Source organism: Barbus barbus (genome assembly GCF_936440315.1).
Source record: "Barbus barbus genome assembly, chromosome: 16".
In the NCBI taxonomy this organism is placed as follows: domain Eukaryota; kingdom Metazoa; phylum Chordata; class Actinopteri; order Cypriniformes; family Cyprinidae; genus Barbus; species Barbus barbus.
Window position 1 is genome coordinate 31074013 of NC_136744.1, and position 267143 is coordinate 31341155.

The following is a 267143-nucleotide window of genomic DNA, read 5'->3' on the forward strand; positions in this document are numbered from 1 at the left end:
CTTAACTAAACAATACAGGAGTGAAAGAATAAACCAATCGGATAACAGCAGACAAGTTAAAGCTCAGGACACACAGCGCCTGCCAACCCCATTACAGTATTGAACATCCCACAATCCAGCAGAAGCAGCATCCGGAGCCACACACAACTCATCTGATGATGAAACACAGCTGAAGCGTTACACCAAGCACTTCAACACACACACACACACACACGCACACACACATTACTGATAATGCCGTTTCATTAAAGCAGGTTATTCAGATAAGAGTTAAACATGTCAACAGCAGAACTAACGCTGCACTAGAGAAGCTCTGATGGACAGTTCGACAGATAATGAGTGTTTCCTTCAAGAGCTGCTCACCCAGGCTTTGATTAGAAATACAGTAAAACAAATTAATATTATTACAATTTAAAACAGCTGTTTTCTATGTGAATATCTGTTAAACTGTAATGTATTTCTGTGATCTGCAGCTGTATTTTCAGCATCATTACTCCAGTCTTCAGTGTCACATGATCTTCAGAAATCATAATAATATACTGATTTACTGATCAACAAACATTTCTGATTATTATCAATGTTGAACACAGTTGTGCTGCACAATATTTTTGTGGAAACCGTGATGTATTTTATTTTTCAGGATTCACAGATGAATAGAAAGTTCAAAAGAACAGCATTTATTTGAAATAGAAATATTTTGTAACATTAAACAAATGTTTTTACCGTCACTTTCAGTCAATTGAGTGCATCCTTAATGAGTATTAATATAAAGTATTAATTTCTTATAAATAATAAATAACAAATAAAGCATTAAAACAGAAATATTAAAACTAAAAACACAACATTTGAGAAAAATACAATTAAATTTGCGAAAAAAAATAAAACTGATTTCATAGGGCCCTAAAAATTAAATTTTTGCTCAACTTAAAAAAGAAAAAGAAAAAAATGAATTGTTGTTAAATTGAATTAGTTTCATGGTTTCAATTAATTAGTCATGATTTTTTATTACAAAAATTTTATTTAAGCATTAAAACAAAATCCAGACAAATTAAAATGGAAAAAAAAACAATTTGGGAAAAAATAAAATGGAATAGGCCACTAAAAATGTGTAAAACTTGTAAATAAATTGTTAAATTCTATATGTGTCATGATTTCAAATAATTAGACAAGCTTCGATTACTAAAATCTGATTTAACCATTAAAATAGAACAATAATAGAATAATAATCCAGAAATATTAAAATGTAAAATAAATAATAATAATAATTTGGATAAAAAAAATATTTTTTAAAAAATTATTTCATAAGGCCCTAAAAATGTATTGAGTGTTAAAACTTTAGATACATTTTTGTTAAATTATTTAACGTTCATGATTTCCATTAATTAGACAGAAAAAACAACCAAGGATAAAAATCTAGAAAAAACTAAAATGGAAAAAATGGAACTTCAGGAAAACATTTTCCTGAAATGACCCTAAACTGTTTACCCATTAATTATTTTTCCATCTTATTTTTATTATTATAATTATTTATTTATTATTATTATTATTAACAAGGTTTTCGTTTTTAGTTTTTTTTATCTGTCATGTCCTTTGTATAAATAAATAAGTTTTTAAAGTACAATTCAATTCATAAATCTTAATTTAATTTGCATTAGTTGTGAACACGATGCTGAACTGGAATTTTAGTTCAAGAAACAAAAATAAAGAAGTATTTCATTTAACTGTAATATGTATAGGTTTGTTTTAATTAGCATAATAATTGAGATTTTTACATCCAGGTTTTAACAGTCCAAGCTAACACACACACACACACACACACATTTCTCTCATCTTCAGGCCGTCTGTTGGGTCTCCATCCTCTGAAGCAATAAGATCAGTGAGAAAACCCCATTACGACCGACGGCGAGTGAGAAATGGCCTGGAGCGAAGATAACGATTTCTCAGCAGCATTAAGCGCACGTACGTGACATATCCGTGCTGCTGCTCACACTCGGCCGCGTGGATGCAGGCGCGCTCCGTCCCGTCTGCACTGTGTTTGGATTAGTCTCTGATGGGTCCCTGAAGATCCCCGCAGACGGCCCCATAGATATACACTTTAGCTGCGGAAAGGTCAGGCGTGCGGGACGCAGCAGGCAAACACGCATGAATCACGGGAGATTTGGTGCATGGCGGCGAATGAGTAACCCCGACACCCCATTATTTCCCCTGTTCTCCAGCAGCCCGGATTCATGCCGGCGCATGCCGTCAGTTCATTAGGAGCAGATCCCATCGCGCCGCACGCCGCTTTAATTCCACCGCTCGCTGTGGAATCAATGTGTGATCAATACTGCATCAGTGTCAATGAAAATGACAATCGGGCAGTAATTAAGCGGTTAATGTTTGATTCAGATGTCATGATGAGGCCCGTCTGCTTATGTGTGTTTAAAGCAGCGGATGAAGTCTCTGCGTCTGACGGATCACGCTGATCTGATTACACAGACAAACCTGATTACAGCGCTCTGAACGAGAGGAAGAGCAACACGACACAGACTGAAACTCACGCGCTGGAATCTGGAAAGGAATAACCAGAATCTGCTGTTATGGTTTAGATGAAAGATTCCTGATCAGCTTAATGATCAATCAGTGCAAAACCACCTTTCTGAGGTTCATCAGAGCTGGGTACACTTCTGTAATATCTATCTATCCATCTATCTGAATATCTATTTATCCAAAATTCTATCCATCTGGATATCAATCTGAATATCTACCCAAGTATTTATCTGAATATCTATCCATCTGAATATCTAAATATGTATCTGTTGGAACATCTATCCATCTCTCAGGTCTATGAACCTTCAAACATCAAGATTTCCTAAACTTTTTTCAAAACTTTCAAACAAGGCTTTGACATGCAAACATCTGTCTGCTTTTCTAGTTAAGAATTACAATTTCTTCTAATTTTATTTTGTTGCACTTCTGCTTCCTTATTTTTAAATCTGAATTGCAACTCTGCTTTCGTTTGCTCTCAACCTCAGCACGTCAAACCCATCTCAAATCTCGACTCAGTTCTGAACGCTGACATTATAAGATCACATGCTCTGCTCTCTCCAGTCTTGAGAAATACGACTGCTAGTTCAGTCTGAGAGCCGCATTTGGCTGCTAAACGCTAAAGGACACGATTGACATGTTAAAGAGCCTCTCGCATGCATCACCAAAATCCTGACAGAAGACTGCTCTCTCTCTGTCTCTCTGCGCTGGGATTTGCCGCATGCACTCGAGGGCTCTTCATCAAGCACTGTAACGAGGCCCAAAAGCTTGGGCTTAATGAATTATTAAATGCGAGTCAATAAAGGATAAATAAGAACAACAAATGCAACCTTTGGGTATTTAATTAGCAGAGGTGGAGCGCTGCATTTCTAATGCGCTCTATGCTAATCGCGTTTGAGATCTCACTCCGACCAGCAGATTTTTGCCCCAGAACGCCGGCGATCCATCAGAGGCCCGTTGATTCGTGTCGCCGCTGTCCAACTCATTAATAGTCCGTTAGCGGAGTGACCAGAGGGCGTCAGACAGACTCCCAAATCAATGCTCCTAACAGTCAGCTGAGAGAGACAGAGTCAGCGATCTGAGGACCAGAGATCAACACTACTAGATTAGCATCTTACTGACAGGGTTTACCCAGCAGGTGAAAATTGTGCATCTGACTGCTTCGTTAACTAACAGTACTAATGATGCTTGACTTAACATGCAACTGTGATGTTTATTCATTCAGTCACATGCCACACAACTCAATCAGGTTTGTAGGGATCTATGATTTCAGTGAAAATACAGATGGAATCCAGTCACAAAAATGGAATTTACTATATAACACTGAATGTCACGGAATTTGACAAATGTTGGACAAATAAATCAAAAGCAGAGAAAGTGATAATCACTTCACCAGCATTTCACCTGATAAATCGTCAGATACACACAGAGACGCGAAGATCTTTGACAACCCGCCAAAATGTCCTCAGACTGATAAGCTCCTCTTGCACTATATATATATATATATATATATATATACACACTCTATACATAAACGCATATAACTGCACAGTTTAGTTTTATTTAACTGGTTTGCATTCTATCCGCCATGTGCCTTATGCCACTTTATCTATCTCTTTCTTTATTTTTCTACAATGTCCTCATCTGTATATCTGTATGGTTGTATGTACATATGTTTAAACTGTATTTATCTGTATTTGAGCGTCGACTGTCAGTGTTTAATGTTAACTGTATGCACCAAGGGTCTGAGAGTAACGCAGTTTCAGTTCTCTGTATGTATGCGCCGTACATGTAGAAGAATTGACAATAAAGCAGACTAGACTTGACTAAAAGCCTGGTTTAACTTGAATAAATTATGACAGGAATACATTATTGTATGGCAGAATGTATTTCTCAATGTAATAATAATAGAGATTATTAAAACATACTTTTAAAGGAATATCACAATTTTTTAACAAATTGTTTTAAACATCTGTGCAGAATTTTGTTTGCCAAAAATTAGATTTTTTTTATTTTATTTGACTACATTTAAAAAAGATCAATTACATTTGTTTAAGTTTCATGCATTAATTTGATTACCAACATTTGTTAAAACTGTTATAAATTATTTTAATTGTTAATTTTTTATTAATTAAATTATTACACCTTTTTTTTTTTTATTACATTTAAATTAAACCAACACAGACTCCAGAAAATAAATAAATAAATACAAATTTGGGGTAAAAATAATAAAAATAATTTGCAGGGGGGGAAAAATAGAAAAAATTAAATTAAACGTGGGAAAAAATAAATAGAATTTGTGGAAAAAATAGAAGAGATTTCATAGGGCCCAAGGCTTTGACATGGTGAAACATGGCATGAAATTAGATTGAAAAATCAAACTTATTTATAAGCAGAAATTAGGTTTTATGAAGACGTACATTCAGACCGAATGACCTTTAACCTGACACTGCAGGTCCACTCACACACTGACACACACACACACGGCTAATGATGCTTTTAGCTGCATTAATAATGCTGATGGAGTGTGTGTGTGTTTATATATCACACACAAACAAATGTGCTCTGTGAGAGATGTGCCAAATGAAGGGTAAGCAAAGTCAGTTTGCCGTAATTAAAGAGAGTCTTTTAGAGGACAGCGGTGTCTGACGGCGTCCATGTGAACGAGAAACAAACTAATGCCTAAAACACACCTGCCAGAGACAAGAGAAATGAGCACTCTGTGTGTGTGTGTGTGTGGGGGGGGGGGGGGGGGAGCCGTTCATAAAATTAAACATTTCAGACTCAAGTCGTAACAGGAAACGGTCAACAGGAAGGTCACGAGCTGATCAGATGAAATGTGCTCCGTTCATAAAGTAATGGTAAACATGCACAGAATGAATCATGGGTATACTATGAGAGTAAAACAAGAATTACTGAACATGACACTGAATTAAAACCAATCTGTTTTCTTAAAAAGCCATAAAGTGGCTCCAAATGTTTCATAACCGCTTCTGAGCACAAATACAGATACTTTGATAAAAATATCAATCAAAATGAAACAAAAAAAATAAACTATTCTAGTATCACATTTATGATATATATATAACTGATTAAAAAGAAATGTGTATTTTGAATGCAAATGGAAGTTGATGTGGATAAAATAAATGTATTATATGTACTGTATGTTCTATACTATAGATGACGGGCTGAGATACAGACATATGCTTTGATAACGAGCGACATGCACACATTTTAAGAGTCCTAAAAGCGTCTGGGCTGAAGTTTGTGTCAGATTCATGTGAATTTCAGGAGCGGGCTCCCTTCACACGGCCTCATTTGAATTCCCGTCGATGCAGGAAGGCCATTCATCAGGACGCTTCGCTGCTGCTCACAAATGCATGGAGCTAGCAATAAAATTAACCTTGTGCCAATTGTTTTCCCACATGTTTGATGGGCCGCTGGCAGCTCATCCGTTACTGCAAGGATATAAAAGAAGGCAGCAGCAGGTGCGCAGAAAATGATGACCGATGCGCTCGACACGACAAGAGAAGATCTGGATCTGATTCAGCTCTCTTCTGAAACCTAGTGAACTATATAGACAGCACCCTACCAAGACAGCATACTATCGGAAATAATTTGGTTTTCCTGGTCATCAATGATCGGCCTTTTAAAATTGCATGTACATATATGTGTTTATGCTATATATATTATCACCATATCTTGAGTTCAATCTTTGCCGACTTGTTTTCTGTCAATCAGCACAGGTTTGGTGTTGAAGTGGAAAAAGCATTATTTGTGGATCATTTTAGCAAATTCACTCAAAAACTGAAGTGATGTAAATATATAATATATATATATATATATATATATATATATATATATATATATATATATATATATATATATACACAAAGAGTAATAATAATTTTTTTTAATTAATTTTAATTAAATAAAAAAACTTATTTCCACTAGTTGCCAAGGCAGCATTTCTCATTTTAGTTTAATTTGATGTACTAAAATTCTGAAGTAAAATTGAAATTAAAACTATTTTTTTATTTAATTAAAACTATACAGACATGTAAAAAATAACAACAAAATTACTAAAAGTTTACTAAAAAAAAAATTGTAACTAAAAACTACATTGTAACTTTAAATTAATACAAAATTAAAATATAAAACTAAAACTAAAAACTGCTAAAAATAAAATAAAATTACAATAGTATCTCAATTACACTAAAATAACAAGCAAGAACTAATAACATTGAATGCAATGTAAATGTAAACTAATGCATTATTAATCTGACCTAAATAATATAATTTTATCAAATTTCAGTAGAGATTGATGCACATTTACTGGTATTTTCTACTAACTAGCATCGTATCTCAAACTTTTTAAATGCTTGTGGTGCACTGTGAGATTATCAACCATGATGCCTTAAAATACTGTCTAAGTAGGAGGCTCAGTAACATTTGAAACAGATGTAACACACAAACACAGCTTGTGTTTACAGTGCAGAGAGAGAGAGATGCTGGGTGAAAAATCCTTCAGTGGATGTTTATTTGCTCTCAACACCTCCTAAGCGATCAATATTTTTAATTTGGGGCCAAGTTATTATTTTTCACATCACTGCGCTGGGGAGCAGAGTAAAGTGGCTCATATTTTAGCACTAAAAAGATCGATATGACAGCCTCACCTTCACTGTGGCCCTTACACACACTCACACGGGGCCGAGGGCAGACACACACGCTCTGCACACATCATCATCACACACACAGGTGATTTACTCACCCCTGCTAAACCAATCTGACCACACACACACTGCACGGGTTTACTAGTGCTTACACGTGTGTGTGTGTGTGTGTGTGTGTGTGTGTGTGTTAGAGCCGTGTTTCCTCTCTGAGGGTCGCTCATATCAGATGCATCTGTTTCTATATAATCCATTAGCTGCGTATATATTTCGCTCCAAATTTCTCTAGCGCCTCGCCCTCATAATTCACGTCTGATGGCAGATTCATCGATTGTCGCTCAGCACACATCCAGACGTCTGTGTGTGTGTGTTTTGGAGAGCGTGACTGATGGTGTGTGTGAATTATTGCTCTACATTATTACTCCAGTGATGTCCTGCACATTCAAACGGCCTCGACTGGCTCCGTCCCGCACTGGAATAAGACACACTGGATTTACTTTGCGATATTTTAAACTGGTTATGTTTAGAGTAGCGTCTCACATCCTCACTGGCCTGAATACATCTGAATAATAATGCTTTTATACAGCAAGCATGCATTAATTTGATCAAAAGTGACAGTAACGACATTTATAATGTTAGAAAAAAAATCTATTTCAAATAAATGCTGTTCTTTTGAACTTTGCATTCATCTGTGAATCCTGAAAAATAAAATGTATTAAATGTAAATACATTAATGTAATGTTTTCAACATTGATAATAATAATATATGTTTGTTGAGCAGTAAATCAGTATATTATTATGATTTCTGAAGATCATGTGATACTGAAGACTGCAGTAATGATGCTGAAAATACAGCTGCACATCACAGAAATACATTACACTTTAACACATATTCACATAGAAAACATATTTCACCATTTTTGATACAATTAATGCAGCCATAATGAAAAAAATAGGTTTCTTTAAGAAACATTTAAAAAAAAAAATACTCCAAACTTTTGAATGGCAATTAAAATTAAATTAATTAACCACAATTTATTCTGTAATTTCAGAAGATTCAAGATTCTAATTTGGTGTGTTCTTCAAATAAAACCAATAAATGCAGAATTACATGAGATAACATAAGTCTTGTTTTCTGAGATACAGATCAAAATTAAGCACGTTTATGATTAAAACTGGAACAAATATGTCAATGCAGTCAGAAAAATACACTTAATTCAAAGTAAAAACTAGTTTATTTTTCTCACCCCATTTGCAGATATCTTTTTTCCCATTTTAAGCATAAACTCACTTTTTCACACAAATTAAAACTTATATCATTTCAGCTTGCATCTTGATTTTTTTGTGTGTGTTTATACCATATTAAGTGTGATTTTATATATATATATATATATATATATATATATATATATATATATATATATATATATATATATATATATATATATATATATATATATATATATATATATATATATATATAATAATTTCATTATTAAACCATGTAAACATTTAAAAATATATATTTTGTTATAAAACAAGTTATTATTATTATTAGTTATTATTAATTTTAAACTTAAAATAATAAAAAAAAAAAAATTTTTTTTACATTTTAAAAATAATTGAACTTATTACTAATAAGTTAAATTATTTAATTTTTATTTTTTTAAAAGGACAATTGTTCTTGATGGACAATTATGATCATAAGAGCTCAAAAACCACAAAAGTTGAGGAATCATTGATGTCTAGAGAACAAAAATGCTGCAGGATGACACACACTGAACTTTAATACTAATGAGCACTAATGAAAACACACACACACACACACACAGTGAATCCTCCTGTACATCTGCATGGTGTGTTATTCTCCTCAAACACGCTTCCTCTCAGTGTCATTCTTCAGAAGGGCTCTTCTCTGTGTAAGAATTGATGGCATTACAGCGGCTGACACGAGTCTAATCCGCCGGGATAACAGCGCATGTTATCAGCCGTCAGCACACACTCATCCGACAGAGACAGAGACGGACGTGTGTGAGATTACCAAGAGACACTCGCGCTGCTGCAGCCTTCCTGCAAATACAGGGCTTTCAAAACCTCCAGAAATAAAATATCACATGCCGATACAGAACAAACCCTTACAATCTCAAAATAAATCAACCATCTCAAATTGTTTAACTTAATTAAACAGGCTGCTTATCGCATTTGACTGCAAACGAGGGGGAACTACTCAAGATTACACATGTACTGAAATTGGTTTATGCTCTCATATATCAACACGTCCATCGATATTGGGTTTAAAAGGAAGGCAATCAAAAGATTATTGTGCTGATACTAATACAATCTATACATCAAATGTGTTAAAGTTCTTAGTCTTTCTTTCCTGTGACGGGGCGGTTCAAAGGGAAGACATAAGAGGTGATGTTGATTTAAATGCCAGATACTGTTTATCGTGTGAACAAAATACCAATAATAGCCAGGAGAGAAGATTTTATGCATAACGAGGGACTTTTAATCATACACAAGCTCAAAACACAGCATGATTCTTTTATATATAATGAATCATTTTTAATAACAAGTCTGAAATACATTATGACTCTTATTTTGAAATGTCTACACTTTACTACTTCAGCTGCTCATTCAAAAATATGAGCGAAATATAGGAACCAACATACCAATAAAAAACTACAAATATATATATTTTATGAATAATGAAGGACATTTAATAATAAATAAGTTTTTCCCTCCTCGAATTTAACCCTAAACGGGCGATGTTTCCTGGGATACAAACATTTGAGAAGCTGTGGGGAGAGGCAGAGAAAGTGTGGGTCTTATTTCTTGGTTTCCTTTTGAAAGGGTGTTTGTTGTGAATATTTAGATGAGGTGACTTTTGTTCATACATTCATTGTTTCGCTCACAGGAAGCATTGAACTCTGCATGGCCACCTCTGGTGGGAAATCTACTCTCCCTCTGATAAAAGTTGATCTAGTTCATATTTACACATGAAGGAGGAGACTCACCTGTTTAAAAAGCTGCTGTTCAGCATTCGCTTCTTAGGTTTACACCAAAATGTTATGAATTGAATGCTTACATTTTGTGTAATCTGTCTCTAAATGTTTGTATCTCAGGGGATACGTCGCTCTTTTAGGGGTATAAATCTATACATTTAGGTATAGTGCCCAAACTAAATCTCACAGGAACCACAATTTTTACATCAACTTCAAATTTGGAACATAACTTAGACAGACATGGCGACTTTGATGTCATAGAAATTTTAGAGGGCAACATTTTATAAAATATTTTATATAAAATAAAATTAGTATACTACATTACCTTTACAGTAAGCTTGAACTTTTATAACTTTTTTTACACTTTCTTATTTTGAAATGCTTTCACTTCAGCAATAACCTGCTTCTTTAAAAAGAGACCAACCTTAGGTCTGTTTCCAGAGCATTCAGGAATTACAGCCATGTTGTAACAGCATTGATCAACCAGTGTTGTGTTTTCAGTCAATTTATACCCCAAAGGAGTGACGTATCCTGGGGATACAAACATTCGAATCAAATATAACACTCAAGATTTGAAACAAAAACATGAAATTGTATTATTTGAGTTCCAATACGATGGAAAATAGCAATAAATTAATTTTCTGATGTTCTTTTGCCCTTTTTAGGGTTAAGACCTCTTAAATTATAATTAAGACTTCTGATAAACTATTTATTTAAACTATTTTTACATAAAAGGGTGTGTGATTAAACTAAATGTTTAAACCCTGTGCTGTTCAGTCTGGTGGATCTGTCAGAGGTGTTGAGATTCGCCTCGGACTCGTCCTAATTAAAGCCACGGGTCGTGGCGAGACTCAGCGTGTGTTAGCAGTCGCTGTAACGCATTGTGACAGGAACACTTAATATCACACACACGCTGCGGTAATAAGGGGCGGACATTAGTGCACATCATTACCCATGAGCCTCTGGGCCCCGGGGCAGAGCGGCATGATAAATATTAATGGTGTGGAACTAGTGAACAGCGGCTGAATGATCAGGGATGCTTCCTCTAATTGACCTTTTACCTCCCGTATACTTTACAAGAGCCGTAAAACACGCCATCAGAGCCGCGGCTGTCACTCACACACACACTCTCTCACACACACACACACACACACACACACACACACACACACTCTCTCTCTCTCTCACACTCACTCACACACACACTCACACTCTCTCTCTCACACACACACATTCAAACACACACACACTCGCTCTCACACACACACAAACACTCTCTCTCTCTCTCTCACACTCACTCACACACACACTCACACTCTCTCTCACACACACACATTCAAACACACACACACTCGCTCTCACACACACACTCTCTCTCTCTCACACACACACATTCAAACACACACACACTCGCTCTCACACACACACTCTCTCTCTCTCTCACACACTCTCTCTCTCTCTCTCTCTCTCACACACGCACACACACACATATTCAAACACACACACACTCTCTCTCTCTCACACACACACGCTCTCACACACACACAGCAGTTGACCTCTGCAGTATAAAGGGCCTCCATAACTGTACCACAGCACAACAATATAGGTAATGGCATATATTTCATGTTAACATTGAGCACTCATCACCACCAGGTACAATATTCTGATTGTTTGCATCTTGTTTTTAGGCTCATGAATAATAATGTACTTGTTCTAATAAATTTATATTGTAATGTACTCCTACTAATATATTTTAAAAAATCCTCTTTACATTGCTGGTAGGTTATCACTGCACAAATGAACACACTCTCTCTGTTTAAAAAACTCAAATTAGAAGCGTTCTAAACTAATGTGCTGTCTTCACTGCCGCTCACATCACATTCTCAAGCAATTAAAGCCACAGCTTCACTGTTCATAGAGAAACATGCCAAAACGGTGGTAATTCATACAAACACAACCTCTCTCTCTCTCGAATGAATGAACACTTGATGAATTACACACTTTTCTGAGAATAGAATATTGAAGTGGAGATCGCTGAACTGCAAGTTAACTGGTGTTTCAGAAAGCCATCGAGAGAGCGTGCACATGGTTGCCATATTGACACACTTTATAAATATATTAATATATTAAGTTTCTGCCATATACAAATATATTGTGGAAATTTAATTTCCTGTAGAGCTGCTTTGCAACAATTTGTATCGTAAAAAGCGCTATACAAATAAACTTGAACAAACTTAGATATTCCCGTGTTGCACTTATGTGAAGCTCTGTTTTGGGGATTTCGTCTCTTTCTATCAGGCAACCTAGATGTAGCCTACATATTATACTCTATTCATTATTTTGTTTTACTATTTATTATTTTCTACTGTTTTAAACAGTGTTCTTGTATTCAAATTAAGCCTGGTCCACTGCTCTGAACGTGCCATGATATATATATATATATATATATATATAAATTATTTGTTTTTCTACATTTATTTATTATTATTTTTTTTATAAATTTATATATAATTTTTAGTGTGCGTATATATATATATATATATATATATATATATATAATAATGCATTAAATATATATAAAAGGTAAAATTATAAAAGCAAAAATAATTAGTATATATTAGTTTACATGTATTATGTATAAAATGTTATATATACATATATAGACAGAGGGAGAGAGAGCAAATTTATGTATTATATATTTATAAAACCAATTATTTTTATGTTACAAGATTTATTACATGAAAACAGAAACTATTCACGAGGGAGCTAAATCTCCCTCAGTACACAGCAAACACTGTCTGTCTCTGTCTGTCTCTCTCAACTCACATGATCTGAAACTGACAGCTCGAGCAGACAACAAACAGTTCCCCGAGCAAAACAAATGCAGTGTGTGGTTAAATGGCACGCGTCTGTCTGAGCGACAGCAGGTTTATTGACTGTCTGATACACCGATCGGATTCTCTCGTCTTGCTTTCCAGCACAAATATCTAAGCATACATTTACTGGAGAAGATGACTTAACATTTAAAACTTTAAATTAAGTGATTTTACGATTAAACAAATATCTGTCAAAAATCAACTGCATTCAAAGTTAAAGCAAGCATATTTTTTTGAGGCCACAGATATTTGGCTTTTGTTTAAAGCAAAAACTCACTTCATTTTGTTCAATTTCTCAGAAAAGCAAGAATTCATATCTTCATTTTTCATCTCCGGTAAATGCATCTTGATTAAAGGATGTTTAGACATTTGTACTAGAAAACAAGACAGAAATACTGAGGAAGAACATCTTCTGCAGTGCTCAGAAAGTTAGAAATATCATAAAATGTTTGATTTATCTTTTAAAATATTATACATGCCTTTGTGTTTTGAATGATCTATTAAGCATTATTATATATAACGTTTATAAAAGTATCAGCAAACATCTTGCCAAAACATTATAATCTAGAATCATCTCTCCTGCTGAAGTACAGTATTTCTGGCTCCACTGTATTTATTTCTGGGTTTCTGCTTCCATCTAGTGGCAGCTGCCGGAAACTCAATCTGAAGACGGATCGCTATTTATGAGATCACAAAACTGATATTATCCAGATATGGATGTTCATAAACAAACAAACGCCCTACAGATCTCATCAATAATCACCACAACATCAGTAACTTCAATTGATAAACATCATATTTATATCCAATTCTACCCATACATCTCAACTAGCTGATGGTTTATATCATCTCCAAACACCAACTATCATATCACGCAGCTCCAATAAGACTTTAAGATCTTTTAAAGATCATATTATGGATTTCTGTAAAGTTGTTTTGAAACAATGTGCATAAAACTGACTTGACCTGAACAGAACAGAAGAGCAAATCACATCAAATATCAATGTTACAAGATAAAAACCCATGTAAATCAATTTATGCCTCAAGATTAAGTTAATATATTAATTAATTAGTATATATAGTTTCATTTTTCATATTGTAAAATATACATTATTGGACTTCTATATTAATAAGTATGTGTGTGTGTGTGTGTGTATAAACACTGCATAAAATAAAAACATGTTTTTAAAACATTATTATTATGGATTTCTATAAAACAATGTGTAATGTGAAACAAACCTGACTTGAATTGAATGAAACAAGACTGAATCACAAAATATTAAATATCACAAGATTAAAACACATTCATGCATCTCAAAACTTTTTAAACACAAATATCTAAGTTAATATATTAAATATTATAAGGAGTTTGTATTCTAATTTTCATTTTTATTTTGTAAAAATAAAACATTATTGTGTTATATTTAAATAAATGTGTATGTGATATAAATAATCTATAAATAAACAAATACACACATTTTTAAAACATAAGCACTAGTGCAGGTGGCGTTTTATAAATATTAATATTATGGATTTTTTGTCCAATAAACCTGACTTTAATTCAAAATATCAAATATCACAAGATTAAGACGTACGCGACAATTTTATTCTTCCCAAAAACCTAAACATCTTTAAGTTGCTGCTTAAATGACTGAAATAGGATGTGCAGATATCAGGCAGACATATGTAGTCCATATGAATCAGACATACTATTATTAAACCTGTAAAACAATGAGCAGAAACTTTTCATTTATATCCACAGTACATGTCTGATCTGAAGGCATGTGCGCCCCCTAGCGGCTCCGTAGTGAAGCTGCAGCCGGAAACTACAGAAACAAACACAGCACTGAGGGACTTACTGTGAACTGCTCCTGGGATTTGTAGTTCTTGTCGAGGTAGACACGAGCACGGTTGAAGTCCTTCATGGCGTCACTGGACAGCAGCTCTCTGACAAAACAACACCAAACGCACATGATGCTCAACACTCTTACAGCAAAACACCACGGTAATAGCCAGGTATTTCATGTAGTGTGGAAATGATGATTCTTTGACGTGCTATTATATGTGTCCCTGCAGCACAAAAGCAGTCATCAGTAGCACAGGTATATTTGTAGCAATAGACAACAATACATTGTATTAGGGATGCAACGATACCATTTTTTCAGAACCGAACCGATCTGATCCTGAAAATTCAGAGTATCTGCCGATACCGATCCAATCCGATCCCAGCGCAGTTTTTTTTTTAATCGATGTAGAATTTCTATACTTCTGTGTGTGTTACTCTTCTGTGTGTTAAACACAATCTACTACATATAGATAGCTTAATTTTAATGAAAAATAACAAATGATAAATATATCTATGACAAAAATACTATTATAAACTTGGTTTATAATACAGCACAAGATACTCTAGAAAAATCATGGGTGCACAATTTTATAAAACCTAGTGAAACATTTTTATTTACAAATAAAAGTGAATAAGTGTAGGACTAAATCTGGTGAAACTATACACATTGCTCTTTGAATTGTTGTAAAATACATTCATGAAAAAACAAGCAAATACATTTATATATTAATATATAGGCTAGTATAAAATTAAAAGACATTTATTTTAAATCTATAGCACAGCAATGAAGGAAGCAACATATGATAGATAGGACAGAACAAGAAAGACTGTTAATAATCTTTCATTGCACAAAAGTATTATAATAAGTAAGGCTCCAATATAGAGCAGCAGAAAGCGCTTATGATCCCGTGAGAGAATGATGCGCTTGAAGCGACACGGAGCTCTCTGAGTCCACATAGAAACATTCAAAGTACCAAGGGAAGAGATATTGATGCGTAGTGTATTAAATCTGTGCGTAAGTGTATTAAGCCTTTTCTTTTAACAGTTTTAAACCTCAGTAACTGTGCGCTCGTGAAGAGTTTGACTGTAGAAACCGAACGAGACACAGTTTGAACGCTGAATGGAGGATCGGAGAGAAGAGTTTACCTGAACTTGAATTTAAAGACTTAGATATTCATCTGTACCTCAGATTAAACTATGTAACGGCTTCAGAACACCTGAAATATAGTGCATGAAAACTTTATGGTGCTTTTCTAATGTTTTTGTGCTTTCGTGGGGCTCAACAATAACACAATAGTATGCGCACAATATCGGATTTGGATCGGTCTCGTCTGACAGATACCCGATCCGGCAGAAATTCCAGTATCAGAGCCGATACCGATCCTGAGTATCTGATCGATGCATCCCTACATTGTATGGGTCAAAATTATACATTTCTCTTTTATGCCAAAAATCATTAGGACATTAATTAAAGATAGTGTTCCATGAAGATATTTAGTGAATTGCCTTCCATATTAAAACTTCATTTTTGATTAGTAATATGCATTGCTAAGAACTTCATTTGAACAACTTTAAAGGTGATTTTCTCAATATTTAGATTTTTTTGCTCCCTCAGATTCCAGATTTTCTAATAGTTGTATCTCAGCCAGATATTGTCCTATCATAACAAACCATACATCAATGGAGAGATTATTTATTCAGCTTCAGATGATGTATAAATCTCAATTTAAAAAAAATAATGGACTCTTGTGTCTTTACTATTATATATATTGCTGACTTGTTATCCCTGTAAAAAGTGACACATGAGTACTGTAATAGTCCAAATAATAGTCACAATAATAGTCCAAATAAATGCAAGTTTATTTTTAAAATGGAACAATTTGAGCCTTAACATTAAAAAAATCATTCTAAAAAATAATTTTTGCATATAGTCATTTCTAGTCTGATACAGTGAGAATATGAAGGGGAAACTGCCCAATTTTATTCAGATTCAAACTGATCAAAAATATGAATTTGCTGCCGATGCTGATATTTCTATGATGAAATTCTGATGCTTGTGATGTAAATCAATGAGATCTTTCTAACAGTAGAGCAGATACTGACATAAAATGATCTAAATATCAGCGGTCGCTCTATACCTCCAATAATATGTCTCATTAAGATGAGATTGAAATGATCCAAACATATAATGCAATGCTGATTGAGAGATGAAGAAATAAACGCTCCTCAGAAGATGTGAGATGAAGATCATTCCTCCGCTGAGGAACAGAGAAAGTAAAGCTTCTGGAAACAAACGCTCCTCAAAAGATCCTGATGATCAGATTTGAGACGCACTGATTTATCTAGAAAATGATTGATGGAGAATCAAGTAAAGCTGAGCTGCTTCAGTCCAGTAAGAGTTCATCTGGAGATATGACTGCAGTTATTCTGATGTTTACTTGATCAAAATCAGTCCAGATTTGACACGAGAAGCAGCAGCTGAAGATGGATGTTTGTATAATTAAACTAAAAGAGCTTTTGCTGGATAAAACACTCTAAACTCTCAATCAGATAGTTGACAGAAGACATGAGGAGATTGAGTGTGAAACAGCTTTAACAGCAGAGTTTGATCATTTAGAGCTTTAGAATGGTGTGTACGGTATCAAAGAGTTGGTACACGTCTGAAAAACCACGGTAATACCGTAGTACTCTCAGTCAGTCGTCAGCGATGGTTGTGGTTGTGTTTCTCTACGGCGTCTGCAGGTTGTGCTGAACAAACAGTGCGGTCGAGCTGCTCAGGTGTGTGTAAATATTGGCTTTGGTCTTTAATAATGAGACGATATTGAAAACACACACACACTGGAGCTGGAGCTGCTGTTTGATCAGGAACCGGATTCACTCTCGCTTCAGAGGAACTTACTTGATGAAGCTGTCCACGTGTGTCATAGATGCCTCGTAGTTCTTCCCTCCGACCTCCTGACAGTGAAGAGCCACGAAGAGCGGCCGGTGCGTCTGAACCGTCTGCAGGAACACAGCACACAAGGGAAACTTACTTTTAAAAGGAATGCATTACAAAATTGTGTTACTCCCTACAAAAGTAACTAATTACGTTACTTAATTTTGAGTTACTTTTTAAATCTGGGCAGGGTTTGCTTGTTTGTTTTTAATATAAAAGTTCTTATTGTACAAATATAAAGCCCTTTCACACCAAAAGTGAAGTGAATCCGGATCAGACTGAAGGAAATGTAAATTCACGTCTGTACAGTAGAGGGCGCCGCAAAGACATTGGTTAATAAAATGGGATTAAATGCATAAATTATATTTGTCTTAACATATTTAATTATTGCAGGTTTGAATAATATTCTGAGTTTGCATTTGACTGTGTGTGTGTAAGTGTGAGTGTGTGTGTGTGTGTGTGTGTGTAAGTGTGTGTGTGTGTGTGTGTGTGTGTGTGTGTGTGTGTGTGTGTGTGTGTGTGAGAAAGTGAGAGAGAGGCGGACATACTTTACTCAAGTAAATTTAAAAACTATCTGTAGTTTATCAGTGTTTTTCTTTGGAAAACTTTACTTCACTACGTTCCAAAGCATAATGTCATACTTTTAACTGTACTACATTTCATCAATTAAAGTTGATGGTTTGTTTACCTTTAATACTTAGGAACATTGAAAATGTAGTACTTTCTTGTACTCAAGTAAATCTTTGAATTATTTTTACTTGAGCAAAAGTAATAGATTTCTAATGTAATTAAGCATAAAATGATATTTAATATGAAACGTAGTGCAGTAAAAAGTACAACATTATGCTTTGGAATGTTGTGAATTAAAGAAAAACACTCTGATAAAGTACTGACACTTGAAAAGTACTGTTACAACGGAGTAAAAATACTTCAGTACTGTCCGCCTCTGAGTGCAAGTCAGTCATCACCATTACTACTGCTCTTGATCATGCAAACAACCCAAAGTCCATCAGAAATGTAGCACTTCTGACAGCATTACAAGTTCTTCAAGAAGTTATATAGCATACTATTAGATTCAAATCTTAAGTGGAAATAAAAAAATGAATGCCTTGGCACTTAGTTGGAGCACTTAGTAACTGGGAATAAAATACAAACTAGAACTGAACTAAAACAGAAATTAAAATGTTGAAACCTAAACAGTAATATTTAAAAATAAATAAATAAAGATGACAAAAGCATTAAGCTAGGAAGTGGAAATAAAAGGGAAATCAAAACAAACAAAATAAAATATAAATTAAACCTAAATATTAACACTTAAAAATTTATATAAATTACAAAAGCATATAAAACTACTTTTATAAAAGTAAAATTAAAATGAAAAAGTTAAAAAATTAATTAAAAATATTGATTAAAAATTTATTTAAATTAAAGTTTATCAAGCAAAAACAGCTAAAAATCAAAGATGTACGCTGACATATTTCTAATTTAATTATTCAAGAATCAGGATTCCCATTAATTTAGAAAACTGGGATATATGAGTAAAGTCTTAAATTTATTAAAAATAAATTAAAATTAAATCTTACAATGTCAAGGAAATTTGTCAAGTTTCAGGTACAAATAGCTAGAATGAATGAATGAATGAACATTTTTATTTTATGTTATTGTTGTTTATGTTTAAAAACATTCAAAAAACATTCAGTTCTTGAATTCTGGAATTATACAGTAACTATTTTTGAATATAATTAATAATATAATAATACAATCAATCAATCACTACTAGTTTCTGCAAATAAAAATAACTGGAGAAGCACTGGAGTCAAAAAGCTGGAGAAGCACGGATGTAGACTCTGTTCAGAGCAGCACAATAACTAAACATGAGTGTTTACGGTCGTATAAAAGTGCTATTAATAACACAGCTGTCACCAGGTGTTAAACGGAGTGAATGCTAAATAAATATTAGCAAGCCACTAAACGCCTAAAAGAGCAGGAGGCACTCAGACAGAACAATGCTTGAAAAAACCATCAAAACAAAACAAACAGAGCGATGCGGTTAGTAGTGCGAGCGCTTCATCTATATACAGTATATGCACCTGCAGTTTAGATTTGTCTACTAAACTAATGCTCAGTCATTTAACCAGAAGCCTTCAGATCAAAAACATGTCACTGATGTGCCGTATGATCATATCTCACACAGTCCACTGTCCGTCTCAAATACTGATCGTGTTTAATGTTGTGTCTAATTTAACGTGTTTAACGAGCAAATAATGAGGGGTCTCTGTCAACGAGAATCTGCTGATTCAAATGAAGCGTCGCACGTCTGACACATTAAACGTGTTTATTAATCAGCATTATTACAGCCACTGCATCAGTAAACACTCACCTCACATAAAACAGGTTTCTATGAGAAGAATTAAAGAGTTGATCGAGAATGTGACTCCAGGATGAGCTGGATTTACTATTATAGCTTTGAGTTTTATATTTCCTATTCATTTAATTATAGCTGAAGTTTTAGAATATTTGCTGCGTGTTTTTTAGTTTTTATTAGATTTGTTTGTAATGTGTATACAGTTTTTATTTTATTTTTTAATTCAGTTTTAGTTATTTTAGTAAAAAGTTGCCTTGTTGACAAGCTTTTTTTTCATTTATATGTATTACCAGTCAAAAGTTTTTGAACAGTAATGTTTTTTACAGAAGTCTGTTCTGTTCACCAAGCCTGCATTTATTTGATCCAAAATACAGCAAAAGCAGTAAAAGTCTGAAATATTTTTACCATTTAAAGCAGCTGTTTTCTCTGTGAATATGTGTTAAACTGTAATGTATTTCTGTGATCTGCAGCTGTATTTTCAGCATCATTACTCCAGTCTTCAGTGTCACATGATCTTCAGAAATCATTATAATATACTGAATCTTTTACAAAAAAACAATCTTAGTTCAAAATCTTTTTACTGGTAGTGTATTCATTTATAGTTAACACTTATTTCATGATTATTCACGTCAAGTTATGAAAATGTTTTTTAGGGTTTGAGTTTTGTTTCTCACATGCCTCATATTACGCAGTTTAAGCGGCTTTATTCAAAGACAAAGAATCTCAGGGTTTCTCAAACTAAATAACTGCTGAAAATCTACTGATATGATGTGAGCAGAGCTACACGAGACAGAGAGAGAATCAAATAAAGCAGCTTTCCATGACGTCACTGCAGCTCGAGCTTGGCAGGAGTTTACAGGCCTTCCCCGAACACACACACACACACACACTCTCTCACTCGCGCACACACACACACAACCACACAGACACTCAATCTCTCTCTCACACACACACAACCACACACACACCAGACACTCAGACACTCACTCTCACACACAGACACTCAATCTCTCACAAAAACACACACAGACACACAAACACACAGACACTCAATCTCTCACACACACACACAAACACACAAACACACAGACACTCAATCTCTCTCACACACACACACACACACACACACACACAGACACTCAATCTCTCACACAAACACACACACACAAACACACAGACACTCAATCTCTCACACAAACACACACACACACACACACAGACACTCAATCTCTCACACACACACACACACACACACACACACACACAAACACACAAACACAATCTCTCACACAAACACACACACACACACACACACACACAAACACACAAACACTCAATCTCTCACACATACACACTGCATGTGTAATATAACAAAAGATCAAACCACACAGCATTTATTTTAAGCACACTTTTTACAAAATTAAGTTTGTTACATTGATAATTATATTGTTCAAAAATATAAAAATAACCAAAACACCACTTGGTTTGATATTTTGTATCTAATGCAATGAAATTCACAAATTCTGCTGCTTCATATTTTGAGGAAAATGTGATACATTACCATTCAAAAGTTTGATAAGAATACAAGAAGAACAGAAATTAACACTTTTATTCATCAAGGATGCGTTAAATTGATCAAAAGTGTCAGTAAAGACATTTATAATGTTATAAAGATTTCTATTTCAAATAAATGCTGTTCTCTTGAACTTTCTATTCATCTGTGAATCCTGAAAAATAAAATGTATCACGGTTTCCACAAAAATATTGTGCAGCACAACTGTGTTCAACATTGATAATAATCAGAAATGATTACACTTCAGAAAGGCATTAATGTCAGAGGACGTGTGTTGAGCAGAAGAGTCCATGTCAGTGTGTCTTGTCTTTTGTCAGTCAAAGCCAGCAGGTAAATGGCTGGAGTGGCAGGGAAATCAGTGCTGGAGTGACAGCACATTTGATTAGGAAATGTGTCCTCCAAGAGATCAGCAACACACACACACACACACACACACTCCAGGGTTCTTTCATGAACACCAGATTCAAGGACTTTCAAGGACTTTTTAAGCACCATTTATTTTATATCAAGCACCGATCAAATTCACACGCCAGCGAATGTAGTGTCATGAAAGACCTTACAGTACTAAACATTTTACTTACACTTAACATTTACATTAAACATTTCAGAGTAATAATGTTTTGAATGTGTAGGTTTCATAAATTTAGACCGTTTTGAGTAGTCGTTAATACTGGTAATATTCAAATACAATTTCTAAAATATTTTTAGAAAAACAGCAAACTACAAAAAACAAAACTGTTTCTTGCTGTAGTTCTGTACAAGATTTAAATTGGAAAGAATTTCACAATTTTTAAATTAATAAAAAGTAACTGTAAACCTGTTAACATAAAAAATTTGCATGTTCTCTCAATAGAGACGTTACTCATTAATAAACAACTCAAGTCAAAATTATTTTGTAAATCCCATTTTTTTCATCTTTGACCTAGAGGAATGCAGCTGCTCAAACATGAACATTTTAAACATTGTATGTGTGAAAATCTGCAAATAAATATAAAGAAAAGAAATAAAAAAATAGGACTTTCTATTTGCTTTTAAACTGTAAACAGTTTTTCTTATTTTTCAAGTTCTACATTTTCTCCTTAGCTCCATGTCGCAGTAAGTTTTGGGAGTTCATTTTTAGTCCATCTCCTATCCTGAAAAGTCTGTCTTGCAGAGATTGACTAACAATGAGCTCCTAAAACTTACTGCTATTCTGGAAGATCAATTCTTCAAACAGTGGTACAAGAGGATGTGCTGCTGGTCCATCAAGTTAATTTCATTGACCAATACTTTATCATAATTTTCATCAACAACATTTTTTTCCACTGACGACAACGAGACGATAATGAACGAAAACTCTTTTTGAATGACAAAAATTATGACAAATCTATTGACATTTTCGTCAACGAATAAAAACGAGACGAAAATGTTAGGGAAGGACAATTTGGGAAGAGATTAATTCAGAACGAATCTGCATAGAAGGTTAGATGCAAACATATGAACCGGCGGGACATTAGCTAAAATACACTTGCTGCACGGCGCATAAAACATAAAAAATGTCAATATGTGGGAGTAAGAGGAGAGCAGACATGTGCATAAATCTGACGACGCAAGAGAGAACTCTATTCGGTCATGTTTTCTGAGCGCAGACACTGAAGCATACACACACAGAAAGCGCGTCGCACAGCACCTGAGTACTCTTTCACGTCGCATGAACGGAGAAATACACACAAAATGATGTCGAAATGTCCGTTTTGACGAGTATTCACGTAAACACAGCTGTGAACGTAAACCGTAGGGAGAACGTGTATCAGTAGGCCTACACTGCATCCGTCACCGTGCATTCGGTTTTAAAGGGATAGCAGTCTAATTTAGTTGCTATTGTCCGAGTCATTGATGTTAATCAAACAACTAAAGAAAGACATACAATCACTCACTGCTCTTGACTGAAAAACTTTAGTAGCCCTAAAGATTAATCTAAATTTATTTGTAGAAATAAATATGTCTGCTTGAAAGAATGATAAACAAGTTGTTATAAAGAATGCATAATTAGCCTATATAACATTGGTATTTCATTAAAAAGAAGACCATATTCCTGTTCTTTATGAGAAGTGGTTTTATTTAATTTGATCAAAGGCATGTTGTGTGTCACCGCAGTTAAATTGCAGTCTATCATGATAAAAAAAACAATATCAAACCTACATAATGAGTTTGGACATTTTAGAGAAGTGCTTAATAAATGCACTGTAACTAAACCCATTAGATTTTAGCCGACTAAATTTACTGTAGATTTAGTCGACTAAAAATCTTATGATATTTAGTGAACTAAAACGAGACTAAAACTAAAAACAACTCAGATGACTAAAATATGACTAAAACTATATGGCATTTTAGTCAAAAGACTATGACTAAAACTAAATCAAAATTTGCTGTCAAAATTAACACTGCTCTCAACTTATCCATCTATAAAGCCTATAAAATGTGTCTTCATGTACAAACCCGATTCCAAAAAAGTTGGGACACTGTACAAATTGTGAATAAAAACAGAATGCAATGATGTGGAAGTTTCAAATTTCAATATTTTATTCAGAATACAACATAGATGACATATCAAATGTTTAAACTGAGAAAATGTATCATTTTAAGGGAAAAATAAGTTTATTTTAAATTTCATGGCATCAACACATCTCAAAAAAGTTGGGACAAGGCCATGTTTACCACTGTGTTGCATCCTCTCTTCTTTTTATACCAGTCTGCAAACGTCTGGGGACTGAGGAGACAAGTTGCTCAAGTTTAGGAATAGGAATGTTGTCCCATTCTTGTCTAATACAGGCTTCTAGTTGCTCAACTGTCTTAGGTCTTCTTTGTCGCATCTTCCTCTTTATGATGCACCAAATGTTTTCTATGGTTGAAAGATCTGCAGGCTGGCCATTTCAGTACCCGGATCCTCCTCCTACGCAGCCATGATGTTGTAATTGATGCAGTATGTGGTCTGGCATTGTCATGTTGGAAAATGCAAGGTCTTCCCTGAAAGAGACAACGTCTGGATGGGAGCATATGTTGTTCTAGAACTTGGATATACCTTTCAGCATTGATGGTGCCTTTCCAGATGTGTAAGCTGCCCATGCCACACGCACTCATGCAACCCCATACCATCAGAGATGCAGGCTTATGAACTGAGCGATGATAACAACTTGGGTTGTCCTTGTCCTCTTTAGTCCGGATGACATGGCGTCCCAATTTTCCAAAACGAACTTCAAATTTTGATTCGTCTGACCACAGAACAGTTTTCCACTTTGCCACAGTCCATTTTAAATAAGCCTTGTCCCAGAGAAAACGCCTGCGCTTCTGGATCATGTTTAGATATGGCTTCTTTTTTGACCTATAGAGTTTTAGCCGGCAACAGCGAATGGCACGGTGGATGGTGTTCACCGACAATGTTTTCTGGAAGTATTCCTGAGCCCATGTTGTGATTTCCATTACAGTAGCATTGCTGTATGTGATGCAGTGCCGTCTAAGGGCCCGAAGATCACGGGCATCCAGTATGGTTTTCCGGCCTTGACCCTTACTCACAGAGATTGTTCCAGATTCTCTGAATCTTTGGATGATATTATGCACTGTAGATGATGATAACTTCAAACTCTTTGCAATTTTTCTCTGGGAAACTCCTTTCTGATATTGCTCCACTATTTTTCGCCGCAGCATTGGGGGAATTGGTGATCCTCTTGCCATCTTGACTTCTGAGAGACACTGCCACTCTGAGAGGCTCTTTTTATACCCAATCATGTTGCCAATTGACCTAATAAGTCGCAAATTGGTCCTCCAGCTGTTCCTTATATGTACATTTAACTTTTCCGGCCTCTTATTGCTACCTGTCCCAACTTTTTTGGAATGTGTAGCTCTCATGAAATCCAAAATGAGCCAATATTTGGCATGACATTTCAAAATGTCTCACTTTCAACATTTGATATGTTATCTATATTCTATTGTGAATAAAATATAAGTTTATGAGATTTGTAAATTATTGCATTCCTTTTTTATTCGTAATTTGTACAGTGTCCCAACTTTTTTGGAATCGGGTTTGTATTTAACAACACTTCAGCATGTTATTCTCATTAAGTGAGGGTCATTTTTTAGGATTTTTATGCAAGCAAAGTCTCTGAGAACCTGACATCTTATAATTCTGGAGACTCCAGGAAGGTTGCAGTTCTGGAACATGGTGGCGCTGGAGACTAAATGTTTGATGGTTTACACCTAATTCTTCACATTAATTCTTAATTATTTTGCAGTTACCGTGTGTCTTATCTTCTCCACCTGTTTTTGTCTAACCCCGCTGTAACCAATGAGCATTTCGCTGACCAATGGTCATGTCTTAACTTTACCATTTCTGTATTGCATTAGTTCTGAATATTTCTCATTGAGGATTTAATCATTTTTGACTTTTCAGTTAAATCTCTTTTTTTGGCTCATTTTATCTGTAAAAGAAAACGTGCCTAATAATTCTGCACACATGAATATAAGGAGTTTTTCACTTCCAGCCTTCATGGACAATTATATATCACTTATAAATTATTAATTACAAAATTAATAGTAGTTATTAAGATTGATGTGGTTTGGAATCGGTAAAATGTTCTTGGAAATAAATATGATCAGAATATCAACGTGTCTAATAATTATTCACGCACTGTAAAGATGTGCTAGAGTGTGCGTGATCGTGTAATCGAAAGTGAAAGTGAACTGCGCGCGCTCATTCAGATGTGATTTCACTTATTAATAGCGTGAAAATGATATACAATATTAGACTGTTTGCGGGAGCGGGCGGTAATGGTCAGACACTCAGTGGAGCGGCTCAAGAAAACTCTAGGCTGCACATCAACACACGCTAAGTTTAACCCCAATTATTTGTGCCGTTTCGTTCTGTGACAGCACATATAGGACAATTTTTAAATAGCGCCATAAACTAAATTTATTTCAAATTTAATTCAAGCACTTTCAAGGACCTATGTTTGTTTTCAAGTACTTTCCAGGCCTGGAATGCATATGTCTGAAATTCAAGTACTTTCAAGAAGCGTGGGAACCCTGACACACACACACACAGACACACACACACACAGAGACCTACAGAACCAACAATAAAAACACTGAATAACTGAGATAAAAACACTCTCGTCCCTTTCCTTACAAGCACAAACTTAATGTCCAAACCAGTGAAATCATGGCTGTAGTAAACAGTCGACTACAAATTTGAAAGAGTTATTAAAAATATATTATGCTGTGAAATGACTTTGTTTTGCTTACATTAGTCAGCCTAGTATTAGTTTCTGCTGTCGTATCCAAACTGGTGTTGAGAATTGTTTTACTGTATCATTTTTTTATATAACATAGCAACCTTATTTCTGGCAAAACATACTAAGCTTTTGAGTTCACATCACAAATATACATTGAGTTGAATTAACTTTTAAAAAAATTTGAGTTAAATTAACTCATTTAATTTAGCAAATTTCACTGTTAGGTTTGATAGTGTAGAGCTGCACAATTAATCATTAAAAGATCGTGATCTTGATTCAAACACAATTATACAACAATTATATGAATTACAGGGATGAAAGTGTATGAAAGTTCGGATATAAACATTGATGTCTAGCGATCAAAATAGAGCAAATGACCTTTTGAAAGTGACTGGCCCTTCAAATAACCTTTGTGACGATTGCATTGTTTCGCCACTAGGTGGCGACAGGTGACAGGTGTTCAAAAATGGATTTGTCATTGAATTATTCAAGAGATTTGTTCAAAAACACAGATTCATTCAGTAATGAAACAAGTGAAGTATTCATGAGTGAGTCATTGAATCATTCTTTCAAATCCCTTTTTTATAATTTCAATATGAAAATTGGTGTATTAAATATATTAGATTTTAAATACATATTAAAATGTTTAATAATTCAATCAAATTAATTAAACACTTAAATAGACTGCAGCAATTAATATTTTTTCACACATTATTTAGTTTAGTTCAGAATCGTGGGAGAATCGTGATTTCTATTTGAGACAATTGTGATTGTCAATTTATCCAGAATCGTGCCGCTCTGCTATAACAGCCAATATATAGGGTCTAGGAAATCAGTTTATTTTTGCCCAAATTTACAGTTTTCATTTTTCTGGATTCTGTTTTTTTCCTTTTTAATTTTTCTGGACTCATTTTTAATGGTCAAATTAAATTTTATTAAATCAAAATCATGAAACATTACAATTTAACATCAATTTATTAAAAGTTTAACAAAAATTACATATTTAGGGCCCTATGAAATATTAAATTGTTTCCTCACCTTATGTTTTATTGTTAGCAAATTCTGTGTTTTAGAATTTCTAATTATTTGAATGCATAAAAACAAGTTTTATTTATTCTTACAGTAGCCTTATGATTTTTTTTCTCTCAGAAATTCTGTGTTGTGTATTTACATTTTCTAGTTATCAAATGAAGACATTAAACGTTACTTTAACTTATCTTTGAATTAATAATAATTAAACAAATTATATTTGTTGGCAAGTAAAGAGAATTTACTATATTAAGTTGTATTAATTTTTCAACAACAGTAGTAGTAGTATTACATACATTCTACTAAATAATAGTAACATATTTCTGGCACGATGTCTTCAAGTTAAACTGAACTTTTATTTTGACGGGTTGCTGTGAATACCTTTACACACACACACACACACACACATTAGTATGTGTGTACTAATACTTTTTAATGGTTCGGTTTGTATCACAGTTTCGGTACAGTTCGGTATGTTTAGGGAAAAACTATACTGTCAAGTATAAATAAAGAAAATCAGAATAATATAACTACAAGCAACAGTACAAATAAAAATACAATAGAGTAAAGATACAAATCAAATAAACAGTGATTTTCCGGGTTTTTTTAGGTAGGTCTATAGCATTAGTTTTTAATAAAGTAATCAAATGGAAAACAGCATTGCATATTTGACTGTATAAATTAAAGATTAATCTTTATTAAAGTTACAAAAGCGATTCAATCAGGAGCAGTGAGTGATTTCTTTGTTGTTGCTGTTTGATTAATATGAATAAAGTGCTGTCACTTTAAGAGAATGCACTGATACTGTACGCTCAGCCGGCTATGTCTGCTATAGGATACTCACCAAGATGGGCATTTTGACATAATTTTTGCATGAATTTGTCCATTCAAACACAATACTTCAGAGAGAGCTTCATATTTGTGCACCCGGGTGATGACGGAATAAAGATGTGTTGTCAGATTTAAGCTGAACCGTCCCGGCGCGTGTGTGGAGAACCGTATGGTTCGATTTTTTTCCGCGAACCGTTCCACCCCTAATACATATATTTCTATATATTTATTATATACACACACAAAAAAAATCTATTTAAAGGTAACAATATAAAAATATGAAATAAAAACATAAAAATGAAACAAAAAGAGCAGTCTTCTGACACAAAACTGTGATTGTTCTTCAGCTTCTTTAACTTGCTTCATTGTTGCAACAAAGAAACCCGTTACACAGAACGAGTTTTCAGTGCACAGATCTACCGTGACATCAGTATCAGACAGTGATGTCATAAAGGTGAGCCAATCGCATCCTAGATGCACTGGAGGGGCGGAGCCAGTCAAACAGATGGCGAGATCAGAAGAGTTTCTTACCTGGCAAAACTCCCGCAGCCACATCTTCTGTAGGTTCTCCGGCTGAAAGAGGAACGAGAGATCAGTCAGACCTTTCTCATCACGAGGACCCGTCATTATTATAGTCATGCATAAAAGTGACAACAATAATCAGAATCAGCTTTATTGCCAGGTCTGTTTACACATACAAGGAATTTGTTTTGGTGACAGAAGCTCCACAGTGCAACAGAAAGACAGCGACAGGACAGATAATAAAAATAATAATATACAAAATAGACAATTTAGTATGTACAGGTATGTTAGGTGAAATTTTCAAATGTAAAAAGTATGTGTGTTAAATAAATAAATGTATGATCGGTGATAGTAAAATCAAAAAACAAAAAAAAACAAAAAAAGTATCTGGTAGCCGTTGACTTCAATAGTATTTTTATTCATACTATGGAAGTCAATGGGAGCCGAAACTGGGTTAAGGTGAATAAATGATGACAGGATTTTCATATTTGGGTGAACGATCCCTTGAAATTCACATGACCGGTGTGTCTGATATCAGCACGCAGTGACGCAGATCATTCATATGAACGAAAGCATCTGTTACTGTACATACATGAATAAATACTACAACAACTCAGCTACTATAACGATCAATATTCTTCTGGAAACCTCACGTGAGTCTGTGCTGAGAGTAAATACAGGTGTGATTGAGAGCATCAGTGTACATGTTATCAAGTCTAAGAGTGAATGTGGGCAACACACACACACACACACACACACACAGTGACTCTACCCACCGCACAAGACTATATAAGGACACACACACTGAACCCTGACATTACAGACACAGAGGGAAACACTGCACTAAATATGGCCCGCAGTCACACACACACACGCACGCACACGCACACACACACACACACACGCGCACACACACACACGCGCACACACTCACACGCACACACTCACACACTCACACACACACACACACGCACACACTCACACTCACACTCACACGCACACACTCACACGCACACACTCACTCACACGCACGCACACACGCGCACGCACACGCACACGCACACACACACGCACACACACACGCGCACACACACACACACACACACACACACGCGCACACACACACGCACGCACACACTCACACACACACGCGCACACACACACACACACGCACGCACACACTCACACACACGCACAGTCCTGAGTGAAGCGTGTGTTTGTAAACATGCTGAAATGCTAAAACTACACTATAAAAGCATTGCTTGAGTTAATGTGAAACATCATTTTCATATTTAGCTCCACAGTATGGCATTAAAAAAGCTGGCTTTGATTTTATCCATGACGGGCTGATTGGATTTCATGTCAAAGGAATATTTCAATCAAAGGAATATTAATACTGAGACAAATATCTGCAGAGAAAAACATTGAGGAAAACTGTCAATTACAAAGAGGCAAGATTATGAGAATAAATTGAGAAAAAAAAAGGTAAAAATTAAGAGACGCACAAGAAAGAAAGTCAAAAACAAAATTGTGAGAATATAGTTGTAACAACACAATATTAAAGATAATATTGAGATAAAGTTCAAATTAGAATAATACAGTCAAAAAGATTATGAAATTAAAGTCATAATATTTTGAGAGAAAAAAAGGGAGACTAAAGTCATAGTATTACACGAAAACTAAGATTGCAGGAATACATTTGAAGCTATTTCAGATTAGAGTCATAACATTATGAGAAAAACTACAAGTAAAAAAACAAAGATTGTGAGAATAAAGCTGAAACCGTATGAGAATAGTCTCATAATATTTTGAGAAAATAAAAATGACAAGAATAAAGTAATAACATTATGAGAATGAAGTAATATGAGAAAAATAAAACTAAAGTAAAAAAAAAAGATCACAAGAATAAAGTTGTAACAATATATGATTAAATTATAATATTTTGTAAATATTATATTACATAAATCTAAAACTTAAAAAAGTGTTAATTTGCAAAAAACAGATAACTCCGTTTTTAACCATTTTCAAAAATCAAACTCAATCAAACTGCAGTCAGGTTATTTTGATTAGGTAAAAAATTACTAAAATACAGCTAACTAACAAAACATTTGACAGCAATAAAATTTTTTTTTGGAAAATTAAAAAAAAAAAAAGTTATCTGTTTTTGCAAAATTAACTCTTCAAATATTGAAGCTTGAAAACTCCTGAAAGCCGAAGACAATCGAATGCCGTTGGAAACAGCCGCGGGTCACTGCGGCTTCAGCAACAGATCTGACCTGCAGCTAAAGCAGCTAAAGTAGGACTGAGCTCCTCCAGAGCGCCAGCTAAAAACACCAGCTTATCAAAAGTTAATTTGCAGTTAATTAGAGAGGATCTCCCCTGGAGGCCTGATGGAAATAGCAGCGCGTGCGCTTCTGCACCGATCCGGCCTGGTTTACACTCCCTCTGGGGACTCGGAGCGCTCGGATTTAGCCAAACGTATTTCAGGAGCGCCGTGAGAATATGCCTTTAAAAGGAGAGTGAAACAACAGCGAGCGCTGCCTGGGATAACAGGTACTTTCATCAGATGATGACAGACATGTGCTGCTTTTAGATCAAACTCCTTTCAATTCTGGAAAAATGAGCCGTTTCAGTTCCACGTGCCCTTTATGCTCACACGGCTCTATAATCGCTCACGGTTCACTGCGCTAATTCTGCTCAGAAAACTAGAAATCAGACCAGAGAAACACACACATCACATCAGAATACCATCATAGAGACTGAATCACTACCACATGCTTCAGTTTAGAGCCACCATGACTACATTCATGAAGAGAAACCAGTGACAAAATAGAAGTTATTAAGAAGGTTTCTGAGGTTTAGCTTCAATGAAAAAATCTAAAAAACTTACTGAAGTTAACACTGGTTACTTCAAAGAATAATGAAAGTGTTTTTGTTCACGATTATGCAGAAACACACACATACTCACACAGACACTCTCTCACACAAACACACATGCACAAACACACACACACACACACAGACACTCTCTCACACAAACACACATGCACAAACACACACACACACACACAGACACTCTCTCACACAAACACACATGCACAAACACACACACACACACACAGACACTCTCTCACACAAACACACATGCACAAACACACACACACACACACAGAAATTCACAAACTGACACGTAAACACAGTAATGAAAATGGACACGTGGAAACACACAAATGGACATACAAGCAAACACATTCACACACACACACACACACAAATATACACACACTCACACATGCATACACACACTCTATTGATGATCTTAAAGGGACAGTTCACCCATTAATCATCACACTGTCATCAATTACTCTCACTCATGTTGTTCAAACCTGTATGACTTCTGTGGAACACAAAAGAAGAAGAGTTACTCTGTCTGTTTATTATTAATTATTATTATTCACTTCATTCACTATTATTATTTTGTAATATTAAAAACTGCACTGTAAAGTCATATTTCATAATATTAGGCCTAATTATTAATATGAATTATTTTGTACTGTAGTAAAACTTCAATACTTGTGTCTCTGTATCTTTAGCTGCAATAGTTAAACCCTCCAGCTTTTATTTGAGTGGAAAACAGCAGGGAATCCTTTAAGGTTCAGTGAAAACAGGTTTACCAACGCATCTCATTACAAATCTAGTGAAACACTGTAATTAATCATCATTCATGCGCAAATACAGTGGAAACTCCTGAAAAGCAGCGGTGCATTACGGCAAACAGAGGCGAGCCTTCAACAAACGGCCATCTGAACGTTTGCTGACGCTCTGAATCTCATTCCCAGAAAACAGGAGCTGAGGGTGAGCCGGTCTGACGGTCTTCCCTAAACAAACATCCCACACTCCTGCTGGATTACCAGCTGGTGTCAGAACAACACGAGCTATCAGGCCTTGGGTTTGTCATGAAGGAGCATGTCAGTGTTATATTAGCTGTACAGAGAAGAGCTGGAGACCAGTGACGGACCGTCAGGAAACCAGGACAGAGAGGGCTAAAAATACTGACAGAGAGACTGAGAGATACAGCAGAGAGAGAGAGAGAGAGAGAGAGAGAGAGTGGGCGGGTCTCCACAGACTGATGCTCGTCTCTGATTGGCTGCTGGAATCTCTGGGAATCAAGAGCCAGTGGGAATCACTGGCTCTTGATGCTCATCACTCAGAGGACAAAGCTGTTTGAGACCCTGAGATCACGACTCAATTTGATTCACAAGATCTTGATTCAATTCAAAACTTAGTTTCATTCAGTTTCACTGAATGAAGCACTGCTCCAGGTGTGTGTTCACTACTGTGTGTGCACTTGGATGGGTTAAATGCAGCACTAATTCAGAGTATGGATCACCATACTTGGCCACACATCTCCATTAAAGCTGTAAACTATTCAAAGAACCCTGTCAGATGGTAAGGTACTATAATATCAAGGGTTAAAACCAACAGAAGAGTTCAAACTATAACAGAAATTCAGAAATGTATATTTAGATATAATAATCAAAAATATTAGATGTATGCAGAATATATAAAAATATTTAAAATAATATTTAAATTGTCCCATTTTAAGGGAGTTTTTATATTTAATGATGTAATTATATTTTTACTCCAATTTGTTGTTGGAGTTGATAAAAATCGGTGTTATTTTAGTACCATTGAGATACGATTATAGTTTTTATTAATTTTTATTATTTTTATGTTCTTCATTTTCATTTGTTAAATTTGAAGTAATTTCGCTGCATGATTTTATTTTTATTAGTTTTTGTGTTTGTAAAAAAAAAAAAAAAAAAAAAAAATAATAATAATAATAATAATAATAATAAATATATATATATATATATATATATATATATATATATATATATATATATATATATATATATATATATATATATATATATATATATATATATATATATATATATATATATATATTAATATATATTTATTTATTTATTTTATTTTTTCCTGCAGTTTTAGCTATTTTTGTACATCAAGTTAAATTTAATAAAAATTAAAAATGCTGCTTTGGCAACTAGCTTTTTTTTTTCAGTTAATGTTTCATTTTTTTAAAGTATTGAATTTTTGAAACAGAAGAACACAAACGTCTGCATTCATTCAGTAAAACACGAGACGTTTCAGAAATAAAACGTGCAGAAATGTCATTTAAAGCAGACAGAAATAGAGTGGAAAATCTCCGCTGAGGCTCTAGAGCAGCGTTTCTCCAGTTATGGCCAGAGCGGCACGGATCAGAGGTCAGGACTGAACTCAGAGATCCCAGCGGACCGCACTGATGCATTCTGGGACAAACACACACTGTCAGACGTGATTAGTGAGGGAATTATTCTCAAGAACAGCACAGGAACTGATCGACATCAATAACTGTCAGAAGGCTTTCAGAAAAGGGAAATATTCAATATTTAAAATCACATGCATATATTACATACATTATACACATATATGGTTTATACAGTCTCATAAAAACTCAAATAGCCACGAACAATAAAGGTCACTAGCGTTCAGTATAATGGTATGCACTACTAGTTAAATATTTAAACATCCATATTTAAGAATACTTGTAAAATCTTAAAAACTATGACATAAAACAAATGGATGTGAAATAGATGTGAAATAATAAATAAAAAAATTTATTAAATATATTTATTATTATTATTATTACAGAAATATAATAAAATTATTATAATAATTAGTTATCATCAATGATAATAATAATAGATTTATATTTAATAATATGTATTGTTAATAATAAATAAATATTGGTTTTCTAAAATAAAATCTAAAATTTTCGAATTCTAGTAAAATATCATTAAAACTATTAAATAAATCAAATGGAACACTTAATGTGAACAAAACATGTGAAACTAAAAAATATAAATTGTGTTTAATATATCTATATAAATTATTATTGTTGCTGTACTATATGTACTATTAAGTTCTACAAAAAACAAATACAATGTGTGTTTCTGAAGAACTCATTTTAATTATTTTATCAGACTTCTGTAGATCAAAAAGGTTTTGCAGTCACAAGAATCACAAACTGAGTGTGTTTGACTGCTAGTGTATTCACTGAAGCACTATAGTATTACCGTAGTACTGTCACAGTGCATCTATATAAGGGTCCTAATGAAAGCTGAAGCTGTGCAGGACGTGACAGCTGACCCTCAGGCAATGACTCAAGCACGCTCTCAAAATACAGCATTGTTCTACAGCCGACCTTATGACCTCTCACCCTTCCCTGACCTCTGAGCTCCATCAGGTACAATACCAGAGCCGCTCAGAATGACGTCTACACACACGACTGAGAAGGAACTAGCTTAAAACAGGCCAGACTAAACCAGTCCTGCATTATTCACAAGACGGAGGGAAAGAAAAGCAGGACAACGACATTTACATTAGAAAGCTGTTCTAGTTTTACAGTCCCATAAACACCGAGACGTGTGGAAGAAAACTCCACTGTTTTACTATCAGTCCACGGCTCGAAGTGTAAACAGGAAACGCTCACAAAGCAAGGAGACGTCACACCCAGAGAGAACGACTGGACTTCCTGTCCGGCCTGACACAGAACATCAGTCCAGATCTTAAGACTTGAAAAGCTATGAAAGAAAGACGAGTTGTTTGTCTGAATCAGTCAGAGCGGTTCTTCAGTAGTTCAGAGTGATTCAAAATAAAACTTTTACAAGAATTAGAAAAACTATAAAGGTGTATTTTAGTTAGGGTTATTATGGTTCAACTAAAACCATAAAAATATATATTTTTGTTACTTGAAGTCAAATAAATGTTAACTGAAATAAGGTCAGTTTTTTTATATTAAATTTATTTCAGCCAAGGCAAATTTTTCATTTAGTTTAACTTAATGTACTAAAACTGAAATACAAATTTATAAAAACTATATAAAAATATTTAGAAACATCAAAAACTAATAAAAACACACTATTATAGTTTTTATAAAAAAATTTTTTTTCAATTTTAGGCAATTCGTTGCATGTCTTTTTTTTATTTTTGTTTTTTTATATACTAAAATAACTCAAATTTAAATAAAAAGTATATCAAGTTGAACTAAATTAAAATGAAAACATGTTTCCTTGGAAACTAGCTGAAATAAAAAAAAAATTATACTTCATTTTATTTCAAGTAACAAAAATGTTATATTTGTATGATTTTAATTTTAGTTTCAGTTTTAGTTAACTACAATAACCCAGATAAAAATAAACTTAGGCTTGATGTTAATTGTATTATGTAAGTCACTTTGGAATATAAGCCACAGCACGTTTAAAATAAAATAAAAACTTCTGAAAAAATGTGGTAGTTATGAATAACTACTGCTAACGTACTGCTACTGTAATACGGATCTGGAAACGCATCCAGAATTGTTCAGTTCCTCCCAATGAATCCCATCATGCACTTCTCTCTGGGATACAGACGGATCTTGCCGTTCTCTTATCTCCCGCTGCTCTTGCTCACAGCTTCCTGTTTGCAGTCAAGCAGGACAAACATGGAAAACATTTCACAGTCCGTCACATCTGCAGCATGAGCCTGACAGAGATATCATTTTAGTTTTCCTGCTTCAGACAATGAAGCAGCGAGAGAGCAAGCGAGAGACACAGAGAGAGAGAGAGAGAGAGAGAGAGAGAGAGAGAGAGACAGAGAGAGAGAGCGAGAGAGAGACAGAGAGACAGAGAGACAGAGAGACAGAGACAGAGAGAGAGAGAGAGAGAGAGAGAGAGAGAGAGAGAGAGAGAGAGACAGAGAGCGAGAGAACCCTCTCAACTCATCCTGAATTTATTAATGATGGGAGAACGCTGCGGTTACATTAAGACACTTATGATGGAAGAAATTAACCATGAAAACACATTTTCAAAAGTAAAGCCACAAGACTTTAATATTACACATGTGATGACATCACTAGAGTCCTGTGGTTTCTACGATACGCAAAACACGGACATAATCGGAAAATCCAGTCCTAAGACATTTACTGTATAACAAAGTCATGAATTTGGCAAAATCTGGATGAATAAATAAAAAAAAAGTAGGGCTGTACAATTAATCAAATTCAATGTATTAACAACAATAAAAACAATATCTCAAAAATTATTTTAAGGAACCATTTTTTTTTTCAACAGTAAACAGCACTTTGCTTGCCAAAAAAATCTAATGAAATTTATACAATTCATTTCATTACATTTTACAGGATTATTTAAAATGTTAAAGTTATATGCATTAATTAGATTAATAATAATAAAGCATAGGACTCTATTATTATTAAAGTTAATAAATGAATTCAAGACATCCTTTTTGTTATTAAAATTTAATTAAATCATTACAAATGGTATACAGAAAAAAACTGAAAAATCAAAACTGAAAAAAATAAATAAATGCAATTTGGAGAAAAAAAAATATATACATTTCATACTTTTAATATATTTAAGTTTTATGAACCCAGAAAAATTAAAACAGAAACTAATAAAATTGGGGGGAAAATAAATTTAATTTGGAGGAAAAAAATTAATATTGCTGTTACTATTAACATTTAAATAAATAGTTTTATTATTATGTATTCAACCGTTTAGACATCTTCTCGTTGTTACAACTTAATTAAACTATTAAATGGAATCCAGAAAAATTAAAGCAGAATTTGGGAAAAAGTAAAAGTGATTTCATAGAGCCTTACATCACTAAAGTGTAATGCTCATTGAAACACTTTGCTTACAAACCCTTAAAACATGAAAGGAGTGTGTGTGTGTGTGTGTGTGTGTGTCAGGTTTTACTAAACTCACCTGTGTAAAGTGTGTAAATATTAGCATAAATGTATAAATATAATATAATAAATAACTGCATAAATATTTCTCAACTTTGCAGGAGAATTTTAATACAAGTAAAAATCCAAACACATGACTACAAGTACAGACCCAGGGCTCGCACAATTTCAAAATCCCTGGTAGCCCTTCGGGCAGGCACTCTTCAGTTTTTGGTAGCCCGAAATAAATTGAAGTAGTCCGAATAAAAAAAGAGATTATTTTTAATGTAGAATATTGTGAAGGAAACAAAACATCAAAAACATTTTTAAAACACAAATTACAACAACCGTATAAAATAGTCAAATTACAATCATCAACTCAAATATTTGGTTCTAACTGAAGAGAATGTCTATGAACTTGTAAGAACAACAGAACATGAATCAGTCTGTGTCAGATTCTGGATCTGAAATTTCAACTGAAGTCACCGATGAGAAAATGCCACTCGATGTTGAGGGCACAGCATCTCCTTCATCAGCTTTCTCCTCCTGTGCATCCGTCTCCACTTCTCTGCTCTTTGTTCTTGTCGGGGTTTTATGTTCCAGGTGTCTTGAACCTTTTCTAGAAAACATCCAGAAACTAATTGCCTTGTCAGGGCAAAAAGATTCAACTGATTCCCCATTAATGGAGAGTTGCATGCAGTTATTCAGTGTTTCAGGCTGTAGAGAGGTACGATGTGTTGTCTTCACTCGGTTCATGCTAGAAAATCCTCTCTCAGATGACTGTCGATGGACTAAGTGTCAGCATTAATTTCACCAGCAACAAGAGGGGTGTTCTGGATTCTCAGAGAGGAGATCTCTGTACAAGCAGTCTACCTTGCTACCCCGGTGTTCTGCAAGCCACATTTTTAGATCCATTCTTGTGGAATGTTCTCCTTCTCTTCCTCATCTAGCAAACTGGCAAAATGTGTGACAAGATAATCCACCTCTTCATCCCCATAATTTGCCAGCTCTTCTCTGGGACAGGGGAGAGTGGAAGGGTCAAAACCCTTGAAACAAGAAAGAGGCTTTTCACAGTTTTTTAAATCTGCTGTCCATGTACTTGACTGTGTTGTCAATAATCTTCTGAATCTCTGCACCAAGGGTGTCTTTGTCTGTGCCCTCACCTCTTCTAGCAGGTCGCTGGCTTTTTGTGAGCTGAGTTCCACAGTAGCAAATGCTGCCATCCTCGTTCACTGTGAACTTTGTGTCCAAGGTTTTCTGGTATTCTCCTGGTTGTGTTTTCAGGCTGAGTAAGCGTGATATGGTGCTCTCAACTAACTGATTTGTTCGCATGATGTTTAAGTTGTCATGCTGAAAATCAGTACTGCACTTGGATAAGATGGTACTGTAGTCCAACATGAAATGCAGGAAGTAAACACATTTTTCTCCTGCACCACCCCCTTTGCTTTGGCTGCATCCTCGGACTTGATATCACTTCTTTCTGCCATGTTCTCCATATGAACAACAGTGGGAGTGTAATTTTTTTCCATAGCCTTCAGACATCTAAGCCGGCTTGGAAGCCACTGTGTGCTCTTCAGGCCACTGAAATGTGCCACTTTCTCATTTAGCAGTTCACTTATTTCTGTCAGTTCTCTTTGCTTCTTTGGGGAATAGTAGTATATCTTAAAGATGGTTTTCAGTGTATCTTTAAATTTCACCAGGTACTCACATCCTTTCACACTATCCAGCACGGCTAGCTCTAATTTGTGTGCCACACAGTAGATTGTTATGATGTGGGGTATACTCTTTTTCTGTCTCCCAGCTACTCCCGTTTTCTCACCCATCATCACTGCAGCACCATCAAAATTTGCACACACTACTTTCTTTTTCCATGTGTCTTTTCTGATACCCATGGTGTTCACTGCCTCATCAATAGCCTCTAAAATACCTGCAGCATTTGCACTCTTGACTGACTGACATTTGATCATGTGTGTGGATATGTCCCCATTATCTCTCACATACCTGACATGAACCAACTCCTGTTCTATTATACCAGTGTCTGTACTGCCATCTGCAAGAATAGATAAGAACCTGCTTTCTTGAATTTCCTTTTCGATCTGGTCTCTAGCAGTTTGTGCTATTGCTCCAATAAACTCTCAGCAAGTGTGGTCATTGAGTAAGTGGAACCAAGGTCTAGGCCATTTTCTTTTTGAAGTTGGCAAAGACTACTAAATTTTGCCAATGGTAATTAACTTTTTCCCACATAGTATGCTGTTCTGAACATTTTTTTCAGGACTTCTTGTTGTGCTTGGTTTATTTTTAGTATGTTTTTTGAAATTGGTGTTTGTTATGGGAAAGATGCTGCAGACTGCGCACCAGTACATTTCTTGTGATGCAGGGATTTCTCATGAGTTCTGATGGGGTCTTTCCTAAAATGACTGGTCCCAGTAATAAAGCAGCTTGTCGAGTCAGAGATCGAGGGAAACTCACGACAAACCCGGCAGAACATTGTTATTTAGCTTGTCATGTTCCAGCCACAGAAATTCTTTTGTCCATGAAACAACATAATTACCCCACTCTATTTGTGAGAACGCAAAAGCATTGAAATATTTGTTTTTCCTCCCTATAAGATAGCCCGACAGGCAGGGCGGAGATGGATTTTGGTAGCCGACTGGAAGACACAATAGCCCCGGGACGTCGGGCTAGCGATTTAGTCCCCTCATGATTTAGACTCGTCAAAGCTCAAACAATCAACAATAATAGTGAATCACTTGTGGTTCAACAAAAACACAAGCTTCATATTTCAAAAAATTTCCAAAATTGTTCCATAAATTGGACAATGTGCATCTACTCATGTTTGACACTCACACACAAAATAATTTAATCAAATAACCATTCTACTGATGTTTGAATGCACATTATACAGCAATAACACACTAAATGCACGTCCAATCCAGCAGCTCTCCTGAAGACACTCAAATCAATACAGAACAACAACATTGAGGCGGTTAATGGAGCTTTAACAAACCAACATCCTCCTGCGGATCGGATTGGACCGGACCACATCCCGGCCAGAACAAACCCGGAGAACAACACGACAACAGCTCACCGCAGCTAATGGTCTTCTGAATGCTGTGCGTTCATTTCCTCTAAATCTACTTCATTCCAAATGGTTTTAATAGTTACTCAACTTCCCAACACATCCGGAGGCCAGGAATTGGATTTCTAGTCATTTCAGGGTAGGATCTGGATGAAGAAGCTAGAGCAGAAACACACCAGAGACTTCTAGAAGAGCGTTTCACATGGAAAGCACTGCATTTCATGTCAGATTCACATGCAAACATTATGATAAATATACTAAAAACAGAAAGACTCGCTGCATAAAATTCCATAATATCATGAAAACATTTGCTGAATGTTGTTCTAACAGCCAATAGGAAACGCTTTATTGTCAGATGTGTGTGTTAATGTTATTAATGCTAAACTGGTGTTTTGAGATTAGTACCAAACATTCTAATAAAATTAAACTCTAGAAATAGGATTACCTTCAGTATAGCACTTCAATTCAATACATAGGCTAGAGCATTCATCTCCATGACACAGAAATGGGATTTACTACACAAAAGGTCACATAGTTTGACCATTTATGACCAAAAGTAGAGCTGCACAATTAATCAGTTTCAAATCACGATACAGTACGGACTAGAGTCTGTGATTATTAAACCATAAGGAGTATTTATATATGAATGTAGCATGTAGCAAATACACAAGATCTTCACTACAAACCTCCAAAATAATACATGGGTTTAACTAAAAGAACTATAACAGAAACAATCACTACTTAATTCTTAAAAAATACATTTATGCTGTTACGCATTTAGTTTAAAATAATAATAATAAAATGCGATGTTCTGTTGTAAAGAGATACTTTAATTATATTTTAATTTGATTAAAATATAACAAATTATGAAAAAAAATGACAGAAATATAATCAGTATTTATTCCTTAAAAATATTTATGTAAATAGTGAATATGTAAAAAGAATTGCTGTGCAGCATTCATTTTTAATTTGTTTTAATTATTAAATACAATTTTAAATGCAATGTTGTAAAGAGATAACATTCAAGAAGTTAATTATATTTGAATTTCATTACATTTCAGAATATTGATTCAACCGATTAGACATGCATTTTGATGATTAAAATTTATTTAACCCATTAAAATAGAGCCCAGAAAAATTTTAATGGAGAAAACAGAATTTTGGGGGAAAAATAAAATGGAGTGTGAGAAAATATAAAGTGGATTCGATGGGTCATAAATACAGAATTGAGCAGAAATTTCATCATTGCAATCAGTTCACTGCGGGCTGATGGAGAATTCAGGTTTTACCGTGACTACAGTGATTCTCTCATAATACGGATCAAAATATGAATTCTTCAGCTGACACAGATCTCACACAGAGTTTCATCAGTGTCATGTGACTGAATCATTGATCTGAATCAGAGGCGATCAGACCTCATCCGTCCTGCACATCCAGTTCCTTCATTAAGAACAGCGTCCTCATTCATCACCAATCTGTCACGATTGAAACGCCTCATTCTGAGCCTGAGTGAGATGAAGGAACGCAAACACAGCAAACAGGAACTCAAACACACGTGGAATTAGCACAAAAACACATCAGTTTTAGGACATAAAGGAATGTCTCTGAAAGATCCTCTCCAAACACAAGATCTCCAGAACATCACTGAAAAACTAAATACAGTCTGAAACACTTACAATATCTGTGTGTTTTTCCTTCTTCAAAGTCAATGGAGTCCACCTCAGAAGCTCAAATTAAATAATATACAGTATAAGCAGTTTTAATTTGCCTTTTTTTTTTTTTACATTCATTTTATTTATATAAAAAGTGTAAAAATCACTGATGCGTCTCATTTTCTAGCAATTAAACATCAAAACTGCATTATATATATATATAATATATATATATATGAAATTCTGAAAACAAAAATAAACCAAATGTACTTATATTTTCCATAATCAAAAGCAGAAAAAATAGGCCTAGTTTCAAATATAAGACGACAGTAAATCAACCCTCTTTGCACACTGACTGTACTTCCATGTGATGTGTTCTGATATTACTGTAGTGTTGGGTTGGCCAGTATGATGGATATAATCTTTAACAGTAGAAATGTGTCAGAAATGGGCAGGACACATGTATTCACACACAATAACAAAGAAATATGGATTAACAAAAAACACAGAGCAGGATGAGACCAAAACGAGTCAAAATGACATTAAATAAATCTGACAAGATTAAATAACTTTAACTTGCACCATCAGACATCATACAGCATCTTTCTCTATTCACAGCCAAGTACACAACCCTTCCAGAGGTGAGTCTCGTCAGAAAACACATCTCCAGCGCTTTGTCTGTGTGTGTGTGTGTCTGTCTGTCTCTGTGTGTGTGTGTGTGTGTGTGTCTCTCTCTCTCGCTCTGTGTGTGTGTGTGTGTCTCTCTCTCTCTGTGTGTGTGTGTGTGTGTGTCTCTCTCTCTCTGTGTGTGTGTGTCTGTCTCTCTCTCTCTCTGTGTGTGTGTGTGTGTGTGTGTGTCTCTCTCTCTCTCTGTGTGTGTGTGTGTGTGTCTCTCTCTCTCTCTGTGTGTGTGTGTCTGTCTCTCTCTCTCTCTCTCTGTGTGTGTGTGTGTGTGTGTGTCTCTCTCTCTCTGTGTGTGTGTGTGTCTGTCTCTCTCTCTCTCTCTGTGTGTGTGTGTGTGGCTGAGATGAAGGACACGATGAGGCCGAGAGCACAAACACACATCGATCCACCTCAACACATTGATGAATATAACAGCTGCAATATCTAAATATGTATATGATTCTTTAGATATGTAAAGAATCTAAAAATCCCTAATGATCATAAATTATCTTTAATGTATTATGATTGCTGTTAAGTCTTTTATTGCTTGAGAAACAGGTTATCCAAGCAATTAAACTCACTCTTTTAAGCACTTGTTGGCATTAAATCAAGACTTCAGCCACCTGGAATTCAAAGCTTTTTGTTTTTTGCAATAATGTTTATTTTCTTAAGTGCAGTACTTTTAGTGGATGTCAGTATTCATGATGTTTATATCGCATATTCAAATCTCCATTATTGGACTGCATTTAAGTTTTTTGACTTATTTTACTCTGCTCAAGTTTTTCTCTTATTTTATTTCTTATTTTCTTCATGCTACTTTGTGTGTGTGCTTTTTTTTTCTTTGTACTTTCTTGTCCATGCTGCTGAAGCATCTAAATAAAGTATTCTCTTATCTACATCAGCCATTACAAACGAAAATGAATAAAATAAAAATTATATAAACAAATTGAAAAGGGAAATAAGAAAACTGTATTATTTTATTTATTTTTTATTATTATTATTATTGTCTTTTTCATAATAATTTTGCACACTGTCTCCTAAATTCATAAGACTGTAATAAAAAAATAAACTATTAATACTATTATAAGTCCTATAATAATTATATATTGTCCAAATGAATCGCATCAAAATAAAAGTTTGTTTATATAATGTGTGTATACTGTATATATTGTGACGAATTGGCTGCCTCCCCCCTTATTATCATCACCACCCCGTCCCGTATTCACCGCCCTTCACCAGGCTCCCGAAAGAGTGGGTGTGTGAGAGGAGGGGCGCTGGCGGCGTGTGATGAGGCGCACCTGAAGCCTCATCACCGCCGCTGTTTAAATGCCGAGTGCGCCTCTCTTCGGGAGACCGGTCTCTTCCCCGTGCATGCACGCTGGTGTCCTCGTGGGTCCAGGAAGGGAGCGTAGAGGGGACTCCCGCACCGCCAGAGACATGAGCTGCTGGACCCGCAGTGCGGACGAAACCGCAGCCGTGAGACGGCCGTCAGGCCAGGATGCTGAGCCAACTAGCACCATTGAGTAGTGCCGTGGACCAAGAGGTAGACGAAGCAAAGTCGTATTATTATTATTATTATTATTAACATCAACATTTTTTTTAAACATTAGAAGGAGATTTATTTTGCATTACAGTAATAAGAATTAGGGGAAAAAGAATCAATGCAAAATAATGGAATGGTCCTAAAATTAACTTTCAACTTTTTTTTCCCCTTTATATTTTGGTGGAAACACGATCAGGATATGTTCTTCTGAGATTCATGTATGTCATGATCATCCATGAAATAATCCTGATAGCAGCAGCTTCACTCCAGACGCCTGAGAGAGCGAGAGAGCGCGAGAGAGAGAGAGAGAGAGAGAGAGAGAGAGAGTGTGTGTGTGTGTGTCATGACTGGCAGGTGGACGGTCAAGCAGACAGCAGTTCTCTGAGATGCCCACAGGCTTCAGTCAGAAAGAGAGCAGACTTTTGGGAAGTGGGGCTCGTCCCCGTTTCATACATCCAGACCTACTTATTCTACATGCCCCATATATACACACACACACGTGTTACAGAGAGAGACAGAAATAACTGTGGCGTGATATATACCAAAATTTTGCCATAAGTCAAACATTATGGTTCTGCAATATATAAATATATTGTGGAAACTTAAATTCCTGTAGAGCTGCTTTGCAAAGATTTGTATCGTAAAAAGCGCTATACAAATAAACTTGAATTTAATTGAATATACTATTAGTGTCTCACACGATGAATCATACCATGATGTTAGATCTTGATCACACGGTCCAGCCTCGTGTGTACCGCTACACTCACTGTACATCAAACTTTTAGATAGATAAATACATTAAAAATGCAAAAAATAAAATAAAAAAAGCCATAAATTATAATATAAAACTTTAAAATATATATTTAATATACAGACACACACATATGTATAAATAAAATACAACAGAAAATAAAACAAAAACACAAATAAAAATAATAAATGAATTAAATAAATAAATTTAAAAATAAATATAAAATACAACAGAAACCAAAATAGAAAAATAAAAACAAAAAATAATAAAAATTTTAAAAATTAACTACAATAATTTAAATAACATTTCTGTTGTATTTTATATTGTTATCAATTAAACAAAAAATAAAATAAACCAAAATAAAATTAAATAGCACCTGAATAAGGGGGACTACATACATTCTCTTTCAATATACTGGATGCAGTTTAGTTTGTGTTCAAACACAGTGAGACTTTTGAGTGACAACAGCAATGCAATGAAAAACAACGTGCATAGACCAGCACTGACAGCACTGAAATAAACTATTCAATGTTGTGGATGATCTGACCCACCAACTTAACCAAACATATTAGACTGTGTGTGTGAGATGAGCAGGTCATCGCTGGAACAGCAGCAGGCTGCAGATGTGTGTAGAATCACAGGCCTAAACTCTACACAGCTCATTACATCCCTCTCACAGGACTCCACTCATGCTGAGAGGCATTCTGGGTAGAGTGGCGTTTAACACTGAGCCTGACACGCTGAGTAATCCAGGATAAAATTATTCCTCGCCGCTGTTTCTAGGTGTGAAACGCTGCTCTATTTGAGTGTGAGTGCGGAGCAGAGGAGTTTCCTCCTACGAGCACTTCTGTTCGTCACACACAGAGAACTCTGGGTAACGCTCCTTCTCCATACATGGGCACCGGCCCGTGCCAAACGCTGGAGTACTGACGCCGCTCCAGCAGATTTTTGTAATGATTCCAGACTTCCCATGAGTGAAGAAAGCCAGATACACACACACACGATCACGTAAATATCACTTCCCACCTCCCAGCGTTCAGAGCCCAGGTGCTGCAGGACCATCAGTCTCGCTCACATCAGGACAAGCTCAACCGTGATGAATCCAACAGACACACAGCTTTCAGTCCACTGAAGCATTCTGGGAACTACAGCACGACTGCCTGAATTAGATTATGAGGATAACGTCACAGCAATATGAGACTGAAGTCATAATATTTTAATTAAAAAAGTAAAATATTATGAGAATAATGTCAAATAAAATTTAAGACAAGACAGAAAAATTTTGTTTTGAGGGTCAAAATTATATGAGAATAAACTCAAATCTAGGCTAAACTGCAATTTTTTGAGAACAAGTCAAAATTAAACTAGATAATAAAAACTTAGATAATGAGAATAGTCACAGTCATGTGAGATTAAAGTCATAAAAAAAAAAAAAAAAATTTATAAATTTATGAGAAAAGTCAAAGAAAAAAGTTCAGAAAGTCAAAATGATGAGAATCAAGTCAAAAATCTTAAATAAAGGGAATTGTCGCAGCAATCTTATTAAAGTCATATTTTGGAAAAACGTCAAAATGATAAGAATATACATAATGAGAATGAAGTGTCATACTATCTTGATAAAAGACAAAATAAAACTTATAAAAACAAAAATCTACTTTTTGTGAGAAAAGTCAAAAAAAAAAATCACAGCAATATGAGATTGAGGTCATAATATTTTGATTAAAGTAAAACATTATGAGAATGACAAAAATCTAAGGCAAAAAGTTGCAGAAAAATTAGTTATTTTGAGATTGTTTTGAGAGTCAAAATGATGAGAATAAACTCAAATCTAGGCTAAATTGCAAAAAAGTTGCAATTTTTTGAGAGCAAGTCAACATTACGAGAATAAGGTCAAAAATGTAAAACAACAAGAATAAAGTTGTAAATTCAAATGACAAAAATAGTCAAATTAAGAGTAATTTTTGAGAAAAAGCAGGAATGAGACCAAAAGTCTAAGACTAAAACAAGAATAAAATCTTAATTTCTTTGAGAAAAAAAGTCAAAATTACCTGAATAAAAACTTACATAATGAGAATAGTTACAGCAATGTGAGATTAAAGTCATATTTAAAAATAAATACAATTATGAGAAAACCGTCAAAAATGGAACAACAACAGAGTCAAAATTATGAGAATCAAGTCAAAAATATGAGAAGAGTCAAAAATCTTAGATAACGTGAACTGTTGCAGCAATATGATTAAAGTCAGATTTTGGAAAAACATCAAAATGATAAGAATATACATAATGAGTATTAAAAAAAAACGTCATAATATTTTGATAAAAGACGAAAAAAAAACCTACAAAAATCTACTTTTGAGAAAAATCAAAATTATGAGAATAGTCAAAAATCTTAGATAACGAGAATAGTCGCAGCAATAGGATTAATAAAGTCATATTTTTAAAAAAGTCAAAATTATAAGAATAAAGTCAAAAATGTAAGAAAGTCATAATATTTTGTGAAAAGACAAAATAACAGTAAGAAAAATCTAAGATAAGGACAAATCTAAGATAAGAACAGTTCCATCGATATTAAAGTCACATTATAAAAAAGTAGTCAAAATTGCGAAAATAAATTCAAAAATCTAAGATAATAAGAGCAGTCATAGCAATAAGACTAACTACTTTGGGGGAAAAAAAAGTCAAAATGCTGAGATCTTGTTTAATATGCACTAAAACTGAGTCATTCTAAAGGCTGTTAACTGAAAGAATAAAATATACAAAATCTAAATAAAATAAAGTATCTGGTTGTGCTGGTGTGTTGTGATTGGTCAGTTCAGCGGTGATCACTGCACAGCACCTTAGAGAACTACTACTAACCTAGTTAATATGAGACACCACTAGATTACAGTAGCTAGTGAAGGACGACACCAGTGCATCTGATTCACGTTTTCAGTAACATTTGTGTCCTGAATATTACTACATGAAGTCTCTTAATGCAACCACATGCTTTTTCTTGCTTTTGCTACCTCTTTTATGCCACATGTTTACATTCCTGAGGAAAGTCAAGTTCAAACCCGCACAAGTTCTGCTTCTCTCAGCTGATCACAGCTCTTACACTGACATACAGCTGTTAAATAAAACTAAAAAAAAAATTGTGAAAATTAAAATAAATTTGAAAACTATAAACTTAAACTTGTTTGTTAATTTTCATTCGATTTTTTTTTAAGTACTAAAATTACTAAAACAGAAATCAATTAAAGTATTTAAAATAAGTATTTAAAATATTTTTTAAAATAAACAAATTAAAAAATAAAAGATAAAATAAAAAATATTAGATGAAAACCATAAACTTATATTATTACTAATACTAAAACAGAAATAAATTAAGGCCAATTAAAAATATTGAAAAATAAATAAATATGAAAACAAAATAGGAATTACTAAATCTAAAATTCAAACAAAATATAAAAACTGATTCTAAATATTAATACAAATATATTAACAATTGTAGCAATTTAAAAATAATAAATAAAACAAATTTAAACAAAAATAGATTTAAAACCTTAAAAAAAAACCTTAAAACGAAAAACTTACTGAAAAAGTAGGTTTAATTTGAAGTAGTAAAATTATTTTAAAAAAATCATAATTTTAAAATTTTAAATATAATTTAAAAAAAAGTTACATTAAATTAAGAATTACTAAAATTAAAATGAAAACTGAAAATATACAAATAAAAAGCAGATTCAAAATGTTAAAAATGCTATTCATTTGTGAAACCGGAAAAATAAAATGTTTGACGGTTTCCACAAAAATATTGTGCAGCACAACTGTTTTCAACATCGATAATAATAGCCATTTTAAATTCTAATAATATTTCAGTAGTTTTATTGTATTTGTGATCAATTAAGCCTTGGTGAGAAGAAGAGTCTTTTCAAAGACATTGTAAAAAAAAAAAAAAAAATTAATTAATTGACTTTTTTTGAAAAATATGCTATATATTACTTATGTATCAATTTCTCTTTTACAATGTTATATTTAATTCTTTTTTATTTCATTTACATACAGTTATAGTAATGAAGATTGATGGAAATACGTGGAAATAACTGTCGTGAAAACAATGCAAAGACGATCCTAACGATCTTAAAACCTACTCTTAACATTCTTTATTAAAAATATCTTATTTTTCTTCTTTTGATGTAGGGCTGAAATATGACGTGGCGTGCGTTTTTTGACAGGTTTCGTGAGATTTTCTCCGCAAACAGCAGTTCAGAGGTGAAATGCATGTTTTACAGGTTACTGCATATTGAATTACAGCATTTCTGTTTGGTTTCACACGTCAAAAAGCAACATCAAGGTTTAATGAAAACTACAGCCAAAGCAGCAGGATCTGGGCATTTCAATACGGGCCAAAGGTGGTTTTAATTTCACATTTAAAGTCTATTTTCATTTTTTAAATAATTTTAAATATCAGTATTCAATGTTTTAAATATCAGTATTCAAATATCAGTATTCAAGGTCATGGCCTAATGGTTAGAGAGTTGGACTCGTAATCAAAAGGTTGTGGGTTCGAGTCTCCGGCCAGCAGGGATTGTAGGTGGGGGGAGTAAATGTCCAGCGCTCTCTCCACCCTCAATACCACGACTGAGGTGCCCTTGAGCAAGACACCGAACCCCCAACTGCTCCCCGGGCGCCACAGCATAAATGCTGCCCACTGCTCCGTGTGTGTGTTCACGGTGTGTGTGTGTTCACTGCTGTGTGTGTTCACGGTGTGTGTGTGTTCACTGCTGTGTGTGTGTGTGTGTTCACTGCTGTGTGTGTGTGTGTGTGTGTGTGTGTGTGTTCACTGCTGTGTGTGTTCACGGTGTGTGTGTGTTCACTGCTGTGTGTGTGTGTTCACTGCTGTGTGTGTGTGTTCACTGCTGTGTGTGTGTGTGTTCACGGTGTGTGTGTGTTCACTGCTGTGTGTGTGCACGTTGGATGGGTTAAATGCAGAGCACAAATTCCGAGTATGGGTCACCATACTTGGCTGAATGTCACTTCACTTTTGTTTAAAATGTCAAAAATGATGCATTTGTAACTGGTTAAAGCACTCTACGTCCCTCTGAGCTGCATTAAATAGTGTGTAAATACATCTAAATGCCACTTCAGATGCAACTTCTGCAAAGATTCATTTTGATGAGACTGGTTTCATTTGTTCGGTAACAGCCTAAATGTGTATTATCTTAATTGACTGATTAAATGTAACAATTTGACTCAAAAGATGTACACTTAAAAAAAAAAAAAAAAAATTATATACACGTCAAGACAACCTGATCACAAAAGCAAGGCTGAAACATAACAATGGACAGTCATTATCAATTCTTTTAGCTCTGTTTCTATTAAATCTCAGTTTTTCTCTCCACACAGCCCACACACGGCTCAGAGGAACATTGGTGGTGACTGTAATTCCCAAAGCCACTTCAGATAATGGCTCGTGCTCATTTACGATGCAACTCATGATAATGTAAAATCCATTATCAATAATCGTAGTAGCTCAACAGATACGCTCGGAGACAAGAGGACCCTTATTCTTCAATCTGCTCCTGCTTTAGAAAATTTTATGATTCTGAGCACAAAACTCATGAAAACAGCATCTTCAGCTCATGTGCGCTCGGCCTCGATTGATAAAAACACTCATCACAGGCTGAACGACCCTCAGATCCAAAAATACGATCACGCTACAGTCATACTCTGAATGACACGGAGAATAACAACACAAGCACGTGCAGAATGAATGGAAAGATGTCTGACAAATAGAGCATGCAAATGTCACACAACACAGATGAACTCTGATAACTCAGACTTATTTATAACAGGAATCTCATAATGACTGATCTAGATGGGTTTTGTGGATAAACAGCATTATGAAGTACATCTGAAACGAGACGCCGCACAAGCAGACAGACATAATGAGCTATCGAGAGACTCGGAGAGAAACTAGAGGAAAGCTGGGTACGAAGTGAAGAACCGGCCCTTTCAAATAACATTCTCGTTAAGTTGCGAAAATGTTAATGATCTTTGAACGTTCAAAACATTTAAGTATTTTGAAAACGTTTCTTCTTGGTCATGCAAACATTCCATTTTATCATTTTGCAAATATTATGGGAGCGTTACTTTTGCATGTTTTCTGAACATTCCGAAAAACAGGAAACATTTAAAAAGACATTACATGAACATCCAAATAAAGTGTTTTGGAAAAACGTTCTATGATGTATAAATCATGTTTTTGGGCTAATGTTTTGAGCACATTATTAAAGTCCAGATAAGTTTGCACAAATGCTCTATTAATGTTACCAAGCGAACATTTGTTCGTAACGTTTCCAGAACGTTCTGAGAACATCCTGTTAGCTGGGACTGCACTACAGAATAACCACTGAATTTTCTGATCAGACATATAATCAATAAGGTGTCATTAAATGATAGGCTTATCTTCTTACTGTTCCAGCAACATTTAGCAAAACTTCGCCATCACATGCATCCTACACAGAAAAGACAATCCCAGAATGCACTGCAGCCAACTTGGTGAAAAAAATATGGAAAGATGGTGGACACAGCAAGAGAAATGTTGAATGTTGCATGGGGAAAAGATTATTAAAATTAATTAACATGCTAAAATTTGTATTTGCCGACAACACATCAAATCTACATGCAAATGGCAACAAAATTATTTATTAAACAAAACTCTAAAATTATTTATTATTTCCAAACATAGCCATCCAAGTTACCAGGTAAAAAATTCCTTTGTTTTATCACAATATATAAAAATCACAAAATATTCCACACTGCTTTACAATGTAAACAGCTCACTATCTGAAGCAGAGCTATTATCTCTTCTTATCATTGCTTTAATTACTTTTTATTTTTAGTCATTTAGCAGACGCTTTTATCCAAAGCAACTTACAAATAAGAAAAAGTAACTAAAACTAAAAGTCAAAACCCTGTAAATACTATACACACACATTTAAGAAAATAAAGAAATTAAATAAAATTGACAAATGCATACAACAACATTTCAATACTAAACATTTAAATGAAAAAAAAAAGCTAAAAACAATTCAAAATATTAAAACAACAAAAGGTATGAGTATAATAAACTAAATGATAAACTAATAATAAATTATCATCTTACATAGGATAACATTTCCAATTGAAGCCACCTGATATCATCACTGCTGCATCGGTTCTGTTATTAGAACCCAGCAGCTGAGCACAAATAAAGCAGCGAGCCAGTGTCAACAATTACCATCACCAGATAAGACTCGTGTTCAAACACACCGTCCTCCAGTGAAAAAGTGCATCTGCTGTTGTCTCTCACATCAAAATCCAGTCACATATTTGTTTAGAGCTGTTTTGTCTTGTAAACGCTGCTTGATCTGTGCAGATTTCTCTCCTGATTCAGACCAGAACACCTTTTCACTGGAGGAAGTGTTATTATGGATTACAGACTCGTATTTTAGTTAAAAACTTCTTAATGCTGGATTTGTTTCAGCTTTTATCTTCTCCAGATGTTAACTGATGGACTGGAGTGGTGTGGATTATTGTGATGTTTTTATCAGCTGTTTGGACTCTCATTCTGACGGCACCCATTCACTGCAGAGCATCCATTGCTGAGACACTGATGCAGAGACACATTTCTACAAACCTGATGAAGAAACACACTTGATTGTGGGGTGAAATGTGCCGTTTTTGTGAGATTCCCCCACTATAGCTACTCTGATCTCAATGACCTCACACTATCCAGACCCTATTTACATCAGATATTAAACCACATTTATGTGCGTAATCTCAGCACCTGTGCAGTCCGGTCGATCCACCTGGATGCCAGCCAGACCTGATGATTTCCATAAAGGGAAGTCATTTGTGTATCCTGAAGAGCATATGCCATCCTATAGCTCCATTACGGCTTTTCATGTCTCCCATCTTCCCAGAAGCACTTCAGGAGCATCTGATCAGGAAGAAACCAGGGGGAAATGCCTACAGTAGACGGCTTCAACCGCTTTATAACAGCACTTGCCAAAGACCATGGAAGCCGTCCAGCCCTAAACACCTCATCTTGTGATTGCTGACAAAGGCCTCATTTACTTCATTCACGTAATTTGGAAAAATCCTTGCATTTGTGGCTTGCGCGGCACAAAAGGCCCATTGAGGGACGAGACGAGACGTCTGAACATGTTAAATATTTAGGTGCAATTGTGCATGCAGGACTCTATAAGCGGCACGCTGGTTTTGGCCGCGCTCTCGTGTAAAACAAGTAATGGATAAACAGCGATATTCATAAGACAGCAGTTCAGAGGTCAAGACAGGCCAACTATTTATAACTCTAAAGATAGTACGGGACAGTTCCTCTTCACATGCGTATGAAAACAGTAAGAGCTCTTCGCAATCAAATAAACAGATCTGGCCTAAACTTCTCACAGTGTAAACGACAAAGAATTACAGCCCAAGACCTGACTGTGAAGTACTGGCACGTTTACAGACAAGCAAGCATTTGAATATCTTTAATGGTTCAGATAACTTAAGCACCAGGAACTCATTTGCTTCAACCCCATCTCACCCTGATCTACCACAGGTTTGCGTAATCATTTCCATAGAGCAGGTGAGATTTCTATTAAGCCACAGAATCAGGAGTGATTATGAGCTCTAGTTTTACAGCTTTTTTACAGTTTGAGAAGGACAGAAGAGTAAATATGACTGATGGTCACAGATCCGCTTGTGTGGCGTATGAGAGCATTCTTTCACCACATGATATCCGACGGCCCCAGAGTGGCATTTCACACATATTAGTGCACAAGGAGTTATTCTTGATCAAAAAAGTTGTGTAACACGGTCTCTAAACAAGGCTCTCGCACCCTTTGGCCCTCTTATTTACAAGAAATTTTCTTTTAGGATTACCGGATAAGGAGTTTGAATGGTATCGCACTCACAACAGAATATACACCGTTTAAAAAAAAAAAACTAAGTGCCAGGATATTATCCATTCATTTTACAGACATTTCCATCGACCTAAAACACATTGAAACACTGCAAGATTCACAATACAAGGGGAAAAAAATCAACACCGAAAAATCTAAATAATGTTACTGATATTGTGCTTTATTTTTACAGATTGTTTTAGTGTGTATTATAATAATAATAATAATATTAAATAATATATTATTCTGATTGTCATTTATAATTAAATAACCAATAAATGTTTTATATATATATATATATATATATATATATTTTTTTTTTTTTTCATTAATTGTCTTTAGGAGAAAACCTTATATATTTTTCTATTTACAAACAAAAATAATGTCATAGACTTGAGAGACTATTTTCCAGCATACTGATGTTTGTCAGACTACACCGGATCAAAAATGATTCAGACACTTTAACCTGATCATGTTTTGCTCAAGTATTTTTCTTTAATTGCTAATGTGATGTTTTTCCACCACAGACTGAACAAAATGAAGCATTTCTTGGTAATTGGTTGAGCTAAATTGGTATTATCTTAAATTTAACAGCTGATAGGTATTCAACCCAATTCATTACATACCTTTCTATCAAAGTTATCTGACATTATCAAGATCAGTTTGTTCTGATGCAGTTTAACTCTGAGCTCTTCTCATATTTTATTACCATTTTCTCAACTATAGCAAAGATATAGCAAATAGCAATATATATAGCAAATGACGCTGTCTGAATAAGTTTTGGTTTGACTGTATGAACAGTAGTATAAACAGCTATCAATCAATCAGATTAAAAACAAGTTTAGGCGTGTTATCCAGTAACTGGTCCAGTTTAACCAGCCACCGGCACGGATCTGAATATTATAACCCGCCATCAATCAATCAGCCTGATCAGCTTCAGAAACCGTTATAACCGTTCAACTCTGAGGAGAAACGGTTTAATTCATCAAGTACTGTCATTAATCTCCACACTTTACCTCAGATTACTGCAGCAGGATCACATGAAGTGCACTAATGAGGAGAAAAGAGGAGTAATTAGTAATAAAGCTGGACTTACATCTTCAAACAGAGATCCAACGTTAGCGGTGACCAGAAGGATTCCCGCGCCCTGCGCTGCCAGCTTCATCCCCGACATCATTAATTAGCTGGCGGGCCGGACTAATGAGCTAATTTGAGCTGCTTCTGATTCTGGAGTCGAGCAATGGTTCGTGGGGTTAACTAAACGCTGCGGGTTCGAGTCTAGATCAGCTGGGCTCCTGCATACTGCGCGTCTAGTAACTACGCGAAATCAGAGCGCGCTGCGTATTCAACGCGTCGGGCTTCACTTCTCCGCCGTCTCCGCCATGATTTGAAGAGTTCCCCGGTTTAATCCGCGGCGAGCGCCGGTCTGCGGAGCGCGTTTCGCTGGCGTTCGGTTCGCATTGCTCGCGTTTGTTGAGGGAGGACACGCCGCTGCTGGAGAGAGTCCTGCGCTGCGCTGACGTCACGGAGCCAATGGGAAAACGCGGCTCTTAAAGGGGCGACGCGTTACTGGTGTTGCCGCTTTAAGAGCTATATGTTTCCATTGGCTTAATGACAGCGAGGGATTTCAAAGGGCAACATAGCGGTGCTCCTTTAAGAACCGCGACAGTGTGTGTTGTGTGTGTGTGCGTGTGTGTGTGTGTGTGTGTGTGCATGTTTATGTGGTTTATGAGGACACACATTTGTATAATGACATGGGTATGACAGAGGTATTACAATATGAAGGTGGTTTATGAGGACACTGCCTATGTCCCCGTAATTCAAAAGGCTTAAAAAACATACTAAATGGTGTTTTTTTGAAAATCTAAAAGTGCACAAAGTCTCCTGTGAGGGCTAAGTTTAGGTGTAGGGTTGGTGTAGGGCAATAGCACACACAGTTTGTTCAGTATAAAAACCATTACGCCTATGGAGAGTCCCCATAAACCACAAAAACCAACGGGTGTGTGTGTGTGTGTGTGTGTGTGTGTGTGTGTGTGTGAGTGTAGTGCTGGCGTGTGTGTGTGTGTTAACAAGGATAAAAGCATTAAACTGATCAAAATAGACAGTAAATGCATGTTTAATGCTACAAGAGATTTCTATTTTTATTTTAAATAAATGGTGTTCTTCAAACTTTCTGTTCAACAGAGAATCCTGAAAAAATATATCCACAATATTAATAAATTTTATTAATTAATATTCCACAAAAAATATTAAGCAGCAACACTGATAATAAATGTTAATTGACCATCAAAACAGCATATTAGAATATTTTATTTACTAAGCCTGCAAAATAATAAATAAATGTAACGAGAAAATAAATAAAAGAATAAATGGCTTGCTAAAACAATTTTTTTCATTAAATATAGTTCTAATATATTTTTTGTATGACCTTTCCCCCCTGTATTTGTTATTTCCTTTATTTTTATTTTATTCTTTCTTATTACTTTATATTTATTTATCATTATTTATTTTATTCATTCATTACAGCAAAAAAAAAGAAAGAAAATCATTTTAAAACATTTTGCAAAAGAAAACAGTTCCTTTAAATTGTAATAATTTTGACAATATTACTCTTTTTTGAATGGATTTCAAACATTTTGATCAAATCTCTCATAATTGATCAGATCTCTTGATTGGCACGTTGCATGAATTCTGTGAAATATTCTTGAGGTGAAGCACATAAGCTAGTGCCAGTGCTCTTGTTTAATCTATGAAGGGATTTCATGCCATCTGTTTAAAACCTGTTAACTTGCCATTACATGATTTAAACAGTAATATCTTACTCTGAACCAAAAGCAATCTTGACAAACTATATATCGTTTGAAAGCTTAAAGACTCTAGTTTTCATATTTGGTGACTGATTTTTTTAATATTTTACAGGGCAACTGTAATTTGTTAATTTGTAAGAAGAGTACTCATCAGTCAGAGAGAGAATTCTGACCTTTACTTTGAAATAGGGATACATATATAAAATCATGAAAAATCTCCATTCATGTTCATGTCAAGTGTTCAAAAGATAAAATTCATTAAATTTTTTGAGAAAATAAGGTCCAACAGTGTTTAGAATATGATAAATTTAAATCAAATACCACCATACCACCCTTAATACTTCTGAATGTGATGTCTACGTCATAAATATTGAGAAAAGAATGGAAAAAACATGTCAGATCACTCAAACCATATATGGAAATAGAGCCGCCCTTATATGGTTACTAATGGGGTTTGATGGTCATCTAGTGGAAAAGCTTGGTACTACGCCCAAACAAAATTTCACTGAAAGCTCATTTTTTGAGATATCAACCTCAAATTTGAAACACAACTTTTTCAGATTTTGGGTTTTGATTTTCTAGCAGTTTTAGAGTAAAACATGTTATGTAAAATATATATTTTACATAAAATATAAATATTAAAATGTTTACATTTTATATTTTCATAAACTTAAACTTCCATAACTTTTTTGTAAAATAATTTTTAGAACTATTTTCACCTTTACAATAATCTGCTAAGTGTCTTCTTTAAAAAGAGACCAACCTTAAGTATCTGCTCCAAACCATTCAAAATTTATAACAATTTAAGTTGGAAATGTCATTTTCAGGCCTATACTCAAAAAGTGGAACCGACAGTTAACAGGTTAATGGTGCATCTGTTTAAAGCTGCCATGGCTCAATGCCATTCGGTTGAGGAAAGCAGGAAAATATCACACCCCAACAACATACTCGAAGTGTCCACAGCTGGGACTGACAGCGCATGAGCCGTGTGTGTGTGTGTGTGTGTGTGTGTGCTATTGTACTAGCCACAGTTTACACTTGATATGCTTGTGCAGCCTCTTCCGGCTTGGATTTTACCTGCCTGGCATCCCAGAAAGCCTGTTTGAAGGATACCCACACTCCTGGAAAACCTGTAAATATTAGCTTCCTAAATTTAAATTTAAAGTTTTGGTTGAACTATTCTTTTAATTGGTCAAAACACTGACACAAAATATTGATGTCTTTGAGGTTGCACTTGTTTTCTGTTCATGTCTTTTTGAAGTCTTGAATCTGATCAGACAGCGCAGCAGTGACACTTCAGTCAGAGTAAAATATGTAGATGGATCCATCGCTGAAAACAAAGCAAGAGAATCAATTACATTCAAATGAATACAGTGCCTTTGAACTCAAGGCTGTTCTTCTGTCATTGTATTACATCAGCGCACAGGGATGTAAAATAGGCCTATCCCTTCTGAATGAGTCTCAGCAGAGTTTCTAATGGTGATTATTGCTAAATCAGGCGTTAATGCAAACCATCTGACTTATTACACGACTACGTGCCAAATAAATAAACACATGAAAAAGAAAAGACAAGAAACCAGCACAGCTATTGACACGATCATTAATTATACAGAGTCTTAAGACACAAATATATAATCACAGAATGAACGCACTAATCACACTGCAAAAAAATGAGTTTCTTACTCAGTGCTGTGGTCTTGTTTGCCAATACAAATCTTATTCTGAAATCAAAATACATTTAAGAAACAAAATGACTTAACATATTAAGTCTTGTTTTCTGAAAAATGTATCAGATTTAAGTGAGTTTAAAAATAATCAGAATCAGAAAAATAATCTTGTTTTCCCTTTGAGTTAAGTTGATTTTTCTGACCCCGTTGGCAGATATTTGTTCTTAAGCGTTTAAATATAGTAATTTCTTGCAGTGCACTCAGTACTTTTGTCTTATTTTTCAGTAAAATATCTAAGCATTCTTAAACCAAGATTTACTTGAGATGCAAAATAACAAATATGACAGATATAAAGTCTTGTTTTCAGCCAAAATGATCTAAATGAAGTGAGTTTATGCTTAAAACAATATCAAATATCTGCCACAAAAATAATCGTTTTCCTTTTGAATTAAGTTAATTTTTCAGACCCCACTGGCAGATATTTCTTAGTGTTTAAAAACATAAACTCACTTAATTTTCATACATTTTTCAGAAAGCAAGACTTAATATTTGATGTCATTTTGCTTTTCAAGTAAAAGCATCTTGATTTAAGAATGTATAGATATTTGTACTGGAAAACAAGACAAACATACTGAGAAAGACATTCATTTCTTGCAGTGCACTCAGTACTTTTGTCTTATTTTTCAGTAAAATATCTAAGCATTCTTAAACTAAGATTTACTTAAGAAGCAAAAAAAACTTGCTTTGTCTTGTCCTGTTTTCAGCCAAAAAGGGTCTAAATAAAGTGAGTTTATGCTTAAAATAAAAGCAAATATCTGCCACAAAAATGATCTTGTTTTCGCTTTGAATGAAGTTAATTTTTCAGACCCCATTGGCAGATATTTCTTCATGTTTTAAGCATAAACAAGACAAAAATACTCAAACAGAGTGTTTTTCACATTCCTTCATAAAAGTTAAGTAAAGTTTACAAGATATAAGTGATTTGATGACTAATGTTAGTATTTTGCAATGCACAAAGCTTTTGGTGAGGATATAATACGAATGTGGGCTGAACACACACAAGTCAGTGGAAATGGAAGTAAAAACACAGTGTGTAAAGGGTTTTGTCTCTCTGTGTAAACACTGATAACATTCCCAGGTAACGTGTCCATCCACTGAAAATACTACACTGCTGCCCAGAGCAGGATATCCCAGAGAGAAACACGGCAGGGTGGGGGAAGCCAGATAGAGCAGTTTATTTTAGCATGCCTGTATGTGTGTGTGTGTGTGTGTGTGTGTGTGTGAACACGCATGCGCTCACACCCCGCCCACTGCTGCTTGAGTAATGGAAAATCTGATGGAGGAATTCCAGTCTGGCAGAAAAAATGTGAACTTTCACCCTTCTCTCCGGGCCGATCAGATTTAACCGGCCAAAAATAGAAAAACCTGGAAATCAGCAGCAGCAAGTGTTTTCTCCCTTGATTCAGCCCTTCTGAAAGCACAAATAAACACTTTCACTTGTGGATCTGAGTCACAACTCGAGTAACGTGGGAAGCTGAGAGGCTTTGAGTCACATGTTAACTACACCGATGCATTCGTTCAGGAAAAACTGTTTGTGTTTCATGTTTTTCCTGTTGCTACATGGAACAAATATTCAGTCCAATGACTGTCTGATTTGGCTAAATCTGAGCTTCCTTTATTTTAAAGACAATATAAAACGACATTGACCACACATTTTACACGTGTATTTCTCAGTGAAACAGGATATTCAATGAGGAAAAAGATGTATCTTAATAAAATACTATATTTCCGTCACTGAATAGTTGTTTCATGTAGTAACAGGAAAAAAATAACTTGTAATTGCAATTTTTAAGACAAGACACAATTTTTTAATTGCTTTTTATTTCCCAATTCTGAGTTTATAACTCATAATTCTGAGTTTATATCTGCAATTCTGAGTTTATCTCTCATAATTCTGAGTTTATATCTGCAATTCTGAGTTTATCTCTCATAATTCTGAGTTTATATCTGCAATTCTGAGTTTATCTCTCATAATTCTGAGTTTATGTCTGCAATTCTGATTTACAGTATATATCATAATTCTAAGTTTATATCTCCCAATTCTTAGTTTATATCTCACAATTATGATATTTTATCTCATAATTCTGAGTTCATATCTCATAATTCTAAGTTTATATCTGCAATCCTGAGTTTATATAACATAATTCTGAGTTTATATATCATTATTCTGAGTTTATATTATTGCTCATAATTCTGAGTTTATATCTCTCACATGAGTCTATATCTTACAATTCTGAGTTTATATTATTGCTCATAATTCTGAGCTTATATTATTGCTCATAATTCTGAGTTTATATCTCACAATTCTGAGTTTATTGCTCATAATTCTGAGTTCCCATTCAGTCGGTCACTCCGAGTCACGTCGGATGACCGACGAAATTGGGATCTCGCCAGAGAGACCAATCCACTTCGTGTGTAACTAAACGAGCCAATGGATATTGGTATGCGGTAATTCGCATCCAGCTGCCGCTGATCACAGCGTGAGTATAAGACGCAGCAGGTGCACTGCATTAATTTTTCCTTTTGCTTCGGAGCCGAGCGGTAGTGGTGAAGCTGCTGCTCTTCCCTTCAAAGAGAGTGTTCTGCGAGCGAGTGCGGGCGTTACGGCACAGCAGTGGTGGTCACATCGTTTGGGAGAAAGATCTTCCTGCTGACAGCCACACTAAGAGTGTGCGGTGACCAGCTCCCCTGAGTGCTTCAGCACTGAAGGAGCATTTCTCTAAAAGAGTAACACGGGTGATCACGTCTTTTTAAAGATGTCTTATCACCCATGCGTTTCTGGGTGTGGTCGTTTCCTGGTGCCTTAGGACGGTCACGATCGCTGCCTCACATGTCTGGGCATTCAGCACGCTGAGGAGGCTTTCGTGGATGGTTCATGTTTTTCTTGTGGGGACATGACCATTTTGGAGTTGCGTAATAGACTCCGTTATGTCAAACGTGGCGGAGTCCCTCTGCCGCGATCCAGCGTTCGTCCCAGCACCCGGGGTGGCGCTGCGTCCGGCGGAGTCAGAGGTGATTTGAGGATCACGGTGAGGGCTTCCCCAAGTGGAGCTCCTCACCCCTCAAGCACTCCGCAGCCGGTGGAGCTGCCGAAGGAGCGCGCTGGGCCCTCTGCTGGACGGGGTGCACCAGGCGATTCCTCGATGGTGGGGCCGCTTTGGGGTACACGGGCATCCCCTAGGTGGAGCGGTCTGTGGCCATGCAACTATGTCCAACAGCTGCTACCACCCTACAGGGTGACCCGTGTCTCCCCTCACGGGCCTGTAAGTATTCGTCAGGTCTAACTGGCAGTGCTTATAGAGCCTGTGGGGAGGCGGCTTCTGCCCTCCACGCCATGACGTTACTGCAGGTCCACCAGGCCAAAGCCCTTGAAAGACCTGTACGAGGGTGGTCGCGACCTGGCGGTTTTACATGAGCTGCGTGCTGCGACGGACCTCGCGCTTTGAGCGACAAAGGTGACCGCACAGTCTCTGGGTCGTGCGATGTCCACGCTAGTGTCCAGGAGCGCCATCTCTGGCTGTGTCTCGCTGACATGAAGGAGCAGGAGAAGGTACAGTTCCTGAATGCTCCCATGTCACAGACCGGCCTCTTCAGCGACGCTGTCGAGAGCTTTGCCCAGCAGTTCTCGGCAGCACAGAAAACTGTTTTTGTTCTGCCGCTGGCCCTGAAGCCAGCGGTACCCAAAACTTCAATGAAAGAGTGGTTTCCTCAGTCTCTGGGTCTCAAGAGGAGGAGAGTTGTGAGCCGTGGTTCACGGGTTCGCTTCCCTCCTCCTCTCTCGCCAGCGGGCAGCAGTGGGTTGCCCAAGAGCACCCCTTCTGCCCATTCGTGGAGCCAGGTAAGGGCGGTAGCACTCAAGTCCCAGCTTCAAGTCGTCACATGCAGGGCTGTCACAAGCCTCAAGCCCGCACGAGGAGGAATCAGGTGAGTGTTACACTGCACACCCAGACCCCGGCCCTTGTCGTCACAGGCCCTGGGCCGGGTCCCTGTGTTCCACCTCGCTGCCCCACCGCGGCTACATCGGTGGTCCCGTTGGTCCCGCTGACACGGTCCCTTGGAGCCTGGCTAGCGCTCCCCAGTCCGTCTCGATGACTCCTGCGGACCATCAGACTCGGCTACGCGATTCTGTTCACCCGGCGTACCCCAAGTTCAGGGGCATCCGGTTCACTTCAGCCAAGGCCGTCGATGACCATGTCTTACGTGCGGCGATCGCAGTCCTGCTGGCGAAGGACGCGATAGAGCCGGTCCCTCCAGCCGATATGAGGTCGGGGTTTTACAGCCCTTACTTTATTGTGCCCAAGAAAAGCGGTGGGTTACGACCGATTTTGGATCTGCGAGTTTTGAACCGTGCACTTCAAAAGCTGCCGTTCGAGATATTGACGCGGAAACGCATTTTCGGGTGCGTCCGTCCACTAGACTGGTTCGCAGCGATCGACCTGAAGGACACGTACTTTCATGTCTCGATCCTCCCGCGACATAGGCCATTCCTGAGATTCGCGTTCGAGGCTCGGGCATATCAGTACAAGGTCCTGCCCTTCGGGCTATCCCTGTCGCCTCGCGTCTTCACCAAAGTGGTAGAGGCGACCCTTGATCCCCTGAGAGAACGGGGTGTGTGCATTCTCAACTACCTCGACGACTGGCTCATACTTGCACAGTCTCGAGAGCAGTTGTGCGCGCACAGGGACCTGGTGCTCAGGCACCTCAGCCATTTGGGCCTTCGGGTCAACTGGGAAAAGAGCAAACTCGTGCCAACGCAGAGGATCTGTTTTCTCGGCATGGAGTTGGATTCGGTCAACCAGACAGCACGCCTCACCCAGGAACGTGCTCAGTCGGTGCTGAAGGGCACGCTTCCCAGTGTTATCCAAGTGCTACTGTTTGAGTTGCTCAAGGAACAACAGTAGTTGACCTCCTCTGTGTAGAGCCCGGTCCTATCATCTGCCTTATAGGAAGGATCAGGAGGCCTACACAGGACACTGGAAGGGGCAGCTCCTGTGGCGCTTTGGTAGGGATCTCAATTTCGTTGGTCATCTGACGTGACTCTACCAAAGCGCCACAGGAGCTGGCCCTTCCAGTGCCCTGTGTAGGCCTCCTGATCCTTCCTATAAGGCAGACGATAGGACTCGGAGTGACCGACTGAATGGGAACATACGTATGTAACCCTCGTTCCCTGAAGGAGGGAACGGAGACGTCACGTCCTGTCGCCACAGTCGCTGTACCACCGCTGAGCTGCCGGGTCAGCGGCTCGGCTCCTCAGCGAAAGCATGAATTAATGCGGTGCACCTGCTGCCTCTTATACTCACGCTGTGATCAGCGGCAGCTGGATGCGAATGACCGCATGCCAATGTTTTAATTACTAAAATTATAACAATGAAAACAGAAAATATGAAAATAAAGCTAATTCAAACTAGTAATAAAACTATAACAGTATCTCAATGATACTAAAACGACAGCATCTTCTGCAGAGTCTCTCTGTCTTTCTGTAATCCTGGAGATTCAGAGACTGAGAACAGAAGATTTTCCTCTGGGTTCGTTCTTTGAGTCTGTGTGGAGTAAATCAGAACAGACCCATGTTCAGCTCTGCTCTCTGTGTCTATTTTCTGACTCTGGAGACTCCAATTAACCTTGCATGTGATTTTAATTTGGCCGATGCACAAAGTCTCTGTTTCCAGCTTTAGCAGAGCCATAAATCGGTGACATATTTCTGCTATTCCTGCGGGTTTGCGCTCAGAGTGACTGTCCTATTTCAGCTCTCACAGGACACCCGTAATATCAGCTCCCCACACCCGCGATTATTTTGGAAAGGAAATTAATAATGTGGCCTACATTTTACTTATAAATATAAACTCATAAATGTAACATGCCTCTGAACATTGACATATACCACAATACATCAATCAAGGTCAGATCCTTACGGATGAAGCTCACAAAACACGTGCACATCATATTTCACCCCAAAATCAAAACAAATACTTACAAATATAAATAAAAGGCCTATTTTGAGGAACATTTAGCTTTTTCATTGCTAACTAAAACTGTTTTTTTTTTTATTAATAAATGTTAACTGAAATAAAATAAAATATACAGTATATATATATATATATATATATATATATATATATTCGACATTTCTTGCCATTTCAAATATCTAAATTATAAATAAAATTAGATAAAAATAGATTATATTTTATATATTCTGGACACTGACAAAAAAAGAGAAAAAAAATGAAATGGGAAAATTTGGGGAATATAAATGTGATTGTTGATGGACTAAATTAATTAAAAAAATATCACAATGCAAAAAGGTTAATTTTTATATTATGCAAAATACAAGTCAGACTTATTGGGAGATTTACTGTTGTATTTTAGATCAGTATATACACTATCAGTCAAAAGTTTAAAATATTTTTTTTTATGTTTTGGAAAGAAGTCTCTTCTGTTCAGCAAGACTGCTTTTATTTGATCCAAAATACTGTAAAAAACAGTGAAATATTATTACAATTTCAAATAGCTTTTTTCTATGTGAATATGTGTTAAACTGTAATTTATTTCTGTGATCAAAGCTGAATTTACAGCATCATTACTCCAGTCTTCAGTGTCACATGATCCTTCAGAAATCATTCTAATCTAAAGAAAATCCATTCAGAAATAAGTTTATTTATTTCAGCTAATTGATTTGGGTAATTATATATGACATACACATTTTGAAACTAAACTGGGAAGCATACCGTCTTGTAGAAAGTAAGTAAGTTAATAGTGAAGCTGTGTTTCTGTCATGTCAGGATGTCCTGACATGCACTATATCCCTGCACTCCTCCCGTTCACTCACTGTCTGGTCTCAAACTTTCCATATTGACTAATCTGACCCACTTACCTTTTGTCTACTTACCAGTTGCTCCAGTGTTCCTATCCCTGTTCTCTACCGCTCCAGTTCTCCACCGTCTCCACGCTCCACTGTTACCTCCGGATCCCCTGGAAAAGGAAAAAGGACATTCACACTCAGATAAGCCCCTAGAGACATTGCTGACAATGTTATGTTATCGTTTAATGCGAAAGGCTTGGTAACATCCAAATAAAAAGTTTGCAGAAGAGGTACATCTTCATTAAAAAGAAAGTACACACTTTCAGAATACTTGTCTAGATAACATAGTAAAGGAATTAAAATTTGTGGTAACAGAGACAAATATACATGCATATATACACAAACCTAAATATATGAAATAAATAGTGAACTTTTAGAAAGAAAAAAGGAAGGAAAGAAATAACAAATAAAACAAATTATGAAAAGAAGATATGAAAAGAAAGGGAGGTTGAGGTCGACCACTCCATCTTAAAGGCCAGGGTGCTCTTCAAAGTATTTAATAAAGGGAGACCATTTGTCTAGAAACTTACATTTCGAACCTCAAATCATGTATTTAATCTTTTCCAACTCAATGTAAGACATTTATACAGCTATCTTGTGTTGGGGGGTCCACCCTTTTCCACTTAAATAATATTAAATGTCTTGCTAATAGTGTTGTGAAGGCAATAACAGAGTGGATGTCTTTCCTGAGATAGTTTAGAGTTAGTGAAACTATTTCTCTGCGGGTGTACACCCAATAGAGTGAATGGATTTTTTTCATTCTTTTTTCTCTTCATATTATCAGGATTGTACTGTAGAACCATAACCAGCATCTAAACGAGGTTATTAATAATGAACAATCTTTGAAATCGTAGACCATAGCTTTAAACCTCTACAATTAATGCAAAATGCCGCTGCAAGATTAATCTTTAATGAGCCGAAAAGAACGCACGTCATGCCTCTGTTCATCAATTTGCACTGGCTACCAATAGCTGCTTGCATTAAATTCAAGGCATTAATGTTTGCCTACAGAACCACCTCTGGCTCTGCACCCCTTTACCTAAATTCATTAATTCAGACTTATATGCCCTCTAGAAACTTGCGTTCTTCAAGTGAACGACGCATTATTGTGCCATCCCAAAGACACACAAACACACTTTCACTGACTTTTTCATGAACTGTTCCCATCTGGTGGAATGACCTGCCCAACTCAATCCGAGCAGCCGAATCCTTACACATCTTCAAGAAACGGCTAAAAACTCATCTGTTCCATCTTTACTTGACCCTCTAACTCTAGCACTCTCTATTCTAATTTTATTTGATCTATGTGTCTTTTTATTAAAAAATAAATAAATAATAATAATAATAATAATTATCTGTACTGCGTTAGGCTAACCAAGACTTGTAATAGCACTTGCACGTTGTTGCTCTTTTGTTGGTTTTGATCGCTTCTTATGGCCTCATCTGTAAGTCTCTTTGGATAAAAGCATCTGCTAAATGACTAAATAAAATAAAATAATACTATTATGGTTAGAAATTGCAACAATATAAAATAGAAATAAATACATTTATACATTTAAAATTTTAATTAAAACAATAAGTAAACAATAAATAAACAATAATATCCTGGCCGGAGGAGAACTGGCCACCCGACTGAGGCTGGTTTCTCCCAAGGTTTTTTCTCCATTCTGTCTCAGAGGGAGTTCTGGTTCCTTGCCGCTGTCGCCTCTGGCTTGCTCAGTTGGGGACACTTCATTTCTAGCGATTATCATCAATTTGATTTCACAGATACTAATTAAACTAAACTGATCTAGACAATGACATCTGAATTCAATAATGAAATGCCTTTAACTGAAAATTGAGTGTTTAATATTTTTATACATTACTGACACTCTATCCTCCAATCTGATTCTGTTAAGTGCTTTGACACAATCTGTATTGTTAAAAGCGCTATATAAATAAAGAATAAATACTTGACTTGACTTAATGAGAAAAAAAGTGTAATTAAATTACAGTTACTTGTGAAAATGTTAAGAATTACGAAGGGGGTTACATCTGAATTGTATTCACACAAACCCACATACAGATTTAATTGATTTCTTTCATAAATTGCAGTGACTGCTCTAAACTTTGAGACGCATTGTTTCAGGAGTTTAGGACAGAATAGGACACATGTTTATTCAATAACTCCTATTTAGATGAATGTATTTGCTTTATTTTTTAAGATTAACTTGTTTTTTATAAGCTACTGTTAGATGCCAGTGTTTCCTGTCATAACTATGCAAAGATTTGATTTCAAAAACCGTATCATAGCTATTAAACTATTTCTTATGGTTTTAAATCTGTATTTAAAATCAGAATGATCTCAAAGTCGAACTTTTGTGGTGACTGTGCTTTAAAATTAAATTATTATAATTTCAATACAAGTGATGAAGGATTTTGAAAGTCTGACAGTGTTTATTAGAAAACATTAGAAATTTAGAAAAGTAATTGAAAAGTAATCAAATGTAATCAGTTACATTACTTTAATAAAGTAATTGAAAAGTTACACTACTTATTACATTTTAAATAGGGTAACTTGTAATCTGTAACCTATTACATTTCCAAAGTAACCTTCCCAACACTGCATGCATTTGATATGAGGCTGATGTTTTATTTGTTCTCTCGTGTCAGTTTCACTTCAATACCAGCAGATGGAGCCACTCAAACACAGAAACACACTTCCTTTCATCAGTTACTTGATTCTCCATCAGTCATTGTTCGTTTTAGTAAAATCAGTGCGTCTCAAATCTGATCATCAGGATCTTTTGAGGAGCGTTTGTTTCCAGAAGCTTTACTTTCTCTGTTCCTCAGCGGAGGAATGATCTTCACAAGCCTCCAAAACATCTCACATCTTCTGAGGAGCATTTATTTCATATTATTGGAGATATAGAGCGACCGCTGATATTTAGATCATTTTATGTCAGTATCTGCTGTACTGTTAGAAAGATCTCATTGATTTACATTACAAGCATCAGAATGTTTTCCTCCAGATTCTCACTTAATCAGGCTATATGAGCCATACAAGCCTGATGAATCAAATATGATACAAAAAAAACTTTTCCATTTAAAAAAATTCTGAACATTATTTTACATGCCATAGTATCATAGTACCATAGTATTACTGTCTGATATCATCACAGTATTGATTTGCACACAAACACACAAAGACAATCAGAGTGGTGAAGATCCTTTTGTTCATATCAGTTGTCTTTCAGAGCACAAAATTATCTGATCCAAACAGACTTTGCATGCACACACACACACACACACACACACACACACACACACACACACACACACACACACACACACACACACACAACCACACACACACACACACAGATCATACAGTTTTTTTACAATCATTTTTACACTAATAACAGAAACTTTATGCCATTTTTCAAAACACTTAACACTTTTTTCAAATGCTTGGATACAATAATCTTGAGCCAAATATCTTTTGTTCATTGAACTAAAATCACTGGTTCAAAATAACACAACTTAACATCAAATTATTACTATTTCAAAATTCAACTCCCACATTACATCTGAATTGAGTGTCCATTCATTCCATTACAATGATCTAACTATCGATTGATACAACTGCTCAAAATGCTTCGTAACTGTTGCACTACTCTTGATGCATAGTTTTTATGGAAATTATACAATATTACATTTATGTTCTGGTATGATCAGTTTCAAAATCCCCAAAAGTCTATATCATAGTTATCAGTAATTGTTTTTCCTACTGTAAAGGTCTTTTTAGAGGGTGATAGAGATGGAAGCTGATGAAAACCATTCATATTTTTGGATAAGGCAGGCTTTACTGTAACCTGGCCATGACATGGAGGAGAGTTTGAGAGCCCAGCGGTTGAGAGGGGCCCAGAACGATGTTCTCTGTGGGGCCTGACCACCCCCCACTGAATGGGATTTTGAGGGGCCCCAGAGCAAAATCAGTGCAATGGGCCCAGAATTCCCAGCGACAGCACTGAGTGCAATCATGGTTTCAGGCCCATCCACAGTTTGTATTTACCCCCATACTCCCCTTTTCTTACTGTAACCCGACTAAGGAGTTTGGAAGGTTTTCAGTAGGCTCCTCACAAACAAGTCCCTCTTCTCCAGGCCATAGATGATGTGTGCAATGACATCACAGGAGACCAATGTCAGGCCTGTTTTTGCCATCATAGAAGATATTTTTCAAGATGTTTACGTAACTAATGAAAACATCCATTATGATGTGGATGAGAACCTGTGGCCAAATCCACAAGACAGGGTTGATAAAAGCACAGTGTAGTGAGGGACACGCCAGTTAACATTTTACTGTAGGCCTAATGTAGTTTTTTCTTATCTTTTTTTTTCTTATTTAAAGTTTTTTGAATAACCTGTTGTGTTGATTATGTCATAAATCATTTTCACATTTAGTTTAATGATTCTAGTGTCTGTACTTTTCTCTCTAGTCTATTACAATGATGCATGAATGTGTAGAACCATAATGAAAGCTGCATTATGTGTTTTGAACAATTATATTTAATGATTGTAGTATCAACCAAACAGTGAAACTATGAGTATCTTGTGTGTGGGTGATCAAAAGCAATGTTCCTATGATAGTTCATAATAAATTAGTATTTTGAACCAATGCTTCTGCAAATGCAAGACCTCTTTAAAGATATGAACGCAATATGCAAAGTTTTGAATATTGGAGGGCCTGTGATACAAATAATGACTGTTTTGAGTTTTGTGTCTAGAGTTTTGAAAAATGACATCAAGGTTCTGAAATTGGTGGCAAAATTATATAAAAACATTGTAATACACACACTCTCTCACACAAACACTAACAGACAGTGGAAAACAGACATCAGAGATTTTTTTTTATCATTTTATTAATGAAATCTCTTTCAAAATTTGTAAAAATGTCCTGATCTCCAAAAATCTTATGGTTTGTGCCAAGAACAATATATTTTCTGTTACAAAAAAGTCTATTAAAACTCAAAGTCAGTTATCTCTAACAAAGAGTACATTGAGCTTGACAAGCCAAAAGAACAATTAAACACGGATGGATGGATGGATGGATAATGACCTGATGAAGACAGTCAGATTCAGGCGTTTCTCAGGCAGTCAGTGGCTCATTGACTCGTGAGCGCAAGGCCTCATGGGAGTCAAAGCCTCGGGTGTGTCTTCAGTATCAGCTGGGCTCTGGTCATGTGACAGCACAGGGAATTGTGGGTGAGGAACGAGCGGCTCCCTAATGCACTGAGCTACAGAAGACGAGAACAGCCTGAAAAAAATAAAATACAGTGTTATTTTAGTATCACTATGAAAGTTTTTAAAATATTTTTGCAAAAATGTTTATTTTCATATTATATATTATTTTTATATATTATATTCTTTATGTATTTTTCAGTATATCAAAAATACATATGTTTTTCATATATGTGATATGTTTTAAATAAATGCTAAATATATTGTAAACAGTGAAATTGTTGAATTAAATATTTTATATTTCATTTCAGTTAACATTTATTTCATTTCAAATAATAATGTTTTTTTTTGGTTAACTATAACACATGAGCCATGAAACAAGGATTGCAAGTTACTATTAAGACTAGTAAGACAATTCTCAAATAACTGCTATGATGACTTTTGTTCTACCCACTTAAAAGATAGAAGTACTTGCGTTAACTAATCTATACAGACTGTGTCTGTTCCCCGAATAGTGAGGTCAAAATATCTTACGTGTCTACGTGTCTTAGACATGTAGAGACGACCTTGGTTCTTGTCTCAGGGCACGGTGCTGGGAGCTCCTTGTCGCCGTGTATGCTAGCGACGGACGCATCCCTCACCGGTTGGGGGAGCGGTCATGAGTGGCCACCCTGTCCGCAGTCTGTGGAGGGACCACCTTTCTTGGCATATCTTCTATCTGGCCGTGTTTCGTGTACTCAAGCACTTTCTCCCAGACCTAAGAGATCACCATATGTTGGTGCGCACCAACAGCACAGCGGTGGTCTCTTACATCAACCACCAGGGAGGTCTGCGTTCGCGCCTCTTATACAGCTGACGTATCAGATCCTAGTGTGGTCCCAGGCTAACTTAGCTCGCTGAGAGCCGTAGCTTATCCCTGGGTATTTCAGGGAGCAGACATCCTGTCGAGGCAGGGGCCCAGGCCCGGGGAATGGATGCTTCACCCGTGATGGTGAAGCAGATATGGAAGTTTTTGGCTTTGCGACTCAGGCGCTATGCCCCTCTAGTTCCTCCAGCTCCTCTGGACTGGACGCTATGGTACAGACCTGGCCGAGGCTTCGTCTGTACGTTTTCCCCAATCGTTCTGTTCCCGGGAGTTCTAGGGCGAGAGTGTGCCAGGACGAGGTCAACCTACTTTGGTAGCACCGTTCTGGCCGGGCCGAGTATGATTCTCATTAACATAAAGCCAAAGCGTTTATCTACCCTCGAGCGGGTTATTTCCTAGATCCCCTCTTCTATACCACGGCCTGTCGTGCTGCAGGCCTTCAGTCCTCCTCCCTTCCGGGAGCCTGACAAGCGGAAGTTCGAGTACTGGACGCATACGTCCACAGAGCTGCCCTGTGGACAAGGACGGACCCACTGCTGTATGCTTCGGCCCTCCTAAGCGGGGTCTGCCTGCTTCTAAGCAGACCCTTAGCAGGTGGATTGTGGATGCTATTTCTCTTGCTTATGAGTCCTCCGGTCTCCCCTCGCCTATGGGGGTTAAGGCTCACTCCACCCGGGGAATGGCGGCCTCTAAGGCCTTTCTGGCAGGTGTTCCTGTGCAGGACATCTGCAACGCTGCGGGGTGGTCCACACCCCTTACTTTCGTCCGCTTCTATGGCCTTGAGCTGCAGGCCACTCCAGGCTCTTCTGTTCTTTCGCCCTTGTAGTGCTCCTGAGGGATACACACAGGGCAGGGACTTGGAAGTCTGGTGGCGTGAGCATCTCGTTCCCATAGCATCGTCGACGCAGCTCAAGTTCGCTGCGTCTCGAGGCCATACTTCCTGCATCCCTGCGAGCGGTTGCTTCATTCCTAGAAGCAAACACCGGCTCCATCGCACATGCTTTTATGCTTCCCGGTCGGTGACGTCACCCGCCTATGACGTCTCGCCCATCCATTGGACAGATTACACTCTGGTTCAGAGCGCGGTCACGCTGGAGGCGTTCCCGTAGCGTCATCGACGCAGCGTCTCGTTCCCTTCAGGGAACCAGGGTTACATATACGTAACCTGAGACGATTTCCTCTCGGATCTACTAGTTAATGTTGATAAACTGCTAATTGTCGGAGATTTTAACATTCACGTTGATAATACAAATGATGCGTTAGGACTTGCGTTTACTGATCTAATAAACTCTTTTGGAGTCAAGCAAAACGTCACCGGGCCCACTCATCGTTTTAATCATACGCTAGATTTAATTATATCGCATGGAATTTATCTTACCGATATAGATATCATACCTCAAAGTGATGATGTTACTGATCATTTCCTTGTATTGTGCATGCTGCGTATTACTGATATTAATTATATGGCTCCGCGTTATCGTCCGAGCAGAACTATTGTTCCAGCCACCAAAGACAGATTCACAAATAACCTGCCTGATTTATCTCAACTGCTCTGTGTACCCATAAATACGCATGAACTAGATGAAATGACTAGCAACATGGGCACTATCTTCTCTAATACATTAGAAGCTGTTGCCCCCCTCAAATTGAAAAAGGTTAGAGAAAAACGTACTGCGCCATGGTACAACAGTTATATCCATTCTCTTAAGAAAAAAACTCGTAATCTTGAGCGCAAATGGAGAAAAACTAACTTGGAAGTTTTTAGAATTGCGTGGAAAAACAGTATGTCCAGCTATAGACAGGCTCTAAAAGCTGCCAGGGCAGAGCATATCCGCAAACTCATAGATAGATAATAACCAAAAGAATCCAAGGTTCTTATTTAGCACAGTGGCTAGATTAACAAATAAACAGACACCGCCCGATCTAAATATTCCCTATACTGAATATGAAAAACTATACTGGTATTCAATGGCAGGCTTTAAGATGGTTTAGATCCTACCTGTCGATCGCTACCACTTTGTTCATTTAAAAGGAGAGTCATCTCAATTATCACCAGTAAAGTATGGAGTACCACAAGGATCTGTCCTAGGTCCTCTGCTATTTTCAATATACATGTTGCCTCTTGGTAATATTATTAGAAAATACGGGATTAGTTTTCATTGTTATGCTGATGATACTCAACTATATATCTCAACAAGACCAGATGAAACTTCTAAACTATCTAAGATAATAGATTGTGTAAAAAATGTAAAAATTGGATGACCAATAATTGCCTCCTTTTAAATTCAGATAAGACAGAGATATTACTTATTGGACCAAAAAACAGTACACAGAATCTCTTGGATTACAATTTGCAACTAGACGGATGCACTGTCACGTCCTCTAAAGTCAAAAATCTGGGTGTTATATTAGACAGCAACTTGTCCTTTGAAAATCATATTTCCCATGTTACAAAAACAGCATTCTTCCATCTTAGAAACATTGCCAAGCTTCGAAACATGCTCCCTGTTTCTGATGCAGAAAAGCTAGTTCATGCATTCATGACCTCTAGACTGGACTATTGTAATGCACTGCTAGCTGGTTGTCCTGCATCTTCAATAAACAAGCTACAGATAGTCCAAAATGCAGCGGCTAGAGTTCTTACCAGATCAAGAAAATATGATCATATTGCCCCAATTTTACAGTCTCTGCACTGGCTACCTATTCAGTTCCGTATCATTTACTAAATATTATTACTTGCCTATAAGGCCCTAAATTGTTTAGCTCCTGCGTACCTAACTCGTCTTCTACCACGCTACAATCCAACCCGCTCCCTAAGGTCACAAAATTCTGGACTTTTGGTAGTACCTAGGATAGCAAAGTCCACTAAAGGAGGTAGAGCTTTTTCACATTTGGCTCCCAAACTCTGGAATAGCCTTCCTGATAACGTTCAGGGTTCAGACACACTCTCTCTGTTTAAATCTAGATTAAAGACACATCTCTTTAGCCAAGCATTCACATAATGCATCTTATAATCTTGTACTGCAGTTATATCTGATCAAATGTACATTATTATTATTCTTTAGCTTGGGTTGAACAAATCATTTTTGCTTAGATGGAACAGCAGCTACGCTAATTATGTCTCTATTTGTTTCTTTGTTGATTAACATCCCGTGGTAACTAGGAATGACAGAAGCTTCAGTCTGGATCCAACCCTTAAATGATCTGAGATGACCGAACACCTGAGAAAAGATGATGCCAACCCCTCAGAGGACCTCAGAGGATGTCAACGCTCAGACAACATACAGAATTAACTAATTTTGCCATAAGTTAAATATATTAAGGTTCTGCAATATATAAATATATTGTGGAAACTTAAATTCCTGTAGAGCTGCTTTGCAACGATTTGTATCGTAAAAAGTGCTATAAAAATAAACTTGAATTGAATTGAATATTACTCATAAGAGAGAGAACTGACATGGGATTTTGACATAATACTTTTGCTTCAAATGTAAAGGTGCAGTTTCATCTCTTGGTGTCTAATTAAATGGAAATGAAATGTTAAAGAGAAACTTCTAGAATGTTGTAAGAAAAGATCAAAGCTGATGGAAGTCTGAGTGAAGAGCGAGTGATTCATTACGTGACATACTTGGAGAATGATGAACTGAACACTGGGTGAGTTTGAGTCACGGCATTTCCTTCTGTACCTGAACAGACTGAGACATGATTCACACACACACACACACACACACACACACACACACACACACACACACACACACACATGCGCACACGCACACACACACGTTGGTTTTTGTGGTTTATGGGGACTCTCCATAGGTGTAATGGTTTTTATACTGAACAAACTGTGTGTGCTATTGCCCTACACCAACCCTACACCTAAACTTAGCCCTCACAGGAGACTTTGTGCATTTTTAGATTTTCAAAAAAACACCATTTAGTATGTTTTTTAAGCCTTTTGAATTACGGGGACATAGGCAGTGTCCTCATAAACCACCTTCATATTGTAATACCTCTGTCATACCCATGGCATTATACAAATTTGTGTCCTCATAAACCACATACACACACACACACACACACACACACACAGAAAGACAGACAGTCACACTAAACTTAGCCCTCACAGGAGACTTTCTGCATTTTTACAATTTCAAAAAAACTTTAGTTTATTTTTAAACCCGTTTTACAAATGAGGACATCCCCAAAGGGAGGTTTTTGGAGATTTTGTCAGGTTTACCTCAAATATGGTTAAGTAGGTACACACACACACACACACACACACACAGACAGACAGACAGACACACACACACACACAGACAGACAGACACACACACACACACACACACACACACTCACACACACATAGGTTAAAGCAGTTCACATCCAGTAATAACCCAATGACAGTCTCTAGCGTTATTGACGAATTACATTTATAAAGATCGTCTTAGTTTTAAAAAGTGTTTGTGAGTAAATCAGTGCTGATGGAATCAAATACTAAATGCTCTACTGCTAGTAAACTGTCTCGCTGTCTACAAAGACAGCATACTAACTGGAATGACCCCTTATAAGTGGCTGATCTGATACACTGAAAAAACTCTTAGTTGAGTGTGTTTGTTCATCAGGTTTGTATAAATGTGTCTCTGCATCAGTGTCTCAGCAATGGATGCTCTGCAGTGAATGGGTGCCGTCAGAATGAGAGTCCAAACAGCTGATAAAAACATCACAATAATCCACACCACTCCAGTCCATCAGTTAACATCTGGAGAAGACAAAAGCTGAGACACATCTAGCATCAAGATGTTTATAACTAAAATACCATAGAGTCCATAATCCATAATAACTCTTCCTCCAGTGAAAAAGTGCATCTCCTGTTGTCTCTCACATCAAAATTCAGCCACATATTTGTTTAGAGCTGTTTTGGACTGTTTTAATCTCTCCTGATTCAGACCAGAACACTTTTTTCACTGGAGGAAGCGTTATTATGGTTATTTTAGTTAAAAAATGTCTAAATGCTGGATTTGTTTAGCTTTCAGATGTTAACTGATGGACTGGAGTGGTGTGATTACTTGTGGATTATTGTGATGTTTAAATATACATTTTCTTTATAAACTAATTAGCCAAACTAAAAGCACTTCAAATGCATTTCTAATGGTTTCAGATGTCTCACTTCCATGAAGCACTGAGGTGAGTTCAGACCAGCAAAACACTGAGAAACACAGGACTCAACATGACGCTCTTCTTCATGAATGTGTAATAAAAGCACAGTCGCTTGACACTGGAATCTTAATAAAGTCTCCGGGTGTGTGTCACACTTTAATCTGAATCCCGGAGGGAAAGTGTCTCCTCAGAGAGATGGAGATGCCCTCGAGCAGCGGGAGTAACCACAGATCCTTCTGTCTGTCTTTAAGACGTTCACAATGAAACACAACACTGCTCTTCACGAACTCTTCAGTTTGACGAGGCTTCACTGCCGTTCCTGTCTCTCTAAACGTCTCCCAGCTCAAATATTTACACAGCCTGTTTGCTTTTGTTAACATCTGAACCTATTTTGAGGAGGCTGGGTTTGGGGGATGGGAGCAGAAGAGCTTCATTATGTTCCTCCTGCGGCCTGAAGAGGCTTTAGTCATGAGTCTATTTAAAGCTCAGCTCACCTCTGTCCTCGTCTCTTTCTGATGCATTCAGATCCCTGTGTTATCATTCACCGAACACAAAACAACATGAGTGCTAATGATTCACTTTTCCTGGATAACAGAGGTATAGGAGCTGTCAAGATTCAAAAACACCACAAAAGCACCATTTTAGTATCACAACAGTCATTCATGAATATTTTCCAAGTATTCTGATGTTTTGCAAGAGGAACAGACATCATTTACTGAAACCATTTTTGTCATAAACAAAAACAAAAAACTTATTTTATTTCAGCTACTTGACAAATAAACAAATCTAGTTGTATTTACTTTAATTTGATGTACAAAAATAACTAAATCTAAAACTGAACCAATAAAAATTTGCAGACATATTAAAAACAAAAACACACAACAAAATCTCTAAAACTTTAACAAAAAAAATAAAATGAAAAAATAAAAAGGATGAATAATTTTTTATTTAGTTTAAGTTGATGTACTTAACTAAAATATAAAAACTAAAATAGAAAGTATTAAAAACAATAGACATGTTTTAAAAGCTAAGAAAAATGACAAAAACACAAAAATGACTAAAAAAGTCAAATAAAAATAATAAAATAAAACAAAATTTAAACTATTAATAGTTTTTCCATTTAGTTTAACTTTATGTAATAACTAAAATATTTATACCAAAATAACTAAAACTGAAACAAAAATGTATACAATTATAGACATATTAAAAAACAAAACCTAATTAAAATGACAAAAACACAAAATAACACTTACTAAAACTTCAACAAAAATAAATAAAATGAAAATTATAAAAGAAAAACGAATAATACAAATATAATACTTTCTCAATAGAAAAGATTAACATTAGCATATTCATATAGTCTCAAAGGTGAATTAAATGCCATTGGATCTCACTCTTCTTGTTAAGTTTAAATATGTGGAAGTGTGCATCTGTGAAAGATTATCGGCACAAACACACACACACACTATATTTTTGGAACATGCTTGAATATACATTTATGCTGTTTTTTGTAGAATATCAACAGCCCCACGTTAATGTTATTTCATGAAACTACTTCAAAACACAACATGTTGTTCAGTGTATTCTGACAGTGACCCCACACTGATACAGTCATGTTGTTTTAAAGCAGGCTATTGAAGCAAATGAAATGCTGTATGTGAATGTGACCGCTGCTGTGTGAGCGATCAATACTGAATCAGTCACACAGACTCTACAGCACTGAATTACAGTACAGAAGACGTCAATAAGACTGGAACGATGCTCACGCTCAGATCAATACAGCAGAGCAGGCCTTCAAGACATCTTGAAAGAGAAAAGCAGGAGAAAAGATCCATGTGGGGTGTTGGAGAGCATCCAGAGAGCTGGGTTTGTTTTACTAGCGCCGCACCCTCCGTTACTGAACACACACACACATATTATATATATATACACACACACTTCCTGAACGCGGACAGCTGTGTGTATATAATACTTTTTTTTTTCTTTTAGCTTTCAGCTTAGAATATGAAATATTATTTCTTTCAGGTATTTTTTCTAGAAAGAAAGAAAGTTACTTTCATTAAGAGTTTAAATTAAACTAAAATACGAAATAAACTGAATAGAAGTAATAAAAACAATACAGACTTATATACAAAAAAATTGAAAGAATTAAGATATATTTTTTTTCATTATGACATTCTTTTCTTGACAATTAGACACATAAAACCCCCAATTTCCATTACTGTAAGGCCAGCAATAATATACTAATACATGGTATAATAATAATAATACACTAAAGAATCCATCCAAATCTCTATAAAATTTACATAAATTTAGTTCAGTACAACAAACATTACCACAAAGTAAAAATTCAACTAAACTTCTAAAATAATACATTGTGCACTTTAATTATTAAGTTTTCTCTGCATTACTGTAATGTGATTTTTTTTGTCACTGTCAATGAAAATTGGATTGTTAAACATTTAATTCATGAAAATGATCTCTCAATGCAAAAATAAATAAATAAAAAATCTTAAAGGTCCTTCCATGCATGCATCCTTCTCTTTATGCAAAGCATAATTTCTTATGTTTTGCTGAGACATGGACATTTCTATAGTTCTCCCGACATGGATCCATTTAGTCATGAGCACAGGAAATTAAATCATAAACTCAGCAGGATGAAAACCACCAGATTCATGAGTGATGATGATGATGATGATTTCATGACTAGTCAAACCGCTGGATTTGATGAGTCAGAATGAGATTCTGTGGTCTGAAGGACTTTATAAGAGCAGCTGTGCTTTAGGTCTCTCTCGGCTGTTAATCAGAGCCTGTTCGTCTGACGTTTAACACAAACTAATATTAACTATGAGCACTATAGCGATCGCAGCACTGAACTGAACGAGTGTGTGCTTCCAGGTCTTCAGGTCGTGAGGAAGTGAACAAGAGGAGGGATTCAGTGTATTTCTCTCCTACACAAGTGTGTTTTTAGATCAACAATGCCGAAGGCAGTCTCAGGAAACCCAAGCACACTCAGGAGACGAGCATTACGCCATGTGTGCGATCGCTGGCAGATGGATCAGAGCATCTGTGGGGAGAAGAAGCAGCTCAACGACACCCAGAACAGCTCAGATTTCATCACTATAATGGGTTTGTGCTGGAGAAGAGCTCACGTCACACACAGACTCATCCAGACCTGATTTATACACCATAAACCACTAGAACTGCAGATCCTAAGACCAACAGCACTTCATATTTTACTCATGATTCATTCAAGAGATTGACTCTCCTTTGAGCAGCAGCTCGTTATATTAATGGAGTGTTTCACTAGTAAGCAGTAAACCGGTTACCTCATCTGAATATGTTCCTATATTTGTGTTGGATGTTATCTCTGGAATGGAAATATGGATATTTTATTTGTAAGCATCATACCCCTGTTGAATAAACCAGCATATGCTGGTTAGGTATAAGCATGGATGCTGGTTTAAGTTGGTCCTTAGCTGGTCATAAACTGGTTTAAGCTGGTCATGTGCTGGTTATAAGCTGGTCCTGAGCAGGAGCTAATTGCTTAGGACCAGCACATGACCAGCTAAGGACCAGCTTAAACCAGCATGCTTCAAAACATACCTAACCAGCATATGCTGTTTTTTTCAATATTTCAGTTAATGTGATCAAACTAGCGAGCTGAGGCAGTAGTAGTGCTGACAGTGTTGTGTAAACATGACTGAAGACGCGATAAGATGAACCGATTCAATCGAGTGAGTCATTTACGATGGAACCGCTCCGATTGACTCAAACTCATGACTTCGATCATTCAGTTCAGGTGATTCACTAGCAAAAACCAGATCAAAAGAGCCATTCATTTTCGGATTTCGACATCGCTTGTAATGATTTTAAAAAGTAGGCTACGTCGGGATGGGTGAAATGGAGCTTTTCGAAACTCTGAATCAGTAAAATTCAGTACGTCTCTTTCAGATGTGAAATCTATGAATCGCAAATGATCTTAAACTTGTACGCAACTGAATGGTTTCAGTTCTCTGCCTTGTAAACGACTCCTAATTAATGTCATTAACATATAGACAGTTTTTACAAATATTAACGCTGGCATGGATTTAAGCGCAGACACACTCTGAGATCAAATCTGAGGAAACGTACGCTTTATAAATGAGGCCCCGGGACTTCAAAGCCCATATCAGAATCTTTTGATTCAGATCGGAACTTCGAGGTTCATGCAAGCAAGCAGGTTCATGAATCATTTCACGAATTGAAAGATTCGTGATACCGAAGTCCCGATCTAAAATGATGGTTCGTGAATCGTTATTCAGAGTTATTCAGATCAGGACTTCGGAGAGCGGATCATGAATCATTTGATTCAGATGAGGACTTCGGAGCACGGATCGTGAATCATTTGATTCAGATCAGGACTTCGGTGAGCGGATCATGAATCATTTGATTCAGATCAGGACTTCGGAGCACGGATGAATCATTTGATTCAGATCAGGACTTCGGAGCATGGATCGCAAATCATTGATTTAGATCGGAACTTCAGAGTGCATTTTGCAAATCATTTGATTCAGATCAGGACTTCGGTGTGTGGATCATGAATCATTTGATTCAGATCAGGACTTCGGAGCACGGATCATGAATCATTTGATTCAGATCAGGACTTCGGAGCACGGATCGTGAATCATTTGATTCAGATGAGGACTTCGGAGCACGGATCGTGAATCATTTGATTCAGATCAGGACTTCGGTGAGCGGATCATGAATCATTTGATTCAGATCAGGACTTCGGAGCACGGATCGTGAATCATTTGATTCAGATCAGGACTTCGGAGCATGGATCGCAAATCATTGATTTAGATCGGAACTTCAGAGTGCATTTTGCAAATCATTTGATTCAGATCAGGACTTCGGTGTGTGGATCATGAATCATTTGATTCAGATCAGGACTTCGGAGCACGGATCATGAATCATTTGATTCAGATCAGGACTTCGGAGCACGGATCATGAATCATTTGATTCAGATCAGGACTTCGGAGCACGGATCGTGAATCATTTGATTCAGATCTGGACTTTGGTGCACGGATCATGAATCATTTGATTCAGATCAGGACTTCGGAGCACGGATAGCAAAACATTTGATTCAGATCAGGACTTCGGAGCACGGATAGCAAACCATTTGATTCAGATCTGGACTTTGGCACACGGATTGTGAATCATTTGGTTCAATCAGGACTTCGGAGCACGGATCGTGAATCATTTGATTCAGATCAGGACTTCGGAGCGCAGATAGCGAATCATTTGTTTCAGATCAGGACTTCGGAGCGCAGATAGCGAATCAGTTGATTCAGATCAGGACTTCGGAGCGCAGATAGCGAATCATTTGATTCAGATCAGGACTTCGGAGCACAGATAGCGAATCATTTGATTCAGATCAGGACTTCGGAGCGCTGATAGCGAATCATTTGATTCAGATCAGGACTTCGGAGCGCTGATAGCGAATCAGTTGATTCAGATCAGGACTTCGGAGCGCAGATAGCGAATCAGTTGATTCAGATCAGGACTTCGGAGCGCAGGTGGTGCTATACAAGATAGACAATGTATGAAAAATGGCTGCAAAAAGATCCTTCACAAAGTAATAACTTGCTCTGAAATTACTTTCCTTTTCAGCCGTGCCATATATCTCTCATTACATTTACATTTATTCATTTAGCTGACGCTTTTATCCAAAGCGACTTACAATTGCTATATATGTCAGAGGTCGCACGCCTCTGGAGCAACTAGGGGTTAAGTGTCTTGCTCAGGGACACATTGGTGTCTCACAGTGGATTCGAACCCAGGTCTCTCACACCAAAGGCATGTGTCTTATCCACTGCGCCATCACCACCACCATCATTAACCATCTTCAACTATTCAATTCATCATGATAAAATCAAATCCTGTCCAAAACGTTTCTTGTTGGAGAGCCAGTTTCACTCAAATATATGGCACAATGTGAAAGTGAACTTGGTTGTGAATGCAGTTTCCTACTGACACCTAGAGATACAAACCATCAACCAAAAACACCTAAGAGTGCTCGCTCTCATGACTAACACAAAAAAAAAATGTTTGAGGTCAGTAAGATTTTTGTGTAAAAGAAATGAATACTTTTATTCATCAAGGAAGCATTAAATTGGTGAAAAGTGACAGTAAAGACATTTGTAATGCTACAAAAGATTTCTATTTCATATAAATGATCTTTTGTTTTGTTCTTTTGAACTTTCTATTAATCTGTGAATCCTGAAAAATAAAATGTATCACGGTTTCCATAAAAATATAGTGCAGCACAACTGTGTTCAACATTGATACTAATAATAATGTTTGTTGATCAGTAAATCAGTATATTATTATGATTTCTGAAGATCATGTGACACTGAAGACTGGAGTAATGATGCTGAAAATACAGCTGCAGATCACAGAAATACATTACAGTTTAACACATATTCACATAGAAAACAGCTGTTTTACATTATAATAATATGTTTATTTTATTTTGCAATAAAATTAGCTGTATTTTGATTATATAAATGCAACTTTGGTGAGCAGAAGATATAAAAACATTACAAATCTTACCGACCACAAACCTTGTAATGCTAATTGTTTAACAATACATGACATTTAATTTGAGTTCTAAATCTCTGGATATGACCAGTTTGCATTCCTTTAGTTCAAGACTTTAGACTTTACACATAAGCTTATCTACTGCAAGTAGGTCTGATTACACAACAGCAGAAGGCTTCAGTAAGCTCATCAAGAGCTCTGCAGTATTGAAATCAATCAGTCTTTCACAACACAATCACTGCAATGTCTCTCATAAACAGAAACAAACTCATCTGCCAATTAGCTTTTTCAAATCTATCAATAAAATGAAAGGTTAAATGCAGGCAATCGAATGTGTAAAGGGCCGCACAATGCTCTGAAATGGAATAGGACGCGGTCTATTTTAGCCTTCTTCCAAGTAAAACAGTAAATACATGATGGTAACCACCGTTTGTGAATGCAAACCACTCATTTGAGGCTCCACAGAGATCTTGCGTCATGAGCTGCTGCGGCTGTCAACACGCTTTCACATTTAACACAAAGGCACAAACTTTGTTTAGGCAACAGCTATGAAAAGCATCAGGTTTGATAGCAGATGAGTGTAATAAACGAGAGGTCAGCGAATGCCTCATTTACCTCAGCGTTTGGAAACTAAACCACACGTGCAAAAGAGCATTGCTTTTATATTTTATTCTATTTACAGCACATTTAAAAAAAACTCCACCGTGTCGAGCCGTGTCAGATATAAAGCGCTCGACACCCGCAGGTCAGTCCGGCCGTCTGGAGGTCCCGTGTCACAGCAGATATTCAAGCCCACATACAGCTGCACTCATTCAGCACACACATGATCATGAACAAGCTGCTTTTATGCTTTAATAAAAGAGACGGTGCATAGGAGCGTACAGTTCTCTCCATATCTCCAGTGGAACATTTCATAAAGGAGGAAAGCAAAGTAAACTGGGCTAAACGTGAGAATACAGTGTACACAACTTCCTGAAAGCATCCTTTAATCGAAATCTGCATCATAAAAACTAAAAATCACTTCAAAAGCGATGGGTTGGCTCCTCCGAGAGTCTGCAAACTGGAGTTAGTGTTCACAGCAGGCCACCAAGGTACGGATAAAGTGCTTCTCTTAACGTGACACATTAAATAATTAAAGCAAAACATCACATAATCAAGAGTGAAAAAGAGGATGGAGAGACATACAAGAGATATATTTCTTGGAGAGGACAGAGAAAGTGAAGCGATGGACAAACTGACATACTGCATGGTGTAAGACCTACATGATGCAAAAAGGAATTTCACATTTTCATAATCTGAAGAAACAGACACAGTAAGACTTGTCATTTTGTATTATAATACGGATATTCGTCATTCCGTTCCGATCCTAAACGGATGTAAGAGTCATAAGAAACAGCAGCAGTGTGATCTTACAAGAGGCCAGTCACTGGTCGAGTGTTTTTTTTGTTGTGAATAAATACATTCGGATTTAATGTCGAGCTACTTGTTCTAATATAATGTACGTCCTAAAAAACAAACAAATGAAAGATGGAGAGACAAATGGGGGAATTGTTCGCTCCGAGGCTCCCACGTTCTCCTCGTGGCCCCTCGAACAGTCCGTGCATCGCGTTTTCGTCCAACAGCCACGTGTGGGGGGAAATAAAGCACCTTCCCTCATGATATCCGTGGCAAATGAAGGCGCTCTCCGTCTGGGGAGATCACCACATCCTGGGAGCGCCTGCAAAACCCTGAATGAAAGCCAGTCCACTGCCGTCCTCATCCTCTGCGGAGAGAAAACAAACAGATACATGAACAGAATTCAGTATTGATAAAAATGCAATTAATTGCATTATTTAAACCCAGTATTAGCATGCACTGTGCATTGATATGCTTATTTGAGAATGACGTCAACATGCTAAAAACAAATCATTGGGAGTTTGTTGTGAGTCAAGGATTTTATTTAAAGAAAATACAAAAATGCATAAAAAAATGCATACATAAAAGATGCATGGATAAATATGCACTATGCATAAAAATGCATGCATATAAAAATGCTCAAATGATGCATAATAGTGCATGCATAAAAATGCACAAATGTTACAAAAATGCATGCATAAGAATGCACAAATGATGGATAACAATCCACTGAAGTTTGGATCTGCAGACATGTAGTCATGCTAAGCAGTGGTAGATGTGACTAAATATGGCTGAAGGGAAATTCAGGAGTCCAAACACTGGCAGTGGGAGCAGTTTGTGAACTTCAGACAATATTGAACCAAGACTGCATCTGATCCTCAATAAACATGAGGTAACCTAGCAATCTCCACAGAAACTAAGCCCATGGGAACCAACTGGGAATTTAAAGACATTTCTATGCAAAACAGAAATCAAGCCTAATGTTTTCAATAACTTTTAGTGATCAAGAAATTTAAAGAAAATGTGCACCTAAAAACACAAGTGATGTTATGTACCCACATTCATTCCAAAGCTGTATGATATTCTTCTGTGGAACACAAAAAGAGATGTTTAGCAGGATGTTCACGCTGCTCATTGCCATACATCTAAAGCACTCTGGGAAAGCCCTGATCAAAGCACTACTAGAACAACCTAAAAGTACTCAATAAGACTTATGCAGTGAAAAGAGCAGCATCAGCACACTTGCAAAACATTTACTTTTATGTTCCACAGAAGAAAAAGTTGTTTGGATTTGGTAAAGCATGCAGGTGAATAAATGAAAAATTGGCTTAATTATTCATTAAAAAGAATGCAAAGCACAGTAAAGCTTGAAGTACACTTTCTTTTTTACACGTACGCAAGGGTATATGTAAGGTGCACCTTATGCATATTAACATAGTACGTGCATTGCCTGATTTTTTCTAACCGTGAGCATTCTGTACGTTTAGAATGCACATGCGCCTTGAATATTTTTGGAGACGAATACACAAACAGATATTAAGCCTGCATGATTAATCAAAATAAAACTGAAATCACATTATGGCTCAATGCAATAGCAACATTTCATTAAATAAATATGTGCAACATGTTTTAGAGTTTCAGAGCAAGTTTAAGTCAAAATTAAAGTTAGGTGGTTTAATTTTTATTTATTCATTTCAAAACATCAAAACCAAATTTTTATTTATTTTAGACAGATAAAGAGACTGTAAAATAAAGATATAATTATATAATTTGACCCAAATAGTTAATTTGTTTACTATAATAACATTAAAACAATACCACTAATACTTTACTTATTAATAACAACAGAAACTATTATATAGTCATGTTTACATATAATCATGTAATCTATTGATTTTTTTTTTTTAAATCACAATTGCTATTTTTGGTCCACTAGGTGGCGACACTTGCCCAAGACCATTGTTTTACATCTAAAAAAAAAAAACAATATGCAGAACAATATGCAGAACAACAACAAAAACAATACGCAAAAACAACAGATGCCCACTGTGGCGAGCGCTTGTGTGAAGGGGTTCAGAGATCCATGCAACTCTAGTTTAAGTAAGCGCAAAGATAATTTTATCGCTCATAACTTCTAGAGAGAAATAGTGCAGATACTGGGCAAATATTAAACTTTCTAGAGCGCATGGGTTGAGTGCGCTCAATACTTTAAAAGCGTTCTGCTGTAAGTCAAAACTAAAGTATGCTTTGCTTGTCATTTCACCCAAAGAAAGACAAGAGACTCACCTAAGTTTCGCAGTGAGCCAGTAGAGATGTGATTTCGGCACCCATGTGTCCCACCGCCTTGGCAGCCTCCATGATGGCACGGCGGTACATCCCTTTCTTTTTGCGGTTGAAGCGTGACCTGAAGAATTCGCGGAACGGCGAGAGTTTGGCAACCGAGAGTTGGGAGGTGGTGGGAGAACCGAACCATGAGACTTTAGCTTCGGGCCAAGGAGCATCAACCTTGCCGTCTTCTCTACGAATACCGCTAATGCTGAGTACCTGCGCAGGCCACCAAGGGAATCCGTGGATTTTCCCCCAAACAACATCACCCACTGTTACGGCATGACCTTCTTCAGTCATGCATTTAGTCATGCTGCGAGTGTGCAGTCGTACGGTTAGAGGCGGAACAGTCTTACTTTCCCCTTGAGAGGAAGACGAGACTGAGATATCGTCACCTGGAGCGAGATCGCAGATTTCCGGCGACGTTCCGTCGGAGCTAAACGACTTGGACTCGTCTAGACTGTCGCTGCTGCACACGGAAAGGCTTGAGGAGTCTGCTTTCCTCTTCCGGAAGTTGATGAGTAAAGTCAAGTCGCCGTGGTGTTCGACTTCCTCACCTGACCAAAGCTCTAGCGAATTCTTCTCCGCACCATCTTCAGACTGAGAGTTGGGAACTCTAGGACTTTTCCTCCGAACGCCGTCCACCAATTCTGCCTCGTACACGGACACCTGCTCCGCTCCGTCGGCCCGGGATCTCAAGCGTATCTTGGGCGAAGGGGAGTCTGGATTACTCAACTTTGGGAGTTTGAGTTTGGGAATGGAAATAGTAAGACCCGTTCGGATGGCGTCTACAGGAGATTGCATGACTTTTTGGGATTCCTTGGAAGCATTTTGCTCTCCGTGGCCGTTCTGCAGAAGCTGCTTTGGGCAGAAGGGTTTGACAGAACCGTGAACTCTCGAGGGGATCTTCATCACTTCGCCTTTACCTTGTGGAGTGCTATAAGAGATTTTAATCACGGGACTATGGGGAATGACGTCCCTTTTGGGAAACTTCTCATCATCTTTCTTGTCCTTCCGGAAGCGTTTGCTGTCATAGACCGTCAATTCCTCTCGTCTCTTTGACTCTTTGTTGTTGTTTTCTCCGTCGTCTTTCCTCTTGGCTGGAGTCGCTTTAGGGTCCTCGTCGGCTTGAAGCGCATTCTCCTTCCTGGACGTCTTGGGCACCGTTGGTCCATCTTTGCCCTCCTCGTCGCTGTTTAGTGTGTTTTTGCATTTCTCGCACAGCACCTGCCGAGGTCTCAGTCGGATTGTGCTCATGGTCATCCTTCCAGATTCTCGACGACTTCTTTTCTTCCTCTTGATCAGACGAGGAGGAGGTTGCGGTACCCACTGGTTGTATGTATGTCGGACCCACATGGGCTGTGGAAACGGGGCGCCTTCGAAGTACGGTGGATATATCGGCTGACCCGGTTGCACTGGAATGGGAACGGGAGCGGGTGGAGGTGCCATCTCAGGCTCCGTGTTCTCATCTTTTGGTTGCTGTGTTGGCTGACTAACGAGTTCAGAGGAAGCCTCTTCACTCGAGACTTCACAGTCCGGTCTCAATATGAGGCTCTCTTCGGATTTTCCAACAACGTCTGGAAGGCAAAACAGCCCAGTCCTACAGAAAAGAGTCAAGAGGGAACATAAGAGCCAATAATTTCACTCAACTCAGTGGTGTGATGCCAAGTTCTTAAAAGTAAATGCTAAGAAAACGGAGGAAATCATCTTTGATTGTAAGGTTATTGGTGATCATATGCCTGTATCTGTTCACACAGGTGCAATAATACAAGTATTTAGGAATGCAAACAGATAAATCTCTTACGTGGGACACTCGTGTTAATTGGGTTTGTGAAAGACTTCACCAGAAATTGTTTTACTTATGAAGACTGTGGTTTAAAGCCCTAAACACACTGCACGATTTTTGGCTGTCCCAGACGAAAGATTGCCATCGTAAAACAATCGTGGGGATTTCTGTGATCGTGGCTCCTAATCGGTGCTCTTATGTCGTACAGTGAGAGAGGTTCAAAGATGGCTGTTGTCACGGTCTTGTGACCAAAGATAGCCCACGATACAGCATGATCATCGCACACTGTGTTTGCGGTTACGATCCACGTTCAATAAAAACGCGACATGGCGCTAAAACATAAAACTGCTTACCTCAAGCTCTTATCCTTTTCTCTTTCGCCGCTTCCACTTTTTTTCAGTACACATAAAAAAATACAACTGCTTAAATGTGATTTATCATGCTCATTTTGTTTACCACTAGCGCATGCTGATGACGTTTTATTCTTCTGTAGTATCGTACGGGTCAATAGGTGTCATCATCGTACAAGTCGTAGCCAAATTTATTAGAACCATATCGCAGTGTGACATGCAATGAGCTTATAGGATTGCTAAAATCGTGCAGTGTGTTTTGGGCTTTATGGAGTTGACAGGACAATTACGTACTGTATCTCTTTTATCAGAACAGGTTTAAAAACCCTTTTATCAGTATCAATTAGATTGCTGAATACTGATCAGTGATGCTTATGCATTTTTATACCTGTGTGAGTGGTTGATGTGTATGGTGTGTATGAATATTATTTTCATTTTTAAATGTATCAGGTTTTGTCAAAGTGCTTGGCTATTGAGTCTATTACAAATTTCCTGTTTGGGGACAATAAAGTATATTTCATATTTAATTTCATAATGGACAGAGTAAGGGAGGTTAATTACTCATAATACTGCGCTTCTGTACTTTGACACAAAAGCTTCCTGACGTTCTGTTATTCTGAGTCAAGACTTTTCTGTTTAAAAGCCACTAGTGGCACCAATTAGCCTAAAAAAAATAAGGGGTTTTCTGACACTCCCCCCGTCCGCCATTGTTTGGCTGAACAGATAGTTAAGATAGTGTCGGGATGCTAAGCCACAATCTTTACAAAGTTTTAGTCATTTTGTTTTGTTTTTGTCATTATGTAAAAAATTGTTTTAGTTATTTTAGTACTTCGACTTAAACTAAACGAAAATGAGAAACTGAAATAATATATGCACATTTTTTATATTTTAAAATAATTCAATTTGTATGGCTTTGGATTTAGTTTACAATAATCTAATATGGCACAGAAAAAAAAAAAAAACCTTCCTTCACCTGTAAATGTTTTTATTTTTAATCACAGTGCTGCAAAACCTCTGAACGCTCAAGAACGGAAACACACGATTAATCATTTCTAATGGCAAGCTGACTCTTGACCAGAAAAACAGGTTAGTGAACCAGTTATATCATGCAACACATAACCACACCTATCTGTTTTTATAGCCTTTAAAAAACACCACAGATATTGCTTCATCTCTCAAAACTCTTATTCTTAGAAACTCTAAGAACTTAAACGTAGTTGGATGAATCTCACAAAAACACATCAAGGTCACATTGGAAAAATACAACAAAGCAAATGAAGACTATTTTAGGATAACCATTATTATTATGTGCATTGTGACATTGTTTTCATAATAGTTTGGCACATTATCTCCCCAACACCTCACTGCTGTAATTACTACACAATGACTTTTAATTATTCTCACTGGTGATACTCAATAGGATAATAATAATAATAATAATATGGAAGCCCATTTCTACCAGTTCTGAGATATAAACTCTAAAAATTGAGACACATAAACGGGTCAAAGATGAGACGTCCCATTTTGGTGTCTGCATGAAATTAAATTTACAAAAGTAAGTTGATATAAGCTTATTAAATGCAAGTTAAGTGTCTACTTCAATGTTTCTATGAAAGTCAACACAATGTTGAAAATGTTCTATTGTCATTCAGTGTGACATTAATGTAAAAATTGAAATGGCATACATAGTATTCTGACGTGTACTTATTAAATTACATAAAATAATAAGTGTTCATACTAAATTGTATTATATTTTATTAATAATTATAAATAAATGGGTAAATCCTAGTAGTTTGAAGAACAGTGGCAAAGATTTGTAAAGATTTAAAAGACAATTAATTAGTATTTTAGGGCTGAACTGTGATCCTTAAATAGTCTTTAATGTCATCTAATGATTCTTGATCTAAATACGCCTGACGAACTGTTGTTATGCTGAATGACATTTTAGAGGGTGTTTTCTGTAAATCATGGTAAAAATGACAGTCATTAGTTTTTCCTCAGAAAAAAATAAAATAAAACAGGACACATTGTAATGTACAGAGAAGAGAGAGAGAGAAAAAAACTACAATTTAAAGCTGTATTAAACTTTTATTTTTGATGCTTCAAAACTCATTTCTGCCTTTAACCCAAACTCAGAATAAAAAGATATAAACTAGCAATTTAAGCATTCGGAGGAAAAAAGTCAGAATTGCTAAATCAGAGAATTCTCAAAATAACTCAGATTTAATGTCTCAGAATTATGAGTTTACGTTTCACAAATCTGTTTCCACCATAGAAAAAAAAATAATTAAAAAGGTAATTGTGACTTTGTCTTAATTCTGACTTTTCTTCTTAGAATTGTGAGTTTATGTCCCACACTTCTGATTTTATATTTTGCATGCAATTCTGACTTTTTTCTGACTGGCACCTCGAGGGGAGCAGGAGTCTGTGAAAGAGTCAACCTGAGCCAAACGCGGTTAGAAACGACAGACAAAGAGACCAACAGGACGATCCGGATCCCCCTCCACCTCACTGAACAAAAACAATCCCATAAACCACCGGGGACACAGGAGAGGGCCAAGAGATTTGCTTGTTTTCACATCCAGCGCTGAAATCTGATTGTGCCGAGATTATCAATTAAACCTTAGAAGGAAGTCCTGCGGGTAAAAGAGGCAGAAGCCCTCAGGCAATAAACACCAATCATCTGAGATGTTTGATGCAAAATAAAAAGCCCACCCCTGAAGCACCTGTCCTCGAAGCCAAAAACCACAGCCGCGTGGGAGTAAGAAAACATTTCATTGCATAATCAGCATATTTATAACAGCTCAAATGTTCTCGACAGACGATGATGAACGACTGGATGCTATTTAAACACTAACTGACTGAATTCTGCTTACTATTTTTAGGAATTATTCTATGATTGTTTAATATACTTATTTTAGTGCAGCGAAAAACAATTGGTGTAGAAACTTCTCACCAAGAAATAAAGGAACACACTGACTTATATTCTGAAGTAGAAAAACATAAATAGTATTTTCTAGTAAAACTCTGCAAAAGTCTTTATTTACAACATTTAAAAATATTTTTTTACAGTGAATATTTTTCATTTGTAAGTTAATTCTGAAAAACAAAAAGGAGTACATTTCTGACTTTTTTCTTGCAATTGCAAGTTATTTATGTTTAATAATTCAGATGTTTCTTCTCAGAACTGAAAGGGTAAAGATCAGAATTGAGATAATAACACAATCACCTTTTAAATTGCATCGTTTGTGAATCATCAAGCAGCACATCCAATTAAACATCAACATTTTTAAAGTCGAAAGACTCCAATATTATTTTCTAGAAAATATACTCCAATAACCTTTACTTACATATTTGTTTTTTACAGTGCAAGCAGCTTATTTAGCATTTTATAAAGTTATTTTTTAAAAATAAGAGTAAAATTTCACAATTTTGCAAGGATAAAAAAAAAAAATGTCACAATTACCTTTTTGATTTTTTTATATCAATAAATATTTGATAAATCTTTCATATACGTATTTACAGCTTATTTTCGTACACTCAAAAATGAATGTGTAGAAACGTTTATGTTGAAGAAAATTACATTAAGGAGAAAAACATTATTAGTATTTTCTAGTAAAACATACTCCAATAATCTTTACTTACAACTTTGTGAAAGCATTTTTTATTATTTTTTTACAGTGCATGCAGCTTATTTTCCTTTTTAAGTTATGTTTGGTGCAAAAATGTACATTTTCGTAGTTACATTAAATACTATGCAAAAATGAAAAATACTTCTGGTACATTCGTCACACTGGAAATGAAAGGTTGAGTGCACTGCATTGTGGGACACTGTATTGTATGCCGTGTAATCACTAGGTCATCTATTAACAGAAAATGTGCAGTTAGTATGAAATTCTGAACAATATGTCCAGCGACCGGTGATGACTCACGACTCCTGAACACGAGCAGGACGTGATAAATCATGACATAACAGGAACAACGCAGCATCTGACCACATTTCAAGAAGCCATTTAACACACATTGCATAATAATGGGGAGGAAAGTGACACATTTATGCTCATTCCTCAGCAAAAAGGTATTGATGCTTCAGGTTTCCATAGTTTAACCACCAAATAATAACATCTGAAAATTAAACCGAGCATATGTAGACGGTTTATATCATAAGCTGTCAAAATATTTAACAATTAAACCAAATATATGGAATACTGCATAAGCTTACTAATATAAACACTGGATGATAAACAGTACATGGAGCTCTAGAATGCAGGTCATATTTCATTATTTCTCAGCTGTGTCTATGATATATCCCGATGCAGTGTCTATAAAAACCTCACAGTTGCTCATATTCGAGCAAATATCCATGTTCATATGCTGTTTATAATGGAATATAACATTGTGAAGCGGTTGAGTGACATTGCACATTATTTACATTAAAACCTGAAAATAAGAGATTCATTTTTATGGAGAAGGGATTGAAGGGCTGCACAATTAATCAAATTTCTAATCGCAATTACAGATGCCACAATTACATAATCGTTCAAAGTCCACTTCTGTTATTCTGCATGTGTTTTACTGGTTAACTTAACGAAACCAATCCAATGCATCGTTGACATTTGGGGCCTAATACTACAGAAAAGCAATACAAGTTTTTCAGCTTCTTTATTTTCATATAAAAATATGGCATGCAGTTGCTTCAAACAATGGCACAAATATTATTCGATGTAAATTGTGATCATCGATTTTTGTCATAATCGTGCAGCCCTGGTGTAAACAATGACAGGTCATTATAAATAAGATAATAAATAAAATATAAAATATAAAAATAAGAAAAATATTTCAATAAAAATCCTAAAATGCATTTATATGGATGAAATGAATAAACAGGTAGCCTACAGCGGAGCAATATTTGACCTTTAAACTGAATGCATGTCCAGGTAGGTGTCAGGTATCAATGGCATCTGACCCTTCATGAAGAATAATGATGATTTAACTCAATTAAACGGATTGCGTGAAAACATCAATCAATGTTTCAGCTGGAGATGATACAATGACATCAAAGAGCTCCAGATGCTACATGGCTAAAGCAGAAACATCATGAAACCTACACTCAACAAGAATCAAACAATCCGACACAAAACAGCCCATTTATTCGCGTTTATATTGTGATGTTGATGATGGTTGCTGTTCTTCTCATTGTCTCGGAGTAAGGCCTGCTTGTGCTCTTCTGGCCTGCTGCTGGGCCTGACCTGACCAAAGTCTGGTTTTTGCACAAAAAACACAAAGAAAGGCGACTCACTTTCTGCTGCAGTCCAGTAGGATGCCGGTGTAGCTCCTCTCCCGGTACGTGAGCGTCACCACCAGCGTGTCGTTAACGATCTGCTCGACGGTCACCGGGATCCGGGAGCCGGCCCGCAGCTCCTCCGCTACAGCCTCCATCGTCTCCTCGCTCGGGGTCCGGCAGGGCGTCGCTCGATCCCGGCCGCCGGAGCCACGGTCGCGTCGCTCTTCGCTGCTGCTGCTGGGATCCTCCAGCGCGCTCGGGACGCGCAGTGACGCCATCCGCTCCGACGCGTTACGACGGATCCGTCCGCGGTGACATCACCAGAGAAAGACGAGACGCGCGGAGCAGGGACCACGCGTTAACCGCAAATACACCTCAAAATAACGCAAAGTAGATTCGACAGGGCAAAAGTGTCCCAATTCACCAAAAAAAGACTATCATACATTTGTGCCATGATTTCCAGAAAACACCACTAAAATGTCATTCAGTAGCCTATAATAACAGTTCATACAGGCTACTAAAAATCTGGTCAGGCCTATTTAGAACCAGAATCATTAGATGACATTAAAAGACTGTTTAAGGATCACAGTTCAGCCCTAAAATACTAATCAATTGTTATTTTAAATCTTTGGCACTATCCTTCAAACCACTAGGTTTTTCCCAGTTGTTAGCAATATAAAATATTGTATAGTAGGCCTAATAATAACATTTTATGTACACACACACACACACACACACACACTCACACACACACACACACACACACACACACACACACACACACACACACACACACACTCACACACACACACACACTCTCACACACACACACACACACACACACACACACACACAGTATGTGGAAATTAAGTATGATGTATTTTCACATAAATGAAACATAAACTTAGTATATGTCTCTGCAAACTTAAAAGGAGACCTCAAGATGAATTAACTTAAAATATGTTTTATTAAAATGATTAAGCTTAATTATACCCCTTAAGGCAGCATATGTGAGTTTCTGTCCCACTTGAATCTGTTCACTGAGCATAAGCCAAATGAATCGTGTTTATGCTGTTTATTTGTTTTAATGTCATATTTAGATTCAATGTTTCTCCAGTTTTAATATCTCCAGAGGTTTTTATTTCATGCAGAAAATCCAGATCAGCTCTTACTGGGACAAATGTGATACAAAGATGTTTCATCGCCTCATAGATGTTCATAAGTTTGGTAATACTGTTGTTGAATCTTTCATGTGTCATATCAAAGCGTTACACAATAAAACAATCCTGAATCAAACAGCAGCTCACATACAATTAAAACTCAACAGTTACCAGCTAAACCTTACAGGCATTCGCTGTGTTCTCTTGACGTTTGTACACGGAGTTCCAGAATTGAGGGAATATGTGGTGATTTTCTCATAATAACCCTGATCTATTAGGCCTTAAAATGGCTGCCAGACCCTGACTGATTGATGTGGAAGCACACACTGAGGATGATGAAGAGGATGATGGTCGCGGCGCCACCTGCTGCTCGATCTGAGGACAGTGTTCACAGCTTCAGCTGGAGCTCATGTGAGCTGAGAGCATCTCCATCATGTGCTGCTATCAATCCATTCCCTCTTCTTCTGCCTCTCAGGAATATCCAAGCGTCATTTCCTCTCCTAAACAAAGAGTTCAAAAGAAACTGATTACGTCTGTCATTTTACAGCGTCAAGTGGAATTGCTGGTTTATTTCAGTGAAGATAATGTGATTGATTTCAGAAGGGAAATTCAAGCGTTACAGCAGGTAACAAATTATTCATGAATAAATAAAGGAGCATGCATAAAAAAATGAATTCTGAAATAGAATAATTTATTGTATCACAGTTTTAATTCTGTCAACTACAAAAAACAAAAAAAAACAAAATCCAGTTTATTATTACACATGTAATCAAAAAATAATGTAGTGAAAATGACAAAAAAAAATTGCTGGTAAATTTCACAAATAGTTACAACAAAATGGCAAGAACTTCATTGAATTAAATGTAAACTTTAGAAGTAGAAAAGCTGAAATGATTGCATTTCTGTGGCTCTTTCAACACATTGATCTGTTTGTTTGAGCATCAAAATACAGGCTCTCCCTTATCATAATTTACCCTGAAGTTCTGATGTTCATTTATACCCTGCTTTCCTTATAATCATTCCATGCACAAGAACATGCTCAACTACACTGCAAAAAAAAGTTTTATTTAACTTAAAATTGACTTAAGATTTTTGAGTTTTCTCAACTTGTTGTTTTAAGTTTATACAACAAAAAGTTGAGAAATTTCCTGAAAAATAAGTTGAGAAAACTCAAAAATCTGCTGAAGCTGGTTGCCTTAATTTTAAGTTGGTTCAACTTTCTTTTTTTTCTACAGTGTATAATGCTTTATATTTCATCAGCAACAAATCCTTTGACCTCGTCCCCTTCATTTTGATTTTCTCCTCCTTTCTCCTCCTGTTTGACAAAACCCATAATCATTCTTGCTCATATCATCCTGAGATTCTGAGTGCTGTGTCATCAGTTTTAATGTTCATACAGGGATAAATGTGTGCTATTTGAGTTTATTTTGGTTAAACTAGAGTTTTGCAGAAAACACTGAGCAAATGTGTGAAACGTGTGAAAACAGGTGAAATGTGTCTTTGTTTCGAGAACTGTGTGAACAGTTTGGAAAATTGTGCCAAATGAATCAGTTATAGTGTGTGAGCAATCAAGAAAGACTGTAATGTTCAGATGTTTTACTGAACATAAGACAAAAATACTGAGGCATTGCACAAAAATATTTTCTTACTCCAATGTGTCTCATGTTTCTGTACAAATATCCAAACATTCCTTAAATTAGAAAAAAACATCTGCTAATGATCTAATGTATTTCTGTGTGATACAGAAAAATGTGCAGAATGGATTGTATTTAACACACAGTAGCTGAGAGCTCAGATGAGAAATAAAGCTGAACTGAATTGATCTGAATAACAACTCTATTGCCGTCTATAGAGCTGAAACTGAATGTGTTTCATAATTGTTGAATTCTATTTTCCTGTTTATTTCTGTGAAGCTGCTTTGAAAATCTGTACTGTATAAAGTGCTAAAGAAATAAACATGACTTAACTTGAGAGTAATAGACTCTTATTAAGAGCTGAAAACAGGAAAGATATGTAATAACCAAACACGCAGTCTGTCAAGAACAGGTGGAAGAAGCTCACATCAATGAAATACAGAAAGGTTGATAACTACATACCGTAATAGATGATGTTTACCAGAAATATGAGCAGTTTCACGGATTTATTTACCTTCTCATAGTTTCACACAGAAATCTGAAGATGTTCACGGCTTTGCTGAACGACAGCAGTGCTGTGACTCCATTACTCCAGCTGACGGAGCGCTAGGTGAGAAACCACCTGTGTATAGTTAGGTTTTTTCAGCTGCTTGCACACATTTTCAAAACTTTGCCTCTTTGTCTCAAAATTTCTGAGTGACAGCTTTCAGAAACTGTGTGACGAGGAAAGATTCTGTGTGTAAACAGCTGAAAAACACTAAAACCACAGACCAGTAAAAAAAATAAAAATAAATATATATATATATATATATATATATATATATATATATATATATATATATATATATATATATACACACATACATATATATACACACATACATATATATATATATATATATATATAATATTTGATAATATCCTAGTATGTTTAATTGGACGCCTAATGCATGCATTTCTTTTACACTGCAAGAGCTTTTTTTTTCTTACTCAGTATTTCTGTCTTGTTTTCAAATATTTTAATCAATATACATTTACTTGGGAAATGTACTTTCACACACACACACACACACACACACACACACACACACACACACACACACACACACACACACACACACACACACACAACAAATCAAAGAAATAGATAAGTGCTGCATTAGCTGTAGAGCTCATTCTGGATGCTGTGCTGTGTTCTGGAGCTGGCAGGACTGAGAACATGAAGTAAGGTTGTGATTTACTCCACTAACCACATGATGTCAGTATAAAGACATTAGATGATCAGATGAACCTGCTCTCTCTCTGTCTGGAGTCCGTGATTAATGTCTCTGTCTGATCGTGTGTTGAGGATGTGGAAGTCTTCAGATCCTGAAAATAGACCATAAATAACCTCTCAGTTTACAGATCTGAAACTTCTGGAAATAAATTATTTAATTAATTAAATCATTAGCGGGTCATGTGATCGAATGTAGGACAAACACTGTAAAAGTGCAGTTTTGGGTTGTAATAGTCGATGTAATGTTGTGATATTAAAGTATTTGTAAGTGTAACATTCAGAGCTGCACTGACAGAGAAACACTGACAGAACCAACCAATCACAGACAGCGTCCGGTGCTGACGCGTGGCTCAGTGTTTGTTCAAATAGAGCTGTTTCCCAAAAGCATCAGAAGCATAAGTAGATCTTAAGAAACCATTGACACATTATTAAATTGCATTGCATATTATTGTTGCAATATATAAAATTAATTCTGAAAAATGCATCACGGTTTCCACACAAATATGAAGCACCAATAATAATCAGAAATGTTTGTTGAGCAGTAAATCAGTATATTATTATGATTTCTGAAGATCATGTGACACTGAAGACTGGAGTAATGATGCTGAAAATACAGCTGCAGATCACAGATGCATTTTAAATTACATTTTAAAATATAGCTATTAAAATAGAAAATAGCTATTTTAATGGTTATAATTCACAATATTGCTGTTTTTACTGTATTTTTGTTCAAATAAGTGCAGCCTTGGTGAGCAAGAGGCTTATTTAAAAAATATTACAAATGTTACTAACCCCAAACTTGGTTTATTTATGTATTATTTATTTTAAATAGGCTGGTTTATGCAAGTAAATGTGCTGCTTGTTAAGAGTTCAAATGATTGCGTTAGGTTCTGTAATTGCTGTTAATAAATCTACTAACAGTTATACAGCAGCCTGGCAGCCTTTTACAAACATTAACCATAATCACAGTTTACCACAGTATTTGCAGTAAAACTGCAGTAACCACAAATTTACCATGGTAATAATCATAATAATAATAATACATTTTAGTACTTATGTAACAACATGTTTATTTTTCACGAGGTACCCTCAAAGGTGCAGCTTTGTAACTGATCTACCCTTAAAAGCGTGCATACTTGTATGGTACTAATATGCTCCCTTTTAGGAGTACAGGTGCATATTTGAGATTACTGCCCCAGTAAAGGGTTAAAATGCTATTTTAGTATATTTGATTTCTGACAGTGTAAAAAAAACAAAAAAAGGCCTATGAAATGTAAAAAAAAAACAAAAAACAACAACAAACAAACATGGCTTTAAAATCTAATATTAAGTGAGTGTAATCACTGATTATATTCTTTTAATAATTTAAAATATCAGTTTAGTTTAGAGGTATCGGTATCGGTTTAGAGGTATCGGTATTTAGTTATATTGATATCGACGATACTGGGCTTGAAAATATCAGTATCGGATCGAAAATAAAATAAGAGGTATCGCCTGTTACGGGGTTGACGAGACGTGAGACGTGCGGATCCATTCGCAAGGCTTTATTATAAAACATGGTCAAACAGGCAGGGTCGAGAGACAGCAAACAGGTATGGCAGAGGCAAGACAGAGCAATCCGTGGAGCAAGCGTGGGTCAACGATCGGCGTACAAAATCCAGACAGGGCAAGGCAGAGAGAATAATCCAAGAACTCGGGCAGGGTCAGACACGGAAAGGAAAACAAGGCAAGGCAAGACTATGAAAACTAGGAACGCTTTGTAAGGTAGACGGGCTAACAATACTCGGCCCCGATGCTGAGGAAGTCCATGGTTTAAATAGTGTGTGTGATTGTGAAATGAGCATCAGGTGCGTGTGATGAGTGAATGGTGACAGCTGTGATCTGTGCAATGCATGGTGGGAAATGGAGTCCAGTGTGCTGTGTAGTGTGAGAGTCAATGTGGTGAACGGGTGACCTCTGGTGGTGGTAAAACAGGAGAGCATGGTCAGGATTCGTGACATAGCCCCCCCCCAAGGAGCGGCTTCCAGACGCTCCTATATAGTCCAGGAGGGCGGTGGAGCGGAGGCGGAACAGGGGGAGGGATGGAGGGCCAGGTCCGTGAGGAAGTGGGAAGACCGGGGACTGAGGCAGAACCGGCAGAGCAGGACACCCAGGCGGAACCGGAGACCAGGACAGAGCAAGAGCCCACCAGCCCACCAGGGCGGAGTAGATGACCACCAGACCGGAGTAGAAGACCACCACGGCGGAGCAGACGACCACCAGACCCGAGCAGAAGACCCCCACGGCGGAGCAGACGACCACCAGACCCGAGCAGAAGACCACCATGGCGGGGCAGACGACCACCTGACCCGAGCAAGAGCCCACCAGGGCGGAGTAGACGGACCAGGAGCCCACCAGACCAGAGTAGAAGACCACCACGGCGGAGCAGACGACCACCAGACCCGAGCAGAAGACCCCCATGGCGGGGCAGAGGACCACCAGACCTGAGCAGAAGACCCTCGCCAGGAAGCAGACTGGGCAGGAAACCATGGCAGAGTCTGAGATCTGGGGGAAACAGAGACAGACAACACAGGGAGAGCAGAGACAGACAATACAGGGAGAGCATTCATGATCTCAGGGGGCGTGGCAGGGCAGGACGAGGATTCATAGACTGCGTTTTTAGCCGTGACAGGACAGGGCGTGAGCTCACAGACAGCCTCTTTAGCCGTGACAGGACAAGGCGTGAGCTCACAGACGGCCTCTTTAGCCGTGACAGGACAGGGCGAGAGCTCACAGACGGCCTCTTTAGCCGTGACAGGACAGGGCGTGAGTTCACAGACGGCCTCCTTGGCCGTGACAGGACAGGGCGTGAGCTCACAGACGGCCTCTTTGGCCGTGACAGGACAGACAGTGAGTTCAGGGGCGGCCTTCATGACCGTGACAGGGCAGACAGTGAGTTCAGAAACTGTCTCCTTGGCCGTGACAGGGCAGACAGTGAGTTCAGGAACGGTCTCCATGGCCGTGACAGGGCAGACAGTGAGTTCAGGAACGGCCTCCATGGCCGTGACGGGGCAGACAGTGAGTTCAAGAACGGCCTCCGTGGCCGTGACAGGGCAGACCGTAAGTTCAGGAATGGCCTCCATGGCCATGACAGGGCAGACCATGAGGTCAGGAACGGCCTCCGTGGCCGTGACAGGGTAGACAGTGACGTCAGGAACGGCCTCCATGGCCGTGACAGGGCAGACCATGAGGTCAGGAACGGCCTCCGTGGCCGTGACAGGGCAGACAGGAAGTTCAGGAGTAGGTGCCACCACTTCGGGAGGTTCTGCAGCGGAAGCCGCCACCTCTGGAGGCACTGGAGCAGACTCGTGGACAGTAGAGGCCTCAGCAGCACACTCGTGGACAGGAGAGGCCTCAGGAGCACAGTGTGCAGCCCACACACTCAAAATGGCAACCGCCATAACGGGAAGTACTGAGGTCAGGGGAACAGTCTCTGTAACAGACAGGGTTGAGGCCCTGGGAATGCCAGCTACTCGCACTGACATCAGTGGTGGGTCCATCACACTGGATATCAGAACTCGAAGGACTGACCTTGAATCTGTGGTAACAGCCTCTGGCAGTTCGGTGGAGGCGTGGTGTGCAGACTCTGGCTGGAGCACTGAGACGTGGTGTGCAGACTCTGGCTGGAGCACTGAGACGTGGTGTGCAGACTCTGGCTGGAGCACTGAGACGTGGTGTGCAGACTCTGGCTGGAGCACTGAGACGTGGTGTGCAGACTCTGGCTGGAGCACTGAGACGTGGTGTGCAGACTCTGGCTGGAGCACTGAGACGTGGTGTGCAGACTCTGGCTGGAGCACTGAGACGTGGTGTGCAGACTCTGGCTGGAGCACTGAGACGTGGTGTGCAGACTCTGGCTGGAGCACTGAGACGTGGTGTGCAGACTCTGGCTGGAGCACTGAGACGTGGTGTGCAGACTCTGGCTGGAGCACTGAGACGTGGTGAGCAGACTCTGGCTTGACAGCGACGACGTGAGCAGACTCTGGCTTGACAGCGACGACGTGAGCAGACTCTGGCTTGACAGCGACGACGTGAGCAGACTCTGGCTTGACAGCGACGACGTGAGCAGACTCTGGCTTGACAGCGACGACGTGAGCAGACTCTGGCTTGACAGCGACGACGTGAGCAGACTCTGGCTTGACAGCGACGACGTGAGCAGACTCTGGCTTGACAGAGACGACGTGAGCAGACTCTGGCTTGACAGCGACGACGTGAGCAGACTCTGGCTTGACAGCGACGACGTGAGCAGACTCTGGCTTGACAGCGACGACGTGAGCAGACTCTGGCTTGACAACGACGACGTGAGCAGACTCTGGCTTGACAACGACGACGTGAGCAGACTCTGGCTTGACAGGCATGACGAGAAGGGGTGCTGTTGCTGCCGCCATTTTGTGAGTGAGTGAGGTGTCGCGTTCCTCCGCGACACCCACAGTAAAAGAGGAGCCCACACACAGTAAAGCATAGTCCATAAATTGACTGAGAGATGAACGGGGACCCTCACGGATTAACTGTCGTTTGAGCGGCTGATTAATGCCCTCACAAAAAAAGTCTATTAGTGCATAATCCGGCAGATCAGAAAAATAGGCGAGGTCTAAGTACTCCTGTATGTATTCCTCGAGCGGTCTCAAACCCTGCTCGAGGGTTAACAACAGTCGTGCAGTGTCCATACCTGGCCAATGTCCTCTGGAAAAGCCGCTGGATCCTTTTGTGGCCGAGTATTCTGTTACGGGGTTGACGAGACGTGAGACGTGCGGATCCATTCGCAAGGCTTTATTATAAAACATGGTCAAACAGGCAGGGTCGAGAGACAGCAAACAGGTATGGCAGAGGCAAGACAGAGCAATCCGTGGAGCAAGCGTGGGTCAACGATCGGCGTACAAAATCCAGACAGGGCAAGGCAGAGAGAATAATCCAAGAACTCGGGCAGGGTCAGACACGGAAAGGAAAACAAGGCAAGGCAAGACTATGAAAACTAGGAACGCTTTGTAAGGTAGACGGGCTAACAATACTCGGCCCCGATGCTGAGGAAGTCCATGGTTTAAATAGTGTGTGTGATTGTGAAATGAGCATCAGGTGCGTGTGATGAGTGAATGGTGACAGCTGTGATCTGTGCAATGCATGGTGGGAAATGGAGTCCAGTGTGCTGTGTAGTGTGAGAGTCAATGTGGTGAACGGGTGACCTCTGGTGGTGGTAAAACAGGAGAGCATGGTCAGGATTCGTGACATCGCCCATCACTAGTGACAGGACAGTGACCAATCACATGAGTTTGGGGCGGGACTGTCGGTTTGACTGACCAATGACTGAGCAGTATGAGTTTAGAAATTATTTTTACATTTACATTTAGTCATTTTGCAGAATATTTTTGTTAGTTATTATTTTTGTATGACAGACTTGATAACAGTCTCCATAGCTAGATATCAATTTATATAACTTATATAACACTCTTCTATATGTATAAGTATGTTTATATGATCATTAAAGGGTTAATTTCATACAGTGTTATATTAAGATACTATTATAGTTTTTGTTAAAAATTAACAAGATTTAGATTTTATTTTTTATATTTTTGCTTTCCTGTTAAAGGTAAAGTTTTAGTAAATTGTTGTGTGTTTTTTTCTTCTTTTTTATATATGTTTCCATATAGTTTTTTATAAATTTTATTATTAATTCAGTTTTTGTTTATGTTTAGAACATGATGTTAAACTACATGAAAATTAGAAATGAAGCATTGTAAACTAACAGAAATAAAATAAGGTTTTTATATTTTATTTTAAGTAACATAAATGTTTTTATGGTTTTCATTTTAGTTATCTTTTTCCCTTTGAGGTCCATTTAGTGCGTAGTGTTTTTAGTTGTTTTTTCATATATAAATGTTTAAATAAATAAATAAATGCTGTTGTTGTACAGGCTTTGGACGTTCTGAAAGTTACAGTATGTTTTCTCAGCAGCACATCAAACGCTTTTATCTCAGAAGATGAAGGAAAATGTGATTCTTGATCTCTGTGTGGCTGGATCTGAATCTGAACCTCATCTCTCAGACGTGTGTGTCTTCTCCTCTGCTGATGTTCCAGGTCTCTCCGCTGCTGCCACGTGACTCTGGCCTGGTTCTCTGCTCCCAAAGCAGCTCCTGGACTCTAAAATACACATAAACACGCCAACATCCCTACAGCGTGCTGAAAATGCACCCACCCTCAGGTCATCCAAGACATGGATGAGTTTGTTTCTTCATCAGGTTTGTAGAAATGTGTCTCTGCATCAGTGTCTCAAACAGTGTCTTAATGCTGGATTAGTTTCAGCTTTGGTCTTCTCCAGATGTTAACTGATGGACTGGAGTGGTGTGGATTATTGTGATGTTTTTATCAGCTGTTTGGACTCTCATTCTGACGGCACCCATTCACTGCAGAGCATCCATTGCTGAGACACTGATGCAGAGACACATTTCTACAAACCTGATGAAGAAACACACTCCTCCTAATCTCAGATGAACACATTTTCAGCGTTTTTGGGTGAACTACTCCTTTAAGTGTTTAGAAAGTGTAACCTGATTTATTTCTGCACCGCTGCAGACTTTTCTTCATCAATCTGAACACATGCAGCGCTGCAGAACGGCTCATATTCTAGTCTCGCAGCTCAATCACGCTCACAAGAGCTCCGTCAGCGTTATGAGAGACTCAAACCGCAATCATCCCACAATCCTCAGTCACTCCACTCACAGCCATCACTTGTTCTTTTCTCACTGAATGCAAGACAGACTCTCAGCACACACTTCTTCTTCTCTGGGTTTCTGACGTTATGCTTCTTGTCAGCTCGTTTCTACTGAGACAGTGATAGAAATGCAAAAAAGTGCTGTTCTTCCTCAGTGTTTTTGTCTTGTTTTCCAGTTCAAATGTCTAAAGATGCAAGATACATTTACTTGAGATGCAAAATTACATATTATATGTCTTGTTTTTGTGAGAAATTGATCAAAATGAAGTGAGTTCATGATTAAAACAAGTAAATATCTATCAGAGGGCTCAGAAAATACAACTTAATTCAAAGGGAGACAAGTTTTCATTCTCCATTGACAGATATTTTTTCGAGTTTTAATTACAAACTCACTTCATTTTGATCAATTTGTCAGAAAGCAAGACTTCATATCTTCACTTTGCATCTAATTGTATCTTGATTTAAGGAGGTTTAGATAATTTTGCTGGAAAATAAGACATTCATTTTTGTATTGTATGCAACATTTTTGTATACCACGACTTTATGAATTTAATATTTTCTGTTCAGATTTAAGACCTTTTTAAGGGTTTAATTCGTGAAGGGATGAATTAAGGCTTTTTAAGAGCCGCAGAAACCCTGTACTTGTGTTTATTTGTAATTATGTGTGAAATTTACTAGCCATTTCTGAGTGAAAATGCTTTTTTTCAGTATACAATACTGTGAGGCCTAAAAATACCTGGTCTGGGATTTTCCTTCAATTTAATTCTGAAAATATGGTTCAGAGGTTTGAAACAAATTGAAAACAGAAAAATTATGATGTAAAATGAATGAAAATGAAAATGAGTTTCACTGACCATGTGACTCTTTGTACACATGGTTAAAAATGTGTACAAACTATTTCAGTTTTTCACTCAAAAGATCATGTTTAACTCAATGTGTCACTTGATGTTTCTTTGTAATTATTTGTGAAATTTGCTAGCAATTTCTGAGTGAATTTTATTTTTATTTAATTTTTCAGTTATGTTCTTCTTCCATTGAAGCTCCAGATGCTCTTTGGATCTTCTCACATCCTGCTGGAGAACATGATCATCAGGTTTTGTTCAAGTCAATTCAACTTTTCAAATTTTGCACTAATTTATAAAAGAATGCACTTTCGTACACTTGGAAATAGAGGTTAGAACTATTAGAAGAACCATTTTTGGTTCCCCAAAGGACCTGTCAGTATACAGTTCTTAAAACAACCATTTTTGTAACACATATGTGACCCTGGAGCACAAAAGCAGTCATGAGTAGCACAGGTATATTTGTAGCAATAGACAACAATACATTGTATGGATCAAAATTATACATTTCTCTTTTATGGCAAAAATCATTGGGATATTAAGATCATGTTCCATTTCCCACCGTAAATATATCAAAACTTAATTTTTGATTAGTAATATGCATTGCTAAGAACTTAATTTGAACAACTTTAAAGGAGATTTTCTCAATATTTAGATTTTTTTGCTCCCTCAGATTCCAGATTTTCAAATAGTTGTATCTCAGACAAATATTGTCCGATCATAACAAACCATACATCAATGGAGAGATTATTTATTCAGATGATGCATAAATCTCAATTTAAAAACAAAATGGACCCTTATGACTGGTTTTGTGGTCCAGGGTCACATTTTAAAACTCCAAAGACCTTGGAAAGGCTCCATGGATGTTAAACGTTCATCACGGAACCAACAGACTTTGTGGAACCTTTATTTTTAAGAGTCTGAACTTTCACTAGACTGCTGGACTCCTCTGTCCATTAGCGAGTACAGACACAGAGACCCGTGTGATGTTTAATCAGCAGCAGAATCTAATCAAGCAGCAGCTGTTTCTCTTGTTACTGAAATCAGGTCTGGTGATGGGATCCAGCTCTTCAGCTCCTGATGTTCTGTGTTCTGGTTCCTCCGTCGCCGGCCGACTCTAATTCAGCCCGTTCCATCTGGATCATCCTGCGCCGGAGCTCCTCAAAGCTCTCCTCACACCGATCCAGCTCAGACAGACGCAGCTTCTCCACGGCAGGAGCCTCTGGATGAGACACAAACTGAGGTGACACACACTTAAACATGACCACTGAGCTCACGCTCACACATAAACAGGAGCGGATCTTTCATTATTAGTGGTTTTTGTTACGTCAGTCATCACTATAACAGGTGCTCATAGTGATTCAACCAACCCTCAACCACTGAAACACTTCTCACACTTAACTTTAATCCCAGCTCATAGTTCTTATGTTTCAGCCCAGTGTTCTTAACAATAACTAAAATGGCAACTATAAAAATGGTTTCAGTGTTAAGTTATACTATTATAGTTTTTATAATATATTAATATTTTTAATTAGTTTTTATATTTATATTTTGTGTATGTGCATATATATATATTAGTGCTGTCAAATGATTAATCGTGATTAATCGCATCTAAAATAAAAGTTTTTGTTTACATAATGTGTATGTGTGTGCTGTGTATATTTATTATGTATATATAAATGCACACACATACAGTATATATTTAAGACAAATATGTAACGTTTATACATTTAAAATATTTGTATATAATATCAATTATATGAATATAAATATATACATGGAAATATTTAAAAAATATATACTGTATGTGTGTGTATTTATCTGTACATAATAAATATAAACAGCACACACACATATATAATGTAAACAAAAACCTTTATTTTGGAAGCGATTAATCGTTTGACAGCACTAATATATATATATATATATATATATATATATATAATATATATTCACCAATGCCAAAATCAAACCTATGCCCATATATATTATTTTTATTTAGACATATATATTTAATGTATGTATATATATATTTTCTGTGTATACAGTATATTTTACTGTGTGTGTATATATATATATATATATATTTGTTGTTTTTTTGTGTTTTCATTTAGATTTGAGTTAACTTTTTAGTAATTTTATTGTGTGTTCCTGTCATTAACATATACAAATATCATATACCTATATAGATTTAATAAATTTTCTAGTTATTTTAGTGCATCAAGTTAATCTAAATGAAAATGACATAATGTTGCCTTGGCACTAGCTAATATAAAAATAAGTTTATTTAGTTTTTAAATATTATATTTTATTCCAGTTAAAGTTAGCGTAACAAAACTAGTGGGATGGTTTTGTTTTAGTTAACTATAATAACCTTGTTTTTTGTTAATTTAAGTAAATGTGTAATAAAATATAAATATTGGATGAAAAACCTGAAGACTAAAAATTAGAAAAAATGCCTTTGGTAAATAAATGAAATATAATAGTTGAAGTACTAAAATTACGGAAACTAAAACGTGAATAAAAAATAAATGAAAGCTATCAAGAAATGCTTAAAGAAAGAACTAATAAAATTGACAAAATTACAGAAGAAGTTTACTAAAATGTGAACTGAGATTAAAATGTAAAAATATAAAATGAAATTATTATTAATAAATAACATAATATTAAAATAATACTACAATAACACTGGTTCAATCTTTAACCTGAGTTAATTCATTGTAATTCCTAATTAGTCCATGAAAGAAAGGAGTGCATAGCAACTGTTATGTTTATATACTAAATATATTTATATATGATATAATTTTTATTAATATAAATATATAAATGTAAATACATATAAATATTTTCTAAATATATGCTCTATGTGTGTCTCTATATATACACAGTACACACACATATATTATGTAAACAAAAATGTTTATTTTGGAATGGATTAATCATTTGACAGCACTAATAAAAACAAATAATACTAAAATAGCACTGGTTCAGTCGGTACCTTGATTTAGGATTTAATGAGGTTAGAGTTGTGTTTTTTTCAGCCTCTCCAATCAAACCACACTCCTGCTGATTATTTGATTTTCATTTTAAACCCCATTAAGATCTCAGCATCATTCCTCAGTAATGCAGTGTATAATCAGACGAGAGCTGACTTTATCACTCGTCAGTCTAATGAGTGTGAGATTATTGCGTCTGGGGTTATTGATCGTTTTCGCAGCAGCGCCAGAATCCAGCTGAGCTTCACGAGCGTCTCCAAGGGAACAGATCTCACACCAGTCAAGCAGAACCAGGGCAAGGAGCTATTTTTGAGGCAGGCCATCCTTTTTATGCAAAGCCACAGATGGCACACACACACACACACACACACACACACACATCTACACCTCGCTCTCAGGTTTCTTTCACCTTCACCCAGTTGTGAGGAGCGCAGGTAACGGAGAATGGAAGGCAGGCCACGGTCCAAGATGTCTCGAGGAGGAAACGTGAGCGGACACGTCCTCAGACTCAAGGCCTTCAGCGAGATCACGTGACCTGAGGAAAGACAGAGGTACAAAGTCAACATCACGTGTTAGTCACATGCTTCACAAACACACGTGTGCGTACAAACCCAGCTCTGGAGGAAGCGCTGAGATCGGGTTGCCCTCCAACAGTAACGTCTTCAAGCAGCTTAAAGACAAAGAAAGAACGAAAAGCTTCATTTACAATGATTTACTGGATTGTGATCACTGCAGTCATGATATTTGTGACTCTAAACTATAAAATTCATCATTAAACTTCAAAAAATAGTTTTTTCTTAGTATTTCTGTCTTGTTTTTCAGCACAAATATCTAAACATCCTTAAATAAAGACTTGAAATAAAAAATGATATAATTAAGTCTTGTTTTCTAAAAAATGTATCAAAATGAAGTGTTTATGTTTAAAACAAGAAAAACATCTATCAGTGGCAGATATTTGTTCTTGTTTTAAGAATAAACTCATTTCATTTTGATACTTTTTTTTTTTAAAACAAGATTTCATATCATAAGTCATTTGTTCTTCTCAAGTAAATGATTTAAGATTAATTTTTAGATATTTGTAAGCAAATATGTTTTTGGCACTGTCAGTGATTTCCTTCATAGCCGTGCTACACTGTAAATTTGTAAAAAACACAAAGATGTTTCTTCTTCAGAATTCAGTTTGTTTCTCAGCTAATTCTGACTGAAAATGGTTTTTAGTGTAGTTTCTTGTATTTCATACCCCTCCACACTCTAGCTGAATAATAAAATCAATATTTGCCTGTTTGGGTGCCATCAGTATGAGAGACATCTGGAGAAAACTATAGTGTTAAAGTTGAAAGCTGTTTTGGACTCTTTCTCTCCTGATTCACACTTTTTCTCTGGAGGAAGCGTTATTATGGATTACAGACTCTATGGTATTTTAGTTAAAAACGTCTTAATGCTGGATTTGTTTCCTCTTTTATCTCATCCAGATGATAACTGATGGACTGGAGTGGTGTGGATTATTGTGATGTTTTTATCAGCTGTTTGGACTCTCATTCTGACGGCACCCATTCACTGCAGAGCATCCATTGCTGAGACATTTCTCCAAATCTGATGAAGAATGAGTGCGTTTTGATTGGTTTTTGCATGGCTTGTTCACTCGCCGGTGTTGTCCGATGGCGGCCGGTAAACCTGTGAGTCGATTGTTCCTCACATCCAACCAGACCAGAGACGACAGCCTGCTGAAGAAACGCTCAGGAAGGCTGCTGATCTCGTTCCCCTCCAGATACAAACTCTAGAACATGCAGAGGAACGCATGAGAGTCTGAACTCAATATAAGAATGCATTGTGCTGTTACTCTACCTGTAGATGTGTCATGTTTAACACAGGTGCTGGGATGCTCTTCAGGGCTCTTCTGCTCAGGTGCAGCGTGTCTTCTTCTTCACGGTGGAGGCTCAGATGGAGCTCACTCATGTTTGATTATTAGAACAGCAGCAGAGCATGAACCATCCTGTAATAATCACATCAGCTGCTGAAGGTTATGACTGCTGCCGGATGGGATGTTGTCAGTCGTTGCTATGGTGACGGCGCGTGAAAGCGGAACCAAAACTACGGCTAGCGGCGGAGGCCAAACATCCGAACGCGTTTGAAAAATACACAGAGAGTATCAAAACTTACTGACTGAAATGTCTTGTATTAATTTAATTAAGGATTTTTGTTAATTTATTTGTGAAACGGCGAAGAAGTAAACCAACAATAATTTAAAGAAAAAACGCCCCGAAATGTAATAATATCTCAATAGGTTTTATTAAATAGTAGAATCACTATAACAAAGTTTGCTCAGGTTACAATGTGCTTCATGTGGTAAAATATAAATTATTTTAAATTACAAAGGAATTATTTCAGAATTATTTCTACCTGATCAGGACTTGTAAGACACTTTTTGTTGTCATGCATGCCACACACACACACACACACACACACACACACACACACACACACACACACAGACACTCTCTCACACACACACTCTCTCTCACACACACACACACGGTTAAGAACCTAATATCTCTTTTTTGGTTTCTGGTATTTTACAATTTTGATCCCTTTTGCTGTAAGATTTACAATGGCTTTGGATTTACTTGGATTTACACCTCAATTTTATATAATGTCGCTTATATAATAGACTAGGCTATATATTAATTATATATTTATTAATCACATGTTCTTCAAGTCAATCCAAAATCTCCATCACGTCTCCCTCAACATCCAGCTCAATTTATCATAACATCCGCTCGAATGTGCGAGATTTCTGGTTTCATTCCTTTCTGTTATTTTAGCCCACAATAATAACCCATTTCACTGCTTGCAAACTGGTATTTTAAAGAGCCACTAATATAATTCCTGACCGTAGCCTTTTATTCTTAACTTCATGAGTTAAAATGCTGCTCGGCTGTATATAAAAAGATACATCATTTGAGTTGGATTTTTCCAAACAGGCTGTTGTCAGACTAAAATCTGCTGGTATATTGGTTGAAATAGGAAATATCTCCTTACAGGCCACTTTTAGTTTGAAATGTTGTACAAGGCAAGTATATTACTATACTATATATAAACATAAATATGATAATAAACTATGAAATCCCCTATGAAAATTAAAGTTGTTTTTACTATAGTAAAAGTGTGGTAACCATGTTTTTTTGCAGGTTACCATCTCAATATAGGCAGCTTTACTACAAATACCATGGTATTTATTTAGTAAAACCATGGCTAATTTTCGTAAGGGATATTAATGTTTAGATTATATTTTGGTACATTTATATAGCTGAATCACAATAAAGCTCACCTGAACTTGAACTAGTTTGATTATAGTATAATTAGTTTAGTGTACTCCTCTCAGTAGGTTGTCTATGTGTAGTTTTATACTTGTTTAAACTTTTACTGCAGAGGTATCCTACAGCATTTCATGTTTCAACATATATAGCAGAAAGACAATAAATCTTACTTGACCTAACGTAAAAATAACATTCTAAATGCTTTCATTTTTGGTTCACAATATTGTCGCTATCCACTATACATTTGCATTTTAGTATTACAATATATTGTGTCACGATATATAGTTATACACTGCATTGTTTTGAATGTTGAACAATTGTATCAATATATCTGTATATTCTGTATCCCGCGATCCAACAGAGGATAAGAGGTACGGAGAATGGATCAGTTTTTATAGGGAAAGACTAGTTAAATGTTTATCCAGGTCACCTCTGATTTTTGAACTAATCAATCATGTTAACAACTTTACAGACTTGTTGTGAATTTCACTGACTCTGTAGTAGGGTCGCTTTGTGAAAACATCTAAATGGTTAATTATAGATCTAGTAAGACAGAAACTCATATTGGTCTGAAAAGGTAAAGAGGTGTTTCAGGTCTCGGGAGACGAGCGTAAATTGACTGACAGCGCCATCTGCTGTTTTGGAAAAGAAAGTTGCTCAATTGCACTCGTGTGAGAAAATCTGCCCGCACGCATTTGTGAGAAAATCTGCCCGCACACATTTGTGAGAAAATCAAGCCAAGTTTCCTCATAAAAAGGCAAATGAGTCTCACAGTTGTAACACACAATACATATATTTGTCCATACATCTGCAGCTTTGTATTTGAAAATCACTTTGCGTTTGTTTGAAAGTCGAGTTTTTCTTTGCAAAGCAGATTGTGTTTATTTGCAAAACACTGGATTTGTTTGATGAATATTGGCACAAAATTCGCTCCATAGGCGTGCGCGTGAGGGAGGGGAGGCTGATATAGTCGCTGCTGCTGCTGGAGCTCACCGTCAGTCTGAGCGGATCCAGACACGTCTCCAGCTCCGAGATTCAGTGTGTGAGTCTCTAGACCCGTTGTTCCCGGAGCGCAGCGGCGTTGGTCAGAGATGCTCGTGTTTTAGAGGCATCCAGCAGCATCAGTTTCCGTCGCGCTGAAAGGAATGAGAGCAGAGCATCAATGTTTCACTGGGGCAAGTGGAAGAAGAGGATGGGAGCGAACAGTTCATCCAAGAGACCCGTCTTCGACGACAAAGAGGATGGTGAGGATCACACTGCATCACAACATCACACAGACAGCATGTGCATCTGACTCCTAACATCACTGTGTTTCTGACTTTAAAACAGTGCATTTACCACATGATGCTACACATTTTAAGAACCTTTTAAACAGTGAATCTGATCTAATGTATCAGTGCATTTAGAAACACAGATGAGCTTTTGCTGGATGAACTGGTGCATGCTTGGGTTTATAAAACTGATGACAACAGTATTTTCTGAGGCTGATTTATACAGAGTTCAGAATTCAAGTGCAAGTGTATTCATTTCTTTTCTGTTTTCCTCATTTAAGTGTAAATTATGTTTCTAGGTCGTTTTATTAATGGTCTTGCACAGTAAAACATGCATTATTCTTCATTTTAGTTCACTTTTACTCAGTAACATCTCAGTACTGTGTGTTTGAAAAGGCAGTATGCTGCAACTTATGCTATAAATACAGAAGATCATGATTCTGAATATAGCAGATGTCTTATTAACAAACCATACAACAAATATATATATATTTTCAAATATATTTTTGGATACATTTCAAAATAATGGACAAAAATATCTGCTGAAATATGATACCAAAATATTTTTTGTATATTTTTGAAAATATATTTTAAAAATATAAATACATCTTTTTAAAAGCATGTCCTATTTGAAAGAAATATTAATACATGAATAAAAATTTGCAAGAAAATACAATGTTCCATGAAATATAAACATTATTAAATCATTATAAATCTTTTTTTGATCTCTAGTAGGCTATTCCGTCCATATTTGCATTCAGCCGAAATGTAGGCTGCTGTCAGATTGGAAATGTGTTTTCTTGCCCCTGAAATACTTTTATTTTGGTATGTGAAGGTTGAAACTAAATATTTGTTCTATTTCAAAAATACATTTCATTGAGCTTCACTGTTTATTTCGTCATATGGGTGCGCAATGCAAATGTTCCACTTATTGTTTTCTGCCTCTTTAAGGCGTATTACATTTCAAATCCGATTTCAATGTGACTGTAGAGATCAGCTGGAACGCAGGAACAAAACCTGCCAATTAAATCATTTGCTGTTTAATTGGTTAATTAGTGAGGATTACGGAAATCCAGGGAAATTATACCGCTCTATCAGAACAGGCATGAATGGTGACTGAACATGTGTTTGTTGAGGGAGTTATGCCACATTTGAAGACGAAAGCTGTAGTCTGTAGGTCAGAACGTGTCAGAAAAGCCAGAAATGAGGTCAGTTCACTGTGGATCTGTAATCATATGATGTGACTGGAGGAGGACGCGTAATGACCCATTTAGATACAGTATGGACTCGATGCTGCTTGCTTCTGTTACATGAAAATCACTGCACTAATGAATGTGAAAGTAATTACAATTATGTGCGGGATAATGAGTTGAGTTCAGGACACGACCGAACGCTGTTGTGTATTTGTTTTCATGGGTTTTATTGATGAACATTACTTAAGTTGCAAGTACAAAGGAGAGAAGTGTAGCTACGATACATGTTAAAAATGTTGGATTCACAAATCCTTTTGCTTGACATACTTGACATTTGAAGGTATTGTTGGCTGTACATTCAGACAAGAAAGAAAGAGCTGAAGGAAGAACATTCTGTTAAAGGAGTAGTTCACATAATGAAAATGTGCTGAATATGTGCTCAACCTCAGTTCATCAGAGATCAGGATGAGTGTGTTTCTTCATCAGGTTTGGAGAAAGGTCTCAGCAATGGATGCTCTGCAGGAGATGCACTTTTTCACTGGAGGAAGAGTTATTATGGATTATGGATCGGATTTTAGACACTAAAAATCTCTTGATGCTTGATTTAGATTCTTTTGTCTTCTCCAGATGTTAACTGATGGACTGGAGGGGTGTGGATTATTGTGATGTTTTGTGATCCATTGCTGAGACACTGATAAAATAACACATTTCTACAAATTTGATACTCATCTACATCTCAGATGGCCTGAGGATGAGCACATTTCCAGCTAATTTTCATCTTTGGCTGAACTATTTCTTTCTTATACGTCTGTGGTGTTTTGATCAACATGTAAAGTCCAATACACGAGTAACTGTAGTCTGAGCCGGAACAGACTGAAGGCTGTGTTTGATGGATGATACTTGAGATCTCCAGGAGGAATTACTGTCAGAGATGTTTTGGATAAGACTACAGATATCTGATCATCCATTACAGAAAGTCTGATTCTGAACAGACTGAAGGTTTGGCGGATGTAGGACGAGATTTTGACAGTATTTGTCATTTAACTGAAATAAAGCCAGTTTAATCACACAGTGATAATAATATCCACATCATTATCAGACTCCTCAGCAGTTCTCTGGGATAGACGTGAGATCTGATCTGTCTGCTGGTTTGATTCTCTCACCCTTCCACGAGATTCTCACATCGGTAATCGGTGTGCGGTGTTAATGCTGGAGAACGGTTTGTGTTTCATCACGCATACAGCCGCTTTGATGCTGCTAGACGAGAAAAAGGGTTATTCCTCATGATCCTTACATGAAAGAGGACTCCAGGGAGAGAGAGAAGGAGCGAGAGAAGCTCATGAGGTTTGCTTCAGCCTGAGATCTGTGTTTTGTCAGTTTCTCATGAGTATCTGGAGGAAATATGTGACCCACATTGAGCTGTAGACTGTTTTTATACATAATATCCTAAAAGAGCTGCAGATAAAATTTGAGAATGTTTTGTCATCATTTAAGGCCTGTTCACAACAAAAATGATAACTAATGATAAGTATATTAGCATCCACACCAACATATCATATGTTCTGTTTATTATAAGCACGCTGCAGTTTTGTCGTCTGCTGCTTTAAAGGCTCTATATGCAGAATTCAGAAACTCTTATTAGCGACACCGGTGGCCATTATGCAGCAAGCTAATCACTCATGCTCATATCATACTGAATGTGAATCAATGTACTCACAGCAAAGTAATTTTTTGCTTAGAAGTAAAAAGAAGTTAGAAATACCGTTGCTATTGTTATGATGCACATAGGGGTGTGTGATATTGACAAATTATATTTAGATATTTTTTCAATAATGATTTAGATGAGTGTGTTTTTCTGCTCTACCTTGGTTGGTTTAATGGATAAATAAATGTGAGACTAAAACTGCCAGTAGGTGGCAGCAAGTCTCAGTGAGCAATTTATTGAATCATTCACTCAAACGATTCATTCAAAACAGCTGATTCATTTACAAATGAAGCAAGTGACTGTGTTTTTGAATAAATCATTGAATCACTGACTCAAATTATTTGTTCAACAAGCGATTTTTTAAAACTATGTTGTATCGTCCTTGGTGTGAATGGTTCTTTAGTTATCTAATGTTCTTCTGTATGCTTGAAATCCTCATGCAAGTCTTTTGCATATGACAATTATATATTAAATTAACAATTAAAGGTTTTCTCTGTTTGCGTTGCATGGAAGAAAGACTCACTCAGGTTTGAAGTGACATTAGGATGCTCACAGAATTTACATTTTTGGCTGAAATGTTCCTTTAATTAAATTGTAAATTGACAAAAGTGAGATAGATTTAGTGCATGCATGTAAAACAATTATGGAAGACGTATCACAGCCTGACGCTGAGCTTGATGAGGAGCCGTAGACTGATGCGCCGCAGGGTAAAACGCGTCACATGTTATTGAAATCAAATATGCATGAGCTGAGAATAAACATTTCACGTGTGCTTCCTGAGACAGTTATTTGTATTAGATAATGTGTTTGTGTGTGTGTGTGCATATATCTGCATGTACGGCCCTTTAATGAAGTAGGTAAAGACTGAGCTGTGAGAAACACTTATCAAGCACACAGAGTCCCAGATCTTCTGTCATCTTTGGCTGTTCTTTCATCTGCTTCAGTCTGACTGCTTTACCACTAATTCTGAGCTGCTCTCTTGGCTGGCATCAATAATTCAGTGTGATTCAGAGTGCGTTCCTCACTGAAGATGCAGTGTGGAGCCTGTAGTCATGAAAGAGAAGACTAAAGCACCAAATGACTGATGAAACCATCACAATACGTCAGTTTGATTTCATGTTGACTTCAGGTTGATGAGTTCATGATGCTTTGAGGCGAGTGTGATGCTCATGTTGATGCTGATCATCAGGATCTATGCTGGAGTAATTAATGTCAGTGTTATATCTTATTTTGCAGGTTGAGATTATTAATGTTGAGCTTATTTTTTCTTCTTTATAGATGTTGTTTGTGTGTGTGTGTGTGAGAGAGAGAGAGAGCGAGTTGATACTATAATATCAACATGTTTTGACAGGTTTTAGGATGGATATACATGTACTTGACATGTCCAATATATATGTACGTATGTACAGTTGAAGTCAAAACTTTACATACCCCTTTCAGAATCTGCAAAATGTTAATTATTTTACCAAAATAAGAGGAATCATACAAAATGCATGTTATTGTTTATTTAGTTCTGACCTGAATAAGATATTTCACATAAAAGATGTTTACATATAGTCCACAAGAGAAAATAATAGTTGAATTGATAAAAATGACCCCGTTCAAAAGTTTACATCCCCTTGATTCTTAATACTGTGTTGTTACCTGAACGATCCACAGCTGTGTTTTTTTAGTTTAGTGATAGTTGTTCATGAGTCCCTTGTTTGTTCTGATGCTCCAGAAGGAAAAGCCATGCATTAAGAGCCGGGGCGTGAAAACTTTTTGATTTTGAAGATCAAGGTAAATTGAACTTAATTTGTCTTCTGGAAAACATGTAAGTATCTTCTGTAGCTTCTGAAGAGCAGGACTAAATGAAAAAAATATGATATTTAGGCAAAACAAGAAAAATGTACTCATCTTCATTCTGTTCAAAAGTTTTCACGTACACATTCTCTCTCTCTCTCTTGCGCACACACACACACACCCACACACACACTCTCTCTCGCACACACACACACACACACACACACACATGTTGGTTTTTGGGACTCTGCATAGGCATAATGGTTTTTATACTGAACAAACTGTGTGTGCTATTGCCCTACACCAGGGGTGTCAAACTCAATTCCTGGAGGGCCACAGCCCTGCAGAGTTTAGCTCCAACCCTAATTAAACACACCTGATCCAGCTAATCATGTCCTTCAGGCTTATTTGAAAACTACTTGGTTTGTGTGTTGGAGCAGGGTTGGAACTAAACTGTGCAGGGCTGCGGCCCTCCCGGAACTGAGTTTGACACCCCTGCCCTACACCAACCCTACACCTAAACTTAGTCCTCACAGGAGACTTTGTGCATTTTTAGATTTTCAAAAAAACACCATTTAGTATGTTTTTTAAGCCTTTTGAATTACGGGGACATAGGCAGTGTCCTCATAAACCACCTTCATATTGTAATACCTCTGTCATACCCATGTCATTATACAAATTTGTGTCCTCATAAACCACATAAACATGCACACACACACACACACACACACACTCTCTCTCTCTCTCTCTCACACACACACACACACACACACTTATCCAGCATCTAAATGGGACAGTTGTTTTATATAAATCAAAATCTCGTTTGGTCTCATGCTGTATCGCGTATCTTGTCAGTGTCTGCCCTTGCTTGGCCATTTTTTGTGATAAACAGGAAAGTGGGTTCAGCTGAATTCCAATAGTGATTTGTTAGAGGGGTATAAAATAGGTTATTATACCGCGGCAGCAGTCGTGTAAACCATCGACTCTACCGTGCGACTCCACCGGGCTGGGACACCAGCAAAGGATAGAAGTATCGCTTTTTATTTTTCCTCTTTCCTACTACTTGTTTCACTTCTGTTTCAGTTTTATAACCATATCTTACTATGTGTAAGTAAGTTATTGCTGTTGTTTTAAAACGTGTGCTTGGCTCAGTGTTGATGTCTGTATTGGTTGTTTAATCAGTTTTAGTTTGATTTAATTTTAGTTATTTTAGTATTTCATACTATATGGAAATGAAATAATATATATATTGAATTTATTTTATATGTATGTATATGTGTGTGGCTGTACATACACATGTAGTTGTTTTTGGTGTTTGGCTTAGTGTTATGTTAGAAGCATTATTATACTCATACCTTTTGTTGTTTTAATATTTTTAATTGTTTTTAGCTTTTTTTTTGTTTTCATTTAAATGTTGTTGTATGCATTTGTCAATTTTATTTAATTTCTTTATTTTCTTAAATGTGTGTATATAGTATTTACAGAGTTTTGACTTTTAGTTTTAGTTACTTTTTCTTATTTGTAAGTTGCTTTGGACTAAAAGTAAAAGTATATAAAGCTACTAACTGTTACAGAGTAACGTAATCCCCAACCAGAATAAAAATGTTATATTAATAATAATAATAATAATAGTTTTATTATAAATTAAGTATTAAAATATGTATTTATTATTTATGCAATGTAGATTATATTATGATTAATTTAGAATGTTTACAAAAATATTCATTATTTATTAATGAATACTTCTTCCAGTTAAGAACCTAAACAAAGGTTTTGTCACTGATGCCCATCAAACACAGAATCCCTTCCTATCAACAGCATACAGTGCTATAGTGTTACTCTTCTTATTTCTGCATCATATAGTGTATATAATATGTGCACAGTAAGCAAATAGTCTGCATGCATGGAACATGTGGACGAACTCCTACATTTGTCCAAATATGCATTATAAAGCCCGGCTGCTGTAACCCAGAACGCAATGCTTTTATTTCCAGTGAAACAGGAATGGGAAATAACACCAGCCTTGATTTGCTAAGATTACATCGAAACAAACTGTTGTAGGATTTACTTTCAAACAGTAACTGCTAGTAAATTTAACAAATAATTACAAAGAAACACACTGAATTAAACATGACATTTTGAAGTAGAAAATCCAAAATAGTATTTTTTTGTATCTTTGTTTTATTTAAAATCATTTTACAGTCTAGATTAAAAATGTACAATAACCATGTTTATTTCTAAAATAATACTCAAAAGGGACTAAACATGCAATATAGTGAGTAATAATAAATAATTGCTTAAAGCTCAATATTTCAAAAACAGTCCGCCATATTCAGTGCACACAGCTCAGTTTGCACCGCACTAGTATTCTTATATTAATACTGTGTTTATGTGAGCAGAAATAATAAACAGGGATAAGCTAATTGAGTTTACGCAAACTGCAATGACATGATTTACACGCTCACTGACCGCTGATTATCAAACTGCAGAACTGAAGCATCGTATAATGGTGAGGAGCGTCTGCATCCAGCCAATCACACGCCAGCTCTGGGTCCTCATTTGCATACAGGCCACAGTGGGCGGGGCTTTTAAAGTGTCAGCTGGAGTGAAATTGTGTGTAATTTCATGAATGACTGCGCAGCCAACAGAGTCAGTCCACTGCCATTATTACACTACAATACAACACAACCCAATGGAGAAACCACCTACTAATGCCAAGCACAACCACAGTGATTATTTTCATATGAATACACTGTATCATATTTATTAACCTCATGACAACAGCACAGCATTCATTAAAAATAATTATAGAATCACACATCTACTGCAGAGCTGAAGAAATGAACAGAAGAGTGAGTTTTACACGCTCATCTTTGTCAAGTTAACCATACATGCACTATACAAGATTCATTAACAGTAGTTCACATTTTTTTCTAAAGTCATGTGATAGATTTATGTGTAAAACAGATCGAATTTAGACTCTCAAATCTCATTCAGGTTTGTGTTGAAACATGACTCTTCAGATGCGTAGATCATTGGCTCTTGTGTTTGTCAGAAACAATATCCTGAATGAGAGTCACAGCAGTCATATGAATACTGTACAGTGTATGAGTGACTGCTGTTATGGCATTTTTGTCCGGTTTGAAGCTTGACAGACATGATCAGTGTGTCGAAAAGACCTGCATGAAGCTGTGTCTGTCTCTGTGTGTGTGTGTCTGTGTGTGTGTGTTTGTGTGCAAGAGAGAGAGAGAGGGAGAGAGCGTGTGTGTGTGTGTGTGTGTGTGTGTATGTGTGTGTGTGTGTGTGTGTGTGTGTGTGTGAGTGTGTGTGTGTGTGAGTGTTTTCTGCTCTGCAGGTGGTATATGGGCCGTTTCTCTGCGTGTCTCTCCTGACCTTCAGCAGGAGAGCGGGCTGGGATGCATCTCGTTTAGCGTTCACTCATTAATTGTTGTATCACTCGGCTCTCATTAGGCATCTCTGGCTGATTGAGGGAGTGCTGAATATGTGTAATTACTGTATTATAATGATGTGCTCTTCAGAGTGGCTGATTGGAGAGCGTCACACTCTCAGTGTCACGCTGCTTTTCTATTTTCTTGTTTTTCAGATGCTTCTGATTGATTTCTGCAGATGAGTGTTAGAGCTGCTGAAATCCTTTACTTTATTTGGTAATCTGATCAAAAATGACCAGCCTTTTAAAAATTGTGTGTGAACCTCTCATCGTGCTGTATTATCACCAAATCTTGGGTTCAATCGTGTTGTCAATGTGTTTTCTATCAAATAGCACAGGTTTTGTGTTTCTTTTTAGAACTGATTGGCCTCAATGATCTGAACTTATTCTTCTTAGTTTTCAGAAAAAATCACCTGAAACTACCAAAGTTAACACATTTTTAGTTTTGAAAAGTTGTTATATTCTGTGTCAGGTTATTATAGTTAACTAAAACTAAAACTGAAGCTACATTTAGGACCATTCAGAAAACATTTTTGTTACTTGAAATAAAATAAATGTTAAATATTAATTAAATATAAAGTTATATCAATTTAAATTAAATAAATATATATATATATATTAAAAAGTTTTCCAAGGCAACATTTCTCATTATGATTTAATATAACACACACACACACACACACACACAGACACACACACACACACACACACAGACACAGACACAGACACAGACACACACACACACACACACACACACACACACACACACACACACACACACACACACACAGACACACACACACACACACAGACAGACACACACACAGACAGACACAGACAGACACACACACACACACACACACACACAGACACACACACACACACACACACACAGACAGACACACACAGACAGACACACACACACACACACACACACACACAGACACACACACACACACACACACACACACACACACACACAGACACAGACACAGACACAGACACACACAGACACAGACACAGACACAGACACAGACACACACACACACACAGACAGACACAGACACACACACAGACACACACACACACACGCAAACACACACAGACACACACACACACACACACACACGCAAACACACACAGACACACACACACACACACACACACAGACAGACACACACACACACACACACACACAGACACACACACACACACACACACAGACACACACACACACACACACACACACACACACACACACACAGTTACACACACACACACGCAAACACACACAGACACACACACACACACACACACACACACACACACACACACACACAAACTACTACTACTACGGAAACCACTATGGCAAAAACAGAACAAAATTACTACAGTTTTAAAATTAAAATGAAGACAAATTATAAAAAATAAAAATGTTATATTTATATTGAATATTATATTAAAATATTTATGAAAACTCCAACAGTAACTCAGTGATAATAATAAAACAGTGACGCGCTCAAAACCTGAGGAGCATGAGTTCAGATTAATGAGGCCTGCTACGATCAATCAAGCAGGGAATAGTGTTTATAGTTCAGCAAAATGGGTGCTTTTTGAAAAATGGTCTTATGGTTTTGAAATTTTAGTTCAAACGCCTGGTTATACTGGTTTAGCAATCGAGAAACACTGTAATGAAAATTGTTAAAAACCTGGACTATATAATCTCCCAATCCAGTCCCACACAATGAAACCTCATTTCATGGATTCAGGCAACTGAACTTTGAGATTAAATATTGAAATGAAGCGTTATTTCATTTGTTTTTAGGAAGACCTGTTAGTGTTGTTACAGTGAAATGTGGAGATTATTTTTAGATTGAGATAAACATGATGCACTGAATAAAACATGCTGTAGGATTTACTTTGAAACAGTTTTTAAGGCATCTTTATTTCTATAGCGCTTTATACAGTACAACGCAGCTTCAGAGAGATAAACAGCAAAACAACAGAATCAATGATGCAAAAATTCATCAAATATGAGACAAATTCAGTTTCAGCTGTAAAGCAGATCTATAGAAGACAATAGAGTTATTATTCATATGAATTCAGTTCAGCTTTTGTTCTCATCTGAATCAATAACATTATTAAGTATTACAGTAAGTGTTTTTTTACCACATCAAACCAATAAAAGGAAGGATAAAGGACAGATGTAGTGTTATTTAGTATCATTAAGACATTGTTATAGTTTTATTCATATTTAGAATTTTTAATTGTATATATTGTTTTCAATTTAATTTTAAACTTGTAGTATTTTTATTATGTGGTTTTGTCATTTTTAGAATTTTCTTTATGTCTATATACTTAAATTAAAATGACAAATACTACCTTGTCAACTAGCTGAAATTACAAAAAGAAAAATTATTATATTTTATATTTTATGTGATTGATATTTTTATATTTTATTTCAGTTGATGTTTTTTTTCATGTAACATGCAACAACTAGCAGAAATGATTTTTATATATATATTTGTGTTTTTTTTTTGTTTGTTTTTTTTTACTATGGTTTCAGTGTTAGTTGACTGTAATATCTCTGGACGGATGGTGAAAGAATAATAATGCGTCTGTGGACTCTGTTTAACTCTTCTCTCTGAGCCCTGATCAGTGATCACATTAAAACACAGAATCTCCGTCAGGAACCGACAGAAGCCGTGTGTATACTGGATGAATGCAAACATATGAATGAATGATGTGCTGTTGGTGTGACGGCCGGATGGCTGGAGGTGTGTGTGTGTGTGTGTGTGTGTGTGGTCCGTGTGTTAGACAGCCGACACGCATCCCACTGCTTCAGCAAATCCGCTTTACTGACTAATTCAATCAGCCAGGAGTCTTATGACACACACACACACACGTGCTGTATTTCATCTCTCTCTCTCTGTAGGTCTCTTTCTCAGACACTTCAGTCAAGGTGAAAATTGCTACTGCATAATTATTTAGCTGGCTTGTTAAAGGAATCATCATCATTTACTCATTCTAAACCACTAAATGAGACATTTCTCCATGCAGTAACATATAATGATGCTGTTAAGCTCCAAAAATGACAAAAACACCATAAAAGCCCTACTTTATAAACCTTACCCACATATATAGACTCACGTAAAGCCATATACTGCAAATCTCAACTGATTGATTATATCATCGCAAAATGTAACTATATTTTCACACAGCTCTAATCTGATAAATGCAACTATAAGGCATAAAGATATTAAGATTTTATAAAAATTACATTTACATTTACATTTAGTCATTTGGCAGACGCTTTTATCCAAAGCGACTTACAACTGGGGAATACAAAAAGCGATTAATCTTGAAGAGGCAATCAGACAGAGGAAGTGCTCGTAACACCAAGTCTCAGTCATTGTTCAAATAACTACAAGCTAGTAAGGGAGGGAGAGAAGGATAGAGGGAAAGAGTAAGTTTTTTTTTTTTTTTTTTGAGTTTAGGATGAAGTCAAGTACTGCCGAAAGAGATGAGCTTTCAGTTGTTGCTTGAAGATTGCCAGGGATCCGGCGTTCCGGATAGGGGTGGGAAGATTATTCCACCAGCCAGGAATGGTGAAGGAGAATGTTCTGGAGCAGGGGTGGGCAAACGTTTTGACTCGAGGGCCACATCAAGTTTTCCACAAGTGAGGGGCCGCATAATATGTTGATGACAAATTAAGCTTTGATTTTTTATTTTTTTTATTCTAAATTGACACTCAGTTACTACTGTACTATGTGTACTTGTACATACATGGCACTTCTATTCTTGTACCGTCTCTACCTATTTTTATGAGCACTTTATGGCACACAGATAAGTTGCATTGGTGTACAAGTCGATTGATGTATAAGACACATTTTATCTTTTCATTCAGAAATAATGTAAAAATATAGCTGCAAGCAGCAATGACGGGGCCAAGCACATCAGCGGCAAACGAGGAGCTAAGCATAGCACGGAGAATCAGACCAACTGCAGAAATGAGTAACTGAAGCCATTTTAAGATTATTGTAGTCCAAATGGCTGAAAAATCATTTAAAACTACTAATAATATGATTGAATGACTTTTCAGTTTTGACCAGCAGGAGGCACCAATCATCAAATCGATGTGGTGTGTTCTGTGTGAGATGACAATGGCACACACAAAGTTTGGTGTCAATATGCCAAAGCATTGCAGAGATACGGCCTCAAGTGTCATTTTTGCATTATAACTCAAATTCGCTGTTGTGGTATGTGAAAACTGTTTTGTCTATCAACACAAAATCCATCACTTTTTGTCAGCATGGTCTGAAGATTATATGATTCGATTTTGGTGAAAATCGGACCAACAGTCTAGGAGGAGTTTGAAAAAGTAGGTTTATTTCATAGCATGATGCAACGAATCCAAGGAGACCAGTTTTTTTATTTTTGGCCAAACCATTCACAAGTTATAAGCAAAAATATGCATTTCTCATATCTCCTGACCACTAGGTGGCACAGCGCCGAAATACTGCAGGTAGCCTCAAGTCATGCTTGATATGACACACACCAAGTTTCGTCTCAATCCGTCAAACCCTTGCGGAGATATAACCTCAGATCCATTTTTGCATGCTTTTCGGCGAATTCATTAGTATGGTATTCGAGAATGCTTGGACGAATCGACTTGAATTCCATAACTTAAAAAAGAAATTTCATTTTGTGGCTTACGGTTCAAAGGTTATTAGCATTGTAAAACTAAATTTTTGGACAAGTGGTGGCGCTAGAGAGTTTGAGTTAGAGATTCCAAATTTGGTGTGGTTACTATTGACTGTATCTTCTATCAGTGCGCCAAATTTTACAACTTTCCCGCAATCGGTTCTATGGGCTGCCATTCATTTTCTGGCGGAAGAATAATAATAATAATAGGAAATCTAACAATAACAATAGGTGCCTACGCACCTTCGGTGCTTGGCCCCTAATAAACGAAAGTTTCCAAACATTAGAAATATGTATTTATATTCCCTACACTCCACAAAAAATACTGTAAATTTAGCAGTGTTCAGAATAGAAAAAAGAACGAAAATATAAGTAAAAAACAAACACAAATTATAGTGGCATTCATCATAAACATATATTATAAACTAAATATTTGAAGCGAAACTGAAACGAGCGGCGTGGTTGCTGGAAAATCTACAATACAAACTCACTTGCCTTTTCTCATTCATCACCAATCTTAATGTGCACGCTTTGCACTTAACCTTGATTGCTTTATATAAGTCGCCTTGGAAATCACGGCACGTTTCAGATGAAGAAACGCAATTTATAATCCAGAAAAATAGCTATATCCATTTTCATAAAAATGTGTGTGGAAAACAAGAAGAAATCATATCTTTGCAAGATAAAACGACAAATTATTTCCATGTTTTCCTCAAAAAATTACAGCACCCGTGAGCAGGAGGATAACACTGGCATTTGTTTTGATACTGGAAAGTCTTTTAAGCATTTTTAAAACAGTTCCAATACAAGGCATTTTTCTGAACAAATGAACACTTTCACATTTTTAAAACATGTAACTTATTTACAATTGAGCCAGTTTTGTAGTGTAAATAGCTATTTTGACTTTTTATTTTGTATTTGCTGTGCGACTTGAACGCTAGACTAGGCGCCTATCTTTGGCGAAGCCACGTGGAGAGCCGCTTCTTAAACGTGCGGCGGATTGAGGCCGCGTCGAGCGGCGGGATGGTGTAAATCAGGGGTTATATACTGCACTACAGGCTACAGTGCAATCTATTGGATTTTACTGATATTGCATATTGGAACAACTGTCTCACAGGCTGGATGAAAACGCCCGTAGTTTGCACACCTCTGCAGATTCGTATAATTTTTTTTAAAATCCCTCGCGGGCCGCCACAGGAGTGATAGAGGGCTGCAGATGGCCCGCGGGCCGTAGTTTGGACACCCCTGTTCTGGAGAGTGATTTTGAGCCTCTCTGTGATGGTACCACAAGGCGTCGCTCACTAGCAGATCTCAGACTTCTGGAGGGGGTGTAGGTTCGTAATAGTGAGTGGAAGTAGGAGGGTGCTGAGCCTGTGGTAGTTCTGTATGCAAGCATCAGTGTCTGGAACTTGATGCGAGCTGCCACTGGTAGCCAGTGCAAAGAGATGAAGAGAGGTGTAACATGCGCTCTTTTGGGCTCGTTGAAGATCAGTCGTGCCGCTGCATTCTGAATCATTTGTAGAGGTTTGATTGTGTTTGATGGCAGACCATTCAGAAGAGCATTGCAGTAGTCCAGCCTAGAAACGACAAGGGCCTGGACAAGAAGTTGTGCAGCATGCTTTGTCAGAAAGGGCCTGATCTTTCTGATGTTGTGTAGTGTAAACCTGCAGGATCGAGCAGTCTTTGCAATGTGTTCTTTGAAGGTCAGCTGGTCATCAAAGATTACATCAAGATTTCTGACCGAAGTTGATGGGGTAATCATTGATGAGCCTAACTGAATCGTGAAGTCATGCTGTAGAGTCGGAGTGGCAGGGAAGACAAGAAGCTCCGTCTTTTGCCAGGTTGAGCTGTAGGTGATGTTCTTTCATCCATGCCGAGATGTCCGCCAGGCAGCCTGAGATCCGTGCAGCTACCGTTGGGTCATCTGGTTGAAAAGAGAGATAGAGCTGTGTGTCATCGGCGTAGCAGTGATAGGAGAAGCCATGTGCATGTATGATGGAACCCAGCGATGTAGTGTATGTGGAGAAGAGGAGAGGTCCAAGAACCGATCCCTGAGGAACTCCAGTGACCAGTTGATGTGGTTTGGATACCTCCCCTCCCCAGGCCACCCTGAAAGATCCTGAAACATCCACCCTGAAACATTAACATGATTTTCTGTTAAAGCTGCTTTTATAGATATGTTTGATAACACTTGTGTGCTGTATTTTAAGTGTTGTTTTAAGCTTTTGTGTGCTGAAAGGGAATATGGAACACATAGTTCTATAATGCATGCTCATATATGGACTACTCTTATCATGCTTTTATATTAATATTTTATTCTTTTTTTTTTTTTCTTTTTTGATCGTGATAATCCAGAAAGCATGTGTTTTATTTTACTTACATGCATGAACCTAATTTGTCAAGTCAAGTCACTATTATCTGTATAGCGCTTTTAACAATGCAAATTGTGTCAAAGCAGCTTTACATTTGCTTGATATGAAGCTGGGTGGCTTTATATCAGCTTTACAGTATATAGTAGTTTGTCGAAATAGTGTCATTCTCCTCTGGCCAGACAAAATCAGCAGTTTAAATCTGGGCTAAAGCAGAATCTGATTGTGCAAAGGACTCATGTGGTTCCTGTGGTCTTGTCCCGATGGCCGTCTTGGAGACAGGGTCTTCACTGGGGATCAGTCTCTGGGGCTCATCTAGGTGTCCTGGCTGTAGAGGTCATCTCTAGGTGCTGATCCACCATCTGATCTGGACACTTCCAGGATGTCGTCTCTGCGGAAGAGATTATGGAAGAGGGCCTCTGCTGTTTCGAGGGCTGTGGGTAAACCCGGAGGGGAATTAACTTGCAGGCTTTGGAGAATCTGTCAACTGCAACGAGTATGCAGGTATAACCTTCTGACTTGGGGAGATCTGTGACGAAGTCGACTCCGACGTGGGACCAGGGGCGACGTGGAATGGGTAATGGGACTAATTTTTCCAGCGGGTAAGTGATGTGGAGTCTTGGAGATGGCGCAGACTGAGCATCCACGAACGTACTGGGAGACATCCCGGGCCATACTGGGCCAACAGTACCGAGCTTGGAGGAGCGAGAGAGTACGCTGGCTGCCTGGGTGTCCAGAGCCCGGGAAAGCATGCGAGGAGCCCAGAAGGGAAGTCCTCAAGGAGGTGGGCATGTAGGTTTTGCCCTCTGGGCCTCCCAGTGGAACGGGTTCGGTGATGGAGGCGATGCGGATCTGTACATCCAGGGCCCACCGGAATGGGGCTCACAAGGACGGCTGGAGGGAGTATGGGTTCAGGTGTGGAGGGTTCGTCGGGGGCATGGATACGTGAGAGGGAATCTGCCTTGACATTCTTATCTCCGGGTCGATACGTGATGGAAAACTGGAATCGGGTGAAGAACAGGGCCCAGTGAGCCTGCCGGGGGTTTAACCTCTTAGCACTTCGGAGATATTCCAGGTTTTTGTGGACAGTGATGACCGTAAAAGAGTGTTGAGCTCCCTCCAGCCAGTGTCTCCATTCCTCCAGCGTCAGTTTAATGGCGAGCAGTTCCCGATTTCCAATATTGTAGTTCCGCTCCACTGGGGAAAGCTTCCTGGAGAAGTAAGCGCAAGGGTGGATTTGGGGAGGCTCTCCATGGTATTGAGACAGCAATGCTCCCACGCCGGTGGTGGAGGCATCCACTTCCACTATGAATGGGATTTGGGCTTCGGGATATGAGAGGATGGGAGCAGTGCAGAAGGCCTCCTGGAGCTTCTTGTAGGCGGCTTGAGCTTCGGAGTTCCAGGACAGAGACTTGGGTTTCTGACAGAGCATGGAAGTGAGGGGGGCTGAGAGGAAACTGAAGTTCAGAATGAACCTCCGGTAGAAATTTGCAAAGCCGAGGAATCATTGCAGTTCCTTTATTGACTGAGACTGGGGCCAGTCCCGGATGGCTTGGACCTTCCCCTGGTCCATCTGGATCCCATCCGCACTGAGGATGTAGCCGAGGAACTGGACCGTGGGGCGGTGGAACTCACACTTCTCGAGCTTCAGGTAGAGGTGGTGTTTCCTGAGTTGGCGTAGGACATGCGTCACGTGATGGCGATGTTCGGACATTTTCCAGGAGTAGATCAGGATATCGTCTATGTACACGATGACAAACCAGTGTAGGAACTCCCGGAGCACCTCGTTCATAAACCCCTGGAAGACGGATGGAGAGTTGGAAAGGCCATACGGCATGGCGCGATATTCATAATGGCCTGAGGGGCTAATGAACGCTGTCTTCCACTCGTCGGCTTCTTGGATACGAAGGAGGTTATAGGCACTCCGCAGGTCCAGCTTCAAGAAGATGTGGGCCCCACGGAGTTCCTCGAGTTGCGGCCGGGACCAGGGGAAGAGGATAAGGGAGTTTGACAGCGTGATCATTGAGGGTCCGGTAGTCGATGCAGGGCCGCAAGCCTCCATCCTTCTTGTCCACGAAGAAGAAGCTCAAGGCCACCGTAGAGGTGGAAGGGCGAATGAACTGTTGTTGGACAGCCTCCTTGATGTAATCCTCCATCGCCTTGCACCCCGGGATGGACAGGGGGTATACTCGACCCTTGGGGAGTATAGCTCCAGGCAGCAGGTTGATGGCACAATCCCATGGCCGGTGCGGTGATAACTTTGTGGCTGCCTGTTTGCTGAACATTTCCCTGTATGGTCTTGATCTTCAGCTCGGCCTGTCTCTGGTTGGGGTAAATCAAGCTGTTTTAGGAGGGCTTGTGAGATGAAATTGCCTGAGGATCCTGAGTCCACGAGGGCAGGTACTGAAATGAAATGATGTGGGGTGAGCATTTGTACCGTTAGCAGTGGTAAGGTAGAGATAGCAGGCTCCAATTGGAGGGTACTCACCGCTGGGCATGAGGGGCGAGAGGGGCACACCCGAATGAAGTGCCCCAGAACTCCGCAGTAGAGGCACAGCCCCGTGGCGAGACGTTGAGCACGCTCAGTGTGTGAGAGGCAATTTGTATCCATTTGCATAGGTTCTGGTACCGGAGGACAGGCAGCTGGTGAGGACGGAGAATGAGAGGTTATGTCCGGCTGTGAGACGTTGGGAGATCTTAACGGCCTTCTGCATAAAGCTCTCCAGACCAACAGTATCATCATAGATCACCATCTGGGCCCTGATCTGTGAATCCAAGCCCTGACGGTAAACAGTGAGTAGCACTGCCTCTTTCCATCCACACAAGGCCACCAGAGTCCGGAACTGCAGATTATAGAGACTGGCCGAAGAATCTCCCTGACGGAGGCGGATGAGTTGGTCGGCAATGGAGAGCGAGCCGGTGGATAGGGTGAAGACCTCCCTGAAGTGGGAAGAGAAAGCATCGAAAGAGTTAATTATAGTGGTCTGTGAGTTCCAGATGGCTCGTGCCCAGAGCAATGACCGTCCAGTTAGCAGGAAGATCAAGAAGGCAACTTTAGCCCATTCGCTGGAAAATTTATGGGATTGCATCTCTATGTAGAGTGAAACGGAGTAAAAAACCACTACATACAGGGATGGCCATGGGACTGGCAGGGGCAGACTGAGGGTGTGTGACCGGAGGGAGAGCTGTTCGAAGAGTGCTGACCAGCTCTTCGAGGGGATCCGCAGCGGCAGGGTTTGGGAACTCCATTTCCGGTCGTCGGTTCTAGTCTGGTCTTCTGTCAGCAGATAGACACAGGACACAGAGGTAAGTGGAATACAATCAACAGGTTTATTGAGTAGTAGCAGAGGGGAATGAGATGAGCAGAATGCCCAGGTAAGCAGGCGGGGGCTTATCTGAGTGTGAAAGTCCTTTTTCTTTTTCCAGGGGATCCCGAGGTAACAGTGCAGCGTGGAGACAGTGGAGAACTGGAGCGGTGGAGAACGGGGATAGGAACACTGGAGCAACTGGTAAGTAGACAAAAGGTAAGTGGGTCAGGTTAGTCAACATGGAAAGTTTGAGACCAGACAGTGAGTGAACGGGAGGAGTGCAGGGATATAGTGCTGCTGATTAGTGCTGACAGGTGGCGGTGATCAGAAATCAGGGGATTGGGATCTGGTGAGTGTCGTTGGTGGAGACTGCGGTGACTGTGGTGACTCTCTGACAATTTTTATTAAGTCTTTTTTTTTTTTAAATGTCTGTGTAGTTTTCATTTAGTTTTCCTTTTGTTATTTTTCTGTTTATTTCAGTTTATGTTTATTTTATTTTATTAGAAGTAATGAAAATGTTCTTTAAAAAATATGTTTTTTATGGTTTTAGTTAACGTTAATAACCCTGCTTATCATTCTTGCAGTATAATATGGTTGGTTATTTACTCGCCCGCAGTACAGCGGTGCAGTGTTTTATTTGTATTGCCGCTCATAATTGTTAATTTGGGAGTCTGGTTTCTGTCCAGCAGATGTGCGGCGAGTCTCGGAGAGAATAACGCTGCACAATAACGACATGGAAACAAAAATAAACAGGCAGGAAAATCAATGCTCGTGGCGCTGCGGCTCTCGTGAAGCGAGTGGATGGACTTCAAAGATGAGGCCATCTGCTGCCCTTTATCGATCCCAACCCTGATATTTACAACAGAGCTTCGTTCTAATGCAATCAGACTATACAGCCAAGAAAAAGATGGAGTCCTGTGAATGCACCGTCGCTGTCCTGTATGTGTCATGCATTTGATGCAATGCCCTTTTGGACAGCATGCTAAGAGAGAGTTTCCAGTGTGTTTCGCTTCACTATGACACTCCGCCTTTGAGAGTGAATGATCAGATAATCAGAGCCAAGACAATTAGAGTGCTATGAAGAGACTCGACACAGTCTTTGGCCCAGAAGTGTTAAATGAGCGGCTCAAGTTAAACATAGACTGAGTGTTTTACTTAATGGCACACAAATCCAGCACTCCTTGTGTTCTTGGTGACATTTTAATTCTTAGCACATCTTTATAAATGTGGAGAGAAAATAGGCATGTTTGCAGTGGACTCGCGAGTTCTCATCCATATTCAGCAGCGAGTGTTTTGAAAGCGCCCATTAAACTGTATTAGTCCTTCAGCGCACGACCAGAAAACAATGAGAGCTGCGCTATTAATGATAGTAATTTGAGTAAACAAAGACTCAGACTTATAGATTTATATCAGAGAAGCCAGCTATGGAAATTTGAATGTATTGATTTAGTCATTGTTCTGTCTGTATGGAAATGTGATGGAAATGCACTCACCCACAGTTCATCCAAGATTAGTATGAGTTTGTTTCTTCATCAGATTTGTAGAAATGTGTCACTGTCTCAGCAATGGATGCTCTGCAGTGAATGGGTGCCGTCAGAATGAGAGTCCAAACAGCTGATAAAAACATCACAATAATCCACACCACTCCAGTCCATCAGTTAACATCTGGAGAAGACTAAAGCTGAGACAAATCCAGCATTAAGATGTTTTTAACTAAAATACATAGAGTCCATAATCCATAATAACACAGATCAAGCACTGTTTACAAGACAAAACAGCTCTAAACTTTAAAGCTTTTGTCTTCTCCAGATGTTAACTGATGGACTGGAGTGGTGTGGATTATTGTGATGTTTTTATCAGCTGTTTGGACTCTCATTCTGACGGCACCCATTCACTGCAGAGCATCCATTGCTGAGACACTAATGCAGAGACACATTTATACAAACCTGATGAAGAAACACACTCATCTATACTACCAGTTAAAAGTTTTTGAACAGTAAGATTTTTAATGCTTTTTAAAGAAGTCTCTTCTGCTCACCAAGCCTGCATTTATTTGATCCAAAGTACAGAAAAAACAGTAACATTTTGAAATATTTTTACTATTTAAAATAACTGCTTTCTATTTGAATATATTTTAAACTGTAATTTCTTTCTGTGATCAAAGCTGAATTTTCAGCATCATTACTCACACGATCTTCAGAAATCATTCTAATATGCTGATTTGCTGCTGAAGAAACATTTATTATTATTATCGTCAATATTTAAACAGTTGATTACATTTTTTTCAGGATTCTCTGATGAATAGAAATATCCAAATATCAGCATTTATCTGAAATAAAAAGCTTTTGTAAAATTATACACTTTACAGTACTATTTAAAAGCTTCATTCGGTATAATTACATTTTTCTTCTACTCGGCTGTTTTCAACATATTAATAAATGTCTTTTGAGCAGCAAATCAGAATATTAAAATGGATTCTGAAGGATCAAGTGACTGGAGTAATGATGCTAAAAATTCAGCTTTGAAATCAAAGGAGTAAATTACATTTTTAAATATATTCAAATAGAATTAGTTATTTTAAACATTTCAAATATTTCAAAATTTTACTGCTTTTGCTATAGTTTGGATCAAATAAATGCAGGCTTGGTGAGCAGAAGAGACTTAAAAAAAAAACATCTTACTGTTCAAAAACGTTTGACTGGTGGTGTTCATCTAGGATGGCCTGAGGGGGAGCACATTTTCAGCACATTTATTTTAGGGGAACTATTCCTTCATTGTAGCTGTGAAATCTGTTGAGTTTGTGGCCGTGCTGCGGATCTCTAGTGTGTGTTTTGCTGTAGTATATGGCATTGCGTGTGCATAAAGGGCTCGTGATGATCCCTGCCAAGCACTGAATACTGCAGATGTCATGTAATCTGAATGTGCTTGTCTCAGGGGTTTCTTTGAGACTGAGTGAAGCTATTTTTAATGGAGACGCCTCTCATCTCTGACAGTAATATAGCGGTGGTGTTTTCAGAGGCACACGTGGTCATGCATGAGCTTTGAAGATCAATAGTGTGTGTTCTTCTGTAATCCTTAAAGAAGATGAAACAGCAGCTTAAGGGCCCGTGACTTGTGATTCCTCTGCTGTGTAGTCTGTGTGAGGAAGATATGCATGTTGGGTAATTACTGGAGGTAAAACTTCAAGAGCACAGCTTGATAAGTGAATTAAAGCACATTAACATGGATCCTTACACAGAGTTCTGTAATCTGATTGGATGAGCCTCATTCTCATCTGGAATACAGAAGATATTTGTGCACCTGTGATCAGTTTAATTCTGTTTTATTCTACAGTATGGTTAAGATGATGTGTTGGCAATTGTAAACAATTTTATATTTGGATAATGGACTATATTACTCGGCGAAATCATTGTTTATGATTATTATTACTATTGATAGATGTAATAATTTTCTTGTGTTTTGTCCTATTGATGTTTCTATCGTTGTGATAGTGAAGTGCCCAACAGATTCCAACTACAATTTTCATTTTTCACCTACTGTTTTATGAATACTGCAATTTGCAGTGTTATTTTAGTATTTAGATATTATAGTTTTTGTTAATATTCTGAATCAGTTTTTATATTTATATTTTGTTTTAATTGTAACTTTAAAGCGTGTTTTTGGTCATTGTTGTTAGTTTTCATTTTTATATGTGTATTTTTATTTGAACATTTTTAAGTTTATTTAGTTTTAGTTATTTTAATACTTAAAATTAAACAAAAAAAATAGAAATGTTGCTATTGCAACTAGGTGAAATAAGGTTATGCTTATATTATATTTTATTTTGTTTACTTTTTAAATAAGTAAAAAGTTTTTCTTTATAGTTTTAGTTATGTAATGTTAAGAACCCTGGTCATTTTAAAATATTTCTATTTTATTCTTTTCTATTGTAGAATTTTTAAACAAAAATTCAACAAAAAAAACAAAAAACCACACACGCTAAACTTAAAACAATCCACAACGAAGCCCAGACACTGAGGGAATATATACACAGGCAAAACAAAGGAGCAAACGAGATGATACAAGAACAAGAACGATACACAGGTGAACAGAATTGCATAATCAAGACAACTAAGGAAAACTGGGTCAAAGGAACAAAACAAGGCAGGACAACTGAAACAGGGAAAAACACAAAAAGTCCATAACTGTAACAGGAACTAGCTGAAATAAAATAAGTTAAAGTTGTTGTTTTATTTCAGTTAATGTAATAAAAGTGTTTTTCAACATTTTAGTTTCAGTTAGTGATAATAACCATGGTTAATTCTAGAATAATAGTGACAATAACTATGGTCAATTGGCAATAATTATATTCTATAATGACAGTAACCATAGTCAATTGGCAATATTTCTATTGTAATGACAATAACCATAGTCAATTGGCGATATTCTATAATGACAAACCCTGGCCAACTGGCAATATTTCTATTGTATTGTATTGTATTGTATTGTATTGTATTGTATTGTATTGTATTGTATTGTATTGTATTCTATTCGATTCTATTCTATTCTATTCGATTCTATTCTGATGACAACAATTGGCAATATTCTGTTATATTAACAACAAAAATCCTGGTCAATTGGCCTGTTCTGTTATATTCTTTTCTATTCTAAACTAACTGAGACACAGCATTTGTATACTGTTGCTCTCTCGTTGGTCTGATTGCTTCTATTGTTCTCCTCATTTGTAAGTCGCTTTGGATAAAAGCATCTGCTAAATGATTAAATATAAATGTATTATAATGACAACAACCCTGGTCAAATGGAAATATTCTATTCTATTCTGTAATGACAAAAAAACCCTGGTCAACTTGCAATAATGCTTTTCTGTTCCGTTCTATTCTAATGACAATAACCTTGGTCAACTGGCAATATTATGTTCTATTATATAATGACAAAATACCCTGATCAATTGGCAATAACCCAAGTCAATTGGCAATATTTCTATTCTATTATATTCTGGTGGCAATAACCCTGGTCAAATGGCAATATTTCTATTCTGTTATATTCTATTCTGATGACAATAACCCTGCTCAAATGTCAATATTTCTATTCTATTTTATTCTGATGGCAATAACCCTGGTCAAATGGCAATATTTCTATTCTGTTCTATTCTATTGTGATGACAATAACCCTGCTCAATTGTCAATATTTCTATTCTATTCTATTCTGGTGACAAAACCCCTGGTCAAATGGCAATATTTCTATTCTGTTCTATTCTATTCTGATGACAATAACCCTGCTCAATTGTCAATATTTCTATTCTATTCTATTCTGATGGCAATAACCCTGGTCAAATGGCAATATTTCTATTCTGTTCTATTCTATTCTGATGACAATAACCCTGCTCAATTGTCAATATTTCTATTCTATTCTATTCTGGTGACAAAAACCCTGGTCAAATGGCAATATTTCTATTCTGTTCTATTCTATTCTGATGACAATAACCCTGCTCAATTGTCAATATTTCTATTATATTCTATTCTATTCTATTCTGAAGGCAATAACCCTGGTCAAATGGCAATATTTCTATTCTGTTCTATTCTATTCTGATGACAATAACCCTGCTCAATTGTCAATATTTCTATTCTATTCTATTCTATTCTGATGGCAATAACCCTGGTCAAAAGGCAATATTTCTATTCTATTCTATTTATTCTGTTCTAGAAACTCTTTCAGAGTTTTTTTTTATTTTTTTAAATCAGTCATGGCGGTCTGTATGAAGTTTGTTTTTTGTGTTGGGTGTTGAGAAGTGTTCTTCCATCAGCTTGTGTTGATGGCAGTATGTGTGTTTGTTGCCCTTGAGCGTCCCGTCCGTCTGTGGAGAAGGCGTTGGTTTCAGACAGACGAGGGCTGCTTTCCTCAGACGGCCGTATTGATTATAAGATTCCTGAAGCACGTGTTTTTTTTTAACTCCAGGGTCTCTGAGATGTTTTAGGCCAGACATTTTGTCGTCTAACTCTTGTCTTTTGATTTACGGAGGAACATGTTGTGCTGTTCTTTGCTTCTTCATGCACATTTGTTTTATTTTTCTGTCATGAAGTCCTGGTGTGGGCCAAACCAGACATTCTCTATAGAAATGCTCTAAGGGGAATAAAAATAGACGTACGATAAGAAATCTCCAGAGAAAATCAGAAAAGATAAGAAGTTCAGTTCCGGCGCAGTTACTGGTCTGTGAAGAACTGCTCGTATCTCACAATATCATCTGCTATTTCTCAAGTTCTCTATGAAATTTAATAATGTATTTGGTAAGAGATATCAGATCATGTGCTTCAGACGTTTATATTTCTAGCAGTGTGTGTGCAGACGTGTGAATGTGCAGCAGCTTTCCTTCTGAGTCCATGAGAAGCTGGATCTTGGCAGTGAATCTGGAGATGTCGTTCATCTTAAAATATCGCTGACCCACCAACATTTCTCTTTGCATCATTGCAAGTCTTTAACTTGCTCGGCTGGGCTTTAAAATATGTTTAATATTTAGTAATATTATCAGTTTGCCTGCAGTAATTCTATCAGATGAGAACAAAACATGAAGTGAATTGATCTGAATAATGATACTAACTTTACAACATTGACATGGTTATTAAACTGAACTGAATCAAAATCATTTAAAATAAAAAATGGAAAATGTTGCCTTTGCATCTAGTTTAGAAAGTTATTTTTTTCAGTTAATGTTTTTCTTAATGAAAATATTTTAGTTAATGATGATAACTGATCATTTGTCAATATTTATTCTATTCTATTCTATTCTATATTTTAGAATTGTTTGGGGATTTTTAATACAAATCAGACATGCTTTTGTTAAGCCGGTTGTTTTGTTATTTTAGTACTTCAAATTCAATTAAATGAAAATAAAAATGTTGGCATTGCAACTAACTAAAATTGAATACGTTTATACTTTTAACCTGTTAGCCTGCACCAGAGCGACCTCGCACTGAACGATCTTTGTTTGCATGTGTCATTGTTTACAATAGAATAAATGAAACGGGACAAAGTTAATCTTTACAAACTTTATATCATTCTGAGGGTCTAAGCCTCAAGCATCGACGACAGATCGCTGTTTTTCGATGGAAAGCTTATAAGGAATGAGTGGCACAAATTTGCTACATTTGTGTAAGCAGTACACATCCAAACACGCAGAGTAAAAAAGCCGTACGTACCTTTATCATTGTAATAACGAGCCACAAACGCGTCCACTGCTGAAATCCCAGTTTAGTTAGAGAGGTAAGGGTCCACAGAAAAACATCCCAGCGAGCACTTTTAGTCCAGCGAAACAATAACGTTGTAATAAGGATGAATATTCCTTTGTTTACATTTCATTTCTTCAGAGAGTTATTGTTCGCGTCCGTTATGGAATAAATTACGCTCAAAAACAGCGTCTTGGTGGTAAAAAAACAAAACGATGTTGTAGAATACGGTCTTACAAATATAATGAGACCGTCTACGGAAAAAAAAGTCTCAGAAAAGCGGAATATAGATTATTTGAATTTGGCGCTCCCTCCTGCCGGCAGTGACGCTTCTGTGACGCACGCTGTCATCTGAGCGGGGCATAACTTAGCGATCTGCTTTATCCATAAAAAACTGTTTTTTTTCTTCTACATTTTTTATATGTGTGTGTGTGTGTATTGTGTGGGGAATGTGGCCGTGTCTGCATGATTATAATCTGTATGGACGCACATCAGCGTGTTTATTAGCGACTCTATGACGGCTATCATTGTGATTCATTGATCAGCTATTATTGATTATATGGCCCATCTGTTTGATTATAATCTGAATGGAAGCACATCAGCGTGTGTTTACTGACTCTATGACCATGTCTGGCAATATCACTTCACGTCTGGCAGTGATATTTATCATTGTAATAACGAATAACGAAGAATACTTCAGTATACATACTATATACAAAGCATTTTTTTCTATTTTTTTTCCTTTTTTATTACTCAAATAATTATTTTTGTATTTTTTAGTGCTCAAATAAATCTGTCTATTATTTTATAATTGAAAAACTATGCAGGAACATGTATAATGACTAAAATAGCTTGTATAATTCTGTAATCCATTTGGTGGTTATTTTTCCTCAAACAGGGGGGTGGGGGGGACTATAAATAGTTTCAGAAAAAATATTGCAGGAATCTCATTTTTCATGGTATCTTCTTCAAATTTGAAATATGAACACATGAGACATGTGGCTTTCGAGCCATTACTTTTCTGGATTGCTCCAGGACTTATTTCATGTATTTGTATATGAAATAAAAAAACATTCAGTGTGGAAAAATATTTTTCAAGGCACGTCAGTGTCTATAACTTTTTATCTTTTTGAGCATTATCAACTCTGGATGATAGATAGTAAAGCCCAGAGTCTCTTCTTTCAAAAGATACCTAATTTGTTTGTGTAAGCACACTTTGTCACAAACTGTTACCATTTTAATTCAGGTAGGTTATTTTCACCTGCGAGGCCACAAATGGGGTTGAAGGTTAACAGGTTAAAATATATGTTTATAATTTATTTCATTTAATGTTATTTTATTTCAAGTAATGATTGTTTTTGGTTTTAGTTTTATTAAATGATAATGACTATTATCATTTGACAATATTTCTATTCTATTCTATTCTATTCTATTCTATATTGTTTGATTTTTAATAAAGAATCAGTCATGGTTTTATTTAGTACTTCAGCTTAAACTAAATGAAAATGAGAAATGTTTCATATTGAATTTTTTGTTTGATATTTTAATATTTTATTTAAGTTAACGTTATTTTATTTCAAGCAAAATGTTGTTTTTTTATTGTTTAACTTTGCAACATTGGCACGGTAACTAAACTGAATTAAAACTAATTTGAACAGAATTGATCTGAATAATTCTGTAGAGCTGCTTTTCAATTAGAATTGAATTTGTTTCATAATTCAAATTATGATATAAAAATTGTAAAAAATAAATGATAATAAAAATAATCAAATTGTACAATATTAGCACTGTTATTTTCTGTTTATTACACTGAAGCTGCTTTGAATCGATCTGTATTGTATGAAGCGCTGTAGAAATAAATGTGCAGTGGTTTGTCAGTGTTTGTGTCGGCTGCACTAGAGCGTTTTGAAGTCCTACTGTATACAGAAGTGATCTGCATTACTGCATGTAGAAGGTCTGTTTCTCACGCAAGCCTCACATTATCCACATGATCTCTCAGCACATTTCACATTACCCATCATGCTCAGCACAGCTCTGTTTGTGTCCGCCAGCCGTTCATGTCCTTGATTGTGATTAATAAGGGAAAGCTTATGAAAACTGCATAATCTCTTTTTGCATAATTAATGGAAAACCATGACAGCATCTACAAACTATAAGTCCTGTAATCAGAGAGAGTTGAGTGAGTTTTGAAACGCTCAGAGAGGATGAGTGGAGATATTTGATGATTTGAGACGATCTGAGTAGCGTTACTGTAACTTGTGACTGTATATGGAGTGTGATGATGCTTCATGTGTGAATCGCTAGAGATTCTGCTGTAATGTTTATATCCACTGGGCTGTCAGTGGGAACGACTGGTTTGCACATGAGAGCGAGGAAAATTTCAAGGAGAAATTGTGGATTTATCAGCTGTTTAACATGTGGGGACATACAGTGGAACGAAATGTTGTGCCTCGCAGGACCACGGTGCTACATAAATACAGACATACAACAATGAAGTAAAAAACACTATAAACCTATACACTACTAACCTACTGACAGATTTAACTATAAGTATACTATATATAAGTATTTATCAAACTAAAAGAATAAAGGATAAAAAATACAAACTATACGAATGCTTCACATAAATATTACCCTATACAAACTAAAAAATAGAAGATAAAAATACAAACTATACGAATGCTTCACAAATACTGTACATGTGCAAAGAGAGACATTTGAGTCAGCAGCTGGTTGGGGAACAGTGCAGGATGATTTGTAGTGCATGAGCATGTAAACATACATATATTGCTGAGTCTTTTGTGGGATTGTGCACACGCAGCAGTGTGTGTAAGTGTCCATATTGCACATAGTGTAAAGTGTCCATAGTGTAAAGTGTCCATAGTGTAAAGTGTCCATAGTGCGCATAGTGTAAAGTGACCATAGTGTAAAGTGTCCATAGTGTAAAGTGTCCATAGTGTAAAGTGTCCATAGTGCACATAGTGTAAAGTGACCATAGTGTAAAGTGTCCATAGTGTAAAGTGACCATAGTGCACATAGTGTAAAGTGACCATAGTGTAAAGTGACCATAGTGTAAAGTGTCCATAGTGTAAAGTGACCATAGTGCACATAGTGTAAAGTGACCATAGTGTAAAGTGACCATAGTGTAAAGTGTCCACAGTGTAAAGTGACCATAGTGTAAAGTGTCCATAGTGTAAAGTGACCATAGTGCACATAGTGTAAAGTGACCATAGTGTAAAGTGATCATAGTGTAAAGTGTCCATAGTGTAAAGTGACCATAGTGTAAAGTGACCATAGTGTAAAGTGACCATAGTGTAAAGTGACCATAGTGTAAAGTGACCATAGTGTAAAGTGTCCATAGTGTAAAGTGACCATAGTGTAAAGTGACCATAGTGTAAAGTGACCATAGTGTAAAGTGTAAAGTTATTAGGGCCCAAGCCAGTAAGGCGCAGGGCCCTATTGTTCTTCTAAGGATTATTATTATTTTTTTTTTTTTTTTTTTTTTTTTTTTTTATTTCAATCATCCGGGCACTTTTGGGGGCCTTAACGTGCCCGAAAACTCTCGAAAATTGGCACGCACGTTGGAACCTGCGGCCATTAGGACGCCGCTGAGGCTGGGACCCGGGCGTGGCACAGGGGCTCTACGGCGCCCCCTGGAAAATTGTCAGAAAGCTTGATGTATAGCTCACACATACTTGCACGTATTCATATGAAACTCGGTACACATATAGAACTCATTGAGCCGAACAACTTCCGCGCAGCATGTCATAGGCTCCGCCCAACAGGAAGTCGGCTATTCAGGGCTGTTTAAAAAGCGCATGCTCTGGAATTTGATATACTCCTCTGAGGATTTCCATACGATTGCCACCAAACTAGGTGAACATGATCTCAAGACATTGGGGACGCTAAATTGCGAAGATATTTTTGATATGTCGAACGGTTTGCCCGTGGCGAGGCGATGAAGTTATGGCGAAAAATGAGACCCAGGAAATGCCTAATAACGTCCACATACATTGTATGATGTATATCAAACTTCAGTGATTTGTTCGTTGTATGATGCCGATCGGATAGATGTGACTATTATGACTGAAAGTTATAGCGCCACCAACTGGCTGCAGGAAGTGTGTCGTTTTCAAAATGCTTTGAATTCAGCATCTTCTTTTACCTCGATTTGCTTCAAACTTCACCAGAATAATGTCAAAACACGGCCGATGTAAAACTGTGAAGGGAATATTGATATCTAAAATTATGTTGCCATGGCAACGTGTCAAAGTTGAAAATTCGTTTCTGGTGATTTTGAGGCAGATAACATGTTTAGAATGTCATGAAACTCAACACACATATCAGTATTAATGATAGTTAGACACTGGAAAAAGCTCATAAACGGGCGTGGAAGAGACACTCTATAGCGCCACCTTTTGTCAAAAATGAGGGGGTTAGTTTTAGCTACAGACACCAAACTCGGTACATAAATTGTTCTTATTAATCCGGACAATTTTCTAATTTACAGTCATTAGCTACGACCAACAGGAAGTCGGCTATATTTATTTTAATGTGGGTTTTTTTTAAAAACGGGCTGTAAACAAATTAATACTCCTCCAAGCAGAAACACGGAAATCACACCAAACATTTTTTATCATGATGCCAAAATACTGAATATGCTAAATTGCGGACGGATTTAGGATATCTTGAACGATGATTTAATGGCAATTTATTAAAGTTACAGTAAAAAAGATAAATTTTTTTTTTTTTTATCTTTTAAGAGCAGCTTCCAAACACTTCATAAAAAATTACATACACAGAACAATACAGTCTGAGGATATGTGATTAATTTCATGAATTTACAATACACTATGCTTAGGAGAAAATTTAAAAACTATCAGAGAGCTCTTAGACTGCTTCTGAGTGAGAGATCCCTGTCAGCCTGCAGCTGAGTGAGGGGTGGGGTGGGGTGGGGTGTGAGTGACTGTGTGAGTGACTGTGTGGATTGAGGAGCTGGGTGAGAGAGAGAAAGAGAGAGAGGGTCTGTTTTTTAAAATCTTTAAAAAATGCTTATAAATCATTAAATAAGGTCTCAATTCTTAACATTAGGAAATGCATTAATTAACGTGAACTAACAATGAAAAATATATTTTTACATCATGTTAATTCTTCCATGATAGTATGAACTAACAAAGAACAATTTTTTTAAAGCATTTATTAATCTTTTTAATGTTAGAAAAATAGTCATGTTCAAAAGATAAACTTTCAAATGTAATAATATATTAACACATTTTGGAATTAATATTGATCAACATTAAATGGTATATAATTATTAATGTTTATATATATATAATGATAGCTACAGACACCAAACTCGGTACATAAATTGTTCTTATTAATCCGGACAACTTTCTAATTTACAGTCATTAGCTACGACCAACAGGAAGTCGGCTATATTTATTTTAATGTGGGTTTTTTTTTTAAACGGGCTGTAAACAAATTCATACTCCTCCAAACAGAAACACGGAAATCACACCAAACATTTTTTCTCATGATGCCAAAATACTGATGATGCTAAATTGCGGACGGATTTAGGATATCTTGAACGATGATTTAATGGAAATTTATTAAAGTTACAGTAAACAAGAAAAAACATTTTTTTTTTATCTTTTAAGAGCAGCTTCCAAACACTTCATAAAAAATTACATACACAGAACAATACAGTCTGAGGTTATGGGATTAATTTCATGAATTTACAATACACTATGCGGAGGAGAAAATTTAAAAACTATCAGAGCTGCTTTTGAGTGAGAGCTCCCTGCCAGCCTGCCTCTGAGTGAGAGCTCCCTGTCACTGCTGCTGAGTGAGGGGTGGGGGTGGGCTGTGAGTGACTGTGTGAGTGACTGTGTGGATTGAGTGTGGATTGAGGCAGTGGGTGAGAGAGAGAAAGAGAGAGAGGGTCTGTTTTTTAAAATCTTAAAAAAATGCTTATAAATCATTAAAGATTTTGATAACACTTTATAATAAGGTCTCATTTCTTAACATTAGGAAATGCATTAATTAACGTGAACTAACAATGAAAAATATATTTTTACAGCATGTTAATTCTTCCATGATAGTATGAAATAACAAAGAGCAATTTTTTTTAAAGCATTTATTAATCTTTTTAATGTTAGAAAAATAGTCATGTTCAAAAGATAAACTTTAAAATTTAATAATATATTAACACATTTTGGAATTAATATTGATCAACATTAAATGGTATATAATTATTAATTTGTATATATATATATATATATATGATAGCTACAGACACCAAACTCGGTATATAAATTGTTCTTATTAATCCGGACAACTTTCTAATTTACAGTCATTAGCTACGACCAACAGGAAGTCGGCTATATTTATTTTAATGTGTGTTTTTTTTTTTTAAACGGGCTGTAAACAAATTCATACTCCTCCAATCAGAAACACGGAAATCACACCAAACATTTTTTGTCATGATGCCAAAATACTGATGATGCTAAATTGCGGACGGATTTAGGATATCTTGAACGATGATTTAATGGCAATTTATTAAAGTTACAGTAAAAAAGAACACTTTTTTTTTTTATCTTTTAAGAGCAGCTTCCAAACACTTCATAAAAAATTACATACACAGAACAAGACAGTCTGAGGATATGTGATTATTTCATGAATTTACAATACACTATGGCGAAAAGAAAATTTTCAAACTTATCAGAGTTCTCCTGTCTCTGTGCTTCTAATGTGTGCGGTGGGTGACTGGGTGGGTGACTGACTGTGTGAGTTTAGTGAGTGTGGAGGGGGAGGGGGAGAGAAAGAGAGAGAGAGAGAGAGAGAGAGAGAGAGAGAGGGTCTGTTTAAACTTCTCAATAAAATCCTTAAAAAATGCTTATAAAGCATTAAAGGTTTTGATAACACTTTATAATAAGGTCTCATTTCTTAACATTAGGAAATGCATTAATTAACGTGAACTAACAATGAAAAATATATTTTTACAGCATGTTAATTCTTCCAGGATAGTATGAACTAACAAAGAACAATTTTTTTTTAAAGCATTTATTAATCTTTTTAATGTTAGAAAAATAGTCATGTTCAAAAGATAAACTTTAAAATTTAATAATATATTAACACATTTTGGAATTAATATTGAACAACATTAAATGGTATATAATTATTAATATTTATATATATATATATATAATGATAGCTACAGACACCAAACTCGGTACATAAATTGTTCTTATTAATCCGGACAACTTTCTAATTTACAGTCATTAGCTACGACCAACAGGAAGTCGGCTATATTTATTTTAATGTGGGTTTTTTTTAAACAGGCTGTAAACAAATTCATACTCCTTCAAGCAGAAACACAGAAATCACACCAAACATTTTTTCTCATGATGCCAAAATACTGAAGATGCTAAATTGTGGACGGATTTAGGATATCTTGAACGATGATTTAATGGCAATTTATTAAAGTTACAGAAAAAAGAGAACTTTTTTTTTTTTATCTTTTAAGAGCAGCTTCCAAACACTTCATAAAAAATTACATACACAGAACAATACAGTCTGAGGATATGTGATTAATTTCATGAATTTACAATACACTATGCTTAGGAGAACATTTTAAAACTATCAGAGATCTCCTGTCTCTGTGCTTCTAATGTGTGCGGTAGGTGACTGGGTGGGTGACTGACTGTGTGAGTTCAGTGAGTGTGGAGGGGGAGAGAGAGAGAGAGAGAGGGTCTGTTTAAACTTCTCAATAAAATCCTTAAAAAATGCTTATAAAGCATTAAAGGTTTTGATAACACTTTATAATTAAGTCTCATTTGTTAACAGTAGGGAATGCATTAATTAACATGAACTAACAATGAAAAATATATATTTTACAGCATGTTAATTCTTCATTGATAGTATGAACTTACAACGAACTAACAATGAACAAAATATTTTTAATATTAGAAAAATAGTCATGTTCAAAAGATAAAACTTTAAAATGTAATAATATATTAACACATTTTGGAATTGATTTTGATCAACATTAAATGGTATATATTTATTAATGATGTAAATTAACAACAGTTAAATAATGTTGTTTTTTAACATTGGTTAATTCACAAATAACATTAAATATTAACAATATATTTTTTACTTTATTCATTTGTGTTAGAAAAAAATATTCATGTTAGTTAATGGAAAAATAAATCATTAAAACCTTTGGTAACTATAATAATTTCTCATTTGTTAGCATTAGTAAATGCATTAACTAACATCAACTACCAATGAAAAATATATTTTCACAGAATTTAAAGTTTTATATGTTGTTCTGTGTGTGTGTGTGTTTCACAGAGTTGATGGTTTGGATTAACCCTTTAATTGCCGTATCCCTTAAAACCAAACTGCCAGAGGGTTACTGTAATGCTTGTGCTCGCTGGGCACCGTTTTATCGATGCCACCGGGGTGGCGTATGCTGACGGCTTGGGCCCGTCATCGCTGCTCGCAGCTATATTTTTTTTTTTTTTTTTTTTTTTTTTTTTTTTATTTCAATCATCCGGGCACTTTTGGGGGCCTTAACGTGCCCGAAAACTCTCGAAAATTGGCACGCACATTGGAACCTGCGGCCATTAGGACGCCGCTGAGGCTGGGACCCGGGCGTGGCACAGGGGCTCTACGGCGCCCCCTGGAAAATTGTCAGAAAGCTTGATGTATAGCTCACACATACTTGCACGTATTCATATGAAACTCGGTACACATATAGAACTCATTGAGCTGAACAACTTTCACGCTGCATGTCTTAGGGTCCGCCCAACAGGAAGTCGGCTATTCAGGGCTGTTTAAAAAGCGCATGCTCTGGAATTTGATATACTCCTCTGAGGATTTCCATACGATTGCCACCAAACTCGGTGAACATGATCTCAAGACATTGGGGACGCTAAATTGCGAAGATATTTTTGATATGTCGAACGGTTTGCCCGTGGCGAGGCGATGAAGTTATGGCGAAAAATGAGACCCAGGAAATGCCTAATAACGTCCACATACATTGTATGATGTAGATCAAACTCCAGTGGTTTGTTCGTTGTATGATGCCGATCGGATAGATGTGACTATTATGACTGAAAGTTATAGCGCCACCAACTGGCTGCAGGAAGTGTGTCGTTTTCAAAATGATTTGAATTCAGCATCTTATTTTTACTCGATTTGCTTCAAACTTCACCAGAATAATGTCAAAACACGGCCGATGTAAAACTGTGAAGGGAATATTGATATCTAAAATTATGTTGCCATGGCAACGTGTCAAAGTTGAAAATTCGTTTCTGGTGATTTTGAGGCAGATAACATGTTTAGAATGTCATGAAACTCAACACACATATCAGTATTAATGATAGTTAGACACTGGAAAAAGCTCATAAACGGGCGTGGAAGAGGCACTCTATAGCGCCACCTTTTGTCAAAAATGGGGGGGTTAGTTTTAGCTACAGACACCAAACTCGGTACATAAATTGTTCTTATTAATCCGGACAACTTTCTAATTTACAGTCATTAGCTACGACCAACAGGACGTCGGCTATATTTATTTTAATGTGGGTTTTTTTTTAAAACGGGCTGTAAACAAATTCATACTCCTCAAAGCAGAAACACGTAAATCACACCAAACATTTTTTCTCATGATGCCAAAATACTGAAGATGCTAAATTGCGGACGGATTTAGGATATCTTGAACGATGATTTAATGGCAATTTATTAAAGTTACAGTAAAAAAGAGATTTTTTTTTTTTTTTTATCTTTTAAGAGCAGCTTCCAAACACTTCATAAAAAATTACATACACAGAACAATACAGTCTGACGATATGTGATTAATTTCATGAATTTACAATACACTATGCAGAGGAGAAAATTTAAAAACTATCAGACAGTTGTTACAATGCTTCTATGAGTGAGAGTTCCCTGTCAGCCTGCAGCTGAGTGAGGGGTGGGGGTGGGGTGGGGTGTGAGTGACTGTGTGGATTGAGGAGCTGGGTGAGAGAGAGAAAGAGAGAGAGGGTCTGTTTTTTTTAAATCTTTAAAAAATGCTTATAAAGCATTAAAGGTTTTCATAACACTTTATAATTAAGTCTCATTTGTTAACAGTAGGGAATGCATTAATTAACATGAACTAACAATGAAAAATATAATTTTTTACAGCATGTTAATTCTTCATTGATAGTATGAACTTACAATGAACTAACAATGAACAAAATATTTTTAATGTTAGAAAAATAGTCATGTTCAAAAGAGAAACTTTAAAATTTAATAATATATTAACACATTTTGGAATTAATATTGATCAACATTAAATGGAATATAATTATTAATGATTATATATATATAATGATAGCTACAGACACCAAACTTGGTACATAAATTGTTCACATTAAGCCGGACAACTTTCTAATTTACAGACATTAGCTACGACCAACAGGAAGTCGGCTTTTTTTTTTTTTATGTGTTTTTTTTTTTCAAAACGGGCTGTAAACAAATTCATACACCTCCAAGCAGAAACCACAAATTCACACCAAACACAGAACAAGACAGTCTGAGGATATGTGATTAATTCCATGAATTTACAGTACACTATGGCGAGAAGAAAATTTTAAAACTTATCAGAGATATCCTGTCACTGTGCTTCTAATGTGTGCGGTAGGTGACTGGGTGAGTGACTGACTGTGTGAGTTCAGTGAGTGTGGAGGGAGAGAGAGAGAGAGAGAGAGAGAGAGAGAGAGAGAGAGAGAGAGAGAGAGAGAGAGAGGGTCTGTTTAAACTTCTCAATAAAATCCTTAAAAAATGCTTAAAGCATTAAAGGTTTTGATAACACTTTATAATTGAGTCTCATTTGTTAACAGTAGGGAATGCATTAATTAACATGAACTAACAATGAAAAATATATTTTTTAAAGCATGTTAATTCTTCATTGATAGTATGAACTTACAATGAACTAACAATGAACAAAATATTTTTAATATTAGAAAAATAGTCATGTTCAAAAGATAAAACTTTAAAATTTAATATATTAACACATTTTGGAATTGATTTTAAACATTAAAACATTGATTTCAACATTAAATGGTATATATTTATTAATGATGTAAATTAACAACAGTTAAATAATGTTGTTTTTTAACATTGGTTAATTCACAAATAACATTAAATATTAACAATATATTTTTTACTTTATTCATTTGTGTTAGAAAAAATTATTCATTTTAGTTAATGGAAAAATAAATCATTAAAAAATGCTTATAAATCATTAAAACCTTTGGTAACTATAATAATTTCTCATTTGTTAGCATTAGTAAATGCATTAACTAACATCAACTACCAATGAAAAATATATTTTCACAGAATTTAAAGTTTTATATGTTGTTCTGTGTGTGTGTGTTTCACAGAGTTGATGGTTTGGATTAACCCTTTAATTGCCGTATCCCTTAAAACCAAACTGCCAGAGGGTTACTGTAATGCTTGTGCTCGCTGGGCACCGTTTTATCGATGCCACCGGGGTGGCGTATGCTGACGGCTTGGGCCCGTCATCGCTGCTCGCAGCTATATTTTTTTTAGGGCCCAAGCCAGTAAGGCGCAGGGCCCTATTGTTCTTCTAAGGATTATTATTTTTTTTATTTTTTTTATTTTTTATTTCAATCATCCGGGCACTTTTGGGGGCCTTAACGTGCCCGAAAACTCTTGAAAATCGGCACGCACATTGGAACCTGCGGCCATTAGGACGCCGCTGAGGCTGGGACCCGGGCGTGGCACAGGGGCTCTACGGCGCCCCCTGGAAAATTGTCAGAAAGCTTGATGTATAGCTCACACATACTTGCACGTATTCATATGAAACTCGGTACACATATAGAACTCATTGAGCTGAACAACTTTCACGCTGCATGTCTTAGGCTCCGCCCAACAGGAAGTCGGCTATTCAGGGCTGTTTAAAAAGCGCATGCTCTGGAATTTGATATACTCCTCTGAGGATTTCCATATGATTGCCACCAAACTCGGTGAACATGATCTCAAGACATTGGGGACGCTAAATTGCGAAGATATTTTTGATATGTCGAACGGTTTGCCCGTGGCGAAGCGATGAAGTTATGGCGAAAAATGAGACCCAGGAAATGCCTAATAACGTCAACATACATTGTATGATGTAGATCAAACTCCAGTGGTTTGTTCGTTGTATGATGCCGATCGGATAGATGTGACTATTATGACTGAAAGTTATAGCGCCACCAACTGGCTGCAGGAAGTGTGTCGTTTTCAAAATGATTTGAATTCAGCATCTTATTTTTACTCGATTTGCTTCAAACTTCACCAGAATAATGTCAAAACACGGCCGATGTAAAACTGTGAAGGGAATATTGATATCTAAACTTATGTTGCCATGGCAACGTGTCAAAGTTGAAAATTCGTTTCTGGTGATTTTGAGGCAGATAACATGTTTAAAATGTCATGAAACTCAACACACATATCCATTTTAATGATAGTTAGACACTGGAAAAAGCTCATAAACGGGCGTGGAAGAGGCACTCTATAGCGCCACCTTTTGTCAAAAATGGGGGGGTTAGTTTTAGCTACAGACACCAAACTCAGTACATAAATTGTACTTATTAATCCGGACAACTTTCTAATTTACAGTCATTAGCTACGACCAACAGGACGTCGGCTATATTTATTTTAATGTGGGTTTTTTTTTAAAACGGGCTGTAAACAAATTCATACTCCTCAAAGCAGAAACACGGAAATCACACCAAACATTTTTTCTCATGATGCCAAAATACTGAAGATGCTAAATTGCGGACGGATTTAGGATATCTTGAACGATGATTTAATGGCAATTTATTAAAGTTACAGTAAAAAATTGATTTTTTTTTTTTTTTTTTATCTTTTAAGAGCAGCTTCCAAACACTTCATAAAAAATTACATACACAGAACAATACAGTCTGAGGATATGTGATTAATTTCATGAATTTACAATACACTATGCAGAGGAGAAAATTTAAAAACTATCAGACAGTTGTTACAATGCTTCTATGAGTGAGAGATCCCTGCCAGCCTGCAGCTGAGTGAGGGGTGGGGGTGGGGTGGGGTGTGAGTGACTGTGTGGATTGAGGAGCTGGGTGAGAGAGAGAAAGAGAGAGAGGGTCTGTTTTTTTTAAAATCTTTAAAAAATGCTTATAAAGCATTAAAGGTTTTCATAACACTTTATAATTAAGTCTCATTTGTTAACAGTAGGGAATGCATTAATTAACATGAACTAACAATGAAAAATATAATTTTTTACAGCATGTTAATTCTTCATTGATAGTATGAACTTACAATGAACTAACAATGAACAAAATATTTTTAATGTTAGAAAAATAGTCATGTTCAAAAGAGAAACTTTAAAATTTAATAATATATTAACACATTTTGGAATTAATATTGATCAACATTAAATGGAATATAATTATGAATGATTATATATATATAATGATAGCTACAGACACCAAACTCGGTACATAAATTGTTCACATTAAGCCGGACAACTTTCTAATTTACAGACATTAGCTACGACCAACAGGAAGTCGGCTTTTTTTTTTATGTGTTTTTTTTTTTCAAAACGGGCTGTAAACAAATTCATACACCTCCAAGCAGAAACCACAAATTCACACCAAACACAGAACAAGACAGTCTGAGGATATGCGATTAATTCCATGAATTTACAGTACACTATGGCGAGAAGAGAATTTTTAAACTTATCAGAGTTCTCCTGTCTCTGTGCTTCTAATGTGTGCGGTAGGTGACTGGGTGAGTGACTGACTGTGTGAGTTCAGTGAGTGTGGAGGGGGAGAGAGAGAGAGAGAGAGAGAGAGAGAGTCTGTTTAAACTTCTCAATAAAATCCTTAAAAAATGCTTAAAGCATTAAAGGTTTTGATAACACTTTATAATTGAGTCTCATTTGTTAACAGTAGGGAATGCATTAATTAACATGAACTAACAATGAAAAATATATTTTTTAAAGCATGTTAATTCTTCATTGATAGTATGAACTTACAACGAACTAACAATGAACAAAATATTTTTAATATTAGAAAAATAGTCATGTTCAAAAGATAAAACTTTAAAATTTAATATATTAACACATTTTGGAATTGATTTTAAACATTAAAACATTGATTTCAACATTAAATGGTATATATTTATTAATGATGTAAATTAACAACAGTTAAATAATGTTGTTTTTTAACATTGGTTAATTCACAAATAACATTAAATATTAACAATATATTTTTTACTTTATTCATTTGTGTTAGAAAAAAATATTCATTTTAGTTAATGGAAAAATAAATCATTAAAAAATGCTTATAAATCATTAAAACCTTTGGTAACTATAATAATTTCTCATTTGTTAGCATTAGTAAATGCATTAACTAACATCAACTACCAATGAAAAATATATTTTCATAGAATTTAAAGTTTTATATGTTGTTCTGTGTGTGTGTGTTTCACAGAGTTGATGGTTTGGATTAACCCTTTAATTGCCGTATCCCTTAAAACCAAACTGCCAGAGGGTTACTGTGATGCTTGTGCTCGCTGGGCACCGTTTTATCGATGCCACCGGGGTGGCGTATGCTGACGGCTTGGGCCCGTCATCGCTGCTCGCAGCTATATTTAGGGCCCAAGCCAGTAAGGCGCAGGGCCCTATTGTTCTTCTAAGGATTATTATTTTTAGGGCCCAAGCCAGTAAGGCGCAGGGCCCTATTGTTCCCCTAAGGATTATTATTTTTTTTTTTTTTTTTTTTTTTTTTTATTATTTTTTATTTCGACTATCCGGGTACTTTTGGGGGCCTTAACGTGCCCGAAAACTCTTGAAAATTGGCACACACATTGGAACCTGCGGCCATTAGGACGCCGCTGAGGCTGGGACCCGGGCGTGGCACAGGGGCTCTACGGCGCCCCCTGCAAAATTGTCAGAAAGCTTGATGTATAGCTCACACATACTTGCACGTATTCATATGAAACTCGGTACACATATAGAACTCATTGAGCCGAACAACTTCCGTGCAGCATGTCTTAGGCTCCGCCCAACAGGAAGTCGGCTATTCAGGGCTGTTTAAAAAGCGCATGCTCTGGAATTTGATATACTCCTCTGAGGATTTCCATACGATTGCCACCAAACTCGGTGAACATGATCTCAAGACATTGGGGACGCTAAATTGCGAAGATATTTTTGATATGTCGAACGGTTTGCCCGTGGCGAGGCGATGAAGTTATGGCGAAAAATGAGACCCAGGAAATGCCTAATAACGTCCACATACATTGTATGATGTAGATCAAACTTCAGAGATTTGTTCGTTGTATGATGCCGATCGGATAGATGTGACTATTATGACTGAAAGTTATAGCGCCACCAACTGGCTGCAGGAAGTGTGTCGTTTTCAAAATGCTTTGAATTCAGCATCTTATTTTTACTCGATTTGCTTCAAACTTCACCAGAATAATGTCAAAACACGGCCGATGTAAAACTGTGAAGGGAATATTGATATCTAAAATTGTGTTGCCATGGCAACGTGTCAAAGTTGAAAATTCGTTTCTGGTGATTTTGAGGCAGATAACATGTTTAGAATGTCATGAAACTCAACACACATATCCATTTTAATGATAGTTAGAAACTGGAAAAAGCTCATAAACGGGCGTGGAAGAGGCACTCTATAGCGCCACCTTTTGTCAAAAATGGGGGGGTTAGTTTTAGCTACAGACACCAAACTCGGTACATAAATTGTTCTTATTAATCCGGACAACTTTCTAATTTACAGTCATTAGCTACGACCAACAGGAAGTCGGCTATATTTATTTTAATGTGGGTTTTTTTTTTAAACGGGCTGTAAACAAATTCATACTCCTCCAAACAGAAACACGGAAATCACACCAAACATTTTTTCTCATGATGCCAAAATACTGATGATGCTAAATTGCGGACGGATTTAGGATATCTTGAACGATGATTTAATGGAAATTTATTAAAGTTACAGTAAACAAGAAAAAACATTTTTTTTTTTATCTTTTAAGAGCAGCTTCCAAACACTTCATAAAAAATTACATACACAGAACAATACAGTCTGAGGTTATGGGATTAATTTCATGAATTTACAATACACTATGCGGAGGAGAAAATTTAAAAACTATCAGAGCTGCTTTTGAGTGAGAGCTCCCTGCCAGCCTGCCTCTGAGTGAGAGCTCCCTGTCACTGCTGCTGAGTGAGGGGTGGGGGTGGGCTGTGAGTGACTGTGTGAGTGACTGTGTGGATTGAGTGTGGATTGAGCCAGTGGGTGAGAGAGAGAAAGAGAGAGAGGGTCTGTTTTTTAAAATCTTAAAAAAATGCTTATAAATCATTAAAGATTTTGATAACACTTTATAATAAGGTCTCATTTCTTAACATTAGGAAATGCATTAATTAACGTGAACTAACAATGAAAAATATATTTTTACAGCATGTTAATTCTTCCATGATAGTATGAAATAACAAAGAGCAATTTTTTTTAAAGCATTTATTAATCTTTTTAATGTTAGAAAAATAGTCATGTTCAAAAGATAAACTTTAAAATTTAATAATATATTAACACATTTTGGAATTAATATTGATCAACATTAAATGGTATATAATTATTAATTTGTATATATATATATATATATATATATGATAGCTACAGACACCAAACTCGGTATATAAATTGTTCTTATTAATCCGGACAACTTTCTAATTTACAGTCATTAGCTACGACCAACAGGAAGTCGGCTATATTTATTTTAATGTGTGTTTTTTTTTTTTAAACGGGCTGTAAACAAATTCATACTCCTCCAATCAGAAACACGGAAATCACACCAAACATTTTTTGTCATGATGCCAAAATACTGATGATGCTAAATTGCGGACGGATTTAGGATATCTTGAACGATGATTTAATGGAAATTTATTAAAGTTACAGTAAAAAAGAACACTTTTTTTTTTTTTATCTTTTAAGAGCAGCTTCCAAACACTTCATAAAAAATTACATACACAGAACAAGACAGTCTGAGGATATGTGATTATTTCATGAATTTACAATACACTATGGCGAAAAGAAAATTTTCAAACTTATCAGAGTTCTCCTGTCTCTGTGCTTCTAATGTGTGCGGTAGGTGACTGGGTGGGTGACTGACTGTGTGAGTTTAGTGAGTGTGGAGGGGGAGGGGGAGAGAAAGAGAGAGAGAGAGAGGGTCTGTTTAAACTTCTCAATAAAATCCTTAAAAAATGCTTATAAAGCATTAAAGGTTTTGATAACACTTTATAATAAGGTCTCATTTCTTAACATTAGGAAATGCATTAATTAACGTGAACTAACAATGAAAAATATATTTTTACAGCATGTTAATTCTTCCAGGATAGTATGAACTAACAAAGAACAATTTTTTTTTAAAGCATTTATTAATCTTTTTAATGTTAGAAAAATAGTCATGTTCAAAAGATAAACTTTAAAATTTAATAATATATTAACACATTTTGGAATTAATATTGAACAACATTAAATGGTATATAATTATTAATGTTTATATATATATATATATATAATGATAGCTACAGACACCAAACTCGGTACATAAATTGTTCTTATTAATCCGGACAACTTTCTAATTTACAGTCATTAGCTACGACCAACAGGAAGTCGGCTATATTTATTTTAATGTGGGTTTTTTTTAAACAGGCTGTAAACAAATTCATACTCCTTCAAGCAGAAACACAGAAATCACACCAAACATTTTTTCTCATGATGCCAAAATACTGAAGATGCTAAATTGTGGACGGATTTAGGATATCTTGAACGATGATTTAATGGCAATTTATTAAAGTTACAGAAAAAAGAGAACTTTTTTTTTTTTATCTTTTAAGAGCAGCTTCCAAACACTTCATAAAAAATTACATACACAGAACAATACAGTCTGAGGATATGTGATTAATTTCATGAATTTACAATACACTATGGAGAGGAGAAAATTTAAAAACTATCAGAGATCTCCTGTCACTGCTTCTAATGTGTGCGGTGGGTGACTGGGTGGGTGACTGACTGTGTGAGTTCAGTGAGTGTGGAGGGGGAGAGAGAGAGAGAGAGAGAGAGAGAGAGAGAGAGAGGGTCTGTTTAAACTTCTCAATAAAATCCTTAAAAAATGCTTATAAAGCATTAAAGGTTTTGATAACACTTTATAATTAAGTCTCATTTGTTAACAGTAGGGAATGCATTAATTAACATGAACTAACAATGAAAAATATATATTTTACAGCATGTTAATTCTTCATTGATAGTATGAACTTACAACGAACTAACAATGAACAAAATATTTTTAATATTAGAAAAATAGTCATGTTCAAAAGATAAAACTTTAAAATGTAATAATATATTAACACATTTTGGAATTGATTTTGATCAACATTAAATGGTATATATTTATTAATGATGTAAATTAACAACAGTTAAATAATGTTGTTTTTTAACATTGGTTAATTCACAAATAACATTAAATATTAACAATATATTTTTTACTTTATTCATTTGTGTTAGAAAAAAATATTCATGTTAGTTAATGGAAAAATAAATCATTAAAACCTTTGGTAACTATAATAATTTCTCATTTGTTAGCATTAGTAAATGCATTAACTAACATCAACTACCAATGAAAAATATATTTTCACAGAATTTAAAGTTTTATATGTTGTTCTGTGTGTGTGTGTGTTTCACAGAGTTGATGGTTTGGATTAACCCTTTAATTGCCGTATCCCTTAAAACCAAACTGCCAGAGGGTTACTGTAATGCTTGTGCTCGCTGGGCACCGTTTTATCGATGCCACCGGGGTGGCGTATGCTGACGGCTTGGGCCCGTCATCGCTGCTCGCAGCTATATTTTTTTTTTTTTTATTTTTTATTATTTTTTATTTCGACTATCCGGGTACTTTTGGGGGCCTTAACGTGCCCGAAAACTCTTGAAAATTTGCACGCACGTTGGAACCTGCGGCCATTAGGACGCCGCTGAGGCTGGGACCCGGGCGTGGCACAGGGGCTCTACGGCGCCCCCTGGAAAATTGTCAGAAAACTTGATGTATAGCTCACACATACTTGCACGTATTCATATGAAACTCGGTACACATATAGAACTCATTGAGCCTAACAACTTCCGAGCAGCATGTCATAGGCTCCGCCCAACAGGAAGTCGGCTATTCAGGGCTGTTTAAAAAGCGCATGCTCTGGAATTTGATATACTCCTCTGAGGATTTCCATACGATTGCCACCAAAGTCGGTGAACATGATCTCAAGACATTGGGGACGCTAAATTGCGAAGATATTTTTGATATGTCGAACGGTTTGCCCGTGGCGAGGCGATGAAGTTATGGCGAAAAATGAGACCCAGGAAATGCCTAATAACGTCCACATACATTGTATGATGTAGATCAAACTTCAGTGGTTTGTTCGTTGTATGATGCCGATCGGATAGATGTGACTATAATGACTGAAAGTTATAGCGCCACCAACTGGCTGCAGGAAGTGTGTCGTTTTCAAAATGCTTTGAATTCAGCATCTTCTTTTTACTCGATTTGCTTCAAACTTCACCAGAATAATGTCAAAACACGGCCGATGTAAAACTGTGAAGGGAATATTGATATCTAAAATTATGTTGCCATGGCAATGTGTCAAAGTTGAAAATTCGTTTCTGGTGATTTTGAGGCAGATAACATGTTTAGAATGTCATGAAACTCAACACACATATCAGTATTAATGATAGTTAGACACTGGAAAAAGCTCATAAACGGGCGTGGAAGAGGCACTCTATAGCGCCACCTTTTGTCAAAAATGGGGGGGTTAGTTTTAGCTACAGATACCAAACTCGGTACATAAATTGTTCTTATTAATCCGGACAACTTTCTAATTTACAGTCATTAGCTAAGACCAACAGGACGTCGGCTATATTTATTTTAATGTGGGTTTTTTTTTTAAACGGGCTGTAAACAAATTCATACTCCTCCAAACAGAAACACGGAAATCACACCAAACATTTTTTCTCATGATGCCAAAATACTGAAGATGCTAAATTGCGGACGGATTTAGGATATCTTGAACGATGATTTAATGGCAATTTATTAAAGTTACAGTAAAAAAGAGAAAACTTTTTTTTTTTTATCTTTTAAGAGCAGCTTCCAAACACTTCATAAAAAAATACATACACAGAACAATACAGTCTGATAATATGTGATTAATTTCATGAATTTACAATACACTATGCAGAGGAGAAAATTAAAAAACTATCAGAGCTGCTTTTGAGTGAGAGCTCCCTGTCAGCCTGCAGCTGAGTGAGGGGTGGGGAGGGGGTGGGCTGTGAGTGACTGTGTGAGTGACTGTGTGGATTGAGGCAGTGGGTGAGAGAGAGAAAGAGAGAGAGGGTCTGTTTTTTTAAATCTTTAAAAAATGCTTATAAATCATTAAAGATTTTGATAACACTTTATAATAAGGTCTCATTTCTTAACATTAGGAAATGCATTAATTAACGTGAACTAACAATGAAAAATATATTTTTACAGCATGTTAATTCTTCCATGATAGTATGAACTAACAAAGAACAATTTTTTTAAAGCATTTATTAATCTTTTTAATGTTAGAAAAATAGTCATGTTCAAAAGATAAACTTTAAAATGTAATAATATATTAACACATTTTGGAATTAATATTGATCAACATTAAATGGTATATAATTATTAATGTTTATATATATATAATGATAGCTACAGACACCAAACTTGGTACATAAATTGTTCTTATTAATCCGGACAACTTTCTAATTTACAGTCATTAGCTACGACCAACAGGAAGTCGGCTATATTTATTTTAATGTGGGTTTTTTTTTAAAAAACGGGCTGTAAACAAATTCATACTCCTTCAAGCAGAAACACGGAAATCACACCAAACATTTTTTATCATGATGCCAAAATACTGAAGATGCTAAATTGCGGACGGATTTAGGATATCTTGAACGATGATTTAATAGCAATTTATTAAAGTTACAGTAAAAAAGAGAAAACCTTTTTTTTTTTATCTTTTACGAGCAGCTTCCAAACACTTCATAAAAAATTACATACACAGAACAATACAGTCTGACGATATGTGATTAATTTCATGAATTTACAATACACTATGCAGAGGAGAAAATTTTAAAACTATCAGAGCTGCTTCTGAGTGAGAGCTCCTGTCACTGCTGCTGAGTGAGGGGAGGGGATGGGGTGTGAGTGACTGTGTGAGTGACTGTGTGGATTGAGGCAGTGGGTGAGAGAGAGAAAGAGAGAGAGAGTGTCTGTTTTTTAAAATCTTTAAAAAATGCTTATAAATCATTAAAGATTTTGATAATACTTTATAATAAGGTCTCATTTCTTAACATTAGGAAATGCATTATTTAACGTGAACTAACAATGAAAAATATATTTTTACAGCATGTTAATTCTTCCATGATAGTATGAACTAACAAAGAACATTTTTTTTAAAAGCATTTATTAATCTTTTTAATGTTAGAAAAATAGTCATGTTCAAAAGATAAACTTTAAAATTTAATAATATATTAACACATTTTGGAATTAATATTGATCAACATTAAATGGTATATAATTATTAATTTGTATATATATATATATATATGATAGCTACAGACACCAAACTCGGTATATAAATTGTTCTTATTAATCCGGACAACTTTCTAATTTACAGTCATTAGCTACGACCAACAGGAAGTCGGCTATATTTATTTTAATGTGTGTTTTTTTTTTTTAAACGGGCTGTAAACAAATTCATACTCCTCCAATCAGAAACACGGAAATCACACCAAACATTTTTTGTCATGATGCCAAAATACTGATGATGCTAAATTGCGGACGGATTTAGGATATCTTGAACGATGATTTAATGGCAATTTATTAAAGTTACAGTAAAAAAGAACACTTTTTTTTTTTATCTTTTAAGAGCAGCTTCCAAACACTTCATAAAAAATTACATACACAGAACAAGACAGTCTGAGGATATGTGATTATTTCATGAATTTACAATACACTATGGCGAAAAGAAAATTTTCAAACTTATCAGAGTTCTCCTGTCTCTGTGCTTCTAATGTGTGCGGTAGGTGACTGGGTGGGTGACTGACTGTGTGAGTTTAGTGAGTGTGGAGGGGGAGGGGGAGAGAAAGAGAGAGAGAGAGAGGGTCTGTTTAAACTTCTCAATAAAATCCTTAAAAAATGCTTATAAAGCATTAAAGGTTTTGATAACACTTTATAATAAGGTCTCATTTCTTAACATTAGGAAATGCATTAATTAACGTGAACTAACAATGAAAAATATATTTTTACAGCATGTTAATTCTTCCAGGATAGTATGAACTAACAAAGAACAATTTTTTTTTAAAGCATTTATTAATCTTTTTAATGTTAGAAAAATAGTCATGTTCAAAAGATAAACTTTAAAATTTAATAATATATTAACACATTTTGGAATTAATATTGAACAACATTAAATGGTATATAATTATTAATGTTTATATATATATATATATAATGATAGCTACAGACACCAAACTCGGTACATAAATTGTTCTTATTAATCCGGACAACTTTCTAATTTACAGTCATTAGCTACGACCAACAGGAAGTCGGCTATATTTATTTTAATGTGGGTTTTTTTTAAACAGGCTGTAAACAAATTCATACTCCTTCAAGCAGAAACACAGAAATCACACCAAACATTTTTTCTCATGATGCCAAAATACTGAAGATGCTAAATTGTGGACGGATTTAGGATATCTTGAACGATGATTTAATGGCAATTTATTAAAGTTACAGAAAAAAGAGAACTTTTTTTTTTTTATCTTTTAAGAGCAGCTTCCAAACACTTCATAAAAAATTACATACACAGAACAATACAGTCTGAGGATATGTGATTAATTTCATGAATTTACAATACACTATGGAGAGGAGAAAATTTAAAACTTATCAGAGTTCTCCTGTCACTGCTTCTAATGTGTGCGGTGGGTGACTGGGTGAGTGACTGACTGTGTGAGTTCAGTGAGTGTGGAGGGGGAGAGAGAGAGAGAGAGAGGGTCTGTTTAAACTTCTCAATAAAATCCTTAAAAAATGCTTATAAAGCATTAAAGGTTTTGATAACACTTTATAATTAAGTCTCATTTGTTAACAGTAGGGAATGCATTAATTAACATGAACTAACAATGAAAAATATATATTTTACAGCATGTTAATTCTTCATTGATAGTATGAACTTACAACGAACTAACAATGAACAAAATATTTTTAATATTAGAAAAATAGTCATGTTCAAAAGATAAAACTTTAAAATGTAATAATATATTAACACATTTTGGAATTGATTTTGATCAACATTAAATGGTATATATTTATTAATGATGTAAATTAACAACAGTTAAATAATGTTGTTTTTTAACATTGGTTAATTCACAAATAACATTAAATATTAACAATATATTTTTTACTTTATTCATTTGTGTTAGAAAAAAATATTCATGTTAGTTAATGGAAAAATAAATCATTAAAACCTTTGGTAACTATAATAATTTCTCATTTGTTAGCATTAGTAAATGCATTAACTAACATCAACTACCAATGAAAAATATATTTTCACAGAATTTAAAGTTTTATATGTTGTTCTGTGTGTGTGTGTGTTTCACAGAGTTGATGGTTTGGATTAACCCTTTAATTGCCGTATCCCTTAAAACCAAACTGCCAGAGGGTTACTGTAATGCTTGTGCTCGCTGGGCACCGTTTTATCGATGCCACCGGGGTGGCGTATGCTGACGGCTTGGGCCCGTCATCGCTGCTCGCAGCTATATTTAGGGCCCAAGCCAGTAAGGCGCAGGGCCCTATTGTTCTTCTAAGGATTATTATTTTTTTTATTATTTTTTATTTCGACTATCCGGGTACTTTTGGGGGCCTTAACGTGCCCGAAAACTCTTGAAAATTGGCACACACATTGGAACCTGCGGCCATTAGGACGCCGCTGAGGCTGGGACCCGGGCGTGGCACAGGGGCTCTACGGCGCCCCCTGCAAAATTGTCAGAAAGCTTGATGTATAGCTCACACATACTTGCACGTATTCATATGAAACTCGGTACACATATAGAACTCATTGAGCTGAACAACTTCCGCACAGCATGTTTTAGGCTCCGCCCAACAGGAAGTCGGCTATTCAGGGCTGTTTAAAAAGCGCATGCTCTGGAATTTGATATACTCCTCTGAGGATTTCCATACAATTGCCACCAAACTCGGTGAACATGATCTCAAGACATTGGGGACGCTAAATTGCGAAGATATTTTTGATATATCGAACGGTTTGCCCGTGGCGAGGCGATGAAATTATGGCGAAAAATGAGACACAGGAAATGCCTAATAACGTCAACATACATTGTATGATGTAGATCAAACTTCAGTGATTTGTTCGTTGTGTGATGCCGATCGGATAGATGTGACTATTATGACTGAAAGTTATAGCGCCACCAACTGGCTGCAGGAAGTGTGTCGTTTTCAAAATGCTTTGAATTCAGCATCTTATTTTTACTCGATTTGCTTCAAACTTCACCAGAATAATGTCAAAACACGGCCGATGTAAAACTGTGAAGGGAATATTGATATCTAAAATTATGTTACCATGGCAACGTGTCAAAGTTGAAAATTCGTTTCTGGTGATTTTGAGGCAGATAACATGTTTAGAATGTCATGAAACTCAACACACATATGAGTATTAATGATAGTTAGACACTGGAAAAAGCTCATAAACGGGCGTGGAAGAGACACTCTATAGCGCCACCTTTTGTCAAAAATGGGGGGGTTAGTTTTAGCTACAGACACCAAACTCGGTACATAAATTGTTCTTATTAATCCGGACAACTTTCTAATTTACAGTCATTAGCTACGACCAACAGGAAGTCGGCATTATTTATTTTAATGTGGGTTTTTTTTAAAAACGGGCTGTAAACAAATTAATACTCCTCCAAGCAAAAACAAGGAAATCACACCAAACATTTTTTATCATGATGCCAAAATACTGAAGATGCTAAATTGCGGACGGATTTAGGATATCTTGAACGATGATTTAATGGCAATTTATTAAAGTTACAGTAAAAAAGAGATTTTTTTTTTTTTTTATCTTTTAAGAGCAGCTTTCAAACACTTCATAAAAAATTACATACACAGAACAATACAGTCTGAGGATATGTGATTAATTTCATGAATTTACAATACACTATGCTTAGGAGAAAATTTAAAAACTATCAGAGAGTTGATATACTGCTTCTGAGTGAGAGATCCCTGTCAGCCTGCAGCTGAGTGAGAGGTCCTGTCAGCCTGCAGCTGAGTGAGGGGTGGGGGTGGGGTGGGCTGTCAGTGACTGTGTGAGTGACTGTGTGGATTGAGCCAGTGGGTGAGAGAGAGAAAGAGAGAGAGAGGGTCTGTTTTTTAAAATCTTTAAAAAATGCTTATAAATCATTAAAGATTTTGATAACACTTTATAATAAGGTCTCAATTCTTAACATTAGGAAATGCATTAATTAACGTGAACTAACAATGAAAAATATATTTTTACAGCATGTTAATTCTTCCATGATAGTATGAACTAACAAAGAACAGTTTTTTTAAAAGCATTTATTAATCTTTTTAATGTTAGAAAAATAGTCATGTTCAAAAGATAAACTTTAAAATTTAATAATATATTAACACATTTTGGAATTAATATTGATCAACATTAAATGGTATATAATTATTAATGATTATATATATATATATATATAATGATAGCTACAGACACCAAACTCGGTACATAAATTGTTCTTATTAATCCGGACAACTTTCTAATTTACAGACATTAGCTACGACCAACAGGAAGTCGGCTATATTTATTTTAATGTGGGTTTTTTTTAAAAACAGGCTGTAAACAAATTAATACTCCTTCAAGCAGAAACACAGAAATCACACCAAACATTTTTTCTCATGATGCCAAAATACTGAAGATGCTAAATTGCGGACGGATTTAGGATATCTTGAACGGTGTTTTAATGGCAACTTATTAAAGTTACAGAAAAAAGAGAAAACTTTTTTTTTTTATCTTTTAAGAGCAGCTTCCAAACACTTCATAAAAAATTACATACACAGAACAATACAGTCTGACGATATGTGATTAATTTCATGAATTTACAATACACTATGGAGAGGAGAAAATTTAAAAACTATCAGAGATCTCCTGTCACTGCGCTCCTAATGTGTGCGGTGGGTGACTGGGTGGGTGACTGACTGTGTGAGTTCAGTGAGTGTGGAGGGGGAGAGAGAGAGAGAGAGAGAGTGAGAGAGAGAGAGAGAGGGTCTGTTTAAACTTCTCAATAAAATCCTTAAAAAATGCTTATAAAGCATTAAAGGTTTTGATAACACTTTATAATTAAGTCTCATTTGTTAACAGTAGGGAATGCATTAATTAACATGAACTAACAATGAAAAATATATTTTTTACAGCATGTTAATTCTTCATTGATAGTATGAACTTACAACCAACTAACAATGAACAAAATATTTTTAATATTAGAAAAATAGTCATGTTCAAAAGATAAAACGTTAAAATTTAATAATATATTAACACCTTTTGGAATTGATTTTGATAAACATTAAATGGTATATATTTATTAATGATGTAAATTAACAACAGTTAAATAATGTTGTTTTTTTAACATTGGTTAATTCACAAATAACATTAAATATTAACAATATATTTTTTACTTTATTCATTTGTGTTAGTAAATTATTCATGTTAGTTAATGGAAAAATAAATCATTAAAAAATGCTTATAAATCATTAAAACCTTTGGTAACTATAACAATTTCTCATTTGTTAGCATTAGTAAATGCATTAACTAACATCAACTACCAATGAAAAATATATTTTCACAGAATTTAAAGTTTTATATGTTGTTTTGTGTGTGTGTGTGTTTCACAGAGTTGATGGTTTGGACTAACCCTTTAATTGCCGTATCCCTTAAAACCAAACTGCCAGAGGGTTACTGTGATGCGTGTGCTCGCTGGGCACCGTTTTATCGATGCCACCGGGGTGGCGTATGCTGACGGCTTGGGCCCGTCATCGCTGCTTGCAGCTATATTTTTTTTTATTTTTATTTTTTTTTTTTATTTCAATCATCCGGGCACTTTTGGGGGCCTTAACGCGCCCGAAAACTCTCGAAAATCGGCACGCACATTGGAACCTGCGGCCATTAGGACGCCGCTGAGGCTGGGACCCGGGCGTGGCACAGGGGCTCTACGGCGCCCCCTGGAAAATTGTCAGAAAACTTGATGTATAGCTCACACATACTTGCACGTATTCATATGAAACTCGGTACACATATAGAACTCATTGAGCTGAACAACTTCCGCGCAGCATGTCATAGGCTCCGCCCAACAGGAAGTCGGCTATTCAGGGCTGTTTAAAAAGCGCATGCTCTGGAATTTGATATACTCCTCTGAGGATTTCCATACGATTGCCACCAAACTCGGTGAACATGATCTCAAGACATTGGGGACGCTAAATTGCGAAGATATTTTTGATATGTCGAACGGTTTGCCCGTGGCGAGGCGATGAAGTTATGGCGAAAAATGAGACCCAGGAAATGCCTAATAACGTCCACATACATTGTATGATGTTGATCAAACTTCAGTGATTTGTTCGTTGTATGATGCCGATCGGATAGATGTGACTATAATGACTGAAAGTTATAGCGCCACCAACTGGCTGCAGGAAGTGTGTCGTTTTCAAAATGCTTTGAATTCAGCATCTTATTTTTACTCGATTTGCTTCAAACTTCACCAGAATAATGTCAAAACACGGCCGATGTAAAACTGTGAAGGCAATATTGATATCTAAACTTATGTTGCCATGGCAACGTGTCAAAGTTGAAAATTCGTTTCTGGTGATTTTGAGGCAGATAACATGTTTAGAATGTCATGAAACTCAACACACATATCAGTATTAATGATAGTTAGACACTGGAAAAAGCTCATAAACGGGCGTGGAAGAGGCACTCTATAGCGCCACCTTTTGTCAAAAATGGGGGGGTTAGTTTTAGCTACAGACACCAAACTTGGTACTTAAATTGTTCTTATTAATCCGGACAACTTTCTAATTTACAGTCATTAGCTACGACCAACAGGAAGTCGGCTATATTTATTTTAATGTGGGTTTTTTTTTAAAACGGGCTGTAAACAAATTAATACTCCTCCAAGCAGAAACACGGAAATCACACGAAACATTTTTTATCATGATGCCAAAATACTGAAGATGCTAAATTGCGGACGGATTTAGGATATCTTGAACGATGATTTAATGGCAATTTATTAAAGTTACAGTAAAAAAGATAATTTTTATTTTTTTTTATCTTTTAAGAGCAGCTTCCAAACACTTCATAAAAAATTACATACACAGAACAATACAGTCTGAGAATATGTGATTAATTTCATGAATTTACAATACACTATGCTTAGGAGAAAATTTAAAAACTATCAGAGAGTTGATATAATGCTTCTGAGTGAGAGGTCCTGTCAGCCTGCAGCTGAGTGAGGGGTGGGGGTGGGGTGGGCTGTGAGTGACTGTGTGAGTGACTGTGTGGATTGAGGCAGTGGGTGAGAGAGAGAAAGAGAGAGAGAGGGTCTGTTTTTTTAAAATCTTTAAAAAATGCTTATAAATCATTAAAGATTTTGATAACACTTTATAATAAGGTCTCAATTCTTAACATTAGGAAATGCATTAATTAACGTGAACTAACAATGAAAAATATATTTTTACAGCATGTTAATTCTTCCATGATAGTATGAACTAACAAAGAACTTTTTTTTTAAAGCATTTATTAATCTTTTTAATGTTAGAAAAATAATCATGTTCAAAAGATTAACTTTAAAATGTAATAATATATAAACACATTTTGGAATTAATATTCATCAACATTAAATGGTATATAATTATTAATGATTATATATATATAATGATAGCTACAGACACCAAACTCGGTACATAAATTGTTCTTATTAATCCGGACAACTTTCTAATTTACAGTCATTAGCTACGACCAACAGGAAATCGGCTATTTTTTTTTTTATGTGTTTTTTTTTTTTTTTAAACGGGCTGTAAACAAATTCATACTCCTCCCAAGCAGAAACCAACAATTCACACCAAACATTTTTTCACATGCTTCCAAGATACTGAAGATACTACATTGCGGACGGATTTAGGATATCTTGAACGGTGATTTAATGGCAATTTATTAAAGTCACAGTAAAAAATAACACTTTTCTTTTTTTTTATCTTTTAAGAGCAGCTTCAAAACACTTCATAAAAAATTACATACACAGAACAATACAGTCTGAGGATATGTTATTAATTCCATGAATTTACAATACACTATACAGAGGAGAACATTTTCAAACTTATCAGAGTTCTCCTGTCTCTGTGCTTCTAATGTGTGCGGTAGGTGACTGGGTGGGTGACTGACTGTGTGAGTTCAGTGAGTGTGGAGGGAGAGAGAGAGAGAGAGAGAGAGAGAGAGAGAGGGTCTGTTTAAACTTCTCAATAAAATCCTTAAAAAATGCTTATAAAGCATTAAAGGTTTTGATAACACTTTATAATTAAGTCTCATTTGTTAACAGTAGGGAATGCATTAATTAACATGAACTAACAATGAAAAATGTATTTTTTACAGCATGTTAATTCTTCATTGATAGTATGAACTTACAATGAACTAACAATGAACAAAATATTTTTAATATTAGAAAAATAGTCATGTTCAAAAAATAAAACTTTAAAATGTAATAATATATTAACACATTTTGGAATTGATTTTGATAAACATTAAATGGTATATATTTATTAATGATGTAAATTAACAACAGTTAAATAATGTTGTTTTTTAACATTGGTTAATTCACAAATAACATTAAATATTAACAATATATTTTTTACTTTATTAATTTGTGTTAGAAAAAATTATTCATGTTAGTTAATGGAAAAATAAATCATTAAAAAAAGCTTATAAATCATTAAAACCTTTGGTAACTATAATAATTTCTCATTTGTTAGCATTAGTAAATGCATTAACTAACATCAACTACCAATGAAAAATATATTTTCACAGAATTTAAAGTTTTATATGTTGTTCTGTGTGTGTGTGTTTCACTGAGTTGATGGTTTGGATTAACCCTTTAATTGCCGTATCCCTTAAAACCAAACTGCCAGAGGGTTACTGTGATGCTTGTGCTCGCTGGGCACCGTTTTATCGATGCCACCGGGGTGGCGTATGCTGACGGCTTGGGCCCGTCATCGCTGCTCGCAGCTATATTTTGTTTTGATTTTATTTGTTTCATGCATTGTTAATTTAGCATGTACTGTTCTTATGAATAGTTTTAGTTTTTATTTTTATATTTCCCTTTTTAATTGTAATTTAGTGTTTTTATTGTGCTTTTGTCATTTATCTTTTTTATATATAATTATGTCTATATAGTTTTTATTGAATTTTATTTCAGTTTTGTTTTTATTACAAGTTAAAGTAAATGAGAAAATGAGAATTATTGTCTTGACAGCTAGCTGAAATAAAGTAATTATTTTATATTTTCATTTATTTCAGTTTACTTTTATTTTATTTCATATAATATGTTTTAATTTCATATAATAGGTATTTACATTTTTTCTTTACATTTGTGCTTTTAGCAGACATATTTTGTCCAAAGTCACTTATAATAAAATAACAAAAGTAATTAATTAATTAATAACATATACACGGCCAGGTTGAGTAGAAAGCATGATTAGAAAACAAGTTAGAGCAAATTATTTTTATTTTTATTATTATTATTATATTATATTACTATTATTATAATTATTATTTATTTATCCCTATCTATCAATTATGAGCATATGGCTATCAAATATAATTTTTCTATGTGTTCATTTTATTTATTTATTATTTAGCAAAAGTAAACTGTTACTGCGACTCCATGAAATGACTGTGTGACTAAACCTTTGGTCAAGCTGTCCACCACAGTTAGGAAGCTTTTGTTGAAATGTGTTTTCCTGCTGTCTAAAGTGTTGTTCACACACACACACACACACACACACACACACACACACGGTGGTCAGATCACGTGAGCTCCATTATGGAGCTGCTGGATGAGACTCATCCTGTTCTTAATGATCTTCATGTATCTGTTGACCATCTAAAGGTTCTTTAATGATCCTTACATGGACCCTTAACACAGCCTCATATATCAAACACACAGACGCTCGATGATCCCAGTGTGCACTGCAGCGAAACCAGCTCTAACTGAATATGTGTTAAACTGTAATGTATTTCTCTCTCCACCCTCAATACCACGACTGAGGTGCCCTTGAGCAAGACACCGAACCCCCAGCATAAATGCTGCCCACTGCTCCGGGTGTGTGTTCACTGCTGTGTGTGTGTGTGTGTGTGTGTGTGTGTTCACTGCTGTGTGTGTGCACGTTGGATGGGTTAAATGCAGAGCACGAATTCCGAGTATGGGTCACCATACTTGGCTGAATGTCACTTCACTTCACTTCATATTCACATAGAAAATGGTCACAATTTTTACTGTATTTTTGAGAAAATAAATGCAGCTTTGGTGAGCAGAAAATACATATTTTATAACCATTCCCAAACTTTTGACTGATATTATAATCTCTATAGCTGGTCTCATCTCTGGCTCTGTGTGTATCATTAGTTGGAGTGCTGTGTGACACAAGATGGACCTCAGACAGGAAGAGACACTAATGACTTCCTCTGTGTGGGTTTTCTGCCCACGAGCGCCAAACCGCTGTCAGTCATCTCGGAAAAACCTTCAGCAAGATGCTCCTTAATGAAACAAATAAATACAGATGGATATAGTCAACAGGAAACTAAAATTAGTAATGCATTTTGTGTATTAGTCACAATACATCATTTCAATGCAGCTTCACAAAAAATCATCATTATAATATCATGCCTTATAGTTGCATTTATCAGATTAGAGCTGATAGAGTTACAGTTTGCAGCAATACAAACAGTCAAGCAGTTGAGATAACACGAGTGCATGTGCAGTAAAGTCAGATGAACTATAAATCCATCTTGCATATCTCTGGCTGATAATATAGTAGATTATATGAGCATAGAGGCAGTTGTAGCATCAGTATTCATGAGGGCTGATGGTCTTATTGTTGCTCTGTCATCCATTAGCTCTCCATTGGAAATCACCCGCTCCTTCTTCATCATGTTGGCTGAGAGCCAGATTTCTGCTGCTGACTCAGACTCGTCTGCTGATGTATTCGACATAAAACGCCTGTTCAGCTCTCCTGCTTTCTCCGTGCCGCTTTGTGTGAATTATGGGAGAACCACAAGCAAAGATTTGCTCTATGAATGCGGTAATAAGCTTATTTTAAACTGGAGATTATTCTACTCAATTTTCAACTTTAAAATCAAATTTAAAAATGTGGACGTGTTAACAAATTACTACAACAGACCATGATTAACCCCAAAAGATTGACTGTTACACATGTGTTAAATATCACTGTAGTAATATATGTGAGCCTGCAGCACTAAATCAGTCATGAGTAACACAGGTATATTTGTAGCAATAGCCAACAATACATTGTATGGATCAAAATTATACATTTCTCTTTTATAACAAAAATCATTAAGATATTAAGATCATGTTCCATGAAGATATTTAGTAAATTTCCTACTATAAATATATCTAAACAAAATTTTTGATTAGTAATATGCATTGCTAAGAACTTAATTTGAACAACTTTAAAGGAGATTTTCTCAATATTTAGATTTTTTTGCTCCCTCAGATTCCAGATTTTCAAATAGCTGTATCTCAGACAAATATTGCCCTATCATAACAAACCATACATCAATGGAAAGATTATTTATTCAGTTTTCAGATGCATAAATCTCAATTTCGAAAAATCGACCCTAATGACTGGTTTTGTGGTCCAGAGTCACACACATAGTCTCGTTAGGATAAAAGTGGATAATGGGTTTATAGGAGACAGAAGAGGCAGTTGTGTGTTTAATATCACAGGTGCATGATGTTTAAATCTCTATAATATTAGAATCAGAGCTCTCAGAGGAACCGGTTTGTCTGGCTTTATTGCATTCTGGGAATACAAGAAAACAGACACCGTTCCAGCAAACAGATGACTAAACGTTAGTCGTCACAGACATTGGCCGTCAGGAGGACTGTTGTTTTTATCCAGTCTTTCTTTAGGTGTATTAAAGCCAGAGCAAACTTGCCCACAGACGCCGCTTCATGAATGTAAAGCACAGCGATGCCAAGAACTGGTGAATAGCAGAAACATGTTCCCTCACTAATCAACAGAAGCAGCACACTACTAAGGGAACATCAATCTGATCCTAAACAGCACCATTACAATTGTGTGTAACTTTTGATTTGCTATTTTATTGACTGAATTATATTTATAATGCAAGTTTTCTCTTGTTTTCTTGTTAGGGCTGATTCTTGAGATCCTAGTGTTTCATGCACTGCTCAATTTTGAGCTTTATTCTGCTTCCAAATCATGTCTCTTCTCTCAGACTAGTGGAAAGAAAACATGCAAATACACATTTAAGGGTTTATTTTATTAATCTATCGTCTTGTCTGTTGATTTCGATCTTTAATGCATTGTTTCTCTTACTTTCAGCAAGCTTTACAGTTTTATTCCTCTCTATATTCTGAAGGTTTGCTCAAGTGTCGTTCACACCGAGTTATTCAACATTTCACTCCTGAAAACATTGGAGTAAACATCGAAATGTATTTGTTTTCTGTCTGTTGATAGTTTCTGATTTATGGAGTGATAAAGAGAAATAAAATAAAGAATGAAAATAAAACCTTTAACTCTAATATGACAAGAAAACCAAAGAATTATGAAAGTTTCTGATCCAGCAATCAGATTTATGTTCTGGAAATATATGTAAATTAGTGCATATTTAATTAGATAATGTTTCATCTTCATATTTAAACATAACATTAAAAACTTATATAATATTATATAATATAATGTAATAGACAGTTGTCTTAATGTATATTGTCATTGAGATACTGTTATAGTTTTGTTAATATTTTGATTTACTTTTTATTTATATATTTTCTGCTTTCATGTTAATTTTAGTTAAAGTTTTAGTAATTTTGTTGTAATTTTTAGTAGTTTTTAAAATATATATATAGATTGTTTTTATTTCAATTTTGGTTTCAGTTATTTTAGTGCATTAGGTTAAACTAGAATAACATGAAAATGTTGCCTTGGGAACTCGCTGAAATAAGTTTTTTGTATTTTATTTTATTTCAGTAAACCTTTATTTTATTTCAAGTAACATTAGTTGCTGTAATGAATTGAATTGAATTGATCTGAATAAAGACTCTTCTGTAGAATTGTCTTCTGTAGAGCGGCTTTACAGCTGAAACTGAAATCATTTGATGAATTTCACAACATTAATTCCTGTTTATTACACTGAAGCTGCTTTGAAACGATCTGTATTGTATGAAGCTTGACTCGTATGGAGTCAGGCAGCAGAAATCTGTTCAATCTCTTCGCGTGAGAAGTTCAAGTAAGAAGCATCTGCAGAATGAGATTCTTAAGAGATTCTGGAAGTCTTTAGAGTATCTCGACTCTCACATCTTCAGAAGTGACCCGCGTCCTCTCATGTGGATAAGTGTGTGTTTCTGAGCGTTTCTTCAGTCAGTGTGTGTGTGTGTGTGTGTGTGTGTGTGTGTTATGGCTTGCCTCAGGATGCGGTTAAAACACAGCAGAAAGCTTTTCTTTCTCACTCAATTCTGCTTTATCATCAATGGACGAGCTTTCAGACGGAAAAGGGGCTTTTGGAGCACATCAATCCAGGAAAAACCTCAGCAGATAACTAAATACATATCTAATGAAAACGCATGAGCTCTGATATCTTTGACTGTTCACTGATGCTTGAATATATCGAATAGAAACTCTGAATGTATCTTCATTATTAAATCATATTAAGACTACACTGGCCGTCATTCAAAACATGTTTCAAACGCATTAAATAAAATGATGAGCCATCATATTGAGTTTCCTAATGCATTACACTGCAAAAATTAGTTTCTTTCTTAGTGTTTTTATCTTTTTTTTCTTTTTTTTAATCAAAATACATTTACTTGAGATGCAAAATGACTTGTTTGTATCAATGTATCAACATTTATGATTGCAATTATTAATCATATGATGAAAACAAGAACAAATATCTGTCAGTGGGGTCAGAAAAATAAACTAGAGAAAACAAGAATATTTTTCTGACCCCACTGATAGATTTTTCTTCTTGTTTCAAGCAAAAACTCACTTTCTTTTTTCTCGTAAAACAAGACTCAAGATCTCAGGTCATTTTGCATCACCAGTAAATGCATCTTAGTTTAAGAATCTTTAGATATTTTTACTAAAACACAGTGGAGGAAAATGATTTGTTGCAGTGCAGGTATCATAATAATAATAATGTGCTGTTGTTTGAGGTGTTTTTCTGCTGATCTGGCTGGATAAAGGTTGAATGGATGCACTGTTTTCTCATGGCTTCACACACGCTGGAGATTTTCTGATGTGAAGCATTGATTGGCGCTGCTCGTGTTTGCTCTGCTGCTCTATGAGCGCTTCTTCTGACAGAAACGCTGTTTATTTATAATAGCACCGCTGTGTGAAGTGAAGCTGATGCTAATAGACCACAGAAAAGCTCCTGATTAATGCCTGCTGATTTAGCAGTTTTGCAGTTTTAATCCAGATTTGGATGAAGCTCAAACAGTAGATCTTGGGTTTGATTCTGAGGGAATACATGAAGAGATAAAAAGTATACCTGCAATGCAATGCAAGGTTCTTTGAACGAAAGAACATCTGGCAAATGCATAAATGCAATGTAAATGTAGTTTTGTGTAAAACATTTCTTAATGTATGGCAGTCTGATCAATGGAGGTAATTGTAGCTTTTTTCTCACAATTCTGACTTTTTGTTTGTTTGTGCACTAAAATGTTTAATGTTTTGAATACATTTTTCTTCCAAATTTTGTTACAGTGGAGTTCTGAAGATATAAACTCAGAATTATGATTTTCTTTTAATTTTTTTGCAATTCAGAATTTATATCTCACTATATTTAACTAAAACTGGAAGTAAAAATAAAACCATTAAAAATATTTTCATCACTTCAAAACAAAAATGTTAACTGAAATATATATTTTTTTAATTTCAGCTAGTTGCCAAGCCAGCATTTCTCATTTAATTTAGTTCAATTTGATGCACTAAAATAGCTAACACTAAACCTAAAATAAAAATTAAACTATATAGAAATTAAATCAAACTATATAATTAAAACCATATAGACATATTTAAAATTAATAAAGACTAATAAAACACTATAAAAATACTAAAAGTGACTACAAAATTAAACAAAATTAATGAAACTTTAACCAATATTAAAATGAATACAGAAAATAAAAAAAAATAAAAAATAATAATAATTGTGACTTTTTTTATCACAACTGTGATTTTAAAGCTGCAATCCGTAACTTTTTTGTTTAAAAATGATCTGAAATCAATATTTGAGCAAGTACATAACCAGCCAGTGTTCGTAAACTATCCCCTTACTTTAGCCGATTCACAACGGTTAGTTTATAATAATGTTTTCTAATTGGACTGGTACGGGTAGGTTTCGTGGGACATTGGAGCATGGCACTGCATCATTACATCACGTCTGTAAATATAAAGAAGTTCTCCCGGCTAGTAAACTATCTCATGTGAGGATCCTGCAGATCGTTTATAGCCTTTTCTCACAGCAGCTGGAATAATTAAATTTATCGTTTTGATGGCGGATTGTAATCCAGAAAGGATTATGTGTTTATGAATGAAATTAAATGATATTCCAGTTTTTAATGTGCATCTGATTACAGATAGCCTGGGATTACACAAGATTTGTATTTTAAAGAGAACCAGTTCAAGGGAAGAATAATTAGCTTTTTCTTTATATGAAATTTGAATGGTATGACAATTAGAGATTAGACTGCACAAAAATTGAAATACTAATAATTTGCACGGTTTGATGTGATATGAGCTGATTAACCGATCGTTAGATTTAATCACCATTGTAGCGTGATTTATGGTAATGTTTTTTCCTCAGTTGGTCAGAACAAAAGTGTCAAACTTGTTACTTGTCTGCCGAATGCATACATATAGTAAAACAGCACATATTATACTGTTATGCTCAATAATATGCTGCCTTGTTGTGGTATGACTGCGTATAATGTCATGTCCTGATCACATTGCTTTGTGGAATATGATTTTTATCTTTGTGGATTTATATTCACATGACGGCGGTAAATGATGACAGAACTGACTGTTTTTTGGTGAAGAGACTCTTTGATTTTCTTGCATTTCCTTTTATTAATCTACTCTTTTCCTTTTGTAGTGAACTTCGATCACTTCCAGATTCTGCGGGCCATCGGGAAAGGGAGCTTTGGGAAGGTAAGACGACCAACTCACATCCATTATCCATGTCTGTACGTACCGTCGTAAAAGAAGAGTTCCTCCAGAAGCTTGTTCAAATAAATGAATAATCAGATGATGACAGATTGGTGTGAAGCCGCTGCTGTAAGTACAGTGAGAGATTGAAATCAACGCAGAACCCTGGGTAATTCAGCCGCTCTAATTACCCTGCGCTCTCGTTATCTGAAACGAGGCCGGCTGAGATTTACCGCTTAAGTAGGCCTTTAAGTAATTAGAATTGAATTTTTCCATTAATCTGGACTATAGCAGTTAATTAATTTAACAGAGGCTCTTCTGCTGCTGTGAGAGACTCATGTGTGTCTCATCTGGAGCTTCAGAAGAGAAACAAAGACTGGAACTCAAGAGTCATTTATGAAGAAAACGCAGATCTCCATTACGTCTCATGAGCTGCATTCATGGTAATACATTTCAATGCATGATTTTGTACCATAAAGTATGTTGAGTTGGATCAGTATCAGATCTGAGTTGTGAAGCAAGATGAGTTTTAATAGTTGCTCATGTCTGCCTGTAACCCATGAAGGAACCGCAGATTTACTTCATCTGTTTGAAGTCATTAAATGTTTTAGGCATTTCCTAAATGATCTGTACTGTCAAAAGAAACAGCCTTTGTTAATTCACTAGTGCAGAGATGCCAAAACTAAAACCTTTGATTTGGCCCACCATGCAATATCATAAGAGGAGGGAAGACATAGGAAAAAACATGCCATTGCAATATATTTGTTTTAACTTTTTTTTTTGCATTAAGATGTAAAAAAACAATATAAGTGAATATATATATATATTTTTATATTTAGTATTTTGTTTAATTTTTTTTGCAGTTAAATGTTAAAGATATAACTGAAATAATAAAAAAAAATACAAAATAATTAATAATTAAATTAATGTCCACTTTTTTTTTAATTGTTTGAAAATGTTTAAAATGTAATATTTTATTTAAATATAATATAGTTGGATATAATGCAACATTTACTTTTGGCCCATGACCCTCAATCAAGTTGTTGTTTTAGTATCATAATATTATAATTTTTAGTAATATTTTGAATCAGTTTTTATTTTTATATTTTCTGTTTTCAGTTTCATTTCAGTTAACATTTTAGTAATTTTGTTGCATTTTATACATTATCCATGTACTTTGATGTCATACACTGATCCTTCTGCACAGCGCCGCTTTACGTCGAACACACATTAATGCAAGATATTACACTCAAAAAGGTACAAATTCTGTCACTGAGGTAGTACAGTTCCAAAAGGTCCATCTTATTTACCCCTAAAGGGTGCATATTAGTATCTAAAAGACACATATTAGTGCATAACGTGTACATATCAGTACCTTTTCTTTGTGAGAGTGCTGAGTGTTTTCAGGAACGTCAGATATTTTCATTTGTGGTCAGACGGGACTGATAGTGATGAATGGAGCAGACAGCCATCAAATATCAGATGGGTCTGCGGGTAATATTATTCTTAGAGCCTCTTATTTCATCTTTCCCTTTGCTCTCTTTAAATGGCCTTTTAGGAAATAAGTGACCCTCTTCTGAAGCCTGTCAGCTGCCGCTGTGCAATAAATCACATCAGAATGAGCTCGAACCGCCTCATCACGTCTTCATCAGAGCTAGAACCATAAAAATATGAGAAATGGCTGGGTTTGGCCTGAGTTTGATACGAACAGAATTGAGGATGAGCACCTGCGTTCAGTTCTGCTGTCAGTGTTTGTGCAGCAGGACTGAATATTATATTACATGCTTGTAGCGACGCTGAGAAAAGCCTCGAAACATCATTAATCTGAGAGAGACGGCAGGATCGCTCGCGTGTGCTTTGAAACTGTGCTTTTCCAGATGCTTTCATGTCAGAATGTGACACGTAACATGTTGTGCATTTAATTGAAGAGCATTTTTATCCGATTAACTTCCCATTGCTTGTCATTATTAATGCCTGTTTGAACAGCTAGAACTTTATATTCCCATGGTGAAAACTCAGCAAACTTTATATGCATGAAGGGTATGTGGCTAATTGCATTTTGAGTAATTTGAGGATTAATGGGATGCATGGTTGCCTAGCAACTAGCAGTTAAATTTGAGCTAGACCAGAGGTGGCCAAAGTTTTCAGTATGAAGGGCCAAAAAAAATCAAACTTGATTGAGGACCATGGACCAGAAGAAAATGTTGCATTATATCCAACTATATTATATTAAAATGTAAAAAAAAATAAAAAAAAATTAAAACGATACAATTTTTAAATTATTTTTAATCGAATGTAAAATCATTTTAAAATTATTGAAAAATTCATTACATTTTTTAATTATTAATTAGTTTGTTTATTTTTGTGTAATCATTTTTAATATAATATAGTTGGATATAATGCATAATTTACTTTTGACCCACAACTCTCAATCAAGTTTGATTTTTGGCCCTTCATATGAAAACGTTTTGGTATCTTTGCTCTAGTGTTATTTTAGTGATCTTTTGATATTTACAGTGATATTTTATTTATCCACTATTATAGTTTTTAATTAGTATTTTTTATTTTTATATTTTCTGTTTTTTGTTTCATTTTCAGTTGTCATTTTTGTTTTGTAATATATTTTAGTGTATATATATATATGTGTGTATATATAGCTAATAATATCACAGTATGTGCACTGCAGTTAATTTGAATACAAGAACACCGTTTAAAACAGAGTAGAAAAGTGCAGAAAAGACTGGTAACTCAACAGTTTTACAGTTAAATGAAACATTGCTGAATAAATATTAAATAACTTACATTTAAGACCAAATTTGACCAGTAATTCCCTGTATGACTCTACATCTGATATATATAGCAGAATGTGATTTTAATAGAAATGAAAAAGCAGGCATGAAAACCGGTGAGACGTTTGGAAGACATGGTGATTATGAGCAACACTAAAACATTGAGAGCTCAAACCTGAGTTCAGCCCAATCTGAAAGCACCTTCAGTGGCATCTCGGCTTGATTTGTGTGTCCTGCCGTGATACACGGCCCCGTGGAGAGCAGCACCGCTGGGGGCCGGCGGGATTAGATCCCCATCAGAGCAGATGGTAATGACACAGCAGGAGAACAGTCTGTGTTCCCACAGATCTCAGTTTAATTGCAGACTTGCATTCATTTTTAAAAAATGCAACTGGGACACAACAAAACTTAAATAGCTCATTAGTCTGAGAGTAGAAATTATCCTAAATTGTGAATGCTAAAGTGATAGTGCAGCCAAAAATGCGGTTCACAACTTTTTGTGTGTCACCAGACAACTTGCTGGCCTAACTATATCTAGGTCACTAATCAAATAAAAGTTATAATGGATGTTTTAATTAAGTAGTAATTAGTTGCTTCTTTTGTAGCCAAATAAGAAAAAATAACACTATTCAAAAATGTCGATAAGACTTTCAATGTTTTTGAAAGAACTATTCCATCAAAAATACAGTAAAAATTGCGAACTATTATTTAATTTTAAACCAGCTGTTTTCTATGTGAATATGTGTTAAACTGTAATTTATTCCTGTGATTTGCAGCTGTATTTTCAGCATCATTACTGCAGTCTACAGTGTCACATGATCTTCAGAAATCATAATAATATACTGATTTACTGCTCAACAAACATTTCTGATTATCATCAATGTTGAACACAGTTGTGCTGCACAATATTTTTGTGGAAACTGTGATGCATTTTATTTTTCAGGATTCACAGATGAATAGAAAGTTCAAAAGAACAGCATTTATTTGACAGAAATCTTTTGAGATATATAAATACTGTCTTTACTGTGAATAAAATGATGTGATCATTGAATCATTGATGAAACCATCAGATCATTACTCCGTTCTCTGTGTTACCAGATCCACAAATGAAAACACTGAACACATTCTCTGAAAATTCAGTCGCGATTCATCAACATTAACGAACTAGGGTTTTTTTTGGAACTAGGGTTACATACGTAACCTGAGACGTTCCTCTTCAGGAACTCGAGCTGCGTCCGAAAACGCTAGTCAAAAGTTTCCACTTCAAGGCGTACAGTTTCCTCGTTGAGGGAGCTCTAGATGGTAGGATGGTCGGGGCCACCCCCACAACTTCCACATCTCCGGGCAGGGGTGATAGACCCCCGCTTTTGAGAGGAGATCCCTCCTGACGGGAATCCCCCATGGAGAGCCATCGAGGAGAGAAATCAGGTCCGAGAACCATACTCAATACAAAATTAATTTAAACCATTAGAGGTAATTTAGCGGCACTTTTAATTTTGCAATGTTTCGAGACCAAGGTTCAAAACAGTAACATAGCCTCATTTGCTGAAATCACAAGATTGGTGAATTTAAATCAAGCTGATTCAAAACAAAAGATTCGTAAATGTTTCAAAGCTTCATGCATCAGTGTTTTGAAAGCGTCCAGTGCCCTCATTTACATTCATATGTCTTCATTCAAGCTTACATGATCATAAATGAGGCGATTGTGTTCAGTGTTGCAGGCTGTTCGTTTGCTCGTTCTTCTGTGTTCATGAAAGCAATAGTGATTAATTGAGTTGTTCGTTGAGCTCGTCTGAATGAATCCTTCAGCCCACAATGCTGTCTGTAATTGTTGGGTTGTTTCTCAGTTTGTAGCGCTTCTCTCTCTCAGATGAACGTGTTCAAGAGCCTTCAGTGTTCTTCTCTCAGTCTTTGTCTCATCTCTCTCCGTCGTCCGTTTCCAGCCCTTTAATTTTTCATTTTCGGCTGGTTCCAGGTCTCTCGGTGTGTGTGTGTGTGTGTGTGTGTGTGCAGATGAGATGTTCAGATGCTGGATGAATGATGTGTTTTGTTATTGAGGTTGTAAGTGTGCTTTCATTTCCTGAGCTGCGTCACTGAAGACTGAAGAGAAAACACATTTACATGAGAGGAAATGATTTCTCTTTGTCACTGACAGACTCATCAGGGCTGTTTGGTAACTGTGTGTGCGCGCGTGTGTGTGTGTGTGTGATAATTCAGAGAAAAATCAATCTGCTTGTTCCAGTGAGATGTGTTTAGTTCAGCTTCGATAGAACTGAATCCACTCCAGTTGATCTCATGGATGATTATTACGCTGTCACAAAGGAATCTGATTCTGTGTGGAGAGCACAGGCTTTATCTGGATTCAAATACACTCGTAAAAATACAGGGGTTTCTACTGTGATGCCATAGAAGAGCCATTCTCCAAGAACAGTTCTTTAAAAAAACGTTTTTTTAAGTGTGAAGAACATTTGGACGTTGCGCTGAAAATCCTGTATGTAATTTGTTGTTTCCGGTCAAAAATGACCGACTTTTTAAAAACTGCATGTAAAACTCTCATTATATGCTGTATTATCACCAAATCTTGTCAGGATCCTGCCCTCACTGTCTTGCCTGTGTTTCATGTTTCTATGTTTGAGCACATGGCTCTGTCTTTGTTGTTGTCTGCCGTGTGCTCCTCCTGTCCTGCCTCCTTGTTACCCATTACCACACCCCCTTGTTTAGTCTGAGTGTTGTCATCTGTCCCTCTCGTTCTCTCCTAGTTTCCGCATGTTCTCCTGTCCTTTTATATTGCTCTCCCTTTTGCTCTTGTTTTGCCTGTTCATTGTGCTATGTCAGTGTTTGTTTGCTCTGTCTTACCAGTCCTGTGAAACCGCTTATTCCCTACCTTGTTGTTTGTAGATTTAGTCTCTCGTCAGTCCCCAGTCCAGTCCAGTCTCGTCTCGTCTCGTCTTGTCCTGTCCAGCAGGCTGGGCTACCCGTCCCCTCCCTGGGTCTGCCGCGCTGCTAGGCCTGTGACATCACTAGTGTGGAGTGGAGTGTCTGGCCACCGCTGATAACCTCCGGCCTCCAGCTTTGCTGCTGCCTTCACTGCTCTCTCTCTGGTGGTCTGCCATCCTGGACTGGACTCTGTGACCACTCACCTATAGGCCACCTGTCGTCATTCATTCCCTGCCTATTGTCTGGACTGTGTTCTCTCCCCTCCTCACCTTCTCTTGTCCTGTCCGTTGTTTTGTTAAATTGTCAACTCTAATCCTGCATTTGAGTCCTCTCTCATAGAAACCCTGTCAAATATTGGATTCAGTTGATGGTTTATTGATCTGAGCTGATTCAGCTCAGTTTTTCAGTGAAAAATATTATTTAGAATATTAATTAAATTGGAGTAATAAAATAGAATGCCTAATCAATTGAAAAAAAAATCTATTTATTTTCAATAATAGATTTGTGTTTAATTTTGTGTTTGTCACTATGATTTTTTTTTCTTTTTCCAGAAATTCTGTGTATTTTAAAATCTGGTAATTAAATGAAAGCATAAAATGTCTTAGTATTAATAGTAGTAATATAGTAGTATTATTACATCGAGACATACATTCTACTGTTCAGCAGTAATATATTTCTGACATAATTTCTTTAGGTTAAACCAAACGTTTTTTTCAAATTTAAGTGTTCAGTTGTACTTTTGATTTATTCATCCAAAATTCTAATTCTGTAACATTCTGTGTTATACAGTAAATTCCATTTTTGTGACTGGATTCCACTATTTTGTCAATGTTCATTCATAAACGGAAGTGCATGAGTTCAGATCAATGAGGCCTACGATCAGTCAGCTCAAAAAAGAAACACAAAACCTGTGAAAGAAAACAAGCTGACAAAAAAAATTGAATCCAATATTTGGTGATAATACAGCATCACATGAAATTCAGAAACAATTTTTTGTAGGCCAGTCATTTTTGAGTGTTTCTTATGAAGATGTGTATGGGCTCTCTGCTCTTAAATCTGTTTCTCCTCAGCCTGAAGACGTCTTGACCCAGAAAGCAAACGCTGTTGAATGGCGTCTCCTGTAGATTGAACAGAACACACTTGTGCTTGGTGACAACAATGGATCGAGCAGCTAAATATATCAGAGTTGTGGGAATAGAAGAAGCTTGAAAAGTAAAGACACTCTGCAAACCCCAGCGGCGCCCGCAGTCGTAACGCGACCGATGCATTATGTGAAGTGACATACTGCCAAGTGTGGTGACCAATACTCGGAATTCGTGCTCTGCATTTAACCCATCCAACGTACACACACACAGCAGTGAACACACACTCACACCGTGAACTTACGAGTGATTACGAGTCCGACTCTCTAACCATTAGCCCACGACTTCCCCCATTATGCAGCGTTACATAAAACACTGCGCCTCAAACCTGACATGCTTCAAGAGTGCATAATGCTACATTACTGCAGACGATAAAACTCACACGCTCCACCAACATAATGCATTCAAAACATGTCAATTATTTTAGCATTCTGAAGAATCGTTATTTTATAAAACAGTCATAACTCCATAAACCATATTGCATCTGATAAGCAACTTCTCATTAATGAGGGAATGTGAAAAAAAATTATGTTACTGTTATTACTGCATTTACCCCTTTTTTTATTATTATATATATATATATATATATATATATATATATATATATTGTATATATATATATATATATATATATATATATACTGTATATATATATATAAAAAATAAAAACAATTCCAATTACACATTAACTACACCAAAAAACTATGATGCAAAATATCTATATATTTTTGTCAGTAATGATGGGAAATTTTATTTAAATAAATCATTGTCTGAAATTTCTAAGAACATATAATCTGAGAATTATCAGTATTAACCCCATTGGAATGAATGGAATTTAATTAAATTCCATTGAATTTCAAACTCATGATTGCTCAAAAACAGTCCAGATTTATTAAACCTACATATTTATTTCTAACTGAACAGCACAAATATTACTCTGAAAAGTTTTTAAATTAAATAAATTAATTTTACTTGCATAAACTTTCACTTTCAGCTGCAATTTTTTATGCTGGAATGGTTAGACGTACATATTCATGTTTATCAACTAAACTCAGTCCAAAAAGTGATATGGGGGAAAAGCTAAATATATTTGTAGTGAGTGGGGCAGGGCCGAGAGCCGTGGGAGCGGAGCGGGGCCGGTGGAGTGAATGATAATGAGCGACTCACCGGTCTCGAGTCCCACGGAGGAGCTCCGGAAGGATAAAAGGAGGAGTGACGACAGTGGAAGACGAGAGAGGACCAGGCCTGGACTTTATTTTGTGTGTGGCAGTCGTCCGTGAGGGGCTGCCGCTTTACTTTTGTGTTTATTTTATTTATTAAAGTCCTTAAATGTTTGCCGGTTCCCGCCTCCTTCTTCCCGTTCTACGAACTGTGTTACAATATTTTATAAACATTTTTTGACATTAATATGACTTATAGATAATTTTACAAAACCTAGTAGCACTCCATACACGGTGTTGGGGAAAGTTACTTTTAAAAGTGATGCATTACAATATTGCGTTACTTCCTAAAAAAGTAACTAATTATGTTACTTAGTTACTTTTTAATTACTTTTTAAATCTGGGCAGGGTTTGTTTTTAATATAAAAAGTTCTTCTTGTACAAATATAAAGCCCTTTCACACCAAAAGTGAAGTGAATCCGGCTCAGGCTGAAGGAAATGTAGATTCAGGTCTGTACAGTAGAGGGCGCCGCTCAAACTAATCACATGAAGAATATGACGCAGGAGAAGAAAGTTCAACACTATTCAGTAATAACTAAAATCAAACACAAATGTTATTTTTGCTTATTATGGTTGAATTGGATCATTGAAGGTCAGCAGCAAAGACATCGGTAATAAAATGGGATTAAATACATAAATTATATTTGTCTTATTTAACATATTTAATTATTGCAGGTTTGTATAATATTCTGAGTTTGCATTTGTCTGTTTTTATTGATTTTGAGGAACACTGAATGTGATTTAGTGCAGGTGAGATGAGTAAATAATGTTAATATAAAATAAGATCATGTAGATATTTAGTCTAGAACTACAGTAAGATCATGTAGATATTTAGTCTAGAACCACAGTAAGATCATGTTGATATTTAGTCTAGAACTACAGTAAGATCATGTTGATATTTAGTCTAGAACTACAGTAAGATCATGTTGATATTTAGTCTAGAACCACAGTAAGATCATGTAGATATTTAGTCTAGAACCACAGTAAGATTATGTTGATATTTAGTCTAGAACTACAGTAAGATCATGTTGATATTTAGTCTAGAACTACAGTAAGATCATGTTGATATTTAGTCTAGAACCACAGTAAGATCATGTAGATATTTAGTCTAGAACTACAGTAAGATCATGTAGATATTTAGTCTAGAACTACAGTAAGATCATGTTGATATTTAGTCTAGAACTACAGTAAGATCATGTTGATATTTAGTGTTGAACTACAGTAAGATCATGTAGATATTTAGTCTAGAACTACAGTAAGATCATGTTGATATTTAGTCTAGAACTACAGTAAGATCATGTTGATATTTAGTCTAGAACTACAGTAAGATCATGTAGATATTTAGTCTAGAACTACAGTAAGATCATGTAGATATTTACTCTAGAACTACAGTAAGATCATGTTGATATTTAGTCTAGAACTACAGTAAGATCATGTAGATATTTAGTCTAGAACTACAGTAAGATCATGATGATATTTAGTCTAGAACTACAGTAAGATCATGTAGATATTTAGTCTAGAACTACAGTAAGATCATGATGATATTTAGTCTAGAACTACAGTAAGATCATGATGATATTTAGTAAGATCATGATGATATTTAGTCTAGAACTACAGTAAGATCATGTTGATATTTAGTCTAGAACTACAGTAAGATCATGTAGATATTTAGTCTAGAACTACAGTAAGATCATGTTGATATTTAGTCTAGAACTACAGTAAGATCATGTAGATATTTAGTCTAGAACTACAGTAAGATCATGTAGATATTTAGTCTAGAACTACAGTAAGATCATGTAGATATTTAGTCTAGAACTACAGTAAGATCATGATGATATTTAGTCTAGAACTACAGTAAGATCATGTAGATATTTAGTCTAGAACTACAGTAAGATCATGTAGATATTTAGTCTAGAACTACAGTAAGATCATGATGATATTTAGTCTAGAACTACAGTAAGATCATGTTGATATTTAGTCTAGAACCACAGTAAGATCATGTTGATATTTAGTCTAGAACTACAGTAAGATCATGTAGATATTTAGTCTAGAACTACAGTAAGATCATGTTGATATTTAGTCTAGATCTACAGTAAGATCATGTTGATATTTAGTCTAGAACTACAGTAAGATCATGTAGATATTTAGTCTGGAACTACAGTAAGATCATGTAGATATTTAGTCTAGAACTACAGTAAGATCATGATGATATTTAGTCTAGAACTACAGTAAGATCATGTTCACACACAACGCTCTGCACTTACTCCTGATTTCTCTCAACACCAGAGCTGTCACTCAATACATCACAAACACAGGAACTGGAGATACTTATTTGAAAAATAACTAGAAAAAATTATAAATAATATTTCCTTCTAAATTAAAAAGTAATGTGATTACGTAACTCGCGTTACTTGTAATGCATTACCCCCAACACTGTCTACACATACCCGGGTCAGAAATGACCCGAGCACAAAGCCTCTTTAATCTCTTAAAACATAATGGTAAAAAATCTGGGAAAAAAGATAAATGATATTTTGAGGATAATTAAAACATAAATGATATTATTTCCTAAAACGTTTGCAAAGTTTGGTTTGCTTTACTAAAACTATGCATTTTTAGACATTTTTATGCATCTCTTTTGGGTACCTGAATGCGTTATGAATGGAATCACAGCCGTCGTGTACATGTTTATATATCCTGTATTTGCAGATTCAGTTCTAGTAATACTGCGGACATATTCTGCTGCTAATTAAATGCTGCTTGATCAGGACTGACACCGGCGTCTGAGAAAGAGAAGTCATTTTTCCTCATTAGCATTCTTACTAAAAATGGTAGCCATGGTAACCATAGTCTCCACCAAAATACCATAGTAACTGCACTTACTGCTGTCATCCAAAACCAAAGGAGCAGATCACATTTAATTTGATGGTTTTGGCCGAGACCGCAGTGATTCATTTAATAAAGTGTCATTTCAGCTCAACATTTGTGCCGACTGAATATCATCTCGTCTCATGAAATTTAGCTTTTCAATCCATAAACGCTGCTTTGAAGTGTCGCTGAGAGAGAGAGGGAAAGATGCTTCTGTCCTTGTCTTTTCTCACCTCTTTCTCTCTGTTTCTGACTGAAGGAGCTGATGGAGGTTTTTAATCAAAGCTCTTCTCTGAAGAGCAGCTTCTGCTTTCATGTGCTTCATGCATTTGCAAGCATCACATTAGGCCTTATTTTTGTCATATTAAAGTCAAATACAGTATTTAATGGAGGGAGTTCAGTATTTCACTAAATTGAAGTGAATTTATAATTGGTTCTTGAACAACATGACTAAAATGTTGAATGTTTCAGATGAAATCTCATTTAAAGTCTACATTTTCCTTGATCTGTTGGCATTTAAGAGGACTTCAGGTTTCAAATCTTAAAACATCCTCCTCAGTACAAAATGAGCCTTTATTTCACATTTAATTTAGCATTTATTTATTGAAATTGTGAGCATTTACTGACAGAGGGCCACAATGAGGGTTGAAAATATTTTTTTTGGCTGCAAAAAACTATCAACATTATAAGTGAAGCTTATCAAATAACAACAACAAAAACATGTCATGACCTTTTTACATTTTTTTCAGCTGCTTGCACACATTTTCAAAACTTTGCTTCTTTTTTTGGATTTGAAACACAAATCCAAGAATTGCACACAAAATTCAAAATGCCTCACATCTCTTGCATTCAAAACATCACAAACACATCTCAGAAGCAAACATTTGCAAACACCTTTGCCATAATATTAATTCCTGTTAGATTTGTGTGTGTTACATAGAAAACTGTTGTGTTTTTCAAAAAGTGTTTTCTGAAATTGAAAACTGAGTCGAAGTCTGAGAATTAGTGTCTGGTTTTGTAGATCTGGTGTGTGCTTCTGCTGTTTGAGTGACAGCTTTCAGAAACTGTGACGAGGAAAGAGTCTGTGTGTAAACAGCTGAAAAACAGCTCTGGACTTGCCTATGAGGTCCAAATGCTTAATAATAATTTCCCATTTAGAACTATTTAGAAGCCATCGAGAGAGTGATAAATGATAAAGCATCTCAACAGTGCATGAGTGTGAAAGTGGAATAAAGACAGACAGTCATAAGCAGCACAGACGGAGGTGTGTGTCATCTGTGAGATCACACACACACACACACACACACTGTGAGTCCGACTCGCATCATTTCCTGTTCCCTCACATTAGAGCTGCATGGTAATAGTTAAACGATTATTTTCCACCGAAATTATAATTGTGCTTATTAATCACGATTGTTTTCATTTGAGAAATTTCTCATTTCATTAGGATTATTGAACTTTCCCATAAGCACAAATTAGGAAAATGTCAATAAGATTTATTTGATCTCATCTCTCTACATTATACAAACTGGGGAAAACCTTAAGAAGCTTCTCTCAAGAGCTAAAACTGTGAAATATCATTACCAATAATTCCAAATTATGTTAATGCATTATACTATTATAGTTTTTGTCAATATTTAAATAAAAATAAAATATATTATATATATATATATATATATATATATATATATATATATATATATATATATATATATTTTTTTTTTTTTTTTTTTTTTAAGTTAAAGTTTTAGTTTTTTGTGTGTGCTTGTCTTTTTTATGTATATTTTTTAAAACATCTACGTAGTTTTTATTAAGTTTTAGGTTTTAGTTTTAGTTATTTTAGTGCTTCAACTGAATGAAAATGAGAAATGTCACCTTGGCAACTTTTAATATTTATTTCAAGTAATTAAAATGTTTATGGTTTCAATTTTAGTTTATTTACTCTGTTTTTTGTTTTGTTTTTTGTACATCAAGTTAAGCTAAAAAGAGAGAGAAATGTTACATTGGCAACTAGCTGAAATTAAAAAAGCTTTAATTTTTAATATATTTTATTTTAGTTAATGTTTATTTTATTTTAAGTAATGGAAATGTTTTTGTGGTTTTACTTTTAGTTATTTTAGTACTTCAACTTAAATAAAAATGAGAAATTTTGACTTGGCAACTAGCTGAAATTAAATTAAGTTTTACTTCTTTTTTTATTATTATTATTATTATTATATATTTTTTATATATATTTTACTGGGGAAAAAAACATGGCAGGTGACAGAAAAATATCCAGAAAAAATAAATTTGTATTTATATATTTTAACTATCTTCCCATTCCTCCCCCTTCCTTAGTTATATACAGTCTATATACACTCACCTAAAGGATTATTAGGAACACCATACTAATACTGTGTTTGACCCCCTTTCGCCTTCAGAACGGCCTTAATTCTACGTGGCATTGATTCAACAAGGTGCTGAAAGCATTCTTTAGAAATGTTGGCCCATATTGATAGGATAGCATCTTGCAGTTGATGGAGATTTGTGGGATGCACATCCAGGGCACGAAGCTCCCGTTCCACCACATCCCAAAGATGCTCTATTGGGTTGAGATCTGGTGACTGTGGGGGCCATTTTAGTACAGTGAACTCATTGTCATGTTCAAGAAACCAATTTGATATGATTCGAGCTTTGTGACATGGTGCATTATCCTGCTGGAAGTAGCCATCAGAGGATGGGTACATGGTGGTCATAAAGGGATGGACATGGTCAGAAACAATGCTCAGGTAGGCCGTGGCATTTAAATGATGCCTAATTGGCACTAAGGGGCCTAAAGTGTGCCAAGAAAACATCCCCCACACCATTACACCACCACCACCAGCCTGCACAGTGGTAACAAGGCATGATGGATCCATGTTCTCATTCTGTTTACGCCAAAGTCTGACTCTACCATCTGAATGTCTCAACAGAAATCGAGACTCATCAGACCAGGCAACATTTTTCCAGTCTTCAACCGTCCAATTTTGGTGAGCTCGTGCAAATTGTAGCCTCTTTTTCCTATTTGTAGTGGAGATGAGTGGTACCCGGTGGGGTCTTCTGCTGTTGTAGCCCATCCGCCTCAAGGTTGTGCGTGTTGTGGCTTCACAAATGCTTTGCTGCATACCTCGGTTGTAACGAGTGGTTATTTCAGTCAAAGTTGCTCTTCTATCAGCTTGAATCAGTCGGCCCATTCTCCTCTGACCTCTAGCATCAATAAGGTATTTTCGCCCACAGGACTGCCGCATACTGGATGTTTTTCCCTTTTCACACCATTCTTTGTAAACCCTAGAAATGGTTGTGCGTGAAAATCCCAGTAACTGAGCAGATTGTGAAATACTCAGACCGGCCCGTCTGGCACCAACAACCATGCCACACTCAAAATTGCTTAAATCACCTTTCTTTCCCATTCTGACATTCAGTTTGGAGTTCAGGAGATTGTCTTGACCAGGACCACACCCCTAAATGCATTGAAGCAACTGCCATGTGATTGGTTGATTAGATAATTGCATTAATGAGAAATTGAACAGGTGTTCCTAATAATCCTTTAGGTGAGTGTATATATATATATATATATATATATATATATATATATATATATATATACAGTCAAACCAAAAATTATTGATATTTTTTATTATATTATATATTTTACTAGTGGGTGCAGGACACTATAGTTCATTTATGTAAGTGAGGATAGAAAAATAAAGTAAACTGAAATATTATTTTACTAGTCTTCATACAGTGGACTACCAGTAAAAATTGGGATCAAAAATGATTCAGACACTTTAACCTGATCATGTTTTGCTCAAGTATTTTTCTTTAATTGCTAATGTGATGTTTTTCCACCACAAACTGAACAAAATGAAGCATTTCTTGGTAATTGGTTGAGCTAAATTGGTATTATCTTAAATTTAACAGCTGATTGGTATTCAACCCAATTCATTACATACCTTTCTATCAAAGTTATCTGACATTATCAAGATCAGTTTGTTCTGATGCAGTTTAACTCTGAGCTCTTCTCATATTTTATTACCATTTTCTCAACTATAGCGAATAAACTGTGATATAATGTGAGAAATGTTGACGCTGTCTGAATAAGTTTTGGTTTGACTGTGTATATACATGTGTGTGTGTGTCCGTGTGTTAGATGTATTTTATATTTTAGTTAATGTTTATTTTATTTTATTTTTTGTGGTTTTACTTTTCTTTAATGATAATAACGCTCCCCTGGTCAGCGTCAGCAGGATTTCACACGCTGTTTCTCATCAGGACGCTCGTCGCTGATTCAGCAGAGTCTCGTAAGAATCTGCTCAGGGATTCTCTAAACATGCAAACAGATGATGATAAGCGTGAAATGATCTGTGGCGTGGAAATGTTCTCCGGTGGGATGGGTTTATACAGCTCTTTCCCTGGCGTCTCACAGCTTCAGTGTGACTCAGTCAGAGCTCAGTCAGTCCTCGATCCGCTTTGACCAAAGCCAGCATTGGTTTGATGTTTCCCAGAGCAGTGACTAAATATCAGCTCAGAACAGCCGGAAACCGGTCTTTCAGCCGACAGCTGACCTTTAGCACACCGTCTAATGTGTGTTCAAGCACAATCACAGGTGTTCATTATGAATATTTAACCACGAAAACAGCCAGCAGGAGTTTAATACTCTCGTTTGGAGGAGATAAATATGAAGGTAATTAGATTGCTGTTAGTGTCTGGCCAGATCTCATATATTTACAATGAGAGTTAAAGGAACAGTTCAGCCAGAAATGTAAATGTGTTCACCCTCAGTTGATCCAAGATTAGGATGAGTGTGTTTCTTCATCAGGTTTGTAGAAATGTGTCTCTGCATCAGTGTCTCAGCAATGGATGCTCTGCAGTGAATGGGTGCCGTCAGAATGAGAGTCCAAACAGCTGATAAAAACATCACAATAATCCACACCACTCCAGTCCATCAGTTAACATCTGGAGAAGACAAAAGCTGAAACAGCACATCATTAAGACGTTTTAACTAAAATCAGAGTACATAATCCATAATAACTCTTCCTCCAGTGAAAAAGTGTTCTGGTCTGAATCAGGAGAGAAATCTGCTCAGATCAAACAGTGTTTACAAGACAAAACAATCACAAACAGTTCTAAACAAATACAACCTGAATTCCGGAAATGTTGGGACGTTCTTTTAAATTTGAATAAAATGAAAACTAAAAGACTTTCAAATCACATGAGCCAATATTTTATTCACAATAGAACATAGATAACATAACATAAATGTTTAAACTGATAAATTTTACACTTTTATGCACAAAATTAGCTCATTTCAAATTTGATGCCTGCTACAGGTCTCAGAATAGTTGGGATGGGGGCATGTTTACCATGGTGTAGCATCTTCTTTTCAAAGCAGTTTGAAGACGTCTGGGCATCGAGGTTATGAGTTTCTGGAGTTTTGGTGTTGGAATTTGGTCCCATTCTTGCCTGATATAGGTTTCCAGCTGCTGAAGAGTTCGTGGTCGTTTTTGACGTATTTTTCGTTTAATGATGTGCCAAATGTTCTTTATAGGTGAAAGATCTGGACTGCAGGCAGGCCAGTTCAGCACCCAGACTCTTCTACTACTAAGCCATGCTGTTGTAATAGCTGCAGTATGTGGTTTTGCATTGTCCTGCTGAAATACACGTCATCTGGAGGGGAGCATATGTTGCTCTGAAACCTTTATATACCTTTCAGCATTCATAGTGCCTTCCAAAACATGCAAGCTGCCCATACCGTATGCACCCCCATACCATCAGAGATGCTGGCTTTTGAACTGAATGCTGATAACATGCTGGAAGATCTCCCTCCTCTTTAGCCCGGAGGGCATGGCGTCCGTGATTTCTAACAAGACTGTCAAATTTGGACTCTTCTGAACATAGAACACTTTTCCACTTTGAAACAGTCCATTTTAAATTAGTCTTGGCCCACAGGACACGACGACGCTTCTGGACCATGTTCCCATATGGCTTCCTTTTTGCATGATAGAGCTTTAGTTGGCATCTGCAGATGGCACGGCAGATTGTGTTTACCGACAGTGGTTTCTGGAAGTCTTCCTGAGCCCATTTAGTAATGTCAATGACAGAATCATGCTGATGAGTGATGCAGTGTGTCTGAGGGCCCGAAGACCACGGGCATCCAACAAAGGTCTTCGGCCTTGTCCCTTATGCACAGAGATTTCTCCAGTTTCACTGAATCTTTTGATGATCTTATGCACTGTAGATGATGAGATTTGCAAAGCCTTTGCAATTTGACATTGAGGAACGTTGTTTTTAAAGTATTCCACAATCTTTTTACGCACTCTTTCACAGATTGGAGAGCCTCTGCCCAGCTTTACTTCTGAGAGACTCTGCCTCTCTAAGACATCACTTTTATGTTACAGACTTGATGTCAGTATTAGTTGCTAGATGTTCTCCTAGCTGAATCTTTTCCAAATGTATTGCTTTTCCAGCCCTTTGTTGTCCCGTGCCAACTTTTTTGAGACCTGTAGCAGGCATCAAATTTAAAATGAGCTCATTTAGTGGATAAAATGTGTTGTGACCAAGATGGCGGCGCGAACACATCGCGAGGCTCAGCGTCTCTCCAGTTTTTGCAATTTTGCAGTATTTTTCCTGCTCATCTCGGGTCTGTTCTCACTGAACAGCCTTGCCTTAACATCATACACCCGACAGGAGCTTTTGGATATCGGTCTGCACTTTTCCAACAGTTTTATAACCAATCATCGACTCATCCCGGAGATCTCCAGAACACCCGAGGCTACGCACTCTGCTCGGCCGGGCGGAAGTGCTCACAGGCGGCGCCGAGATCGTAAACAAAGGCGGGGGAAGCGCGGAGGACTAAGAGCTAAGCTAAAGCTAACACCGCACCGGCTCTCTTTACCCAGCATTTTCCTCGCTAATGTGCGGTCATTGGTGAACAAAATGGATGAAATACGACTTCGCATCACCCATAGTAAGAAACTTTTGGACTGCAATGTCATGGTTTTCACTGAAACATGGCTACATAGCGACATACCCAATAATGCTATTGATCTAACCGGACGCTACACGCTCCGAGCAGATAGAACGGCAGATGACTCCGGCAAGACCAGAGGTGGAGGATTGTGCATTTATGTGAACAAAGCTTGGTGTACGAACTCTGACATTGTTGGAAAACACTGCTCACCTAACCTAGAGTTTCTCATGGTTAAGTGTAGACCTTTCTATCTGCCGCGGGAGTTCACTTCCACCATCATAACTGCAGCCTATATTCCCCCGGATGCTAATGCCAAGCTTGCTATGAACGAACTGCATGCGGCCATTAGTAAACAACAGACTGTACACCCGGAAGCTGCATTTATTGTTGCGGGTGATTTTAATCACTCCAACTTAAAGACAGTGCTCCCCAAATTCCATCAGCATGTCTACTGCCACACTAGAGGAGAAAAAACTTTGGATCATGTTTACACAAACATCGCAGGAGCTTACATCGCGACTCCCCTCCCCCACCTGGGACAGTCTGATCACCTTTCTTTGTTTCTCACCCCCAAGTATTCACCCCTCATCAACCGTGTGAAGCCATCAGTGAAGACCATCAAAGTGTGGCCAATGGGAGCAGAGTCTGTACTTCAGGACAAATTTCAACAAACGGACTGGAGTATGTTTGCTTCCCAGGCTGCCAGTGGCTCTCACACGGACATTGACATCTATACCACCTCTGTACTGGATTACATCAATACCTCCATTGACAGTGTTACAACAGAGAAACAGATCACAACGTACCCTAATCAGAAGCCATGGATGAACAAGGAAGTGCGGCTCCTGCTGAAAGCCCGCAACACTGCTTTCAGATCAGATGACGCTCAGGCCTACAGCATATCCAGGGCTAACCTGAAGAGAGGCATCAAGAAGGCCAAGCACTGCTACAAGCTAAAGGTAGAGGAGCATTTTTCCAACTCTGACCCCCGGCGCATGTGGCAGGGCATCCAGGTCATCAGTGACTACAAGCCATGCAACTCCACTCCAACGGTCACAGACGTCTCCTTCCTTGATGAGCTAAATGACTTTTATGCTCGCTTTGAGAATAACAACAAGGAGACAGCCACCAAGATCACACTCTCAGGAGACCATCAGACCCTCAAACTCACCTCCACAGATGTCTGCACAGCATTGAGCCGGATCAATGCATGCAAGGCCGCTGGCCCTGACGGCATTCCTGGACGTGTGCTCAGGATATGTGCAGAGCAGCTCGCAGAGGTCTTCACAGACATTTTCAACCTGTCCCTCACCCAAGCAACTGTGCCAACATGCCTTAAGGCCACATCCATTGTGCCAGTGCCGAAACACTCCTCCCCGACGTGCCTGAATGACTACCGCCCCGTAGCACTCACACCCATTGTAATGAAGTGCTTTGAGCGACTGGTCCTGGCACACCTCAAGAACTGCCTCCCACCCACACTGGACCCACACCAATTTGCCTACCGTAGCAATAGGAGCACTGAGGATGCAGTATGCACAGTACTGCACTCGGTACTCACACACCTGGATAATAACAACACTTATGCACGGATGTTGTTTGTTGATTTCAGCTCAGCATTCAACACCGTCATTCCCTCCAAGCTGATCACTAAACTTGGAGACTTGGGTGTTAACACCTCCCTCTGTAGCTGGATTATGGACTTTCTGACCAACAGACCTCAGCATGTTAGGTCAGGCCACACCTGCTCCACCACCATCACACTCAACACTGGCGAACCACAGGGCTGTGTGCTGAGCCCATTCCTCTACTCCCTCTACACCCATGACTGCAGGCCTGTGCATGGATCCAACTCCATCATCAAGTTTGCTGACGACACCACAGTGATTGGCCTCATCAGAGACAACGATGAGACTGCCTACAGGGAGGAGGTACAGCACCTGGCTGCATGGTGCGCTGATAATAACCTGCTCCTCAACACCAGCAAGACAAAGGAACTTATTGTGGACTTCAGGAAGAAGAAAAGTGGAACGCATGACCCCATCCACATTAACGGGATGGTTGTTGAACGTGTCTCCAGCTTCAAGTTCCTGGGAACCCACATCTCGGAGGACCTGACCTGGACCACCAACACATCCAGCCTAGTCAAGAAGGCTCACCAACGCCTCTTCTTCCTTAGGACACTGAAGAAGAACCACCTGTCTCCAATCATCCAGCGGAACTTCTACCGGTGTGCAATTGAAAGCATCCTGACCAACTGCATCACAGTCTGGTATGGGAACTGCACAGTTGCTGACCGCAAGGCACTGCAGAGGGTGGTGAAAACCGCCCAACGCATCACAGGGACACCACTTCCTGCCATTGAGGACGTCCAGAGAAAACGCTGTTTACGTCGAGCTCGCGGCATTCTTAAGGACTCCTCTCACCCTGACCATAGACTGTTTAAATTACTGCCCTCTGGGAGGCGCTTCAGGAGCCTCCGATCAAGGACAAGCAGACTCAGGAACAGCTTTTTCCCTACAGCTGTTTCCCTACTAAACTCTGCCCAATGATACCCCCCTCACACACCACCACAAACTATTCACCCCTCCCCATCATTAAAATCGGTTAAAAAACTAAAACAAAAAAAAAACATCCACACACTGAGTACTATGCACTGGAAATTTTTATTTCTATGCACTTTCAATGTTCATTGCACTAGTATTTATATATCTTAATGTATAGCTTATTCATATCCATTTGTAATTATATTCATAGTTTTTGCTCATAGTGTACATTTACTGTACAATCCATCTGTATAGTATGTTCATATCACCCATCTGTATATCATACTGATAGTATTTAAAAATTTGTAAATTATGTCCATAGTACTACTGCCTTATCTGTATATTCTGTACATATGTAACTATTGTAGGCACTGTATATCCTGTACCTCTGCTTATTGCACTTCTGGTTAGATGCTAACTGCATTTCGTTGCCCTGTACCTTACATGTGCAATGACAATAAAGTTGAATCTAATCTAATCTAAAAAAAAGTGTAGAATTTATCAGTTCAAACATTTGTTATGTTATCTATGTTCTATTGTGAATAGAATATTGGCTCATGTGATTTGAAAGTCTTTTAGTTTTCATTTTATTCAAATTAAAATAAAAAAAAAGTTACAACATTTCTGGAATTCGGGTTGTATGTGGCTGGATTTTGATGTGAGAGACAACAGATGGACTTTTTCACTGGAGGAAGCGTTATTATGGATTATAGACTCGTATTTTAGTTAAAAACATCTTAAACATGGATTTGTTTCAGCTTTGGTCTTCTCCAGATGTTAACTGATGGACTGGAGTGGTGTGGATTATTGTGATGTTTTTATCAGCTGTTTGGACTCTCATTCTGACGGCACCCATTCACTGCAGAGCATCCATTGCTGAGACACTGATGCAGAGACACATTTCTACAAACCTGATGAAGAAACAAACTCATCTACATCTCGGATGGCCTGAGGATGAGCACATTTTCATCGCTGGCTGAACTATTGCTTTAGTGATGTGATGCATTATGTGCTGTTTCTCTTTCCTCTGCAAAATTATGTTTTAACGGATTTGTTGTCAAAGCAGAATAAGGTCTTGTTTTCAGGTTTCTGCTGGTTAATGTGCTTAAGTTGTTGTGGAAGGGATGATTAGATCACTGGGTGATATCTGGGCTGTTTGTCTGAGTTATCGGTGCCGGCGGTCAGGTTTGTATTGGAGGAGTCTGCTGTGAACCGCCTAGTCGCTGCTGGATCAAAGCGGATGCAATTACGGAGTGTTTTAGAGTGTTTTCTGTCTGGATGTGTGGGGTGAGACGCTGCTGTTCTCTCATGAGCTCAAAGGCTTTTCTAAAGTTCAGGAAAACAACATTTATACTGGATGCTTTGGAGGCTATTTCAACTGGATTACTTTGTTTTCATTTGGACGACTAAATGACTTGATTGTTGCCTCTGGACTCTCACAGCTGCCGTTTGACAGAATCAGAGCTTTTTCTAGTGCGGTCACACTGTGGCTTGTTTCATTTCACTAGAATGAGACATATGTTTTAGTAGAACATGCATTTTAAAACTCTATGATTAAAATTAATGATAATAAATCCATTTGTCTTTCATTGGTTTTATCCTAGCTAAAACAATTTGAACACAAAAGTCATAATTACGATTGGGAAGCTGGCACCTTCTTTAATCCCAGAGTTTCCAAGTTGGGTGGTGTGTGCCAGTGAGAATTTTAATTTAAATTTGCAATAAAAGTAGCTAAGTTGCATGTACAAAATATGATAGCATTGTACAATTACTATATAATGATTCAATTTACAGCACCTTCGTAAGTTAAATAAAATCATAAAAAAGCAAAAACAGACCCGATTCATGTTCTTTATTCATAATTTTGCAGAAGCAGAGGTAAAAAGAAAAATCTTGCTGAATTTTTTGTAGACACATCGCCTACATCACCTTCTAGCTCCAACCAAAGTGACCTGAATGTATCTGATGTCCCAGGAAGACTTGAACGCACCATTGAAAGCCCTATTATTGCTGCTATTATTATTGCAGTAAACATTAGGTTATTCATCTAAGCATGTTGCATGTGTTTGGTATGTATTAATATTAGGGATATAACGATATTATCAATGTTAATATTGGATGCTGCTTCACACAGAGAGAATGTGGAATTTGTCCCCGAATGATTCCGTGTTTATGAAGAAATTGCTTGAATAAATTAATGATTTTATGACTCGCTTGTTTTGTTCCCGAATCAATCCATGTTTTTGAAAAATCGTTTGAATGAATGATTAAATGACCCGCATGTTTTGTTCCTGAATGAATCTGTTCTTTAGAAGGAATCGCCTGAATGAATTATTCAGATGACTCACTCATAAAAGACGGTCACTTGGCGCCACCTACGGGTGTAACTATGTAACCTCCATGGAGAATCACTGTAAAATCTAGTAAAAACTGTCTTGTAGTTACTGTGACATCTCATTCAGTGTTTTGACATGTTTTTGAAAGGCTTTTATTTTGTAATTTTGTCTTGCGTTAAGGGTGTTGTCTGTAATTTTGTCGAATCCAAATCTAGACTCTAAACTGTCTGTTTTATAATATCAGTTTTGAGTTTTTAGTTTTGAAGCATTTTATATTGTCAATCTGTTTTTATACTGATTCATTAATTTGATATCTGCTAGCGCATAATAATTAGAGAAAAATAAAAATATTATTGTTATTTATTATGTATTAACTATTTAATATTATATACTAAAACTATATATATTATATTGTTTTTATTATTTATGTCTGTGAATTTCTAGAAGAAACTAAATATGTGACCCTGGAGCACAAAGCATAGTCATGAGGGTCAATTTTTTTAAATTGAGATTTATACATAATCTGAAATCTGAATAAACAAGCTTTCCATTGATGTATGGTTTGTTAGGATAGGACAATATTTGTCTGAGATACAACTATTTGAAAATCTGGAATCTGAGGGAGCAAAAAAATCTAAATATTGAGAAAATCTCCTTTAAAGTTGTTCAAATTAAGTTCTTAGCAATGCATATTACTAATCAGAAATTAAGTTTTGATATATTTACGGTAGGAAATTCACAAAATATCTTCATGGAACATGATCTTTACTTAATATCCTAATGATTTTTGTCATAAAAGAAAAATGTATAATTTTGATCCATACAATGTATTGTTAGCTATTGCTACAAATATACCCCAGCGACTTAAGACTGCTTTTGTGCTGCAGGGTCACATATGCATTTACAGTGATATAAGATATTAGCGAGTCCATGTGACCCATCTGCTGCCCGAGTCCTGACTGTGTTTTGACCATTATCTCTGTCTCACATCACACACACTCTTGATTATCATTTAATGAGCTTTTAATGCAGATTCTGTGCTTGTGAAGTGCCTCTGACCCGTGACAGTTTGTGCCGTTGAAGCGAGCGTGTTATTAATAGGACGTGGGTCTGTGATGATGCATATATTCCCTCATGTTGTTCTCGTTAACATGGCCTGTGCTGTCTTCCTCATTGTGTGTTCATCTGTGTGTGTTTCAGGTGTGCATCGTGCAGAAGCGGGACACGGAGAAGATGTACGCCATGAAGTACATGAACAAGCAGCAGTGCATTGAGCGGGACGAGGTCCGGAACGTCTTTAGAGAGCTTGAGATCCTTCAGGAGATTGAACATGTGTTTTTAGTAAACCTCTGGTGACTATCCTGTGCTTCCTCTGATTCTCTCTTGTCTTCTGCATGTGCATGACGATAGGACTTGTTTTTCCATCTTAATTTTTACAATGTGCAACTTCAAGGAATAGTTCACCCAAAAATGCTGGAAAAGTCCAAGATGTAGAGGAGTGTGTTTCTTCATCAGGTTTGTAGAAATGTGTCTCTGCATCAGTGTCTCAGCAATGGATGCTCTGCAGTGAATGGGTGCCGTCAGAATGAGAGTCCAAACAGCTGATAAAAACATCACAATAATCCACACCACTCCAGTCCATCAGTTAACATCTGGAGAAGACAAAAGATTTGAAGTTTTATACTGTTTTGTCTTGTAAACAGTGCTTGATCTGTGCAGATTTCTCTGGTGATTCAGACCAGAACACTTTTTCACTGGAGGAAGAGTTATTATGGATTATGGACTATTATATTTTGGTTATAAATGTCTTAATGCTGGATGTGTTTTAGCTTTTGTCTTCTCCAGATGTTAACTGATGGACTGGAGTGGTGTGGATTATTGTGATGTTTTTATCAGCTGTTTGGACTCTCATTCTGACGGCACCCATTCACTGCAGAGCATCCATTGCTGAGACACTGATGCAGTGACACATTGAAACAAACTCTTCTCATCATTCTCAGCACATTTTCATTTTGTGGTGAACTATTGCTTTGAGTAGGATAGATGCAATTACTGAGAAACACCGGAAAACTGACATCTGCTCTTTTTTTTGCATTAGTGGCCTCAGGGAAAAAACTGAATGAAAAATGCACAACATGACGCCCGTAAACGCTGTTAAACTCTCTTAATCTGTTTAATGTGGCAGCTCAACCAGAAACGAGATCATGCAGTAATCTCTCATATCTGATTGTCTGACGCCACAGGAACTAAGATTTGAGTCATCGGCGGAGAGAAAGCCAGTATGAGTAATAGATAAGTTTATCATCATCGTGTTCTTACTCTTAATACGGTCAGGTTGTCTTTAAGGCTGTTTTTAAGCAATGAAATGCTTCATCACTTCTCAATACTACAGGCCTCGTTTTTATATGTTACCGCTGAGTTTTAATATGAAGACGTGGAGAATGATCTGATTTTTATCGATTAAACGTCACGTCTCATCTCAGTCTGTCCCGTCTATATGTTCACACATCAGAGCAGACTGACCGATGTAAAGCATTAGTTTGGTGTGTGTGTGTGTGTGTGTGTGTGTTTCATTTAGGGTGTGCTTTTTGTTGTTTATCTGAAGTAGATTATATTACAATAATAGAGCGGCTTGTAAAATATTGATTTGAAATTTGATGCAGAATTCTCTGCAAATGGTCGTAGAGATAATACAAAAAAAAATACACTACAAAATGTTTAGGATTTATGTATTTGAATTGCATATAAAATGCCAACTCGGGCGTGCCCCTGTCTGTAATGGTAAGAATTTAGAGTTGGTAGAGCGATTCACGACTAGAACCTCCCTTCTAGCGTCTCACATTCTCTCTGTATTTCCTATACCTTCAAATACACTATTTTCCTCTACTGCTTTTAGTGCCTTAGAGAATGCATTTTGTCCCCCCCCCAACAAATGCACAGCTAAACAGATGAATCTGGATTTAAATGTGGCTAATGTTTTAGCACATCTGATCTCTTCTGGAAGCTGGTTCCAGCTGCGGGCCGCATAATAGCTAAGAGCAGACTCCCCTTGTTTTGTGTGAACCCTTGGTGTTTCTAACTGACTCGATCCTAATGATCTGAGTGGTCTGTTAGGTTTATATTCAGTGAGCATATCTGCAATGTATTTAGGTCCTAGGCCATTGAGTGATTTATAAACGAGTAAAAGTACTTTAAAATCAATCCTAAATGTAACTGGAAGCCAGTGTAAGGACCTGAGGACTGGTGTGATATGGTCAGATTTTCTGGTTCTAGTCAGAATCCTGGCAGCAGCGTTCTGGATGAGCTGCAGCTGTCTGTAGTGGACATGAAAGTGTTATTAAAAGGCATATTAATCACCTGTTCAATTAGAGAAGGGATGGAGAGGGGGTGAGCAGTTGTTGACCAATTCAACACAATTCAATACAACAAAATATGATTTCATCAGTCAGTCTGTGCAATAAAGAAGAACAACAAAGATAATTTTTTGCCTCACCGGTATTGTATTTTTGTTGCGTCGCAAATGCATTGAGTTCCTGTTTTAGCCGCAGAAGTGGAACGGCCAACGAAGACTGATCAGCAAAGCTCCGAGGAGAAGTAAGCAAATACTGTTTGAGTATTGTACGTTGTTATCCAATAGGGATGATTTTGCGGTTGTGTTATTGTTTGTTGTTTGGCTTTAGTTGATTTTGTCCAGAGCTCTGGTTTGTTGTTGCGGTAGTGTTGCTTTCGTCAACGAAAATTATGACTAAATATCGTCGTCAACGAACCTTTATCACGTGACGAAAACCGCTAATCAAGTTTGTTTATACGTCGCTGTGATATTGGTGAATCTGATTGAATGAATATTGTTGATTTGTTGGGAAACGTACAAACATGAGTGAAGCGTGTGTTGATGACGTCACTGGTCTTGAAATGGATGGATTCACAGCAAAGGCTTTTGCCAACTAAATTGAAAATATTCAAAGGGAACGAAAAAAAAGATGTAAATAAAATTAAAGGACTGATTCCAAAGATGAAAAGTCAACTATAATGACTGCTTGTATTTACTTGAACAATACACAGTTGGTCGTCCAAGGGAGTTGATACAGAGTTATCAGATTATTGATCCATGCAGGGTATACGTCAGAGCTAAAGCTTTGTTGCAGGAACATTTTGGCAACAAACAGAAAGTTGCTTCTGCTTATATGAATAAAGCTCTTTCATGGCCTCAGATTAAAGCTGAGGATGTTAATGCCTTACAGGAATATAGTCTCTTTCTTAGGGGCTGTGGTAATGTTATGGAGGAAGTGCAATATATGTATGATCTGGATATGCCTACTAATATGATAACAATTTTAAAGAAGTTGCACTACAAACTTAGGGATAAATGGAGAACTGTGGTTTGTGAACTGCAAGAAAGACGTAACTGTAGAGTTTCCTTCATTGATATTGTTAACTTTCTTGAACATCAAGTGAAAGTTATTACCGACCCAGTGTTTGGAAATATACAGGATGCTCCATCACTAGCAATGAATAAAAATGTGAAGAAACTTAAATTATATTCTCGTTCTGGAATAAGAGGAACCAGCTTTGCTACCACTGTAGTTGCCGCAAACAAAGAAAGTGAATCCCAATATATAGGGAAGAAAGAAGTTGATAAGGAAGGATGTCTCTGCTGTAGAGGTGCACACACATTGGATATGTGTCCTCGGTTGAGAAACCGATCCCACAAGGAGAAGATTGGCTTCTTAAGGGAAAGTGGAGTTTGTTTTGGCTGTTTGTGCATTGGGCACATTAGTAAGGAATGCAGAAAACGTCTTTGTTGTGATGTTTGTGGTCTTAGACATCCTGCTTTGCTGCATATCTTTCCTAAAGAAAAAGGGAAAACAGATGCAACTGAGAAGAAATCCAGAATGGCAGTGGAGGATGTTTTGGTGTCTAGTGGTCTTACTGGGGCTGGTGATCATGACTGTAAGCTCCCAATTGATCAAGGCTAAGAAAGGCAGCAGAATTATCACTACTTATGCCTTTTTAGATCAAGGGAGTACAACTGTGTTTTGTACTGAGAATTTGATGAGAAGACTTAACTTTACAGGAACCAAAGTCCGGATACTTTTACGAACCATGGGGCAAAAAAAGGTGGTGAGTAGCCGTGTTCTGTCAGGATTGGAAGTGGCTGGCTTGAATAGAAATTAATTGGAGTTTTTACTCAGGAAAGCATGCCTGTTCACAAATGGAATATACCCAGAGAAATTGATCTTCAAAGATGGCCTCATTTAAAGGATTAAGCTGCTCATAGGGACAAATGTTCCTAAAGCATTGGAACCATTGGAGGTGATCCGCAGTGTAAATGATGGGCCCTATGCAATCAGAACTAAGTTGGGATGGACGGTGAATGGACCGCTCTTTGGAGATGGTGAGAATGTTTCAGAACATTTAATTCTCTCCTCTGTCCCCCTCCTCCACCTCCCACCACTTCGATAACAGCTGACGACTTTGCCCCTTTTTTCACAGACAAAACTAGAACAATCAGTAACTAGTTCTCAACTCCACAGGACCTCCAATCAACCACATCCACTGCTCTAACTCCCATCTTCTCCTTCTGTCCCCTCACCGAGGCAGAAGTATCCAAACTTCTCCTCTCCAGCCATCCTACAACATGTCCTCTCGACCCGATCCCCTCACACCTTCTCCAAACAATCTCTCCCACACTCTTACCGGCACTCACACACATTATCAACACATCCCTCCTCACAGGCATCTTCCCCACAGCATTCAAGCAGGCTCGGGTAACCCCACTGATCAAAAAACCTACATTAAACGCTTCTCTTTTAGATAACTACAGACCTGTCTCTCTCCTTCTATTCCTAGCGAAAACACTCGAACGAGCTGTCTTCAACCAGCTCTCACTGTTTCTTTCACAGTACAACAAACTGGATGCTAAACAGTCAGGTTTCAGGAGTGGCCATTCAACAGAGACTGCGCTACTCTCAGTCACTGAAGCCCTGCATTATTACTGTCCAAGAGTCACTCCAAATGAACCTCCATTTGCCCGTGTTGGGGGTAGATTACTTTGGACCTTTTGAGGTAAAAAGCAGAAGAAGTGTAGTGAAAAGGTATGGAGCAATTTTCACTTGTTTGGCCATACGAGCAGTACATATTGAGGTGGCATCCTCTTTGGACTCCGATTCTATTATAAATGCACCTCGTCGTTTCATAGCAAGGACAGGTCCAGGAACTTTGATCTGATAATGGAAAGAACTTTATAGGAGCAGAGCATGAACTAAAAGTAGCGATAAAGCAATGGAATCAATGTCAGATCAATGATGTCCTTTTTCAGAAAAGAATTAAATGGATGTTTAACCCCCCCAACTGGATCACATTACAGAGGAGCATGGGAGAGGTTAATCAGATCTGTGCGGAAAATTCTGAACTCTAATTTAAAGGTGCAGAATCGGGATGAAGAAGATCTAAACACCGTTCTGTGTGAAGTGGAAGCTATTATTAATGGTCATCCGATCACCAAAGCATCCACAGACCCATCTGACTTAGAAGTATTAACACCAAACCATCTGTTGCTTTTGAAAACTTTGCCATTATTACCACCAGGAGAATTCAAAAAGGAAGATGGTTATGCTTGCAAACGATGGAAGCAGGTACATGTCAGACTTGTTCTGGAAAAGATGGGTTCTGGAGGATTTACCACAGCTTCAAGAGCGCCAGAAGTGGACAAGATTCAAATGTAACTTTAAACCAGGAGATATAGTGCTTATAGTCGACAACACAGCACCTTGAAACTCTTGGATTATGGGACGAGTAATTCAAACTTTTCCAGACAGAAGAGGATTTGTACGTCATGTAAAAGTTAAACTAAAAGCAGCTGTCTGGACAGACCGATAACCAAACTGTCTTATACAAGAAGCAGAAGATGGTTAACTTGACTTATTACCTGACATTTTTTACCTTGACATTGACTTCTGAACCTGACAGAGTGGAACTGTAAAGAACACTTTGAGTAAGCCATGTTATGAACACTTTTATTTTTTTCTCTCTCCCTTTTTTTTTTTTTTTGGAGAAGAACAGAAGAATGTATATTGCATAATGCTGTTAAAATATAGTTAATTTGATAATTTCATGTCTCTATTTTAATGAAGGTAATTATTATTTGTTAATAATTATGGGCTGGATTGTAGTGGACATGAAAGAGTTAATGTTTTTGCCTATGTCACGTGTTCGTGGTGGAGAGTTATGGGGTAACGTGGGAATGGATGAGAGTTGCTGAAATCGCGTTTGGTCTCGTACTGTATCGTGTATCTTGTCAGTGTGTGCACTTGCTTGGCCATTTGTAGTTGATAAACAGGAAAGTGGGTCCAGCTGAATTGAAATGATCATTTGTTGGTTTGGTATAATAAAGGTTATTATACCGCGGCAGCGGTCGCGGCAGTCGTCGTGTGAAGCCCTCTTAGTGTGAAGACCAAAGAGTGTAAAGACCATCGACTCTACCGTGCGACTCCACCGGGCAGGGACACCGGCAAGGGATAGTAGTAGCTTTTTATTTAATTTTTTCATTGATATGTTTATTATTGAAATGTTGTTGTTATATGCATGTGTTAATTTTATTTAATTTCTTTATTTTCTTAAATATGTGGGTAGATAGTATTTATAGAGTTGTAACTTTTTAGTTTTAGTTACTTTTTCTTATTTGTAAGTCGCTTTGGACAAAAGCGTCTGCTAAATGACAAAAGTAAAGTAAGTAAAAGTAAGTAAAAGAATGGGCATATTAATCATCTGTTCAATTTACATTTACATTTAGTCATTTGGCAGACGCTTTTATCCAAAGCGACTTACAACTGGGGAGGGGATGGAGAGGGGGTGAGCAGGGACGATGTATTTCTTTGTTGACCGATTCATCACAATTCAATACAACAAAATATTATTTCATCAGTCAGTCTGTGCAATAAAGAAGAACAACAAATATCATTTTTTGCCTCACCGGTATTTTATTGTTGTTGTCACAAATGCAATAAGTTCCTGTTTTAGCCTCTCAGCGGCGTTTGGTAACCACAGAGTAGCCGCTGTACTGTCTAATGGTCTTCTTGGGAAGGCCGGTGAGGAGACCATTACAGTAATCCACCCTGCTGGTGATAAAGGCATGAACAAGTTTCTCCAAGTCTTGATTCGAAACAAAACATCTAATTCTTGCAATGTTTTTGAGATGATAGTATGCTGATTTAGTTACTGCTTTGACATGACTACTGAAACTAAGGTCTGTCTCCAGAATCACCCCAAGATTTCTGACTTGATTTTTAGTTGTTTGACCCCTAGAGTCAAGGCATGCATTCACCTTGAGAACTTCATCTTTGTTTCCAAATGCAATGACTTCAGTTTTCTCCTTGTTTAACTGAAGAAAGTTCTGGCACATCCAACTGTTAATTTCATCAATGCATCGGCAGAGGGAGTCAATGGGGCTGTAGTCATTATAGTCAACTTAATGTGATTTATATTTGTCTGTCATGCATAAATGAAACAGGTCAGATTTCTGTAATGTGAATGTGTTTTAAATACACAATAACCAGGTTTATTATCGGGTTTTATCATCAGTAAATCCAGTTTGTTTCAGTCTTATGTGCTTTAACTATTGAATATTGCTTGTTCCACAGTTGTCATATTTTAACCTTCTTCATACTTTTTAACTAAATACATGTAATTTTTACAATAAACAGATTTGTGCTGATTCTAAGTAATTTCAATAAATGCATTTTGAAAATGATTATTTAAATTAAATAAAATGTAATAGATGCAAATAGTTGATCATAAACTATGGCATGACTGTTTGTGTATGACTGACAAATATGCATCACAATAAGTTTATCAGTTTATATTTATCTACATTGAGAAATTCTTATTTTTAACTTTAAGATCAAGGTAAAGGTGAATTATATTTTATATTTAACTAATACTTTTTAAAATCTTTTCCTAAGATTAAACATAAGAATGTGAGTTCTTGAAAATAATGTACTTAAAAAGGATAATCTCCAACTTGTCTTAAAACCCCACAAGCAAGATGATTAATTAATTAAAAGGGGTTGTTTCAAATACTATGCATTACTTATTGTCTAATATGCTATTTATTTATTTAGTTATTTATTAACTGTGTAATTTAAATGCATAGAATTGTTTTATGCAATTCACTTGCAATGCAAATCTCACAGGTTCGATTCGCAGGGAATGCATGAACTGATAAAGTCTAAACCTTGAATGCAATGTACTGTAAGTGGCTTTGGATAAAAAAAAAAAACTGCCAAATGCATGAATGTAAATTCAGAAGAAAGTCATCTGTAATGATGTGTGAGCGTCTGGTCCTTCTGAGCATCAGAATGCTTTCCTTTTCTGTAAATAATCGTTCATTCCACATCAAAGCCTGCAGGAGAAAACCCTCTCTGAATTGCTCCTGATCGGCCGTCTTCAAAAGCCAAAGCTATACAGAACGGCAAACGCAGAGAATGGCCGAACACAATGCGTCTCTCATGCATATTGCAGCGCTCTCTCGCTCTCTCTCCCACGCTGCTCCAGCATGACAGCTCTCTTCCAGTCTCCATCTGTTAAACAATGGCTCTCTTTCTCTCCGCTCTTGATGGAGGCGCTTCATCAGGCCAGCATATGCACACACCGTCTCCTCGTTTATAAATAATGCCTGTCATTTAGTGCTCAATACGGGTGGAAACATCAGCGTCTGGATCCACAGCTGCGCACCTGACAGAAAGTCAAGTCAATATTATTTGTATAACACTTTTAACAATGCAAATTGTGTCAAAGCAGCTTTACATCAGCTTGATATAGAGCTGGGTGGCTTTATATCAGCTTTACAGTATTTAGACGGGAAATAGTGTCATTCTCCTCTGGCCAGACAAAATCAGCAGTTTAAATCTAGACTAAAGCAGAGTCAGAAACCACAAGGTGTGGAGAAATAAACTTCATCAGAGAGAGAATTAAAAATCAAACCATCTGCCTGCTTTTTGTTCCTAATCACTGCCAACTTCGAGAGCATGGAAGCTCGTTTAAAAAAAAAAAAGATAATTGTGATTTTTTTTATCATGCAATTCTGACTTTTTTTCTCAGAATTTCATGATAGAAATTCACAATTCTAAAAAAAAAAAATTTATTCTGACTAATTCTGACATGCAATTATGAGTTTACATCATGCAATTCTGAGAAAAAAAGTCATAACTGCAAGACTCAAAATCGCGAAAACGTACTGTGAGATAACAAAAGTCAATTACCTTTTTTTCTCTTCAGTGTTGGAAACAAGCTTTCATAAGAGAGGGATAGAAATGGAGAGAAAGATAGAGACTGCAGAGAGATTATTACACTTCTTTATTAATGCTTTTTTTTTTTTTTACCCTTCTTTTTTTTTTTTTTATTACTACATTCACACATTCTCCAAAACAAAACAAAAAACAAACCTCAAAAACAAAAAAACTTTACAAAAGTTTACAAAGAATAATTAAATGTTTTTCTTCATCAGTTGTTCATCAACCAAATTTTAATAACAAAACCATTAAATTATTTGTGATTCTATAAAAAGAAAACTAATTCTTGCCATTATTAGGGCTTTTAATGTCAGTTCGGAATCCGTGTAACATTCACCTTTTATTGTCTTTTATTTTATTGTTTTCTTGTTAATCATATTGCTGTCTTTGCTTCACCCTCTAAAGTTTATCAAAGAAATCTTATTCTTCTTTGCAGCAACATATTTATGGCCAAATATAAAACTGACTGTGCTGAACACTTCTCCCAGTGTCCTGAGCCAATCCTCCAAGGTCTGAAATAATGTTCTTAATCTAAAACAGTGGGGAAAAAAAGATCTATTGATTTTACAAAACACGCATGCTTTCACCACACTGGATCAAACCACGCCGCAGAGAGAGATGGGTTTTTCTGAAAGTCGTGTTAGTCTGTTGTGTGTCTGTAGAGTTGTTGGATTCGCTCTGATACGCTGCGTCTCCACAAAACACAAGCAATCCTCTCTGTTTGAGGACAGTCTCGTCTGTGATTCATTCTGTGATGGACGCTCGCAGTGATTTGAATAGTGTTTCTCTGACAGACGCGCTCAGATCAAGTGAATTGAATTTTGTGGTGTCTTCTATAAGCACAAACTAGATTTGATGTAGCTTCCTGGAAATGCATAGAAACAGGACTACATCACTCTGTGTGTGTGTTTATCTCTCTCTCTCTCTCTCTGTGTGTGTGTGTGTGTGTGTTTATCTCTCTCTCTCTCTGTGTGTGTGTTTATCTCTCTCTCTCGCTCTGTGTGTGTGTTTATCTCTCTCTCTCTCTCTCTGTGTGTGTGTGTGTGTGTGTGTGTGTTTATCTCTCTCTCTCTCTGTGTGTGTGTTTATCTCTCTCTCTCGCTCTGTGTGTGTGTTTATCTCTCTCTCGCTCTCTCTGTGTGTGTGTGTGTGTGTTTATCTCTCTCTCTCTCTGTGTGTGTGTGTGTGTGTTTATCTCTCTCTCTCTCTGTGTGTGTGTGTGTGTGTTTATCTCTCTCTCTCCCTCTGTGTGTGTGAGTGAGTGTGTTTCTGATGGACTTCAGGGACATGTTTGTCTCCAGGGGCCGGATTCACAGATCAACTTCTATTTTCTTCTTATTTTAATAACTAAAAAAGTCACATGTTAGGGTACGCATTAAGTATATTTAGTTTTTTTTTTAATTCTTAAGAATGTTCTCATCTTTTTTTTCTTAAGATTGTTCTTAAAGGCTAAACATAAGAATTAGAATTTTCAAAAAGAATATTCCTAAAAATCATCATAAATAACTTCTTGCAGTTGTCTTAAATAATCTGTGCCGTTTTAGTCAATCCTCACTAGTACTAGTGCTGAGAGTGATGTGATCAAACTTATAGCACTAAGTATTACAGTTAGTGTGTGTGTGTGTGTGTGTGTGTGTGTGTGTGTGTGTGTGTGTGTGTGTGTGTGTTGCCTGTAGTGTAGTGAATCATGGCCATTTTCTTTAGAAAATATAACAAAAACAATCAAAATGGGCTTTATACAAGAGCAATAGACGTTCTGTCCTCTAAGTGTGTGTGTGTGTGTGTGTGTGTGTGTGTTTGAAGTTCTTGAAGGACAGTAACGCTTTGTCAAACACTGAAGTATGTGAAGCAGAGAAGGACAGTTTGACATTGACAACTTCATCTCAACACACAGTGTATATATAATGATTGTTTTGAAGCAGAGAGGATTTTCTCTTTTCTCTCAGAAGCAGCTTTCATGTGTCTCTCCTGAAAACACTGAGCTTTGAAGAGCCGCGTCTCTGTAAGTCAGAGGAGCTTCTGCTGTAGGCTGGGAAATAAAGAGGGCTTCCTCCTCCTCACAGGAAGCACAGAGTCTCTTTAAGCCTTTAAAATGTCACGTCTGCAGAAAATTGTAATTACTGTATCCATTTACCCGCTCTGAGTCATGAAGCAGCGGGAGAACGGCTCCGTCTCACACACACACACACACACCGTCTGTAAAACACAACGAACACCTCCATCACACAGACGGAGGTCAGACCCGAGACAATGAACATCACATCAACAATCATCTGACTTATGAATCACAGCAGATCTCACTTATGACTCAATATCAAATCCTCAAATGGTCTGAGCTGCTGTCTTTATTTCAATTTCAATTAAAATACTTTATTGGAATAATCTATTTTAGTTGGTTAATAAGTTATTTTTGTATCATTGAGATACTATTATATTTTTTTTATTAATCATTTTTGTATTTTCAGTTTTCAATTAAATTTTACTTAAAATCTTTAAAAAATTTTAATTGTGTTTTTGTCACTTTTATTAGTTATTTTTATTAGTCTATGTAGTTTTTATACATTTTTATTTCCATTTTAGTTATTTTAGTACATAAAAATGAGAAATGTTGTGTTGGCAACTCAATTAAACAAGTATGTTTATTTTTACATTTTATTTTATTTCTGAATAAAATGTTTATTTTTTTATTATTAATATTTTTAATGTTGCTGTTTTGTCCATTTTATTTGTTTTTATGTCTAAATAGTTTTCATTTATTTTATTTCATTGTTTAGTTTTAGTTATTTTAGTAAATCAAGATAAATGAAAATGAGAAATGTTGGCAACTAGCTGCAATAAAGTTTTTCTGATGGCAAAAACTGAAAATGTGATGCAGTTTCAGGTGAATTACTCCTTCGTTGTCTTTCATGTGAGTTCAGGTTTTGCTAAAGACGTTCGACTCCTTATTTTCTCCTTGATCTCTTCCGTCCAGCGTCTCTGTGGTAGAGAACTTTCCTCAACTTCTCAGCTCAGGAAACTTGTGAAGTTCATTCGGGACGTTCCTTATGAAGGCACCTTGTGAAATAAGGCCAGCGGAGAGGCGTTGGCTGTGGGACATTCAGGAGAAATACTCTGAGGAACCGTGTGTGTGTATATTAGAGAGCGTGTGTGTGTGTGTGTGTGTCGCCTCGAGTTGCTCGTGAAGCGCAGACAAGCGCTCTGTTCTATCTGGGACACTGCAAATTTTCTGACGAAATGTTGTACTCCCTCTGTTTTCCTCTGCATGTGTTCCTCTCTCTCTGCATCCCTCGTCTCATTTGTCATCATGGCCTGATTGTTTCAGCCTCTCGCACTCTTTCCAGTCTGCTAACCTTCCTCCTCGTGCTCCTGCTGTGGTGTGGGAGCGAATAAAGGCCGACGCTCCCCTCGGTCCGGCTCAGAACAGCTCCTGTTCTCTTACTGACATGCTGCAGTTTTAACCCACTTTTTCACAATATTACTGTTATTATTTGATGAGCATAAAAAGCTTCTTTTAAAAATATAAAAAATCTTACTGATCCCAAACTTTTGACTGGTAGTGTAGTTGAGTGTGTTTCTTCATCAGGTTTGTATAAATGTGTCTCTGCATCAGTGTCTCAGCAATGGATGCTCTGCAGTGAATGGGTGCCGTCAGAATGAGAGTCCAAACAGCTGATAAAAACATCACAATAATCCACACCACTCCAGTCCATCAGTTAACATCTGGAGAAGACAAAATCTGAAACTAATCCAGCATTAAGATGTTTTTAACTAAAATACAGTTCATAATCCATAATAACTCTTCCTCCAGTGAAAAAGTGTTCGGTCTGAATCAGGAGAGAAATCTGCTCAGAGATTAAAACAGTCCAGAACAGCTCTAAACAAATATGTGGCTGGATTTTGATGTGAGAGACAACAGCAGATGCACTTTTTCACTGGAGGAAGCGTTATTATGGATTATGGACTCGTGTTTTAGTTAAAAACATCTTAACGAAGGATTTGTTTCTTACAAATACCTACCTTTGGCTTCTCAAGGCGTCTATTGATGGGGGAGGGATAAAAAATAAGCCACACTGGGTTTGACAGTTTAGATTTTAATATATTCCAAAATATAATATTGTAAAGTTTGGTTTTCATGTGGTTTCCACTGTTCACAAAACTGATTTGATTGCTAAAAACAAAAATCAGAGTTTCTTCTTATCAGAGCCCTACACTCAAAAAATACAATAAAATAAAAAAAACCCTCAGGGCACAGTGTTCTGTGTTAATATGAAGAAATGTTCCAAACTGATTTTCACAGCTGTTTCACCCATATTTTGAAGTGTGCATTGCATTGCGTTTTGTTCCAGGAAAGCTAAAGGAAATGCCTGTAAATGTAAGAACAGATCCTGGCAGAAAATTAGCAGTACCTCCTCTGTTTTTCCACAGTTTTGCATTTTTTGCAGTCGCTTATACAGGTTTTGACTGATTTGAGGATGAATAAAAGATGATTTGTGTGTGAAGCACTCTCTTCAGACTGATCTGTGGGTCTCAGACGCTAAAGAGTTTGAGAGCGGTTCCTGACATCCTCGCGCGTCCCTCGTCTCTCTGCTGACCCCGTGATCTTTAATATGAGCCGTTTGACTGAGTGTGATGCTGTCTTTGTCAGAGTAAATGGAGAACGGCCAGATCTATAACAGATGTGGTGATGATTGGCTCTCAGACCTGCGGCCTCTTACAGACGGGAAATGAGCTCTGAAGTGCTCTGATAGAAGAGTCACACACACACACACACACACACACTGCTCAGAGAGTCCTCACAGCATCTCATGAGAATATAATGAGAACGAGGGACTCACAGATATTCAGCATGAAATGGAAACTTCATTCCTGTGATCATTTCATGATGCTTCACCAGTGTTATTTTAGTATCACTTATTATAGTTCCAATTTTTATTCATATATTCATATTTTAAATTTTAATAATATGTGACCCTGGAGCACAGAAGCAGTCATGAGTAGCACAGGTATATCTGTAGCAATAGCCAACAATACATTGTATGGGTCAAAATTATACATTTTCCTTTCATGCCAAAAATCATTAGGATATTAAGATCATGTTCCATGAAGATATTTAGTGAATTTCCTACCATAAATATATCAAAACTTAATTTTTGATTAGTAATATGCATCGCTAAGAACTTCATTTGAACAACTTTAAAGGAGATTTTCTCAATATTTAGATTTTTTTGCTCCCTCAGATTCCAGATTTTCAAATAGTTGTATCTCAGCCAAATATTGTCCGATCATAACAAACCATACATCAATGGAAAGATTATTTTAAAAAATTGACCCTTATGACTGGTTTTGTGATCTAAGGTCACATATTTGTAATTATATATATATATATATATATTTTTTTTATTTTTTTTTATTATTATTTTATTATTATTATTATTATTAATATTTAGAATTATTAATAATTTTAGTTACATTTTAGCAATTTTGTTGTGCTTTTGTAATTTTTATTAGTTTTGTTTTAAATGTGCCTATATTCCTTTCATTAATTTTTATTTCATTTTTATTTTAAGCTAAATAAATTAAATGAAAATGTTGCCTTGGCAACTAGCTGAAATAAGCATAGTTTTGTAAACATTTTATTTCTGAATAAAATATAAAAAAAGTTATTAATATTTCAAATGTGATTAAAATTTTAGTAATGTTGTTTTTATAATTCTTAATGTTTTTCAAATGTCTATACAGTTTTTATTAATTTCTATTGCCATTTTAGTTATTTTAATACATCAAGTTAAACTACATAAAAATAAGAAATTCTGAAATATATTTACACTTTATTTTCTGAATAAAATATTTAATTTTTAAATTCTATTTTATATTTTGTTAAAGTTTTAGTAATGTCTTTAGTATAGTTTTATTAATTTTTATTTCAGTTTTATTTTATGTTAAACTAAATGAAAACTTTCATTTAGGTTACCTTGCCAAGTAGCTGATATAAAATAAGTAGGTCTTTTTTACATTGTATTTTATTTACATTGTATTTTATTTCTAATTAAAATATTTACATTTTTAAATTATTTTATTTTAGTTTTTTTTTTTATTAGTTTTTTTTTTTTTCCAGTTTTACACTGAACAAAATTATAAACGCACCCCTTTTGTTTTTGCCCCCACTTTTCATGAGTTGAACTCAAAATCTAAGACTTTTTCTATGTACACAAAAGGCCTATTTCTCTCAAATATTGTTCACAAATCTGTCTAAATCTGTGTTAGTGAGCACTTCTCCTTTGCCACGATAATCCATCCACCTCACAGGTGTGGCATATCAAGATGCTGATTAGACAGCATGATTATTGCACAGGTGTGCCTTAGGCTGGCTACAATAAAAGGCCACTCTAAAATGTGCAGTTTTATCACACAGCACAATGCTACAGATGTCGCAAGTTTTGAGGGAGCGTGCAATTGGCATGCTGACTGCAGGAATGTCCACCAGAGCTGTTGCCCGTGAATTGAATGTTCATTTCTCTACCATAAGCCGTCGCCAAAGGCATTTCAGAAAATTTGGCAGTACATCCAACCGGCCTCACAACCGCAGACCACATGTAACCACACCAGCCCAGGACCTCCATATCCAGCATCTTCACCTCCAAGATCGTCTGACACCAGCCACCTGGACAGCTGCTCCAACAATCGGTTTGCATAACCAAAGAATTTCTGCACAAACTGTCAGAAACCGTCTCAGGGAAGCTCATCTGCAAGTTCGTCGTCCTCATCGGGTCTCGACCTGACTGCAGTTTGTCGTCGTAACCGACTTGAGTGGGCAGATGCTTACATTCAATGGCGTCTGGCACTTTGGAGAGGTGTTCTCTTCACGGATGAATCCCTGTTTTCACTGTACAGGGCAGATGGCAGACAGCGTGTATGGCGTTGTGTGGGTAAGCGGTTTGCTGATGTCAATGTTGTGGATCGAGTGGCCCATGGTGGTGGTGGGGTTATGGTATGGGCAGGCATATGTTATGGACAACGAAAACAGGTGCATTTTATTGATGGCATTTTGAATGCACAGAGATACCGTGATGAGATCCTGAGGCCCATTGTTGTGCCATTCATCCACGACCATCACCTCATGTTGCAGCATGATAATGCACGGCCCCATGTTGCAAGGATCTGTACACAATTCCTGGAACATCCCAGTTCTTGCATGGCCAGCATACTCACCGGACATGTCACCTATTGAGCATGTTTGGCATGCTCTGGATCGGCGTATACGACAGCGTGTTCCAGTTCCTGCCAATATCCAACAACTTCGCACAGCCATTGAAGAGGAGTGGACAACCTGATCAACTCTATGTGAAGGAGATGTGTTGCACTGCGTGAGGAAAATGGTGGTCACACCAGATACTGACTGATTTTCGGACCCCCCCAATACAGTAAAACTGCACATTTTAGAGTGGCCTTTTATTGTGGCCAGCCTAAGGCACACCTGTGCAATAATCATGCTGTCTAATCAGCATCTTGATATGCCACACCTGTGAGGTGGATGGATTATCTCGGCAAAGGAGAAGTGCTCACTAACACATATTTAGACAAATTTGTGAACAATATGTGAGAGAAATAGGCCTTTTGTGTACATAGAAAAAGTCTTAGATCAGTTCAGCTCATGAAAAAGGGGGGCAAAAACAAAAGTGTCGCGTTTATAATGTTGTTCAGTGTAGTTTCTGTTAAAACAGAAAATGAGAAATGTTTCCTTGGAAATTAGCTTTAAGTTTTTTTTTTTTTTTTTTTTTTTTAGGGTTTTAGTTTTAGTTACATAATAAACCTGCACTTCCCTGACTTTGGATTTCAGGAGATTAGAGATTTCCAGATCAGGAGATTAAATGACACTATTCCTGTGTTTTTTTTTTTTTTTTGCAGTGCTTTGACACAATTTGCATTGTAAAAAGCGCTATATAAGTAAAGGTGACTTGACTTGACTTGACTGTGTTGAGGAATAGTTCATCTGATGGACATCTCGCTCTGAAAATATCATCTGCATACAGATGATTGACAGCTGATGTAGACTGTGTCGACACTTTAATTAAAATGTCCAAATCAGATAATCTCTACAACTTTAATTAACAAACCTCAATCTGTGAAAGACAATAGAAGAGTTTCTTATGGTGACAATATCTCACACGTCGTCTATAGATCTCATAGCCCACTCCAGTTAATCAGGAGTGGGATTTGCATGTTAAATGAGAGCTGTGTGATGTCACGTCCTCTGACCTCTGACCCTGTGCTCCAGGTACTCGTTCCAGGATGAGGAAGACATGTTCATGGTGGTGGATCTGCTGTTAGGAGGAGATCTGCGCTATCATCTGCAGCAGAACGTACAGTTCACTGAGGACGCTGTAAAACTTTACCTGTGCGAGATGACGCTGGCGCTCGACTACCTGCAGAGCCAGCACATCATACACAGGTGTGTTCACTCGCTTTAACTCTATAACCCATCACCAGCCTCCAGTGATTTACCTGTTTACCACAATAGCTCACACAGAGCAACAGTGTCGCATTACAAGTAACGCGAGTTACGTAATCAGATTACTTTAAGTAACTAGTAAAGTAACGCATTACTTTTTAATTTAGAAGGAAATATATGTTACTTTTTCAAATAAGTAACTCCAGTTCCTGTGTTTCTGATGTATTGACTGACAGCTCTGGTGTTGAGAGAAATCAGGAGTAAGTGCAGAGCGTTGTGTGTGAACATGATCTTACTGTAGTTCTAGACTAAATATCTACATGATCTTACTGTAGTTCTAGACTAAATATCAACATGATCTTACTGTAGTTCCAGACTAAATATCTACATGATCTTACTGTAGTTCTAGACTTAATATCAACATGATCTTACTGTAGTTCTAGACTAAATATCAACATGATCTTACTGTAGTTCTAGACTAAATATCAACATGATCTTACTGTAGTTCTAGACTAAATATCTACATGATCTTACTGTAGTTCTAGACTAAATATCTACATGATCTTACTGTAGTTCTAGACTAAATATCAACATGATCTTACTGTAGTTCTAGACTAAATATCATCATGATCTTACTGTAGTTCTAGACTAAATATCAACATGATTTTACTGTAGTTCCAGACTAAATATCTGCATGATCTTACTGTAGTTCTAGACTAAATATCTACATGATCTTACTGTAGTTCTAGACTAAATATCCACATGATCTTACTGTAGTTCTAGACTAAATATCCACATGATCTTACTGTAGTTCTAGACTAAATATCAACATGATTTTACTGTAGTTCCAGACTAAATATCTGCATGATCTTACTGTAGTTCTAGACTAAATATCTACATGATCTTACTGTAGTTCTAGACTAAATATCAACATGATCTTACTGTAGTTCTAGACTAAATATCAACATGATCTTACTGTAGTTCTAGACTAAATATCTACATGATCTTACTGTAGTTCTAGACTAAATATCTACATGATCTTACTGTAGTTCTAGACTAAATATCAACATGATCTTACTGTAGTTCTAGACTAAATATCTACATGATCTTACTGTAGTTCTAGACTAAATATCAACATGATCTTACTGTAGATCTAGACTAAATATCTACATGATCTTACTGTAGTTCTAGACTAAATATCTACATGATCTTACTGTAGTTCTAGACTAAATATCAACATGATCTTACTGTAGTTCTAGACTAAATATCTACATGATCTTACTGTAGTTCTAGACTAAATATCAACATGTATTTACTCATCTCACCTGCATTAAAACACATTCAGTGTTCCTCAGAATCAAAACAGTAAAATGTAAACTCAGAATATTATATAAACCTGCAATAATTAAATATGTTAAATAAGACAAATATAATTTATGAATTTAATTCCATTTTACTTTTTTTTTTACTTTTACTTTTGTCATTTAGCAGACGCTTTTGTCCAAAGCGACTTACAAATAAGAAAATATTATTAGCCGATGTCTTTGCTGCTGAACTTCAATGATCCAATTCAACCATAATAAGCAAAAATGACACATTTGTGTTTGATTGTAGTTATTACTGAATAGTGTTGAACTTTCTTCTCCTGCGTCATATTCTTCATGCGATTAGTTTGAGCGGCGCCCTCTATTGTACAGACCTGAATCTACATTTCCTTCAGTCTGAGCCGGATTCACTTCACTTTTGGTGTGAAAGGGCTTTACATTTGTACAAGAAGAACTTTTTATATTAAAATAAACAAGCAAACCCTTCCTTCACTATAGACTTTAGTCAGGATTCACCTGTATTTAATTTAGACGTGAATGAAGATGAGGCGTCAGACAGTATGTGTCGCTCACAGCCTCAGTTTTACTTCAACATTCATGCTTTTGACAGATGCTTTTATCCAGAGCAACTTTGCAAAATGAATTAAAGCTGTACATCTTTTCAATTCATGCATTCCCTGGGAATCATAAACATGAGTTGCCATTCTCTTCTGTTTGAGCTACATTTTCATTCAAGTCTCCATAAACATGTTATTAAGTGTTGTTTTATAATTTTTTAATAATATAGTTTTTATTTTACATTAAAGTGAGTTTTATTTATTTTACTGTTACCTTTTATTTTTATTGATTATGTTTAGTTTTAATTGTAGTTCATTTTTAAAATAATTTTGTTGTGCTTTTGTCATTTTTAATACTTTTTTATACATTGCTATTTAAGTTAAATTTTTTTGTATTTGAACATTCATATTTTACATTTAAATTTCAAGTTATTTATTTTATTTAAATTTATATTTCAAGTTATTATTTTGTGTTTGTCACTATTATTATTATTTAATGTCTATATAGTTTTTATTCATTTAGTTTTAGTTATGTCAGTTCATCAAGTTAATGTTACATTGGAAACTAGTTAAAATAAAATAAGTAGAGTAAGTACATTTTAAGTACAATTAAAGTACATTTTATTTTATTTCATTTCAGTCAACATTTATTTTATTTCAAGTAACATAAATGTTTTTTTTTATGATTTTAGTTCTTTTGTAAAACTTTTTTGTTTTTTTACGTTTTATACATGACTATTTATATTTAATTTCTGATTTATGTTTATTTTATACCGGCAGATGAAGAAATGAGCTCAGTGTGACTGAAATTCGCTGTACTGACATCCTCAATGGTGAAATGATTATTAGTTGGTAGTCTTTATAATTCACTCTATATTAAAACAATAGAAGTCTATAATGTGTGCTCATTTAGAAAGCTCTGTGTCTGTGTGTGTGTGTGTGTGTGTGTGTGTGTGTGCACTGTCTGCTCTCAGGGATTTGTTGTGTAATTGCATGTTTAGTTCTGCCGGGCTCCTCAGGGAGACGAGGATCCTGTGCCAAATAAAATGTGTGCTTGTCTTGTTTTGGGCCCCGTCACAAACGCTTTAGAACAGAACTGACAGTGAACGCAATGGACTGAATCTCTCTCTGGCTTTGATAGCGTGTGTGTGTGTGTATTAGTCAGTCACATTGTTTTCTCAGCGGTGGAATTTGCTGTATGTTTCTGAAGGAGCGTTTCCTGTCTATAGTATTATTTAGTTGCGCTAAGTTGGGCAGAAGTGTTTCCTAGCAACAGTGTGTCGTGTCACGCTGCCACCGAGGTAAAATTAGTCCGAGTGGAGGATTCCTTAAATCAGGAGGGTAAGCAGAGCATCTGGAAACATCCGACAGATCCTGCTCTGGTTAAAGACTGATAGTTCAGAGCTCATGCTGCAGAGATACTGGTGTTTGTGCTCCAGACATCTGTGATTCCTCAAATCATGTGTCTGTAGGGGTACCATTGATTTGCTTAAGATAGAGGGATGAACCCTTTTGATGAACCAACTAGCAGCCATCCATTACACCCTAGAAACGATCTAGAATACCCTAGCAATCCCATAGCAACACACTAAAAACATAACCTGCCTAGAAACCATCGGAACACCCTAGAAACACCCTAGCAATGACCCAGAATAACCTAGCAATCCCATAGCAACAGACTAAAAACAGAAGCTGCCTAGAAACTACCAGAACATTTCAAATGAGCAACTGCACAGCAGCAACCTAGCAATTAGCCAGAACACCATAGTGACAGCCTAGCAACTGAATTCCCTAGAAACACCCTAGAAAACACACTTTAAAAAACATTTCAAACATATGAGCAGCTATACAGCAAACACCCTGGTAGTGGCCTAACAACCACCAAAACAGCCTAGAAATACTTTAGTAACACATTTCAAACACATAAGCAATTGCACCCTAGCAGTTACACAGAACACTACGGCAATGACCTAGCAACCAACAGAACAACCGAGAAACACCCAAGCAACACTCTAAAAACATTTCAAACACATTAGCAACTGCACAACAACTCCTTAGTAACCACATAGCAACCTGATAAAACATATTAGCACATTAGAATACCTTAACAACAGCACAGCAACCAGAATTGCCTAGAAACACCATAACAACACTTCCACATCCGCCTCTCAAGTCACCCGAGTCCAGCGTGACTCCCTCCGTTCCATCTGATTATAGGGCGTTCCAGGATGTCTTCAGCAAGCAGGCAGCCACCCAGCTACCACCTCATCGGCTATGGGACTGCGCCATCGACTTGCTGCCTGGATATAAACTCCCCAAGGGTAGAGTGTATCCGCTGTCCATCCCGGAGCGCAAGGCTATGGAGGACTACATCAAGGAGGCCCTTCATCAAGGATGCATCCGTCTGTCCAGCTCACCAGCAGCCTCGAGCATCTTCTTCGTGGGTAAGAAGTACGGGGGCTTGCGGCCCTGTATTGATTACCGAGCTCTGAATTCCCAGACTGTCAAGCTCCCTTACCCACTTCCCCTGGTCCCAGTTTCTCTCGAGGAACTCCGTGGGGCCCGCATCTTCTCCAAGCTGGACCTGCTAAGTGTGTACAACCTCGTTCGTATCTGGGAAGGCGATGAGTGGAAGATGGCTTTCATTACTCCTTCCGGCCACTATGAATACCTCGTGATGCCGTATGGCCTTGCCAACGCCCCCTCCATCTTCCCATGTGTGGAAAGCCTTCTTCCACCTGCTAGGAGTCACTGTGAGCTTTCCCTCCGGTTACCATCCTCAGACGAACGGCCAGGCTGAGCTGACGATCCAAGAACTCGGACGGTACCTCTGGGCATACTGCCAGGAAGATCAGTATAGCTGGATGGCTGGCTATCCACTCGGGACCTGCAACTCCGCCTGCCCTGCAAGAAGATGAGTCCCGCTATATTGGTCCGTTCACGATCCAGAGGCAGATCAACGAGATTACCTACCAGCTCCAACTGCCACCCAGGTATCGAATTCACCCCACGTTCCACGTTTCCCTATTAAAACCATGCTCTTCTTCCACTCCAGATCAACAAGAGCCGGACGATCCTCATTCTCCAGAAATTCTAGATCAGCCATCTGTGTATCAGGTCCGAGACATCATGGACATGCGGCGACGGGGTGGCCGGCTGGAATACCTAGTTGATTGGGAGGGCTACGGACCTGAAGAGCGATCCTGGGTGGTCCGGGACGATATCCTCGATCCTATGTTACTACAGGAATTTCATCGCGTCCACCCTGAACGTCCCACATTTAGAGGCCGTGGTCGTCCCCATCGCCGCATGAGGGCGTCTGGAGCCGCCCCTGGAGGAGGTTGTAGTGTCAGGGAGTCTCAGGCATTGTCACTGCAGTCAACAGCAATCACCAGATCACAATCACCTGACTTCTGATCACCCGCACCTGCAGTCACTCATCAGCACCCCCTTAAATACACGGTTCACTACCCTGACCAGTTACCAGACCCCATATGCACTAACCTGTGTATACTTACCTTGTTGTTTCCCAGAGTTACTCCAGCGATTCTCCAGCGTCGACTACTGTACTCCCAGGCTCATGATCTCCATAACCCTGTGGAAGAGACTCTATTCAGTTCCCAGTCGTGACATTCAGTATTGGACATTGCATCAAGTCACTCACCTGCTTCCCTCACCTCACCATCAGCATTCTGTGAATAAACCATCTTGTTATACCACTTACCTGTTTCTCCTGGCTCTGTTTGTGACAGCAACCTGCTAAAAAAACACCCAGAACACCTTAGCAACAGCATAGCAACACACAGGCAACCTGGAATTGATGCACTGCACTCACGATTGTTTCAAAGAGATTCAAATCAGCTATAAATGTGTTTGAAAGTGTCTCTGTGATGGTGGAGATTCCTCTTTAAAGGAATAGTTCATGCAAAAATGGAAAATTTACACCATTATAGGTGGATATGCCTTTATTCTTTCAGATGAACACAGAGTTATATTACTTAATATCATGGCTCTTCCCAGCTTTGTAATGGCAGTGAATAGAGTTTTTGAAGCTCCAAAAAGCACATCCATCATAAAAGTAATTCATACGACTACCTTTTGAAGCCAAGCCTGGGTTTTGTAAGAAAAATATCCATATTTAAAACTTTATAAACTATTATCACTGGCTTCTGACAACTGCCATCCATGTGTTCACGAGAGTCGAGTTCGACGTATAACTCAACGTATATAAAGGCACAGCAGAAGCTAAGGTGAGAACTGATGAACATGGAAGTGCATTTTAAGGGATTAGTTCACTTCCAGAATAAAAATATCCTGATAATTTACTCACCCCTATGTCATCTAAGATGTCCATGACTTTCTTTCTTCAGTCGAAAAGAAATTAAGGTTTTTGAGGAAAACATTCCAGGATTTTTCCCCATATAGTGGACTTCAGTTGGGATCAACGGGCTGACGGTCCAAATTGCAGTTTCAGTGTAGCTTTAAAGAGTTCTTCATGATTTTCTAAAAAAAAAAAAAATAATTATATAAATTTTAACCACAAAAGCTCATCTTGCACCAGCTCGACCTTATGCATTACATAATCACGTTGGAAAGGTCGTAAGCAGAAGTAGTACTTAACTCCATCTGATTTTCTCCTCCAACTTCAAAATCATCCGATATGATTGTTTTATCTTTTCTTTTTTTTTTTTTTTTGTAAAGGCTGTTTGATTTAGTCTATGCATGTTCGCTTTGTAAACACTGGATCAGTGCTTTACATTTATGCATTTAACAGACGCTTTTATTCAAAGCAACTTACATTGCATTCAAGTTACAGTTTTTACATTTTATAAGCTCTTGCTTTCCCTGGGAATCGAACCCATGTCCTTGGCGTTGCTAGCACCATGCTCTACTATTTGAGCTACAGGAAAGCCTATGTCTATGACATAAGCCTACGTCCACCTATGTCACACGTGACGCAAAGTCGTGGACGTGCATCACAGAGAGCTGGTGCAAGATGAGCATTTGTGGTTAAAAAGTATATAAATTTTATTAAATTGTATTAAAATAAATTGTATTAATTTAATACAATTTATTTAATATAATATTATGTAATATAACTCTGATTGTGTTTGTCTGGAAAAAGAAAGGTATTAAAGGTATTAAAATTTAATACAATTTATTAAATAAATTGTATCAAAATTTTTAATACAAAATTTAAAAAAAAAAATTAGAAAATGACTGCTCATTTGGCTAAATAAGACCCTTATTCCTCGGCTGGGATGGTGTAGAGCTCTTTGAAGCTGCACTGAAACTGCAGTTTGGACCGTCAACCCGTTGATCCCAACTAAAGTCCACTATATGGAGAAAAATCCTGGAATGTTTTCCTCAAAAACCTTCATTTCTTTGTGACTGAAGAAAGAAAGACATGAACATCTTGGATTACATGGAGGGGGAGTTAATTATCAGGAAATTTTTATTCTGGAAGTGAACATCCTTTAAGACGGATACTTATGCAAATCTACAATCTGTTCACAACTCATTCCAAATAGAGGCATCAGTTCTCACCTTAGTTTTCGCAATGTCATATGACATCATGCGTCATAACTCGACTCTCTCGTGAACTCCCATACGGGATTTGCCAGAAGCCAGTGATAATAGTTTATAGATATGGATGTGTTTCTTACAAAATCCCATCACTTGGCTTCAGAAGGCATTCATTAACCCACTGGAGTTGTATGGATTACTTTGATGATGGATGGATGCGCTTTTTGGAGCTTCAAAAAATTGGCCACCATTCACTGCCATTACAAAGCTGGGAAGAGCGTGGATATTATGTAATATAACTCTGATTGTGTTTGTCTGGAAGAAGAAAGGTATTTACTGGACACATAGGATGGCTTGAGTGTGAGTAAATGATGGGATCATTTTTGGGTGAACTATTCCTTTAAGGATGCAGTAGATTGTTTTGAAGAATGTGATGCGTTGCATTCGCGTCACTGTTCTATGCATGCATGTGTGTGTGTGTGTGTGTGTGTGTGTGTGTGTGTCTCACATCTCTGTGTGAATTAATCCCATCATGCTCTCTGGTATCTTCATGACAGCAGGGGAACGGCTCTCTGTTAATTAGCTGTGAGGGAATCAGAATGCGGCTTTAGCTGGACGCCGCTTTATTCTTAAATAGTGTGTGAGTGTGTGTTCGTTGTAATTAGAGAGTGTGTTGAAAGTGTGACGGCCCCCTGAGAACTTAACATTCACACAAAAGAAGGCCGCTGAAGCTTTCAAAACACCGCTGCAGATGCAGTCAGAGAGAACTGACGTGTAAATAAAGTCCAAGTGTTACCGTCATGTGAACTGATGTGATGATGTCTTGATCTCTCCACACAGGGACATCAAACCAGACAACATCCTCCTGGACGAGCAAGGTGAGATGCATGAGATGTGTGTGTGTGAAGCTCTCAGAAATGGTTCAAGGAGACGAGTGTGTGTTCTCTTTCAGTCTATTTGTGGTGTTCCCTTTTTAGAAAGAGGGAATTATTGTCCTGGATTGCTCTAGTAGTTCTCACATCCGTGCGTTTGAGCTTCAGCTCCGCTTCTTGTCTGGTTGTCACTTGTCTGTCTGTTATTCTTCAGGTCACGTGCATTTAACAGACTTTAACATCGCTACCATAATCAAGGACGGCGAACGAGCCACGGCGTTAGCGGGTACAAAGCCTTACATGGGTAAGAAACTCTGAACATCTTCCAGTTTTCATTTTATATTTTCTGTACAGACCAACATTACGTGCAATTTTTTATAGACTGATGTATTATTGGTTGATCAACTATTTCAGTTATCGCACTTAGTGTTTATTAACCAGGAGTCCAGGATCTAGGGGCCTCAAGATGAAGATGGCCTTAAAATGATTTGAAATAAGACAAAATCTAAAAGAACTCATATTTTGATTCCACCCTTCCACAACAGTTTGTTCCTTTGAAGAACAAGGATTTATCTCTTAATTGTTATCATTGGCTAATATTTTTATTCAAAACCACGATTGCTTGATTTAAAACAATCGTGGGAAAACATTACGCTATTTTTGATAAAATCTAAAAAAAAAAAAAAAAAAAAAAAAAAAACACCCAGCCCTAGTTGTTAATGTGTTCTGCTGTTTTTTTAGAATATAGTTTTGCAGTTGCTAGGGTGTTTTTGGGTGGTTCTCAGACATTTATATTTGGTTGCTAATGAGGTCTAACTTAGATATATGAGGAAGCTTCATTTTAAATGTGTATTTTCTAGACCTGCAAAAGTCATAGACATTAATCTAATCTTAAAATTTTACAATGACTATACATTTTACTAGTTATGCAAAAAATATTTTATCACTTAGAAATTGTGAGTATAAAATATTTTTAATAATCCTTTCCCTAATCCTGATCCAGTAAATCAGAAACAACTGGGAAAGTCATGCAAATTTATTGGTTAAAAAGAGCAGGAACCCTGAAGATCAAACAGATTGTAAAGCTTCAGGAAAACTGAGATTTAAAGCAAAAGCGTTCTGGAGAGTTGAAGGCCTTGGAGAACCACGGATCTAACTAGGACATTAAACTAAAACATTGAACTGTCAGTCATTCTCCTCTTGTTATGAGTGGCAGTTCTTGGTTTGAATAACTGGATCAGACATTATTTTGTCATTTTGTCTGATTATTTGATCATGCTCTGAATGCATGTGTGTTCTCCTAACAGCTCCAGAGATCTTCCAGTCGTTCGTGAGCGGGGGAACCGGTTATGCGGTCGAGGTGGACTGGTGGTCGCTGGGCGTGACGATCTTTGAGGTTCTGCGAAGTTGGGTATGTTTTTTTTTGTTTGTTTTTTTTTGCTTTTTGTTTATTTAAATATTTTTGCAGATGATAGCGTAATGTTTCACTGATAAAAAGTCCAGAACTGCATGATTGTGGAGAACCTCGGTGGCAATTGTTTCTACGATCTACTGATGTTTACGATGGTTTTGGGAAACGCAGATTGACGAGCCACCAGTAAATCTTGTGTTTGGACTGAAGTCTCCAGCAGGGGATGCTGATGTGCTGGTGTTTAACTGCACTGTAAAAAAATGACCGTGAATTTAATGGTAAAAGACTGTAAAATGCTACAATAAAAACCTGTTAAATGGTTAATGGTAACTTCCCCTACTATATGCGGTAAAAAACTGTATTGGCCATAACATGTAATTTTATGGTAGTATACTGTTTTTGGAAGTGAAATAGAATGTATTTTACAGTGAATAACCGTAAATTGACATTCCCAGAACTCCCTGCGTTACAATTCAAATTTGATGTTTGTTTGTTTTTTTGTTTTAGTTTTTTTCTTATCAGGTGTGTACATTAGGGTTGTATGTTACACCTAATGTTGTTTAATTAATGTTTATTGCATTATTTCAGTTTCATGTGTGTACTATGATGGTGTTTAGTGTTTGTGTGAATGACACTGTGCACCTTCTGTATATGTTAATATTTAAAAGCTGCTTGTGATAGGCTTTGGTTCATCATGTGACTTACTCATCATCAGCTGCTTTTGGTGGTTATCAGTGTATTACAAAGGTACAAAACAGATTTCAGGACTTCAACAAGTTAGTATATTAACATTTTATCAGTTACTGAAATTAAAACCATAAAACCTAAAACGTTGCTACCGTATTTTTTACGGTAAAATTCTGGCAACCACAGCTGCCGGCTTTTTACCGTAAATTTGACAGAATTTTTTTTACAGCGTAGCTTAACCTCTTTGGTCAACCATCTTTACCAGCTAAGCTTTACTGGTTTGCAACCCTAACCCTATAAACCAACTTGGACAACTGTGCAGATTCATACAGAGTTTAAGCAGGACCGAAGCTAACGTGGAACACTCTCTCAACCTTCACTAATGATTATTAAAAGTTATATCAATTGTATATATCAGTTATATAAGTTGATTTATAAGCTGTTTAATGTTTGATGATCGTATTATTTTACATATGCATCTGCTTACATACACGATTGCTTATTTCTGCTGCTTCTTCACCGTGTTTTGATCCAGATGTTCAGTACTCTTTCAGATGATGTGTAATAGCGCCTCCTCCTACATATAACAGTGAAAACATGGAAAGCTGGAAATTAATGTCAATGGCAGGGAAAGAGTTAAATAATGTTTTAATCATGACAAGAAAACTGAACATTTTAAAATATTTAGAATATTAAATAATGTTATGTTCTGGGTGAAGATAAAGTTAGTAGAACACTGTAAGAAACGTTTTTGTAACCTTTAAAAAACATTATAATCATGAACAAAAAAACTGGAGATTTCAGTGTTTTAGAAACATTTCAAAACAATGTTTTTATAATGTAAATTCGTTACCTATGAAGCCCTTAACACATATGTGTCCCTGCAGCACAAAAGCAGTCATGAGTAACACAGGTATATCTGTAGCAATAGCCAACAATACATTGTATGGATCAAAATTATACATTTCTCTTTTATGACAAAAATCATTAGGATATTAAGATCATGTTCCATGAAGATATTTAGTGAATTTCCCACCGTAAATATATCAAAACTTAATTTTTGATTAGTAATATGCATTGCTAAGAACTTAATTTGAACAGCTTTAAAGGAGATTTTCTCAATATTTAGATTTTTTTGCTCCCTCAGATTCCAGATTTTCAAATAGTTGTATCTCAGACAAATATTGTCCTATCATAACAAACCATACATCAATGGAAAGATGATTTATTCAGCCTTTAGATTATGTATATTTGACGTATGATGTATATGATGTATAATTTACCCTTATGACTGATTTTGTGGTCCAGGGTCACATTTATGTCTCTCTCTGTCTGTTTCTCAGAGGCCGTACGACATCCACGCCAGTAACTCGGTGGAGTCTCTGCTGCAGCTGTTTAGTACGGTCAGTGTGCAGTACAGTTCATCCTGGCACAAAGACCTCGTCTCGCTGCTGAGGAAGGTGAGATAAACAGATCATCACAAACATACACAACTAATGTGCCAGATGAAGAACAAACACCCTAGCAGCCAGTGTTGGGGAAATTTACTTTTAAAAGTAATGCATTACAATATTGCGTTACTCCCTAAAAAAGTAACTAATTACGTTACTCAGTTGCTTTTTATGGAAAGTAATGCATTACATTACTTTTGAGTTACTTTTTAAATATGGTTTGTTTTTAATATAAAAAGTTCTTCTTGTACAAATATAAAGCCCTTTCACACCAAAAGTGAAGTGAATCCGGCTCAGACTGAAGGAAATGTAGATTCAGGTCTGTACAGTAGAGGGCGCCGCTCAAACTAATCACATGAAGAATATGACGCAGGAGAAGAAAGTTCAACACTATTCAGTAATAACTACAATCAAACACAAATGTTATTTTTGCTTATTATGATTGAATTGGATCATCGAAGGTCAGCAGCAAAGACATCGGTTAATAAAATGGGATTAAATACATAAATTATATTTGTCTTATTTAACATATTTAATTATTGCAGGTTTGTATAATATTCTGAATTTGCATTTGTCTGTTTTTATTGATCTTGAGGAACACTGAATGTGTTTTAGTGCAGGTGAGATGAGTAAATACATGTTGATATTTAGTCTAGAACTACAGTAAAATCATGTTGATATTTAGTCTAGAACTACAGTAAGATCATGTTGATATTTAGTCTAGAACTACAGTAAGATCATGTAGATATTTAGTCTATAACTACAGTAAGATCATGTTGATATTTAGTCTAGATCTACAGTAAGATCATGTTGATATTTAGTCTAGAACTACAGTAAGATCATGTAGATATTTAGTCTATAACTACAGTAAGATCATGTTGATATTTAGTCTAGATCTACAGTAAGATCATGTTGATATTTAGTCTAGAACTACAGGAAGATCATGTAGATATTTAGTCTAGAACTACAGTAAGATCATGTTGATATTTAGTCTAGAACTACAGTAAGATCATGTAGATATTTAGTCTATAACTACAGTAAGATCATGTTGATATTTAGTCTAGAACTACAGTAAGATCATGTTGATATTTAGTCTAGATCTACAGTAAGATCATGTTGATATTTAGTCTAGAACTACAGTAAGATCATGTTGATATTTAGTCTAGAACTACAGTAAGATCATGTAGATATTTAGTCTAGAACTACAGTAAGATCATGTAGATATTTAGTCTAGATCTACAGTAAGATCATGTTGATATTTAGTCTAGAACTACAGTAAGATCATGTTGATATTTAGTCTAGAACTACAGTAAGATCATGTTGATATTTAGTCTAGAACTACAGTAAGATCATGTTGATATTTAGTCTAGAACTACAGTAAGATCATGTTGATATTTAGTCTAGAACTACAGTAAGATCATGTTGATATTTAGTCTAGAACTACAGTAAGATCATGTAGATATTTAGTCTAGAACTACAGTAAGATCATGTAGATATTTAGTCTAGATCTACAGTAAGATCATGTTGATATTTAGTCTAGAACTACAGTAAGATCATGTTGATATTTAGTCTAGAACTACAGTAAGATCATGTAGATATTTAGTCTAGAACTACAGTAAGATCATGTAGATATTTAGTCTAGAACTACAGTAAGATCATGTTGATATTTAGTCTAGAACTACAGTAAGATCATGTTGATATTTAGTCTAGATCTACAGTAAGATCATGTTGATATTTAGTCTAGAACTACAGTAAGATCATGTTGATATTTAGTCTAGAACTACAGTAAGATCATGTAGATATTTAGTCTAGAACTACAGTAAGATCATGTAGATATTTAGTCTAGATCTACAGTAAGATCATGTTGATATTTAGTCTAGAACTACAGTAAGATCATGTTGATATTTAGTCTAGAACTACAGTAAGATCATGTTGATATTTAGTCTAGAACTACAGTAAGATCATGTTCACACACAACACTCTGCACTTACTCCTGATTTCTCTCAACACCAGAGCTGTCACTCAATACATCACAAACACAGGAACTGGAGTTATGCATTTGAAAAATAACTCAGATATTTCCCTCTAAATTAAAAAGTAATGCGTTACTTTACTAGTTACTTTAAAAAAGGTAATCTGATGATGTAACTCGTTACTTGTAATGCATTACCCCCAACACTACAACCACCCATAGCACCCCAGCATGGTGTCGTAGACTTACACAGGCAAACCCCACTCACATATACTTATGACAGTGTAAATCTAGTTGGATGTTGTCAAGATATTCTGGATGGTTGCCAGGGGGTTGCTAAGGAGTTCTTTGATCTTTTCTGGGGTGTTTGGGTTGGTTGCTATGGAGTTTTGACAGGACATTGAGGTTGATAATGTGTTCTGCTTGTTTCTAGCATATTGCTTTGCAGTTGCTAATGTGTTCTAGGTGCTTGCTCAGGTGTTTGGGTTGATTATTAGGGTGTTTTGGGTGGTTGCCTGAACATCTCTATGTGGTTGTTAACATGTTCTGTTTGTTTTTAGAATATTGTTGTAGATGTTAATAGGATGTTCAAGGTGGTTGTTAGGGTGTTTATGGTGGTTGCTAGAGTGTTCTAGGTGAATACTATTGTGTTCTAAGTGGTTGCTAGGTTGTTTTGAGGGCTTGCTATTGTGTTCTAGGTGGTTGCTAGGGTGTTTTAGGTAGTTGTGAGGGTGTTCAAGGTGGTTGCTAGGATGTTCAAGGTGGCTACTAGGGTGTTTTGAGTGGTTGTTAGGGTTTTCAAGGTGGTTGTTAGGGTGTTCAAGGTGGTTGTTAGGATATTCTAGGTGGTTGCTAGCGGTGGTTGTTAGGGTGTTCAAGGTGGTTGCTAGGGTGTTCTAGGTGTATACTGTAGTGTTCTAAGTGGTTGTTAGGTTGTTTTGAGTGGTTGCTATTGTGTTCTATGTGGTTGCTAGGGTGTCTTGGGTAGTTGTGAGTGTGTTCTATGTGGTTGCTAGGGTGTTTTGAGTAGTCGTGAGGGTGTTCTAGGTGGTTGCTAGGGTGTTTTGGGTAGTTGCTAGGTGTGGTTGCTATGGTGTCATGCGTCATTGTTAAGGGAGTTCTTTCTGGCCCGAGTCGGAAAAGCCTTTACCTCGACAAACTGCATTAATAAGGATGAAATGGACAGAAGATGGAGAGAGAGAAATGAAAACAGACAGAACGCAGATGTAGTCAGAATGAGTGAAGAGAGGATAAAACACTCTAATGATGCAGGAGAGAATAAAGGGAAAGATTGAGAGAAAAAGGAGGAGATGATAATGAGCTGGAGAGATAATAAATAAGATGTATGAAGGAAACGAGTGTCACTCTGCTGGAGCGCTAGAGAGAGAGAGAAGAAATATTATGAGAGGAGAATAGATATTGGTGAAGAACAGAGAGACATTACAGACATTTATTAGAGCTGAGAGATATGAGGAGATTATACTGCGTGCATGAATCACTGGAGAAGAGCATTGTGGGTAGGATGGACCCACAGGAAGTGTGTTGTTGAGAACTTCCTCTTTCAGCTCAGTAGTTCTCTATTATATTTAATTGAAGTATCAGTTTGATGCAGGTGTTTCCTAATAGACATACAAACACAAATGAGTCAATGATCTGATTTAATTTTAAGATCGCTTACCTTTGTGTGCAGATTTTGGTATATCGGCCAATTTAAGCACACTTTGAGACATTGTTCAAATCTCTTCTAAAACACTCACATGTGAGACTGAAATAAAATTAAATATTTTTAAAAATTATTTATTTTTTACGTTTGTATTTTTTATTTTTTATTTATTTATTTTTACTTTTGTTTACCAAGGTTACCAAGGCATCATTTCTCATTTTTGTTTAGCTTAACTTGATGTACTAAAATAGTTCAAACTGATACTGAAAGAAAAATTAATAAAAAGTATATAGACATTAAAAAAAGTAATAAAAATGACAAAAAACAAGGACAAATTTACTTAAAAAAACAGAAAGTTTAATTAAAATTTAAATGAAAACAAGATACAAAAATAAAAAATTAGGAGAAACTATTGGGATTTTCATGAGACCTCATTTGGAAACATAAGTAATAAATTAACATTATAAGTAAAATAAGTAACTTATATATAAGTAAAATTAACATTGGGTTTTGTAACTTTTTTAATGTATTGTTTATATTTTTACATTTTAATTCAAACATAATGTAATAAGTTTATTAATTTCTATAAAACACTGATATAGACGACCCTCGTGACACAGTAAACTGATCGGTTCTCAGTCTTCAGGCGCGTCTCAGGGATCGATTACTCGTGTCTCGGCTCCTTGAGGAGAGATGCAGACGCCTGCACAGGAACCATCAGCAGATACGGTTTCCGTTATAACCGCTTTATAAAATCATCCTTCACTTGATTAGGGAATAACATTTGTAACAGCTCCCAGGGCCGTTCACAGCAGTCCACACTCTTGAGTTTATCAGCAAATAAAACTGCTGTTTACACGAGCAGATGACATGTCACCTTAACTTTATAGAGCTTTATACAATACAAATACACAGCAGCTTCATGGTATTAAACAGAAAAGGAACAGAATCAGTGATAGAGACTTCAACAGTGAGCCGAATTCTTCAGCTCCAGTCAGTTCAGTAACAGTGCTGATGTTGCTAAATTCATCAATTATGACTGTTAGATTCAACTATGCATGTAAAGATAAAGAATCTGTTCCTGGCACATCTATCAACATTTCAACTTTCTATATTAATATTAAATGCAATGTGCTTGTGAGGAATTGCTTATGCTCCCCTAGGTTGCTGTAGATAAGTAGATCTGTTAAATGCATAAATGCAAATGTGAAGTTTTCTTGCTTTTCAGACATCTCTCCTGAGAAAAAGACCCACGTTTTCTCGGATGTGAGAGTTTTAGAAGTTTCAAACTGTGCTCAAATTGGCTGATATACAAAGTCTGCAATTAAAAGAGATAAACCTGTTCCCTCATTAGTGTCTGTATGGCTCCTAAAAATCAAACAGATACTTAAATGAAACCTGAGATCTCCTGAGCTGAGAGAGGAAGTGCCTCACCTAACAAAAATATGTTGAATGTTTTTCTAACATTCCCATTAAAACATTATTTCTCTGAACATTCAAAACACCAATTTTTGTACATTTCATTTTATAATTTTGCAAACATTATGGGAACGTTATTTTTGAATGTTCTCTAAACTTTCTGAAACTTGTAACATTTAAAAATGTTATATAAACATCCAACGTTCCATGATTAATGTTTTGAGAATATTATTAAAGGCCAGATTCTATGAATATGCATTGATGAGAAGTGTGGTTGGACTGTCCTGATTCCTGTATCTGCTTGTGTTCTGTGTTTCTGTAGTTATTGACTGTAAACCCAGAGCATCGCTTCTGTAGTCTAGCTCAAATGCAGACGGCACCCTACCTCTCCGATGTCAACTGGGACGACATTTTTGAGAAGAAGATGGAGCCCGGCTTTGTTCCCAATGTGAGATTGAGTTCAACTGGTGACAGCTCACACACACACACACACACACACACACACATATATATATATAAAATTATAAGGGAAGAAATATTGTATTTCAATGCATCTGTCTTGGTTTGGGAAACCTTTGCACTCTTACTAGGTACATGCAAAGTGAATTGCAAAAGTTTTGTAAGCAAATGCAAAATCATAGAAAACTTATTTCAATTATTTCAGTAGTTTGTTTCTTCATCTGAACAGAATTGAAGAAATGGGTGCCGTCAGAATGAGAGTCCAAACAGCTGATAAAAACATCACAATAATCCACACCACTCCAGTCCATCAGTTAACATCTGGAGAAGACAAAAGCTCAAACTAATCCAACATTAAGATGTTTTTAACTAAAATACGAGTCTGTAATTCCTCTTCCTTAAAACTCTTCCTCCAGTGAAAAAGTGTTCTGGTCTGAATCAGGAGAGAAATCTGCACAGATCAAGCAGCGTTTACAAGACAAAACAGCTCTAAACAAATATGTGGCTGGATTTTGATGTGAGAGACAACAAACTTTTTCACTGGAGGAAGAGTTATTATGGATTATGGACTCAATGTATTTTAGTTAAAAACATCTTAATGCTGGATTTGTTTCATATTTTGTCTTCTCCAGATGTTAACTGATGGACTGGAGTGGTGTGGATTATTGTGATGTTTTTATCAGCTGTTTGGACTCTCATTCTGACGGCACCCATTCACTGCAGAGCATCCATTGCTGAGACACTGATGCAGAGACACATTTATACAAATCTGTTAATAAATAATTCCAAAGGGAATTAAAAGCCAGTAAAACAATATGTATGGTCAGTAAATGTTCTATATTTAAGTTTGTTTTGAACCCTGTTCACACATTTAGACACACATGATGAACTTACAGAAGAAACGGTCAGATCGTGCTTTTGTTGAATATTTGCTTTCTCTATAACACTTACTCTGTTTCTCAAACAGAAGGGTCGTCTGCATTGCGATCCCACCTTTGAACTGGAGGAGATGATTCTGGAGTCTCGTCCTCTTCATAAGAAGAAGAAGCGACTGGCAAAAAACAGATCGAGAGACAACAGCAAAGATTCTCAGTCTGTGAGTGAAACGCACACACACACACACACACACACAAACACGCATGCACAAACAGAGACAGACAGACACACACACACACACATACACGCACGCACGCACACACAGACACACACGCACACTCACACACGTCTCAGAAATTGCATCTCACTCTTATAGTTGTGTGACATTTGAGCGTAATCCCTAAGATAAGAGCGTGTTGGACTAAAGGCCGGTGCACTGATTGTGTTTATCCCTCAGGCTTTATTATATTGAGTCTGACTGACGTCTCCATCCGTGAGCGACGCCTCTTCACACACACGCCGTTCTCCAGATATTTTCTGTGTGTTTGCACGATTACAAAGCATGTCTCTAATCAGATCAGGATGAATCAGCTCTGGAGCACGAGAGGCCTGTGGTCTGTAGATGCAGCAAGCGGAGGCATTATTACCTGGATGATTAAATTATGAAGCTTTCAGTGTTGGAGCTTCTCCTGAAGTACGGCATGCTATTTTTGGTGTGTTCCAGCAGGAATCTGCCATTTGGAGCTCGACACAACCAGCTTTAGGAGGTTACTGCCGTCTGACGGCTAGTTAGAGCTGATTAACGTGTTGTTTTTTTGTTTTTCTCTCAGGAGAATGAGTATCTTCAGGAGTGCCTTGAAGTCGTCCAGCAAGAGTTCATGATTTTCAACCGTGAAAAGTGAGACTATAAACACTATTTTTGTTCTACAGCTCAGTGAGCGCTTTATTTTTTTGTCAGCCAAACCCCTCCCACATGAAAAAATACTATAGTAATTTATAGTAACTACTATAGTGTTTTTTAAACCAGACTATATTAAAGTAATTAATTTGTTGTGAATATTGCTAGATGCTGTGGTAACATAACAACTACAGTAATATTTACATTTAGTCATTTAGCAGACGCTTTTATCCAAAGCGACTCACAAATGAGCACAACAGAGGCCATCAAAATCAACATAAGAGCAATATGCAAGTGCAAGTGCAATTAATAGTGATTACTGGTTTGACAGCACTAAGTGTAACGTTTCCATCCTGTAAAGGAATCCAGGAAGCCAGGGATAAACAAAGTTATTTTAATAAGAAACACGATCTCAAAACAAAGGTTACACTTCATGACAGGACAATGACTAGAGGGAAACTGAGGACTTTAAAAGGAACCGGAACAAACGAGTAAACGAGATAATTAATTGGAACACAGGTGAAAAGACTAAACGATGATTAACTAATAACAGGAAACAAGAACAGGAAGAACCAAATAAGGGCAAAAGGGAACTAAACGGAAACAGACACGTAACAGTTATCTCCCCCTCCCAGAAGGCGCGTCCCGCGCCATAACAGCAACATCGCGGGAGGGGGGGCTGAGCCAGGACACGGAGGAGACACGGGAAGCCTCCAGGGCGGGTCAGGTGACTTGGAGCGCCATGGCGGGGCAGGTGGCACGGATCGCCATGGCGGGACTGGAGACTTGGATGGCCATGGTGGATCAGGTGACTCAGGGAGCCACGGCGGGTCTGGATGCTCGGGGAACCATGGCAGATCAGGAGACTCAAGGAGCCATGGCGGATCAGGAGACTCAGGGAGCCATGGCGGGACTGGAGACTCGGAAGGCCACGGCCTTATTTTTTAGGGCCGCCAATACGGGTAGAGGGGTTCTGTGGCCTTGGCCCTTGGCTCGGCCACACAGGCCGTGACCCTATAGCCCCGCCCCAAAAAATGTTCTTGGGGAAGTTCCCCTCTGGGAGCCATTGAGGAGGAGCGTGCTCTGTGGGGCGCTCTGGAGGAGCGGGCACTTGAGGGCGCTCTGGAGGAGCGGGCACTTGGGTGTTCTCTGAAGGAGCGGACTCTGGGGGGCGCTCGGACAGCGCAAACTCTTGGGGGCGCTCGGACAGCGCGGACTCTTGGGGGCGCTCGGACAGCGCGGACTCTTGGGGGCGCTCGGACAGCGCAGACTCTTGGGGGGCGCTCAAGCGTGGATTCTCTGGGGCGCTCTGGCGGCGCGGACACTTGAGGGCGCTCTGGAGGAGCGGGCACTAGAGGGCACTCGGGTAGCACGGATTCTCGAGGGCGCTCTGGTAGCGCGGATTCTCGGGGGCGCTCTGACAGCGCGGATACTCGGGGGCGCTCTGACAGCACGGATTCTCGGGGGCGCTCTGACAGCGCGGATTCTCGGGGGTGCTCTGACAGCGCGGATTCTCGGGGGCGCTCTGACAGTGCGGATTCTCGGGGGTGCTCTGACAGCGCTGATTCTCGGGGGCGCTCTGACAGCGTGGATTCTCTGGGGCGCTCTGGAGGAGCGGGCACTAGAAGGCGCTCGGGTAGCACGGATTCTCGGGGGCGCTCTGGTTGCGCGGATTCTCGGGGGCGCTCTGACAGCGCGGATTCTCGGGGGTGCTCGGGAAGCGCGGATTCTCGGGGGCGCTCTGTCAGCGCGGATTCTCGGGGGCTCTCTGGAAGCCCGGATTCTCTGGGGCACTCTGGCAGCGCGAATTCGAAGGAGCGCTCGGACAGCGTGGATTCTCGGGGGCGCTCAGGAAGCGCGGATTCTGGGCGCTCAGACAGGACAGAGCAGGACGGAACCAGCGAGGACTCGGAAGGGCTGGACGGGACCAGCGGAGACTCGGAAGGGCTGGACAGAACCAGCGGAGACTCAGGAGAACACCTGCGAGTAACAGACACTGGAGGGCACTTGCGAGGAGCAGGCACTGGAGGGTACTTGCGAGGAGCGGGCTCTGGGGAGAGTACAGGAGCCGAGAACTCCGGGGGCAGAGCCTCATCCATAAGCCCCAATTTTTGAAACAGCGAAACCAGCGCAGATTCTCAGGGGCGCTCGGGAAGCGCGGATTCTCGGAGGCGCTCGGGAAGCGCGGATTCTCGGAGGCGCTCTGTGTTGGTTCCTGTCATCTGTAACGTTTCCATCCTTTAAAGGAAGCCAGGAAAAAACAAAAGGTTCTTTTAATAAGAAACACAATCGCAAAACAAAGGTTACACTTCATGACAGGACAAAGACTAGAGGGAAACTGAGGACTTTAAAAGGAACCGGAACAAACGAGTAAACGAGATAATTAATTGGAACACAGGTGAAAAGATTAAACGATGATTAACTAATAACAGGAAACAAGAACAGGAAGAACCAAATAAGGGCAAAAGGGAACTAAACAGAAACAGACACGTAACACTAACTATATTTCCTTTAATTTTGTTCCTTCCTTTTTTTTCTTTTTGGACTTGCTCTTAAAAAGGTCTTTAAAAAGTCTTAAATTAACCATCATAAACCCTGCAGAAACCCTGAGTCTATGTAATGTCTCCATTAGATATCTAAGTAAACGTGTGTTATAAGTGTTCAGCGCATGTTTTAGCAGCTGGTTAGTTGTCTCTGTTCACGTGTCTGATAGAGACGGTGTGTGAGACAGTTCTGTTCTCTGCTCCAGATGATCACCTCATGTATTATTGACCAGTGTCTGCATTACTGCACGAGCCTCTGTCTCTCTCTGTCTGCTGTAATTTACGTTTCTGTTGCTATTTTTATAACTGCCTCGTTATTCATGAATCTGCCTTATGATCTGCAGGGCATGTATCACTAGTACTAGTGATCAGTCTTACACTCTGCTGACAACAACACTAACACCTCTGCTTTGGGGCATGTGTCTTTCATTAATGCTGGTGCGATGAAGCCATGTCAGATATATTGCATTTATGAGTTAAATGCACATGAATGTCTCTACAAAGTCCTAATTATGAGTGGGAGACTCATTAATGAGAGTTTCCGAGTTGGGGGCATTAATGAGAAAACATGCCAAATGCAAAGTCTGTGTTAATTTGCTTTTTTTTTTACAGTACAAAAAATTGCAAATACAAAATACGACAGTATTGTATATGATAGAATACATAATGATTCAATTGACAGCACCTTCTTAAATTAAATAAAAACAAAAAAGAAAAACACTCCCAGTGCACAGTCTTTATTTATCAATTTGAAGATTAAACATTTTTTTAAAAATTGTATGCAGAAAAGGTGCAGCACCATCTTGTTCTGACCAAAGTCATTTGAACTCGCCATGTGTACAAAATATGTTTATTTCAATGCACACTCAGTATATTTATCATATATACGTGATTACAGTTGAAAGAAAAATGCAAGCTTTGTTTCTGAATTAATGTCATTTTAATATACTGTCCTTAATCCAGCCAGTTTAGTCATAATGAAACTGTCCAAAAAGTTAATTGTAGTCATATGCAAACGTATGGAATATATAATATATATATATATATATATATATATATATAATTTTTTTTTTTTTTTTTTTTTTTAAATCAGAACTCCAAGATGTAAACTCACAATCGGCATATTTTTAAGCACTCATTGACATTTGCATAAAGTCAAGCATTTTTTGGATGCTCACATTGGTTTAAGTGCATGCAAGTCTTCCTGCGAAGTTCATATTTATGAGTTGGGAAGGCGTACTGTACTGTCATGTGTGTTCAAATCACTTTTTTGGAGCAAGATGAGAAAATACCCCAAAAATAATAATTTAAATAATAATTTAACTAATAATAATTAAGGATTTAGAAAGACTGTGCACTGGGTATGTTTTTGCATTGTTTTATTGTGCAGTACTGTGTATTTTGTGCATGCAACTTAGTTTTAGTGTAAATGTAAAAAAACAAACCAAAAAAAGATTAATTTTAACAAATTTACCATTGACACAGACTTTGCATCTGACATTTTTTATGTGTGCTCAACTCATAAACACAATCTTCCTGACATGACTTGAATGCATAATTTCTCTGACCATCAATCCCTCAATCCAAGCTCAACTTCCATAAGAATGCATTTAAACATCTGTTTTGCATCATCACAAACGCATTTTCTTCAGGAAAAGGGCAAATGTGACCCAGGAGCACTAAACCAGTCATAAGGGTCCATTTTTTGAAACTGGGATTTATAGGGATTTATTTATTTATTGATCTTTCCATTGATGTATGGTTTGTTATGATAGAACAATATTTGGAGATACTTCTAAATATTGAGAAAATCTCCTTTAAAGTTGTTCAAATGAAGTTCTTAGCAATGCATATTACTAATCAAAAATGAAGTTTTGATATATTTACGGTAGGAAATGTACAAAATATCTTCATGGAACATGATCTTTACTTAATATCCTAATGATTTTTTGCACAAAAGAAAAACTTATAATTTTGACCCATACAATACAAATATACCCGTGATACTTAAGACTGGTTTTGTGCTCCAGGGTCACAATGTCAGTCGATTTGTCCAGTGTGTTTTTGCACCTGTGTGAGAGCGTTGATGTGATTTGTGTGTGTGTTTTCTATGAGTGTGTTCCTGAAGCTCTTCCTCTCATTCTGTGGATCAGGTTGAAGCGCCCGCAGGAGGAGGAGGGCTGTATGGCCGCAGACGGAGACGCCGATCCAGACGGAGACGAGACCGAGGCTGAACCCGAGGCCTCCAAACTGAGCATGTGCGGCTCGGTCTGCTCGTCTCCAGGAAGCTGCTAGCGCCTCCTGCTGTCTCTGAGCTGCTCACCTAGCCTTTAACAGCCCTCGAGATCCCAGCCCTGGCTTCTTTCGTCTCCATCGCTCCTAGAGTAATCTGAACTTCTATGCAACGTAACTCTTCAGCATGATGTAAAATAGAGATTTTAGAGGCAATTCTACAATGTAAGACTGTTTGCTTGAGTATGACGACACCCCATGAAACACACCAGACGATGGAGGAGATCTTCATCTCGAGTCCAACCTGATAATCGACTTAATTGCGTTTGTATGTTTACATGTAACCACAAAACCAGTCATAAGGGTAAATTTACGAAGAGATTTATTCAGCATCTGAAGCTGAATAAATCATCTCTCCATTGATGTATGGTTTGTTATGATAGGACAATATTTGTCTGAGATACAACTATTTGAAAATCTGGAATCTGAGGGAGCAAAAAAATCTAAATATTGAGAAAATCTCCTTTAAAGTTGTTCAAATGAAGTTCTTAGCAATGCATATTACTAATCAAAAATTAAGTTTTGATATATTTACGGTAGGAAATTCTCTAAATATCTTCATGGAACATGATCTTAATATCCTAATGATTTTTGTCATAAAAGAGAAATGTATAATTTTGAGCCATACAATGTATTGTTGGTTATTGCTACAAATATACCTGTGTTACTCATGACTGCTTTTGTACTGCAGGGTCACATATATGTGAGTTATTATTGATCATGGAAGCATCTGGTGCCTCTTGAATTCAGGACAGAGTTTTACTGCTGGTTTAATGTGCTGCTGGAACTCAAACCGCAGGACTAGTTAACAGTATTTGTTATTAAAAATATATGGTCTTAAACACTTTTAAAAGCCACCTAAGTAGGCCTATTAGAAATGAAGCAGATGCTCTTGTCGTGGTCCTACTCGCCCCGCTCCGCGGTCTCCGGCGCGGGAGGCGGGCGCTCTAACGAGGAGGCTAAAGGCCACGGCCCCTAGCGTCAGTCGCTAGAGCGCCACTTGAGGTCGGGGAGTGAGGTTTAACTACATTTTTTACTTACTACATTTGTTCTTTGAAAAATTATTTAATAGACTGCAAAAAAAAAAAGATTTTTGTCTTGCTTTCCAGTACAAATATCTAAAGATTGTTAAATCAAGATACATTTACTCGATATACAAAATTACTTGTTTTCTTAAAAAATGCATCAAAATGAATCGCGTTTGTTTAAAACGAGACAAATTATCTGTCAGAAATACAGAAATACAACCTTGTTTTGTCCTTTGAATTGTTTAATTTTCTGAGCTCATTGGCCGATATTTTCATTTATCTTAAGCATTTTTTCCTCATCTGTGCATTTGAGACATCTGCTTTTTCCAGCACTTTAAAGCAGAAAATCATCTGTCGAATTCAGTAAGATCTGGAGACTCATTTGTTTCATTTGTCTCCTGTAGAAATTAAAAACTTGGACTGATGTGTTTACAGTGAGATGAACTGTTTAATTCTACTTGACCATTTCTGCAGTGAGATCAGTCTTTCAATTCAATTCAAGTTTATTTGTATAGCGCTTTTTACGATACAAATCGTTGCAAAGCAGCTCTACAGGAAATTAAGTTTCCACAATATATTTATATATTGCAGAACCTTAATATTAACCTTTCCTTTAAAGACCTCATGAATTTTTTATTTGCTGTCTTTTAGTTGATGCATGACACTGAAGGGCTCATCACCCTTTTACTGTAAATATCCAGTAGTCTTTAGTTTCTACATGAACCGTGATTTAATACTTACAGTTTAAGAGGAGCTTCGTTCTGACAGCAAACACAGCCCTGATGAAACGCGTCTGTCTGATTGTTTGTTAGCATATACACTACGTCAGATTTTTTATATTTTTGAAAGAAGTCTCTTCTGCTCACCCAGGCTGCTTGTATTTGATCAGAAATACAGTAAAAACAGTTAAATATTATTGCAGTTTAAAACAGCTGTTTTCTGTGTGAATATGTGTTAAAGTGTAATGTATTTCTGTGATCTGCAGCTGTATTTTCAGCATCATTACTCCAGTCTTCAGTGTCACATGATCTTCAGAAATCATAATAATATACTGATTTACTGATCAACAAACATTTCTGATTATTATCAATGTTGAACACAGTTATATTTTTTGTTAATATAATTAAGTTAATATTTTTTGTTTAAACTGTGATACACTACAATTCAAATGCTTTAAAATATATATATATATATATATATATGAAATAACTCCTTTTATTCAACAAGGATGTATTAAATGGATCAAAAGTGCCAGTAAAGACATTTATAATGTTACAAAAGATTTCTGTTTCAAATAAATGCTGTTTTTTTTTTTTTACTTTCTATTCATCTGTGAATCCTGAAAAATGTCACAGTTTCCACAAAAATATTGAGCAGCACAACTGTGTTCAACATTGATAATAATCAGAAATGTTTGTTGATCAGTAAATCAGTATATTATTATGATTTCTGAAGATCATGTGACACTGAAGACTGCAGTAATGATGCTGAAAATACAGCTGCAGATCACAGAAATACATTACACTTTAACACATATTCACATAGAAAACAGCTGATTTAAAATGTAATAATATTTCAGAATTTGACTGTATTTCTGATCAAATAAATACAGCCTTGATGAGCAGAAGAGACTTCTTTCAAAGTTATTTTTGACTGATAGTATAAATGAGCCACAATCTCACATTATGGTGTGTTTAAGGACAGATGTGTTGGGCTCACATCATCACTATTAGCAACGATGATGATGATATCTCTAGTATATTTCTCTCTGTTTGTCACTGCTTTAACCCTTCCTGCTCTGCGCTCACATGTTGCCAAACTCCTTTCTGACTGTTAGACTCTTAAACTCAGTGAAGGTTTGATGAGACGCCGATCCTTCATCTCTGCTGCTTATGAATCTCTATAGGACACTAGATTAAGATTGATTTATAGGTGTGTGTGTGTGTGTGTGTGTGTGTGTGTGTGTGTGTGTGTGTGTGTGTGTGTGTGTGTGTGTGTGTGTGTGTGTAGCGTAGCATTAATTCAGTAAGTGACGTTGGCACACGTGTAGCGAATCACTACCGTAAACTCACCGCTTCATCATGTAAACATGTACATAGTGAAAAGCCCAGTATTTTCCACAGTTTTATGTGGATGTGCTGACATTAGCGAGTTTAAATATAGACGATACGATACTGAGAGGTTTTATGAAGCCACATCTTGTTTAAAATCTCTCTCAAGTGTGCAGGCACAACTTGTAGGCAAAAACGCCAAAGCTTTTGTACCATTTGCATAGCCATTTCTAATCCAAACGAGTGCCTGCATGTGTGTGTGTGTGTGTGTATGAGTGTGTGTGTGTGTTTAGTGTGTAAAGCTCATAGAAACACTGTAACATTTGTAAAGAAGCATTTATTGTAATAAGTGAACTCCTGGAATGTTTAATCTGAAGTCAGTCTGCGGTGTGAACGCTGAATCTGGTTTCACATCACATGATGTGTGAAGAGTCCAGCGAAGACCAGACGTCTGACTTTAACCTTGTTTTCCATTGTAATGTGGACGGCATGATACTGTATGTATACATAGATTCTCTTGAATATTTTGGCAACCCATAGATTTTGACGATCAATAAAGTATAAATGAAGTATCAATATGCTCTTGTGCATCTTTATTTATGAACAAATTAAATATATTTTGGTTGATAGATTTTTATAAATATATTTTCAAAAATTTTATCTTATACACACAAACACACACACACACACAGTTTATATCCTTTCTAAATCATCCTACTACCTGTCCTTGATCCTATTCCATCTCATCTCCTTCAAGTCATTTCTCCTGCAGTTGTACCTGCACTCACTCACATCAACACATCCCTTCACACTGGTGTTTTCTCCCTCAGCATTTAGACAGGCTTGTATAACTCCACTCCTTAAGAAACCCACCCTTAACCCAACTCTTTCAGAGAACTACAGACCAGTTTCCCTTCTACCTCAGCACTGCACTGGCTCTCTATCAAGCATCGTATACATTTTAAGATCTTGTTAATTACCTATAAAGCCCTGAATGGTTTGGCACCTCAGTACCTGAGCGAGCTCTTATCACATTATAGTCCTTCACGTCCGCTGCGATCTCAAAACTCTGGCTATTTGATAATACCTAGAATATCAAAATCAACTGCGGACGGGAGATCCTTTTCCTATTTAGCTCCCAAACTCTGGAACAATCTACCTAACACTGTTCAGGAGGCAGACACACTCTGTCAGTTTAAATCTAGATTAAAGACCCATTTCTTTAACCTAGCTTACACATAATACACTATCACATTTCAATAATTCAGATCCGTTAAAGGATCGTTAGGCTGCATTAATTAGGTCAACCGGAACTGGGAACACTTCCCAAAACACATGCTGTACTCGTTACATTGTTAGAAGAATGGCATCTACGCTAATATTAGTCTGTTCTTTCTTATTCTGAGGTCACCGTAGCCACCCAGATCCAGACTGTATCCAGATCAGATGGTGGATCAGCAGCTAGAGATGACCTCTACAGCCAGGACACCTAGATGAGCCCCAGAGACTGATCCCCAGTGAAGACCCTGTCTCCAAGACGGCCATCGGGACAAGACCACAGGAACCAGATGAGTCCTTTGCACAATCTGACTCTGCTTTAGCCTAGATTTAAACTGCTGATTTTGTCTGGCCAGAGGAGAATGACACTATTTCAACAAACTATTTCCCCGTCTAAATACTGTAAAGCTGATATAAAGCCACCCAGCTTTATATCAAGCCGATGTAAAGCTGCTTTGATACAATTTGCATTGTTAAAAGCGCTATACAAATAATATTGACTTGACTTGACTTTCATTGCAAAAACACTTGAACGAGTTGTGTTCAACCAAGTCTTTCTCACACAGAACAACCTCCTGGACAGCAACCAGTCTGGTTTCAGAAGTGGACATTCAACCAAGACTGCCTTGCTTTCTGTTGTTGAAGCCCTAAGACTGGCAAGAGCGGATTCCAAATCTTCATTACTTATCTTGTTATCGTGTCTGCTTTTGACACGGTCAAGCACCAGATCCACCTGTCAACCCTATTGAGAAAGGGCATCTCAGGAACCACACTCCAGTGGTTTGAGTCTTACCTCTCAGATAGGTCCTAGAAAAGGTATCTTGGAGAGGTGAGGTGTCCAAGTCAAACATCTAACTACTGGGGTGCCTCAGGGCTAGCCGACGATAGCTGATTGCATCTCAGCGTGTCTAACAGACATTTCTTTCTGGATGAAGGACCATCACCCTCAACTCAACCCTCCCAAGACAGAACTGCTTGTAGTTTCAGCAAACCCTTCGTTTCATCACAATTTCACCTTCCAGTTAGACACATCAACCATAACGCCTTCAAAAACAGCCAGAAACCTTGGCGTTATGATTGATGATCAGCTTTCTCAGATCACATTGCTGAAACTGCCAGATTAGCTTTATTCAACATCAAGAAGATCAGGCCCTTTCTTTGGGAACATGCTTCACAACTCCTTGCTCAAGCTCTTGTTCTGTATTGCAATGCTCTCTTGACAGGTCTTCCAGACAGTTCTATCAAACCTTTACAATTAATCCAGAACGCAGCAGCAAGATTAATTTTAATAAGCTGAAAAGAACGTACGTCACACCTCTGTTTATCAATCTGCACTGGCTACCAGTAGCTGCTCGCATAAAACTCAATGCATTGATGTTTGCCTAAAAACCAGCACTGGCTCTGCACCCCTTTACCTAAATTCATTACTTCAGACTTATGTGCCTCTAGAAGCTTGTGTTCTGCAAGTGAACATCACTTTATTGTTCATCCCAAAAGAGGCACAAAATCACTTTCACAGACGTCTACATTAAATGTTTCCTCCTGCCCAACTCAATCCCAGCAGAGTCCTTAGCCATCTGCAAGAATCGGCTAAAAACACATCTCTTCCATCTTTATTTGACCCTTTGACTCTAGCACTCTCTATTCTAACTCTATTCTTTAAAAAAAATACTAACACTAGCTTTTCTAATCTTTTTATATTCTATCTCTTTGTTTTCATTCTCTATTCCTCTTCTATTCTTATCTGTTTTCTTTTTATTTATTACATAAAAAACCTTGCTCGTGTACTGCGTTAGGCTAACTGAGGCTTGTCATAGCACTTGCATGTTGTTGCTCTTTTGCTGATTCTGTTTGCTTCTATTGTCCTCATTTGTAAGTCGCTTTGGATAAAAGCATCTGCTAAATGACTACATGTAAATATATGGTACATTCATTTTTGTATTTTTGAAAATATCCCCAATCTTTTTTTTTCATTACAAGAAAAAACAAGTATTTATCTATAACACATGTGAACATATACTCTGTTATTGCATCCAGTGTTATTTTACTATAATAGTTTTTATATCTATATTTTCATTTTTCATTTTGAATTTAAAGCTTTAGTATTTTAGTTTTGTCATTTTTATTTTTTCAAATATGTTTGCAATGTTTTTGCTCATTTTTTTTATTTTTAGTTATTTTCATACATTACATGAACCTAAATGAAAATAAAAAATTGATACATAAATGTATATATATATCTTATTTTATATTTTGTTGTAAAAATTAATTAAATTGAGCTTCATCGTTTACAGTATGTATTTAGCATGTATTTAAAATGGTCAAAAAAACAATGTTTCTGTGTGTTTGTCTCTGTATCATGTGCGGGTTGAAAATGTCAGCAAAACGGCAAGATGTTAGTGTTTCCTGCTTCTATATAGACATGTTCTCCTTCCATCTGCTCAGATTCACACCATCTGCTGAAGAACACGACAAACATACAGAAGAAAGAAACATTTCACTACAAATCCTCCAGAAAGTCATTCCAGCTTTAGATTCTGAATCAGTTCTTCAACATGACATCAGCACAAAAAAAATAAAAAAATAAAAAAAATTCAGTTTTTGTCATCGTTTGATTTTTCTCCTGGTATTCTCTCTTTGCTGTTGTTGTTGTCTTTCTAAAAAGTATTCTTGAACACAAATCAGTAAAACTTGTCATTTGGAGAAATCAAAGAATTGGGCAAGAGAAAAAATCTGACTTTTGTTGTTGTTGTTTCTGTTTTTTAGTTTTTTGTAATTAGTTCAGCTTCTCCGTCTTGAAAACATTGCTGATTATCCAAAAAATGTCCAATGCTGCACAGACATATTTAAAAATTTAATTTGGGGAATTATTGTAAAAGTTCTATGGTGCTGCATTTTTGTGAGTTTAAAATAGGCAGTTTTCACTTATTGTTATTTTGTTATATTTTGTGCAAATACAATGTTTTTCCTTAAAACAAACAAAAATATCTGCCAATGGGGCAAGAAAAGTAATCTACTTTAATCCTTGAATTAAGATTATTTTTCTTACCCCACTGGCAGCTATTTTTACTTGTTTTAAGCAAAAACGAACTAAATTTTGATCATTTTTAATACTTAATATCTTAAATCATTTACTTGTCAAGTGAATGCATCTTGATTCAAGAATGTTTAGATATTTATATTAGAAAACAAGACAAAATACTAAGAAAATCTTTTTTTGCAGTGTAAATGACAACATGTGAAATATATGATCCTCATAATAGTGTCTTAAAACCTCTTTAAATTCGCTGTTTTTTTTTTGTCTTCAAAATCTTTTTAATTTTTTTTCTCCCTTTAAAAAACATTTGTCTATTAAAAAAAACACTTTTTTCCGTTCAAAAACTTTTCTCTTCAAAATGTTTTTTCTCCCATTAAAAATCCTTTGTTTTAACCTTGATTTTTTTTCACATTGACGTTCAGTCTTCTGTACACCGCAGACTTAAACATCGCCATCTGCTGTTTTTGGAAAAGAAAGTTGCTCAATTGCACTCGAGTGAGAAAATCAAGCCAAGTTTCCTCATAAAAAGGCAAATGAGTCTCACAGTTGTAACACACAATATATATATTTGTCCATACCTCTGCAGTTTTGTATTTGAAAATCACTTTGCGTTTGTTTGAAAGTCGAGTTTTTCTTTGCAAAGCAGATTGTGTTTATTTGCAAAACACTGGATTTGTTTGATGAATATTGGCACAAAAATTGCTCCATAGAAGAGCCAGCTCAGCCTCCAGCTTCTGAAGAGAGTCGTCCACCCGCTGACCACACACACGCACACATACACACACAATCACACACACGCACACGCAGACACACACAATCACACACACACACACACGCAGACACACACAATGACACATACACGCACAATCACACGCACACTCGCACACACACACACACACACACACACACTCGCACACACACACACACACACACAATCACACACACGCACGCACGCACGCACGCACACACACACACCATACACACTCACTCTATAACACACACACACAACACACACACACACACACTCACTCTATAACACACACACACACACACACACACACTCACTCTATAACACACACACAACACACACACTCACTCACTCTATAACACACCACACACACACACACACTCACTCTATAACACACCACACACACTATAACCAGTTTTGGGGAAAGTTACTTTTAAAAGTAATGCATTACAATATTTTACTTCCTAAAAAAGTAACTAATTACTTTACTTAGTTACTTTTTATGGAAAGTAATGTTACGTTACTTTTAAATCTGGGCAGGGTTTGCTTGTTTGTTTTTAATATAAAAGTCCTTCTTGTACAAATATAAAGCCCTTTCACACCAAAAGTGAAGTGAATCCGGATCAGACTGCAGGAAATGTAGATTCAGGTCTGTACAGTAGAGGGCGCCGCTCAAACTAATCACATGAAGAATATGACGCAGGAGAAGAAAGATCAACACTATTCAGAAATAACTACAATCAAACACAAATGTTATTTCTGCTTATTATGGTTGAATTGGATCATTGAAGGTCAGCAGCAAAGACATCGGTTAATAAAATGGGATTAAATACATAAATGATTTTCTACTGTACAGACTGTATATTCTATTGCCCTACACCAACCCTACACCTAAACTTACCCCTTACAGGAAACTGTTTGCATTTTTAGATTTTCAAACAACTTCATTCGGTGTGATTTATTGCATTTATTACACGCACTCACACACACATACACTGAAAGTCCCTGAAAACCATCTGAAAACACCATCATGATCCTCAAAGACAACGATTGCGTTTCAAGCTCAATCTCAGACTGTAGTCTATCAAACGCGACTCACGCCGACTCTCAGCCAATCCGGTGTCTTACCTGCACAAATCTGACCAATGAGGAGAATCAGAAGAGCCATGGGCGTCGACCAGCGGCCCATGACAGACCTGCAGGAGAGAGACGTGACGTCTGTCCCAAACACTGATGAGAAACCGACAGAATGAACATCAGAAGCTCACACTCACCTTTGACTTGAGCTCTGAAGCATCTCTTCTGTCACACACTGTCTCTCGATTCACTGCACTCCTGATGAAAGGAGGAGGAGGGCCGTGTGTGTGTGTGTGTGTGTGTGAGTATGGGGATTATTAGGAGGCCATGATAGACAAGGGCCAGTAGAGGGAATTTGGCCAGGACACCGGTGTTACACCCCTACTCTTTACGAGAAGTGCCATGGGATTTTTAATGACCACAGAGAGTCAGGACCTCGGTTTAACGTCTCATCCGAAAGACGTCTCATCTCGTGTTGCCTTCCAGAAGTCCAGAGTGTAGAGGCGGAACCACTCCCAACCCCAGTACCTGCTTATTCAGAGCTGATATTCCCGTAAACCATCCACTGAGACCTCTCCTCGAAGCCTCCCTCAATTCTATTCTACAAGCTGTCTCCCCCAATCTTATCTAACAGCATGCATACAGCCGGCCGTTCCCCAATGTTTCCTTGCTTGAATCACTTCGTTCATCTTTCACCTCAACATCACACACACACACACACACACACACACACTCTCTCTCTCTCTCACACACACACACACACACACACTCACTCACTCACACACACACACACACACACACACTGTCTCTCTCTCTCTCACACACACACACACACACTGTCTCTCTCTCTCTCTCACACACACACACACACACACACTCACTCACTCACACACACACACACACACACACACACACACTCACTCACTCACTCACACACACACACACACACACACACACCATGATGATGATCCTGAGGCAGTGGACGATGGTAAACATGTCCGTCTGGATTAGACTGGAGTGTCTGTGGTCAGCTGGTCATGGACGTCTGTCTGAACCTAAGCAGCTCTAATGAGACATGAGGACACACAGATCGTTTTTCACTCATGTGAATTCTCCTGAAACACACAGTCAGCGCTGTGTACATTACAGAAATTGTAATCCGTCACTGATTCCAAATTGCATCACACTTAGTGACGTAATCCATTACATTACACATTTTAGGTAATATAATCAGACTACTTTTTGATTACTTTTGGGCTAACTACACACTACTACACACACTACCGACACACTATTGTCCTATTTAACACTGTAAAGCTGCTTTGACACAATCTGTATTGTTAAAAGCACTATATAAATAAAGGTGACTTGACTTGACTTACAGTAACTAACTCATTTACTTAAATACATTTAAATAGGATAATCCAATATAAAAATACAAAGAGAAAGAATTGTTGAATAATCTTGTTATTTTTGTTTTCTTTGCACACAAAAAGATAATATTTTTTCGCTTTTTTAAGTTATTTTTATCAAACTGTGAGCTAAGCCAGTAATGCTGACAGTGTCGTGTAAACATGACTGAAGACGAGAATTTTGGCATCGCTTGTAATGATTTTAAAAAGCATGTAGAGATGGGTGAAACGGAGCTTTTCAAAACCATTGCATCACAAAATTATTCACAGTTGTGAAGCGTATCAGATCACGTATCGCAAATCATTTGATTCAGATCGAGACTTCGGAGCAGGTTCGTGAATCATTTCGAGAACTGGATGTTTCTGATCTAAATCAAATGATTCGTGATCCGCACTCAGAGTCCTGATCATGGGCCAGTGGCACAAACTTAGCCTCTATGTGAAGACAGTGTCTGAAGAACTAGTTTGACCAACTAGCAGTTCAGAGGCAATCGCTCTTGTATTTTGGATTCAACTTAGACTAATCTAAGTTTTCTCTGCTTTATGATTAACAGAACTTTAGATAGTTTCCATGTATTTCTCTGGATCAACTTTGAATAAAGAAAAGAGAGATTTAGAGCCAGATGTTTCTTTATGTATGTCACATTTAGCTAGCAGGAAACACAAATTAAGCTATATTTTCCTATATTCTCAAACAATCCAAAGAAAACATCTTTAAAACAGAAAGACAAGTCACTTACAAAAGGAGATCAGATGAACATTAAATAAATCTGATCAAAATGTCTTTGTGTGGTTCATTGGCAAACAAGTGAAGGAATCTTCCTCAGAAGCAACTCTCGTTATAATCACCTCCATAAGCTTTTTGTGGAATTTCGAGTAACTCGTGAATCTGTTGTTTGACCTTTTCATATTTAGAAGAGAACTATATTTTCCAAAGTCGGGCATTGCTTGTTATGGTTTTCAAGGGTGTAGAATTTAGACGCTGTGACATGATCCTACCAATATCAGACACTACTGATTGTCCCTAGCAATAATTTTAATCAAACAATTAAGCCTCTGTTGTCTGCTGTTATCTTCACCAATGCCAAAATCAAACCTAAGCCTTCCATCATTCTTGTTATGTGCCACATCACAGATTTGCTCTGGGTCCTGCGGGAGGCAGCTCTAGTCCACAAAGCTGGACCACTTTCTGAATGTGCATAAGCAGAAGTTGAATTTAGAAGATAAAATACATTTAAAAAATAAAAAAGAATCTAAATATGAATAATTTATTTCTATTGTGTGGCTATTAATATATAATCATGTAATCCATACAAAAGTAACTGTAATCTTATTCTGAGCATTTTAAAATGCAATGTAATCAAATTACAAGTACTTAATGTTTGGAATGCGATGACATGTAGAGTTACTCCCCAGCGCTGCACATAGTACTGGTGGTTAGTATGACTGTAGCAGCAGAGGAAGAAACAAAGGGAAAGTTCAGCCGCAGGAGTTCAAGGGTAAAGTTCACCGTGTATAATGTGCAAAGCTCCTTAAGAGAGAAGGATCCACAATAGTGCTTACGTGCCTGAAGATAACTCGAGCCGCAGACTCTCTGATAGCTGATCTCATGGAGAGATTTGCTGCTCTTATCTTTTAACTTCTCCTCTGTGCTTCCATTAAAATCTGCCTGATTAACTGTGATGGGTTCCTCCATTCCTCTATTTGTTCTCAAGGAAACCCAAACTTTCTGAATATTAAATGTTTTGTGCTGTCCCAGCGCTAGAATGTGCTAGAAAGCGTTTCTTGGCTCCGTCTCTGTATTGACTTCTCTCTTGGCTGGACTTCCATCCTTTTCTGTTTCCTGGAATGGTCATCAGGGGGACGGACACGGACAACAATGATCCTGCTTTGGGATCTTCTTCAGCCCTTGTTAGTTTTGTGTGATGTATTGGAGCTGTCAGGTGTGATGTCTGGGGTTAGTGCTCGTCTGTAAATCTCGTCTGCACATGTTCGTCTGCATCATGCTGGATAAAAAGAGGCAAAGGAAACATCACAAGCTCCATAAAACATGTTCTGTGCATGAATAAAATGGGGTTAAATACATAAACGATATTTGTGTTACCATTTAATTATTGCAGATTTGCATCAAAATTCACATTTCACTTAGTATATATAGTTATACAAAAACTTTAATTTATTACTCGTTACTAGTTACTCCTTCCAAACGTAATATTATTACATTACTTATTACTTTCTGGCAACAGTAATTAGTGACCAGTGCTGGGGGTAATGCATTACAAGTTACACTATCAGATTACTTTTAAGTAACTAGTAAAGTAACGCATTACTTTTTAATTTAGAGGAAAATATCCGAGTTATTTTTCAAATAAAACACATTCAGTGTTCCTCAAAATCAATAAAAACAGTCAAATACAAACTCAGAATATTATACAAACCTGCAATAATTAAATATGTTAAATAAGACAAATATCATTTATGTATTTAATCCCATTTTATTAACCGATGTCTTTGCTGCTGATCTTCGATGATCCAATTCAACCATAATAAGCAGAAATAACATTTGTGTTTGATTGTAGTTATTACTGAATAGTGTTGATCTTTCTTCTCCTGCGTCATATTCTTCATGTGATTAGTTTGAGCGGCGCTCTCTACTGTACAGACCTGAATCTACATTTCCTTCAGTCTGAGCCGGATTCACTTCACTTTTGGTGTGAAAGGACTTTATATTTGTACAAGAATAACTTTTTATATTAAAAACAAACCATATTTAAAAAGTAACTCAAAAATAATGTAATGCACTACTTTCTATAAAAAGTAACTAAGTAACGTAATTAGTTACTTTTTTAGGGAGTAACGCAATATTGTAATGCATTACTTTTAAAAGTAACTCTCCCCAACACTGTTAGTTACACTACTAGTTAGTTACATTACTTTTCTTTCATGTCCCACAAAAGTTGTAATTGTGTATCTTACCCCAAAAAAATTCTAAAATGTTACTAACAATGTATCTTTGCCTCATTTCACCAAAATCCACACTGGATCCCAGTCAGAAGTTTACCAACGCTCAGTGGTGATTAATAGTGACGTTTAACTAAAGTGTTGTATTATTCTCATCGTGTAGTTTGAAGCTATACTTTCTGTTACCCATATATGATTATATTTCGTGATGTATTTTATCAAAAGTTCATGAGAAAATATTTTATTTTATTTTATTTAACCTTTATTTAAGCATTCTTATGTTCAATAACAGCTTGGCAGAAGAATTAATATCTCCTGAGAAACATGCACACATATATTACAATACATAAAAAAAGCATTTACAGGTTGAGGTCAGAGCACTAACTTGTAATTTCTTAAACACACATACTGAAATATTTGTCTGTAGTTTCAATAACTTTTGTAGCACATTCCAAATGTGGAACAACCATAAGTTGTTTTCCTTCTAGGGATAATCAAGGAAATATAATGAGATGATCTAGTTGTATATGTATTAAAATAAGGTCAATCAGAAACTTTTGAAGATATTCAGGTAATAAGCCCAGCAGAACTTTATAAATAATAATATACCAGTGAATTTCCCGTCTTGTATGCAATGATGTCCAATTCAAAATGGAGTATAATTCACAATAATGTGTTCTGTAGGGTGCATTAATAATCAGTCTAATTGCTGCATGATGCATGCTCCAAAACACCTTTATGTGCATTTCTATATACTACATCACCATAATCAAACAAGGGCAAAACTGTGGTTAAACATGGTAAACAAGGATCTATTTCAATACAACAAAAACTAAGTTTGGTTTTGTTTTCTAAAATGATTGTTAATTCTAGTAATGCAGCTTATATCAGGATCAGAGGGATGTTATACCAGAGTAAGGTAATGCCACGACTTACACATCAGTGTTCAGAGCATCTTGTCTCCTGACAAAATCAATGAAAATCTAGGAATTATTGGATTGTTGGACTTCAAATCAGTAGGGCTGGAGGCATCAACAGTAACTAAGTAACAAGCTGTTTTATGGATGGAAACTGTAACTCAAATCTTATTAGTAATTAGTTACACTACTAGTTACTGCAAAAAGTAATATTATTACTGTAACTAGTTACTGCCAACACAAGCCAGAAGATCACAGAGACACGAGGACGCAGGACTCTTGAGCACCAGACAAGAAAAGAAAAACCTCACAGAACCACTGTGGTGGACAAACACTTACATTTCCTTTAGAAACGTACAAATCTGGTTACCCAATGAGATTATATGTCCTTTAAATGTGCTCAGAGGTTGACAATTTAGCCTGAGAGGTATTGTATTTAAATATGTACATACATTTCAGGATGTGGTGCATTCTTGGGAATGATCACTTTGGATATAAAATAAACTGCTTTCAAAATATTACTTCCCAAAAGTGAGGGGAAAATTGAGCCTAATGGGAGAGGGGAAGTCGAGTTAAACCGTGCCACTGATTATGATGAAGTAAAACTGAACTTTTTTTCAGTCAAGCTATATCAAAGGAAGAGAAATTCAATAAAAATGACTTTTTTTTAAATCTGTGTGTGCCATCCATCCAGGGTTTTTCTCCACCTGTGCCTCAACAAAGTTTTATTAAAAGATACAGTTCACAACTTCAAAGGCATTTTAATTATTAACAAATTTCAGAACAAAATAAAGTTCAAATTGAAGAATTAAAAAAAAAATGCAATTGACATTACAGAACTGGGCTAACATCCCACTTATAAATGTTCAAATTGATCAAGTTTATAAAAACGTCAATGGCCAATTTTCATAAAAAAGGCCTATTTAAAATTTTCTGAACAAAATAAAAAACAGTTTGGTCTAAAATGAATGAAATATAATGTAGGGTTGCATTAAAATAATACTTTATAATCATAAGCCCAGGATATTTGGCTCAAATGATCTCACTCCCACCTTTTGAACAAACTTGCATCATCCAGCAGTTTACGGCTAACATCATGCAAAGAGTATAGCCTCATAACTTCCTAAAGCACAAACACATGCCTGATACACTCTCAGATTTGTCTGTAATTGTCCAGACACATGAAGCATGAGTCCTTGAACATAAAAAGTCAGTTTTTGAACATAAATGTAGTCACCAATTATTCCATGGGCCATCACAGGGTGAGAAAAATGGATAACTCTTCATATATTTGTGGTCATATCACCAATTTTGTTTAAGGTTGTCTATAAACGAGGATGGCTCAACTTTCCCCGCAGGCTATATATCATGACTGCAGCATTTCTGGAGCCTCCTAAAGTCTGGAGCATCATAAATGATGAGCGTGAAGTCCGAAGTGATCTGTGATCCGGTCTGAGGAGGATTTGGCCTGTCCTAGAGGTCAGAGCTTGAGGTCTTCTGGAGGACACTTTCTGCTGGACAAAGTTCTCATCTAGTCTGATTATACCACGTGAGAGGCGGGTTTAACCCGGGTCTGATACAGGAATAGAGCTGTAGGTGGAGTCCTGGAGGGCTGAAGGGCCGGAGAGAATCCAGTATGTGATTATGGATAATCCCTCCTTAAATAACCCTGAGCGGTAAGCTAATGTTGTGGAGGACGAGGACAATACCGCTGGACAGAGAGAGCGTATTTCATGTCAGCTTGAGGCCAGGATGAATTTCGCAGCACAGTTTTTTGCTAACTTTGTGAACGATGGCTTGCAGGAGACGCGGAGGAGCTTTAATGACAGCGAGGAATATGATCCCTTCTGGCAGAGGTGGGAAACTGTAGCGGGTTTTTAAAGAAGTCTCTTCTGTTTACCAAGCCTGCATTTATTTGATCCAAAGTACAGCAAAAACAGTAAAATTATGAAATATTTTTACTATTTAAAATAGCTGCTTTATATTAGAATATATTTTAAGATGTAATTTATTTCTGTGATGCGCAGCTGTATTTTCAGCATCATTACTCCAGTCTTCAGTGTCACATGATCTTCAGAAATCATTCTAATATGCTGATTTACTGATCAAGAAAAAATAAAAAAATAAAAAATACTATTATTATCAATATTTAAAACGTTTTTCAGGTTTCTTTGATGAATAGAAAGAACAGTATTTATCTGAAATAAAAAACTTTTGTAACATTATACACTATACCGAAATTAATACTTTTATTTAGCAAGGATGCTTTAAAATTGATCAAAAGTGATGATAAAAGGCATGTTACAAAATATTTCTATTTCAGATAAATACTGTTCTTTCTATTCATCAAAGAAACCTGAATTAATCACAGGAATAAATTACATTTTAAAATAGATTTAAATAGAAAGCAGTTATTTTTTAAATAGTAAAAATATTTCACAATATTACTGCTTTTGCTGTATTTTGGATCAAATAAAAGCAGGCTTGGTGAGCAGAAGAGACTTCTTTAAAAAAACAAAAAATCTTACTGTTCAAAAACGTTTGACTGGTAGTGTGTGTCTGAAACCCTTAGAGAGTCTCCAGAATCTTCCCAGTGTGCTCCTGAGTCTGAGAGAAGTGTGGAGCTCCACCAGAGTTTAGCAGATCCTCTGTGTTCTCCTTCCCATCCTGTGCTTCCTCCATCCACTGATTCACATCCAACCCTTGAGACGCCCAAACCTGCACCAGAACTCACACGGAGACACCAGGCTTCACCTCCATCCCCTTCAGCATCTCCTGTTCCTCATCCAGCTCCAAGAAAACCCAGCAGGTCTCAGCCTAGAGCTTCAAAGAGGGCCGATACTCCTCAGCCCGCTTCCAAAGCTCCCGATTCTTCTCCTGTAGAAGCAGTGGACCCATCCTCATCCGTAGCTCTCCCTCCGTTCCCACAGCTCACAGAGAACGCCTCTCTCCTGTCGCTCCTCCAAGCTTTAGTGTGCATCCTCCTCAGACTCTTCCTCACCTTCATCCTCCTCTTCCTGCCACGGTAAACAGAGAGAGCTTCAAACATCTTTTATTAATGCATGGCAATTAGGGATGCATCGATCCGATACTCAGGATCGGTATCGGCTCCGATACTGGAATTTCTGCCGGATCGGGTATCTGTCAGACGAGACCAATCCAAATCCGATATTGTGCGCATACTATTCTGTGTTATTGTTAAGCCCCACGAAAGCACAAAAACATTAGAAAGATGAATATTTAAGTCATTAAATTCAAGTTCAGGTAAACTCTTCTCTCCGCTGCTTCTGTCTGTCATCCTCCGTTCAGCATTCAAACTGTGTCCCGTTCTGTTAAGACAGGCAAGACGATGAAACTCTCTCCAAGAGCGCTCAATAACTGAGAGTTAAAACTGTTAAACCTTTGTGCTTTGAGCTTCTGTATGTGGAGCTGCTCGCTGTGACTCCGTCTGATTCAAGCGCATCATTCTGCGGGAAGACATAAGCGCTTTGTGCCGCTCTCTATTGGAGCTTCTCCTATTATAATGCTTTTGCGCAATGAAAGATTATTTATAGCGTTTCTTGTTCTGTCCTCTCAAGGCTATTAATAATCTAATGTATAGCACAGTAATGGAGGCAGCAGCATGTATGATATATATGATAGATAGGACTGCTCGATCATCTGTCGCTGCCTTCATTGTGCTATACATTTAAAGAAATGTCTTTTAATTTTGTAGTTTATATTTATAAATAAATACATTTTCATTAATGTATTTTACAACAATATAAAGAGCAATGTGTAACATTTTACCAGATATAGTCCTTCGCATATTCACTTTTATTTGTTCCCCACTAAATAATGTTATCACTAAATGTTTAGATTTTATCAAATTGTGCACTCATGATTTTTCTAGAATAAATGTTGCTGCTAAATTATCCAGTAACCTAATTTATAATAATATTTTTGTCATAGATTATGAATGGGCCTGTTTACACCTGGTCATTTGATGCGTTTTCTCTGATCCGATATCTATCTGATTTGTTGAAACAAAGTCACACAACAGATATAAATCCGATCTTCAATTCCTGCGCTATATTTAAACATAACGAAATCAAAAGATAAGCGCTGCATGTGATTAATTATCAGCTCATTTCAAGATCAGAGACCGCATTAGGAGAGCACGTGGCATCAGCACTGGGAAGAGAAGGTTGTCTTCTACTTTTAATGAAGAGTATTGTGTTGATCGTCTGCGTCTTTCAGTTTCATTCTCGGCAGTTTGTGTGTCTGCTTCCTGAAGAGATGCTCAGCTACTCGTCCGCGGCGATGCGTGTTGCATTAGCGCAGTCATCGGACCATAATGTCATATAGCCTATAACACGGCCTCACACGTTTATTTCTATTTTTGACATTCTGGGACAAGTAATGGGTTTACACATGTCCAGTTTGGTTTGGAATGACCAGACCTCCTCCTGAAGTGGTTTGAGCGATCAGATTTATATTACACAACGCATGAAGTGACCAGATGTAAACAGCCCCTATATATTTCATGTTATTTTTACATTAAAATGAAGTTGTCTAATAGATTAACACACAAAAGAGTGACACAGAAGTATAGAAATTCTACACTGATTAAAAAAAAAACTTCTCTGGTATCGGATCGGATCGGAATCGGCCGATACTCAGAATTTTCTGGATCGGATCGGATCTGAAAAAATGGTATTGTTGCATCCCTAATGGCAATAACCCTGTAAAGCCTGATTTATGAAATAATAGTTAGAAAAATATATATGTTTTTGTGAAATGTTAGACAAAATATTTTAAAAGTTTGCATGTGTTTTTTTGATGCATCGGGATTTTAAGTGGAGGAAAAAACAGCTCCATTTTATTCAGAGTCTCGAAATGAACAAAAATATGCATTTGCTGCAGATGCTGATGATGAAATTCTGATGCTTGTAATGTAAATCAGTGAGATGTTTCTAACAGTAGCGCAGATACTGACATAAAATTATCTAAATATCAGCGGTCGCTCTATATCTCCAGTAATATGTCTCAGTAAGATGAGATGTAAATGATCCAAACATATAATGCAATGCTGATTGAGAGATGAAGAAATAAACGCTCCTCAAAAGATCCTGATGATCAGATTTAATGATTAATGGAGAATCAAGTAAAGCTGAGCTGCTTCAGTCCAGTAAGTTCATCTAGAAATATGACTGCAGTTATTCTGACCTTTACTTGAGAAAATCAGTCAAGATTTGACACAAGAAGCAGCAGCTGAAGCTGGATGTTTGTATAATTAAACTAAAAGAGCTTTTACTGGATAAAACACCCTAAACTATCAATCAGACGACAGAAAACATGAGGAGATTGAGTGTGAAACAGCTTTAACAGCAGAGTTTTATCATTTAGAAATGTATGTGTCAAATATGGTTCATCAGAGGGTGTTTCTCTGTAACAGAGACGCTGTGACGTGGGAATGAGGCGAGAGGTTAGACCTGCAGAGAGAGGGATATTAATAGACTTCAGTGCTGGACACACGACCACAGACACTGAAATACTATTACCTTCACTTTACACGGCTGAGTTAAGGCTGATCACAATTCAGACTGATGCAGCATGAAAGCCAGACTAAATCAAACCAGCTCTGACCCACCGCAGCAATCAAAGGCAGTTCATTTAAGAAGCTGTAATTGCTGAGTAAATGCACCTCTAAAGAGTACGCCACTTTAAAAAAACTAAAAATCTAAATCTTTTACGAGGTTAAAGTCGCAATACTTTGAGAAAAAAAGTCAAAGTCAAATTACGAGAATAAAGTCAAAATATTTTGAGAATAAAGTCAAAATTACAAAAATAAAGTCGAAATTACGAGAGTCAAAATATTTTTGGAACAAAATCGAAATTATGAGAATAAAGTCAAAATATTTTGAGAATCAAGTTGAAATTACAAGAATAAAGTTGAAATATTTTGAGAATCAAGTTGAAATTACAAGAATAAAGTCAAAATATTTTGAGAATAAAGTCAAAATTACAAAAATAAAGTCGAAATTACGAGAGTCAAAATATTTTTGGAACAAAATCGAAATTATGAGAATAAAGTCAAAATATTTTGAGAATCAAGTTGAAATTACAAGAATAAAGTTGAAATATTTTGAGAATCAAATTGAAATATTATGAGAATCAAGTCAAAATTACGAGAATTAAATCGAAATATTTTGAGAATCAAGTCGAAATATTTTGAGAATGAAGTCGAAATATTTTGAGAATCAAGTCGAAATTATGAGAATTAAGTTGAAATATTTTGAGAATCAAGTCGAAATTACAAGAATTAAGACGAAATATTTTGAGAATCAAGTCAAAATTACGAGAATTAAGTCGAAATATTTTGAGAATCAAGTCGATATTATGAGAATTAAGTCGAAATATTTTGAGAATCAAGTCGAAATTATGAGAATTAAGTCGAAATATTTTGAGAATCCAGTCGAAATTACAAGAATTAAGACGAAATATTTTGAGAATCAAGTCGAAATTACGAGAATTAAGTCGAAATATTTTGAGAATCAAGTCGAAATTACGAGAATTAAGTCGAAATATTTTGAGAATTAAGTCGAAATATTTTGAGAATCAAGTCGAAATTACGAGAATTAAGTCGAAATATTTTGAGAATCAAGTCGAAATTACGAGAATTAAGTCGAAATATTTTGAGAATCAAGTCGAAATTACGAGAATTAAGTCGAAATATTTTGAGAATCCAGTCGAAGTTATGAGAATAAAGTTGTAGCAATTACGAGATGAAGGTTTTTGAGAGCATATTGCGCATGCAGATGGCCCAGACTGGGAGCACTGGGAACAATTCCGCTCTCCTGGCTAATGATTTGAATATATGTGGGATTATTAGCAGAAATCATACCATGTGTAATACTGCAATATTCATTCATTCATTTTTTATTTATAAAGCACATTTAAAAACAACCCAGGGTTGACCAAAGTGCTGTACAGACCATAGTCATCAAATAAAGGTACAATCTCACAAATAGCAAAACAAAGACACTAAGATAATAAATAAAAAACCCACACTAAAAAGATGAGTCTTAAGTTTTAACTTAAATAAAGAAAGCGATGACACCATTCGGATCGAAACCGGTAGGCTATTCCAGAGTTTAGGACCTACTGTCGCAAAAGCTCGGTCTCCTCGATGTTTCAACCTAGATCTACAAACAGAGAGCAATCCAAGGCTGCCTGATCTGAGTGACCTAGAAGGATTGTGATACTTTAAAATATCAGACAGATACGTTGGTGCTAAGCCATGTAGTGATTTAAAAACAAGAATTTTAATTTTCTCAGTTTTACTGGAAGCCAATGCAAAGAGGTTAAAATGGGTGAAATATGATCAAATTTTCTACTGCCAGTCAGCAACCTAGCTGCAGCATTTCGTACCATTTGAAGACGACTGATAGATGATTGATTTGCTCCATAATAGAGAGAGTTGCAGTAATCGAGGCGTGAAGTGACGAATGCATGGATGACTATTTCAAAGTTCTTTATAGAAAGAACAGGTTTGACTTTTGCAAGACGTCTTAAATTATAAAAACAGGATTTAACCACAGAATTAATTTGTTTGTCAAACTTAAGACCTCATCCAAACAAGACACCTAGATTTTTTGCACAAGAAGTTTAAGTAGCCAAGGTCTAAATCACCAAGGTCATAGGAATCACTTGGACCAAACAGTATAACCTCGGCTTTATTCTTATTTAAGGCTAAGAAATTTTGTGAAACCCAAGTTTTCACTTCATGAAAACAGGCTAGCAAAACCTCTATGGACCTTGAATCATTATGTTTAAAGGGATGTATAATTGGGTATCGTCAGCGTATAGGTGAAATGAAACTCCATATTTGGAAAAGATGGAACCCAATGGCAGTAAGTATAGAGAGAATAATGTTGGTGCAAGAATAGATCCCTGCGGGACACCACAAGAAAGATGAGCAATTGAGGAAGTGTATTTTCCCATACAAACAGAGAACGTCCTATTAGTTAAAAAAGACCGGATCCAATTCAGAACGGTACCCTGAAAGCCTAAAAGATTTTCCAGACGAGAGATGAGAGTAGAATGATCAACCATGTCAAACGCTGAGCTGAGATCTAAGAGGACCAGAGCAACAGCACTCCCGTTATCTGTAGCCAGCATAATGTCATTAGTAACTTTCAGTAAAGCAGATTCAGTACTGTGTAGTTTTCTAAATCCAGACTGAAAATGATCATATAATGAGTTAGAATCCAGAAAAGAGTGTAGTTGAGTGAATACAACCTTTTCCAAGATTTTTGAGATAAAAGGGAGATTCGAGATTGGTCTAAAATGACCTAAATCAGACACATCAAGATTTGGTTTCTTCAAAAGAGGAGTTACGGAAGCATGTTTTAGGCAGTCAGGGACCGTGCCAGTGCTCAGACACATATTGATAAAAAACAGGAGATCAGGCCCTATAGTATCGACAATTTGTTTAAAGAAGTGTGATGAGATACTGTCATACGGACAAAACGTAGGTTTCAGATGAGTTATAATGTGTTTACAGGTTTGCAGGGAGATAGAACTAAACATGCTCCAAGTAGAAGAGCGCCCGGTTATTTCATGGGAAATGATATGGTGATTTTCAGAAATAATCCCAGAAAGAAATTTGAATTTTGCAGACTTGACAGCTTTCTGAAAAATAGAATAGAATATATGCTTGGAAATAATATTTCACGTCTTCGAATGTTTTCATTATTTGAAGTGCGTCAGCCACCCAATAATAGCAAAAAGTGTTGTGCTTTTGGTACTTTTAATATAAATTCTTTCAAATTCTGTCAGTTTCATAGCGAAATACAGACAATATGTACAACACTAATGTGTTTTCATGCTCTTTAATGTGGCGTGACAGACTGCTGTATTCACTTCAGTTTACGCACAAATCAATCATCTTTTCGATTACAAAGAGACATTCGTTTAATTAAATTATACTGTTTGCTTTGTGAAAGTTCCACCAAAAAATTCATTCAAAATATCCTGAAATATTCTCAAAATATTCAGATTTTAATCTTGTAATTATTTCTGTTTTGGCACTAAAACGCCAAACTGTTATATGAAATCAGATATTATAACAACAGTTCTTAAGAACATTTTGTTTTATTATTTCAATCTGAAAAAAGTACGGAAATACAAACATTTTCACATAAATTACATAAATATTTAGCCACATAAAACAAATAAATGTTTTAGCAGGGATACATTCTATATGTATATAAAATAAATAATAATAAATAAAAAAATAATAAGTGTGGAACATTCTGAAAA

The 267143-nt window shown here is 36.8% G+C and overlaps 5 protein-coding genes across 8 annotated transcripts in view; 2 read left to right on the forward strand and 3 right to left on the reverse strand.

Moving 5' to 3' along the window:
- LOC306882778 (inositol polyphosphate-5-phosphatase A-like) overlaps positions 1-56389 on the reverse strand; it is a 154944-nt gene extending 98555 nt beyond the window's left edge. For 2 of the 3 annotated variants that reach the window (XM_079437660.1, XM_079437661.1), the window contains exons 1-4: positions 55951-56386; positions 29455-29496; positions 17823-17923; positions 14937-15024 (exon numbers count right to left, since the gene is read on the reverse strand). In XM_079437660.1, coding sequence (XP_079293786.1) covers positions 14937-15024; positions 17823-17923; positions 29455-29496; positions 55951-56031 — 312 coding nt within the window. In that variant the 5' untranslated portion in view covers positions 56032-56386. Of the gene's footprint in view, positions 1-14936; positions 15025-17822; positions 17924-29454; positions 29497-55950 lie in introns of all 3 variants that reach the window. The other variant, XM_079437659.1, reaches the window with a different exon arrangement.
- A 28338-nt stretch (positions 56390-84727) lies between these two features.
- LOC306882040 (PWWP domain-containing protein 2B-like) lies at positions 84728-95508 on the reverse strand. The gene is made up of 3 exons (XM_079436472.1): positions 95230-95508; positions 87756-89394; positions 84728-85836 (listed from the first exon to the last, which is right to left on the reverse strand). Exons 1-2 carry the CDS (start codon positions 95490-95492, stop codon positions 87756-87758), a joined length of 1902 nt encoding a protein of 633 aa, XP_079292598.1. The 5' UTR covers positions 95493-95508; the 3' UTR covers positions 84728-85836.
- A 12221-nt stretch (positions 95509-107729) lies between these two features.
- On the reverse strand, positions 107730-111939 carry LOC306882470 (leucine-rich repeat-containing protein 27-like). 2 transcript variants are annotated; one of them, XM_079437098.1, is made up of 5 exons: positions 111710-111926; positions 111511-111641; positions 110476-110534; positions 110274-110399; positions 107730-108090 (listed from the first exon to the last, which is right to left on the reverse strand). In XM_079437098.1, exons 1-5 carry the CDS (start codon positions 111818-111820, stop codon positions 107939-107941), a joined length of 579 nt encoding a protein of 192 aa, XP_079293224.1. In that variant the 5' UTR covers positions 111821-111926; the 3' UTR covers positions 107730-107938. The 2 variants fall into 2 exon arrangements, with proteins under 2 accessions (XP_079293224.1, XP_079293223.1); XM_079437097.1 differs by lacking the exon at positions 107730-108090 and having other exon boundaries at positions 109774-110399; positions 111710-111939.
- A 2404-nt stretch (positions 111940-114343) lies between these two features.
- On the forward strand, positions 114344-243331 carry LOC306882011 (serine/threonine-protein kinase 32C-like; the record flags this gene model as incomplete). Its single annotated transcript, XM_079436434.1, has 12 exons — positions 114344-114425; positions 177761-177816; positions 201840-201991; positions 219204-219377; positions 227626-227663; positions 227872-227961; positions 228965-229068; positions 231099-231215; positions 236583-236708; positions 237687-237815; positions 238426-238493; positions 243190-243331. 12 exons carry the CDS (start codon positions 114344-114346, stop codon positions 243329-243331), a joined length of 1278 nt encoding a protein of 425 aa, XP_079292560.1.
- Positions 243332-259532: 16201 nt separating this feature from the next.
- Positions 259533-267143, forward strand: part of LOC306882779 (L-threonine ammonia-lyase-like) — a 29808-nt gene continuing 22197 nt past the window's right edge. The window contains exon 1 of the mRNA XM_079437662.1: positions 259533-259693. Within this exon, the coding sequence (XP_079293788.1) occupies positions 259590-259693 (104 nt within the window). The 5' untranslated portion in view covers positions 259533-259589. The remainder of the gene's footprint in view (positions 259694-267143) is intronic.

What these genes read in the sequence shown, in the direction of transcription:
- LOC306882040 (XM_079436472.1), bottom strand. Translation starts at nt 95,492, where the DNA reads ATGGCGTCACTGCGCGTCCCGAGCGCGCTGGAGGATCCCAGCAGCAGC. An exon ending in CTACTGGACTGCAGCAGAAA is followed by an intron (nt 89,395 to 95,229) that starts GTGAGTCGCCTT and finishes TCTTTTCTGTAG; the next exon opens with GACTGGGCTGTTTTGCCTTC.
- LOC306882470 (XM_079437097.1), bottom strand. Translation starts at nt 111,820, where the DNA reads ATGAGTGAGCTCCATCTGAGCCTCCACCGTGAAGAAGAAGACACGCTG. An exon ending in TAAACATGACACATCTACAG is followed by an intron (nt 111,642 to 111,709) that starts GTAGAGTAACAG and finishes TGCATGTTCTAG; the next exon opens with AGTTTGTATCTGGAGGGGAA. An exon ending in AGCGCTTCCTCCAGAGCTGG is followed by an intron (nt 110,400 to 110,475) that starts GTTTGTACGCAC and finishes GTCTTTCCTCAG; the next exon opens with GTCACGTGATCTCGCTGAAG.